This window comes from Leguminivora glycinivorella, chromosome 10, assembly GCF_023078275.1.
Source record: "Leguminivora glycinivorella isolate SPB_JAAS2020 chromosome 10, LegGlyc_1.1, whole genome shotgun sequence".
Taxonomy (NCBI): Eukaryota; Metazoa; Arthropoda; class Insecta; order Lepidoptera; family Tortricidae; genus Leguminivora; species Leguminivora glycinivorella.
The window spans coordinates 13,127,386-13,415,743 of record NC_062980.1 but is presented as its reverse complement, the minus strand read 5'-3'; the positions used below and the strand labels follow the sequence as shown (position 1 = coordinate 13,415,743).

At 37.3% G+C, this 288,358-nt stretch overlaps 2 protein-coding genes across 3 annotated transcripts; both read left to right on the top strand.

The window, feature by feature from the left end:
* Positions 1-57,414: 57,414 nt before the first annotated feature.
* On the top strand, positions 57,415-64,516 carry LOC125230384. Its single transcript, XM_048135523.1, has 2 exons — positions 57,415-58,006; positions 64,470-64,516. The coding sequence occupies exons 1-2, from the start codon at positions 57,415-57,417 to the stop codon at positions 64,514-64,516; spliced, it is 639 nt and encodes a 212-aa protein (XP_047991480.1).
* Positions 64,517-170,707: 106,191 nt separating this feature from the next.
* LOC125230562 lies at positions 170,708-278,179 on the top strand. Of its 2 annotated transcripts, none has more exons than XM_048135754.1 (13): positions 170,708-171,007; positions 226,050-226,433; positions 243,290-243,426; positions 248,744-248,944; positions 255,095-255,331; positions 256,803-256,909; positions 258,055-258,274; positions 258,816-258,965; positions 259,698-259,844; positions 271,282-271,443; positions 274,823-275,037; positions 275,129-276,049; positions 276,143-278,179. In XM_048135754.1, the coding sequence occupies exons 2-13, from the start codon at positions 226,124-226,126 to the stop codon at positions 276,696-276,698; spliced, it is 3,363 nt and encodes a 1,120-aa protein (XP_047991711.1). In that variant the 5' UTR covers positions 170,708-171,007; positions 226,050-226,123; the 3' UTR covers positions 276,699-278,179. The 2 variants fall into 2 exon arrangements, with proteins under 2 accessions (XP_047991711.1, XP_047991710.1); XM_048135753.1 differs by having other exon boundaries at positions 170,708-171,125.
* Positions 278,180-288,358: the final 10,179 nt, after the last annotated feature.

Below are 288,358 nucleotides of genomic sequence, written 5' to 3'. Positions count from 1 at the left end.
CAGTTATAACAACTGATAGTTGCCTGTATCCAACTATTCTTTCTTAAGATGTGTTCTTTAAATTCGTTAAATTAGTTTTATCTAGTCGGTTCTAAAAACTGGTTGACATTTAGTGCTGAGATCACGTCTTCTGATAATTTGTTCCATGTAGTTATTGTTCTTACTTTTTTGCTAACTTGACTTTATGCCCTATGAAACATGACTAATTCCTTAATCTTTTTCGATAACATAAAATTGCAATTCGATACAAAATATCCAATGGGACACATAAATATATATTGGAACTCAACATAGCGGGAACTAACGAGCGCGGATTGCGAGCGGAATGCGCGCGGATTGCGAGCGGAACGCCAGCGTTCGTCCGGCGCACCGCTATCATTGCGCTCCGCTAACGCTACGCTATCAAAACGCTTTATGTGTGGCAGAGGCTTTACAGCATTGTTGCCATGTTTAAGCTATTTTTGGAAAGAAAAGAAGGGCAATCGATGGGTGGAAGTTCGTGAGAGGACAAGAACACTCGAAAGCCCTAATAAAACCGTTCAACAGCAGATATGCTAAAGAGCTCATAGGGCTCAAAAGACACAAAATCTGCGCGGTATCCAGAATATTGACTGGACACTGCAAGCTGAACAAACACATGTTCCAATTGGGGTTGAAACAAGAGGCGACATGCAGGTTCTGCCAGGAAACGGAGGAGACTGCAATGCACATCCTTTGTTCCTGCGGTCCACTAATGTCAAAGAGAAGTATCTACTTAGGGCGGCAGGTACTGCAACCCTATGAGGTACAAGACCTTACAGCCCAAAGAATCTGGAATTTCCTGGATTCAACGGGCATAAGTAAGGATATATAACCACAAAGGGCCGTCACAATAGATCTCTCTTGGTCGACGTGACACACAAAGGCCCACTATAACAAACAATAATAATAATAATATTTTTGGAATAAACGAGACTGTTACGAAGAAAAATTCACCTGTTACATAAATTTTGCTATATACTTTATGTCGCACAGATATATGTAAGCTTTGGATTTGTAGTACCTATCTTGATTTCTTGTTCACTTAGGGTAGTATTTGTCAACAAAAAAAGTGCTACTTAAAACGTCATTCATAATAGGTCACTCTAATGATTCATCAATATTCAATGACGCAAAATACCCCGAACAAGCACGTGCCCAAGCATCGGCATGCCTCATTAACCTGATCAGTCAAATATATGTACTAAGATTGACTTATACACTACTCCGTAAGGACGTGGCTTACGACCGAACATGGTGCGAGCAGCATAGCGGTCTTACTGACACGAATATTATCTAAGCGCGCAGTCTATGCGACAAATAGCGCGCGTCATGTGAATTCATCAACCAATCACGTTGTAGCGTTCCATAAACTCTCGTCAAACAAAATGTACAGTCGAATATATGGATTGCCTTATCCTTACATTCAAATATTTCTGTACTAATCGATTCCCCAGAAATTTCCGAAACAGCCATCTAATTCAGGGGACGCCTTATTTGAGCCCTGTCATTTTCCGCGGGGGCATTCTATGAATCCGACCGCTCAAATAGCGTATAAAGTTTGTGTTTACATACGGTTCTATACAAAAGATAGAGGTTAAAGAACGAATATGAAACGATTAAATCTATACATATTATAAAACAAAATCCCATGCCGTTTCTTTTTGTATTTTGGCGATAAATTAATGAAAACTCATGAACAGATTTTCAAGCACTTTTCTCCTCAATGATTCTTGAGTTCTTGCTACTAAGGTTACCAACGCTTTGGGACATAATGAAAGAAAATAATTAATTAATTGTTTTATATGCACAATAATATAACTTACTTAAATTTTGTAGGTATCTACAAAGCCGTTTCGAAAACAATTGAATATCGTTACAGTAAAATACTTTCAACCTGTGAAACATTGAGCTCGATTTGACCCAAACTTAGTTATCAGGACTTTGCCCTCGTGTTTGAAATTAAAGGGTCTGGTATTATATTGCAAACATAAGGATATTAAGAACAAATTAGGGTCAACTTGGAGTCCGTGTAATTTTATTTGTACAATCTGCGCGCTCGACAATTTATTGGAAGTAAACTTGTTATGGACTATCCTTATAAATACCCTGGCGCTTACGGGTATTTAGTATTCTCAAAATAAAGGGCCTGATTCGAAAATAATATGTCTTATTAGTCGTGATATGACTCTTTGATATAGATATATATTTGATATAGTTACTCTGTACATGGGAAATTAAATATAAATAACCAATAATAATTATAGATTAAAAAAAAACAGTTGATTTGAGAACCTCCTCCTTTTTTGAAGTCTGTTAATAAATAATTATCGAATATAATACAATTATAAATGTACCAAAATTATATAAATCCAGCTATTAGCTTTATGCTTTAAACATTAAGTGGTATAAAATGCGAATAATAATTGTAATTTATGAATTGTACCTGCACCTCCTAGTTGTAATTTAGTTTTAAGGAATACTTGCTGTGCCCTAACAGGGTTCATGTGTGAACCTTATTGTAACACCTGTTTTGTACCACATGATATGCAATAAATTATGAATTATTATTATGAATTAGATACCATTATGGGTCGGATTTATGTCGGTATGAAAAGTGGCGCTTTTTTAAACAAAATATGTTATTTTTTATACTGAAATGTCCTATCCACATTGCATCAAAAAATTTTGACACCAAAGTTCGACCATCGTTGAACCCTCTTAGAAAATTAATTTCGTGTTGAGATTTTCATAGTTGTGGCCATTTATTAACCCTTAAATGCATGACTTTGACAAATATTTATTCAAATTTGAACTTTGATGAGCTGTTAATAGAGTCAAAAATGCATGATAACACTATGCATAAGAGTGAAGGTTATACCTATATTACGTATATCATGAAAATATGAATTGTAAAGGCTGATTCTTTTTAAAAAGAAAAAAAAACTCAACGATAATATTTCGATTTGACTTATGCTTAGGAAATTGTAATCGGTGTCCAAGTTACACCCGTATTTTTTTTTTTTTAGTATAGATAGGTAGACGTTTGACCACGATCACACCTGATGGTAAGTGATGATGCGGTCTACGGTGGAGCACGCTTACCTATGAGATACCTATTTACTCTTGCTTTAAAGAGACCTGGATTGTACTCGTGCGGAAACACAGACTTAGGCAGGGCATTCCACTCCTTGGCGGTTCGCAAAAGAAATGTTGAAGCGAAACGCTTAGTGCGTATTTTTGGAATACTGACCATGAAGCGATTGCTTTATAAACGGCTTAGCAAACCAAAATTGCGGCTTCAAACATTACCTTCGTCAACGGGCGACGACATGCATATGTCAACCGATTGTTTCGCGCAAAATTGATTTCTGGCCCGAACGTCAGAATTTTCGACGATATTTTTTTCAGCTTTGGGCACATTGTTCGTAGAATACCTCCTGTAGACAGTACAATGTCGTAGCTGCTTTGTAGATATTTCGACGTGAAAGATACACTGGTTTTAAAATGTTATTATTTGACTCTGATTATTTAGAGTATTTAGACCTACTCTAAAATGCTAATTCAAGATTCAAGAAGAGTTCAGGGTACGTAACCGAATGGCACAAACGCTCACGAAACGCTCGTAGATATCTATCTCTATCGCTCTTGCGTATAGGCACGACAGAGCCAGACTACCTTTCGCGGCGTTTTGTTTTCGTTTCGCGTATCAGGCCCCGTAGCCGAATGGCATTTCTCCGACGCCAAACGAAAGCGATACGCCGCTGGCTCTGTCGCGCCAATACGCAAGCGCGATAGAGATAGATAATCTACTAGCGCTTCGTTTCGTGAGCGTTTCGTGAGCGATTGTGCCATTCGGTTAGCCACCCAGAAATGCCATTCTGCTACGGCACCTGATTAGCTGAACATACCTATACAAAATATAATGTGAAATGTGATTTCGAGGATTGTTCAGCTATGATTTCCAGTCAGCTTACACCCACTACCACATCGTGGGTGTAAAGTTATGAAAACTTTCCAAAAGATATTGAAAATTTCTTGGAAATGTCATGAAAGTTTCGGAATAAATAGAGGAAATTTAAATTTACGATTTTTTCCTATGTTGAATATTTCGCACTTTTGGAGGTTTTTTTTATCGGCACATCATTATCAGTGCGGCACGTGACTTGAGGGTTCACGTATTCTAATTATGTGTCGGGGTTGACTTCGATGATCGGCTACAATCTTCTACCGCACGTGTATACACCGTGTTTCACTTAACACTAAAAACCTGAAAACCGTTTGTTCAGAATCGAGAGTAGAATCGATTGAGCTATATCTTGATGGGGGTAGTATTTTTTGTTTTAATTTGTACTATTAGTTATTTTTTACGTGCCCATTATACAAATTCGCAATACAACATTGTGCATATCACATTGCTAGAGGTTGTATACCTTTTTCAGTATTTGGGGGTATTAATAATGGCTGTTTTTTTCTGCTACGAGTTTGACGTTGTTTGTCAGTTTAATTTTTATGTTTATCATAAGTCATAACAAATTGAACTTTTACCTAATAACCTTGTCATTTTGAATGTTGGGATTAAATTTGCTTACTGCGATTACCTGTCCAATTTGAAGTTTACAGTGACAAAGTTTTAAAGTGCTTTACAGTGACATAGCTGTCTATTGGTAAGGTTTTATGTCGTCGCGGTAACGTACACAAATAAATAGTTTTAGGGTTTCTGATGTTAGCTAGCAATTATTTTATTGAGAGTAGAGTTAAAAAACGAGTAGAGCAGTACAAAAAATTAAATATTTAATTTAAAAAAAAAACTAACCATCAGATTAAAATATGAATATTAATCATAAAAAAATAAAAATCAGTTGGGGTGACTGAGGTTTTGAGTGATACCGGAAACACGGTGTATTTAGCCGAAATCGGACTGCGGCGGATCGTCATATAATTTGGAATTGTGTTGCATCTAGAAGGGGTAGATCTGTGCTACGGTCCCGATGGACCAACTGTTATCACAGAAAACACCGGCTAACCCAGCGACTAAGGTAAACATAGCTTTGTCAAATATTTTACGGATGAAATTTCAAGTATTTTTTATTTATTCCGTCGGTCGGGTTTAGTTTTCTTTTTTTGTGATCAAAGGATAATAATCTTAGGGCGCGACTTTGTCAACATTGACGTGAGTTGTTCGATGGGTGAAGGAAAAAACTAGTTAATATTGTATTTTTTTGGTTTATTCAGCCCCCTTCTACTGTAATACCTATTGAAGAAAAAAATACCTAATATCTGTCTTAGAACCTGACAGAAACTCCACGAAACCACCCACTATTTCAGTTGAACTGACCACTTGGTTGGATTGAGAAATATGCATTTATAAACTAGACGTCACTTCATTCCTTGTACAGGTTATGCTCATCAGTTGCACGAATCGAGTCTTAGGGCTACTATAAAGTGTCTTATGGACCTTTTTTTTTTGACGGATTGGGAATGCTGTTACGCACGATGTGTGGGACTCGCCGTTTCTTTCCCCTCCCCTAGCGAGAGGGGGGAAACTTGGCCCTACCCACTAAACCCACTCCGGCGTTTCATCCTCTCTACCGTTCGTGAGGGCGCGCTGGGATCGATGTATGTTCATCATGTCATTCACCACTGCGCCCTCCGGCACAGTATAATAAAGAGTACTATCGTACAGTATGGCCACTCCCGCTCCCCGCTGAAAGCGCCGCCCACCCCCGCTCGATTACCTCACAGTTATCGCCTGTCAAAAACGCGAACAGTCGACCTGTCATATCTCACTCATACAAGCATGGCACGCGTTCACCTACACGAGCTTAGACTGTGTGCTAGGAAAGCGCCTCTTTCATATATTTGATCGCCAGTGTCCGAGGTGTGCCTCCGGCATCGGCATAATTATGTCTTACGGCTCAGCCACGACATTGGTCTAAGCGCGACAGCGGTGAGCGGCGGCCATACATTGGAGCGAGACACAGCGATGGGACTTTTCATTCGCACATATGGCTGCCGCTCACCGCTGTCGCGCTTAGACCAATGTCGTGGCTGAGCCGTTATGGACCTGCGCGCGGTCTAGCCGAAGTGACAATCGTTGACGCTAGGTGGCGATCGAAACGCGATAGGGATAATAGGGATATCTAGCTACAATACGCTTGCGAAGCGTAAGCGATTGCGATGTTGCCTAGGTACCCTGTTACTACCAGAAAGTAATACTTGCGTGTTAAATCTTTAGCAGATTGTGAGCGTTTGCAAAGTGACCTTACTAATCTTATGAGATACTATATAGAAAATAGAATTACAATCAGCATTAGTAAATGTCAATGTATTAGTTTTACACGCAAAAGGAAACCTATTATATTTTCCTATAATTTTAATGGTACGGCAGTCCAGAGAGTCGACGTAGTACGCGACTTGGGGGTACTGCTAGACGCGAAAATGACCATGAGAGACCACGTTGACCTAATAGTAAATAGATCCTATCGTAACCTAGGCTTTATAATGAGGACTTGCAAACCATTCCAGAGTTTATTCAGTTTTAAGATTGTTTATTATGCATATGTACGCTGCGTCCTAGAATACGCTTCCCCAGTTTGGTCAGTCTGCTACGCCATCCACAAAGACCGCATTGAACGAATCCAGAGGAAGTTTATTAATCATTTAAATTACAAATTTAATAATTCATTTGCCTCTTACTCTGACAGCTGCCAGGAGTACAACATTCTCACACTTGAAAATAGACGTAAATTGGCCGATATGAACTTCCTTTTTGATATAGTTCGAAACCGTCTTGATTGCCCTGAGCTATTATCTGGTATACTTTTTCGGGTTCCTAAACGTCGCACTAGGAATACCACGCTATTTCAAGTCTCACTACATTCTACTATTAACTACAGGGCAAATGCTGTACTATCTCGTATTCCGCATCTTTATAACCAGGAATTCGACTCAACAGATCCTTTTAATGGCACTAAAAATAAATTTAAAAATGACGTATTAAATATATTATTATTGAAAAATAACAGATAAAAAAAATACATGTAATTCATTATAAAGTAAAAGGTATTTTGTGTTTGGGCTTGGAAAGACGATATATCTTGGAATCTTATCACTTATAATATGGAAGGGTACGTATATAAAAAAAAAAGTAGAACAATAGTAATTTCTTACAAGAGCTTAAGACGATACGGTAGGGGTCAATTCTCCGTACAAACGCTCTCGACTGTTTCCTCCCTGGTTTTTGAAGATAGAGCAATGATTTTTTCAACACAGATTGTTATTATTTTTATCTGTGTCGGACCGTTTTGATTTTTTTGATATTCTGCTTTTTAAAGACTCTAGAGCCAATCAAAAATTTCCAAAAACGGCCTTTTTCATTGTGGCACAAAAACAGGTGTGATACTCAAGATTGGTAACAATGAACCAAAAAAGCTAAACGGTCCGACATAGATTATTTCATTGTTATTCAGATTCTCAAATTTCGTTCCGATTGATTAAGTTTTGAAGGAGGAAAGAGTCGAGAGCGGAACCTCGATTTTAAAGATTTTTTTGAAATATCTTTTGACTGAGTTGTTCTTAATGGACAATTTTTTTTCGATAAATCTAGTTAATAACACTTGTATATTTAACTAAAATTCCCAAATTGAAAGGGGGGCTCCTTTCCATTTTAGCATTTTCGCTACCGTATCCTCTTAATCCGCGTAATATAGTGATCCTTGGGTATAAGCGTGATTATAAGAATTATTTATAATCGCTAAATTAAAGTACATATAAATATTATTAAGGTAGGGTAATATTTAACCTGTGTATCGACCTCTAACTTCACTTTTCGTTGTATGTATTGTTTGCATCAGTTCACTGTTTTCTGTGTGGCTTGCACATTTTCACTGTAATTTTAATTATGTAACACATTTTTTTTTTTGTAACATATTGTGTATAATACTTTTCACTCAACGGATAACTGTTATTGGTCTAAGACTATGTAAAAATACCTATGTAAGTTGAATATTTACGGCTGTTGTTGTCCTAAATACCAATAAATAAAAAATAAAATAAAAAAAGTGTTATCATATTGGTTCGTCAGTAGGTACAGTCACTGGCATAAATAAGTGATGATTTCTGTACCTTGACGCTTTTAATCGCTTGACAATTTCGAATGACATTTTAAACTAGACGGAGAGCTGGCAGGATTTTGGAGTAGGTCCTTGAGGCAACCTGGAAAGGTGCTCAGATGCTTCTCTGATCATAGCCAACATCAGGTCTGCAAGTCTGGCAGCTGGGGAGCGGGGCTTTATCGAGCTATGAATTTTTGAAGATTTAATTTTTTGAGGCCCAAAAAAGGTGTTTGAGGCAACCTGGAATTATTAAAAAGTGAAAATAGAGTTCCTCAGAAGTCGCCTAGTATTTATGCCAGATCATTTGGCCGGGTCCTTCACCGTGCCAGAACGGTACAAAGTGGTAAAAAAAAAAATTCCAAAAAAGGTTCTTGAGGCAGTCTGTCATTTTTACCAGTGAAAGATGAGGGTCTAAATAGCCATGGAAAAATAATGCCATGACATGAGGTGGGGTCCGTACCCTGCCATTCGATCTTGAAAGTCATTTTTTTAGTTTTTCGTAAATAACTCGTAAACGGTGGCCCGCAGCAAAAAAATATGTTAAACAGAAAATATCTACATAAAATTTCCTACAAGAAAGGTTATGTACGTTTTTTCGATAGGATCAATATATAAATGGATAATTTAGTAAGAAAGTTTTTTTTAATCGATTACATGCTCCGTTTTTCGTCAATACCTCGTAAACGGTGGCCCACAGCAAAAAATTATGTTAAACAGAAAATATCTACATAAAATTTCCTATAAGAAAGGTTATATAAGTTTTTTCGCTAGGGTCAATTTTTTAGTTGGAAAGTATTTTTAAATAGATTTTTGGGCCGTTTTTTGTTGATAACTCAAAAACGGTGGCTCACAGCCAAAAATAATGTTAGACAGAATTAATCTACATAAAATTTCCTACAAGAAAGGTTCTATAAGATTTTTCGCTAGGATCAATATTTTAGTTGGAAAGTATTTTTAAATAGATTTCATGGGCAGTTTTTTGTTGATAACTCGAAATCGGTGGATCACAGCCAAAAATAATGTTATACAGAAAAAAAATGTTATACATTTTTCGCTAGAATCAATATTTTAGTTAGAAAGTATTTTTAAATAGATTACATGGGCCGTTCTTTATTAATAACTCGAAATCGGTGGCTCACAGCCAAAACTAATGTTACACAGAATTTATCTACATAATATTTCCTACAAGAAAGGTTCTATAACATTTTTCGCTAGAATCAATATTTTAGTTGGAAATTATTTTTAAATAGATTTCACGGGCCGTTTTTTGTTAATAACTCGAAATCGGTGGCTCACAGCCAAAACTAATGTTACACAGAATTAATCTTCATAATATTTCCTACAAGAAAGGTTCTATAATATTTTTCGCTAGGATCAATATTTTAGTTGGAAAGTATATTTAAATAGATTTCATGGGCCGTTTTTTGTAAATACCTCGTAAACGGTGGCCTACAGCTAAATAAAATATTGACGAGAAAAAATCTACATAAGATTCCGTACAAGAAAAGTTCTATACGTTTTTTCGCTAGAATCAATATTTTAGTTGGAAAGTATTTTTAAATGGGCCGCTTTTTGTTGATAACTCAAAAACGGTGGCTCGCAGCAAAAAGTAATGTTATACAGAATTAATCGTCATAATATTTCCTACAAGAAAGGTTATATAAGATTTTTCGTTGGGATCAATATTTTAGTTGGAAAATATTTTTAAATAGATTTCATGGGCCGTTTATTGTAAATGCCTCGTAAACGGTGGCCCACAGCTTGATAAAATGTTCACGAGAATAAAATCTACATAAAATTTCCTATAAGAAAGGTTGTACATATACGTTTTTTCGCTAGGATCAGAAATTATTTCCAGAAATAATATTAAACAGAAATAATCTATATAATATTTGCTACAAGAAACGTTATGTAAGATTTTTCGTTAGGATCAATATTTTTAGTAGGACAGTATTTTAAATAGATTACACGAGCCGTTTTTTGCAAACAACTCGAAAACGGTGGTCCACAGCTAAATCAATCTTCAACGGGAATAACAAACATAAAATTTGCTACAATAAAAGTTTTGTACGTTTTTTCGCTAGGATCAATAATATTTAAATAGATTTATTTATTTATTTACTCAAAGAAAATTACACTGTATGACAGTATACAAAACTAAAGCACCGTGAATTTTAAATAAACATTACAACAAGTAACACAAAATTAAATATTAAATAAACAGCAAAATCAAAACATTACATACCAAAACATAAGTAATAAATAACAGATGCCTTCATTTCTCCAATCCCACACAAAACCTCATGCATTCGTTACGTATAAACGCCCATCTGCTCGCAAGAATATCAACATCAAGTCACCGCTAGTTCGTGCACTGCAAATAGTGAATGAGTTTTTAGACGTGGCGCCTACGTCTAAAAACTCATTCACTATTTGCAGTGCACGAACTAGCGGTGACTTGCGGCAAAACACGGTTCGAGCGGCCGGCACCACCAGTAGGGGCAGTAGGGGGTGCCTACATTCACGAAAAGCATATGGGTCTCTATTGGTTCCCATAATTTTTTAAGTCCGATTTTTACTATCCATAACGTTTTCCGTCATAATTTTTCTTAGTCATATTATCACCAGTCATAAAATTAAACGTCAGAAATTGTAGTGCCGATTTTTGAAAGTAATAATTATTGATAGTCATAAAATTTATTAGCCATAATAATCAAAGTCCATAGTTGTACAAATCCATAATGTTGAAGGAAATAAACTTATTCGGAATAATTGTTCTAAGGATTTTATCACAAGTCATAATGATTAATAAGCATGTGTTTCTTCGCTAATAGCATTCAATAGGATCTCTTTTGTTTCCCATAAAAAATGTTGCAATGTTGTTTCGTCTGCATTTTCGTAAGTTGTAATTTGGCTTACACTTTCCTCTTTTGTTACCCTATACAACATGTACGGAAAATGGTAACAAAATAAGAAAAAAATGTATGGGACAATTTTTTTAACTACTAGGATTGAAAAAGCTAGTAATTCTGATTAGAAATAGCATATTTTTTTAAAAATATCATACTACATAAAAGTGGCAAAAAAAAGAAATGCTCACGGCTTTCGGGGGCGACGGTCGCGCGATGGTCGCGCGACGGAGATGCGACGCATACGAAATCAAACCTTATCGATATGGAAGTAGACGATGCGATGAGACGCGACGGCGACGGCCGCGACGGTCGCCCCTCGCAAAACGGTTTACATAGACTGTGGCGCCCCTAATAATACTTTCTAATTTCTACTCTTTTTTGCCAAACTATTAATGCGGTAAATGTCACCGGTTAAAACTTTGCCTCAAAAAGATTTCAAAAAAAGTTTAAGCGCGGAAATTTAAAAAAATATACCTATATTTGCTCGGATTTATCAAATACCTATGCTTTTCAAATTTCAAAATGAGTTCAGACAAAAGTGATGTGGATGTGGATTTAAACTGTAGTAACCTATAACTGCAGTAACCTTTTCTTATAGGAAATTTTTTGTAGATTTTTTCTCGTGGACATTTTATTTAGCTGTGGGCCACCGTTTACGAGGTATTTACAAACACGGCCCATGAAATCTATTTAAAAATAATTTCCACCTATAATATTGCTCCTAGCGAAAAATCTTATAGAACCTTTCTTGTAGGAAATATTATGTAAATTTTATTCCGATCGCCACTCGACTATCTGAAGGTTGTCTGTAAGAGACCGCTGTTTTAGCGATAAGACCGCCTGTTGTTACCTACCACGTTGTATCTGTTCTGAATTATGTTTCTTTTTCTTCTGTAGTGTGCAATAAAGTATTTTATTATTATTATTATTATTTTTGGCTGTAAGCCACCGTTTTTGAGTTATCAGCAAAAAGCGGCCCATGTTATTTATTTAAAAATACTTTCCAACTAAAATATTGATTCTAGCGAAAAAACGTATAGAACCTTTCTTGTAGGAAATCTTATGTAGATTTTTTCTCGTGAACATTTTATTTAGCTGTGGGCCACCGTTTACGAGGTATTTACAAAAAACGGCCCATGTAATCTATTTAAAAATACTTTCCAACTAGTAGATGAATTCTGTATAACATTATTTTTGGCTGTAAGCCACCGTTTTTGAGTTATCAGCAAAAAGCGGCCCATGTTATTTATTTAAAAATACTTTCCAACTAAAATATTGATTCTAGCGAAAAAACGTATAGAACCTTTCTTGTAGGAAATCTTATGTAGATTTTTTCTCGTGAACATTTTATTTAGCTGTGGGCCACCGTTTACGAGGTATTTACAAAAAACGGCCCATGAAATCTATTTAAAAATACTTTCCAACTAAAATATTGATCCTAGCGTAAAATCTTATAGTACCTTTCTTGTCGAAAATTTTATGTAGATTAATTCTGTCTAACATTATTTTCAGCTGTGAGCCACCGTTTTTGAGTTATCAACAAAAAACAGCCCAAATATCTATTTAAAAATACTTTCCAACTAAAAAATTGATCCTAGCGAAAAAACTTATATAACCTTTCTTATAGGAAATTTTATGTAGATATTTTCTGTTTAACATAATTTTTTGCTGTGGTCCACCGTTTACGAGGTATTGACGAAAAACGGAGCATGTAATCGATTAAAAAAAACTTTCTTACTAAATTATCCATTTATATATTGATCCTATCGAAAAAACGTACATAACCTTTCTTGTAGGAAATATTATGAAGATTAATTCTGTGTAACATTAGTTTTGGCTGTGAGCCACCGATTTCGAGTTATTAACAAAAAACGGCCCATGAAATCTATTTAAAAATAATTTCCAACTAAAATATTGATTCTAGCGAAAAATGTTATAGAACATTTCTTGTAGGAAATATTATGTAGATAAATTCTGTGTAACATTAGTTTTGGCTGTGAGCCACCGATTTCGAGTTATGAACAAAGAACGGCCCATGTAATCTATTTAAAAATACTTTCTAACTAAAATATTGATTCTAGCGAAAAATGTTATAGAACCTTTCTTGTGGGAAATATTATGTAGATTAATTCTGTATAACATTATTTTTGGCTGTGATCCACCGATTTCGAGTTATCAACAAAAAACTGCCCATGAAATCTATTTAAAAATACTTTCCAACTAAAATATTGATCCTAGCGAAAAATCTTATAGAACCTTTCTTGTAGGAAATTTTATGTAGACTAATTCTGTCTAACATTATTTTTGGCTGTGAGCCACCGTTTTTGAGTTATCAACAAAAAACGGCCCAAAAATCTATTTAAAAATACTATCCAACTAAAAAATTGACCCTAGCGAAAAAACTTATATAACCTTTCTTATAGGAAATTTTATGTAGATATTTTCTGTTTAACATAATTTTTTGCTGTGGGCCACCGTTTACGAGGTATTGACGAAAAACGGAGCATGTAATCGATTAAAAAAAACTTTCTTACTAAATTATCCATCTATATATTGATCCTATCGAAAAACGTACATAACCTTTCTTGTAGGAAATTTTATGTAGATATTTTCTGTTTAACATATTTTTTTGCTGCGGGCCACCGTTTACGAGTTATTTACGAAAAACTAAAAAATTGACTTTCAAGATCGAATGGCAGGGTACGGACCCCACCTCATGTCATGGCATTATTTTTCCATGGCTATTTAGACCCTCATATTTCACTGGTAAAAATGACAGACTGCCTCAAGAACCTTTTTTGGAATTTTTTTTTTACCACTTTGTACCGTTCTGGCACGGTGAAGGACCCGGCCAAACGATCTGGCATAAATACTATGCGACTTCTGAGGAACTCTATTTTCACTTTTTAATAATTCCAGGTTGCCTCAAACACCTTTTTTGGGCCTCAAAAAATTAAATCTTCAAAAATTCATAGCTCGATAAAGCCCCGCTCCCCAGCTGCCAGACTTGCAGACCTGATGTTGGCTATGATCAGAGAAGCATCTGAGCACCTTTCCAGGTTGCCTCAAGGACCTACTCCAAAATCCTGCCAGCTCTTGGACCATAATGTGACAAGGTATAGAAATCATGACATATTTATGCCGGTGACTGTTTGTACAATCGATTCGCCCACGCTCGAAAAGCGGTGGCACGAAGTCCCAGCATACTAGGCAGTACGTGTAAAACAACCTAAATACACTTGAACACCGCTTCTACCGGCATGCCGAAGCACAGCCAGGATTTAGAGGGGGTCACACACAGACGCGAACGTTAGCGAACACAGCGTTAATAACCTAACCACAAACTTAAAATTTTACAAAAACCCCCGACATAAACATTAAATAAATGTCATATACAAAGAAAAAGTGACCAAGGCCTCCAAGTAGTATAATAGTATAATATAATATAAGTGTTTATAGTATAATAGTAGTGTCACTACTTAAAAAATACAAATTAAAATATTTTCAAATGAGAATAATTTAATTTGTTCTAAGAACCCCCGACATAGTCGACCGATTTTCATCAAACATGGCTAAGAACACCGACTAATTCAGCTTTCAAACTAAATCTAAATCGGTTCATCTGTTCGGGTGCTACAATGAAACAAATAAACAGACAGACAGGCACGTCAAACTTATCGTCGGTTTTTACGTCGGGGGTTAAAAAAGGGGCTAGTCGCCAGTCGCTCACGCTTCTTAGTTCACCATCTTTCTCTGTTGCTTTTAAATTTTATCTAAAATAACCATATCATTTTTAGGGTTCCGTAGTCAACTAGGAACCCTTATAGTTTCGCCATGTCTGTCTGTCCGTCCGTCCGTCCGTCCGTCCGCGGATAATCTCAGTAACCGTTAGCACTAGAAAACTGAAATTTGGTACCAATATATATATCAATTACGCCAACAAAGTGCAAAAATAAAAAATGGAAAAAAATGTTTTATTAGGTTACCCCCCCTACATGTAAAGTGGGGGCTGATATTTTTTTTCATTCCAACCCCAACGTGTGATATATTGTTGGATAGGTATTTAAAAATGAATAAGAGTTTACTAAGATCGTTTTTTGTTAATATAAATATTTTCGGAAATAATCGCTCCTAAAGGAAAAAAAAGTGCGTCCCCCCCTCTCACTTTTGAACCATATGTTTAAAAAATATGAAAAAAATCACAAAAGTAGAACTTTATAAAGACTTTCTAGGAAAATTGTTTTGAAATTGATAGGTTAAGTAGTTTTTGAGAAAAATACGGAAAACTACGGAACCCTACACTGAGCGTGGCCCGACACGCTCTTGGCCGGTTTTAATTTTAATTAGACGCCGTGAGACTAACATGTTCACACAAAAACAATCATGAAAATGATCTACGAATAAAAAAAATAATTGTTGAATAGGTATTTAAAAATGAATAGGGGTTTACTAAACTCGTTTTTAACCGACTTCAAAAAAAGGAGGAGGTTCTCAATTCAACTGATTTTTTTGTATGTATGTTATCTGATATATCCGAGAATCGTGAACCGATTTTCAAAATGTTTATTTTTTGGTTTTTAGTTTCTCCGTGTTTTGTAATGCGCTTTTTTGAAGGCGGTTTTTTGATAAAATTAATATCTTCGGAAATAATCGCTTCTAAAGGAAAAAAAAGTGTGTCCCCCGCCTCTCTAACTTTTGAACCATATGTTTAAAAAAAAATTAAAAATCAAAAAACTTTATAAAGACTTTCTAGGAAAATTGTTTTGAACTTGATAGGTTGAGTAGTTTTTGAGAGAAATACAGGAAACTACGGAACCCTAATTAGCCGATTTTTATTATTTATTAGAACAAATGACATATCGTCACTACTTAAAAAAAAAACTTGTATCTTCGTCTGTCAATGAAAAGAAAATTGTAGTATGTATGGAATGCATATAGACTTACTGCGTTTTAACTTTGAGGAGCAGCGCGAGATACGAGATCTTTCAAAGTAGTGACGATATATCTTTATTTTAATATCATGATATCACGTCAATACACATTAAAAAAAAATGTAGGCGTCATCAGTGTAGTTATGATATGTAGTATTTAAATAGTTGGCGCTAAAAAAGTGAGGTACGATTCCTGTATGAAGATCCTTGGTTACAAATACTGCGTGAGTAGCCAAGTAAATTAGGCACGTTCGTCTCGGAGCGTTACTAATTTGTATCTAGTCCACGCAACCTCAGCTCACCTAAATATGTATAAATACCTAACTGACTTATTTTCTCCAAAGTGTATCTTTTGTAAGCAAGGAACTGAATTTTCAAAGACAAACGAAGTTTCCTCTCTCTTTAGACAATACTAGGAATAAAACAATGAAGGCGAATAGAATAAATTTTTCTTGGAAATTATATACCTTTGTGATGATTACGTTCTTTACTACACTTTTTTTAAAATAATAATTGACGAAGAGAAATAAGGCCATGGTATCACCTTGGGGTCTTCTTACTTTGACGACCGGTCTGGCTCAGTCGGTAGTGACCCTGCCTGCTAATCCGCAGTCCTGGGTTCGAATCCCGGTAAGGGCATTTATTTGTGTGATGAGCTTGAGCACAGATATTTGTTCCTGAGTTATGGATGATTTATCTATTTAAGTATGTATATCGTCGCTTAGCACCATCGAGTACATACCCTAATAGAGTAGAAATGTTATTTAATTTGTTCGAGAACAATTCCGCCAACTCGCAGCTACTCATATCCCCTCTCACTGCGCTCCCATTGGCTGATACAAGGTCAAGTGATAGGTGCTAGGGATGAGGTAGTGCGTAAGTAAGGTTTATCGATAACGATATTTTAACCCCTTACGCGCTTTATGCACCACCGTCTGTGCAAGCCCCAAAAGTCCGTAACATTACATGCACATACGGTGGAGCAAAAATCTGTTACATAAAACACTGTATACAAAAAGGGAAAACTATTTCTTGGAAGTCAAAATGGTATAATAATCAGATTATAATTATTTTAAGTAAAAATCATGAAATTTTCCAATCCCTAATTATGTATCTTCGATTTTTTCAAGTTGTGTTTTTTATTTCGATTTAAATAGCAATTTATTATTTTACAAATTACTTCAACGTGATATTTAAATTATTACATATATCAGATAGAGATTTTACGAAATCGTGTCACCTAAATATACCCAAAACATATCTAATTACACCTAAGAATTAGGTACCTAATACATCAGTACATATTATAATCAATCAAGCTTAACATAATCGATAATATACAATTATTCGACATAAACCATTAATTTAATGCAAACATAAGTGCAAGATAACTTTCTCGTTTGTTTATCTAAATAGAGTGTGATCATTATGTAGTAGGTACACAGAATAATATTCCTTACTCATTACTTAAATATCGATACACCACTTGATGCTATAAATTAAGCATGTACAACACTAGTGCAGACTGGAAAGAGATGGTGTGATGTGAATTGAGTTACGTGGAAGCAAGAGATAACGACATACGTCTAGCCTGCGTCATCACCTTTCACTTTTGTTGTCCAGTTTAACTTGATCTCCGGACAAAATTTAATATAAAGTAGTTTATAATTTAAAATCGTAACTTACCGATGAAAAGTTATTCCTTATGTTTTAAAGTCAGATGTTTTGCTGTTTTTTCTACGAAACTGAATAGAAAAGCACGCCATTATAATAATAGTAAAACAAACTATAATTTATTTCGTAATTCGCAGAGACGTACGCACGGATCCAATACTGGTTTTGTACTGTTTTATTGAGAGCGAGCGCTAACATTTATAAGTGACAAATCACATATCCGTTGCGCAGACGGACAGCCCCATATTACCACTCTATTGGGATATGTCCTCGATGCTTAGCACCCATAGTATAAGCTTTGCTTAGTTTGGGGCTAAGTTGATCTGTGTAAGGTGCTCCCCTGCAACCTCAAGGCTACACTCTGATTGCTTTTAGATATAATTTACTATACGATTAATAGTTATTTGTTATACAAGGGGGCAAAGTTGTATTTTAACGTCGAGTGTGTAATTGAAAAACGAGCAAGTGAAAGGATTCTATAGTTGAACCACGAGCGAAGCGAGTGGTTCGAGAATAGAATCCTGAACTTGCGAGTTTTTTAACACACGAGAAGTAAAATACATTTGCACCCGAGTGTAACACAAAACTTTTCCCCTTACTACAGCGAGGAAACTACAACGCAAAAAATGCGTTTATCGATGCTTCCAGTAGTTCCACAGGTGGTAAATCATCTTTATTACTAGATTCACCTACTTTTATCAATTTTAAAGTAGTTAATTTGACTTTATTCGAGGTCAAATTACTTTACCCACTAGTGGATAAAATGCGTTTTTACCCGCTGGTATTAAAGGACAAAACACGTGTTTCCGAGCTAGTGAGGGGAAAATAAATAAATTTATTTATTTTTACTTTGCTTTGTTAGATGGATTTTGTCTAGTAGATGTTAAGATATATGATGGATAATTGGATAGCTAGTAAAGTGCTTTGATTCAGTTAGCTCTCTTACAAATGTTCACTAATTAGGAGAGTAATAAAAAGTGATCTTAAACAAGAATCTGCTTTCAGACAAATAGGTTTATCAGGCGAAGATAAAACAAATTAATTGAAATACAGACAAAACAAGGTACGAGATTATTTTTGTTTCAATAGGTATATTAAAAATAGGGACAGCTAAATTGGAAAAGTTCTTAGAATCTGTGACTAGTTAAGTACGTTTGTGTTGAAATAACTTTTATAGCCCGTTTATGTGTCTTGCTGGGAAAAGGCTGGTTGAATTAACTGTTAATATTTATTTTGTTACAAGCATGTGGGCATTGTAAGCTTGTTAGTTAGTTAGTTTATATAGTTTCAGTTCAGTGATAATTTGTGTTGAAGTTTAGTAAGCTTGTTTGCTTTGCTTGTATCGTTGTACGATCGAAGGTCGCAAAGAAAATATCACCTCTTCTTTCTAGATTTCAGATCACCTGAGTAAATTCGACTATAGGAGGTCAAACCATTCTGTTTATCTTAGGGATGGCCACAAGCTTACAAGTTGTCATAATATACTTGGAAATTTTGAATCTTGGCACCGTGTCCAGATAGTCGAGCGGTTTTAGGTATCTAGTAAACGGAAGACGATGGTTCGAATCTATGAGCATTTCATCGTTTTTTTTGATCGACATATTTCGGCTTGCGTCAAAAACTCATGGCAGACGCTAAGTTTTACCAAATTTCCCACCCATGTGTCACCAAAAGTGGGTAAAAGGGGAGGTGGGGGGGGGGGGGGGCGTCAGTTGATCCGATCGCCGGCGCTGATTGATGACACCGATTAGTGATGCCCAACTCGACCCCCGAATAAATTGTCGACCTTTTTTACTCAACTCTTTGGAAACCCTTCTTTTTTGCGTCTGGATTTTAATAAGAGGGTTTTAAAGCTAAGTGTGTAATTAATTCTTCGACGGAAATGAAATACAAATTGAAAACGTTTCTCGGATTCGAGTCGATTCTGTCATTTTGTTATCGTTTAATTTTATTATTTTCTGGAAAGTATTTTTAAGGAGAGCTATTTGTTATAATGACATTGTTGAAGGCACTGGTTTTAACTTTTACGATTACTGCATACAATAATTAAAAAATATGACTTGATCGCGTATAACTACATTTTTAAACTCCAACGTTTCGTGGATGGCCCCAGCGGTCACGGAGACTACGAAATCTGTGAATCTTATACGTGAATATACGTGCATATATAAGTGCATATATAAGTGATTGCAAAATGCTTATTCGTGCATATATAAGTGATTGCAAAATTCTTATTCGTGCATATATAAGTGATTGCAAAATTACAATTTATATTATCACTAGCTTTCGCCCGCGGCTTCGCAAGCGTTAGAAAGAGACAAAAAGTAGCCCACCCCTTCAACTAATATCGCCATGTCATGTCAATTCGTCGCTCCGTTTGGCCGTGAAAGACGGACAAACAAACATACACACACACTTTCCCATTTATAATATAAGTATGGATAAAGAGGGTTTCATTCATATCGATAGCCCCACTCTTTCTCCTATAGTCCAAACAATCATATTTGCATCGTCACGGCGTTTAGGAGTTGAAATAATTTCGGCTTCACGCTTTGTTTATTTTTCATAATGGACCATGAGGAAGCAATTTACCTGGCAAATACACGGGAAGTTTACTTACAGCTTTTTGAAATTATCGTTATGGAAAAAAATATTTGCTTAAGTGTCTTATTTGAACAAAAAAAAAGAAAAGGTGTTGCTTCCAAAAACAATGTATACGTAGGTATATAATATATTATACTATCTGCAACACACATCACAGTACACAATACATAATATTGTATTATATTTATTTATTATACAGTTAAAAGTGTTATGTATCTTGGCATGAAAATAGATCAACACTTCTCCTGGACCAGCCAGCTTAGGATTCTGTTAAGTAAATTCTATCATCTAAGTTTTAAAGTTCCTATCCGCACGCTAAAATGTATATACAATTCTCTAATAGACTTCTAATAGACTATTATCAGCTGTGGTCTTGACTGCTATGGCCTCACTTTTAAAACTAATATAGATAAGCTAGAAAATTTACAAACCCGTTTTTTAAAATTGCTTGTCAGTAAAAAAGTTAAAAACAGTTGCAATAAAGACTACAAACAATTATTTAAAATATGTAAAATTCTACCCATATCATCCAAACTTAAATATATGTTGGCCTTGAAAAACCATGGCAGACAGGACCATCTTGAACTAGTCAACCATAGCCACAACACCAGGACGATATCCGCGGGCAAATATGTAGTATCCAGAGTGTCAAATTATTATGGCGACAGAACGCTTCAAAACGAATACCTTATCTCTTGAACTCTTTGCCCGGGGATATAGTACTGGAATCCAAAAAAAGTACTTTTAAAAGGCTCTTAAAAAAACATCTCTTGGATACTCTATAATAAGCGATCCTGCCTACTTCCAACTAAGTACATAACACAATTTAGAAGTTATATATATTAATTTGTATATTTAACTATATTTAATAAGAAAACTGTATAAAAGAGACTGAAACGACTCCACAGTCAAACTAATTGTAGTTTTGTGGAGCATTGTATTTAAGTTATGTTTTGTAATTCTTGAGTATAATAAATAAATAAATAAATATTATATTATTTGATACACTAGTAGCTGATAGCCGATGCGTGTATATAACTGCACTTGTTTTTTTATAATTACTGTTCATATTTTTTTAGTTTTAAATGCTTATCAAGTCTGGTTTTGAAACTGTTCACTTTTTTAAATTTATTATAAATGGGCTTACTCTTGGGCACAGAGTTAGGGCTTAAGTAGTTTAAATTTAAGAACTTCAATATTATATTAAATAGCGTGGTAGAATAATTTTAAAAGTTCAAAATATGACGTATCACGAAAAGAAGGAAGAAGGTAGGTATTTCAAGCCAAGCCAATTCAGCTGATGTAATGGTGACCTTAGTACATTTACTTACGCTACATATTTCAAAATTGGAAAATGCGACATATTTACTATGTTTGTGTGCTTGTTTCAAAGCACTCAGTCTTATCCGTTTTTAACAATGATTTGCTTTAAATCTTGATTTAATATGAAGTTGCATGTAAAGTGACTAATAAAATAACGAATTAAAGGTCACTTTTACAGCAACAACATTGTCGTGCCGCATATTGCCACGCTGTACGTGTACATGTCAAAATTCTTGATATATTAAGTGCTAAATTGTGTATGTTATGGTTTGTCTGTCTGATGGTTAAGTGATTACTGATTATGGATACTGGATACCTACCTCTTATCGCGCTGCTTTTTATGCTGTCTGTAAACCTCGTTGAAATTATTTTTTATTTAGCTCAGTACCAAAAACAATACTAAAGGCGGATGCTTTGAGGCATATTTGACTAATCAATCAATGTAATGGACCTATGTATATCTCTAATACAGTAGCGATATAATATAATAAATTAACATAGTAGCAAAAAAAAACCATGCCTACTGTAATATGGCGAATTAGCCACTTTCTGTGTTTAGCAGTAACATATACTAAATAAATGTTCATTACTTGATCACGTTTTACCTACTACTCGTGTTTATCATTTTACTATACTACCAGCTCCCGTGACTCTGCCCATCCTCATCGGTAATAATATACCATTATATTACACTTGCCTACCATTTTCCAAAGTTCCTGTGCTAACAAGAATTTTATTCCACGTAATAAAAGTAATGTATAAACAAAATTTCCTCTCGCTACAAACACGCAGCTCCTTGACACGATATGGCTAATTAACGTACTGTTCATGTCAAGTAACACTTGGGTCATAAAAAACGTATTATAAGGTAAATAATGAGCATGATGACTTACTTTTCTGAACTGGTTTTTATGTAAGTACCTACTTGACCTTCAAGTTTAGAATTCAAGGAAGAAAATATCGTTTGATACGATCTATCGAAATAACGCCATTTTGATTTTGAAGTGAAACTCCTGATGCGACTTCCGACTGAGAGCGTTAAGAGCTTAAGACGATACAGGAGGGGACAATTCTCCATATAAACGCTCTCGACTATTTCCTCCCTGGTTTTTGAAGATAGGGCACTGATTTTTTCAACACAGATTATTATTATTTTTATCTGTGTCGGACCGTTTTGATATTATCATTTTTAAAGACGCTAGAGCTAATCAAAAATTTCCAAAAACGGCCTTAATGATTATGGCGCAAAAAAAGGGTCTGGTATTCAAAATTGGTAACAATTAGCCAAAAAAACTAAACGGTACGACACAGATACTTTCATTGTTATTCAGATTCTCAAATTTCGTTACGATTCATTAAGTTTTGAAGGAGGAAACAGTCGAGAGCGGACCCTCGATTTTAAGGATTTTTTCGCAATATCTTTTAACTGAGTTGTTGTGAATGGACAATTTTTCGATAAATCTAGTTAATAACACTAGTATATTTAACTACAATTCCCAAATTGAAAGGGGGGCTCCTTTCCATCCTAGCAATTTCGTTCCTGTAGCGTCTTAACGCTTACTGACAGCGTTAAACGTTAAACGCTTAGTATTGCCAACTTGAAGTTTGAAATACCCTTTCCTTCTTTCCTTTTTTTTAATTTCCACATTACGAAGTTTCACTCCTTCCGCGCGGTGGGACTCCATGCGCTATTATTTTTCTTCAATTAAAACGCCGACACAGAACAATGTCCGAAAGAAGTCATTCAATCATAGGTGTGTCCCGCCCCTGCCTTTAAAGCTTTGGGTAAGCACGAGCGAAATGCACGATATCCAAGCACAGTATAATAAAGAGTACTATCGTACAGTATGGCCACTCCCGCTCCCCGCTGAAAGTGCCGCCCACCCCCGATCGGTTACCTCACAGTTATCGCCTGTCAAAAACGCGAACAGTCGACCTGTCATATGTCACTCATACAAGCATAGTACGCGTTCACCTACACGAGCTTAGACTGTGTGCTAGGAACGCGCCTCTTTCATATATTTGATCGTCAGTGTCCGGGGTGTGATCCAAGTGTCATCTTTCCAATGTCCCAATTATGTTAGTGTAAACTCGAATTGGTTTGGCAATTGCGTTATCAGGGTACGTAGCCGAATGGCACAAACGCTCACGAAACGCTCACGAAACGAAACGCTCGTAGATATCTATCTCTATCGCTCTTGCGTATTGGCGCGACAGAGCCAGACTACCTTTCGCGGCGTTTCGTTTTCGTTTCGCGTCGCAGAAATGCCATTCGGCTACGGCACCAGATTCTAATGGCCGAAAATACGAGTATGGCCTATGTTTATTGTTAAGAAATAAGTTACAATTATGGTAGGTTAGCCTTTGCCCGCGGCTTCGCTCGCGTTAGAAAGAGACAAAAAGTAGCCTATGTAACTCTCCATCCCTTCCACTATCTCCACTTAAAAAATCACGACAATTTGTCGCTCCGTTTTGCCATGAAAGACGGATAAACAAACAGACACACACACTTTCCCATTCATAATATTAGTATGGATAGGTACAGGATTTGTACGATAAAAAGTGATCTCAATAAAACTGCAAAACCTCTATAAAGAAACAATAAATATAAATACCTATAATAATTACTATAAAATAAAGTTATAAAGTGTACGCTAGGCTTTTGAAATATCTGGTCTGTTATTTTTGAATTTATCGGAAATACCTTTTTGGTATAAAAGCTCAGGAGTAGTATTCGAATTTTAAAAATCTTTTCGTTATATTGTTATGCACAGCCGGCGTGTCATAGTTCGAATTTTATCACTTATCTATGTGGATAAAGTATCCGTCACGCTTTGGCAGGTATATCCGTGAAAAAGTGACAGATGTCTTATCCACGTGGATAAGTGATAAAATTGGAAGCATAATACGCCGGCTGAACATCAAAGTAACAAATACTTGTATGCAGAAATAGATGTACTTAAAAATACATCATGCCCTCTTAGACTTGAGATTTTTGAAATTGTGAACCTTAAATTACATGAATTGATAAATTAATTTTACATTATTTTTAGAATCATCGATTTTACTACAACGTAAATACACATCCTCGGTGTAAATTTAAGTTGGTTGAATAGTGGTGTGGGCGATGAGTTGGCAACTTGTCACTGTAATATTACAATTTCGGTTTCTTTTAACCCCTTAACTGCTAAAAGTGGAACTGAAATTTAAGCCGTTGAATGATATGTACTGCCTACCCTTTTTTGCAAATATACACGAGTGTGTATGTAAGTGTATTTAAATTGATAATTTTTACATATTACATTAGAGTGAATACTTAAGGAAACAAATCAAGTATTACTTTAATTTGATTTATTCTCTAGTTGAACGAGGCAGATGTACTATCGAACCAACTGATTCATAATACACTTGGCAGATAATATTTCAAACCTGTAAGGTATATCGCCTGTAAGGTTATCATTTTATCAGACACACATGTCAGTGTCTAATAAAATGATAACAATTTCGTCACCAAGGAAACCTCATCTGCAAGGGAACATTAAGACGGTTTGGCAAAATGAGCTTATGATGGGTCATGATTCAGTTGGTTCGATAGTAAGTTGAAATAGGCCTCCGTGACCCATTTTATTCAGGTTAAAACTGTCCATTGCTCGTTCAATATACTTGGACAGTGGAGTCATAAACGGAACCCGTATAATGAAAAGTGGCTGCTATGATACCTATTACTTACGGACCGGTTAGTTCTCCAATTCGAGAATAACACATTATTATTTGGAATAGTATTTATATCGTCTCCAGTTATTTCCTTGTTATTATTTCATACCCATATGAAACTTGGACTTATTTTTTTTTTATTTATAAATATTATAGGACATCCTTACACAGATTGACTGAGGCCCACGGTAAGCTCAAGGAGACTTGTGTTGTGGGTACTCAGACAACGATACATAATAATATATAAATACTTATATACATAGAAAACATCCATGACTCAGGAACAGATATCTGTGCTCATCACACAAATATATGCCCTTACCGGGATTCGAACCCGGTACCGCGGCGTAGCAGGCAGGGTCACTACCGACTATTACGCCAGACCGGTCATCAGATTTCTTGTTGTTTATAACGCCATTATCTACATATTTGTGAACGCTTTTGGCTACACGGTTACGCACGTAGCGCGTAGCACGCGCTGTCAATTAATGTATTACCCACAGACATGTCATTTCGCTTACGCTGAAAGACTGCTGAAGTGTGCAAAAGAGAAGCTGTCACGAATATGATCTACCTATAAGTGGAAAAGAGGCAGACTACAAATGAAAAAACGTAACCATTTTTGATGACAGGCAGCGGCCGCTAACGGCCTACTCAATTTAAGTTAACGGATTAATCGGACTTTTCAGTACAAATAGTTGTATTTAGATATACAGGATACAGGATACATTTAGGATACAGTGGGTGATTTTCATTTTGATTAAACAGTAAGAAAAGCTAATTATTTATGTTATCATACATAATTTCAGAATTTAATGCTCCCAATGACTTTTGACATTTTTTCTTTGTCATCCTACTTCTATGGTATTACCGCTACTGCCTAGGCCAGTAGCCAAGAATACAATCGTCAACTTGATAAACATTTAAAACTAAAATATAAACATTAACTATAGAACAACAAGTGCAGTGATATACACGCATCAGCTATCAGCTGCTAGTGTATAAAATAATATAATATAATATAATAATTGTATAATCAAAACATCATAACAAACCTTTGTTACTAATAAAAATAAATAATAGTAATAGAGCCTTTATTATTCCCTTAAACTTATCCTATTTAGTTACATAAATACTTATTTTAAAATGTATAGGGTAAAGGTCTCCTTCAGCATCTTCCACCTCGTTCTATCCTTGGCAATTATTTTGTCGTGGATGTCCAGTTTTTCTTTTCCCAACTGGACCTGCCCATTTCGTAGTGGCGAGGGTCCAGCGTTGTAGAGTTGTGCCTACAGTACAGGGAATCGTGTCTTTTGTACTATTAGTACATGTACTACAGAAGCCTACAGGGTCGGTGGATCTTGTTATGTGTCCGGTTCAAGTTGGGTTTGGGCGGCCCAACGCCATTTCAGTTTTAAGACATGGTGTAATGCATCTGTCAGTTTTTTTTCTAATTGTTTTGCTTTTTACTTTATTATTTTTTCTCAAGTTTAAGATGCTTCGTTCCATAGCTCGTTGACAACTGACTATTTTGTTTTTAATTTTTTTTTGTATAGGCCCATGTCTGGGAACCATACGTCAAGCCAGGGAGAATACATCCATGACTGTGAAGACATAAAAAGAAATACCTATACGAATACGTACCTGATTATGTGTTTCGCTAACCAATTATGAGGCTGTTATTACTATTCAGCGCGGTAACGCGGCGAGTGTAATGGGCTCCTTTGCACCAGGGGTTGCGCGAGGAGGCCTCTTCCAGTAGTTTTTTTTATACTTGATGTAAGGTTTTTAGTTTTGGAGTTATTTAGGTTTTTAGATTTAATTTAGTTTTATTTGTAGGCTAATTTGTATCTGTTTTATACGTTTAATTCAATAAATATATTTGTGTAACAATTATGAGTAGAAAAGTTGTAAAAGACCAATAATCATCTAATTTTACGGGACTTATATCGTTTCAATGACCGTTTGACACTGATGGTAACGAAGACGATTTTTCACAAAAGAACCCTAAAATAGCAAACATACCGTGTATTAAAAGCGGACCCGGAAATAATACGGGGCCGGCGGCGACGCGATAAAACTAATAGACTCCTCTATTCCTGGGACTTTCGCTCGGGGATCTTGTGTTGTGAAGCTGAAAAATGACCACGGACGGTATGAAGAAAAGACAACTTTTCGATTCAATTTTTTTTATTAATTTGAACAAAATTATAAACAGCAACTTGGAATATTTAAAATTAATAATAATTTGTAGGACATTCTTACACATATTGACTGAGTTCTACGGCAATCTCAAGAAGGTTTGTGCTGTGGGTACTCAGACAACGATATACCGGGTGCCCGGTAATTAATGGACAACCTTTTAAACACCAAGAGGGCACCTTATACTGGTCCAGAAAACCGACTTTAGTAAAAGTCGCCTGGTTTTCGAGATTTTCACACTTTTTAAAATTTTAGGTAGTATTAAAATTTTAAAAATTGTGAAAATATCGTACCGGGTACCGCCACCATCTTCAATATCTTCTTCATTGTGCCACTCTGCCCCGTCAGACGGGGCAGAGTGGCACGACGAAAAAGTTCTCTCTTGTAGGGACAAGCCAGGGGGCCATGCGTCGCGTTATAATGCGTCTAGGGACGATTGCTGCTCTTGTGCTGGTTTGTAGCTTTTTGTACAGTACTTTGTGACAAGCCACGTTTTTTTTGGAGCCGAAATATAGTCCGCAGTTTTGACAGGTCTTTGATGCCAGCTCATTTTTTATACTTGTGTAATATATAATAAATCATAAGGTCATACAGGTTATACAGTCATTTAATTCAGGTAGCCTCAATGACTGCCGGACTAGAAATAATGCAAAAGTCTTCCCGTCATGATTTTCTGGTTTTTGCAGAATGGGATGTGGAAGAAAGCGTCCCGGCAGCACCACCCTTAGAGAGCTTCGCATTTTTGCGCAGAATGCCAAGTCTTTACACTTTATGTAATGCGGATTACTTTATATAAGAATATTGTTGAGAAAATCACGTGATGTCTACTCGGACCCCCCCTCCTCCATCGTGATCATTCGTGATATTTTGCTGACCCCCCCTCCCCCAAAATTGATCACATGATTTTTAAACGAACCTTAAGTGTGCACTCTTTTAAAAAACCTAGCATGTAATTAAATAAAATTTGCCAGTAAGCTAGGAGCAAAAGCAAGCAAAATATAAATTAATTACCAGTTTTAAGATTAAGAGTTTTGAATGATTCACGGTTATTTTCATTAGACTTATATTGACCGGGATATAGACCGTGATTACCTTTTTTTTTTATTTTTGTCGAGCTCCCGATATTATAAAAGGTAATCACGGTCTATATCCCGGTCAATATAAGTCTAATGAGTTTTAAGATTATTCTTAACCTGGGCTCAGATTCCATTAGGGGTCTAATTAATAATCATTCAAATTAAGAGTGAGCGGAGGAACTTTTCATCGTCGTTTGCGGTGATTCATTTCGCTAAACCAATTAATATAAGCATCAAAGAGATCTTGACTTTAAAGGTTCGGGGATATTAACGAAAGCAATTGATCAAGTATTTGGAGGAATATTTTAATTATTTCAATATTTTGGTGGATGTTTTTCAAATGTATTTTAACGCCGTGGCTTGCGTGGGCGACGGTCGCGCGATGGTCGCGCGATGGTCGCGCGATGGTCGCGCGATGGTCGCGCGATGGCGATGCGACGCATACGACATCAAACCTTATCGATATGGAAGTATGAGACGCGACGGCGACGGTCGCCCACGCAAGACACGGCGTAAGACCCCATCAAGTTTACTCCTAGCTAGTAAGCATGAACTAAATGGCACTTGTAATGTATGTCCAGGATAGTCGATTATTTTTAATTAAATTTCAGTATAATAATTAAAAAAAAAAACAGGTATAATAGAGCTCAGATAACTAAACAGCATTAAAAAATCTTAGAAACAACCTTTTAATAGAGGTGTATTAATTCATTAGACTCAGTAAACTAAATTGTTCTTAACTACAACTTTACATTATCTTTTAATTTAAATTTCAAGAAATCGTGTTTCGAATCGACTAATGTGATTACTTAGGCTAAAAAATAGTTAGTAATATATTTTGCAAGCGAAAACGAATCTATCATTTCCTACGTACCAATAGCCGCTATACCTGGAGAACACAGAAAATAATGATCAGTGTAAAAAACCAAGTAATAATTTAAAAAGCGCAGAAGTAGTTTGAGCGCTATCAATTAATATCTCGGTCGAAATGACGTGTCTGGCACATCCCGGCTCCAGACGGATGGAAATTCAATTATTTACCTGAGAACCTAGCTGAGGTGACAATCGTTGACACGTGGCGATCGAAACACAGACTAGCTTTCGCCACTAGACACTTGCAATAGGGAGAGCTACGTTACTTCATGGAGCGTAAGCAATTGTGACTTTGGCTAAGTACCCTGACGGTACAGTGTAAAATTCATGCGTCTCGATGTTGGAAAGCTATTTAATCTATTTCGTCGATCTACTGTAACATAAAATTTGCATATTTTACTTTATTATGATTAGGTATCGATTTTTCACAACTTAGGTAAGTTCCACAACCTAAGTTTAAGGATTAAGTCTCGCCAGTTCATTGAATCTTACAATTGTGTTTATTACATTATTTTCTCTTTTCAGGTGGATATGTATGAGTATCATGTTAATTATTAAAATAGTAACATCTTATGGTGCTTATTGACTTCACAAGAATTAATTTTGTATCCAGTTCTACTTTAACTATACTTTTTTTCCTGTCTCAAATCCTTCACTGCACGTCATTTATACAGTCAACCAATTTTTTATCCTAAGCCGCTGTAGAATCTTCTTGTTGTAAACGTCAAATTGACTTTTCTGGCAAACAGAGCACGATTTCCAGAAGAAAGGGTTCTAGAGTGACTTAGAATTCAAATTGTTTGACCATACCCAAATGGATGTAATTTAATATGAAAAATATATGAGCATCACACAAAATTGAACCAGATGTAAGTTTCATGCATATTAGAGCATACATATCTCCCTGGCAGCTTAAATACCTGTCATAGGTCGGTAACCACTCATTCCCGGCGCGGCATTATCTTGATAGTTCAGGCTATCACAAGAGTTGATGCATGGCTATAATGAACGTGAACGCCGTGAAAGCCTCCGAGGTAAAACGTGTCCCAAAACCTCTACTATACGTTTTCGACGACTTGACTATACGTTATTAGACAACGCAAAGGAAAAAAAAAGCCAGAGGCCACTTTTACATGTCCACAATTACAATAAATAGTATGAATTCAACTATTCAACTATAGTACAAAGTTACTATGTTTAATAAGAGATTTTAGAGAGGTGTAGAGTTTCTAAATGTCAAAGTACATCTAAAAAAAATAAACATGTTAAGGAGCGCTGCCCAGACTCCGTAGCTGTATAAATGTAGTCTGGCTCTGTCGCGCCAATACGCAAGAGCTATAGAGATAGCTACGAAAGAGATATTATCGTGAGCCAGAGGCCACTTTTACATGTCCACAATTACAATAAATAGTATGAATTCAACTATATTATTTAGTACAAAGTTACTATGTTTAATAAGAGATGTTAGAGAGGTGTGTAGAGTCTCTAAATGTCAAAGTACATCTAAAAAAATAAACATGTTAAGGAGCGCTGCCCAGACTCCGTAGCCGAATAAAAGTCTGGCTCTGTCGCGCATACGCAAGGGCTATAGAGATATATAGCTACGAAAGAGATATTATCGTGAGCGTTTTTGCATTCGGCTACGCATACAGCTTCTACTAGTATTTTTACAAGCTTTTATTTACTTGCACCTGTCCCGGTTGTCTGTCTGTAATCAAATTTTGCAAGTTAAATTTAACCCACTTCCTGGTTTCCGGTTGAGCTGAAGTTTTGCACACGTATGTAAATCACGTGACACTGCAATATTATGGTATCATGGAGCTGATCTGATGATGGAGCAGACAGGTGGCCATAGGAACTCTGTAATGAAATGTCGTATCCCCATCGAGTAAGGGATTTTTAGAAACGTCTCGGAGAGCAATAGACGACTGTTGAAAGAAAAGTACAGTCGGCGGTAAAAGCTTGTATCAAAACTGAAATTTTTAGAATGCATGTCATTTGCGGTGACGTCACGCAATCGAGTGACGAATCCTAAAATGTCAGAAGCTAATGGTAGCGGCCCGGGTTACGGGTCATCGTATAAAATCATAGAAGCCAGCCTAAGCTCAAAATCCCGCTGTTATTTCGAACTGATGGCGCCCGGCTTTATTAAGGGATTGTTTATAATTATAGACTTTACGTAGGCTGTGCCTTGTAAATAATATTTTGGGCCTTTTTATATCTGGTGATGGGACATAAACTTTGTGAAGCTGAATATTAAAGAAAGAACAGAACCTTAACACCCTTAGGGCCACTTGCACCAGCGAAAATGGAGGGTTAACCCACCATTTTATATGGAATTTGACAGATGACAGCCCACTAACGCTGAGTTAAGTGGTTAGTGCAAGTGGGCCTTAAAGGCACGACTGAATAAAGGATAAACAGAATAAGTCGCCTCTCTCCTCTTATTTTACTAACCCCCGACGCAAAAACGACGGGGTGTTATAAGTTTGTCGTGTCTGTCTGTTTGTCTGTCTGTATGTGTGTATGTCTGTCTGCGGCATCATAGCTCCTGAACAGATTAACCGATTTAGATTTAGTTTTTTATGTTTGAAAGCAGAGTTAGTCGGGAGTGTTCTTAGCCATGTTTCATGAAAATAGTTTTTGTGGTTAGGTTAGTTTTGACATTGACATTGTGTATTTGAACTATAATACCTCAAATAGTGCATATGAACGGCTGTCAAATTACACCAGGTTGACAGAACTGGCTTCCTTTAAAGCCGGTTGAGCAGTTGATTGTGATATGTACATAATCATATAAAAAAAAGAGTATAGAAGAAAGCATGAGTTGTAAAAATAACGATTAAAATAACCACACCACAAAATTATAATTTTGAAAAAAACCCCGACCGCGACATAGTAGACCGATTTTCATGAAACATGGCTAACAACACTTCCAACTAATTCAGCTTTCAAACAAAAAATAAAAACAAAATCTAAATCGGTTCACCCGTTCGGAAGCTACGATGCCACGGACAGACACACACACACAAACAGACAGACAGACAGATACGTTAAACTTTAACTTATTAACCCCCGTCGTTTACGCGTCGGGGGTTAATAAGAAGCGACTATAAAATAACAATTGAATGAATATTTCTATCCAGGTATTTTTCATTGAACCTAACATAGTTTCTAACTTATAAAAATGTGCACACAACATATCCATCGGAACTATTGGAAAAAAGTTAACCCCCCATAATCCTAGCTTGCACAATTTATGGCTGACGTGCATACTCGTGGATTACCGTGTTCACGTGTTGGAAAACGTGTATTCTAGTTTTGAAAAGCAGCTTATATTACAGGCCGTAGGATATTATATACAGTAGCGGAAAATAATCCATACTTATCCATACTAATATTATAAATGGGAAAGTGTGTGTGTCTGTTTATTTGTCCGCCTTTCACGGCAAAACGAAGAGACGAATAATTGTCGTGATGTTTTAAGGCTGCTTTCAAAAAAAACGTCAAAAGAATGTAAAATTGATAGTTTTAGTCGGTGAAATACTACACTTTCCGTTATCCAATAGATTTATTTAATTCAAGTTCCAGTTAGAGCATATTATTATCTTGATTTTTATAAGACTGGATTTTTGAAAACTAACTCACTAAATTAATTATGATTTTTTCTCTAATGCACGTTTAGAAAAACGCACGTAAAGAGCTGAATCAGTCGATCTTATTTGTAAAATTTGGACAATTTTGAATATTAAAACGGGTAAATTTATAATTCGTATATCCTGTACCACAATCATTTCAGACTAGATTTTTATTTTAAGTTTTTGAAAAAGAGTAAACTAGCCTAAGGCGAATTCAATTTTTTTCAGAAATTACCTAAAATTAAGTGACAATTTCTTTGAAAATCTACATCACGTCGAAGTAAGTTTTGTACTTAATTAATCTGCAACGTTTACTTAAATTGCTGTTAGGCCTTAGTGATTATAAATTGCTATTATTGATTTTTGCCAATTTTTTGAAAACGAGCCTTCACCGGTACAATTATTACCACTTTTGGACATTTTCTCATATTTTGTTAGACCAAGTAGAAAAAGTCCTATAATGTGATATATATTTATAAATTACTCGCAAAGCCCTATAATTTGATACCACACACGGTATGATCGAGCGCTCGGTTGCGATTTCACTATTTTTAACACGAAAGCCGTCTTAAGTAGAGATAGTTGAAGGGATGGAGAATGACAAAGGCTACTTTTTGTCTATTTCTAACGCGAGCGAAGCCGCGGGCAAAAGGCTAGTCTATCATATATTATTTTTTCAGATCCCTTTGCATACTTTTTTTAAAAACGGCTGTTGCGATCGATGAAATTTACAATATACTGCATATGAAAAATACTATTTTGGTCAACTTAAGGTTCATGTTTTAAAACAACTCGTAACCGAGTTATGCAGGGCCCTGGGTTACCCTTAAATAGTAAAATAATGATGAGGTGTACTTTTCATAACAACGACTTCTGAGATTGATAAATCCATCCATCTATTTATATTGTTAGTAGGATTCGCTATTTTGTGTTTTTATAATAAGAAGTTCGATATCAGTATACATGATCGGTGCGTGTAAAGTCTCTAATCCGCATAAGGCTCTCGTGGCTGCCGACGATCCGAGCCTAGAGTCTTGAGACTTGTAAGTATTTAAATACACATTTTGTAACGATGATCCAATAGTTGTTTAGTTGAGATAAAAGTAAAATTTTATGAATTTTCAACTTATTTTTTTCGATATGTACCAGTATGGTAGATTTTTTGCGCTACTCTACACAAGTGTATAAATAGCATTAGCTTATGACATACATAATATCATACAAATATTTTGCCTGTTTTTTGATCTAAATATATCATCTATGGAACAAACACAGTTATTATCTAAATCAAGTGGTTTTATATCATTAAAGTAACAGCGTATAGATAGTATCTGTTAACGCCTCGTCTTTGTTCGGGCATCTTCGGGAGCCGTCGCCGGCGCAACGCATGGTGCGGGGCGCGGTAAAGTGGGGGTGGTACTTCAATTCGCTCAGCAATCTTGCGACGGACGGCCGCGCCCGTCCGCTTAAATTCAGTGATATTCTACCAACTATGTATCACACCTTATTAATCATTATACGTGCATGTAATGGACTACGAGTGTCATTTAACTTACCTCATCCACGACCCCAAGATATTCTGTCCACCCCTACATGCGTGGACAGTATCCATACCACATAACACGTGCAGTCATGCAATTCAAGTAAGAGGTTCGAATTTGAAGGGACGACTGAAAAACAAATAACTTTTAAGCAGTTATTAACGATCACCACTGTATTACACACTTAAAATCGTGAATCGAAAAAACACATGACAACTGTTATATTATGTTATGATCCCATGTAAGTCAAAATGAAAATCGGTCCAAAAATTACGAAGTTCAGTCATATCAGATACTTACAAAACAATAATTACATTGATAACCACCATTAAAATGGACTACCACCCAGTCTCGAAAGTTAGTAAATAATAATGTTTAGCGGTCCGCTACTTGGTCGCACAGGTACATTTTCGTAGTGATACCAGTGCAATATAATAAACTACCCGACATAAACAGCTTTTTCATTTCAATAAATATACCAAAACGTTTTGTGTTAAAATTAATATAATTTGATATAATTATAAAGATTTCTAATACAGAATATGGGCAGTTTTAATACCTCGAATGGTGGAAATATGTATTTATGACACCGGCCACACCTTTGTTTACAATAATTCCGGCTAATTCAAAATGGCGGTACAGTTGTTTTGCTGCTGTAAAAAGGGTCGTTAAATTATTCATTACCTGGCCCCGTAGCCGAATGGCATTTCTCCGACGCCAAACGAAAGCGATACGCCGCTGGCTCTGTCGCGCCAATACGCAAGCGCGATAGAGATAGATATCTACTAGCGCTTCGTTTCGTGAGCGATTGTGCCATTCGGCTAGCCACCCAGGACACCTGACGGGCTGTGAGGTGAAAATTGATTTCCTGCCTTTTACGATGTCGTATTTCCTTTTTAATTAGACTTAAGAGGCGATAAAAAGGTGTTGATTTTTGTTAATTTATTAGTTTACAAACCAAACTAGTAAGGCTTTTTGCTCGGTTTGTTGAAACAATGTTTTTAATTTTTCAGTACAGATGGTGTTTTTTTTACGCACTAGTGCGAGAAGTGGTTCATTATATGCCAGGTCGAAACTTCGGAGGCTCATCTGTACTGAAAAACGTTGTACGATACACGTGCGAAAAGGAAATTCGTAACTCGTGTCGATTTAAAACACTCCCTTCGGTCGTGTTTTAACTTCCTTTTTTACGCACCTGTGTCGTAATGTACTATTTTGTTATACTTTTCACAATTATGTCAAAACAGTATGGTATCGCTGTGACACAAATAACAAAATATGTGCAAATAAGTACCTAAAAAAATCTTTGGATTGTGCCCTACTTCAAAAAAGTTATATAGTAAATTAAAATGGTTACACAAAGTGCTTAGTTATTTTATGACGAATAAAAATAAATAAAATAAATATTATAGGACATTCTTACACAGATTGACTGAGGGCCCACGGTAAGTTCAAGAAGACCTGTGTCGTGGGTACTCAGACAACGATATATATAATATATAAATATACTTATATACATAGAAAACATCCATGACTCAGGAACAAATATCTGTGCTCATCACACAAATAAATGCCCTTACCGGGATTCGAACCCGGGACCGCGGTGTAGCAGGCAGGGTCACTACCGACTGCGCCAGACCGGTCGTCAAAATAACGATTAGCGGCGAACTTGTTTTTGAAACATAAAGTACTTTGCGCTTCGGTGCGGTCAACAAGAATAATTACCTCTTAAATGATGTGTTTAGTGATTTTTATATTGTACCACATTTTGTCCAGTATTTCGAAAATTAGAAATCGAACATGAACGTCTACCAAATCATATATAAGTACTACTTAAAAACGCTTGTCGTTAAAATCACTTCAATCGATTCTACTCCCAATGAAGATAAATTGATTTGCCAGCGATCAGTAGCGGCTAAACTTTAGGCAAATCACAGCGGACGTCGTAAATCAAAGAGTAAGCGGGGGTCGCGCTATGAGTAGCCAATTTTCATAATTTTCTTTCATGACGATGCTGCGAGTTGGGCAAATGACGCGTTACTCGAGGCAAGCCGCATTGAATGGTGCATACAGTAGTTCTATTTCATTTAAGCTCACTATATTGTATTGAAAATAAAAATATTTTTGATTATATTACATTATATACTTTGTAAAAAATGTTTATTGATAGAGTATAAAATAAAGCCCCTCGCCGCGTTAGTCTGTGTTTGTTACTTTGTTCGCAATAAACTAGAAACCTCTGAACGGATATTGCCTTAAAATATATTTTTAAGGAAGGTTTAGGTGTATCATTGTTCAAATGTTGTGCAAGTAGCCAGGGCGTGTTCAAAATCGTTAACAATTTTTTTATCGTTAACTATTGTTAACCATATATGAGTCATCATCCTCCTTGCGTTATCCCGGCATTTTGCCACGGCTCATGGGAGCTGGGGTTCGCTTTGACAATTAATCCCAAGATTTGGCGTAGGTACCTACTAGTTTTTACGAAAGCGACTGCCATGTGACCTTCGAACTCGAAGAGTAAATTATACCATATTGGAATTAGTCCGGTTTCCTCACGATGTTTTCCTGATACATATGAGTATGATAATTAAAAATAATAATTTGAGCTTTTTTAAATGTCGCAAAAGATTAGTAGCAATAAAAACTTTCTTTTTTACTTAGTTTATGACATACAGCATTTTTTGAGTTTAGTAGTCATCCTATCGACTGCGCAAATGTTAGGTGAATAAAAGATCGAGATCCGTAGCAGGCTGATTTATTTCAAAATATACAGCTACATAATTATGAGTCTACTCTATGTAACAGGATACAGGTTTGATATCCAGGTATTGTATGAATAGAATACCTTTTCATCATACTTTATTCTTTAAAATATAAACCTGGCATGGTTTTGTATGTACATAGAGTTAGCCTACTGCAGTTATTAACTGCGCAAAGCCGAGGAAAATTGCTATAAGTTATGCAATTTTGCTACGCACCATTAGCTCCAGGTCTCGAGACTGGAATTTAGTACTCGACGCTTATTGCAACGAATTTACCGTAGCTTAAAGATATTTTACATCATCCTAGCTATATTAAATATTTTATAATTATCTTATTTATATTGTATGAATATAAAACGTCGTTTTAAGAAATACACCTTTTCTATATTTTTATTATTTTCTATCAGAGTGCGACAACACCTGAAACGAGGAAAAGTGTGTTAATAGCTGTGACTAAAAGAGCGAAAAACCGATTGTATATAACTAGTGCCGTGGGAGGGCTAAAACGACATTAAGTATATAAATGTATTTTATAAAGTTGAGTTAGAATAAAAAGTCATTTTTGCGTCCTGTGCGTTATTAGTGAAACAATTATTCAATAATTGTTTCACTAATAACGCACAGGACGCAAATGCCCGTGTGGTGACGGGTTAAGAATTTCACCACCCCCTTTCTTCCCGTGGGTGTCGTAGAAGGCGACTATGGGATATGGGTTAAATTGTGGCGTAGGCGAGAGGCTGGCAACCTGTCACTGCAATGTCACAGTTTCGTTTTCTTTCAACCCCTTATTTGCCAAGAGTGGCACTGAAACTTTAGTAGTTTCATGTGTTCTGCCTACCCCTATATGGGATACAGGCGTGATTGTATGTATTGTATGTATGTAATTATTCAAAATAGTCTTCATCTAAGCAGTTTTATTTTCATTAGCCTACAGTGCCAGATCACAAACAAAAAATACCGACATACTCGTATAATATATTTAAACAAAAACGATGCTTATATTAACGCTGGACATATTATAAACTTTGACCCAAAATCATAATTACATAGGCTTTACAATGGATAAAGAGAAGACCATTTCCGTGAAATTTACATAATAGAGGTATGATGTCACCGATAGGTAGGTACCGTATGTGATGATGTGAAATCACCTTTACTGAGCTTCGCTGTTAAGGCCTAGTTACCTGGCTTTACTAGTAGACATAGAACATTTTAGGATAAGCCCAACTTATGCTGAAGGAATTTTATACCTCGCCTGTAACGTAACAAAGTATGTTAGGCGTATTTGAATTAGAAAATTTTAGACAAAACAGTAGTTGTGAACCTGAATTGTAGGTACATTCTGGGAGCTTGTAATAAAAAAAAATCTATTTGTTAAAGATATGAGACGAATAGGTAGGTACATAGTTGAAGACGTTTAATGTTCTTATGTATTAATACTTTACACAATTCAATTTATTAAGTAGTATCAGCTACTTACAAATAACAACCAAATTATTATGATTTAAAACGGGTCCATATCGGGTCGCATATATTTTTTTGTAATATCTTCTATGCGCATAACAACTTACGGCATCATCATCAATGTGCATACATATAGGAAATCATATTATTTTTTGTCATACTTCTTTTGCTCTAATAATTAGTGTCATACTTAATAGATGTCATATACTCCTTATTCATACAAACTTAGATTATAATAATCAAATGTCATACTAACTATCAGCACACTTATCAGGTTTGATAATTTGTTTTATACATAACGATTTTTAGCATATTTATTATCAGCCATAAATAGTTCACTATAACCCCTTGAAACATTTTAATTTTTTTGTTTTAATTAAGTACAATTTATTACGCATAATATTACTTCAATTATGAATTTTTCTAAAATTTTACAATTTGTAAATTGTTTGTTTGGTCACAGTTCTAACCTAACCTAAACCTAATTTAAAAGCGGTTCGTTGTTGTGTAGGGTTGCAGTTCTAACCTAACCTAAACCTACTCTGTATGCCGTTTGTTTCTGTGTGATCACAGTTCTAACCTTACCCAAATCTACTCTGTAAGCCGTTTGTTTCTGTGTGGTCACAGTTCTAACCTAACCTAAACCTACCCTGTAATACGTTTGCTTATGTGTAAATCAAAGGTCTAACCTAACCTAAACCTACTCTGTAAACTGTTTGTTTTTGTGTGTGGTCACAGTTCTAACCTAACCTAAACCTACCCTGTAATACGTTTGCTTATGTGTAAATCAAAGGTCTCACCTAACCGAAACCTACTCTGTAAACTGTTTGTTTTTGTGTGTGGTCAAAGTTCTAACCTAACCTAAACTTACCCTGTAATACGTTTGCTTATGTGTAAATCACAGGTCTAACCTAACCTAAACCTACTCTGTAAACTGTTTGTTTTGGTGTGTGGTCACAGTTCTAACATAACCTAAACCTAATATAAAATCCATTCGTTGTTGTGTAGGTCGCAGTTCTAACCTAACCTAAACCTACTATGTAAGCTGGTCGTTTTTGTGTGTGGTCACAGTTCTAACCCAACCCAAACCTACTCTGTAAGACGTTTGTTTCTGTGTGGTCACAGTTCTAACCTAACCTAAACCTACCCTGTAATACGTTTGCTTCTGTGTAAATCACAGGTCTAACCTAACCTAAACCTACTCTGTAAACTGTTTGTTTGTCGATGAAATTGTCGTCGTCGCAACTAACTGGGCTGTCATATGAGGTTTGTGTTACTTATTAGTACATTAAATTCGAGCCTACGAGTAAACAGAGTTATAAATGGAACGTATTATGATTTTTAAATATATGACTTCTTTTTTGTATACAATATTAATACTATGCATAGTAATACGTCGAAATAAAGACAATTATGCTCAGCAAACTTATGACTTAAAATTTAATAAACATAAAAAATATTGCAATAAAAAATATGACATAACACAGCTATGACGTAAAACAGCTATGTTCAAAAATTATTCTGACTTCCAAGTTTTATGACATACAATGTTATGTAGATAGTGCTCTGACAAGTGAAAATATGACAATAGTTTATAGACCACCAGAATGTAACCCATTTAAAACAATACTTATGCAGCACACCTTAGTCAAGCAGCGCAGCTCCGAGCTATAACCCTAGATTTTTACTTTTCACGAACAAATACTTCGCTCTGGGATTGACAGGTCTTAATAAGGTTACATTGTTTTATAAATGAGTTCGGTGCCATAAAAACCTCGTAAGACATCGTACCGACGTGTTACGGCACCGTAAAAACGTGCAAGTGACAGCTAACTATGTACGCATTGACTTTTAGTTGCAAGTTCCAGGATAGATTTACCTCTAGTTTAGTGTGTTAATGGAATTATGCAGGAAAAAAAATGGTTTCTTTATTGTAAGTGACTAAACGTAGACGTTAAGCTTTTGTGAGACATATGTACATAAATATATGGATGTACTCAAGTTATCATAATTATCGCGATTGGCGATGACCATTCATGCCAGATGATGGGTCTCCATATAAATAAATAAAGAAATATTGGGGGACACCTTACACAGATCAACCTAGCTCCAAACTAAGCAAAACTTGTACTATAGGTGCTAGGCGACGATAAATATACTTATTATAAATACAAATATGACTCGAAAGATGATTGTCGCCAAACGCAATATATTAACTAGAGTACACTCGTATTATATTTATTAAATATTGTGCGTGACATTGTGTTTTCTTAGACATTTTTCGAATATAACTTATGATTCGCTTTTTTAACTATGATTACAAACAGTTGCTGGTTGGTGGTAAAACATAAAATCTATCGTGTATTTAACTGTGTGTAATAAACTGTCAGTCTCCCATTTATCTTTACGAGAAGCTGGTCATACGCAGGTCACAAGGGGGCCGGCGGTCTGAGACTCGACTTCTTACTCCTAGGCACGCATCGGCAGCCTTCCGGGGCAGTTATTCCTATACTTCTTGCCGCTGCTGGAATAATATCCCTCCGCCGATCAGGAACCTGCAAACCATTAATAGTTTTAAGATAACTTTAAAAAAATTCATGCTTCAACATCAACTGAATGAGGAATGCCTCAAACTCGAGACGAGCTGCATTTAAAACGCTGCTACTTACCATCGCTTTTTATCCCTTCCGCAAACGCCCTCTTATACTTATTGTAGTTATTCACGTAGATTTGACTGTTGTTTGTATGTAATATTCTTCGTTTTAAGGTTCGGAAAACGTGAACTGCGGCCATGTCTTGTTATTAATTACTGCTCCATCAGCTAAAAGCGTCAAATGTAATTCCCGCTATATTGTATAGATGGCGCTAATCGCTGACGTCAGATTTGGTTGCGTTCACGACTAAAAATTTTGTCAACGTTCCGTTTTTCCGATTTTATTATAGATTTTAATGTTTTAAAAATGTTTATTTATTTATACTGTTGCATTTTGTTAACGTATTCTAAATTTTATTTTCCTTTGTAATGTGTATACTTTCCGTGGTATCATTCGTTATGGCCCTGACGGAAGATCAGCGTTGGCCACCCAGGCTAACACCATGCTGAGTCGGGACCATATTCATGGCAACTATGTGTATACTTACTTACCTTTTGTGATGTTATGTGTGTAAATAATTCTCTGTTGTTGATCTGTATTTGTGTGTGTCTTTTATGTATTATTTTGCCATGAATAAAAATATTTCTATTTCTATTTCTATTTCTATTTTAGGCATAGGTACGTATGAACAGTCACCGGCATAAGTAAGTGATGATTTCTGTACTATGTCGCTTTTAATCATTTGAGAATTTCGCATAACATTTCAAACAAGATGTTAATGTGACAAGGTACGAAAATCATCACTTATTTATGCCGGTGACTGAACTAAGTATGACCTTACCTGTGGTATATGTTTTTTTTTTATCTATAACGTAAGCCTAGGTAGTAAATTAACGTAATATTATAGTGAAAGCAAAGAATAGAAAAGTCCTGAATATCGCATTATACCTTTAAATGTTACTTGTTATAGGTGATATATTTGGCTTATCAAATTTGACGCTGACTAGGGACAAAGAATGGCTAATAGCTTTGTTAAATGCCTACCTTAACTATTTCTAGACACGAGTGGGTGTACCTAGGTATAGATTACAGACAGTGCCAATGGACCCAATGAGATCGGGTTCTTTGTACGTAGGCGCTATTTTTAATTGCCTATTTTTCATATTAACTAAATACTACGTGCGTATCAAAAATGTTAAACGACACAGGGCAAGTTACTTGCGTTAAGCACACAGTAACAACGGGCAACATTTTTATTCACTTCTAAAATTACTTACTTCGCTGGCTCAGCGACCCGAAGTGGATCTTGGCCTCCGACACTAGACTTCGCCATCCGCTCCTTTCCTGTGCGATCTGATGCCATTCAGTCACTTGAAGGGCACACAGGCCTTTCTGGACGTCGTCGATCCATCGGTACCTGGGCCTTCCAACCGGCCGTTTCTCAGTTGATCGCCACAGGTAAGCTCTTTTGGCCGCGCGACCTCCCAGTCTCTCCACATGGCCGAGCCAGCGAAGACGAGCAGCCTTGCTCTCGCCTCACCTCCAAGTTCTGTCTGACTCTCCAGGCACCATCCTCTCGTCTTTCAAGACTTCTAAAATTAGTAATTTTTTAATAACGAATTTATTTTGTAACGTGTAGGTTTACCTTAGTTTAATAATAACAGAGTGATGAAACGAGTGGGAGCCTATTCCTCCCAACAAACATTCTACAGTTTGGCGGAAAACTGTTTTTTATTTCTGAAAATATTTTTTTTAAACAACTTTGTTGTTTGAATGTTTTCTGCAAAATCTTATTATGCAACTTAGTGGAAACGTAATGTAACAACGTATCTAAAAGTTCATAATGCGTGGCATTCGTTGGAACTGAAAATATTTAACACAAGCAATAAAAAGGCAAAACCTTGATCCTTCCCTTCTAAAAGACAAATCATAAAAACCGTTACGAACGTTCGACGCTAAGGAATCTGTCGTTCGGTTATTTGCCTCCAGACACGGTAATTCGTCGCTGCAACGTGGTTATTACGTTTCTATCTATCGGAATTCCCGGAATGCCTCGGCAAACTCCGGTCTTAGAAGCCCGAAATGTTTCCAAATGAATTCAAAGATTCGCTGATTGAGTAAAGTGTTTTCGGAATGTCGCCGAATTGTTATGATTCCGGTTTTAATTCGATGAATAACTCGAATAGCTTGACATTTCTAAAGAAATTATTTAGGTAGATAACGAAATACCGAATACTTTAAATATCTCATTTGATAAATTACAAACGCTGTGCATATTTGTTCTAAAATTATTAATAATTATATTCTTGTCTATTTTATATTACCAGTAACTTCTATACCTAATATACATATTATAGAGGTGTATTAGCATTACAAGGACAACGACATTGTCGAAATCGGTACTTAAGTATTTTCTTGGTGGTTGAATAGACAAATGGGAAGCCGACCATTCGACATGGTCTACGGCAGAGCCCTAGCGAAGAACATTTGACGCTTCGTATCGCGTTGTAGTTATCTCTTTCTTTTTCTCTATAGCTGTTCCGTATTGGTGCGACAGAGCCAGTTGCGTATCATCCACCACGGAACGTCAACGATTCTACTCTTGGCTAGAAGTCTATGACTTACAAAGGACATGAAAACGAATCGAATCGACGAACTGCCGTCGGTCGTGTATGTCGCAAACTTTTCGAATACTGAGTCGTAATAGCCGTGTTGGATCGCATGCATGTCATGCGACTCACGTACCACAATTGCGCTTTACATGCCCTCAGCAATCAGCGGCACCCTATGGATAGGTAAAATCCAAGGAACTTTGGGGAGCAACGATTTATAAACGCTTTAAATAAGGGACCATGCTTCTGGAACGTTCGCTTTCCGTAGCGAAAAAAAACCTATGGGTGAAAGCAGGTAGAAACTGTCAAAACATGGAGGTTACGATTTTACCTAAGGATCTACAAGTCTGACAAGACTAAACAATTGATTCGTGGTTAATGGTTATAAGCAGTTTAATATCGTTTCAGAAAATTATTGGTTCGCGATAAATATTGCAAGATTTAATTTAATACAAGATCATCATTTACAATTTAAACTTAATTTCAGAAAGCGTAATAATGTGCTAAAATGATAATACATCCGAGTTTATATTTTAGCACATCACGCATTTAACTCAGCTGACACATTTCAAAATTTATCTCGCATTGAAAGCATCTACTAAGCGTTTTCGCAGTTAAATTAATAGTCGCATCGCCTGAGGCGTTTATACGGGATCTTTTAAATAAATTTTGTACGTGCCTCTGCCTCGGAGGCACTGCCAAATGGGGCTACAACAGATTTTTATAATGTTCTGTATTGGTAAGCGAGGTCTGGCCCTACGCCAATTCGGCCATCGATTTACAAGTTTGCTTTTATGTTCCGCTGATACTTTACGGAATGCACGTTTTTCCGAATAAACCCTTAAATCAGATAGCTTGTGAGAAGTTGGGCATATGGAACCGAAAGCTAGTCTGAATTACGTTTGCCGCAAGTTCATATTCCATGTTTATTTCCAACAGCGTCCTACAAATGATAGAGCGGACAGGGTTGACTGTCCCTATTTAGCGCACTGCGAGGGATTACATTCCCCAATGAGTGTTGTGTTTTTAGGGTTCCGTACCTCAAAGAGGAAAAACGGAATCCTTATAGGATCACTCGCGTGTCTGTCTGTCCCTCTGTCACAGCCGATTTCTCCGAAACTACTGGACCGATTTACTTGAAATTTGGCACACGTATGTAAACCTGTGGCCCAAAGACGGACATGCAGTACCTATAATTAAATGAAATAAAACGAAATTTAATCATAAGGGGCACTTTTGGGGGGTAAAATTGAAAATTAAAAATCAAAGTTATTAGAACTATATTGTGATACATATCAAATGAAAGAGCATTTTATAAGCATTTCAAATATATAGTTTTTTATAGTTTTTATTTTGGTAATTTAGAAGTTATTTAAGAAAAATGACCATTTCCCCCCCCCCCCTTATCTCCGAAACTACTTAGCGTAAAATTTTCAAAAAAATACACGAGGTAGCCCTCTACCTGTAGATTACAGGAAAACCTATTAGAAATCTACAGTCAAGCGTAAGTCGGACTTAAGAGAAAAAAACTCAAATTGAGATTTTCACTCACTGCCGCTGCAAGTACTTACTAAATGTTTTGAAATTTTGTGAGCGCCATGGACAGGTAGAAAGAAATTAATTTCTGTTTAGAAATTGTTACAAATTTTAATCATTTGCCAAAATGACTTAAGTTCCTACTAAAAAAGAGGCGCTTAAGACTGTTTAGAACTGCACTGACCATAATATTGCCCTAATAGGTCCAAAAAATGGTGTATATATACGAAAACAAAAAAATTGTGCCACCGACAACCAAAATCTGAAGTCTATTTGCTCTATCTCTTATAGTTTCCAAAATATACGCAAAATCTTTAAAGTACAAATCTAGTGTACGTTGCTATCACATGTCGTCAGGCGCTCATGACCTTTTTGTATGGAAATGTCGAAATTCGACTCGCACTTTACCGATTTTCATAGAAAGTTGTGTTTTATTATAGTTTTGAAGGAGGTTTCTTGTTTTTAACCACCAACGCAAAAACGAAGGAGTGTTATAATAATAATAGGTTTGACGCTTGACATGTCTGTCTGGAATCATAGCTCCCGAACGAATCAATCGATTTTGATTTAGTTTTTAATGTTTAAGGTGAATTCGTCGAGATTTTTTTTTGTACCACGTAGGTGGCAAACATGCATACGGTCCGCCTGATGGAAAGCGGTCACTGTTACATATGGACGCCTGCCACTCAAGGAGTGGCACATGTGCGTTGCCGAGTCGACTCATTAGAAACTTGTACAAACCTGTACTTAGAAGGGGCCTGGGTGCCGACGACTCAAAGGACCGAAGGAAGGAGGAGGAAGGAAGGAAGGAGGAAGGATTCTATTGTCCTAATTACTTCCGTAGGTCCTCCAGTTGCGATACAGGCTGCCAACATTTTAATTACACTTTGTGCATTTTAATCTTTCGTGCCGCATGACCACGCCGTTGATAGTTCATAATTAATGGGAAAATACTTGAACAGGAATCCACGACTACTTTCCTAGGTTTAAAGATTGATCAGGGCTTAAAATGGGACCAGCAAGTAGATAAACCGTGTGGTATTCGGGGCAGTGCGTGCTTTGCCTTAGGTCGAGTTGCAAAGTCTGTGGCTCCAGAAGTAGCCCGGACATGCTATTTCGCCACTGTCCATTCATTAATACAGTACGTTGCGGAGGTCTGGTCTGGGGATGTTGTCCTGAATGGGAGAGGGTCTTTCGCTTTCAGAAACGAGCTGTCAGGATCGTTGCTCAGGTACCTGTAGACAGTAGACACTCCGGCCAAAGAACTCTTTAAAAAATAAGAATCCTTAAGCTAGGAACACACTACGCGGACGTCCGTCGTAAATCGACCGCGGACGGGGATCTGGACAATGAATATACACTTAACCGTGCAAACTATCGGTCGACGGACGTGGACGTGGCCTTGAACGCATGGACGTCCGTTCGAAATCTGGCTCGCTGGATGTTTTGTTCCGTGCACACTGTTCGGTCGCGGTCGCGGTCGCGGTCGATTTACGACGGACGTCCGCGTAGTATGTTCCTAGCTTTACACTCATTACACTGCCTGCAAAAGTTATCATGCAGGTAGCCATTTATGTAAGAGAGAACTTGGCAGCATACAAAACCAGGGGCGGCTCACTCCGCGATTCTATCGCCGCGCTACAAGTTTAGTACATGTCAGCGGCCGCGAGTTCGCGGCCCATTCATTGGCGACGACCTTCGCGCGGCGCAATAATAGTTATTTGTATAATAGTTATTTGAAGAATCATGAACTTGCGAGTTATTTATAGAATCCTGAACTTGCGAGTTTTTTAACACACGAGAAGTAAAATACATTTGCACCCGAGTGTAACACAAAACTTTTCCCCTCACTGTAGCGAGGAAACTACAACGCAAGAAATGCGTTTATCACTGCTTCCAGTAGTTCCACAGGTGGTAAATGATCTTTATTACTAGATTCACCTACTTTTATCAATTTTAAAGCAGTTCATTTGAATTTATTCAAGGTCAAATTACTTTACCCACTCACTAGTGGGTAAAATGCGTTTTTACCCGCTGGTATTAAAGGACAAAACACGTGTTTCCGAGCTAGTGAGGGGAAAAATTCAATGTTGGCTGCTCGCGTGCGGTCCGTTTGTTAATGTAGGTAAGAATTTAGAATGGCGTCATTTTGTGAACATCAAAGGAGCCTTCTGTACTTGTACTATTATACATAATATATTCTGTGACAAAACTAACAACATGTGTTCCAAGTACAACCTTCGAAATGCCGGAAAGTTAGTAGGTATCGACCGTAAATTGGCGAAATCCAATTTACGGTCAAATTAACACATGTGATGGACCCTGCCGTCTATATAATAAATTGCCGCAATATGTGGTTGAAGCGCCTAGTGTGTCGAACTTTAAGTACCTATCGCTTAAAAAATTGGCTGGTCGAGCACCCGTTCTACACTAATGACAATTTTTTTATTACCTAATTAGAAAAATATTTTTGTGCATTTTTTATGTGAATATTGCCTAACTTTTTGTAATTTCAATCTTCTGTCTATTTATTCTCTAAGTATTATTGCTGTATAAATATTATTTTTTTAAATCAAATCTTGACGTGTAAAATGGCGTTACAAATATGAATAAATGAATATGAGTATAAGTAGTATGATTATTTTAACCATTGAAAGTTTGATGTACGGAACCCTCTGTGGGCGAGTCCAACTCGCACTTGGCCGGTTTTTTTAAATTTAAGATTGTATGCACTAACCCCTTAGTTTGTAAGTCCTACCGATAACATATGTGTCTATAACTATAGACACGAAATAAAAATATTCATTCATATTTTTAGTTATTCCCTGCGCCAGTCAATGTTAGGGTTCCGGAGGAACCAATTACAATGAATATGCACTCTGTCGATGTAGTAGCTATCTGTTCTTCTGTCTGTCTATCTGACTGTTAGTCTATTTGCTGGTTTGTCAGTTCACCTGTAAGGTTTAAGAATTTATTTCTCAAAAAGAAAATAACATTCACTTACCATAGAAAAATACATAACATTTTGAACAATGTATTGCACCTGTCCATCTTTAAATATCTCCAGTCACCTGTCTTTACTTGACTTATGTGGGCTACATTTCAATTGGGTATTCACAAAATGTATAAGAAATAAATTAAAAATATTGGTATCTTTAAAATCATGTAAGGATAAAGTAAAGTTTGTATTTTATATACACATTTTCTTTCACTTACGTTCCACAATCGACTCCGGACTTAAAAAGAAAATTTCAAAATACTCCTAAATAACTTGAAAATACTGGAGTTTGAAACAAGGAACGTAAAATATAAAAATAAAGGCCCTCACTTTATTATGTAACTTGAAAAAAAGTCAAATTAAGTAGGCGTGTTGATGTCATGACTTTGGAAACAATTTGAAACGGGCAAAAGTTCGAAACGTTCACTTTTTTATGATAAATGAATTATCTCCGTTCGTAAAATTAGCTGCAATTTAAGATAATTGTAATTGAAATATTAAGCTTTATAACCGGTTTGAAATTATATGAATTTGTGATATTTGTAACTTTGTAGAATCCATTATACATATCTCTGTCATATAATACATGAGTTTATCTTGACATGACATTTCGCTAGCTTCTAGCTAATCATCTTTTAGCTCTTACGGTAGATGTTCGTACAGGTCTATTGACCTATAATATGGTGGAAAATTTCACTGGCTTGTTTTAGTGGCTCAGTTGACAGAGCGCTGGAATATCGATCCAGAGGCCGTGAGTTCAAACTCACCAAAAACAGACATTTTGTGCTTTTAAAATCTTGTCTTAAACATGGCTATCATAATTATAACGACGATGTGTCACTTCATCACTCTAAAAGCCATAAAAGTATAAACATGGATTCTAAGCTGCAGCAAACCATTACATTGCTAAATAAAATAATAATATTACAAGCAATAATATCAGCACGCATCACCGACGCAAACATTTCACTTTATCAGCGCTGTACATTCCGCTGCAAAAGTTATCGGAACTGTTCCCCGTCTAACGCCGTGACTTTATTTGCAGCGTGTGCTGTGAAAACAAGTGAATAACGACTCAACTGGCTGCGTCGAACGCGACAGATAATATTGAGTCTTAAAAGATGATTCAACGAACTTCAAAATTAAAGCTTCTTTGAGGTGTAGATTTATTTTACTTGGAGGTACAATACACGTGCAAAGATGGAATTCGTAACTCTAAATTTATCACCTTCGTTTCGATTTTCCTCTTATCTGCATTTGTATCCTAATGTTCTATTTATTCCAGATAATAAAATTATACGAAGATGTCGATGACCTAAATGACAAAAATAATCGACAGCATCTAGGAAATCGTAAAATGTTGTCAATTACCACAAAACAACAAACTATTATAAACATTGTAATAATGATAACATTGACTATTACTACGATAACACAATGTTATCTACAAGATTTACTTTTTTAAGAAAAAATATGGAGGATATTTCCAATTACTGTTCCGCTTTTACTAAAGATTAAAACTGTATTATTTCGCCTCATATTTTCAGAAAATCTTTATCGAAGAGTTTCAATTATTATGGCTTTGCCTCGCCCTTCGAGCTCCGGCCATTTTCACGCAGTTATTATAATTAAATTCAATTCCGACTTAATCTTCCATTAATTTCAGTAAACAGCGGGATTTAATTATCACATACAAATCATCAATATAAGCTTTTGCAGAATAATACTTGGAATTTGCAATCTTATTCAAGGAGACGGATTCTGTTTTAGAAATTTGATACGATTGTTATTTAATTTTGATACTACCTTGAGTCGCTCGCGTGCACGAGAGAACTAAGGAGGGCCTACCGCGAAGCGCGTTTGATGTGTATTCCTGTCACATTTACGAACGAATTGACAAGTGCAACAGAGAGCCAACACGACGAACGTGGTTCGTAGAGTAGACCTCCTGATTGGATTGCTAGTGCCAATAAACTTAAGCAGCTAACTCTGAACGGTGTTCATGGTCAAGGTTGTATTAAAGCAATATCAACATCAACAACGAATGAAATTGTAAGAATACAGAGGGTTCAGTCAGTTTTTCTTTATGTTAGGTAGCAATTTTTTATACAATACAATACTCTTTATTGCACACCTCACATAGTTTACAAGTAATGCACAAGAAACAAAAACAAAATAAACAGAGGTAACAATAGGCGGTCTTATCGCTTAAGAGCGATCTCTTCCAGACAACTTTTGGGTACTGGAGTTAATATAATCAGAATATATGGTAGTACAAATACACATACATAAATAAGTATAACCATAAACATACATAAGCATACACACATAAATACATACATAAAAAGGCAGATATTAATAAAGAAACAAACAACAGTGTCATTCATAAAATCTAAGGAAGGGAAAGATAGTATTCTTTAATAAGTTTAGTTTTATAATTATAATATAGGTATTTTCAACGGCGGGTTGTTTTGATAGCAGAATCGGCCTTGAACATTGCTTGTTTACCTGCTGATGAATGTTTCGCGACGGCAGGAGTATTTGTCACGGCGTCCCCTTTGTCTCACTGAAATTTATACTATTAAATTAATGATTTCTATATTTCTGCTGTCTGACATCTTATCTTCTAAATCCTTAGTGTTAAATCGCCCCATTGCTATTTATTTCCTTATCACCGAGATATTAAAAACGGCTTAGTCCATTTGCGTATTTTATGAGGGCTGTTTTTTTATTAAAATAAATATTGTAAAGGCAAGGAGCGGAGTATGATTAAGCAAATGAAATATAATTCCCGATTGTTAAAGATTTTCTTTTTTTCTGAAAAAAATATTTGTAAAATAAATGTGAAATTAAATACTTATTACTTTCATTATGGTTTTGACGTTTTAGTGAGCGATATAGTGATGTGATGATGATGATGATGATATATGATCTTAACTTTTAATTTGTATACATATAATAAATGAGCAACATGTAAAGTAAACGGTCATAAATAATGCACATCAGACTCTGGAAAGAGACAATTAACGTAATAAGCAAGAAAGAGACGACGCTCTACGAAGACGAAAAACCGATGCGCATTCTTTATGGCCATTTACTGTAAGTTATTTGGTTTTAAACACCCGTCAAATGTGTAGTGTAAAAATATTGGAGAATTAAGTATGTATGGTTTTAATGATGATGAGAATCTCTAAAAAGTAAAACATGGACAAGCTCAAATTGTGGTGAAATATGTAAAAAGTGTTTAAATTTTGTTATTTTACCAACTACGAATTGACTGAACTATTTTAATACACTAAACACATTCTTATTACGGAGGATTATTTATATAGGATTTACATACTTCATACTAAGAATCGTACCTCGATTTTTTAGCGCCACCTATTAAATACCCTGATGATGCCTACAAATGTATTATTTTCAAAATGTGTATTGACGTGATATCATGCTTTTAAAATAAAGAATTATGTCATTTGTTTTCATAAAAACTAAAAACACACAAAATATTTGGGGAAAATATGATTTTGGCCACATCCAGGCTGCGAACAGCGTCATCTAGTTTCAAGCCTAAAAGGCTCATACATTTCAGGGGTAAGGTACAGCGGGGCAAATTCGACTGGACCTTACGCTTTTTTCGTACGTGCTTTGTCAGTCCAGTATTAAATCTTTTTTGTGATTACTATAAAATTGCATTACAATTGTCAACTATCTTAACACGAAACAATCATACAAATAAGCATGCAAAATGAAACACATCGCTTAAAACATTCTGCAACCAAGATCCCAGTTCCACGGAGTATATGCAAATGAATTTCGTATTACGAGTGCTTGACGGAATGCATTATTCTCACACAAAGGGTTTTACACGTGATAAATAAATTATTCTATCCATGGGAAACTCACCAGCGGATTTAAATGGGCACAATTAAAATGTTAACAGAATCATTTAAATCTCTAATTAATCTGTAAAACTGGAGAACGCGGATTGAAACAGGCATTTCACCCACAACGATTATATATATTTACTCGTTTAATATCGATTTACTACTTGGTATTCAAATAACAGGTGCCCGTGACTTCCTCAGAATAGTATTTGGATAGCGCCTGATAAAAATGTCATGGCAATAATAATTCAGTTTGAGCAAAATTCATAAATTAATTACTAGGCGCAGCCTCAATTATCCAATTAAATACATGATGATTTCTGCGGTACAAAATATCGTATTTTTTTCCCAGAAACTGTCTTTGCCCTAATTTAAACAAAATTGTTTAGTGGTTGAAGCATTAAGATGTAACACACGCTCTGTTTTACATTTATAATATTAGTTCATAATGAATTCAAATCACACACGTAAATGGTAAATATTAGCCAGAATAAACGCCAACACCGCTTTGTAAATTTGTATAAATTATTTGGCCATTTAGTATTGCAGTGACGCACACACTGCAATAAATCCGCCTTGGCAGTACAAATGTTAATGGCGTACACGTCATGACGACATGCGGTGCCCGACGACGATATTTTTCCAACCATAGACATAAAAAATATAAATGGAAGGTTTTCAGCAGGATAATAAATAGCTTTATGGCATCCTGTACACTTTTATGAAGCATAGGGACCATAAATTGATTTATTTAAAATTTATTGCATAAACTGAACAAAATGGCCGACTTAATGCTAAAAGGCATTCTCTACTAGTCAACCATGTAGCCTAAGAGAGATACTGAAAGATACACATAACTGCTCTACTTCATCTTCAATCAGTAGGTACCGTGGTACCGATGTCTCTCCAGTAACACAGTATTTTTATAAATAAATGTCAGTTAACCAGCGCTATCAAACACTAAAAGGGGTGCCATGATGACGACACAAACACGCCATCCAGGGGTTTCTACAATCTATGCAGTGCCCGGCGACATTTTTCCAACAAATGTTTTTGCACGCGCACAACGCACTTCCAAAACTACAGCCAACTATAAATCCCAAACTATCCGCTTGAAAGTTGAAATTCGAACGTTTTTTCACAATTCAATGTGAGCTTTGGATCGTTGGAATTCTTTTGGTGTTAACAGTGTTGCAATGTGTCAAATGTCTCATTGGTTTTGTTTGAATGCTTCTGTACAATGATAGCTGCGTTGAAATTTGCCGAGTAAAAAAGTTCCGCAAAATTCAACAATAATATATTGGTTAGACTTTTCGCAAAATCATAGCCATAAAAAACAACAACACTCAACGTTTTCAAATCTCAACTAATTTAAAATCTTGTCACAGATAACGTAAAATACTCTTCACCGGGCGCGATTCGTGTTCCGCATGAAAAAGAAGGCAACACCCTAAACCCAAAGAAAACGGTCGACGATGTTCATGACATTCGGAGGCTAGAGGGTTGCGCCCCATGAAAAGACGACTAAACGTACCTACATTGCCAAATATTTGTTACAATTTGTGCGAAAACAAATTTTGCATCGCCGCGGCGAAATGCCGAAGGTTATTACGGCACCACTCTATACGGTAACACATGTACGAGTCATAAATTCCGTCGGGAACGTTAAAATTAGAAATGTAAGCTCCGAACGGAAACATGCGCGTTTAAAATTTATACCGTATTATATTTGTTCGCACCATGCCCTGCCATATACTGTGTACCAATTGTGTTCATAAATAAAAATGCGACGGTCCGAAAACAAATGAACTGACTTTCTTTGTTACACCTGCCGGCCTAGCCGAAATAACAAGCGTTGACGCTACGTCGCGAAGTCGCGATCGAAACGCAGTGGCCGGCGTATAGGCTACTTGCCTCCTAGTTAAATCAGCTTCTTTTTAAGAACTGTCCATTTACTGAGTGCCACCAGGGGCGGCTCACTCCGTGATTCTATTGCCGCGCTAAAAGTACATGCCGGCGGCCGCGAGTTCGCGGCCCATTCAGTGGTGACGACCTTCGCACGGCGCAATAGAATACAATGTCGGCTGCTCGCGCCCGGTCCGTTTGTTAATGTAGGTATAAATTTAGAATGGCGGCATTTTGTGAATATCAAAGGAGTGAGCCTTCTGTACTTGTACTATTATATATTCTGTGGTGCCACCTAGTCCAACTCCTGGTCCTTACTGAAAATCAGCGTCGCGGAGCGGGCCATGTGGCTCACGCCGAGACACCCAGCTGAGTAATGACCTTTTAGCGCAATCCACTATTATGTACAATTAGATTAAGCTAGTTATAAGTATGCTGTGCTAATAAACGTCTTTTCTTTCTTTCTTCTTTCTTTCAAAACGAATTTTAACGTCTTGTTTATATGGAATTAATATGAAATCTAATTGAGTGACGTCACAGTCAGGGCGGAGGCGGGTCCATGTGCAAGTGATAATTTGCGACCGGTCGCTCCTTGCGGTGGGTCTGTCTCTATGTCAGATACCTGTCCGGTAGCTGGCATGGTGAATGGTCTCGGGAGTAGCACAGGTTGCAGAGATCCCCGAGGCAAAACTGGTTGTGCTCCTTCCCGAGGTTACCGCCTGTTAACTGCCTGGTTCTACCGTAGAAACAGGTAAGAACGGAAACAACCAGTTGAACCTTCGTAGGGCAAGTTTTGCAAGGGAGCAGACACAAGGACCGGAAGTAGGTGTTGTCATCCGGATGACTGCACCTCCAACTGGGCCAAGTGAGTGAACCATTGTAAAACACCCTTAGTGTAATCCCAACCTATCCATATCCCTCAGATGGGTCGCAATGTTTGCCATCATGATGACGCCGCTGTAGGCTTGACTTCTTTATGAGGACGAGTCTGTAGGGGTGGGATGGTGATGGCAAACAACGATCCGTATCCCGTATAATCAGCCGTAGGCGATGACGTGGCATGTCGCAGCGGGCTTCCCATCCACAAAGAAGGATGGGAGGCGGTAGAATGCCACCCGCGTGTTTGTGCCGTGCGCGGGGACCCGTACGGGTGGAGAAGGAGATCCTGGGAGTCTAGGCGAAGCAGGGGTCTGCGGTCGTTATCCCTGTTAGGCGAAGCTCCTTTGGCTCCATATTCATCTCACACGGGCGGTCTTAGTCTAGCCAGCTAGGATCAATCGGCTGCCGTGTCCAGTCAGATGGCCACAAGGTTAGTTCTCTGGGGTGTAGGGGTCTGTAATCGGCGGAGCACGATTCACTGCGTCGGCTGAGGAGCTGACCAGGGTTTTGGCACCGTGCGGATTCACAGACAACGCATCCTGGATTACTATAGCAGACTTGGTAGCCCTAATGCTTCAATGCATTCCAAATGTGTGGCTCCGTGGTGGGTGGGGAACCAGTTTGCTGAAATTTTTCATTGTCTTTTTATGGATACAAAAGTACCTGTAACGACGGGGGAGGGGACGCCGTACCCGTACGGGATGAGGCGAAGGCGCATAGCGCAAAGGTTGCTGCACCAGCGATTAGTGGGGCTGTCTGTGACAGATCCACGAGCGTTGGCAGCGGCAACACGTGGACGTCCGCTAGGACGGGGGCCAAGCGTAGGGGCCACGGCGGAGCTGGCCATCCCAACAGCACCAACCCGTCTCTTCCCTTAGGGTTGAAGAGTGGGGGCGCAAAGCAAGCACCCTCGGGGAGCCGACTAGCGCTGGTGCTGGGGGATGGGCCGCGGAGCAACGGCCAACTGCGGGAGGGACGTGCCGCTTCCAAATTCTGGTGGGGCGGCTCCGGGCGCCATTGACGACGCTACTGCACCCCAGGGTGTGGATGCGCAGTCGGGTGGAGGAGTAGCCCCAACCAGGAGGCAGAAGAGGCGTGCGAAGGCGCGGGCGAACCGAGACGCGCAAGAGGGGGCCGGACCCTCCACTAGTGGGGCGGGGAGGCAGGCAACTAAGAGGTCACTGGGGGCCAGTGGCGACTCTTCTCTGCTCGCTGGCGACCACAAGCGAACAAGGGTGGGGGGGACGTTCGCTGAGGTAGCGGCGAGCGAGAAGATGGCCATCGTCCCAGTGACCTTTCCAGAGGAGAAGGTGTTGTTGGAGCATAGGTCGGCCATAGTGAGCGTCCTGCTCGTGGCGTTAGACGAGGCGGCCGATCCTATGCCCGACATCACGTTAGGTGCTGTCACGGGGGTGCGCTTCACATCACCTGCGGAGGAAGCGACGCAGTGGGATGGCTCCGCTCGGTGATCGGAAGAGGAGAGATCGGCGGGCGGCGCCTGAAGTCGTCGTGGCTGCCAAAGATCTGCCGAAACCGGTCAAGATGGCCTGGCGTACGGCGATTGATGGCAGTCAGGACGTGGCGCTGGCTCTGCGGGTGATGCAGAGGCGCAACCCCAAACTCCGCACCGACGAGTGGAAGGTGGTCGACACCGTGATGTCGGAGCTGAACACCAGGCGCATCGTCCTGATGGACCAGGTGTCAGCTGACGTCATCAGGGAGGCCGGCTACGTTCTGCACTCGGGGCTCGACACCAGCCACTTCAAGCTCCTGGAGACGGGGAAGGAGCGTGAGCATGAAGAGGCTGGGGTGGAGCCCGGTACGGACGGGGGGAGGGGGACTCGGCGGCCGACAAGGCTGCGGGCGCCGCGGGGGCGGCGACGGGGAGGCCCCGGAGCGGGACGCGCCGCCTGGCGCTCCTGCGGAGGTGGCTGGGGACCGGTCGGAGGCGGGGGAAGTGGTGCTAGTCGGGGAGAGTCTCGCTGGGCTGCGCTGGGCCCGAGAGTCGTCACCGATCTCGTCGATGGTGGGCTCGGAGGACCTGCGCGGTCTGGAAGAACTCTACCTGGAGGGCACCACTTCGCCCATGTCCTGCGACAACACGGTCCAGGAGGTGGCCGCTGATCTCAGCACCACCAAACACTAACCGCCGTAATGGAGGGGCTAAGGTGTGTACAAATAAATTTACAACACAATAAGGCCGCCACTGCCCTTCTGGCCAGGCAGCTAAAAAGCGACAAGTTCGACATTGCCCTTATTCAGGAACCATATATTTACAAGGGAGAGATAAGAGGCTTGAATGGTACTGGCGGGACGATACTGTATATCTGCTCCGAAAGTAATATGAGGACATGTATTTATGTTAAAACCGGCATTGATGCTATGCTTCTAAATGCTTTCTGTTCCAGGGATCTGACCACGGTCAAGATCCAGAATAAAGGGGGGGGTAAGGCACTAGTCATCTCATCAGCCTACCTTCCTTACGAGGCGGCGGATCCCATCACCACACAACTGCGGGATCTCGTCGACTACGGCAGCCGGGCGAGCACTGACCTGATCATCGGCTGCGATGCGAATGCACACCACGTCATCTGGGGAAGCTCGGATGTCAACAGAAGAGGAGAGAAGGTACTGGAATTCCTGGTAAGCTCTTCACTACAACTCTTGAATAAAGGCAATGAGCCGACATTCGTCAATGCTAGGCGAGGTGAGGTCATTGATATAACGCTAGCGTCCAACAACGCAAGTAATAAAGTTAGTTCATGGCATGTCTCTGGGGAGATTTCTTTATCGGACCATAGATATATATGCTTTAGGTATACCACTAAGATCAAAGTAGAAGTTATACTAAAACGGAATCCCAGGAATACCAACTGGTTATCGTTCAAGGATGACCTTAAGGCGGACCTGGGAAACCCCAATGGTAAGCTAAACTCTATTATTGACATAGAACTTGAAGCTGACAAAATAGGGCAAGCCGTCCATACGGCTTGGACAAATAACTGCCCGGAAAAGAAAATCCTGGCGAAGAAGGTACCCTGGTGGAATCCGGAGATAGCAAAACTCAGGAAAGAAACTAGGGCTGTCTTTAACGATGCCAAAAGAAGTAATGATTTTGAGCTCTACGCGCGAAAACTCACAGAGTATAGCAAGGCAGTGAGAAAAGCGAAAAGGAAAGCGTGGAAAAACCACTGCGATCAAATCGGTTCCATTCCGGAAGGCATGAGACTCACGAAGGCACTAGCCACAACGAAGTCAGTCCCACTCACCTCTATTAGAAGGAGTGATGGTGGAATGACTGAAACGGGGCTAGAGACCCTCAAGGTGATGTGTGCCACACACTTTCCAGGCTCGATAATAAATCAGAGTGTACCAGACGATGAACCAATTAGTGTTACGGAACAGTGCACTCGCACGACCAGGCATAATTGGGACACGTCGAAAAAGGTAGTAGACCACAACAAAATACAATGGGCATTATCGACATTTCAGCCATATAAAGCCCCGGGGCCAGATGGAATCTACCCCATACTACTACGAGAAGGCGCTAACGTACTTATACCCCACTTGAGTAGACTGTACAAAGCGTGTATTGCCTTCGGACATGTACCACGTGCATGGAGGTTAGTAAAGGTAACATACTTGCCCAAACCAGGCAAAGAGGATTACACAGAAGCCAAATCATATAGGCCCATAAGTCTATCATCATTTCTCCTTAAAACTTTGGAGAAACTGGTGGACAGACACATCAGGGATGGTCCGCTCAAGAGACATCCACTACACCGCTTGCAATGTGCATACCAGCCGGGCAAGTCCACGGAGACAGCACTACACCTGGTGACAACTAGAGCGGAGCAGGCCATAGAAAACAAAGAACTATGTCTTGCTGCATTTCTGGATGTCGAAGGTGCCTTTGATCGCACCACATATGGTGCAATCAATAATGCTGCACTCAAACATGGCATAGAACCTACCATCTGCCGCTGGATAGGTAATATGTTGAACAGCCGGCTAATTAAGTCCTCCCTCATGGGGGAAGAATTACTAGCCACAGCAACAAAAGGTTGTCCACAAGGTGGGGTTCTCTCTCCGACTCTATGGAGCCTGGTAGTGAACTCACTTTTGGAAGAACTAAATAAGGGCCCAGTATATACAGTGGGTTATGCAGATGATTTAGTGATACTCATAAACGGGAAATTCCCGGGAACGGTGTCAGAAATCATGAATACAGCACTGAGGCAAGTGGAGAGGTGGTGTAACCACCAACAACTCTCCATCAATCCAGGCAAAACAGTGGTAGTACCGTTTACCAGGAAAAGGGCCCTTACTGGCATGGAGCAACTAAGGCTCTATGGAAGGGTACTTGAACTTTCCAATGAAGTGAAATATCTAGGGGTAACACTAGACAAAGAACTGAACTGGAAAAGACACGTCGAACTGACCACAGCCAAGGCACTTAGAGTGTTTGGAATGTGTAGGTCAGCTTACGGCAAAACATGGGGTTTAAACCCAAAGGTACTAAGGTGGATCTACACCATGATGGTGAGACCTATAATCCTGTACGGAAGCCTGGCCTGGTGGCCAAGGACATTACTGAGCACATGCAAGGATGTCCTCATGAAGGTACAAAGGACAGCATGCATGGCTATAACGGGTGCGTTCAGAACGACGCCAACAGCAGCATTGGAGGTACTATTGGATCTCCCGCCGCTACATCTAGTGATACAGTCTGAGGCACTGAAATCGCTACACCGGCTGGCTTTAACAGGCCTCTGGAGCGATAGCATGCCGAAGACTAAACACACAAGCATGGAATACAACAATTCTATGGGAAGGCTGATGAGTATGGGCTGCGACAAAATGCAACCGAAATTCATCTTCCACAAAAACTTCAAAACCAAAGTCCATACTAGAGCCGAATGGAAGGAGGGGCTGGAGACACCCACCCCTGATGACAACACCATCATCTGGTATACAGACGGGTCCAAGATGGCATCTGGTACGGGCGCAGGCATTTATGCAAATGACTACAGTGGTAGTATCAGCATGGGCAATTATGCCACGGTCTTCCAAGCCGAGACATATGCAATAATTGCCTGTGTACATGAGAATATAGTTAGACAAATCCAAGGTAAGACTATCTATATACTCAGCGACAGTCAAGCGGCACTCAAAGCCTTCACATCGCCCAGAGTTACCTCTAGACTGGTATTAAACGGCATCCAAGCTCTTAACAAGCTTGGAAGGCAAAACAAGGTGCAACTGGTATGGATACCGGGGCACGAAGGCTTCATTGGCAATGAAAACGCTGATGAACTTGCCAAGGCCGGATCTGAAGACAACTTCATAGGTCCGGAACCTTATGTGGGCCTTTCACAAGGAACCATCAGAATGGCTATGAAAGACCAAACAAAGGCTAGTCACCAAAAAGAGTGGGATGCCCTGGTTGGTCTGAAGCATTCAAAGCTCTTTATGCAGAGGGTAGACTCTGGATGGAGCAAAAAGCTAGGGAAGCTAGGCAAAAGACAACTCCAAATTATAACGGGGGTGTTCACAGGCCATTACGGGGTCAAAGGAATTTTGGCCAAGATGGGACACGCCGACAACACTGATTGTCGCATGTGTGGCGAAGAGGAAGAGACCGTCAGACATTTAATGTGTGAATGTCACGCCCTCGCCAGACAAAGAATGAAGAACTTTGGAGCAGGCTACCTGGCACCGAAGGACTTCAGAGAGCTACCCATGAGCCTCATCATCCGATACGTGGAGATGGTCGAGAAGCTCCTGAATAGCTGAAGGATCTTAGGATCGTAGGGGGTAATTGCACAAAAGATCCCGATGGGTCGAAGTGTATCCGTAAGGGCCCCTTTATATATTTCTATCTGCAGATTTAAGATAAGATAAGATAAAATATTCCCTATTGTTGGCTAGGTGCACTGATAAAGCCTTTGAAGCCTTATTGAGATTTTTTTCTACAAGTCTTATTTAAACTACTGACTTCTTTTTAAAACAGGTCATTTACAGAAAATAAACCTCTCTTGGGTCTGAACATGGTGTCAAAAATAAAATTTTCTTTCTTTTTGCTACTTTAAAAACGCGAAAGTTCGGCTACGTTCAATAAGTTTTAAAAAAGCCTCGTTGTTAAGAAAAAATAATGTTAAGATAAGATTTTTAGACATTTATTTTGCAAATTTATAATAGGGGGGCATATACAAAAGTTCAGTTTGTCCAGAGAAATATTTTTTTTCCATTAAACATATCCTGAATTTGTGTGAATCCTAATGAAGTTTAAACAAGACCAGAATCAATTAGTCTAAAGTATTTAATTTGCATACTAGTTGCCAAAGTTAGGATTTGACTTTTGCTAAGAAGCATGTGGCCACAGGTGCCAAGTTTGCTGACGGTTTCTGCACTGAAAATTGATGCTGGAATAATATACCACCACCAAATTGCAAATTAAATAGCAACGCGAGTTTCAAACTAAAAATATCGCCTTGAACTTCTAAATCAGCAAAAACAGCAATATTTAGTACCTACAGATGTAATGCGAAAAGAGTTGCCTTCGTATTGTTACAGAAACGTACGAACGTGTCATGCTATTTCAATCAGTCTCAGTACAAGATGTACTGACATTGACTGAACTAACATGACAAATACGGACGTTTCCGAAGGAAGGAAGCTTTTTTCACCACATCTGTACAATATTAAACCCTCGTTCTCTTTTAGTACAAAGGCTATTTGCATTTGCTTATCACTCCTAAGCATATTAGAGATAACTTACAGAGAGAGAGAGAGAGATATTAGAGGACTTAATAATTTTATAAGTTTGTAACAAAGTACTACGCAGTTACTTTACTACACAGTATTTAAATTTCTGTGTGAAACATATTAAATTGTGTAAATGTTAATAATTGCTCTACAGCAATTATCAAAATTAGTAAATGGCTCAACAATTATTTTATGTCATATTCATGTTGCTGTAACCTGCATTAATGTGTTGATAATTTATTCTGTAAACGACACGATTAGGAAATAATTCGATTCACAGAATGTAAATTACATATGTACATATTTCATACATATTTCCTTACACACATAGCGCGCTAACCCACATGGGATTTTAGTTACACTGTGGACTTATTAAGGCTACATACAATTTAGCATATTAATAAAATACCGCGATGTAATAAACTCTCAAGTCATGTAAAAGTTCTCACATCATGAAGAAGGCAATGACGGTAACGTTATTGAGGTATCTTTGATGCCACTTGCATATTTACCAATTCACGCAGTAGGTGGCAAACTATGCGTCTGGGCTTTTTTAAGCTCCGGATAAAAAAGATTAAATGTTAGAGAGAAAGGTTTTACTGGCAAATTAATAGTGCTGAGTGATACATTAATACACCACATTTTACATTCCATGGATACATTTTCACAAAACAGTTTTAATATGTTATTAAATATCATCAGATTCATGGCATTAGTTTGTCCTCAATATACGAGAATACTCGCTGAGATTCTGTGAAATGATTTACACACCGCTCTGACTATTGTTTCCCCTCATCGCTATTCCCGACGCTTCGTCTTTATCTAGTGATCTGTCATACGAGGACAGGAGTTGTCTTTCAGGTGCTTCGCACCCCAGCGGAAACAAAGGCGTTATGTTTGGTTACGTTGTAACTGTATTTAGTATTGTTCTAAGAATATCTCAATATATACTATGTACATTCGGATTTTATATCTATATTCCTATTTTAAATTAGCCGGAATTATTGTAACAAAGGTGTGGCCGGTACATATTCCATTACACAATTATGGTAACAAAGGTGCGGCCGGTACATATTCCATTACACAAATAATGTCTCTGTTTACACGAAAATAAATTTGAACACAAAACGTTTTGTTATACTATTTATTGAAAAAACCGGCCAAGAGCGTGTCGGGCCACGCTCAGTGTAGGGTTCCGTAGTTTTCCGTATTTTTCTCAAAAACTACTAAACCTACGAAGTTCAAAATAATTTTCCTAGAAAGTCTTTATAAAGTTCTACTTTTGTGATTTTTTTCATATTTTTTGAACATATGGTTCAAAAGTTAGAGGGGGGGGACGCACTTTTTTTTCCTTTAGGAGCGATTATTTCCGGAAATATTAATATTATCAAAAAACGATCTTACTAAACCCTTATTAATTTTTAAATACCTATCCAACGATATATCACACGTTGGGATTGTAATGAAAAAAAAATCCGCCCCCACTTTACATGTAGGGGGGGTACCCTAATAAAACATTTTTTTCCATTTTTTATTTTTGCACTTTGTTGGCGTGATTGATATACATATTGGTACCAAATTTCAGCTTTCTAGTGCTAACGGTTACTGACATTATCCGCGGACGGACGGACGGACGGACGGACAGACAGACATGGCGAAACTATAAGGGTTCCTAGTTGACTACGGAACCCTAATTAAAAAGCCGTTTTTGTCGGATAGTTTATTTATTGCACTAGTAAAAAAAATTCACTACACTGTCTGTATCACTGTGGAAATGTACCTGGGCGACCAAGCAGCGGGCCACTAAACATTATTTTTCAGCAACTTTCGAGAATATGTGGTAGTGAATTTTAATGGCTAATTAAAACCGTCTTCAAAATAAATATGTACGATGGTGCATAAGGTTGTTATAAATTTAAGTATCTGATATGACAGAACTTCGTCAAGTTTGGACCGATTTTTATTTTGACTTACTAACATAATAAATAACAGTCATCGTGTTCGATTGATTCACGATTTTAAGTCGTTAATAACTGGTTAAAAGTTATTTGTTTTTCTGTCGTCCTTTACTTTGAGAACCCCCTGACTTGAGCTGCACGTGTTACTTTGACAGTTACAGCAGTTTGTTTAAGTTTATTCCGTTCAATTCGAAATGGGACTATATCTTGCTCGCACTTATGCGATCCCGATAAGAGCCGAAGGGGAAAAGCCAAATCATTAACTGATTTTAATCGCACTGTATTTGCCTACTCGTACAGTCAAGTGCAAAAATACGTATCGATTTTATCCGCTCAAAAATATGTACCGAGACCTTATTCCGCCGACATAAAGTGCTATGGGACATATTTTTGATAAGTTGTACGCACCCATATTTTTACACTTGACTGTACGTAGCTATTGACTAGATTTGAACGTTAAGATACATCAAATATTTGTTTTAGATACTAGATCGGATTATTCACTGCCAAAAGTGACGCTCTCAAACTAATCCATACTAATATTATGAATGGTAAAGTGTGTGTGTCTGTTTGTTTGTCCGTCTTTCACGGCAAAACGGAGCGACGAATTGACGTGTTTTTTTTAGTGGAGATAGTTGAAGGGATGGAGAGTGACATAAGCTACTTTTTATCTCTTTCTGTATTGGTCGAAGCTATTGGTGCATGTTCTATTCGGTAGGGATGTAGTAGAGTTTAATAAATGAAACACATGTTGACTCTCCAAGGCATCAATATGTAATGTCGATTAGAATACAGATAGAATAAGCTGATCATTATGAGTAATACAGTTTCCATATATAAAGCATCTAGCCTACTTAATCTAATTAGGTATGCTTACACATCACACCTTCCCCCTATTTTTTTTTTTTTTTTTTTTTTTTTTTTTTTTTAGAAAAGAAAAAAAAATATTACACAAAAAAAATCATGTTTAACAAACTTTCAAATTAACCTACAATAAAAATACAGGTCAATCACTTTTATGTGTTATTGTATAATACGACACGCTCATAATTATGGTGAGGTGATTACTCTCTTAGGTTACGATAACAATAATATAATGAAATGTGACGCACACCTGGTGCACCGATGAGTCAATGATTATGACTAACTTATTACTAGCATAACTCGTTACATAAAATAAGGAATAGTTCTATTTTTATGGATTACATTTTGTTTATTTCCTATAGAAACTTTTACATTAACATCCATGTCTTCAATAACAGAGTATGGACCTAAATACACTGGGTCCATTTTTTCACGTCCTTCTTTTTTCACTAATAATAAATCGCCTATTTTATACTTAATTGGATTACATGTTTTATCATATCTTTCTTTTCTTAACTGCTTTGACATAATTAAATTATTTCTGGCGTCTTCCTGAGCCTTTTGCAATCTATACCTTAAAGCTATCGGATAATCATCGAAGTTATACACAGGATCTATATTATTATTAGTTATATTAGTTGGTAAATTACAAAGTTTTCCGAATACTAATTCGAAGGGAGTATACTTAGTTTCAGAATGCATAGTCGTGTTATAACTGAAGCACCAGAATTGAAGCCAGTTGCTCCATTCGTGAGCCTGGTTATCCGTCTGGATTCTGAGGAAAGCTCCCAGGGCCTTATGAGAGTTCTCCAAAGAACCGAGACTCTCATGGTGATATGCCGTGGATTGTATCTGATTTATTTTTAACAATTTACACGTATTTCGCATAGTTGAAGAAATAAATTCAGAACCTCGGTCTGTTGCTATCTCGCGCGGGATGCCGTAATGTAAAATAAAACCTTCAACGAATGCTCGCGCGACCGTTTCGGTCTCTTTATTGGGTAATGGGTAAGCCCATACGTACTTAGTGAGCTCGCACTGTATCGTCAATATGTAACTATACCCGTTGTTATCTTTAGTTAAAGGGCCAACTAGATCTAGATACACTTTTTCACATGCCGATGTGGCTGTGGTAGTAATAGACATCGGTTCTTTTATGTGTTTATGGAATTTTTGCTTTTGGCATTTATCGCATTTTTTTACAAAAGCTTTTATGTCATTTTCCATGCTTGGCCAGTAGTAGTGACGTTTTATATTATTCGTCATCCTACGCATACCCGCGTGTCCGCTAGTGGGTAAGATATGAAAATCATTCATGATGACTCGCCTGTCATCTTTATTCTTTACTTCTTTTGCACCCTTTATAATACATAGTCGTGGCCCGGACCACTTACTTATATTTTTTATATGTTGAGCTAGCTCTTTGATAATCTTTTCATTGTCTTTGTTTTTAATAACGCATATTTCGTTAATGTTTATAATATTGCAGAAAGCTTCCAATTCCCTCATGAAGAAAGCTCGTTTCATACATGATAGGGATACTGGTGCAACGCTAATAAGTGACAATGAGGGTGTATATACAAACGTATTGTTTCTGCTATAAATACAATCATTCATTTTCGCACACTTGCGATACTCTTCTGAATTAAAACTTAATTGTGTTGAATTGTTAGGTTTTTTTAGAATTTCGGCCACGTTTGGGTGATCAATCCAACCGTTTTGGAAATCCGTAGTGCCGGCATTTTTTTGCCTTTCTTTCTCTTCCATTCGCTTCTTTTGCCCACGTGTTGTTACGAACATAACTCTTTCACTCATGTCTTTCAGCTGTTCACTAGTTATCTCAACCCTTGATAATGCGTCTGCAGCCACATTATCTTTACCTTTCAAATACTCTACCACAAAATCGTACTCCTGTAAATACAATTTGAACTTGGTTAGGCGGCTGGAGGGATCCTTCATGTTAAATAAATAGACTAACGGCCTATGATCCGTAATTACTCTGAAACGTCGTCCAAATAAATAAGGTCTGAAATATTTTATTCCCCACAAAATAGCTAAAAGCTCTTTCTCAATGGTGGGATAATTTTTCTCCGCTTTGTTCAGGGGTCTACTGGCGTAAGCAACAGGTAAACCATCTCCGTTTGATAAAACGCAGCCTATCGCTATCCCTGACGCATCGGTGTGTATTCTAAACTCGTTATCTTCTGAAAAGTTAGGATATTGTAGCAATGGTGGGTTACTCATTGCTGTTTTTAGGGTATTAAATGCATCTGAACATTCATCAGTCCATACAAAGTCTACGTTTTTTTTAAATAAATTATTTATTGGCTGAGCTATTTCGGCAAACTTCGGAATAAATTTTCTGTAATAGTTCGCAAACGCTACGAACCTTCTAGCTTCATCTTCATTTTTTGGAGTTGGATAATTTTTAATCGCTAAAATTTTGCTTGGATCTGGTTTGATTCCATCTGACGTAACTAAATGGCCTAAATATAAAATTTCCTTTTTTAGAAACGTACATTTTAGTGGGTTAAGTTTAAAGTTGACTTTCCTCAGCCTCGAAAATACGTCTATTAAATTTTTGCTATGTTCCTGAAGATTTCGTCCCATGACGATAATATCGTCAAGGTAAACGATACATTGTAAGTAATTCAAACCCGTCATTGCAACTGTCATCGCTCTGCTAAACGCACTAGCACTCGTTTTTAGACCCATTGGGAGGCGCTTCATTTGGTAGTGCTTATCAGCCAAAAATGCCGTGTATTGCCTACTCTTAGGGTCGAGTTTTACTTGATAGTATCCTTGATTAAGGTCCAAGGTGCTGAAATAAATTGCACCAGACAGTGAATCCAATATCTCGGTAATATTCGGTAATGGAAATTTGTCATTCTCTATACGCTCGTTAACTTTTCTGTAGTCAATTACGACCCTCCATTTCTTTTCCCCGCTGGAATCTGCTTTTTTAGGTACTATTAACAAAGGACTAGCCCATTCCGAATAGGACTCTTCGATTATGTCATCTCGTAACATTTGATCGATTTGTTTTTTAATTTCCGCTTTTTGAGAGTGAGGCAATCTGTATGGCTTACTGTAAACTGGAGATTCATTAGGCTTTAAATGGATTTTTTGTTCGTAAAGGTTCATGGTATTCAGCTTATCACCTGGTAGGTGAAAAATATCGGCAAACTTAGCGCAAATACTTGAGATGCTGGCGTTTTCTTCCGAATTTAAATAATTCAATTTTAACAAAGAAAGCAACAGTTTCACTCTTTCGGCGTTATTTGGACATTCATCAAAATTAAGAACGTCAAATTCCTCCAGTCGCCTAATTTCGGGAGTAACACACTTAATCCTCGCAACCTGCTCTCGCGTGTTCAATAGTTTAACAGTCAAATTACCATCCGTACTTCTAGACAAAGAATTTGCTATGAAAATACCCTCGCATACTTCGCTGGCATAAACAACAAAATCTCCCGCGACATTAATGGGAACTTTTACAAAAATTTCACTTCGCGAAGGTAACTCAATGAATGATTGTTCGTTACTGCTATGTGTAGAGTAAACGCGTACCGGTATAAAGGATGTGCGGTTACCGTTTTTCAATTTCAAAACGTCCGTTTCAAAATCTATATTGCCTCTATATTTTTTTAAGAAATCCTGACCCAGGATCCCGTCCGCGTCAACCGGTAAATTTTCAAAAACATGAAATTTGTGACTAAATGATTCATTTGTCTCATAAAATAAATCGAGATAGCTGTAACCAACAGATGTAATTACACCGCCTAGCCCATTTACGTTTGTTGTGTGTGGGTGAATCATCGGAGCTGTTGGTCTTATCGAACCATATTTGACTGCACTCAATGACGCTCCGGTGTCCAATAGCCATGTCAACGACTTTCCATTTACGTGAAGCTGAACTGAATTCACGTTACCGAAGGCCATAATATAAGGTAAGGTGTTAGTTACGAAAAAACTGAAGATCAGACGATCTGGCTGGTGACTCGTTCGTGTCATTGCACTCACGAGCCGTGTTTACGTACTGCTTATTATGGGGCTTACGGGGTCCGAAACCGTTACCATTATGCCCGTAGCTCTTACGATATCCATGGCCGCGTAAACCACCCCTGAAAGCGCCACCGCCTCTGCCTCTGGGCAAGTAGGAAGCGCGTCCTTCGGTTTTCCTGTACTCGTACTGCGGGTGTCTCGCTGCACCTACCCTACTGTTGAAATATACATTTCCACGACCCGAAGCTATTTGGGCTCTTGCACCCCTACCGCGCACCGCGAACACCTGCTCTGAGGGTGTTGGTGTCATCGCAATCTCTTCATCCTTAGCACCCTGTATTGCGTCTTTAAGAGACGTGTAATTGCGAGCCGATATTACCGTACTTAACCGGTCATTTCGCAAACCACTGGTAAACCTGTGAATAGCCTGCCTTTCATTAAGGGGTTTTAGAACACTGTAAGCACTCGAATCACCATTGGCTTGTGAAATTGTCAGCTTGACAAAAATATCCTCTAAATCTCTACCGAACTGCTCTATACTCTTTCCCGCCTGCCTAGCCGTCTGCAACTGTTTCTGCAAAGCGGTATCCGACCTCCGAGTTAGCAGATGAAGTTTCATATCTGCAATTAAACTCGCTACTGTGGTATAGGTACCTGTTAACCGCAGTTTTGCATTGTAAGACAAACGTGTTTTCAAAACGAAATTTATCAACACCGGGATGTCAGCTTCGACTATCATTGTCCCATACAACTCTATGGCGTCGATTAATTGCAAAGAAACCTTTTCAGTATCATCCATGACGGGCAAAAGAGAGACTGCCGTCTTCAAGTCGAAATTCGATTTGGAACCCATGTTTGAATTAATTAATTGTTGCGATTCCCCGAACAGTTGCAATATTTTAGCATATGCTCTTTCGACTTCCGCAATATACTGTTGTACCTTATTGTCGAGGGGCACTTCCCCTTTTCTACCTTTGAAATATAAATCTCTAAATAGGCATTATACTCGTTATAAACCGACTTTGCTTCCGAAAATTTTTCCTGCCCTAACTTCTCGCTTCTTCTAACTGGCCCAAGCTTAAGCAAATATTCCTTAAAATAATTAATGCGCTTATAAAATTCTAAAACATCTGGCATAACTATAACGAGCCTTAAGCTAATATAACGCCACACGATAAGGTCTACAGTCCATAGGAAAATAATTCACTACACTTACATGATTTCCCGGCAGGCCGATGAAAGTCTTTGTCACTTCACTACACTTACATGATTTTTCCGGTAGTCCGATGAAAGTCTTTGTCACTTAGTTCGTGGTAGGACACTCACACTGCTTTGCCGATCCGCAGCGCTCCAGGAATCCCCACGACAGCCGCTGCCCGCCACCTTAGACGGACGCACGCCTGCGCATCACCATAGCAGCCGCCTGGCGCTCGATCTTCTGCGTCAGACACTTGTGGATCCTTTTCCAGACGAGATAGACGAAGATAACGGTGATCATCACTCCCATAGCCATCGTTATGTATGATTGCCCATCCGCGTGGCTGATGTCCTGACTCGTCCTGGCGCTATTGCCCTGACCGGCCTGAGCTATGATGACCTCTTCCTTCTCCACTCTAGACACAGTTTTCCCCATCTTGAAAATAGCAAACCGACGAAATGCTGCAGAGAAGCCTTAGTGGTCGTAGTTCCTCAACACGCTGACACGCTTTGGCAAGGTCGCCATGTATTGGTCGAAGCTATTGGTGCATGTTCTATTCGGTAGGGATGTAGTAGAGTTTAATAAATGAAACACATGTTGACTCTCCAAGGCATCAATATGTAATGTCGATTAGAATACAGATAGAATAAGCTGATCATTATGAGTAATACAGTTTCCATATATAAAGCATCTAGCCTACTTAATCTAATTAGGTATGCTTACACATCACATTTCTAACGCGAGCGAAGCCGCGGGAAAAAGCTAGTCTACTATAAATAATTATATTCACCCTTTCATTCGGCGTATTATAACGCGGTTACTTTTTCATTAGTATTAAATTTCTAACTGTATTAATACCTACTCTATTATGTGAATAAATGGGGGAGAAAGTTCCGCGAGGCAGATTAGCCTATTCTTCATATTATCTTCTTTAGATCTATATTTTTAAGATAATACCCGACCGACACCCCGACAGACCGACAGACGACCGGTCTGGCCTAGAGCGTAGTGACCCTGCCTGTTAAGCCGCGGTCCCGGGTTCGAATCCCGGTAAGGGCATTTATTTGTGTGATGGGCACAAATGTTTGATCCTGAGTCATGGATGTTTTCTATGTATATAAGTAAGTATATTGTCGCCTAGCACCCATAGTACAAGCTTTGCTTAGTTTGGAGCTATGTTGATCTGTGCAAGGACTGTAAGGTGTCCCCCAATATTTAATTTATTTCTTTATTTTTAATATACCATGACCCCCGCCCCGTGTGGTGACGGGTTAAGAATTTCACCACCCCCTTCCTTCCCGTGGGTGTCGTAGAAGTCGACTGTGGGATATGCGTCCGTGTGGGTATGCGTGTGTGGGGGCGTTTCGGAGGCCAAGATTCACTTTGGATCACTGAGCCAAAATGGATAGTTGTGTAAACTTCAAATGAATATGAAAAATGTCCTAAGTAAAAATGCCAAAAGCTGAAATCATTGCTTCTACCTACGCTGTAGACCTAACAATGTGGTGCAATATTACTCCACATTCCATTTTTCACCATTCCAATAAAGAACTGGGTATATTTCACCACCGAAATAAAGCAATGATAAGTTATTAATATGGACCCACAATATTTCATAATTTTCTCCATCCAAAAGTTCCAAAACTACGTTTAGTTAATATCCAAACTGTAACTATTATATAGCAGCGAGCAATCTCGCTGCGTCGGGTATTTACATCATTAATCAAGACTTCGCTACACGGGTGATATCATAGTTTACTATGTTCTATACATAGATGTGTAATCTCTATAGACTACAGAACTGTGCATGCATACCTATAGAGGAAATGGTTTTCAGATACATAACCTACACGGTGAAATAAAAGGGAAGTCTTTACTTTCTGGAATCGCGAAAAAAGTTGCAGGAGGTAGGGCATAGCGAATGATATTCCGCTTTGTGTGGTAGGGCACAGCACAGCGGATATCGTCTCGCTCGAATCTAGAGCAGAGCCCAACTGGGGTAGTACCTCCGCCTTACAGCAGACCGCAGCCAAATAGCACTAGACCCTACTCATAGTGTTGTGTTCCTGCCGGTGAGTAAGGCTGCCAGAGCTCAACGAGGGTGCGGTGTGCTGATGACGGGAGGATTTACGGAACTGACTTGTTCCGTCTATTGTCCTTTGAGTCGTCGGCAACCCGAACCCTCCTTGGAACTTGTACACTCCTTTTTGCTGTGTACTTAATACAGCAAAAGGGAATGTACAAGTTTCTAATGGGGTGGCAACGCGCATGTGACACTGTTTGAGTTGCAGGCGTCATAGGTTACGGTGACCGCTTTACATCAGGCGGGCCGTATGCTTGTTTGCCACCGACGTAGTATAAATAAAAAAAAAAAGTTGGCTGTTCCATACATTCCGCTGACGCGTTGTCGTTCATATCTATGAAGCAACCAAATTTTCTTTCGCGATTTCAGCATTGGTCCCATAATAAAAGGTGTTAATTATGACTTCAAAAGTCACTATGATAGGGTCATTATTTCAAGGGGTTCTAAAAATGTTCAAAAACAAAAATGCTCTTTTTGATTAGTTTTTTGTTTATTATGTATGTGGTCAGATATACAAATCAAAGTTTTAATGGTGTTAGAGATCAAAAATAATTATTTATGTAAAAAAAACTCAAAATACTATATTTGGTGGTAACGAAAGTGACCATGATGACCACGAAAAATAACACTTAATCAGATTTTAAGCCTTATACATATTATATAATAGAAATTACAGTTATAAAATAATTTAGGAACCATCGATTGCAATCAGTCAGGTAGCAATGAACTTGACATAAACATTGCACGTTCATTAAAAAAAATAAAAATAACTTGCTCACGAAAGTGACGAATTGAAATCATCACTTTAGTTACCCAACTTAGTCTACGCCTTAACGTCTGAATTTAATCACTGTAATTGAATCAAATATTGTTTTAAATGTGGTACCTATTATTTTTAGATCGGTATGGTATGTATGTTGTACACTTTCATATCAAACATCCAGACTTTCAGTTGAATTGTCACTTAGATGATTTTCGAATAAGGTTTTTCCGAGTAAACGTTTTCCTGTGATCGCGTTGTTCCAGAACTTTACGGTGTATTTGTTTAATAAGCTTATTTTTTGCTATCGTCTCTTTTTTGCCAGCAGATATCTACAGATATCGATGTCTTCTAAATAAAACTGTCTTCTTTAATCTAAGTTTACTAATCGATTTCGTTTTTCCTTGGGAATCTTGTTTTGATCTTCATATTATTTCCTTTTTCAAGATTTTCTTTGCTCTTTTAAATTGTTTTTTGTTTTTTTTTCTCTTATCTGTCATTTAAATTTGCCAATCTAGTGTCTAATATTTGCACCTTTCTTCTTAAATAGTGGACATAATCGTGTTTTAATTTTCTGCGATTTTTAAGAGTCGCTTTTTTACCCGCAGACGCGCGCGAAGGGGACGGGTTATGTTCTGATATTTCACTTAAAGGTGGCGTTTCTTCTCTTATAATTCTTTTAGTATATTTGGCTTGTTTTGCTTTATTCTATCCCTGTAACTTTAGCTCGATCCCTCCAGTTCTTTCGCGTAGCTTTGTTCACGAGAACTAATTATCTTCTCGTGAACATAGCTATGGTATTTAAACAGTATTTCTTTTTAAATAATATTCTATTTTCTTTTCTTATTTAATATCTTTCTCTAGCTTACTACCTTACTTCTGCTATGAATGACATTGGCATCCGTTTAAATTTTTTCAGACATTTTGGCATAATTGAACTGTAAAACTTATTTTATAAATTAAATCACCAAAATACTAATATTTACCACTTCGTACTATTTCTACATATAGGTGTCACACATGTCAAAGTATTATAAGCATATATCTTACAAAGAACTTTAATTTAATAATTAAATTTAACAAATTCATCTCCCGATGCATCATTTTCGTGGTCAAAAGTCACTTTCGTGTACGACCACGAAAGTGACTTTTGACCACGAAAGTGACGGATCACGAAAGTGACGACCACGAAAGTGACGATAGTCTGCTTTAACGGATTTATACTGAATAGTTTTTAAGATATAACGGAATTACATGGTCGACGTGTAAATTAACCCCAGAAAGCATGAATTAAGCATATTAATATAATTTAATAATTAAACACTTAACTAAACTTAAGTCAACAAAAGTGACGCACGATCTTTGACACAGACTTGACAAGATACAATATTATTTTATTACTCATAAATGATGCCCGTCATCGGTGTCCAACTATTTACCAAACTTTTGACGCAGAGTATCGGTGTTGCTAATATTTAAAAAACGTATAAATACTTCGATGTGACTAGTTTTTTTGCCAAAAATATTACTAAATATGAGTGACCACGAAAGTGATGATGGTTTTAGGAACAAATTAAATCATGTCAATATTGATATTCATCATTGCTGTATTTTTTGTGCTTTTGTTTTATATATAGCCAACATACTTCCACATAAGTATATACAGTTAACATTGCGTTTTTGCTAAATATGTATTTTTAACAGTAGTGAGCAGTAGACGATGTCTCATCCGAACTGACCACGTGGCGTGATGTTTATTACGTAAATCGGAAATTTCAGAAAAATATCTTACAATATTCTAAAAAACATTATTGGACGATAATAGTATTAACAAAATAAACACGTAAAGTTAATAAAATATCATTTACTACGTATACTTTTCTGTACATCAAGTCTGAACACAGTTTCATGCATTGAAATAATGACCCGATAATCGAAGACAAAAAAAGGCAGCAAAAAGATTCTTGAGCCTGAAGTTTGAATCAGCATTTTCCCTTTTTTCACAAAAAAAACCTTAGGTAAGGTACAGCGGGACAAATCTCGACTGGGGGGCAAATGTAACTGGTCCATTTTTTCCATGTTGTACAATGTTTGCTTTCTTAAATAGAGTGTCCACCGGTCATATATGGTAGGCGTGTTCAGTGGATACATGTAGAAATAAACATCATAGTGCAATAATGGAAAAATGGATTAGTTATAATTGCCCCCTAGTCGAGATTATCCCAGCCTCGCTGTACCTTACCTATTAATAATTGTTCTAGACATTCTCTACGTGCCACGGGAATGCAAAGCCATATATATTATTTTCAAATTTGTAATAAACTAGTGTTATTTATTTGGATGCTATATATCTTTGTTTCCATAACAGACCTAATTAGGACGCTGTAAACGTAACAGAGAAAACTATAGCAAATCGACAACGTGTTGCGTCTTGAAACACCAATTAGGTTCAGCTAACAGTAAAGTATTGGTTCTCTGATTGAACCGATTTAGCCAAAGTGGGCATTGGGGTTTGGTCTGTTTTATTTTGAAAGTGGTAATCGATGAAACAAATTCAAGCGATCTCTCGCAATAAGTCTGTAGTTGATCAATTTGCGCTTAGAAAAATTGACACTTGATTAGATTTTATTGTGGTAACACATTTTTTTTTGCTTTATTGGACTGTCTCATTACGTATATAGGTATGTAAATAGGTACCTTAAATATGACTAATATACATGTAGGTATCTCATAGTAATTACAGAAGCATATCAGTATTTTTGTTTTTACGACCAGTGTTTCGGACGTTTGGAAAGTGTTGTGTAGTTTCAATCTCCATCTTAATCAACGTGGCTTTTAGGTATAGTACGTATAGTTTGTTTGCTAATGTTGGGAAATTACGTTTAGGGTTCAATTATATATTTGTAGTACCTATCAAAATGTACTTAGGCTCCTTTAGATCATTATTAAAGATAGGACTCATAACCTTTATTACTAAAATTCATTCTAACGCACTGAATCACGCCGAAATTCTTTCGCGACCTATGTGAGTTTTCTTAAAGAACCTTATTTCGTCATACAAAGAGCCGTGCTGCGGAATAATGAGGTTCTCACACGAGTACACTCGTTCCTTCTATTTCAAACTTGATATGAGAGCGTTGTAACTAGAGACGCTGCGAGTATTCAGCTACTATTTGGTATTCGGTCAACTTCCATTTTGCCGAATATCGTATATTTGTTACTTCATACTAAAAAAAGAAAAATACAACAAAAAATTGCTCAAACCGCTGTATTTGTCATTTAAAAAATATTCTTGGAAAGTTGTGAAATATGGACAACATTTTAGAGTCAGTCCAAGATAAAATTGCAACGATTTTAACAGTTTCGGCTTAGCAAATGTTGTTTTAAACTTCTAATTCAATGAAAATGATGACGTTTGCTTAATCCTTGCGGGGCACCGCCGGCTATCAAAATCGTTGCCACCTTACTTTGGTCTGACCCTATAAGAGTTTTGAATGATTCACGGTTAGATTAAATTAGACTTATATTGACCGGGATATAGACCGTGATTAACTTTTTAATTTTGTCGTGCTCCCGATATTTCGACGGTTACATGCATCATGATATTGATGATCGCGAAAAACATGACTAACTGACCTCATAAGCTTCTATAGCATATTTCGGTCGCCAAATATTGAGAGACAGCCGGATATTCGGAATTCGGCAAAATCCACTATTCGCGGCATCTCTAGTCATAACACTTGGGGTTTCCAGAAAAAACGCAAACGGTTCATATTTCGTGATTTATTTATGAATACAGTTCGCGCTGGTACTAAATGTTTAGGTGATGGAACTTTTACTGTATTGTTATAGTTTTGCCGCTGGTTTGTGATGGTAAAGCGGGTTTTGGTTTTGCTGAACTATATAAATATTTTACATGGGTACTGTAAATGTGCTTTTATTTCTGTAGCACTACGTTAAGTCAATAATAAAAATATCAGTGACTGCAACCCGTTTGGATGAAAACTGTCACTGTAAGGTCGATAGATGAATTGCAACCCTACTGCATTGTATATGGAACCTTACAGTGACAGTTTTCATCGAAACGGGTTGCAGTCAGCAAATACACACAAGTAGTATCTTTTTATATTGGCAACGGTTCCATTGTCTAATTTGTAAAACAGCCGTCTGTAAAGATTGGTAGCGCAAACGATTTCGCATTTCTTCTTTTTCTTACAATACACTTACTAAAAGTATACGCCATAGATAATTTAATATAATATTGCCCAGACCGATAAAAAATACCATAACCTCTTCGCATCACTTTCATTTCCCCCGATTCAATACGGTCCCAGAAAACGAGCAGTCATTGTTTATGGAAAGTCATTCAATCAGACGATACAAAAGAACAACATATCGTCCAGGTCAGTCGTTAATCTTAATCTTCGGGTTTCGCGTCATGCTCGGGTTCCGAAGGAATTATGAGAACAAATTTACTATGATATTTACTGGGATATTTGCGGCGCTGCCGAGTGTTTTTTACGCATGAGCGGGGGCGAAACTAATTAAACTGTGAAGCATGGTGGTTAAAATTACATTTTTGAACACGGAAGTTTATGCAGACTGTCAAATCATAGAAGGGATATCAGACGCCATAACACACGAAACAAATATGTGTTTTAGCTAGAAGTGTTTGTAATTATTTACATTTGTTTTCATAACTGGTACCTACTCATTGCAAAATAAAATAAGACATCACTATCCTAAATACTTTCAAGTTCGTGTTTTCACTTTAAGCTCGATGATTAAAAATAATCTACCTCATTACTAAGTACCTACCTAAGATCACTGTATTGGTGTAAAGGATACAAGGTCCCGCTAGCTCGTTCGATCGGGGTTCGATTTGCAATCCAAATTAAAGTTGATTACAGGTACGAGTACATTACAATTTACAAAAACATATCTAATAATATAAATACGGCAGTAATTAAAATTATGTCTATAGGTACATAAATATATATATTTTGAATCTTCTATAATTCATAATGTAGAAAAGCAATAATTCACCATTCAATAAACACATAAGTTGTTATGTGTTTATTGAATAATTCACCATTCAATAAACACATAAGTTGTTATGTGTTATTAGATATTTCCGTTTAGGCAATTTAATCATACACAGTTGTGTGTATGATTAAATTGCCTAAACGGAAATATCTACCCACTACACGACCACATGGGAATTTCTCTTAGCCTAGTTTATCCATATTAACGTAGCAGGGAAGCAGCCAGGATTAAAAAGAATTTCTCAGAAAAGGCGCATCATTCTCACCGTTTCCCAAACATCAGCCACCTGGGATCACAGACTACCCAGTATAATCGCGCACCTGAGTAATATATAGATATTGAAAACCCAGAGGTCACTGTAGGCTGGTTATACCTAGGACTGTAGACACCCAAAAGTCGCGTAAGCAATGTGACAACACAGACAGGGTTGAGTAAACGCAGCAGTTTGCCCCAGCGGCATTGTTCATTCTACCAGCTTTTACCAAGATTCTTTGCTCTTTGTTCCGACTAAAAAATTACGCTGGGCGTTGCATTTGGTGTAATTTATGCGTGCACGAATAGTCTTTCAGCACGTGTTTTTTATACATCTAAATTTCAGAACGAGATATAAACATTCCAATTGCTGATTCTTGTTACTAAAGCAGTCTGAAGTTTTTTATTCTAAAAATGATTACATAATATTATCTAAATATATAAAAGAAGAAGCTGACTGACTGACTGACATATCAACGCACAGCCGAAACCGCTGGTCCTAGAGATGTCAAATTTGGCACGTAGGTTCCTTATATAGTTTAGAGGAGCACTAAGAAAGGATTTTTCAAAATTCGCCTCCTAAGGGGGTCAAATGGGGGTTTAAAGTTTGTATGGGGAAACAATGTTAGTTTCACTGTTTTATTCGAAACTTCACAGGAGGGATCCTAAAAACATATGACTAAAGACGTGTTTCAGGTTTTTTGAGAATTTAACCCCTAAAACCGTCCAAGAGCGAGTCGGACTCGCCCACCGAGGGTTCCGTACAAACTTTCAATGGTAAAAATAATCATTACTCATACTCATATTCATATATTTGTAACGCCATTTTACACGTCAAGATTTGATTTAAAAAAATAATATTCATACAACAATAATACTTAGTGAATAAATAGACAGAAGATTGAAATTACAAAAAGTTAGGCAATGTTCACATAAAAAATGCACAAAAGTATTTTTCTAATTAGGTAATAAAAAAATTGTCATAAGTGTAGAACGGGTGCTCGACCAGCCAAATTTTTATAAGCGATACTTAAAGTTCGACACATTAGGCGCTTCAACCACATATTGCGGCAATTTATTTTTCCCCTCACTAGCTCGGAAACACGTTTTGTCCTTCAATACCAGCGGGTAAAAACGCATTTTATCCACTAGTGGATAAAGTAATTAGACCTTGAATAATAGTAATTTTTTATGCTTTAAAATTAATAAAAGTGAGTGAATCTAGTGATGACGATGATTTACCACCTGTGAAACTACTGGAAGCAGTGATAAACGCGCTTTTTGCGTTGTATTTTCCTCGCTATAGTGAGGGGAAAAGTTTTGTGTTACACTCGGGTGCAAAATGTATTTTACTTCTCGTGTGTTAAAAAACTCGCAAGTTCAGGATTCTATTCTCGAACCACTCGCTTCGCTCGTGGTTCAACTATAGAATCCTTTCACTTGCTCGTTTTTCAATTCCACACTCGCCGTTAAAATACAACTTTGCACCCTTGTATAACAAATAACTAATAGACGGCAGGGTCCATCACATGTGTTAATTTGTTGGATTTCGCCAATTTACGGTCGATACCTACTATAACTTTACGGCATTTCGAGTGTTGTACTTGGAACACATGTTGTTCGTTTTGTCACAGAATATATAATAGTACAAGTACAGAAGGCTCACTCCTTTGATGTTCACAAAATGCCGCCATTCTAAATTCTTACCTACATTAACAAACGGACCGCACGCGAGCAGCCAACATTGAATTTTATTGCGCCGCGCAAAGGTCGTCGCCAACTCGCGGCCGCTGACATGTACACTGACATAACTCTAATACTAAATTGAATATACTCTAAGGCCGTTTTCACATTATCCGATCCGATATCGGATGTCGAACCGACATCCTACATCCAATAAACGCTTCCGATAATGTCGGATGTAGGTCCGATAAAACGCATTGTTCCAAATCAATGAAGTATGATTTTGTATCAAAAAATATTTAAAAAATAATTTATATTTAATAATTATAAGCACTATATTCCAAATATTATATTGTAAAATTAAAATAACGAACATAAAAAATATTCAGAGTGTCAGGCAAAATAAATAATTTTACATTCAACTATATAAATATATATATTATATATATATATATTCAATATTATATATTGTAAATAATATTGCTATACTTGTCAATAGTTGTCATGCTTTCTAAATTTATTTTTCTCACTGCCCCACATTCGCGAATTTCTGTTTGGCCCTATGGTTGACTGGTAGAGAGTCCGCGATTTGTACTTTTTTCCAATTGTGCAATAAAGTTTAAATAAATAAATAAATAAATATATCTACTAAAAGATGAAAAAACTAGTATCCGCAATTCGGACCGATGCATTACAACCTTTTTTTTTTTCAATGGAAATTATCGATGGAATCAGGCGTTACTTTGCGGAAATCCATGTTAATCGTAAACTAGAACTTTCCTTTGCTAATCTGCGAATAGATAACGTGCAAGTCAATCAGTGCTAACCTGTTAGAATTACTTGCGTATTTTTACATGCAATTAATTTTCCCACCCTCCCACCGCAAAAATAAAAATAAATACGCAAATAAATATAACAACCCACCACCAAAAATACAAAACTCGACACGTGTTTCGCCTCTCTACGAGGCATCCTCAGGAGCTCTGTATCAGAGAATCATTCTTTTGATGTTTTACATGTATGTGAGAAAGGGCTGCGTTTGGGGGTTCTGGAACAGTTGGAGATAATTAGGTACAACAATAGGGGGTTAATCCTTAATGAGCAGTTGAATGTTGCGTCATCGCCGTTATTACGAATTTTTCCATCTAACTTGCTTGGTAGGGGGGGTGGACAAAGTATAAATATGGCCGACCATTCTGGGGACGATCAGTCACCCCCGGGATGTCCACCCCCGGGATGTCCCTTCGGGACATCCCGGCGTTCGATTTTGGATAGAATGGAGCACTTGCTCCAAACTCCAACAACACTCTTTATAAAAAAAAAAAGAGACGATCAGTCAGTTGCGGGACTTCGGACCGTCAACATCAGCTCCTGAGGATGCCTCGTAGAGAGGCGAAACACGTGTCGAGTTTTGTATTTTTGGTGGTGGGTTGTTATATTTATTTGCGTATTTATTTTTATTTTTGCGGTGGGAGGGTGGGAAAATTAATTGCATGTAAAAAATACGCAAGTAATTATAACAGGTTAGCACTGATTGACTTGCACGTTATCTATTCGCGGATTAGCAAAGGAAAGTTCTAGTTTACGATCAATGGAAATTGTCAACTAATTTGAATTTCGATCAATTAACAGCTGTTTAATAGACGCCATTTTTGTCACGCACACAACTACATACGTATACCTACATTATAATTATACGCACACAAACAAATATTATCGGCCGACAACTGGCGGGGGGTCCGGCATGCCAAAAATAGTCGGAAGCGTCCTGCCGATATCGGCAGTTCGATGGTGCCTCGGACAAAAACTGTTGTAGGAGAGTGCCATCGGCATTAAATCCGCAATTTTTGCGTTTTATATCGTTTTTTAGTAATAATGATCTATTAAATACATAAATGAAGACCTGGAAGCGTATAAATCTTACATTTTACGTCCTTCCTACATCCGATATCGGATCGGATAATGTGAAAACGGCCTAAGGTAGAGCAGAGTCTAACTGGGGAAGTATACCTCCGCTTTACAAAAGACCGCAGTCAAGTAGCACTAGACCTTACTCATTGTTGTGTTCCTGCCGGTGAGTAAGGCAGCCAGAGCTCAACGAGGGTGCGGTATGCTGACAACGGAAGTAATTAGGACAATAGATTGTCCTTTGAGTCGTCGGCACCCAGGCCCCTTCTAAGTACAGATTTGTACAAGTTTCTAATGAGTCGAGTCGGCAACGCACATGTGCCACTCCTTGAGTGGCAGGCATCCATAGGTTACAGTGACCGCTTTCCATCAGGCGGACCGTATGCCTGTTTGCCACCTACGTGGTACAAAAAAAAACTCTCGACGAATTCACCTTAAACATTAAAAACTAAATCAAAATCGATTGATTCGTTCGGGAGCTTCATAGCCACAGACATACAGACATGTCAAGCGTCAAACCTATTATTATTATAACACTTCGTCGTTTTTGCGTTGGTGGTTAAAAACAAGAAACCTCCTTCAAAACTATAATAAAACACAACTTTCTAAGAACATTGGTCAAGTGCGAGTCGGATTTCGACATTTCCATACAAAAAGGTCATGAGCGCCTGACATGTGATGGCAACGTAAACTAAATTTCGTACTTTAAAGATTTTGCGTATATTTTGGAAACTATAAGAGATAGAGCAAATAGACTTCAGATTTTGGTTGTCGGTGGCACAATTTTTTTATTTTCGTATATATACACCTTTTTTTGGACCTATGTGGGCAATATTATGGTCAGTGAAGTTCTAAATGGTCTTAAGCGCCTCCTTTTTAGTAGGAACTTAAGTCATTTTGGAAAATGTTTTTTTTTTTAACAATTTCTAAAGCAAAACGAAACAGAAATTGATTTCTTTATACCTGTCCAACGCGCTTACACCATTTTAAGACGTTTAGTAACTACTTGGTGAAATTCGTAATCTGAGTTTTTTTCTCTTAAGTCCGACTTACGCTTGACTGTAGATTTCTAATAGGTTTTCCTGTAATCTACAGGTAGAGGGCTATCTCGTGTATTTTTTTGAAAATTTTACGCTAAGTAGTTTCGGAGATAAGGGGGGGGGGAATGGTAATTTTTTGCTTATTTTCTTAAATTACTTCTAAATTACCAAAATAAAAAATATAAAAAATATATATTTCAGATGCTGATAAAATGCTCTTTCATGTGATATGTAACACAATATAGTTTTAATAACATTGATTTTTAATTTTCAATTTTACCCCCCAAAAGTGACCCCTGTGATTAAATTTCATTTAATTAAATTACATGTCCGTCTTTGGGCCACAGGTTTACATACGTGTGCCAAATTTCAAGTAAATCGGTCCAGTAGTTTCGGAGAAATCGGCTGTGACAGAGGGACAGACAGACACGCGAGTGATCCTATAAGGGTTCTGTTTTTCCTCTTTGAGGTACGGAACCTTCCTCTTTGAGGTACGGAACCCTAATAAGGGTTCCGTTTTTCCTCTTTGAGGTACGGAACCCTAAAATGGTGAAAAGGGGGTGATAAAGTCAAAAAACTAATATGGGTATCGTTTTTAGGGTTCCGTAGTCAACTTGTTCCGTTTATTGTCCTTTGAGTCGTCGGCAACCCGAACCCTCCTTGGAACTGGTACACTCCTTTTTGCTGTGTACTTAACACAGCAAAAGGGAATGTACAAGTTTCTAATGGGGTGGCAACGCGCATGTGACACTGTTTGAGTTGCAGGCGTCCATAGGTTACGGTGACCGCTTTACATCAGGCGGGCCGTATGCTTGTTTGCCACCGACGTAGTATAAAAAAAAAAACTAGGAACCCTTATAGTTTCGCCATGTCTGTCTGTCCGTCCGCGGATAATCTCAGTAACCGTTAGCACTAGAAAGCTGAAATTTGGTACCAATATGTATATCAATCACGCCGACAAAGTGCAAAAATAAAAAATGGAAAAAAATGTTTTATTAGGGTACCCCCCTACATGTAAAGTGGGGGCTGATATTTTTTTTCATTCCAACCCCAACTTGTGATATATTGTTGGATAGATATTTAAAAATTAATAAGGGTTTACTAAGATGGTAAACAAATCTTCTCTTTCTTAGCGGTTACTGATTGATGCTGACTGAACAACGAAAAGCACACTTATAAATTCAAAATATCTGAATTTCTGTCTGCAAAACAATTTCTCGAATTAATTTATCCCCTTCGTCAGATTCAATTATAAAGAACAAACAAAAAACATTGCAATACAATTGTAACAAGGACTCGAATTACACAGTATCAACGACGCTGAAAGCAAAATCAATAATATTTCGCACAAAATTATCTGATCTGACAGCAGGCTCATCTGAATAGCAAAATAATCCTTTCATTTCGAGGATAATCTACGTATTGAGAGCGAGTTTAATATCGAAAATATTTCGATGATTTCACGACACTTGTTCATACATATCGATATCGGCTACGAAAATATTGGAAGTGTAATGTGTGCCAAGGACTGACAGCATACTTTATTTACTTGAGAACATATTAAAAATAAAATTATGCAACATAAGCGTACAATGTAATACTTAGCTTCTATAAAGTATCTTGGTAGTATGTACCTATTAGATAGAAGGACGCTGGCGGCATCTTTATACGTTGTGCGAGGAAAGCGCCAACTCTTCAATCAGCATATGTATAACATATTATGTCAACTAGACGCTTCGCAATTGCTACAAAAATGATTGTGCTATGGACTAAATATAATAAGATTTCAATGTGTAATAAAATTGTACCAATAATCTGAGAAGCAATATCAATCGGCCAAAGCGAATAGTCTAAACAACCATTTAGTGAATTTCTCGTTAGTTGCCAGTAAATATTGAGTAGGTATAGAATAGACGGAACAAAAGGGAACAGGTACAGAAGGTAAAATAATTATGTGCATGAAATGTAACGATATGTTGTTCTGTTTCATACCCGTATTAAGTAGTAAAGATACATATTAGGCTGCTACATGAAAAATAATTCGGCTGAGGAAACTTTATTTCGTTAAATCTTAAAATGAGTGTTATTGTGTTAATGAGTGTGTTGTGTGATTATTACATTAAATGTTATTTGTGGCTTCGTAAAATAAAGCTAATATGAAATGGTATTCCGCTGTGTGTGGTAGGGCACAGCACAGCGGATATCGTCTCGCTCGAATCTAGAGCAGAGCCCAACTGGGGTAGTACCTCCGTCTTACAGAAGACCGCAGCCAAATAGCACTAGACCCTACTCATAGTGTTGTGTTCCTGTCGGTGAGTAAGGCTGCCAGAGCTCAACGAGGGTGCGGTGTGCTGATGACGGGAGGACTTACGGAACTAACTTGTTCCGTTTATTGTCCTTTGAGTCGTCGGCAACCCGAACCCTCCTTAGAACTTGTACACTCCTTTTTGCTGTGTACTTAACACAGCAAAAGGGAATGTACAAGTTTCTAATGGGGTGGCAACGCGCATGTGACACTGTTTGAGTTGCAGGCGTCCATAGGTTACGGTGACCGCTTTACATCAGGCGGGCCGTATACTTGTTTGCCACCGACGTAGTATAAAAAAAAATGGATTTCGTGTAAAAGCAAACTTAAATTAACTTTTTTTCCGCTCATTCTACCAGGGATTGAACCCCCTCACTTTTAACGTAGTTACGTAGTTACTTACTAAAGTAAATTCACAAGAGCTTATAAGTAAATCCCACTGGCAATATCTTATACGCGGCGACAATGTAGCAAAGTGTAGGTGGTTCCCCAACTTTGTCAGCTCGTTTGGCTCGCACGATCCAGAAAGTTATCTCGAAGTGCATCGAAATTACAACGTGCTTCCAACTTGAGGATTCGAATCGAGTGTATACTGCGAATCAGTGATGCTGGATGAGATACAGTGCTGACCTCTGGGGCTGATTCAATATTGTTTGTTGCTTCTTTATGCCCCATTGGAATTGAAAAAGGTATTTGTTCTATCGATTAAGTTTTATTTTCGAACTAATTGATGATGATAATGATGATGTCCTCCCAGACGTATCCGTCGACGGCATCATCCAGGTAAGCTTTAATTGTTTTTTTTTTTATTATTATTTACTATTATTTATGAAAAAAAAAGAGGAATTTGTTTAGACTCAATCGTTGCGTGCATGAGCACGAGCGTGACTTGCAAATCCGAATTTGGTTTTGGAAGTCCGACAGCATGGAGCACAGTAGAGCTGACCAGAAGAGTTATAAGTATAGTTGTAGGAGGGCTTGGGACGAGATTTTTGGAGCTGACGTTTGGCGTCAAGGTCTTGAAGTTGGGCTTGTTCAAAGTTACTACTACAGCAGTTCGCCAGTCCGTTCTCCGAGTAGCAAGCTCCTCCCACGACGCGCATGATATGCTAGAGGCCGACAGGTGGCGTTTTAGGACATCTCTGTAACGTAGGTACTGCCCACCAGCATTCCAAACTCGTTGGCTCAGACCGCCGAAGGCCGCAGCAGCTTTGGCAATCCTGGACGAAATTTCTGATTCGAGACGATTGTCACTCCGCAAAAGACTACCTAGATACCTAAACGTTCCCACTTCGCCCAACGCTTTGCCCCTTAAGTAAACAGATTACACGAACTAATTACTCTGTAGTTTGTAATGTGTCGAATATGTCATCAACATTCTTGAGCCCTCTAATTTATATCATGGTTACACTTATCTGCTTTGAATTTTGCATGGTAGCCGCAGCTTCATTATTTTTGCAGAAAAATTTACCTAGTTCTTATATGTATATTGTATAAGAATATTCGTCTGATATTTTTATGGACACTAAAATAACCACCAATATTTAAAATGTGAAAATAACTCTGTGATGTGTTTGTTACTTCTTCACGCATAAATCGCTAAACAGATTTAGAAGAAATTGAATTTGATAAGATATATTTTCTATCACTACTAGTAAATATAAGTATCATTTCCACTTAAAAAGTCGGGGGATTTAGCAAGACAAAAAAACTAAATCTATTTTCAAAATAGATATCTAGTTGATAGTCGCGCGTCACTTCGTTTTGCTGCAGAGTCGTTTCATTTAGAACTATGAGTAACAAAAAGACAACTACATTGCTAAATACTTACAAAAGTTTTAATTATCAGAGCTCCGAACCTATTAGATCCTTCCAGGCATGTATTTCAAGGGTGTTAAGGTACACATTTGTGTAAAACGCTACGTGCGAAGTTTGAAGAGATACGTACCGTTACGAGAATACGCCAAGTTTGAGTGCTCTTGAATGATAACTTTTATAAGTAGAATAGTTAGTACTATCGGATTCGAAATCTCTATGGCGCTTTAAATTTAAATAATGAGTTAGAGGAGGATAAACTTGACTTGATGTTTCTACATTTAGGATTTAATTGATTAAACCTGTGTGCATAGCCGAAATATCTCTATCGCTCTTGCGTATTGATGCAACAGAGCCAGACTATCTTTCGTGACGTTTCGTTTTCATTTCGCGTCGCAGAAATGACATTCGGGGACGGGACCTGGAACGATTCCTGCTGGAAAACGTCTGCAACTCTGCAACCAAACAAGTGACAATGTTTGATTTAAGCTTAAATTCTCGAAAAAAACCTTCGGTTAAGCTTATTATCATATAAATAATAAAAATATGTTTCTTTTTCTGTAAATAATTCACGCAGTTTGCACGCGTATTGTACATATCAATCTTTATCTTGAATTTTAATCTATCTATATAAGAAACCCCCTTTATGGGATACAGGCGTGATTGTATGTATGTATGTATGTATATAAGAAAAAAAAAACGCATTAAAATCGGTTGCGTAGTGTGAAATATCTAAGCAGGACAGACAGAGAGATAGCAAAAAACGACTTTATTTTATGCCTACTAAGTAGTAATAGGTACTAATATTACATTTTGAAATAAATTCAGGTTCCACTTCCATGACAGCTTCTTCTTCAAGCTTAAGAGGCTGTACTCTTGTCGGTGGATCAATGAAACCCCCAACTCGTCCGGTCCTCTTCCAACTCCTTCACCTTTAGTATGACACGACCTGAACCTTATCTTTATTTTATGTTATATTAGCTCCTTCATGTTAAAATGAACTGTAACAAGGATAATTATTTACCTACGAAGTGTATATTTTTTTTTTATAAAACTCTTTTGATAAACAAATAACCTACCATGTCTTCTAAAATATTAATACCTATGGCAGTGACTGTACGGTTTTCCATGGCATAGTTTCATGTCGTAATAACTGATGAGTTCGCTCCGCGGAGCCATTCCGCACGAAGACAGGTTGACACGTGGCACAGAAATTGTCGCTGTGAAATATACGAGAGCGTAAAAGTGTCCACGAATTTTTAAAATAGTGACAATTTTAACGTGTAGCATTAGAATGGTGTTTGGATTATGTTAGTCATTTTCTCCGTACGAAAGTAGGAATTTCCGCTCTGAATCTGGAAATTATTCAAAATGTTATTCATAATGTGATGTTGGTATATTTTATAAATAAAAGGAAAAGTATAAAGAATTATCTCCGGCAGGACTCGAAGCTGTGACCTTTTAAAACACTAGTTCGATCACTGACCAACTCAGCTACGCGGAGGTTTTAGATGTAAGCGGGGTTCGTCTTTCTGTACTATGAATTACTTGAATACCGTTTATCGCATTTTGCACTGAGAGAAATTTGCATTGTGAATTTAACAAGTTCGACTTGTTGCGGTTTATCCGTTTGAATCAGCCAAACGTATGTTTAAAACAATATGTGTCAGGTTGTTTTTATAAAATCGACTTGTTGATTCAAATATATTGCCGATTCAAATGACAAGTAGCTTGTTGTTTGAACCAAAGAGCACATAGGCGCTATTTTAACCAAAAAACTTGTTGAACGAACATGAAAACTGGTTGTATTTTCTCTCAGTGTGCATTTGATTTCTTCCAAAATATAACCTGCACCTAAATGTCAAAATCACATGCAACAAAACCCAACAAACTTTAAATAAAATCACGAAACTCGGCAAAATAGCCTATTCAATTGCATATTTGCATTCCCCGCGGCATGATGCATGCGTCAAACATTATCTATGTATACAGTGTGACCGGCGAAATCCATGCGGCCAGCCGGACTAGCCGAAGTGACAATCGTTGACAATACGTGGCGATCGAAACGCAATGTGCCTCTGTTTCACCACTACAGGGTGGCTAGCCGAATGGCACAATCGCTCACGAAACGCTCACGAAACGCTCACGAAACGAAGCGCTAGTAGATATCTATCTCTATCGCGCTTGCGTATTGGCGCGACAGAGCCAGCGGCGTATCGCTTTCGTTTGGCGTCGGAGAAATGCCATTCGGCTACGGGGCCAGAAGAGCAATAGGGCACAGTATAAACCAGTAATAAAACTCTTCTAACAAACGTACGCGGCGCGGTGTGCACACAAGCGCGCCGTGTACGCAACACATGCAAGCGGATTTGGTTTGACGTGGATAAGAATAATAATTATGTATAAAAATATTTTTTGTGTTTTCTGACTGTTATGATGTGATATTGTTATACTAATACTTATAGTATTAGATAACAACATCTTATTATGGACGAAGTCTAGTAACATTTATAGTAATTTTGTTCAACCAGGCCCCGTAGCCGAATGGCTACGATACGAAACGCCGCAGAAATGTAGTCTGGCCCTGTCGCGCCAATACGCATGAGCGATAGAGATAGGTGTCTACGAGCGTTTCTTTTCGTGAGCATATCGTGAGCGTTTGTGCCATTCGGCTAAGTACCCAGGTGTTTTCGAACGAAGTAGGTACCTTTCTCATTGCCGCTTATTTATTTATTTATCGTATGGCAAGTTTACAATCTTACATGCAAATCACAACTTAAATTAGTATAGGTGAACACAGTAAGATTCGAACCGTGAGATCTCTAGGACAGTACGGTTGCCAGTTTTATTGCGCTTTTAGCACCACCCAGGGGTCACGTGTAGTGAGGCGGTGGGTAATCTCCTACGGACGTGGCGCAAAATCGACCCCCAAATCTCTAATAGAATTTTCTAATAGAACCCCAAATCTCTAATAGAACCGCTGCCGGAGAGTAACTACATAGACGTCCTTTGGATATGGATACGATACTTTGGATAGGGAGAGTCAACTATGATACGCTTACGAAGTGTAAGTGATTGTGATGGCTAGGAACCCTGGACATGGCAAAGCCTCCCAAAGCTGCTTTGAGTTCCCCAACGGATTTAACTGGAAAGTTTGCATTTTGTCATTTTAAATGGCGTAGCAAATTGTTATGTGGATGATAAAAACTGAAAATTTTAATAAATAGGTAAGTGGTGAAATAGCGGTAAGACAGAAGTCTGACATAGACTCAATTAGTATGGTTTGCCTTGACAGTGCCTCCATTGATTACTTGATTAGTCATAAGTAGATCCAGACGAAAATACCATCTTCTCGTACATTTCCGTAGGTGACCAGAAATTATTTTGAAAAATTGCAAAGGTTTATTAGAGATTGTCTTAGATTGTCTTCTATATATATATATATATATATATATATATATATATACAGTTAAACCCGGATAAGTGAGACTTCAAGGGACGACCAAATTTTTCTCACTTAAAGAGGTATTCTAGACTACCCAGGACGACTATGAAATTAGGAAAAAAATCTATGATAGTAGAATATGACCATCATGATTGCATAGGGTGTATCACGAAGCAAGGGCTTACTTCTTTTGTCTATGTTAAAATATATTATAAATAATTAGAACCGCAAAACTTGTACACGATACAGTATAGGATCCGATCTTGTTTCGTATTACTCATGTGAAATGACTTGAGTTCGTATTAAATCCTATTATTGCCCAGTGACACAACGCGGTATGAAATCCAGGCTAATTAATTATTCATTCCGGTATGTGGGTTATGAGCGGAGACATGCAAAATGTATGAGATATTAGTTACAAAATATTCGCCTTGAACGAGTGTCTATTTTAATCGGAAACTTTACAGCTCACAAAATTGATGCATAAGTCTCAATCGTAAGTAGCCGCTGCCCGTAAAAATTACCACGAAAATGTTGTATGTTAATTCTATTGAACATAAACAGCGTGTTTGTAATATGACTAATATTAAAAAAATTTTTTCGCAAAAACATCATTTTTGGCACTAGCTTTTATCGCTGACTGTACTTTTCTTTCAACAGTCATCTACTGGGGATACGACATTTTATTACATAGTTCCTATGCCCATCCTTCAGCTCCATCATGATATCAGCTCCATGATACCATAATATTGTATTTTCACGTGATTTACATTATGTGTGCAAATTTTCAGCGCAATCGGATACCGGGAACTGAGTTAAATTTAACTTGCAAAATTTGATTAGAGACAGACAATGGGACAGGTGAAGTATAAGTAAATAAATAAATAAATATTAATAAAATCATTTATTTCGAGCAAGTTACACTCATAATATTTGTCAGTAAAAAACTTAATTCTAAGGTAATGTATAAAAGCTTGTAAAAAAATACAAGTATTAATTACTTCCTCAAGTTAAATACATTTAAAGTTTATTTGTAGCAAATTAAAACCTCAAATACTGCAGTGTTATCATCATTGGCCACAGCATCTTTAACAGATGATTTTTTACTGCAGTGTTATAAATGTTTCCCATTGGCCGTCGCAGACTTTAATGTTGAACATGCTCATATTTAAGATGCAAGTTGCCAAGCATGAAAAGTAAAATTAGAGGTCTATATTATTTATGTCGTTGACAGCAAATTATTATGCAGCGAGACAGAACAAGAGCACACCGTACGTCATGCTTGCACAAAACATAAAAAAACTAACTCTGAAAAATATTAAATTCATAACTAGTTTTGTCCTGTTTTTAAAAATATATGTGACATTTTTTCTGTGATATAATTTATTACTAAAGTTACATTAAAGTAGGAATGTAAAGGTATTTCATATTACATAGTTCATAATTTAGATTGCAAGTCAGAAGTAAAAGGAAGATTAGTTTTGCTAAGTAACTTTAAAATTGTGCTTAGAGTATAAAACGTGCTAATCCTCTTTTGGTGGCGTTAAAATTATATTTACATATTGTACTTAGTTTTACTTTAAGCAAAACCAAAATGGGACAGTTCTACCTCATATCTTAAGAGCCAATGTACAAATATAAAAAGTACTTTCCTGGCCCTCGCCTAACAAAAAGTTACTTGCCTTTTTTGCATTTAGCCCAAAAATAAAATTGGTCATCGCAAATCGAAATGTCGCCTGTGTTAGATAGTAAAAACGTTCCCTTTAGAGTTTCCGTCCCCCTCGGAATAGAAGTAATGACCAATAAGTGACGGAGTCCTTATTACAATCATGGCCTCGTCACTCCACTACGAGGAAATAGGATTTTCCATTCAACGCAGAATGGGACAAGAATGGAGATTTCCCATTGTCTCACAAATAGGATAACCGAGATTCCAAGCCTTCCTACAGATATGTCTATCCGAAACCTATCTGATAAAGCAGTATTATACCGTTACAATAAATGATTCAATTTCCTCTACGCAACTATCGGATCCACTTAAGTATTATGAAAGTAATAGAGGCGGGAGAATAGTTTTCTTGCTGACGCTCCTTTTACGATAATGATAGAAAACGCGGTCCAATATCTATAAAATATTACAACGTACTCGTCCGAATGCCGGACCGGACTGAACGGGCTGCGTGTAAATATCAACGGCACAGTAGACGAGATGAGATGGCATACTGTGATATCAAATAATACTAGGTGGAGGTGTGTTTGTTTGGTCTCACATCTTTAGGAAATAGCACTGTTATGCAAATGCAGTTTCCCTCCAGAATTATTTGTTGGAGTGATAAAAAAAAAAAAATATATATATATATATATTTATTTATTACATATATAAATATATATATATATGTAATAAATAAATAAATAAATATTATAGGACATTCTTACACAGATTGACTGAGGCCCACGGTAAGCTCAAGAAGGCTTGTGTTGTGGGTACTCAGAAAACGATATATGTAATATATAAATATTTATATACATAGAAAACATCCATGACTCAGGAACAAATATCTGTGCTCATTACACAAATAAATGCCCTTACCGGGATTCGAACCCGGGACCGCGGCGTAGCAGGCAGGGTCACTACCGACTGCGCCAGACCGGTCGTCAATATATAACGCTGAGCTTCATAAAAAATGACCGTATACAACTGTACAATAAAATAACATGCTGTCATATTGCGTTCTTGTAATTTTGCATTTGGAAGTATTTTTTCTCAAAAACGTCTAATAAAGTAAAAACACTAAACAACTTTTCAATTTATAAAATCAATGTAAATAGGCAAAGAAAAACTTAAACAAATTCTACTAAATATGATAGGTTTAAAACGGAAATACTTAGTGGATGTTGATGTTGTTTGTAAGCAGTCCCCATGCAGAACCACGCAGAAAATGTCTTCAAAATTACATTAAATAGGATTATTTAAGCAATGACGTCCTACTTTAATAATCATTAAAAATTAAACACATACATACATTCACGCCTGTATCCCATAAAGGGGTAGGCAGAGCACATTAAACTATTAAAGTCTCAGTGCCACAGTGCCAAAAATAGAAAAGTTCTTTTAATTCATCGGTTTTCCTACTGTATTTGTGTCTTCGTACTTAAAGTCCGAAGCAGAGGCGGAATTGGGCACTCTATCGTAGATTTGATTGTCCGAATTAACTTTAACCGAAGCGTGGGCCATAATATGAGACGGGTTATTGATGTACCTATCGGACATGTGGCTTTTCTATTTATTATTTATTTTGTTTCTTAGTCATTTGAGAAATAAAATTGTAAGTTTGGATGTCTATAACAATTGTTTGAAGTCATAACGCCAGAAATCAGGCAGACTGTAAAGATCATAACGTTTAGCCGGCATAGCTAAGGGAATGAGGTAAAAGTTATAAAGTTTGTTATGCTCAAAGGGAATGATTAGAAATAGTAATTCCGGTGGTAACGGAATTGCGTTGACTAAAAAAACCAATGATTTAAAGACCTTCATTCCTAATTATAAAGGAGTTAAGAAGTAGGTACCATAATACATTAAAATTAAACAATTAAATAATCTAGAACCATTACTTAATATATGCATAGATACGTCTGCGAAGCAGGAATTGAAATCAAAATAAAAAAAAACATATTACCGTCCTTTAAAATCAATGCCGACGCTCCGTAAAAGTCTAAATCGAACAAATAAATATTTTCTACTTAGCAGGAAAACAAACAAATTAAATATAAGCGATAAGACCGCCTGTTGTCTGCCTCTATTTATAATCATTTGTTTTGTCTCCGCTGTATCTTTTTTCTGTATCTCTTGCTGAGGTGTGCCAATAAAGAGTATTCTATCTATCTATCTATCTATTAAATGTAAACTTTCAATGTTGTAGACACACAAGATAAAGCTGAAGGCATGTTTGCCGCTCCGGACATGCTCTAATGAAGGGATTAACGAGAAAAAGTGCCCGGGCCCGCGCATAGACTAGTTGCGCTAGATAGTGAAAAATTAAAATATTTCAAATATATCAAAAGTGGCCACAAATCCAAATCAACAACATGCTTCGTCAAACAAACCAATGTTGATATCCGCAACAGGCTTCGTCATATATAAAATAATAACTTTAAGCTAAATGAAACCGTCCCGAATCGTACCCGGTTCAAATGTCCCCATCACACCGGCAGCGTTACCACGCTGAATAGCCAATGTCACATCCCTTGTCCCTTAGCCGCCGGCCCAAATCCCTTATAAACTCCTTCGCCTCCAGAGCCCAAGGTCCCGCAGTTTCGACTGCGACTGGCACAAAGTCGTACATTGGTTCCAGGGCAGAGTATTTGGCATGCTTCATTTTGGCTGCATACTCCGCGGCTGACCCTGCAGACCTAACCGTAAGGTTCAAGTGGGACGGCGCAAACGTGCTGACGCATGTCGCGTCCCATAAGAGACACCGACCCTTCTGACATGGAACCAATGTCAGACCGTCAGGCCTCTTTCCATCCGTGCGGCACAACCCTGGAGGTTCCAAAGTGATACTACTAACATTATAACATTACATTGAAACAATAAAAATACTAATAAGCCTGACATTGTGATACATCGACGACAACGCCGAGCCGTGCTCGTTGACATCACCATCCCCCGTGATGAGAATCTCGTGAAAGCCGAGAAGGAAAAATCCAGTAAGTACCTAGACTTGGCTCACGGGATAACCGCCATGTGGGATGTTAATTCGACGACCATTGTTCCGATAAACGTTTCAGCGAACGGTCTCATAGCGAAGAGTCTCCACCAACATCTTAAGACGATACGATACAGGTCAATTCTCCATACAAACGCTCTCGACTATTTCCTCTCTGGTTTTTGAAGATAGAGCAATGATTTTTTTTAACACAGATTATTATTATTTTTATCTGTGTCGGACCGTTTTGATTTTTTTGCTATTTTTATTTTAAAAGACGCTAGAGCCAATCAAAAATTTCTAAAAACGGCCTTTTTCAATATGGTTCAAAAAAGGTGTGATACCTACTCAAGATCGGTAACAATTAGCTAAAAAATCTAAACGGTCCGATTATTTCATTGTTATTCAGATTCTCAAATTTCGTTCCGTTTAAATAAGTTTTGAAGGAGCAAACAGTCGAGAGCGGAACCTCGATTTTAAAGATTTTTTCGCAATATCTTTTAACTTTTTTTTTTTAGGACATTCTTACACAGATTGACTGAGGCCCACGGTAAGCTCAAGAAGGCTTGTGTTGTGGGTACTCAGACAACGATATATATAATATGTAAATAATTATATACATAGAAAACATCCATGACTCAGGAACAAATATCTGTGCTCATCACACAAATAAATGCCCTTACCAGGATTCGAACCCGGGACCGCGGCGTAGCAGGCAGGGTCACTACCGACTGCGCCAGACCGGTCGTCTTAGTTGTTCTTAATGGACATTTTTTTCGGTAAATCTAGTTAATAACACTAGTATATTTAACTAAAATTCTCAAATTGAAAGGGGACTCCTTTTCATTTTAGCATTTTCGTCCCCGTAGCGTCTTAAGAGACTCTTGCTAGGTGGCTGTATAAAGGGCCAGATGCAGAAGGCGGTGATCTTGGACACGGCGTGGATAGTTCGACGGTTCCTCTCTCTGCAGCCCTAACCACCGGCAGTTAGGTTTTTTTATAATGTGTTTATATGTTTTATAGAGGTATTGTAAAAAACCCTTGCCTAGAGAATTTAAATAAATACAGGGACTTATTAATACACATTAAAACTAAAACTAAACAAAAACTAAACTAAATCTAATTAATCTAGGGGGACTAATTACGCATACATCTCTCGAGTCGCTGTCGCTACCAGTTGCTAATGTGCCCATAAGACTTGCCGAGTTTCGCTGGATGGAATGCGTTGAGCGAGGAATGAGCCAGCCTTACAGTCACTGTTGGTTTTGTTATTATATTATTTGTCTTTGAATCTGTTGTAAATCCGGCCCCCTTGGACCGAGAGTTTCCATAGCAAAAGTTAATCAATAGCAGGTTTAATATCATATTGGTTACTACAGATATTATGGAATAAATGCCTCAGTATTTGTATAATTTTCTGTATTTCAACAAAATCGTATACAAGTGTTGAAGCATTTAAATGGAGCTGAGAATAGACATTACAGAATATTACACCTCATATCGCCTAACGCGGAGTGTACCATCCGTATTCCTTATCTATGCCGTCAATCTGGCAGCTACCAGATTATCCAGGATATCGCATCATTAGCAGGCAATACACCTGATAAGTAGGCTCCAGTAAACGCTTTAATGCCGCTTGATATATGCCTCAGTCGGAGGACTAAGTGATTTAGATAAATTGGGGAATCAAAGGGAGTTGTGTCGGAGAATAATTAGAGCTTCGTGTATTTTTTTCAAGTTTTAACACTTTCGAAACCGGGCTCTACGCGGCGCTACGACATTTTCGCTACATACGGGGAAACCCATGTAATCGGCTACGCTTCTACGAGCGGTGTGCCCGACAGTCGGGTTCTTGGTAGCGAAAGTGTTAATATGTAAGATGGTGCTTTGGATCGAATGTTCCTTCGAAATTGAAATAGAAATACCTAAAGGACCGTATTAGGAATAATAACTTTATAGTCGAAGAATTTATCAGGATATATGACAATTAGATAGGCGATTTGTACTTTGTAATAAATAAACGGTAGCGCGTAAGCTATCTTAGGCCCTCTGCGCGTGGAGCGTAAGGTCTTGATCGCTCTCGCCTGCCAGCCAAATGGCATTTCTGCGACGCCAGGGGCCGACAGAAATCCAGTCTATCTCTATCGCGCCAATACGCAAGAGCGATAGAGATAAATTGCTACGAAAGAGATATTATCGTTAGCGTTTGTGCATTCGGCTACGCGGATCAGTCTGCGTAGCCGAATGCACAAACGCTAGTCGGATCAGTCTGACTCCGCGAATGGGTTGTGACGATCCGTCTCGACCATTCTCAAACTTCTGTGAACACACTGTTATTATATACAGAGGAGAAAAGCTGTCGCACGTTGCCCGTGGCAGGTCAAAAGAACTGAGGCGTAAGGCCCTGGTTTCTCTGAGCACCCTCTGCCGGTGACCGGTGACCGACGCGTGTCCGCGACCGACGACGTTCGAATGTTTTGTTCGGGAATGTTGTTGAAGAGACGCGTAGAACGAGAGCGCTTCGAGCACAAAAAGTACAAAAACAGCGCAACTATTTTCATAAAAATCTCGACAGTTGGGATCTATTTTTGCGCTTGTCAGACAATTAACAACACAGCCGTATAATAGTGCAGGAATGAACAGCACTCCAAAATGAACATGCCACAGTCATCAAAAACAATGTGGTTGTTAATTAAATCGACCGCATCTGCAATACTTTATGCTTAAAATAAAAACGGTCAGTCAGTATGTAAATAAGCGGTACGTTATTTTGGTCTCATTAAGCTTGGGCTGATTTTACACGCATTCGTTGGAGAGATAACTTTGCGAGCGTTATACGGTTAAACGGATTAAATTCGGCCGCAGTTGGATTGTTCTCGTAATGGACACCCAGTACATGAAAACGTTGTTCAAAGCCGTATTGTTTTGCAATGGCAACTTCGTTATTCTTCCTTTTTGCTAATTGGGTATGGAATGACGATTTTGGTTATTACAATAGCAAGTCTAGTGATGAACTATTAAAAATACATTCCTGTTGTAACAAATTTAATCAATACAATACAAATACTTATTGCACACCTTGATAAAATACAACAATACAAACAAGGAAGCAACACGAACAAAGGTAAACAACAGGCGGTCTAATCTTAGATGGTTTAGTCTTATTTACTAAACATACGACAGTAAACATAACCTACATATCATAACGAAATACTTATTATAAATTATCGATTGATCTGGGCCCGAAGACACGATGTCATTCGTTATTTTGTATTAGACCTCATTATAAATTGGCATTTTGACTATGCGACCTGAATAACCTAAAACATAAGTAAGTAAAACGTTTGTCATGTGACTCGCGTGCTGCTGTCTTGAAATATTAAAAAAAAAACACTTGGGTATATTAGACATCACAAAATAAAATAAGCTATAACATAATATTAAAATTATTGGTTATTTGAGTAAAAAGGTACCAGACAGTAATAATTCAATTTGAACACAGACGCTCAAAGCTCGGTCTTGGTCATAGAGGAATAAGTAAGGGAATGGTTGTAGCTCCATCATAGATTTAGAGATATTAAGCTAGATTGAGTAGTTAGGCCAAAAAGTGTGTCCACATGAGAGGGCATTGTTTGGGCTGGTGTCCCTCTCGTACTTACTGACAATATCAACATTATTCAGTGACGTCATCACTGTCATAAATTGGGGATACCAGTCAATATTCAAAGTTACTACCAAATCTACTAATACCCAATTAAAGGTTTTTTTTTTAATTAAGAAAATCTTTGATTTATTGGCATCAAAATAATTACATTGTAATTATTTGCCAATTCTTTAAAATATATCGAAACCCTAGTCTGAATATAACACTAAAATAATATAAGAAGTTATAAAGTCAGGTAATATACAGATAAAATACTACTACTATGGTAACCTCATTAACACTGGCCATACGTGCGAGAGAGACACCAGCCCAAACAATGCCCTCTCATGTGGACCGTTTTCGCTAGTCTGATACGATCACCTTTCCGTCTCAGTGATAAGGTTCAATTTCGCATGGCAAAAATTGTGATTGCGCTGTCCCCTGTCAAAGTCTTTGAACTCCATACATCAATAAATGCGGGTTATTTGTATAGGCATAGTTAAGTGACATCTAGCGACAATCCCGTGCACATCATGCACAGAGCATGTTTGCGTCATGGCCCGTCAAGCAAGAGATAGCCAGTGGACTCCAGGTGTTTGTAAACAAGTGTTTGCGGCGAATCGTAGGAGTTTACTGGCCACGGACCATCTCCAATATTAGACTATGGGAACTGACTGGTCAAAACCCTTTAGACAAAGAAATTCTGCTGCGGAAATGGCGCTGGATAGGTCATGTTTTACGAAGGCCAAACAACCACCTATCCAAGCAAGGGTTGACCTGGAAAATTTCCGGAAAAAGAGGTCAAGGTCGCCCACGTACCACCTGGAGAAGCACAGTGGAAAAAGAGGCGGCATCAGTTGGCCTCGGCTGGGCGAAGCTGGAGGAGGCCGCGCTGGATCGCGAAGAATGGAAATCCCTTCTGAGAGCCCTATGTCCCTGATGAGGGATAACAGGATATCATCATCATCATCATATATTTAAATGCAACAACATTATTGTACCTAATCGTTAAAACCATTTGCAATAGATTTAGGAACAAAGGAATGTAATAGTCATGCTGTGTTCTGAAGATGCACTTATACCAAGAGACGCAAAGATACACGACTTACCGCTATTTATAGACGAATACAAAGTGTAATCACAGATTTAAGTAGTGTATAGACTGCACATCGCAGTTAGTCTCAACACTCAACCGCACGAGACACGGTTCCAGTACAAAAGAGTGCTAGAGTCACGATCATTAGGAGACTACAAGATCGCATTTCACAGGCTTCAGTTTACTTTGAGTGGTCGTGTCTAGTCAGCCCTCTTTACGGCACCTAGTAAACGCTGGCAGCTGCAATTCTGTTTGTTTGACCGACTGGATTTTTATTTTGTGAGAAGTTGGAAATCTATTTTGTGGGTTACTAACATTAAGATAAAAGTCACTTCGAGACTTGAAGTGAAATTTAGTGACAATGATTCTGACATCGCCGTCGTCATCGTTACTCATATAAGTCAAGTACTTGTATGTGTTTAAATAGTACATTATGATACAAAAGCGGAAAAAAGGAAGTTGAAACGAGTGGCGATAAATTCTCCCTTCAGTCGTGTTTTAAATGGACACGAGTTACGAATTTCCTTTTCCCACGTGTATCGTATGACATTTTTCATTACAGGTGGCCCTCTGGAGTTTCGACCTGACAAAAAATTACCCACTAGTACGAATTAGTGCGATAAAAAAGCACCATGTGTACTGAAAAAAAATAATAGTTCAAATATTTCGCTTGCTTTGATGTAGATCCAATATCTTGATCAATTTATCTTGTTATTTTCTCGGTAGGAGAAGTGATATTTTGGCGTGTAATATATCGCTAAAAATATTTAACTTAATTATATTAAAGAAACAAATCATTTCTCGTACATTTACTTTGGGCGAATTCTGCCTGGTATCCGCGTTTGGTACGTTCACGTAGAAATTTCAATTTCCGGATTTTCGTTACATTGTAGGTATAATACTTTAAAGGAAGAACGTAATAAGTGGCTTTTAAATATGAGTAAATTGTCATCGAATCGGTTTCTGGGATGTAATAGTCTACTTTTAACATACCTAATATAAAATACATAATAAGTCACAAATGGCATTAAAATTAAACTTCGTTAGTATCGTTAATGTGTGAATTACAGTTAAATCGTGAAAAGTAGGAGGTAGGCCATGGACAAAAAACATAAAATAATTTTACTTAAAATCTATGTTAATGAATCGCTTTTGAGTTGTTTATTCCAATAGTTTTTATAACTGTACCACGCTAGTTGACACCGTCTGTAGTCTTATCGCGGAGCTTAGTATGTTGTAAACACAACATCTAGGTACCTTCTTCCAGTTTTAGATATTTTCTGAGACTGCATAAAGTATTAACAAGCATTTTGTTCCTTGTTTTAATACTTACAACACAAACGTAAAAAGCAAACATGATAAGAGCTCACAAAAGTTTCTCAAAAAGCTGTCCCCTGCAAAACGGTGGAAGTGCTTCCCATTAAAACTTACGCCCTAAGCACACGCGCGAGATTACATGTTACTTTAAAATGAGCTTGTCTGCACTTCGGGAACAAAACAGGTGCTATTCTAAAACAGCTAGGTAATCTAGGTATAACCAGTGCGCAGCACACGTATAATCTAGATAATGTAACATTAGGGACAAGTAAATATTCACATATGGACTAAAATGCTAACGGAATGGTGGCATCGGTTGGCTCGTTGGATCGACGACATCCGGAAAATTGGGGGGTTAAAAGTGTTAAAACTGGATTAGCTAACGCCGTGGCTTGCGTGGGCGACGGTCGCGCGATGGTCGCGCGACGGCGATGCGACGCATACGAAATCAAACCTTATCAATATGGAAGTATGAGACGCGACGGCGACGGTCGCGCGACCATGCCCACGCAAGACACGGCGTAACTCAGGACCGAGAGAAGTGGCGTACTAGAGTAGATGCCCAGCAGTGGGCGATAAAGGGCTGATTTTATCAATGATCAATGAATGAACAGTCATTTAAATTGGTCCACTTTTATATTGCCAAATACTAACATTACTAACCCTCTTATTCATAAACGTACTCTAAAGTTATCAAGCCGATAAAGTTTGTTTGTCCTTTTCTTTCACCCGAGTTTAGCCCGAGAAAAGGTTTCTATTAATACTAAAACTTTTTGTACTTGTATGTAGAAAGTTTCTACCTACTTATTGTACAACAAACGATGAAGTTCGCGTTTTTTTTTATACTACGTCGGTGGCAAACAAGCATACGGTCCGCCTGATGGAAAGCGGTCACCGTAACCTATGGACGCCTGCAACTCAAAGAGTGTCACATGCGCGTTGCCACCCTATTAGAAATACACCAAAAAGGAGTGTACAAAGGTGTGTCTAACGGCTCAGCCACGACATTGGGCTAAGCGCGACAGCGGTGAGCGGCGGCCATACATTGGAGCGAGACACAGCGATGGGACTTTTCATTCGCACGTATGGCTGCCGCTCACCGCTGTCGCGCTTAGACCAATGTCGTGGCTGGGCTGTAAGGAGGGTTCAGGTTGCCGACGACTCGCGTTTGCAAAATACTAGAAACTTATAAATTAAAGATAGAAATATAACTATCTGTGTAAGAATGACCTATAATATTTATTTATAATTTTACTATCCTCAAGATCTTAAAGGTGTGTAGTTAATTTTACTGTTTTATTTTCAAGTTTGTGACTAAAATTCATTTTCGTTTTTAAAGCTGATTATGAATGCTGAGAATTATTACGCATAATGATTGTTATTATTTATGTACAAATAATACAAATAGATTTACAGAACATCAGCGTCGTTGCAATACGTGCTCTGATATATGCCGAGTTATCGTTTCTGGGACAACTGACATTTATCACTTTGTCACAAGTTTAATATTTGTGAAGCGATGTTGTTTTCTATAATACGTTTATTTATGATGTTAGCTCACCCACCTGTCGTTTTCCTCCTGGCGGGCTATTACGCTTGCAATTTTATCACTTCCATCATCTATCATCATCTATCTATCATCAACGTGCATAAGACACCAGACACTCTCACACTGACATACTTGCCAGAACGTGACGGATGCTTTATCTACGTAGATAAGTGATAAAATTGCAAGCACCATAGGCCTGCTGGTGTTACTTATTAAATCAACCGTCGGCGATTCACAAACAATCCATAAAGAAGCCCTTGTTAAATCCCCATCGCGATCTAATTCCTAACCAAACTCATAAGTACATGTAACGAAGCATAGTTACCGAACCGTCGAGGGAAAGTTTCAGCGCAGGCCTTTTCTCATTCTTTTTCTATCATTCGCGTTCGTAATAAATCTTTTCCAATTTCATTGAAATTTAACGCTCCTGAAGGCAATGGGCCCGGATTATTGAAAGTCGTTCCAATAAATCATCCAACAAGAAAGTTCTTTTACTTTGAACCATTGGCCATTTATTGTAAATCTTTGGCCGGTAAAGTGTTGCGAAGTTAGAAGCACACTCGAGCGTGAGAAATAACTCAATATTCTTTGATGTTATTATTTTTTGTAGTTCGAATGGTAACCTGCTCATAAGTAAATAAATGTATATTTAAGTAAGTAATGAATTATTTCGAACAAAAGAACCCACAACTATGAAAATATACAAAGAAGATCAGAATCGATCATTTTTATCAATTCAGCAAACTGTCTATAAGTCTAAAATAAGCAGTGTTTGTAAAATAGTATAAACATATTAATATTATCACACCTAATATCAAAATTAGTGAAATCACATTGCCTGTTGACTATTTGTGTACTTGTTACCATTCATTATTCACTTATATCGCTGAAATTGATGGAGATGTTTTCGGGCTCGGAATAGAAACTAAGATAGTTTTTATAAATCACATGATTGATCCAGTAGACGCTCTAGTGTCTCGTCGTTATCAATATCATCATGTCCTTGTCAAAATATCGAGAACTTATCGTGTTGACAAGTACGAGTAGAACGTGTTTAAGTTAAAAACATTCTATCTACATTTAAGCCGTTCCCGAAAATTTCCCTCATAAATCTAGTGTAGCAAACATCGGCTATATTACCCAAATTGCTCAAAGCAAACACACTCGTAATATCTAATAATAATGCCGCGAGCCTCGTTTTGTAGAATTACGCGACCGCCATAACTTTTTCAATTCAAACTTCGACAATTAAATTTACCGTTCGAGTCTCGACATAACATTTCAATAAGCAATGCGGATCAGTTGATTTTTCCCCGTGTTTATCTTTGAATCATCGCCGAGTTTAAGCGTCGGCAAAATTTTAATTCGTTTTCGCCAGCCTTTATGAATTCACGACAGCATGAAACATTTCTTTTAGAGGTTTCCAGCGTCGGGAAAACCATTTCTGCAACAACAGAACGATTTTGAAGCGTTTTTTACACGACCATTCAGAAACTTTAACTGAAACGGCAACAAGAGTTATTAGTTCGCGATCCACACAAAAGAACACTTGGCATGATAAATAAGTGGAAAATAAGCAGGGGATTTTGAACCTTCGAAAGGATTCTTATGGGTGCGTACTCCATTAATCTTTACATTACAAATTCATTCGGTAAGAACTCACTCACTTGGATTAAGCAGAATTATAAATGAGGTGTCACAAGAACGCCCACAAAAAGTGTGGAAGGAGGAAAACCGGAGTAACGGGTGCGTCAGTTTTAAACACAAAGAAAATAGGGACGTGAGGGGATTAATCGGAGTTATTCTCAACTTAATGTGACAACGGGGAAGCCGAATACTGGTTAAGCTCGTTGTCAGCCGAGTGATTTTCAGCGAAATAGAATTCGAGTGAAAAATATTTCATCTGTACCTCAAAAAGGAAAAACGGAACCCTTATAGGATCACTCGTGCGTCTGTCTGTCCGTCGTCACAGCCAATTTTCTCCGAAACAACTGAACCGATTAACTTCAAATTTGGCACGCATATGTAAACCTGTGACCCAAAGAAGGACATGTAAAATTAAGAAAATTTAATTATAGGGGCCACTTTTGGGGGGTAAAAGTGAAAATTAAAAATCAAAGTTTCTAGAACTACATATATTGTGTTACATATCAAATGAAAGAGGTTATTATAAGTATTTCAAAAATATTTTTTAATACTTTTTAGTAAGGTAATTTTCAAGTTATTTAAGAAAATGGCAAAACATGACCGCCCCCCCCCCTTATCTCCGAAACTACTATGCGTAAAATTTTCAAAAAAATACACGAGATGGTTTTCAGTCTATAGATTACAGGAAAACCTATTAGAAATCTACAGTAAAGCGTAAGTCCGACTTAAAAGAAAAAAACTCAAATTACGAATTTCACTCACTGCCGCTGCAAGGAAATACCAAATCTCTTGAAATTGTTTGAGCGCGTCTGAATATTACATATAAACTCATTTCTGTTTCGGTTTGTTCAAAATATCGATTATTCGCAAAAATGACTTAAGTTCCTACCAAAAAGGAGGCGCTTAAGCCCTTCTTGTAGTGTACGGAACCCTTGCAACGCGAGTAAAACTCGCACTTGGCCGGTTTTTTTTATAAAGCTTCTACTTTAGTATACGTATTTTTTATTGAAAAACATGATATTTCAATAAGGATTATTTGGATTGAATTTTTTAATTTAATATTTTCAGAGAGAAACATTGCTGCTACGGCCACAAAACATATTTTTAATTAAGTTTAATAAAAGCTGTATATAAGCTATGTTGTTACATAATCAATATAATCGCTCCTTGAAAAACATAGTGACACTATCCAAAAAACATAGGTTTTTAGTTAACAACGCCATCTAGGTCGCGCGTTCATAACGAACGCAATGCAAAGACACCTATCGATTTAGCTCGCTTAGAAGCGACAGGGGGCGCTAATGTCACTATGGCGAATAGTGGGAATAGACGCGTGGGGGACGGGAACAATGTCATGTTTGCATTAATGACCTGGACGCCGATCAAAATGTAGTGAACCGTAAGACGAAAGTTGTCATTTTGTGTTTAGTGACGGTGTTCCGCGAGATTGAATGGTAAGTATGACAATTTTCTTATGGAACATTGTATCAATCCTTAAAGTGTCACTTTGAACTTGTAATAACTATTCAATATTGAGTTTCATTTTAAAGTTACAGTGTCATTTTTGCTATAATGACACTAGTACTTTAACAATCCTAAACGTTTTGAGATAGGTATAGTGACACTGTGCACGTAATGACGGTTTGGCTTTAAACTATTAGGCTTAATGCAGGTTAAAAATAAAGTTATACTGTACTTTTACTTAAAATGACGTTATGGTCTTAACTCGCTAAAAAGAATTTGCATGAATGAATCGTCATTATCTGTTTAGTGTCATTTTTGATTGTATGAATTACCATAATTACGCTTGCAAAGAAATGGAATACCGCTGTTTATGAGTTTAAAGCCACTTTAACTGGTAATGGTAGCTTTAAGCGCGTTGACTGATTATTGTCACTTTAAGTTTTATGTCATGCTTTGCGGTAATTAAAATTACAAAACAGTTAATGATTAATTACCTTCTAGACATATTACGTTTAATACCATTGTTCCATTTAAGTTTAGCACATAAACCTACACAATTTTGATGAAATTCTATGAAAAAGACATTTTACTCTATTTTTTTGTAAAATACCTATAAACAGCGCTAATAAAAATGAAGGTTATTTTTTGTATAATTATTTTTTACGAAGTAATTGCTATTTTTGTGATCTACAAGACACAATTACTAATTTAAGATACAATTTAAAAACTATGATTGCTAAATAAATTTCTTGTGCATTAATATATAAACTAAATACAAAGCACAAAACAAATATCGGTAAAAACTTCATTACAAACAGAATAGTGCAAGCTTGGAACAAATTACCCTCTGAAGTTGTGAACTCCACCAGTGTTAATCAATTTAAAAATAGACTAGACAAACTATCTAAGTAGTGAAATCGTGCAAAGTGAACTATGATTTAGACGTACCAGCATCAGCTGCCTGTCTAAAACGAAATAATAATAATAATAATATCCTGCCCCGCCCACGGCTCCCGCTGCCGGTGGTGTAGTGCGTCGCATGACATGGACTCGAGAAATAAACGAGAATGTCATGCGCGCCTATTACGGGGCCACAGAGGGGGGAACCCGGCTATCCGCGTACCGTTCGAGAATGCTGCCTCTGTTTCAGGCACTCGAGCCATCCACCACCGTATCGGAGCAGCGGCTATCGGATCAGGTGCGCGTCATTCAGCGGTCAAAGCGGTTGGATGACGCCAGACGCCACACTTGATCGGCTCCGCCAGGAGGCTCTCGCTACTCGCGCGGACCCTGCCTCGGGGCGGGATTTGCCCGCCATGTCGCCGGACCCGGTGCCCGAACCCGACCTGGCACCGGAGGCGCCGCGGGTTGATTCCGGTAACGACGGCGGGGACTTCGCGAGTCAGAGCGAGAGTGAGCCTGCCAATGAGCAACTGAGGAGGTCTTTGGAAGAGGCGATTACGCAGTATCGCTCCACAAGCAATCCTAGGCCACGATTACCACGTCTGCCTATGAATAGACGCAATCTAGCGCTAATAGGAGCCTTAAATGCTTTACTAGATCCATATATGCGGACTAGTAAAGATCTAGATGATACACACTCGATCATGTACTGCGGGGCCATCGCGGCGTGCCGTGTTGCTCGAGTCAAGTTTCCGGACGCTGACCGTGCAACTAGGACCGCCGAAGGTGTCCCTGCATGGCAAGTACGGATCGAGCGTCGTATCAACTCGTTTAGGACTCTCATTGCAAAGCTGATCTGCTTCAGAGGGGGTAATAATCGCCCCGAGTAATGCGCTTTGTGAACCAGGCGTTCGCGGGGACGGACATCAGGCCCCGCGACTATTTGGCCAATGTCACAGAGCGCATCGACTTCCTGAAGCAGAAAGTCTATGCATGGGCAAGCCGTATTCGCCGCTACAGAAAGCGTGTGGACCGATTCCAGCAGAATCGTCTTTTTCAAAGCGACCAAAGGAAAGTATACCGAAGATGGGAGGAAACCGACCCTCGTGTGTCTGACGTGCGGCTGCCGGATGCTACTGCCATGTCTGATTTCTGGCGTAGCATCTGGTCGGTGCCCGTCGAACACACGGAGGGTGAGTGGATGACCGTTGTCGAACGCGAGTGCGAGAGCATCGAGCCTATGGGGGCTATCACCATCAGCCCCGACGACGTAAGTTGTGCTACCCGTACGGCCCAGAACTGGAAAAGTCCTGGACCGGACGGATTGCACAACTTCTGGCTAAAATGGTTTCGATGCTCGCACTCGCATTTGGCAACGCAATTTCAACAAGCCCTCGATCTTGGTTCTCTCCCACCTTCCCTAACAACTGGTGTTACTTTCCTGCTCTATAAGTCCGGTAGTACCACGGATGCAAAAAACTACAGACCCATCACGTGCTTGCCTACACTTTACAAGCTCCTTACATCCATTTTGAGAGCAAAAATTAACGCGCATATTGTCGCTAACAACATTCTGGCTCCCGCTCAAAATGGATGTAGGGTTGGGTCCCGTGGTACTAAAGAGCTCCTCCTCATAGACATGACCATCTGCCAACAAGTTCGGCGGGACAAGGGGGCCATTTCGGCCGCTTGGATTGACTATAAGAAGGCCTATGATTCGGTGCCTCATTCATGGCTGAGAAGGGTATTGGAGCTGTATAAACTTGATGCAGCTTTAATATCCTTCCTGGCTGCATGTGTGAGGCAGTGGACCACAGTCCTTCGTCAACCAGGAGGCAGGGATGGCCCCCCTGGCCCGCAGGACTTCATAAGGATTGAGCGAGGAATATTCCAGGGTGACAGTTTGAGTCCATTATGGTTCTGCCTAGCTCTGAATCCCCTCAGCACGCTGCTGAAGGATTCTGGGCTAGGTTGCCGGCTTCGGAGAGAGGGTGAAGTCATCTCTCACCTTCTGTACATGGACGATCTCAAACTATTTGCACCGAACACCCAAGACCTGATGGTGCTATTGAAAACCACAGAAGTTTTCAGTACCGCCATCAGAATGGAGTTTGGTGTCGATAAGTGTGCGGTCATGCATGTGCAGCGGGGGAGGTTGTAAATTCAGAAAATTTACAACTTTCTGAGACGATGTCGTTCAGATCTATCTCTGAATCAGAAACCTATAAGTACCTTGGTATGTCACAGTCGTTGGGTATTGAGGATGTTGGCATTAGACGGTCGGTGAAGGAGCGCTTTTTCAGTCGGCTGACAAAAGTCCTTAACAGTCTTTTGTCAGGAGGCAACAAAGTGCGCGCCTTTAACGCCTGGGTAATGCCTCTACTCATATACTCCTTTGGCATACTACGGTGGACCCAGACTGAGCTGGACGCCCTGGATCGGAGGGTCCGCTCACTGCTTACCACACACCGTATGTTACACCCGCGCTCGTCTGTTATGAGATTGTACATCCCACGGAAGTGCGGAGGTCGAGGCTTCCTAAACGCCAAAGATCTCCACAACCGTGAGGTGTACAATCTCAGGAATTACTTCCTTAACAACGAGTGCGGGATGCATCGTGATGTGGTGGCAGTGGACGGAAACCTCACGCCGCTCTCCTTGGCGAAACAGAACTGGCGCAAACCTGTGGTACTAAGTACTGCGGACCGCAAGGCGGTATGGGAGAGCAAGCAGCTACACGGGCGGTTCTACAAGGCCCTCACGGGACCCGATGTAGATCTGCTCGCATCGGTGAACTGGTTACGATTCGGGGACCTCTTCGGAGAAACCGAGGGTTTTGCCTGTGCAATTGCGGACGAAGTTATGATGACGAACAACTACCGGAAATATATCCTGAAGGACGGTACGGTCGACATTTGTCGGGCATGCCGCCGTCCCGGAGAGTCACTCAGGCATATTATTTCCGGTTGTTCTCATCTTGCTAACGGCGAGTACTTGCACAGACATAATCTCGTAGCCAGGATTATTCACCAGCAACTTGCTCTTCAATACGGCCTTGTGGACCGCGAAGTACCGTACTACAAGTACTTACCTGCGCCAGTTCTCGAAAATGGTCGTGCCACGCTCTATTGGGATCGATCTATTATCACTGACAGGACTATTGTAGCCAATAAACCTGACATTGTGATAATAGATCGACTGCAACGCCGGGCAGTGCTCGTTGACATCACCATCCCCCATGATGAGAATCTCGTGAAAGCCGAGAAGGACAAGTCCAGTAAGTACCTAGACTTGGCTCACGAGATAACCGCCATGTGGGATGTTGAATCAACGATCATTGTTCCGATAGTCGTTTCAGCGAACGGTCTCATAGCGAAGAGTCTCGACCAACATCTTAAGAGACTCTCGCTAGGTGGCTGGATCAAGGGCCAGATGCAGAAGGCGGTGATCTTGGACACAGCACGGATAGTTCGACGGTTCCTCTCTCTGCAGCCCTAACCACCGGCAGCTTGGGCCCTGCCCCGCTGCTGGCGGCACCCTAGGTTAGGTTTTTTATAATGTGTTTATATGTGTTTTATATTGTTTTGTATGTGTTTTTGTATTTTACTTTTATATTCATATTATAAACAGCCTAGCCTAAGAAAGAAAATAAATAAAGAGAATAATAATAATAATTATTAGCCATAAATAAGTATATTTGTTTGTTACAGTAAAAAATGGCTCAACGATATTCAAGGCTAAAAAATTCAAAGCAATCATCAATAGTATAAACACACCAGCATCTACAGATCACCTATTTGCTACATCGCCACGAGCATGCACATTTCAAGCGGCCGACTAAACTTCGCATAAGTTAGGGTATATCACGTCGTCAAAAAAAAATCGCACCTCGCGCAAAATCGTTTCAAGCAAAAATATCTCTAATCTTATTGACTGTAATCTATCAATATTTGTATCATTTCAAAGTACAATTAAAGCCCTTTAAGAGAAAAGGTGTACAACTTTCTTAAAAACAATAATCGCCAATCTGCCGTGGTTTAAAAAAAAAGGTATTGATGCGATTTTAATGGGACTCTAGGTGTGCTACCCCAGACGGTTTTAGAAGGAGCTGTAAAGGTGTCATGTGGATCTTTTGCACTCCAAAAGTCACCGAGGACGAACGCCTGCAGAAAAAAAGCCTTGAAGGCAATAGGGGTAAAACACCAGAAAAAGCAGCTCAAGTGGTGGTACTGCTCCTAAACGGACTACGGCAATAGCAAGTTGCTGAACGCCTAAGCATAATCCGTTTCCGGGTGCGACGAGTCTTGTTGCGGTTTCTGGAGACCAGTAGCTACATCAGGAGGCCAGGATCTGAGAGAAGACGCTGCACCACCGCTAGAGACGACCGGTACATTGTATCGGCCTCTTTGCGGAACCGCTTTCTTATCGCTCCTGAGCTGCAGATACTGCTTAGAACAGCTCGAAGGACTGTAGTGAGTGTCTCCATGATCAGAAGAAGATTGAGGAAGAAGAAAATGTTACCCCGAAGAGCTGACAGAGGCTACGAATTGAAGCCAGAGCCAATACCCCAATCGAATTGCTATAAGGCTTAAGGATTGGACGTTGCAGCAATAGAGGAAAGTTTTGTTCCCCAACGAGACGAAGGAGATCATTTACACCAACTATAGACGCAAAAGGGTGTACAGGAGTCAAGGAGAGCAGGTTACACCAGTCTTCACCGAAGAAACAGTCAGTTACGGGAGCGGCTCGTGCATGTTCTGGGGCGGCATTTCCATCGACGGCAAAACGGATCCTTAACTGCAGGCAGTTACATTATGGAGATCTTAGAAGAACGTATGGTCTCGTACGCTGAGTTTTTTGGACCTGATTTCCAATTCATGCACGTCTACGCCCGTTGCCATACTGCCTTGATAGTGCGGGACTCCCTGATGCATGAGGTCGGAATGCACCGTAATGGAGTGCCAGCAACGAGCCCCGACCTGAACCCCATCGAACATCTCTGGGATGAGTTAAAACGGCTTGTTTGGTCACGGGATCCTGCTCCAGCCACCGTCAACGAGCTGGAAGCCGTAGTTATTGAGGAATGGGAAAATATTTATTCTTCAAAAACTGATCGTAACACTGATGAGGTCCATAACTGATCGCATGGAAGCTACAGGAAGGGCCAGAGGGAGGAACACTGGGTTTTAAGGTTAATTTTAAGTATTTTTTTTTTCGATATTTGTTGATTTTATTGCGTTTGGTTTTTTTAAATTTTAACCTGAATGCACTTTGGTTACTTTTTCCTGACAATTTTAATTTTTTGTATAAAATGTCATGAATTTTATGGATATTAAAATAAATGTTGTATTACTAACGCAAATGTCAAGACTGAAAGTGATTTTTGTTTCTAATATTTTTTTAGTTATATTTTATTGTTTAAGAGGGCAAGCCAGGAGTGTTTACACTAGTTTTTTAGGGCAGTAATGCTAAATAGATACAGGGTTTGAGACCGAATATCATTTAATTCAATAAATTTTAATGTATATACATAAAAGGTGGTTTGATTGCTAATTATTCATTGAAATAAATAGTACATTACATCAGAGGCCGGGAAAATGAGGATTTCCGGCCAAGTGGGTATATACGGCCGAGCGAGCGTGCGAGCGAGGCCGGATAGGGATACGAGGCCGGGAATCCGTTTTCACGCCGAGGCATGTATAGTGCTTTTCTCAAACATACAATGAAATAAAATAAAAATGCTCTAAAGGACAATATTTTATAAAAAAAAGTTACTTTGCAGGCCTAGGCCTGAAAAATAATATGAAATCCCTTTACAGTCCTCTCGAGTTGTTGCGCCCAAAAAGCGATACTTCCCAGCCCATTTTAAGGAACGTAAAGACAATATTTCATTGCATGTTTGAGAAAAGGTAAATTTCATAAAAAAATGGCTATAGTGTCATTTTTCCACAAAGTAAAACGAAGATATAAAATTGTCATGTGTCCCTAAACAAAAATAAATGGAAAAGTGTCACTACCATTTTGTTTAAGCTTAATTATCTTAGAAACAAAATAAAAAAAATACAATTTACTATTATATCTATCAGGTTTAGTCACAAAACTAACAAGATCTGCCAAAAAATTACAAGTTTGTTGTAAAAATGGCAATTTTTGACAATTCAAAAATTTCAAAACTTTAAACCATTGTACCCAAAAAAGACGTTTTTCATTTAATGACACTATGTTTTTCAAGGAGCGATTATGTTGTGCAGGGAAAAATAATATGATAAAATATTTTTATGTTTTCCTGTTTAAGTAACAATACTTGGACTTGTAGTTCTTGTAACTTGGTGTCCTTAGTGCAGTAAAAAGTCTGCAACAACTCTGCTAAGCTATCCAATTTTTAATTAAAGTTTGAATTACTATTCCCTTCTATAAATATTGTACCTACCTTCAACTACACATTGTTTATGAATAGCAGAAGTGATGATACTGCGCTTTTATTCCAAGGGAATCATTGGGAAGAAGTATACTCCTATGCTGAGGCCGGTCTGTCCAAAGTAATAGCCTGGTTACAAACTAATTTACTCACACTAAATATTAAGAAAACAAATTACATCACTTTTTCAATTTTAAACTCTTCTCAACCTGACAAAAACAGATTTCACTTAACTGCACATTCATGTAAAAGTCAAACTAATAATTGTTCCTGCCCCAGTCTCACCCCTGTTAGCTCCACCAAATACCTAGGTATACATATTGATCAGCTCCTTTCATGGAACCATCAAATTGAAACTACTGCTAATAGAATACGTAAGCTGATATGGTTATTTAAGTATCTCAGACAAATATCCGATAAAACACTACTAATTTATATATATAAAACCCTTGTGCAATCCATTGTTCTTTATTGTCTTCCTGCCTGGGGAGGCACTCACAAAAATAAACTTATAACATAACTCTAGAACGAGCTCAAAGATCCATCCTCAAAGTTTTATTAAATAAAAATATAAGACACAGAACTACTGATGTGTATAAAGAAGCTGATGTCCTAACTGTGAGACAGTTATATATATTAAACTGTATTCTGAAGGTTCACAAATCAATAAAACCAGACATTGGCATGTTACAAAAGCGTAACCCTTACTCAGTAATTAACCATCCAAGTATTGGTAGGACATATTTTGCTAAAAGACAATTTAATACAACATCGGTCTATCTATACAACAAAGTTAATAGAAATATAAGTATTTATGATAAATCTTATTATGAGTGTAAAAATAGAACTGCAAGATGGTTAAAAAACAAAAGTTACGAAGATACAGAGAACATAATACCTTGACTATTATTACTTAACACTTTTAGCTATTTCTATGCGTGTGATTCACTATAGGTACACTGTGCACACAAATCATGAAATGTGATAATTACTCTTACGTCAGTGTCCACATGTGTAATTGTGTTTATACATATAATGCATATAATACATATATATACAATATTAAATTTATACCTACGTTTGTTTATATTTTCCTAATACACATATAAATATAATTATATATATATAGATATTGTCATATTTTCTTGGTAATAGCGTATAACAAGTCACAATTTCTTTTCATTAAACATCTTACTTAATAATTATGTCAACCACGGCAACTGGGTATATTGCCCATCTCTTCTACCACTTTTTATGTACTCGGCAATAATGCTGAACTATAATCTAAGAGTTAAAATTATTTCTTTTTGTAAAACACATTTTTTTTTTTACCTACTGTTCATCTGAAACTTCAACCTTAATGTACTTAGTAATAATGCTTTTATAACTTAAGGTTTGATTTTGTAAACAACTTTGTTACCTAAATGTTTATTTAACACCTTGTATGAAGGAGCGAATTCCTCCTAACACAAGTGTCAAACTTAAAAGGAGGATTCGACACCTTATGTAACCTTGTTTGATAAATAAACGAATTTTGAATTTTTTTTAATTTTGAATTTTGAAGTAAATAGGTGAAACAATTTTATATCTAACCCAAGACTCGTAAGTACCTTTTTACTGCAATAAATTATTTTTATTTATTTCTAATGTTATTTCCCACATACGGTCGCTCAGCGAATAAAAAGATCTAATTTAGTTAAAGACGTTAATTTACCATCTGCCATCTACATGTACTCAAAGGAGAGTCGCAAAAAGGCGCGTTCGCGCGGCCTTTTGTGGCTCACGACAACCTCACAGAACGACTGACAGCCCCACTCCAATTTGTATGTAGATAAATTGAAATACTTAAATCGATTCCGGTTCCTTCAAGAAATAGAATTAAGAGGAAAACTTGGCATTCCGTTGCCGGCGAAATAATATAATGCGGTATTTTTATATTTGACGAATTGACAGTTGATTTTTATTGACGTTTTGATGGGTGGAGGTAGGAGATAAAGTTTCACGCCGCTATTCGATATTGACACGCTTCCGGCAGTCATGAAAGATGGCTGACTAATTTTTTAAGAGTTTTTTGGTTTTTTAAATCGTGATAAAAGAAAATTTGGAAGTTGGGAATTTTTAACAGTAGTTTATTAAGCCTGCGACTCAGCCGTTGTTTATAATGTTAATGGCATTTTATCAGTGCCGATCGGAACAGTTTTAAGTATTGTCTTAATTCATATTTATGGGGCATTGGGGTAGTATCGAAAGTCGTCTAATTTCCAAAGTCACATAGAAATCACCATTATTTCTATCATATCAAGACTCCCCTTTAGACTAGAAATTACTCGAGAATTTTTATGATTCGAAATTATCCCAATGAACCTTATTTGTCACACGCATTGTGGGTGTGTTTCAAAAGAGAAGAGCCGTAACATGTGAGGAAACTTAACATTTTACGATTCATTCTCTTTTTTTGTTCAAAATCTACGACATTAGAGTTTTGTTCTACCTTAATACGTTCATTTTGAAACACTATTTACTTTTGATATTGAAATGCATTTGTCTCGTTCATTTTTAGTACTTACATTTTTTAGTTTCTTTGTCACCACAATCACTGATGTTTAGACTAACATCCACCTAACAAAGAACAACATGTGACACAGTTAAACAAAAAAAAAAAACAAAGAAAGAAAAGTTAAAATAACTAGATTATTTCAATTTAGATCCGGCTAACGAGACTGCGAACAAAATAAAAAGACATGCTGCAAAAGCTGTCTGGGCTACGCAACCAGCCTTTGATTCATTACAGTTTTCGATTAGCTCCCGCTGGTTTGGCAAAAAAACTAAAAAAATGGTTTTATATGGAGTTTTCACTGTTTTATGTGTCCGGCTTTTGTTCGCTTCAACTTTTGTACTTCGAGCCATAAAACATTTGTAGAATTGGTTATGTCTACGGCAGTTCTAACACCTCGGTGTGATCAAAAATGGAAAAGTTGCACTACTTACAGAACTGTCTATATTTATTTATTTAGTCGTACGGCATCAATTGGAATTTTTTGTCGCTTTACAAGTTAATATCTAAGTTTTTCACCCAGTTGGCTGCGTATTTACTTAGTTTATGTAAGTCCAGTCGATATGAGTAATTGAAATAGATGTTTATAATTCCGTTCCTTCCTCCCTCCATTCTTGTCTTGCGCGATAAATAATTAAATAAATAATTTTAGATTTAAAGCGTTTGTGCATTCTGAAAGATAATGAGAATGTATAATCGAAATGAAAAATATCTAACAAAAGTGTTTGCTGAAATTAAGCAATATGTATAAATAATCGATATTTGGCCCATTTAATCGGCAGGACATACTTGTAATCTGCATACAACGATTAAAATTAAAGTTCTGCAAATTATTTTTCCGCTGTGTATTTCTCTCCAAATATAGGTACTAATTAGAACAAGCTGGCATTAGAGCGATGCAATGTGATGATGTTTGTGGGATGTCTAAGAACATGGCGCTTTTGAAACTGTGCCAAATTACATCATTGGTTAGTCATTTATAATAAAATAATAGTTAAACTTTAAATGTATGTATATCATATTGGCGAAACGTAAATAATATATTATGAGATGTCTGTGATGTAATGATTCATGTTTAGCTGCATTAGGTCACAGAAAATTAAAAAAAAAATAGTTCATCAGGTCTAACAAAAAGTATGCATAAATAACATAATTTTATCCCTTATGAGTGACACTAATGTGAATTGATTATCACTGTGCACGTGCAAGTTCTATTTTAATATAACTGAATTTAATAATTTGAAATAAAGAAAGAGGTACAATGTACATTTTGTGCGTTTAATCAAGCCAGAGTTTGCCGACGTTTTAAAAACACGTACAGCATCTTCAACAAAGTGGTCTCACGTTAGTTCACTCACAGCTCTCGACTCTCGATCTCTTTCAATTAACCAGAGGACCCTCGATGCCCGTCGGAAATTCTCACTCTTTACTTATAGCAATATCTTATCTTATCTGTTCTTAAGAGTAAAAAGATAGCCTTTTGTATGAAGATATAAAGTCCATCTTGTAAAACAATAAGATTAAGATATACGAGGTTGCGCAAGATGTCACATTTCCAAATTGCTCTTAGTCTGTATAATATAGCGACGTTTTTACCTGCCGGATAAATAAAGAATTTCCTGGATCGTCTTGACCTAGATTTTGATACAAAAAGATATGCTGAGACTTTCTTTGAACCTTCTAAGCAAAAATGTACAATGGATTCTTCAAGCTTTGGATTACTGGTAGCTGTACTTAGATGTTGGAATATACATTGGATTTTTATTTTAAAACAGAAACAAACAATAATGAATGACTACAAAGAGAACCCCACTTAAATAAGTATAATTGTACTGCATAGTCGCCATCGGATAATATCGGAGTTGGCAAAGTGCTCAAAAATATAGGAACATGTCTCTATTACCAAAGCGTTAAAGCGCGTATTTGGAAATTTGTGAGCAATTTGCTTGCTCCGTTATTTATATCAGATGGCGATTGAATTATCTATTAACATATGTATTTTATGTAGGTATAGGTACAAGTGTCGTCGCGAAGGGTTGCTTTCGCGAGGAGCTGGATACTGGAGCACTGACTGCCTCATAGATGATAATATAGATGAATAAAACCAAAGGAGTATGGTTTAAAGTTATAATACACTTAATTAATTTACAATTGAGAGAGGAGAAGACCCGGAATAACTAATGGTGGGACGCAGCCTCCTTATATGTATACTAATTCTCACAATGAGTGGTTAACCCTTAAATGCATGGTTCCAAATACAAAAACGAAAGAAATGCTTGCAGAAATCTGGAGGTTAACCCTTAAATGCATGGTGATGTATAATTATATGCATCATATATTTGATGGCCCGTGGCTCGATATGTAGCTATCCAAAAACACATTTATTGCTTAACTATTATTCATTTTTTATGTTATTTAATAAACAATTAAATAAATTAAATATTATAATGATTTACTATTTATTATTTAAGGATTAAGATGAAAGGGCGGAAAAGTGTGAAAAAACAGGACGATGGCGATTTTTAGTATGTGATTTAGGCTCATTTTTTCGGAGTTAGTAATTAGTTTATGTTTAAAAAATTTATCATAGAGGCTTTACAAATAGTGTACCTTTTTATAGTAGTCTTTTATTTAAATAAAACTTACCAATTACGATATATCGGATTAGAAAAAAATAACTAGAACCTTTACGTAATGTCATACAATGTTACACATTGTTAGGGTTCGGTATCGTAGTGGTGGGTTCTTTAATTAGGTATTTCTATCAGTTTCTGTTTGTCGTTGCTAACCAGAAATAAAAACATATGTTAGTAGTTACAGTCGACTACAAAGAGATATATCCATTTTTTCACCTTATTGCATTGTAATAAGGTGAAAAAGTGGATACATCTCTGTGTAGGTTAAAATCGCGCCGATATTCTACGTTCGATGTTGTTCCTTATTTACAAAAAATTGTTTATGGGTAATCGAATATCAGAACAAGTATCGTATTTTGTATATATATCGTATAAAAAACATCGCTTCGTATATCGTGTTTATAAAACACAGCTTGAAGATCAAATTCCCACACATAAAACATCACAATACAATCCAATTCTAGCATTTTACACAGCTCTCAAATGTACGTTGTGTTGTTGAAAAATTCAATTATATATTTATCTCCGCTTGGTTAAACACGCGTTGTAAGGACGCGCGGTAACTCGTGCTTGCAAACCGCCAGACGATCACGTACAGCTAGATTTACTTACGTATTGATGGAAACAGTTTTACCAATACTAGTAAAAATATTGAAATAGCGAAGACTTAGAATACGTAATTTTAGCATGTACATTTAAGTACTCAAAGTATTATTTTAAACTATATTTTAAGGTCAACCTGGTTATTACGTCTGGTAGATTAAGTAAATGCGCCTTTTGAAGATGCCTATCTTCTAAACGGAACATTTAAGAACTACTTATATTGCAACCCTCTACGTTCAAAGCATGGTCAGCTAATATTTTCGCGTATTCGTACCTAGTCTAAACATATGTGACTATGTACCAAACAATTTTGTTAGTACAATTTGAGTAGGCATAGTTGACTCCCCAAAATTCATTTTTACAAAAACAACACGACAAAACCCTACAGGCGCAACCGATGCACGGTTCTGTCTGAGTGAGAAATCAATTTGTCCCGCCGTTTTCATTTATGCAATTCAAGCGTTCCCATTTATTCGATAGCAAATTGGAAAGGGAATTTTGTCGTCAGTTATGGCTTATGCAGTCTCAACTTAGTGATACTATCGTTTACAAGAGAAATGCAGCAGATGAGGTAATAAATTCAGTGACTGCTAATTTAATGATGTTTTCAGCGCACGTTGTAAGTAAAAACGTAGATAATAATGTTGTATGTTATTATTTAAAATTCTGTACGAATATGATTGCGTACCTACCTATATTTTTTAGTCTGAAGGATGACGTGTTTCAATGGAATGGGATGAACGAGCCAATGCGTAAATTTTTGAGTTAAATTCGTGTTATAAACACGGAGATCACGTGACATCCCTTATATTCATATTCAAATCCCGAAACCGATCATTTATATACCAGTTCTGCTTTAAAAATATATATATACGAAATGTACCATCTACCATTTTGAATCCATCTTATTGATATCCTGCCTTACTTATTTGATATAGAAGTCACTTTGACCTATACTGAGAAAACGTCCTAGTGGCCTAAGATTCAAATTAGTTGATTGTACCAACTAGCAATTTATATAGTATAATTTATAATAGAATCAGTACAATCACCGACTTTGAAAATCGTACAAGTCATACGTGTGATCATTCTATTAACAAACAGCCAACTTTTTAACCGACTTCAAAAAAAGGAGGAGGTTCTCAATTCGACTGTTTTTTTTTTGTATGTATGTTACTCGATATCTCCGAGAATAATGGACCGATTTTCAAATTTTTTTTTTAATCGATCAGGTATAACCCCGAGATGGTCCCATTGGCACCAAGTCGGGGTCTGATGATGGGATCTTGGAGAAATCGAGGGAAATCTTCAAATGTTATAGGCACATGTAATGTTTTTAGTGTATTTTTCAAAGGTACACCAGTATTTACGCCTGATGGTAATAATTTTATGTGGCTGAGCTGATGATGGAAGGTCAACTCCTCAATGGTTAGGAGTTAAAGGATAATTCTTTCACTACTGTACGTGTGCATATATTCGGACTGATACATATAATATCAATAGGAACCACTAAAAATCAACAAATAAATAAACTTTTTAACAAAAAATAAAATCGCCTTCAAAAATAAGCGCGTTACAAAACAAGGAAAAACTAAAAAGCAAAAAATAATAAACCTTTGAATTCAGATTTCTTATCGGATTGCAATAATCTAAACATCCAAATTATAAACAAATCAATTATTTTTGGAGTCGGGGCCAGCCTGCGTATGGTTGGGTGGGGCAAAGAAGGCGACGAACAGATCTGGTACCGACTACAAAAATAATTGATTTGTTTATAATTTGGATGTTTAGATTATTGCAATCCGATAAGAAATCTGAATTCAAAGATTTATTATTTTTTGCTTTTTAGTTTCTCCGTGTTTTGTAACGCGCTTATTTTTGAAGGCGGTTTTATTTTTTGTTATTGATGTCAGAAAATTTTCCTAACATATTATAAGACATAAAACTGTACTTGTTGTCAAATCAGTGCAGCGCCGAGGAAAATTGTAACAAGTCATCGAGTTGTTTAACTCTCGTCTTAACGCACCATTTGGGGTAGATTGCGTGAGCGGAATCTTGGTTATTTGCTTAATGTTGTCGGGAAAAACCGATTTGTAACGTAACGCCCTTCGTAGCTATCTTTACGAATATAGCTTGAATGACTTAAATATGTTTAGGGTGCCTAGGATAAGATTAACAATGGAAATACAGCCGGTAGTATTCTATATCCGTACCATTTGTAACATCCAATGTTATTGTAAAGGGATATTGTGTAAAATTAAATGTCTCAAGGTATAGCTCTCACAATGGTCGTACCTATATGTATTGACTATCTCCGTTGTATTTGTGAAATTCTAACGATTATGTAAGTACGATGTGAAAAGGGCAAGCTGCATAGGATATACATAATAAAATACTTTTCGACTCCCGAACTCAAACTGTTATTCGTGATTTACAGGGTCGTGCATACATCTTTAAAACCCTACATAAAAGTCTATTTCCCAAAGCCAGCGTTCGCCGGCTTTCCACGCATGCGCGCAATAACAAAAAAATTAAAAACGCATTGTTTGGCTCTGTAACCATGGCAACGAATTGTTATAACGATACTGCGCGCGTGCGCGGGATGGCTTTGGGCAGCTGCGCTGACAATGCAGACCTTTCCGTCAAAACACAGGAAAGGATTCGGAAATAATCGCTCCTAAAGGAAAAAAAAGTGCGCCCCCCCCCCTCTAACTTTTGAACCATATGTTTAAAAACCGGCCAAGAGCGTGTCGGGCCACGCTCAGTGTAGGGTTCCGTAGTTTTCCGTATTTTTCTCAAAAACTACTGAACCTATCAAGTTCAAAACAATTTTCCTAGAAAGTCTTTATAAAGTTCTACTTTTGTGATTTTTTTCATATTTTCTAAACATATGGTTCAAAAGTTAGACGGGGGGGGACACACTTTTTTTTCCTTTAGGAGCGATTATTTCCGAAAATATTAATATTATCAAAAAACGATCTTAGCAAACCCTTACTCATTTTTAAATACCTATCCAACAATATATCACACGTTAGGGTTAGAATGAAAAAAAAATTCAGCCCCCACTTTACATGTAGGGGGGGTACCCTAATAAATCATTTTTTTCCATTTTTTATTTTTGCACTTTGTCGGCGTGATTCATATACATATTGGTACCAAATTTTAGCTTTCTAGTGCTAACGGTTACTTAGATTATCCGCGGACGGACGGACGGACGGACGGACGGACGGACGGACGGACGGACGGACGGACGGACGGACGGACGGACGGACGGACAGACAGACATGGCGAAACTATAAGGGTTCCTAGTTGACTACGGAACCCTAAAAATATGAAAAAAATCACAAAAGTAGAACTTTATGAATACTTTCTAGGGAGGAAAATTGTTTTGAACTTGATAGGTTCAGTAGTTTTTGAGAAAAATACGGAAATCTACGGAACCCTACACTGAGCGTGGCCCGACACGCTCTTGGCCGGTTTTTAAACAGAACACATTTTAATACGAACAAATAAATTTAATATTCTTAGCCATTTTTTTAGAAAGTCTATCAATGGACCCATCTTATTTTATGTCATTATAAAAATAATAATAGAAAGATGTCGAAAATGATCCTTAAATACGTTTTGCCCTTCAGCTGAGCAATCAAGTTTTATTTTAAGCTTTCGTTCTTGACAATCACTGGACCGTGAATTGTCTACTCCAACATTATTCTGAAACCCGACGGAGTTGTAATAAAATATTGAATAATACAGATAGAATGAATAATATATTGGGTTGGTAAGAAAGTAATAAGATCGATTGAATTCCACATAAAATTTTTGAGAGAGTTCTAGAATCTTCTATGGTCGAAAGTATATAAAGGGCGAGTCGCACAGTTTCTCGTCAGTCATTCACTAGCTGTCGCCGAGCTAATATAAGGAAGAAACCGGCCAAGAGCGTGTCGGGCCACGCTCAGTGTAGGGTTCCGTAGTTTTCAGTATTTTTCTCAAAAACTACTGAACCTATCAAGTTCAAAACAATTTTCCTAGAAAGTCTTTATAAAGTTCTACTTTTGTGATTTTTTTCATATTTTTTAAACATATGGTTCAAAAGTTAGAGGGGGGGGGACGCACTTTTTTTTCCTTTAGGAGCGATTATTTCCGAAAATATTAATATTATCAAAAAACGATCTTAGTAAACCCATGTTCATTTGTAAATACCTATCCAACAATATATCACACGTTGGGGTTGGAATGAAAAAAAATGTCAGCCCCCACTTTACATGTAGGGGGGGTACCCTAATAAAACATTTTTTTCCATTTTTTATTTTTGCACTTTGTTAGCGTGATGGATATACATATTGGTACCAAATTTCAGCTTTCTAGTGCTTACGGTTACTGAGATTATCCGCGGTCGGACGGACGGACGGACGGACGGACGGACGGACGGACGGACGGACGGACGGACGGACGGACGGACGGACGGACGGACGGACGGACAGACAGACATGGCGAAACTATAAGGGTTCCTAGTTGACTACGGAACCCTAAAAATGGACGAATTAAAAGTGCATGTAAGGCATTGCTTACTATATGAATTTCAGTCTGGCCATTCAGCCGCCGAAGCAGTGCGTAATATATGTCGGCGTGTTGCTCCTGAAGTTGTGTCTGAGGCCACGGCGAAACGATGGTTCCAGCGGTTTCGTAGTGGCGACTTTTCATTATCAGATCAACCTAAGTCTGGTCGACCGGTGAAGATTGATGTAGCCAAATTAAAAACCTTAATTGAAGGAGATCCGAGGCTAACGAGTCGTAATCTTGCTACCGAGTTAGGCTGCTCTCATGTCACCATAGAAACACATTTACACGAGTTGGGAAAAAACTACAAATACAGTGTTTGGATACCGCATGAACTTGATAGAGATCAACTAAACCGCCGTGCCGATATCTGCATACAACTTCTGTCTTTTCGCCGCACATTCAATTGGTTGGACCATCTTATCACTGGAGATGAAAAATGGGTCTTATATATAAATCACACACGCAAACGTCAGTGGCTAGCTCCAAACGAAAAAGGAATAGAGGCACCAAAAAACAGAGCCTCACCCGAAAAAAGTTATGCTGTCCGTTTGGTGGGATATTCATGGTATTATTCACTGGGAACTCCTACCAAGTGGAATGACTGTTACCGCATCAGTATACTGTAATCAGCTTGAAAATTTAAACCAAAAAATCTGTCAGAATCGTCCACAGCATGCTAAAGTTTTTTTCTTACACGACAATGCTCGCCCACACATTGCAAAAGAGACTCGGCTAAAGATATTGGAGCTAGGTTGGAAAGTGATACCTCATCCACCGTACTCTCCAGACTTGGCACCTACGGATTACGCATTGTTCAGATCGCTAAGCAATGCCTTGAATGAAAAAAAGTTCGATGATCAAGCCCATCTACGACAGTACATAGCTGAGTTTTTTGAATCTAAACCTAAGAACTTCTTCGCCGATGCTATTCATTCTTTACCAGAACGATGGAGACAAGTAGTAGATAACGAAGGCCGTTATATTTTTGATAAATGATTAAAATAATAAATTAAATAAAAATTACAATATTGGTTATGATTCGCTCATTACTTTCTTACCAACCCAATAATATGCCCCGCTTATAATGTATTATTAGGGTACGACACAGTGCCAAAAAGAAATAAATTAAGTGTTGCGAACGCAACCTTTTCTTGTATAAAATCGTATTCCTATTGCAATACCTAAGCGCAGCCGTCGGGCTTGGCTAGTTTCTTAAGATTTATAAAACGCCAATAGGAGCGTACCACATATATTATGATGTGTGGCGGCCAATTAGAGGCACCTATACTTAACTCTTTTTTAACTGTTAATATTGCAAATCACTCTTGCATCAGCTTCTATATAATTACCATCACTTTCATACAGAACCGTTTAGTCAAGTCACCCATTGTAAACCAGTACTACTTTTGGAAATACAGAGTGGGGCCTGAAACAAAGGCGAAGAATTGAACTGTAGTCTATTCTCCTTATACTGATCAACATTTGTTCAGTGACTTTTAAAAATTATGAAGTCTTAAAATTTTTAATTTTTCATACAAAATAAATATTAGCTTTAATGTACGCCATTATTGTTGTCATTGACGTTGTCTGTCACACTTTAGACTTAACAGAATTCGCAATACATTACCTATTAGAAAAAACTTTCAAGATTGATAAAAATCAAAATACAAGTTATTTTTAAAAGTCGCCGAACAAATGTTGATCAGTATAAGAAGAATAGTCTACAGTTCAATTCTTCGCCTTTGTTACAGGCCCCACTCTGTATATTACATTATAGTCTACTTCATATTGAAATTTTACTCAAGTCGTCGGCTCCTGACCCTGCACGGCGGCTACATGAAGTATAATTTGGCTTTCATTCTTATTTTTCTCTGTCGCACTCACTGTTTATCGTGCAGAGGTATTACTACTGCCGCGGATGGCGCGAATGGCTACAGTAACTGTTCAGTGTGCGTATCCGAACGCCTCACGATTCGTTCACGATTCGCTCACGATTCGTGAGCGTTTCGTGAAGCGTTTGTGCATTCGGCTACACACACTGGCCTTGGTCGTTCTGACAAGGCGCCCGCGATGTTTGTATGGTGTGTTCGCAGATGTTTGATGTCTTTTTCGTCCGCCATGTGTTCGTCATGGAATAGTTTTAAACATAGCATAGGTATATACATATGATGCAGGCAACACGTCGCTGCTCGTCGCCGGTGGCAGAACAACCTAGGCGACACTCAGCAGTGATCGGGGATCTGGATGCCACACTGCGGGATGTCCAGTAGAAACAGTGATATTATGGATATGGATACGCCGTCTGGACCGTGTTATTATTATGACGTAAAGAAATGATCAGACGGATTACCTGATGATAAGCAACTACCGTCGCTCATAAACAGTGAGGTTACGAGTAAACTGTTAATTAAACTTTTCGAAAAATAGACACTATTTCCGTGTAGGTATTATATTCATAAAATAAACGATACTGAATAAGCAAGTTTTGGTTATGATAAAGGTAAATGGGAATGATTATATAAAATATATAATGAAAAATATTGAGTCAACAGAATATCGCCTCATTCGCGGGAACGCATGGCTTGATTCGTACTGCCTGCGTGTCATTTCGAATCTACAACGACGGGGTCTATGTATGTATAATCCAACTGTACATAACTCAATATTTGTAAAATCTGACATTGTAAGTAACTCAATGACACAATCTATGTTATCGGGTTCGACGTTGCTTATCGGTGAATGTGTTGTCACGTAAACATAAATACGTAGAAATAGGAAACTTGACCCTTTTTTAAAGTCTGTCTTATATGATTAATTACTATCCAAGTAACCGAAAAAAATATTACCATATTTTATTTTCACTTAAAAACAGCAAACAATATTTCTAAAGTAGTATTATTTTACGTAATCAGGTGAAAACAACATCAGCCATGTTAATCTATAGAATTATCTGTACAAGACGTCATTCGATTCGAAAACAACGTTTTCTGACATTTAAGTATGAGGCATAAATGTTATTAAGTCAGTGATTGTTTCGACATGAAGTTAGGTTTGTATTTTATGACGTCACTACATCGCTGACAGCGTTTTCTGTGGCCAAAATAACATATAAAAAATTACACAATTTTTTTTTGTCGAAAATACGTAGTCATCAGACACTTTTAAAGCCACAAAACCTATAAATCGATACCTCTGGGTTCAATTGGCGTAAAGGACATTTTGGCGAAAATGAGTTATATATACAGTTTTGTTCAGAATTTCAAGCGCTATCGATCTGCGTAGTTAAAATTTCGATATCTCTTAAAAAGTTGCCTTTACGACCAAGATTTTCTACTATGGACTTGCAAAAATAGCTTTTCTGAAGGGGCGTAAATATCAAGTCATTAATTATAAATTATTATTTGTGTCGTAAAGGAAATCTACAAATAAAAATATAGTCGTAAGTCACCTTGTTATATATTGTTGCCCTTTAAGCCCTTGCTTTCTAAGGATCACTTTTTATAGTAGTGTGATAAAGTTGGGCGTAAAGGACAAGTTTTTTTGTTCTTCGTCCTTTACGACCAGCACTAAAAATATTTTATCCGCAACTGTAATCGATATCTTTGGGTTCAATTGTCGTAAAGGACATGTAATGCAGGTGTCCAAGAGAAAGATAAACCCACTTTTTTGTTTTTTTGACCTATATTTGTGACGTGTATAAGAAAAATATGCAGATTACGAGTATCTTTAACCTAGTGTAGCAACCGTAGTGATAAACTAAACGATTTAGAAGATAGGTGGTTGTAAAGGACACGTCAAAATGTTATAACGTCCTTTACACCCATGATTTGATAGGGTCGTAAATGACGGTCTTAGATGATTTTTATACAAAGTCGGGGCGTAATTGTAATCGAAATGGTACAAATGTTGTTCTAAGTTTACAATTAAAAACTGGAAAAATGTATCAAAACGTACTTAATATGGCATAGAATAGCTCTACATCAGTTTAATGCAGTGTATTATATTTATCTAAGCTATCTTAGCAACAAAAAAGAACAAGACTAATATTTTATATCCAGTTTTGTAATAAAGAAACAATATTTGCTTAAAAACTGTCTACTTATAATACTTTGGCAACATATTCAAAGTTATTTTTTTAGTATTCGCCGCTGTCTGAATAGTCAGTAGGTTATGCATTCAGTCTTTAATTCTAGCAGGGAAACGCTTTCGTAGTATTAATACTGCGGCGAGATGTAGGTAATTAAAAAAACATTATGGTAATCAGGGTACGTACCCAAATGCACAAACGCTCACGATAATATCTATTTCGTAGCTATATATCTTTATCGCTCTTGCGTATTGCACCAGACTGCATTTTTGTCGACGTCTGGTGACAATTGCCATTCAGCTACGCCGGCAGTAAACTTTAACAGTAGACTATACTAACATTTAGTGCGACAATAACAGGTGCGTTTCGCTAGCGAGTAAGCGTTAGGGTTTGGTGACTTGGCTATGTACCCAGGTACTTAAAGCATTGACTATAATATTTCTAGGATTGAATTCATAATTAAGATTATTCTTATTTAACAGGTTTAAGACTAAATAACAATTTTCTGTTTTAAAATTATCAAAAATATGAATCAACATAGTTGGTAGTCTTGACTACAGTTTGTATACGCGTCCTAACTTGCGTTTATAAATAAGTACTTAATTCTTAGTTATTCTTAAAACTTCTTTCTACTTTAGACTTAAAATTACTGTCGTATTAATATAGTCTACTATTCACAGTTGCTGATTAAAGTTTACGTGATTACAATTAGTGTTTTACTTAAAACTACGAAAGCGTTTCCCTGCTAGAATTAAATACTGAATGCGTAACTTATTGAGACAGCCGAGCGGCGAGTACTAAAATAATAACTTTCCAAAATATTAGATAGTTTTTAAGCAAATGTTGTTTCTTTATTGCAAAACTGGATATAAAATAGTCTTGTTCTTTGTCTCTGCTAAATATTTAGATAAATATGCACTGTAACACTAATGTGGCTATTCTATGCCATATTAACTACGTTTTGATACATTTTTCAAGTTTCTCAATTGTAAACAAAGCTAAAAACAGTTGCCATTTGTACCATTCCGGTTACATTTACGCCCCGAATTTGTATAAAAATCATCTAAGACCGTCATTTACGACCCTATCAACTCTAATTGTTCAAAAAAATCGTGGGTGTAAAGGACGTCCATAGCATTTTGACGTGTCCTTTACAACCATCTAACTTCTAAACCGTTTAGTTTATCACTACGGTTGCTACACTAGGTGAAGGATACTAAAAATCTACATATTTTTCTATATACATCACAAATATAGGTCAAAAAACAAAAAAGATATAAACATTTTTCTAAAAAAAAGTTGTTTTTTGCTTCTCCTGAAAACCTGCATTTTGTCCTTTACGCCAATTGAACCCAAAGGTATCGATATCTGTTTCTTATGTCAAATACTATACATATATTTATTGTGCCAAATTCGATATGAATCTAGTAGCCTAACTATTACTTATAGCAACCTAACTTTCAAGTTTTGTTGCTCACATAATACTTTTTGTCGAGCTAGCTTTTAAGTCAGTAAGAAACCTTGAATTTTCCCTGTGACGTGGCTTCTGTCTATACATGCAGAATACGTATCCCTCAAACAGCTCACTCAAATGATCTCGTTTCGTTTTCCTCCCTGAATAAAACCACTCTGGTCTCAAGAGTTGGTCGTAAACTTTATGAGGAGGGTCAAACGCAGTCTGTACAAAACGGGAACTCTGCCGGCTTAGCCGAAGTGACAACCTTTGACGCTACGTGGCGATTAGGGTACGCAAACCGGTTAACCGGTTAACCAAAAACCGGTTAACCGGGACTTTTTGGTCTCGGTTAAAAACCGGTTTTCATAGTCTCTTAACGGTTAATAAACGAAACTATATTTCTTTCCCAAAATGCCCAAACTAGGCATAAAATATGGTCAAAAGTACGTGGTTCATTACTATTTTGTTATCACAAACATTTCTTTATTACTTTTCACTGCCAAAATTACGATCCTGTACTAAGTTTCGTTAGGAACATATTTAGTATAAAGCTGTCGATCGAAACGCACGGTCGATCTCAAACGGTGTAGAACGCAAAATGACTAGTGTAATATTAAGTCTATATCGCTATTAGTCAACATCGCAAACGGTCTAAAACGCAATATTACTACTTTTTATATTACCACATTTATGTAGGTAGGTTAGGTGCGTTAGGTATATTCAAATGGCCGAAGGCCAATCTGCACAGAACAGGAGCCCCGAGAAATCGAGGCGCCGTAGATATTGCTTTAAAGTGAAGATAAAACAGAAAAAATATTGTAGGCATTTTGCGTTGTAGACCATCCGTGAATACTTTGATGTTCAAAAATTGCCTCCTTTCACAATTCTTCCTGCGCGAAGGTCGTCACCACTGAATGGGCCACGAATTGCGCGGCCGCCGGCATGTACTTGTAGCTCGGTGAAAGAATCGCTATCTATCTATCTAGACACCGACAGAAATACAGGGTAGCTCTTTTGCGCCAATCCGCAAGAGCGACAGAGATAGCTAAGAAACAAATATTATCGTGAGCGTTTGTGCCTTTGGATACGTTCGCTGGCAATAGGGAGAGGTAGCTTACGAAGCGTAAGCGACTGTGATGTTGGCTAAGCGAGTTTATATCACTATCCGTTGGATAAGCTAGTGTAAGCCCCCGAGTCTCTGTGCCACTTACTGCGGCGATAGAGACGTCATGTGGACACGTTAATCTCAGGTCCCCGAGTCTGCATGTTATCATGAAACCACAATAGCTTAGTGATTATTTGGAAATTGTATTGTTAATAAGTTATTTGCATTGGACTTACGAGGTCGACACATGTAATAATAAAGTACCATACAAACTGACTAGATTACCATTGCCCATCGTATTTTCTCGAAAATGTTCGTATTTGTAAGTACTTAAGTAAGTGAGTAAACACAAGAAGAGAATACAGCACATAATATTTATAATAAAACGTTTCAGTACAAACTGGCGAAGCCCCTTTAAGGGATCTCTTCCAGTTAAGCTTTGAGCATTTGAGGGAGAGTTTGATTTGTTATAATAGTTCAGATAATATTTTGTCAGAACTTTTTGTAAGAGACTAACTGTAAATCAATATGCCCACACATTTTTTAAAATCATTTTTGATTCAAAATTGTTCACCTACTTTAATATTATTGCCTACTTTGTTAGTGGGCCTATTCGAACTTCACGATGTTTTTGTTTAAAAACAATTGGACAGATTTTTTATCTCATATCTAAAACTAATATTAAATTTGACGTTTCTTAGAGTTCGAATCGAGTTGACTACTGCGCAATAACTTGCTCGATGGTTTATCAAAGTTCCCAAGATTATGTGTTTATGTACATTTACATGATGTCAACCGTCAACCGTCATGTACAATTGTAGTCATCTGCATATGTTACACAACAAAGGTGGTCAAATAATCTGACATGATCTTTTTTTTAACCCCCGACGCAAAAACGACGTTATAAGTTTGACGTGTCTGTCTGTCTGTCTGTGTGTGTGTCTGCCTGTGGCATCGTACCTCCCAAATAGATGAACCGATTTATTTTTTTTTGTCTGAAAGCTGAGTTAGTCGGGAGTGTTTTTAGCCACGTTTCATGAAAATCGGTCCACTATATCGCGGTCGGGTTTTTTTTCAAAATTTTAATTTTGTGGTTAGGTTATTTAAAGTTAAAAGTGCGCGTGACATGTTTTTGCGACCTTTGAAGAATAATATTTATTGCAGGTCATAGGTATATTGTAGCAAAGGCATATATAACTCCATCTAGACAGATAAAGTCTAAGAAAAAAACGTCCCTCAGTACCATACACAAAAAGGTACGGTGGCCTAGATGGCATTGCACCTTTGGGGTACGCTCAGCTAGATGGCGCTAATATTATTATTTGACATTGTAACACATATCAAGCTAAGAATATGGGCCAAATTGTCAAAACTGACGTTCAAAAGTTTCAAGCCTGTGTCAAGAGATGGCAGTCTATGCACGGTGATTACAGTTTTTACTTCGACAGTAACTCTCTATAATACTCGATCCTCTTTGATTGTAGTAAACTTTGAATTTACCACCCACTCGTGTAGTCTATTAAAATCTGCCGAAGAGGATCCGACAGCTGGTATCGAGCTGATTCAATTGCAACATTCTACAGCATGTCGGGCGTATCGTATCCGATTCCATGCAACAAATTGAAAACGATTCCCAGTTTTGTCCATCTGATAGGCAATTCAGGTGTTGAAGTTGTTGAAAACTTTTTTCGAGCCGCAGAACGTTGAATGAGATTAAAAAACCCTGCTGCTGGAGTGGATATTGTGATAAAGTGGGTTGGTGGGTACGATAATGCGAAGGAGATACCTACTTATGAAGTCACTGGCCTTGCTTAAGTAACATAATTATGTAATGTTCTTAAGTAAAAAGTGCTAGATTCTTACCATTAGGATAATTATTTGCTAGCCTTTTCAACCCCCGACGCAAAAACGACGGGGTGTTATAAGTTTGACGTGTCTGTCTGTTTGTCTGTTTGTCTGTCTGTCTGTGTGTGTGTCTGTCTGTGGCATCGTAGCTCCCAAACGGATGAACTGATTTAGATTTAGTTTTTTTGTCTGAAAGCTGAGTTAGTCGGGAGTGTTCTTAGCCATGTTTCATGAAAATCGGTCTACTATGTCGCTAAATAAAGCTAAATTTTAATTTTGTGGTTAGGTTAGTTATTATACGTATTGCCCTCAGAGCATAGGTATACTAGATAGAGAGGCGGACAAAATGCCGGCGGACGTGTCGCAGTTGTTAGCTCATTGAGCATACAGTTGTCGTTGTGTGCGTGCATGAGAATACGACTCGTGGTGGAAGGAGAGGTGAAGAGATTTGCTTACTTTTGCTGACAAAGGGGAGCGAGGAAGGGGTAGATAATTGTGATATATCTGCTTACGTTATTTTCTTCTTCTTTCTCGTTTCCTCAATGCTGTGGATCGCGATCACAAGTAGCGTGCCTCCATTGAACGCGGTCATAAGCCATGTGGACTGCACGGTATAGGCTGCCGCCAGTCGACTTTTTCACACGGTCAGACCATCTCTTACGAGCCCCACCCCAAGCGCGTTTACCATTCATTCGCTCCAAAATGATACACTTCTCCATATTATGCATTAAGGATCTTATAATGTCGCCGAAAAATCTAAGGGTTCGCTCCTGGCATATTTTGGAGAGGCGTGTGGTAATATTAAGTTCTTCCAAAATAGAGATGTTAGTTCTTCTAGCTGTCCAAGGTATACGTAGCAGCTACGTACGTACTTACGTACGTAGCATAGAACGCGATAAAGTCACGATTAAATCTTGGCTAGACCTACATCCTAAGTATTTGAGTAAGATTTTTAACTGTGTAAGTATAAAGCTTTTCAAGCTGTTACCTAACGCAGAACGTTGAATGAGATTAAAAAACCCTGCTGCTGGAGTGGATATTGTGATAAAGTGGGTTGGTGGGTACGATAATGCGAAGGAGATACCTACTTATGAAGTCACTGGCCTTGCTTAAGTAACATAATTATGTAATGTTCTTAAGTAAAAAGTGCTAGATTCTTACCATTAGGATAATTATTTGCTAGCCTTTTCAACCCCCGACGCAAAAACGACGGGGTGTTATAAGTTTGACGTGTCTGTCTGTTTGTCTGTTTGTCTGTCTGTCTGTGTGTGTGTCTGTCTGTGGCATCGTAGCTCCCAAACGGATGAACTGATTTAGATTTAGTTTTTTTTGTCTGAAAGCTGAGTTAGTCGGGAGTGTTCTTAGCCATGTTTCATGAAAATCGGTCTACTATGTCGCTAAATAAAGCTAAATTTTAATTTTGTGGTTAGGTTAGTTATTATACGTATTGCCCTCAGAGCATAGGTATACTAGATAGAGAGGCGGACAAAATGCCGGCGGACGTGTCGCAGTTGTTAGCTCATTGAGCATACAGTTGTCGTTGTGTGCGTGCATGAGAATACGACTCGTGGTGGAAGGAGAGGTGAAGAGATTTGCTTACTTTTGCTGACAAAGGGGAGCGAGGAAGGGGTAGATAATTGTGATATATCTGCTTACGTTATTTTCTTCTTCTTTCTCGTTTCCTCAATGCTGTGGATCGCGATCACAAGTAGCGTGCCTCCATTGAACGCGGTCATAAGCCATGTGGACTGCACGGTATAGGCTGCCGCCAGTCGACTTTTTCACACGGTCAGACCATCTCTTACGAGCCCCACCCCAAGCGCGTTTACCATTCATTCGCTCCAAAATGATACACTTCTCCATATTATGCATTAAGGATCTTATAATGTCGCCGAAAAATCTAAGGGTTCGCTCCTGGCATATTTTGGAGAGGCGTGTGGTAATATTAAGTTCTTCCAAAATAGAGATGTTAGTTCTTCTAGCTGTCCAAGGTATACGTAGCAGCTACGTACGTACTTACGTACGTAGCATAGAACGCGATAAAGTCACGATTAAATCTTGGCTAGACCTACATCCTAAGTATTTGAGTAAGATTTTTAACTGTGTAAGTATAAAGCTTTTCAAGCTGTTACCTAAAGAAGGGCGCATAACAAAAACAATTAATAACCCGTCATATTATCTGATATTATCAAAACATACAATTGCATAAAATGACAAGCCAAATGAAGCAGATATTCAAACAAGATTACTCAATATTTACTAGGGACGCTATTGCTATGTCTTGTATGGGAACCCTGCATTTTATGATTAAGCACTGAGACTTGGCACAGTTGTTCATTGGGTGGCCCTGAGTAGATAAAGATCGGGAGGCATCGAGAGCCCCCCTTAATTTAGGAGGGAGGAGGGGGGGGAAGGCTGGCGCCTCCGCGCTTCCTTTGAAACCATATTTCTCTAAAACTATACAAAATAGGGCATGCGATATATCATTTTCGGATAAATGAAGGACGAGGAATTCATTTTTGGAACAAAAAAAATGTATTTTAGAACAAAAACACAAAATAAAATGGGAAAATCTGAAAACGAGATTTTTTTTTATACATATTATTGCACATTTTATGAAAACTGTAATGGTTTTTTCTAAATAAAAAATATTATTTAATAGCTACATTTATCTAGTTTTAGAAAATGTATAATTTGTTATAGAAATATATTATAGGACGAGTGATAAAAAATAATTTACATCGCCCGATGGGGTGATTTGAATGCTCATTTCAATAAGTTTTGTCAATGATTTCAGGTATAATCACTATTTTTAACACATGAAAGCCGTAATCATTGTATTTTATGGCTATTTTAGTGATTAATGTACTTAAAATAAGAAAAATACAAAAATTAAAAAAAATTTAAATGTGATAACTTTTTTATAACATTATCCTATTTTGTTTTTTCTATACAATATATATCTAAAAGCAATAAATATGAATGAAAAGCCACATTTATGTAGTTTATAAAAATATATAGTTTGTTATAACAACAGTCAACAGCATTTCACCAACAAAAGCTGCCTTGCACCATTTTTGTAAGGGTTATAGGTATATCAAGGTGTCCATTTATGGGGTCAATTAAACCCAATTCAAAATTTGCCATTATTAGCTACTTGTGGCTGGACGAAAGTCTATAACAATTGGGATTTGGGAGCCTACTTGCCCGCAACGTTGCCTGTTGCTGCAGAAACATGCCTCGAAATTGTCGGATGCAGGTGTAATAAAAAACAGTGGCGCGTAAGGTGCAACCGTAAAAAAAGACTTTTTAAATTAAATGTTCGGAGCTGATGTGCTTATGCAGTGGATGTTGTGATATATACATAATTAAATTCAGACTATTCAGGTTGTTTTATTTGAATAACTCAAAATAGCTACACTTTTTGAGAGCCTTGAGTAGGTACTAGCCCCGATACACATGGTTTCGTCTAGTCAGACCATTTTTTGAGGTTCTCCTTTGTACAAAAGCAATGTCTTAGTTCAAAAATCATTAATGTTTAATGCTAATACGAATCGAGTTTATTTTTTATGGCACTATTGCGCAATAACTAACTATCATTGATACTGAAAGGAAGAATATGACGATTTTTATTTTATCTTTTATGGATTGGTAAAACCGATTTAAGGGGGCCCAAAGGAAGTAACTAAATTCTGCTAGTAAACTAAAAAATCTTCAAGCCTATGCATGCAGAACTGCTTTAGGAGAGGAGAACGTGATTAAGACATTTTTTTTGCAATATAAGTCACATGCAATTTTATTTTACAATCAAAATAAACTATATTATAGGACTTTTACAATTTTCTGTACTGGGTCGTGATATACCTACATGTGTAAACGTTATTAGAATAAGTATATTTCTGTATTACTAGACGAACTCCACTGCATAGCGGGTAGTACCTTTACCTCACCTCATCGAATAATGCAAGCTGACCCGTACATTAAAATTTTCATTTTCATTATTTTTTATCTCGCATTTCGTAATATATTTATATAACAAACTATATATTTTTATAAACTGTATAAATGTGGCTTTTTATTGATATTTATTGATTTTAGATATGTATTGTGTAGAAAGAACAAAATAGGATAATGTTAAAAAAAATTATCACATTTTTAATATTTTTTAAATTTTTATTTTTATTTTAAGTACATTAATCACTAAAATAGCCATAAACTACAATGGTTACGGCTTTAGTGTGTTAAAAATAGTGATTATACCTGAAATCATTGACAAAACTTATTGAAATGAGCATTCAAATCACCCTATCGGGCGATGTAAATTATTTTGTATCACTCGTCCTATAATATATTTCTATAACAAATTATACATTTTCTAAAACTAGATAAATGTAGCTATTAAATAATATTTTTTATTTAGAAAAAACCATTACAGTTTTCATAAAATGTGCAATAATATGTATAAAAAAAAATCTTGTTTTCAGATTTTCCCATTTTATTTTGTATTTTTGTTCTAAAATACATTTTTTTTGTTCCAAAAATGAATTCCTCGTCCTTCATTTGTCCGAAAATGATATATCGCATGCCCTATTTTGTATAGTTTTAGAGAAATATGGTTTCAAAGGAAGCGCGGCGGCGCCAGCCTTCCCCCCTCTTCCCTCCTAAATTAAGGGGGGCTCTCGATGCCTCCCGATCTTTATCTACTCAGGGCCACCCAAGGAACAACCTGTGCCAAGTCTCAGTGCTTAATCATAAAATGCAGGGTGTTGTGCAATAGCGTCCCCAGTAATTCTACTAAGATAGATGATGCTTATTTCACCAGTCTGTTTGATGGAATAGCAATATACCCATCAATAATGTACGGAACCTCAGATTTTGTTACGTAACTAGATTTTCAGAGTTAGGTGCGTTATGTTAGAACTTAGCCTAACTGTTATAGGATAAGTTAGCTTCGTACTAACTTAGTGAGTACTTATTCAGTACTGAATTTAATATGCTTGGAACATATTTGCTTATTAGGTGTTAATCAAGTTGATTTTATGTCAGGTGTCAATTTTATTGTGCACTTTTAGTCAACCTTAGGAAAAAGGTAGAAACAGTATGTGAGTAAAGAGTGACACTTCTCTATCTTAATAAGTAAGCGAAAAATTTACCGAAAATGTGGTACCTAATGTTAATGTCACCGTAAAATTGTAAAAACCGTTAGTTTATAATTTCACTAGCGAGATTATGAACTAACGAAATATTGTGAACCGTAAGGTACAGTTCACAATTTGACGGATTATTTTTACGTAAGATTATAATTTATAATCTAACGAAGCGAACCCGTCAAATTGTAAACTGTCATGGCGTCGGAACGAAGCTAGCGCTCTGATTGGTCGGTTTTATAGTAGATCGTTCTGTGCCCATAGAGTGACACAAATAGACACTGCAATCACAGATGCCAATCAAAAACCTTAATTAAACTTTTATCATCTGAATTCGATATTTTGTTTAAGGAAACGGTCGAACTTTCCAAAGAAACAAAATTGTCAGCTATTTTGATTGTTATGTGGCAGCTTAATTCGTATATTTCTTGTGGTTTAATATTCAGTTTTAGAAAAAAATCGTTAGTTTATAATCTGACTAGTGAGATTATGAACTGACGAGTTATCGCTATATTTAACAACGACCAAAACTGGGAGCATTAGTAGGACAACGACATTTAGAATGAAATTAAAATATTGGTTATTTAAAAAACAAAACCCCGCCATTGAAGGGACCACTGGAAAGGCGACTGAGTCTTAAACTTATGGTAGCCAATAATGGACACCATGCTCTCGTCACTTGGTTTCCTTATTGATCACTTGGTCTATAACATGTATATATTAATAAAAAAATAAATACACCTTACACAGATCAACTTAGCCCCAAACTAAGCAAAGCTTGTACTATGGGTGCTAGGCGACGATATACATACTTAAATAGATAAATAAATACTTATATACATAGAAAACATCCATGACTCAGGAACAAATATTTGTGCTCATCACACAAATAAATGCCCTTACCGGGATTCTAACCCAGGACCGCGGCTCAGCAGGCAGGGTCACTACTGACTGAGCCAGACCGGTCGTCAAACAGTATTGTGTCAATATATTATTTATTGTATACTATTTTACATTCTAGTAAATAGACGTTAGAGGACGTTAATTACTTTCTTCGCTTTTATTAATACCATTTTCCGTGACCTATAAAGTAAAATGAAATTATGACACATTCCAAAGTCAGTTTGGACTCCAATTTCTCACAACGTCGACTCTGCCCTCATGTGAACTCGAACACCTGATCCCGATTGCAAGTAAACTAAACACAAAGCTGAAACTTTCGGATTTACATCATAATGCCTAGCCAACGTCATCGCTTACGGTTCGTTAGCGTATCAAAAGCTAGCTCTCCCTATCGCTCTTCTGTTGGCGCGACAGGGACAGGATGCGTTTCGATCGTCACGTAACGTCAACGTTTCTCGCTTTGGCTAGGTCCGTTGAATAGAAATTCGTCGACCGCGTTGGTGGGTTGATTGAGTGGTCACGTAGTAAATAGGGGTTTTATTCGACACAAAATAGTTGGAGTGTATTGGAGATACTTGAATGAGTTTATTTTTGTGTTGTTTATATTTCGATGTTTGTGGAAAGAGATTAAAATTTGTTTGGATACATCTTGTGGTAGGAGTTTTTGAAATCAACCGGCTGAATAATACTATTTAAAATGCAAAATATGCACAAAGACGAAAATATCGTATCGTTGTAACCAATCAAGAAGTCCCATATCGTTGCTTGCCATATAGGCACTTTCACAGGTTACTCGTTACAAGCAATGCATTTATAATAAGCGACAAGTAGTTCCCGGCTTCGCCACCAGTGGGCTTGATCGCTTTTTCTTTAGTGTATGGTATCTATTTCAGTTTATAAGCGACAAAGTAAGACTCGTCCAGCTACATAGATCTATTTACTTCGACATATAAAGATACTATCGTACTAGCAAATGTCACACAATGTAGAGCGTTCAATATAAGGGCCATTTTTTTTTGATTGATTGATTTGGAAATTTTTATGCGGTTTCCACTCAGAATCGCGAGCTCATTCAATCCTAATAGAACGGAAGGTTTGAAAAAGGTATGGGATCTTGGGACATTTTTTTTCCTATCAGGTTCGAAAGACCTCGCGATTCTGAGCATGAATCGCGTAAAAAATACCCGTGTTACAAAAAAAGTGGGGTGGACAACTTTGAAAAAAAAATGGCCTATAAATAGAAGGATTATTGATTTGCTCGGTTTCACATTTTAATTTTATTATATTGTTGCTTATACTTGCATCTATAAACACAGTTTTAAACTATTCAGTCAGAAGAGTACTCCAAACGTATTCTAAAGCGCATTTAAACAAGTACCTATCGTAGGGAGTAACCTCCTATTTTCCGACACACTTACATGTGCTAAAACTATTTGCGTCTAGTTTCAGACAACAATTAAAACTGCTCCCTAGCGCTCCCTATTAACAATTAACGTATAACAAAGATGTAAAGGATCAACAGCTCCAAAAGCGGTTTATCATACAAACGAAGTTCTTGTTTTTTTCTCTGGGTATTGACATTATTTTTACATTTAGTATGTATTTTAATCGTTTGCGTCGAACGAGACATGCAGAGCATCAAAAAATGGAAAGAGCTTGCCGAGGACAGAGACAAGTGGCGTAAATGACGACGTTTGGTTTAAAGCACTACCAAGTAAGCATGCCAAGGGATATCAGCGCGATACCTGTTTCTCCACGGGCATACAACACCTACCAGAGTACATAGATGTCGTCATGTTTGTCAATACTGCTTGTATGGTCTATTATGAACTTCATGGTGATGATTCGGAACGAGAAGAGTCGTGGAATACGAGTATATGGGACCCTAAACATTCTGTGACTTTCCTCTGTCCGAATTAAGAAGAAAAAATTGGGAAAAAAAACATATACCTCTGCCACACACTCGACGAGCGGCGTAGGAAGTAGCGAGGGAAGTAGGCAGATGCATAGTGTGGCCGGGCTACTCGTCATGCCGCTCGTCCTGCTCCTCGTTAAGCCCACCGCTCCCTATTTTGTCGGTTTTTTGGCGCGAGTCAAGGGGCCGGTAACCTAGTGCGATAATCGCGCGAGTAGGGCAGTGTGTGGCCGGACAGGGCAACATCGAGGCAGCGCGAGGAGCAGCGCGAGGGGTAGCGCCAGGAGCACAGTGTAGCAGAGGTATTAGGCATAACTATGATTGTTATTCATCAAACTGTGAAAATATATTTTCAATAATGATAACGTCCAGGGAGGAAAATGGGATCTTTATTTGTATGGAGAACCGAATCCTCTTATCTAACTAGCGAACAGATTGGAAACCCTTGCGGCCCTGTATTAATTGTGAAGGTTATCTGCTTCTTCCAGCGAACACGAACTAGTCGGCGCGTGCAGACGTGTCATACGTGTGGTCGTACCTTTATCTGGCGTATGGGCGTATTTGGAAACATTAATTCTAGTAATAGGCTAGAGCAAGTTTACCCTTCAAGCTATAATCGATGATTGAAGGGCATTAGGGGTAAAATGTCTGTGAAGTACTCTGATACGCTACTTTAGATGCTGTTTAGTATCACTACATCATCATCCTCCTTGCGTTATCCCGGCATTAGCCGCGGCTCGTGGGAGCCTGGGGTCCGCTGTGACAACTAATCTCAAGATTTGGCGTAGGCACTAGTTTTACGAAAGCGACTGCCATCTGAACTTCCAACTCAAAGGGTAACTAGGCCTTATTGGAATTCGGTTTCCTCACGATGTTTTCCTTCACCGAAAAGCGACTGGGAAATATCAAATGACATTTCGGGGTTCGAACCCGCGGATTGAAAGTCGCACGCTCTTACCGCTAGGCCACCAGCGCTTCATACAGTAGGTATCACTACATACATGTTGAAAAAAAAGGACCGTTCAAACTTTTCATAGTGACTTTTGAGGTCATATTGAACAACTTTTATTATAGAATCAATGCTGAATTCGCAAAAAAAAATTGTTTGTTCCATAGAAATGAGCGGCATCATGACGGTTGAAATGTAGGAAACGGCCAAATTCACCCGCAACACGCTGAGATGAGGCCATTTCGTGGCACTTCATTCCTTTCTGTCTTGTTGTTATTATATGTGTATTTTGTCTTACCTGTGTTCACGAAAAAAATAAAAATTCTTTACGATATCAGCATGGTCCCATAATAAATCTTGTTCATTATAACCTCAAATTCATTATGCAAAGTTTGAACGGTCCTTTTTATATGACCGTGTATATAATTATGTATGTGTATTTCTTCTTTCTAGTGTATTTATAAATAAGTATAAATAACTATGAGTAAAATGCTATTTCATTTGCCCAATTACTTAAATCACATAACATTTTTTCCTTTTGGCCTCAGGAATGCGTTTTTAAAATCTTTCGGGTTCCTCATGTTACACAGTGTATATAAAAACTCACCATCAACTCACGAATTGAAACAAACTCGCATGAGAAAGAAAAAAAAACAAAAGGGTCTTCAATAAAAAGTTAAACCAACATTAGAAACTAACCTACGGGCACAATTTTCTAAAGCATGTTGCAGTTCGCTGTTTGTTCCCGGCCTGCAAGTTGCGGCCAGTTGCCCTAGTTCATCGCCAATCGTTATTACGAGTATGCGAACTGCTTTCACACTAAATGAGGCTGGTTTTCCAAGTTTACCTAAAATTTTCAGCAGCCTTTGCTGCGAACTAAAGCATGTCTGTAACTATAACAAATGTGTATAATTTTAATTTATAATAACTGGTTTTTCGGGGATCTATAGGCGGCAGTAATTACTTACCATCAGGCGACCTGTCTGATCGTTTGGTTCTTATCGTATAAAACCAGAAAGTAGCAACAGCCTATGACAGTATTATGTAATACTAAACAGTATATTCTTTGTTTTACAATTTTTAGTAAGTATCTAAAACATTATACGAGTAGGTATCACACATCGATAATTTAATTACCTGGGCGGTTATAAAATAGTTCAAAGTTTTCGAATTTTCATATTTTAAGTACCTAATTGACATAGTAACTTAGTTACCTACTTGAATTGTTGCAAATCAAACTAAATGTTTATTTAATCGTTCTTTAAAAAAATATTTATATGCTATTTGATATATTCTTGCTTTCGTTTTGCCATGTTTTGCTCAGCTAAAACATCTAGCCGTTCTCATGAACGTGTAATAAGCAGAGTGGTCCAAGCGTTACGGCTAGCATGACCCATTATTTTGCTTTCGCAAAAGAGCGTATACTTTTAGAAAACTTGTATTCTATAGGACTTTAAGAAAAGACGTAGAACATTCACTTAGCACTGTGTGAATGTGATTGAACCACTTAGCCACAACTTAGCTGTGCAGATTTAGATTAAACCACGATTAAACCTTTCAAGGCATGATTTTCTTCGAGAGATTAATATTGTAATAGACAGTGGTTTTCTGACTCTACGAAAAATAATTAATAAAAATATTTAACATCGATTTTAATACTAGATTATTGTTAGAATTAAAATAGGCTAAATCTTATCTACTTAAATATATCATTATTGGCAATATGTATATGAAATGTTTTACTTTTATTAGAAAGGTATACTATTTGAGAAACCCCTATGATAAAATATAATTATAAACACAAAATAATTTCTAACCCTGAAAAAATCATATACTATAAATCGCCATCATCCAGTTTTTTTACTTTTTTCAGCCATTTTATCTTAATCCTTAATTCTTAAATACATGACTTTTTGGTTTTTGGCTGGAAATAATGTTTTTATTTAGTTATTTAGATGTAGGACCCAGAAAAAATGAATAAAAAAGTCCAGCTTATATTTTGGCTAGTTTATTTAAAAATATATATATACATTGTAGCCAAATGGCAACAATATGAATTTAAGGGTTAAAATAAATATACATAATTATAAATGTTGTAGGGTCATTTTTGCACGGGTTGACTAAGTAAGTACCTAACAGCGTAAGCTTGATAAGGGTTGTGCTGTATCTATACTGAGACAACACTTGAAGTTTTTTAAAACTAAGGAAAGTCAGGAAACAATATCTGTGCTCATCCCACAAATTACCGGGATTTGAACCCAGGACCATCAGCATCACAAGCAAGCTCACTACTCGCTAAGCCAGACCGGACTGAAAATAAAATAGTACAAGCCTGAAGATCGCGACCAATAAGAAGCGGGCTATTGGCTATTATGATAGTATTCCCGCTGGTTGCGCCAATTCAATTCAATTTATATGCATTACTTATGTAAAACATTCCTTACATAAGTAATAAACGCTATCAATGAATAAAATAATTTACCTACTTCATACATATACCAATAACTAAATAAATACTGGAGACATCTTAACTACATCGACCTAGCCCCAAATCAAGCAACGCTTGTACTATGACTGCTAGGCGAAAATATACATATATTTATTACTTTTTATACATAGAAAATATCCATGAATATGTTGCAAATACCTGTATACACAAATAAAATGACCTAACCGATATATATTCGAACCCAGGACCATCGGATTCACATGCACACTCACTACGAAAATAAAAGTTTCTATAAGCCAGAAATGCGACCAATAAGAACCGGGCTATTGGCTATTACGGTGGTATTCCCGCTGGATGCACCCCACTAAATTCAATTTAACTCGATATGCTATTTACTACTTTAGTATATCTAAAGTGTAGGTATATACATACTTGTAATATATGAAATGCAACAAGTAAATGCCTGAAACCGAGTATATTTATCGAATAGACAGAATTGACACATGTATATGTATCTACTTATTCCATAATAATGGCAGGCATCAAAATTATACGGATGTTTGGTACGTCTCTATACACGTATTTTAAATTTCGGTACGCCTCTATACTGTGTTTTAAATTGACACGTGCTCTATTTATGTAGGTCCACAATGACAAACATTAACCGAAAGTAGTTTCGATTTTTCAGGTAGATAAAATTAAATATACTTTATTTTTAATTTTTCAAATAGCAATCTGTATAGGAATTCAATTTCCATAGCTAAGCGACAAATTGACAATACCATTAGTGAAAATAGAGATATATTTAGACAATATCTATCTTACTTAATGGGCGCATAAGACAGGCCTCTTTAACCTCCCAAGGGATCGCATCGCACAATAGAACCATAATGAAGTGGACCTCGGCAACGAAATACTCACAGAATTCCGATACACTGCGTACACCAATAATGATACATCTCAATTTGCAAGAGGAGACAGCGGCGCAGGACCGCTTCATTCATAATTCTATTTTGTCATAGTTATCATCATCCACCGAGCCGAAAGAGTAACCGCTTAAATCATTTAGGTAGGTAACAATGCTAAATCGTTAACTTTATAACTCGTATAAATTACTATTTTTGATACTTGCAAGATAAAATTACTGTCAAAAATCGTCTACATTCATAATATTTGAAACAGTGCCAGTTACACAGTAAAAAGTATCTCGTAATAAGTACCACCCATAATTCTGAATACCTTCTGTATAATCAAACACAATTGAAATTATTTGTTTTCTTTCACATTGTTATTTTCCTTTTCGTTTATACCAACTTAAAACTTGTATGACTTGTAATTTTGACCTCCTTTTGATTTCTATGTTGATCCTATTCAGTGTATAAACAAATATGTTTGAATTAAAGTTTATTAAACAGAAAAGAATACTGGAAAATATTAAAAATTAAATAAATATTTATGATAGCAATTGTTAAAACGCTAACGAAATAGGACTATGGACGAATTGGTCCTGCACCGAGAGAGCGTGGGTCCTTTGCCCCTTGGACGTAATTGCGAGGGCGTAAGGTCTCATGAGAGTTTTTAATCCGACCCCCAACTTTCAGAGTCACATTAATAAGGAAATAACACCGAATTACCGGGCGCTATTCGTTCTAAAAGTTAGATTGAATAAAAGGTTGTTTCCGTACATTAGCACGAAAACTTTATGATTTAATTAAAATTATTGTTTGCCTTGTTCTTTTTTGTTTGCGCGGTCGTATGTTTGTTTTCATCACATTTGCTGTTTAAAGGTCTCATTGCGTCTATGTGTACTGAAGAATAATGTACTATTTTATTCCCAGGGGAATAATGGATTAAGTTTTAAAAAAGGATGTTTCAATCAGCCAAGGATTTTTGTATATAAAAGATATTATACGGTATGAAAAATGCATGTTATTTATGTTTTACAATTATTTCAGTGTGTTTTGCATTTATTTCGTAAATTTAACTCAGATAAATCGTTATAATTTACAATCTGACAATATGTTCTCGACTCGCGCTTGACAGCGTGCCAGCGCGAGGCGCCCACCGTTGCCTAGCAACGGAAAGTACAACAGATCAAAATTATCACGGAACACTTATTTCTAATAAAATTCCCCTGTGTACAACGATTCACTGCCCTAACTGTCACGTACGATTAATACCAATTCCATCAAAGGGCTTATAATATGAAAGAGGCATAATCGGATGAAGTCAGCAAAACTAGATTCGTGAAGGCAGCATCAAAGATAATTTAATATCATACTTGATGTGTTTCGGGATTTGTGCGATGGCACGGAATAAGAGTTTTTATCTGCTCCCTACGTCTTTTCGTTTAATCGGAACTCGTTATATTGATTGAAATGAAATTGAGTTAGTGTATTACGAGAAAGAGAGAGAGAGAAAAAAATAAGGTAAATTAGTTACCAATGATCATAGTATTAATAGTAGACTAAAGATACTTTTTCTGGCCCCGTAGCCGAAAGTCATTTCTGCGACGCGAAACGAAATCGAAGCGCCGCATAAAGGTAGTGTGGCTCTGTCGCGCTAATACGCAAGAGCGCTACATTATATAATTATTGGTTTTATACGTGGCTCGGTCTGTTTTAATTTATCGTTTTTCACACTTTTCAATTTATTATTTTTCGAACTTGTATCGTAATACAGAGAAACAAAAAACAATGAATAAATAAAATTTGAGTGTAGGTACTGGTCTTCTTACGTACACAGTTATAAAGCACAGTATACAGTTATAAAGCATAAAATCGAGAACGATATTTTGTAGAATAGATAGGTACCCTCACAAGATTACTTTACCAAATATGAAACAATAAAAGCAAATTATTGTATCGAGCGGGACCAATTTGTGCAGCGCTCTAATTTACAGCTGATATGAAAACCGCGAACATTTCACACATGTGCTATCATAAATTTTGCAGGCTCCGTGTACATTGGGTTCCGAAATTAGAACAAATCCTGCTTTATTTGGGGTTTAATATAGGTTGCTAAAATTTTTAATGCTGCCATATTGGATACAAGATAGGAAACATTACTAATATACACTTTTGAATAAGCGGTTCTGATTCTAACGTCTTTTATTTTATGCCCGCAAAAACATCCGATTCAAGGTGCATCGTTATGGAACTATTGAATAAAAAAACCCTCGTAGATTTTATAGTTACTTTTCTTAAGTCAGTCATTGAACGCTATTAACATGTGTGTATTTCATAACTTCGAATAATTGTTTGCGCTAAATTAATTTTAAAAAGGCAAAAGTTTTAATGCATGGAAAGCTAACCACCTTACAAAGTGTCTAACTCCCTTTTACCTTAGCACATGTACGCAATTCAACAAACGTAAACGGTACTGAGAGAATCAATTATTTATCATCTATTTAAAACGCCGAGCTTTAGACTAGAAACTATTTCAACGCAATTTATTTCCATTGAGACAATATTGACAGGACTGAGCTCACAATTGACAGTGATTGATTTAAACCTAATTTAAAGTTAGTGTTCGACGCCAAAGCCTAACTGTTTTGACACAAATAATTGATTAAGATGAAATTAAATAGAAACAAGTCAATTTCTATGCCTACCTAATACTAATCAATTCAAAACTCGACAACTCAAAGACAGATTTCTTTTAAATGGACTCCCCAGGTTACATGCAGATGATGCAGAGACTGAACTGTTGTCTCTGTAGTAGGTATAGAATAGAATAGATAAATACTGTGCCTTAGTAAAAACGTAAAGTATTATTGGAACGACCAACCAAATTAAAATTTGTTTTGAGTGAGTGCTTGCACGAATTTTGGTTCGATGCAAATTTTAAGGCTTTATAGTCGTCTTTACTCGACGTCCGCGGCCTATGTCTTGTATTATAGTGTTCGAAAATGGTCGAGAGTGTTAGTTCCCTACCTTCGGCGCGCGGCGTCGGTGGATAAGATCGACCACTCTCTCAGGACGCCACAGTATCTTTCTAGAACGACCATATAAATAGCACATATCCAGCATGACATTTCTACAATCATAAGCCGCTGCAGTCCGCACGCGGCGGATCAGAATGATCAAGGTGTTATACGTTAAGGCGTAATACGTTAAACAAAGCGTCAATAACCTATCTTAAGGTTTGCAAGGCCGCAAGTGTCAAAAAGAATGAAAACGTGCTACCTACTTCATAACACGAAAGTAGCGAAATCATAATACGACTCGCGGAGTCGCTTCAGAATCAAATAGTTAAGTTAATCTCAGCCTGCCCTGGGGACCGAGGGCTGCCAAACTTCGTACGCATATTTGTACAGTAAGGGGTTATAATTCGGTGCTAATTAATACGAATAAGCCTTGTAATGGGCTGTTCGCTCCCGCGTGATGGATCGGGCCCATGATGGTTTTGATTTCGACCTAGTTTAGGCAGTGTTTTCTGTTTGCCTTTTATATTTTTAGACTAATTTATTAACGCGGTACACTCTTATAGGTCTCTGTTTGGCCAAAAAGTTAGCTGGTAAGGAATGCCTTCTGGCATTAAGTTCGCCTTTTGTACATTTTTTACTGTGCAATAAAGTTTAAATAAATAAATATAAGCAGTAATGTTTTTACATAATTTAGTAATTGTGAGTGTGCACGGAAAAAATGGAAAAGCCGCTTTATATTCATATAAAGATGCAAGTAAATCTCGTCTTAATGATAACTTGATAACCGAAAAGTGGGACGATTTACTAAACACACTTACAAATGTTGCCGTTTCGGATTAAACTATGACTATTAAACTTGGCGCGGTAACGCATACACTGAAAAAAATATTTTACTTATTTTATTTTTACCTACCTTGTTCGGTGGAAATGAATTCTTATTTTTGATTTAAGGCATTGTCACGAGATTATGATTATACTCACATCAAACCAAATTACTAATCATTAAACCCTACGCCCTGAATCGTTGTCTTCTCTCTTCAATACTTCAACTGCCTTTCTCAGGCTCACATGATACTCATAACTATTTCGTTTCAAAATAAAGATACCTAAGTACATTGATAACAGACTAAGTAAATAAATTGTAATACCTAGTTTACGTTTATTTATCAATTCCCAAGAGTGAAGTTGTCTCTTATCTTTAAACGTCATCCTCCGAACGTGCCCGATCATACGTAACTGCAGCTCAACGATGCTCCACGTACACGTCCCGATATTATTTCCAGTCCCAAATATCGCTGCAACATTACTATGCATGCGCCTTTCAACTCAGCTTAGGTGACCTGCCCGAAGTGACAAACGTTAACGCTACGTGGCTATCGAAACACAGTGTGGCTCTGTCGCACTTTACAAAAGAGTGATAGAGAGAGCCAGCTAAACGCTTAAAAGCTTAAACGATGTTGTGAGGTTGGCTTAGTACCCAGGTGACCCGTTGTTTGATAATGTAAAACCGTGTTTCGAAGAACAAAAGGTGTATTCTGACTCAGCAGGGTACCCGTCAACTCTTATTAAGTTTGCCTGTAAGCTTCTTATCAGTCTGTGTATGGTAAAGATAAAGCGAACCACGGATGGCCCCTGTCGACTGGAAGCATTGTACAGTCACGTACGGTCGGCATTATGCCTCTGTTTATCGTAAAACTTAAAGAGGTAGTATTTTACAATAGAGATGAGAGTGAGATGTTATCTTCTGGTAACGTAATGAGATTTGAAAGCATGGTACCTATACCGAATATAATTATTAACTAAGGTACAGCGGGACAAATCTCGACTGGGGGTAATTGTAACTAATCCATTTTTTCCATTAATACACTATGATGTTGAGTTCTACATGTATCCATGCACTGAACACGCCTACCATATATAACCGGTGGGCACTTTATTTAATAATGCAAACATTGTAAAACATGAAAAAAATGGACCAGTTACATTTGCAGTCGAGATTTGCCCCGTTGTACCTTATGTAGTTATGTAACAGTATCTTTCGATTGGATTGCATGTTTTTAATTATATATATTTAGGCAAGTCCGTTAAAGAAGAATTATTTAAACGTACGTAAATGCACTTTTTTCGATATTGTAAACGAACTGATAAAAAAAAGAACAAAATATTTTATTGGAGATACAAATTAATCTTTAGGTACTTAAAAAATATAACTAAAACGGCGTCTAAAATTACAACGCCAGAGAACGTTTTATGATTTTCTATTTAGGTTTTCGTAATTGATGAGTAATTTAATGAGATCCTATGAAAAAATAATAAGCAAGGTAAAAATAAATATTTCTATTGAGACAAATTTAAGATGTGCTTTAAAAATATTGCTCAGATAATTTACCTTGAATTTTCGTCGTAGTAAGGCATTGTCTCATTATTTTTTGTTTAGTTTTAATTAATGATCAATTTGTACTTACAAAAGAAAGTAATAAAAACTTTATTTATTTGTGTCTAATAATAAATGTGTTGCTCTTCTAGAGGATAGTCACGATATTTTCCTTACAGAAAAGCGATTGGTAAATCATCACCATCCTCCTTGCGTTATCCCGGCATTTGCCACGGCTCATGGGAGACCGCTTTGACAACTCATCCCAAGATTTAGCGTATGCACTAGTTTTTACGAAAGTGACTGCCATCTGACCTTCCAACCCGAAGGGTAAACTAGGCCTTATTGGAATTAGTCCGGTTTCCTCACGATGTTTTTCTTCACCGAAAAGCGACTGGCAAATATCAAATGACATTTCGCACATAGATTCCGAAAAACTTAGCGATTGGTAAATATAATGCAATAATTATTTACTTAAGTATATTTCAACCACGTGCTGATGTGTTAGCCCTGCTTTACTGAATGCTATGTACATATTTTTAATTGGATCATAATGTTACTTGTTTTAATTGCCTCATTAGCACGATCTTTATAAATATATTGATTCGCAATTTCGCGTTATTTGTTGATTATTTGTTTTAAGGCTTTACGAATTATCTGATGTCACTGTCGCCCGTGTGGTGACGGGTTAAGAATTTCACCACCCCCTTTCTTCCCGTCGCGTTGAAGCATTGTTCCAAGTGTCAATGACACTGCGGTGAAATAGGCCCCAAATGATATTGTCCAGTCGAAATTATAAGAACCGACCTATTCTTTATATCCTCTGAAATCTTTGTAACACCTGCAAAACGACTTTAAATATAATGCTACGTAAAAGAAAAAGGCCTGCTGGACTTTCGAGGCTTACTGTACCTGTCCAGCAAGCTGCCCCGTAGCTTAGCGCATGAAATTTGACAGCAACCCCCACTTTCACACCCGATCCACCTCAATATACACTACAGTGCAACCTTTATAAATAAAATGTCAGACAAGAAAACGCATTGAAGTTTAGTGCGCTTGTAAGGCTGCGTTTTCACTTAGTGTTCTGAACAGCATGTGTATTGTGGAGCCGAACGCACAAACGCTCACGAAACGAAACGCTTGTAGATATATATCTCTATCGCTCTCGAGTATTGGCGCAACAGAGCCAGACTACCTTTCGCAGCGTTTCGTTTTCGTCAGAACAGATGCCGTAGCCGAATGGCATTTCTCCGACGCGAAACGAAAACAAAGCAAAGTAAAACAATAAACAAAGTAAATAAACAGCGTAAGTTTTTTCGTAATTCATCGGATAATGACATCCTATTTCAGCATTCTAAGAAACCACCAAAGGAAGTGAAAAATGCGTGAAAATAAAAGTACCTACAATAATTAATTAATTATGTGAGAAATTAAAATAACGTAGCTTAGGATACAAAACCAAAATTTTCTTATGCACTAAATTATAGGAACATTAAGAGCCTTAGTACCCATTACTTACTTACCAATCATTAAAAAGTTTTTAACTCTAAGCCAGGATTTAAAATATGGCGGAACCGAATATTCGGCCGAATGTTCGGTTCGGTAACAGCTGAACCGAATGTTCGGTCGAATATTCGTATTCGGCAAAGTCCGTATTCGGCCCATCTCTAATAATAAGGAAGGATGGTTCATGCTCATCAGGACCAATTTATAAGAGCTAATGTAAGATTTCATACGACAAAGACCTTGGTACATTTGACGTATAAAGACCTTTAAAACATGGAAGCAACATTTTGAAACCCCGTATTGTAATCCCATTTTACGAGGCTACACTGTTCCTAGAATAGCGTTTATATCGGGAGTCACCTCGCTCGGCAAATTAAAAGAGGTGGCCAATTGCGGTAATAGTGACCGAGGGGATATTGGATTATGTTATGCCATTATAACAATATTGGGGTAAGTAGAATCGCTTATTTAGCTTTGAATTTCAGAGATATAAAAAGGTCACCTGTATATAGGGAAGGGTATAGGTATAATTTATTAAAACGACGTGAACTATAACGAGTAGAAACTATTAGTGCAGATGATTATTATAATATTTTCAGAAATGAATGCTCTTCAAATTCATACTGCTTTCCCATATTCTATGAAAAATCCTTTAACCTATTCACTGCCTAATCACGAAACCTTGTCGTTGCGCCTCTACGATACTTTTTCACTACATACATAGAGGAATAAGTAAGGGAAGAGTTAGTTGTAACTCCATACATCAGTAAATGCGGGTTATTTGTATAGACTTAGTTAAGTGACATCTAGCGGCAATCACGCGTCAATCACGCGTCAACTAGCGTAAATTATCAGTACTGCTACTTGTCAATAGATGTAGCGACGAACGAAAAGGCTAATGCTCACCAATTTTTAGCTAATATTACAATAGTATTAATCAGTATTCTATTTTCAATTCCTTCTGCTTGTAATATAACGCCGTGTCTTGCGTGGGCGACGGTCGCGCGACCGTCGTCGTCGCGTCTCATCGCATCGTCTACTTCCATATCGATAAGGTTTGATTTCGTATGCGTCGCATCGCCGTCGCGCGACCATCGCGCGCCCGTCGCCCACGCAAGCCACGGCGTAAGTTGTAAACTGTTCTAATATTAAATTTTTGGAAGACGAGACACAGTTGCCACCTAGTATCGAGTAGTGGTACTGATAATTCACGCTATTTGACGCGTGATTGACGGGTGATTGACGCGTGATTGTTACTAGATGTCAGTTAACTATATCTATACAAGTAACCCGCATTTACTGATGTAAATGCGGGTTATTTGTATAGACATACGGGGATGCTACATACGGGGATAATCCATGTTATCAGCTACGATGTAGCGCGACGACCTGGATCAACGGTGAAAGTGTTGAGTAATTTATCAGGAAATTACTCATACTTTTAAAATACCTAATCCATAATAGTACGAGTACAGAAGGCTCACTGCTTTGATGTTCACAAAATGCCGCATTTCATAATTCTTACATACATTAAAAAACAAACCGCACGCGAGCAGCCGACATCGAGTTTTATTGCGTCATACGAAGGTTGTCACCACAGAATGGGCCGCAAATTCGCGGCCGCCAGCATGCACGCCCCTGCTACATCTGGCAGCCTACCCGTTTACCAACACTAAGAATATCCTTAAGCATAATGTAAGCAATACGTGCCTACTTCAAAAGAGCTACGCACATAACGAATGCGAGTAAAATAATGTGATTTCCACCGAAGAACCTTATTGAGGCTTTATGAATATTCAAACTGGGCAACCTTCAGTATACGAAAGGTGTTATGTTTATACTGAGAGTACGGCGCTTGTGACCTTTTTATAATAATTGGAATATACAGGCTGGTAAATAGGATTAATTTGTGTCAGCTTCCCGGCGCTGCAGCCACTTAGACTGAAATAATAGGTAAGATCACGCCAAATTAATTCGGATTTTCGGCTTGTTGCTAACGTTCCGATGTGGACAATAAAGTGCTTTATGGAGTAAATGTCGCCTTGCGGGAGTGAGGATATAATGCTAAGAGGCTTTTTGTCCAGTAGCACAGTATAATAATAGTATATTGTGCAACACGGGAGGTAAGGGGGATTTTGCCTACGAGTGTTATAACTCACGACAGCCGCAGGCTGGAGAGAGTCATAGACACGAGTTTACAAAATCCTTACCTCCTGAATTACAATATTTTTCATCACATTTGAAAGCAAAACACAGGGAAAAAAACATAAGGCAAAACCTTCAATGAATGGAGGTGTCGTACTGCCCGTTGCTATGGCTGCGGTGGTGAAGCGCAAATCGAGATTGCCGTCACAATTTCCTGCCAGATTGCAAATTATATCGATTTATCTACGTGAAATTTACAAAATAAATGTAAAACACACTGAAATATTTGTAAAACAAAAATAAAATGCATTTTTCATACCGTATAATATTTTTTATAGCTTAATAGTCAAATTTTAGTTGTGCAAAGAAATCCTTGGCTGATTAAAACATCCTTTGCCTGAAGTATTGTACAGATTGTATTAATTCTTAAAACTAAGTCTATTACTCCCTTGGGAATAAAATAAAATAGTACATTATTCTTCAGTAGAGGTGGATGGACTGTGTGAGACTCATGTCTTTCTCTTCCATACATCTCTGTCACTCGTCATCTCATCATTAACTTGTTTTAGTTCCATAATGATATAGAACTAAAACAAGTTAATGATGAGATGACGAGTGACAGAGATGTATGAAAAAGAAAGACATGCTGCGCCGACCCCAAGTGACTGGGATAAGGGCAAGAGAATGATGACACGTAGACGCAATAAGACCTTTATACAGCATATGTGGTGAAAAGAATATTATCGTACAGTATGGCCACTCCCTCTCCCCTCTGAAAGAGCCGCCCAACCGCTCTCGGTTACCTTACAGTCACTGTCTGTCAAGAACGCGACCAGACAACCTGTCATATCTCACTCATACAAGCATGGTACGCAACTACGCGTTCACATAATACACGAGCTTAGACTGTGTGCGTAGGGACGCGCCTCTTTCATATAAATAAATAAATAAATAAATAAATAAATATTGGGGACACCTTACACAGATCAACTTAGCCCCAAACTAAGCAAAGCTTGTACTATGGGTGCTAAGCGACGATATACATACTTAAATAGATAAATACATACTTATATACATAGAAAACATCCATGACTCAGGAACAAATATCTGTGCTCATCGCACAAATAAATGCCCTTACCGGGATTCGAACCCAGGACCGCGGCTCAGCAGGCAGGGTCACTACCGACTGAGCCATACCGGTCGTCAAATATAAGTTAATTTTTAATGTAGTTTTAGTTATTGTATAATTTGCATGCTGCCAAAACACAGCTAAAAAGTTGGTACACACAATTTATGTAAGACCTATCATGTTAACACTTTTTAAATGCGAATAAAGAATTATGAATTATGAATTATGAATTATATTTGATAGTATGTGTAGGTAGTGTTACTTAATGGCTGTTAGTAAAGGTAGTAGCGGTGCTGGAGATTTATAAGATGCGATAAAAGTTACAAAAATTAACAAAAATAATATAGGTAAGTAAAAAGAAAAGAGAAGGCCTTGAACTATGGAATTTATTTATTTCAAATCTCTCGCTCTCTCGCATTCTCGGCACCTACTGAGCACCAGCGTGTTGTGCATTGATAGGTTTACATTAATAAGAATTTATAAGCTCAACGATTTATAGATGAAAGTGTCAATGTTTAAGAACAAAAAGAAAAGAGAAGGCCTTGAACTATGGTATTTATTTCAACATCTCTCTTTTTCTTCGGGAATAAGGGAACTGGAAACAGTTGAAGAAATAAAATGTCTTGTAATTGTAGATCTCGGGTCATGTATCAAATAAAATGTCTTGTATAAAATAAACAACTGCCTGAGCTAAGGACAAAATCTTTGCTTAAACGTTATTGACGTTAGTGAGATTTTCCTTGTCCAGAAAATTTATATCTGAAATCAAGATATATCTACCAGCAAGGATGATTTATTGTATAGAGGATTTACAATTTTTATACTAATAATCGTACCTCAAGTTTTAGCGCCACCTATTAAATACATTCATAACTACACTGATGATGCTTACAATTTTTTTTTCAAAATGTGTATTGACGTGATATCATGATATTAAGATAATTTTTAAGAAAAAAAAACCGTCGCCTTTCGGGTTCTGGTGAAAGTTACTTGCGAATGTTGGATTATGTAGAAATGTGTAGGTATTTTTTAAAACTGCTTTTAATGCTTTAATTATTAGATGGCAACATAAATGAATATACGTATAACGTTAAGGTTTGAGGAGTTTCCTCAATTCCTCATGAATCCGATATTATATTATAAGAAATCGAAGCTTGACAAACTTTGACTTGAAAACTCAATATGCTTAACAAACATAACTAAATAAATAAATGTCACTGTTCTGAACTTAAATGCATGCTTTTCTTGCAAAAATACCAAAGTCACTTATGAGTGTGCCGTTCAGATTTGAGGAGTACGGTTCTGACTATCATCAGCAGTTCCACTGCACCGAATGTCACTGTTCTGGACGCAAGTGCATGCTGTTCTTATAAAAATACCAAAGTCACTATAAGCGTGCCGTTCAGATTTGAGGAGTTCGGTTCTGACCATCAGCAGTTCCACTGTACCAAATGTCACTGTTCTAGACGTAAGCGCATGCTGTTCTTATAAAAATGGCAAAGTCACTATAAGCGTGCCGTTCAGATTTGAGGAGTTCGGTTCTGACCATCATCAGCAATTCCGCTGCACCAAATGTCACTGTTCTGGATGAAAGTGCATGCTGTTCTTATAAAAATACCAAAGTCACTATAAGCGTGCCGTTCAGATTTGAAGAGTTCTATTCTGGCCATCATCAGCAGTTCCACTGCACCAATTGTCACTGTTCCGTACCTAAATGCATGCTGTTCCTTTAAAAACACAAAAATCACTATATGTATGCCTTTCAGATTCGAGGAGTTCCCTCGATTTCTCCAGGATCCCATCATCAGAACTGGGTTCTGAGAAAAATGGGACCAATCTGTATGCATATACATTCAATTAAAAAAAAAATTTCAAAATCGGTCCAGTAACGACGGAGATATCGATGAACAAACATTAAAAAAAAAAAAAAAAAACATACAGACGACTTGATAACCGTCCTTCTTGAGATATGAGGCGACGGTTAATAAAGAAGCAGGTCATTTGTTCTTATAAAAAACAAAAACACATATTTTTGCTTGTTTTTGTTTTTTATAAGAACAAATGACCTGCTTCTTGGGGAAAATACGATTTTGGCCACTTCGAGGCTGCTAAACAGCGCCATTTAGTTTTAAGTTTAAAAGGCCCATACATAGTTACATACGCTTTTTTGTATGGGCTTTGTCTGTCCCGGTATTATATCGTCCTTGCTATCAGTTAAATAGTATTTTATACAATCGTGATATAATACAAAGCTTTTCAGTCGAGTACCATGTTTAGGCCACGAAGCTTGCTGAGTGGCCTAATAGTACGGTACGAGAGTGAAAAGCTTAAGTATATCACTATTGTATTACAATACTTTTTCTACGAGTCATCATCTTCATCATCAATGGACGGAAATATCATCATTCATGCAAGTTAAAATTAATGTTAATAGATTCGTTCACCGCAGGAAATCAATCAGATGCAGGAAAATTTGCCAGGTATCGCAAATTAGTATAGAAATTGTATGAAGTTCTATTTTTGAAATTATTACAGATAACTAAAGTCAACTATAATGAGCTTATTATAATTGAGTCGGAACTGCCATAGAGTATCCAACACTGAAAAGTTAGCACTTATAGTTTAGTCTGTGGTGTCCTAATTTACAGATTACAGTCGACAAGTAGAAAAAGATTTTTATGATACTGGGGGCCGATTTTTGAATCTCGGCCATTCGATTTCGTGAAATTCATTCAATAATATCTCCACTACTAGCGATTTAAATTCTACTAACAGAATCGAAAACGAGTAGTCATTACCAATAGTTTTAAAATTACTAGCCGTCCTTTTTTAGGGTTCCGTAGTCAACTAGGAACCCTTATAGTTTCGCCATGTCTGTCTGTCCGTCCGTCCGTCCGTCCGCGGATAATCTCAGTAACCGTTAGCACTAGAAAGCTGAAATTTAGTACCAATATGTATATCAGTCACGCCAACAAAGTGCAAAAATAAAAAATGGAAAAAAATGTTTTATTAGGGTACCCCCCCTACATGTAAAGTGGGGGCTGATATTTTTTTCATTCCAACCCCAACGTGTGATATATTGTTGGATAGGTATTTAAAAATGAATAAAGGTTTACTAAGATCGTTTTTTGATAATATGAATATTTTCGGAAATAATCGCTCCTAAAGGAAAAAAAAGTGCGTCCCCCCCCCTCTAACTTTTGAACCATGTGTTTAAAAAATATGAAAAAAATCACCAAAGTAGAACTTTGTAAAGACTTTCTAGGAAAATTATTTTGAACTTGATAGGTTCAGTAGTTTTTGAGAAAAATACGAAAAACTACGGAACCCTACACTGAGCGTGGCCCGACACGCTCTTGGCCGGTTTTTTCATAAATAGCATTACGTCGTTTTCCATAGACTTTCGAACGGCGAATTAAATAGTGCGCTCGAAATTCAAAAATCGATCCCCTGGTTGGTTTTCTTGCCTTCGTTATTTTGATGTTTTTGAGACGTGAAACATAATACACCGGTAACATATATATTATCGCTTATACTCCTGACATGTTGATACCTTGAACGTGTTGACGTTACAGGAAATTTTGCTGTAAACCACTCCTGTGTATGATCGATAGCACAAGTTGTGTCACTTGGAGGAATTGGGACAAATGGGCTGGCTGTCGGCACGTAGGTACTCATGTTTCAAGGTCGCATCGCTCACCACATTATCATGTGATCTCGGAATCCATATCATAGCATTAACGTCAGATGAGAATATATCGAAAAATTACGATACACTGGAAAATAAATAAATAAATATTGAGGACACCTTACTCAGATCATCTTAGCCCCAAACTAAGCAAAAGCTTGTACTATGGGTGCTAAGCGACGATATACATATACTTAAATAGATAAATACATACTTATATACATAGAAAATATCCACGATTCAGGAACAAATATCTGTGCTCATCACACAAATAAATGCCCTTGCCGGGATTCGAACCCAGGACCGCGGCTCAGCAGGCAGGGTCACTCACTATCGACTGAGCCAGACCGGTCGTCAAAAGTAATATTTCAGTCTTCGTTTATAATACTCAGAAATGCTTGTAAATCGATGCTTTCCTCCCATTTCCATTGTCAAAAGCTATTTGAATTTACCACGTTTCTGTTTCAATTTATGCTCATCAAATGTGACTAATACGAGAAAGTTGTAATAAAAATGAAACGAGAAAAACGTTTTTTCAATATCTTTTATCAGGTATTATTACGTCAGCAAGCGCGAGCTGTCAACGACGAAATTCATTTTTAGATTATACTGTGATATAAGGACGGAAATGAGAATTGTCATCAAGTTTCGGAGATGACATCTCGCGAGAGCTCTGGCAGGTTGGCCAGGTTCCTTTCCTACCTGGTGCTGAGTTATTGTTTTTCGCAAGCCTTTATAACTGTGATGATAAATTCTCTTTTAATAAAATAATATTGTAGTCGAAATAAAAATAGTCAAAAAGGGCTACGAAATAATTAGAATATCTGTTTATCGGGCTCTAACTACCTGGTAGTTAGAAGTCAAAAGTGTCAACGTCGAATAACTGACAGACCGTTGCCGTCTGGTGAAATCATAGTCATTGGGAAACTTGAAGAAAAAAAAAAGACAACGATAAGAAATTGAACAATAATGTATATTAGAGTGGCTAACTAATATTATAAATACATATTTATGACAGAAAAGCGGATAAAAAATAGGCAAATCATTCTTCTAAAATTATGAAAATTAGTGAAAAAGGAATTATCAAAGTAATACAAAACAATAGCCAAAGCATAAAGAAAGCCAGAAAACATCGAAACACAACAGAAACAATAAAATTATAAAAATTACAAGTTACAATGGAAATTAAACTTTTTTATGTATATATATTCCGCAAGTATACAATAAAGTTTCGCGAAGTTCTAAAAGGAAACACTGGGAATCAGTACAAATGCGACTTCATAAAAAGGCCGCAACTCCATTCTCAGTACTGTAATCATCTCCCATTCCCAATTTCTAAAACTTTTTTCATCTTTGTTCACATCTGTTTGAGCGCTTTGCCCGTCCTTGCTGTCTTTCGATTTTCTTGACGCTTTAACATTAAGTTGTGGATAAGTTAAAGTTGTGGCGGCGTCATTACTTCGTGTAAAGTCCTTTTAAAAGGTTTTTAATGGAAAAGTACTATTTGAGTTTAGTTTCTTCATCTTTAAATTAAAATTAGACAGACCGTTGGCACTCAACTGATAAATTATTTGTTTAGCAGATTGCGATCCAGCGCTGCTGAGCGTAGACGATAACATGGAAAATAAAGCCAACACGCATAAGAACACAGAACACATATAAATAGAAAACATTCAGCACTTCTTTGAGACATTCGTTGAACTAACATACAAAAACAAATAGAGCAAGATTAGAGTAAATCGGTATCTCATAGTTAAGCGTGCTCCACCGTAGACCGCATCATCACTTACCATCAGGTGTGATCGTGGTCAAACGTCTACCTATTCATACTAAAAAAAGACGTATAAAAACAATACCCTTTAAATTCAACGAGTATTCGCTTAAATGTTCAACAGTAAATAACACCGTTAAATGGATGCGGCAGCTGCTTTCCGGATGTCTTCGCGTGCGTCGAAGTTTTCCGTGGACGACATCTGTGAAGCGAAGAGAGTGTTGTGCGAATCCCTTGGGATTGCCGGCACCTATGTACCTCACCGGAGAGGAGACGAAACCGGGAAGAAAAGTCTCGAGGACATTAAGAAGATCCTGAAGGAGTACAAAGACCGGATTCCGGAGTTTGTTGCGACGGATATCATCGTTCCGCCGTACGATCCGGATAACGTCGACGTTCGCAGCTTGTTTAGGGAAATCGTGGCCCTAAAAACAAGTTTAGCCGCAGTTATCTCGAAGTTTGAAGCTAGCATGGAAACGATTACCGAGTTACGCAACGAAATCAAATGTTTGCGTTATGCTCCAGCTCGGTCAGCGCAGTTCCCGATAGTTTACCGAAGTGCGATCATCGACCTACGGACACTCGTGTCGTGTCGGTTAGTTTGCACGCTGCTGACGCTGTAAAAAGTGCTGCACGTGCCGCCGCCCCGCGCGCGCCCCTCCCTCCGCGCGCGCGGCCGACTCCTATTTCGTCGAAATCACGGTGTCAGCGTGCATACGCTGACGTCACCGCCGGCCAGTCTACTGCAACTAGCCGGGTCAATGCACCAACTACAAAGGGATGTGAAGTACGGGCACCTGCCAAGAAAATACTTCCCGCACCAATGTGGATGAAGAGGGCTTCACATTGGTGGAAAAGAAGAGCAAGGCGCGCAGAGCGGCTCGCAAGACTATGTGTGGCTCTGCGGAACCGGTGAATTCTGGTCTACGGATTGCCACACCGAGTAGGGCGCTCTACGTGTCTCGCCTGCATTACTCCGCCGTGGCTGACGAGGTGGTGGACTACGTTCGTCGGAAGACTGGCTACACGCTGAGGGTGCAACAGCTGCAGTCGCGTCACTACGTGCACTTCAGCTCGTTCGTTGTGCGCGTGCCGCGGCCGCTGCAGGACACCATCGCGAGCGCAGACTTCTGGCCGAAAGGTGTGGTTTTTCGGCGGTTCCGGGGCAACCTGCCAAATCCCACACCGGGGCAAACGACGCAACGGAGCCACGCTGTGACGTCATCGCCCAAATCAATTGTTTAATTTTATTTTTAATTTTGTTCTATTTATTTTCTCTCTTTTTTGTTAAAATCTAAGTTTCGTGACGCATTGGTTTTACTGTAATGTCATGTAAACATGTTTTTACTAATAAATAAATAAATAAAATAAATAAAGTTTATTTACACAACAAAATGCGTTCCCTGATTAAAATTTAAAAAGCATTTAATTCCGTTCCCGATAGTTTAAATGCTTACTCTATATAATACCGTTTCAGTTTAACGTATTCCCATCCCCAAATAGTACCGGTGATTGGTCGGACAGCACTGCAAGTGTTCGGCTACGTGACAGGACTACAGAATCTTTAAAACGGTACAGTGCGTACCATGAGTTTGGAATGTGTAACTCGATACCGAGAACGTCAGGAAAAATGTATTGAATGAGAAAGTGATGAGCTCCCTCAAAAATGTTACTTATTTAGGCAAAAAATTACAAAATTCTTACGTGGTATTCTTGCTACCTTCAGGGACGGCTCACTCTGCGATTCTATCGCCGCGCTACAAGTACATGCTGGCGGCCGCGAGTTCGCAGCCTGATCAGGGTTGGCGCGCGTTCTCACGGAACGCACATTTTTTTTTTTTATGAAATAGGCAGCAAACGAGCAGACGAGCCGCCTGATGGTAAGCAGTCATCGCCGCCCATGGACATAAGCAACATCATGGGAGCCACTTATGCGTTGCCGACCTTTGAGAACCCTAAATACCTGCTTCTTGAAGAACCTGCTTTACGTCGTGAGTTTTTTTAAGGTTCATATTTGATGTCCGCGTGTGAAATGGCTAATAATGCTTAGTTAACTAAATATACATCATGGATAAAATAGGACAATCTTACACGGATACTAATGATTAAGTCCCACGGAAAAGTCCAATAAAGCTTGCGATGTTGGGACCCAAACAAAAATATATAAATACTGTAAGTATATACTATACCTAGAAAGTACCCAAGACTTTAAGTATAACATTTTATCTGAGTATTAATTCGTTTTAATCCATAGGCAACCCTATCGTCCGACGATGCGCACGTGCGGCCCGTTTCTTTGTTAGAATTTTGTAGGCATTTAAAAAGGCGGCATTTCGTGAACATCAAAGCAGTGGGCCTTCTGTACTTGTACTATTATATTCTGTGCTACCTCTAGAGTCTATCCTCATGGTATGGTACCTACTACCACAGTCATGTCAAGTCGCGTAGCATGGCTTGGAAAAAAGTTATGCTAGGCGTTTTTGAAATCCATAGAGCTGAATATTACATAAAATGTAAGTACTTGAGGCTTTTTCTTTTTGTAATAAGAGGTTATCAGTTTAATAAAAATATATTAAACTTGTTGTGAGTATATTTGCCTAAGCTAAATGGCGTAAGAAATTTTAAAAATAATTTTGAAATGGTACGTGCCTAAATAACCTGTATTAAAAAAAAAATAATTGGATGTAGATTATGAGTAGGGAATAAGATTTTTTTGCACAGTTATGACGCGTGAATGGAAGTGAAACTAATCTCTAGTCAATCTTATTCATCTCTATATTCTTTTTCATGATTTATACAATACCTAGACGAAGTTCAATAAAATGATCTGATCCGCTTATCCGATTATCCGCAGAACTCAATACCTATATTTATATCTCAATATTGAGCATCGTTCATATTTATGTTGTCTTTCTGGGATATAATATAACCAATATTATTGTACTGCCGAATTAATGACGTCACAGTTCCCTACCCCCACCATTTTCGCGATTGTTTTTCTTCTTCTCGTGTCGATGGTTTCAGACTATAGAAAAAACTTGTATTTTCGTCTGTTAATGAAAAGAAAATTGTAGTAAGTATGTATGGAATGCATATAGACTTACTGCGTTTTAACTTTGAAGAACTGCGTGAGATACGAGATTTTTTAAAAGTAGTGACGATATTTTATATTGATTTAAACTAACTCGATTATTATTATTACTTGCATCGCCTGTACCTACTGGTGGTACTAGCTATTATTTTTATGATGCCAATCAAGAGAATGGAGAAAAGACATATTTTATTCGCCTTAAGTAACATATATAGTATTGTAAAAGAAAGAAACAATTTACAGCGTTAAATATTTGAGTTATATACTTATACCTAACCTATCTACGTTATTTTAAGGTGCTGTTTTCCCTTCAATTGTCATAGTCTTGGGACACTCTATTTATGTTATAGTACACACAAAATGTACCTAAAACTGATGATGAATACAAGTCTCGTTTCCCCCTTTCAATTCACATCTTCCATTTTCAAAAGCCGTAGTTTCAGCAGCGGATTGATTTATTAGACGTTTCGACGTATTCTGTTAAAAGGGTAGCTGGGTACGTAGCCAAATGCACTAACGCTCACGATAATATCTGTTTCGTAGATATCTATCTCTATCGCTCCTGCGCATTGGTACGACAGAGCCAGACTGCATTCTGTCGGCGTCTAGCGTTGACGATTGCCATTCGTCTACGCCGGTAGGTCTTGCTTCATTTTACACCAATGACTTGGCTTAATGGACCAATATTGTATGAGTATTTTTAAAACGAACGCTCTAATAGCCTTGGAGAAGTTAAGCGTTTGCACGTTGCTAAAGTTATTATTGAAAAATAACATGGTGTTTATTGAATTACTTATGTAGGTATATTATAAGAGTTGTATAAAAATAATGTTCCTGTTTTTGTGTACTGGAGGGCGATTTTTGAATCTCGCATACGGGATTTTTTCACTAAAATACCGGTTGAAAACGGTGACTTACCTATTATTTTCAGTGACAATTTTCTAAATTCGAATGCGAGAGACTCAAAAATCGGCCCGCAGACTTTAATTCGTAACATGGTACTTAATATTTGAAATTAACATTGTTATTTTTTATCTCATGTTTAATTCATCTCCATAATATGGAGATTACTTGACTATATTATAAGTGATTAGTTTTTCTAGTAAATATCAGTAAAATATAGGTAATTTGTTATCAGTAGAAAAAATACTTAGAATGTTAAACAAATTTGCTCATGTCATTCACGAAAGTTCACTATTAAATTCAAGTTTCTGGGTTTCTACGACTTAACTTTTTTAAAGTAATCTATACTAATATTATAAATGGGAATGTGTGTGTGTCTGTTTGTTTGTTCATCTTTCACGGCGGAGAACGTCGGGAACGGAGCGACGAATTGTCGTGATTTTTTAGGTGGAGATAGTTGGAGGGATGGAGAGTGACATAGGCTACTTTTTGTCTCTTTCTAACGCGAGCGAAGCCGCGGGTAAAAGCTAGTATTTTATACTTATATTGCGGTAAAACGCCCTAGACAAAATTGAAGCGGACTTTATATCCTAAACGGTCGAAAATTGATATTTATCATAGTAAGGGCACAAATCATTGGCATATGTAGCACTAATTGCAAGAAATATTTCCCAAAGCCCTCAACATAACATAGAACGTATTCGTACACAAACAAAATACTTGTAAATGATTTATCGAAGGCTTTGCCATTGTACTGGTCCCTCGCGCGAACTAAATTTCAATGACAGTAAGAAAGATTTATTATGCTTAGCTTGTTGCCCGCCTAGCCAAAATGACAATCATTGATGCTACAAGTTGATCGAAACGCAGTCTGGCTCTGTTGCGTTACTACAGAGAGCGATAGGAAGAGCTAGCTACGAAGCGTAAGCGATTTGACGTTGGCTAGATACCCTGTTCGCAAGAAACACTGGGCAAGTTGCACTGCAGTTTGGCTAACCAATGGCTCAGTTGTATTTAAGAGCTTATAATCTGACTAGACTTGTCAGTGCAAACAGTTTACAAATTATCAAGTTGGAACTGCAATTTATGGCGGGGTATTCCATACTTGTTTAAGTCTTGCGAAGTTAAAAATATGATCGGATTCACTTTATTCCTCACGTTATAAATATGAGCGTTACAGATGTTTATTACCTACATTATGGGCAGAGTATTATTTGAACTAAGTACCTATTTAAGTAAGTATGCGTGAGATTTTTGTAAATGTTGGTTCATAAACGAAAAATGGTTGTAATATTATAGAAAATCAGCGTTACTAATTCATTTCCTCTGGAGTAAATCAATAAAAATATAGATTTTTATGGTTGTAAAAAAATACTGTATTCTCCCATATTAGCATGTGTTACATAATATTGTACATTTACTATGAATGATTAAACTGCATTGCTATCTTAAAAGCGTTAATCGAATGAGCCGTCAATAAATTAGACAAATAATAACCCGTGACAAATTTTGTGTAGCCATAAAGACTGTGCATTTAATATGCACAAAGTTGCATTAGATGACACAAAGACCTTGCCAAAGAAACGACCCCGGGCGGAAGGAAAATTAGTAACACTGCCATGCATTTGAGAAGAAATAGACGCTTACAAAGAAATTTATTATATGATTTATTTAATTTGAATATAATAGCTACTAGCAATTTTTCACACTTATTTTGAAAACCTTATTTTGATTGTGCGATTAAATATTGTTATATTTTTTCATTTCTCATTTTTTTTTTAAAAACCAGCGCCATGGCTAACTTAGTTATCAGCTACCTGCTGAGTTGCACCTGTTTTGGTGTATTGTTCTTGAGACAAAGGAGTAATAGGTTAAGTTTTATTACAACAAATACCTATCTTATTTCTTTACATTTTAATCGAACTATCAACTCGCTGCAGTACACGATTGCCTAATAGCAAAGACCTTTGCCTTAAAATATTTCAACCAAGCTCTAAGAGCTAAAACGCCCCGTGTTTTCAAATCCGCTCTAAAAGCTATAGAATCTAAGAATATTTTCCTTCGAACTCTCTTCAAATTATCCGTTGAAGTGAGCTCTGCGAAAAGCTGAAGAGGAAACACCGGACCTCACCCAGCTTAAGATATTGCGGCGATCGGACCCTTTGAAACTTCCTAGTGCAGGAAATTTAATTTAATCGCGTTTTCTTTCTCGCTAAACGACGTCATTCTATCGTATTCTACCTTTGAAAGCACTTCCACACAAACTTTAGGATTGGACTCAAAGAAGAATTGAGTTCGGAAAAATACAATTGATATAAAGATAAAGATAAAAAAGGGTTTTTATTGTAAGTTTTCATGATGATGGTTCATTATAATTTTCCTCAGTCACCCATTGACTACGAATGCTGTAAAGTGTTCGAAACGTCGGGATGAACTGTAAATTCATAATACGCTATATATTTTTTACGGGAAAATATACAGGAACTGCAGTGAAATAAGTACATTTATGTATAACCATTTACCCTGTCCTTTATGATGACGGGTTGAGAATTTCACCAGCCCCTTTCTTCTCGTCGGTATCGTAGAAGTCGACTATGTGATATTGGTTCCATTGTCACGTGGGTGCTGGGCTGGCAGTCTGTCACTGCAATATCACAATCAAGTTTTTTTTAACCCCTTAATTGCCATTAGTGGCACCGAAACTTGAGCAGTTTCATATGCTCTGCCAACCTCGTTTGAGAATACATGTCGTAGTTTGTGTCAACTTAACTATTTTAAAAATGTAGATATGCGACTGCATTTCTTGATGCAAGATCAGCTTACATTTTTCGTTACGGCTCGATCTTTCGATCAGTTTGAGTGCTATGCTGCTTCTAAATGTAAAAGCAGTATCTACCATGAAACTAGGACAGAGACTGATCCTTTTAAGTCCATAGGCTAAAAGAGCGATCTACCGCTAATGCCTGGCTCGAATTGTGAATAGTCCAGAAGTGCAATGAAATGCAGTTTTATTGGACTCTCGAGGACTAAACGAAATTGAATAGCGGGCGCCTAAAAATGAAACTTTTTAAAATCGACATTTGGTTTGGAAACCGGACTAATTCTAATAAGACCTAGTTATCCTTCGGGTTGGAAGGTCAGATGGTAGTGATATCCTGGGATTAGTTGTCAAAAGCGGATCCCAGTCTCCCATGAGCGGTAGCAAATTCCGGGATAACGCAAGGAGGATGATGGTGGCTCATTTGACATGGTGGTTTTGTGCATCTATCTTACTTTTTCACCACACCAAGACCAACCAAAGGTAAAGGTTTGTTATTCGAAAACAGATAGCAAAATTGCATTTTATCCACAAGAGTGCAAAGTATTTCCTACAAATTTTAACTTGAAGCTTTAAGCTTAAGCTGGCTAGTAAAATTTACCTATAAATTATGATTTTTACTTTAACTTCTATTTTTTCTTTAGATTGTCATGATTTCTACGTGTTGCCGATTTTACTCTGTATGAATATTTGTACTGCTAAATAATGATCCCGTACTCTCGTACTCGTAATAATGTATAAAACAAACTCGTGCTGTATTGTTTGTTATTTAACAGAGCAAAACAGAGTTTGTAATTAAAGTAAGTTAGCTAGCGAGAATCCAGCACATAATTGGAGAGAAAATTTGTTTTAGCTGAGAATTTCTAAAGATACGTCCACATATTATGTGTATGTACGTATATTATTTACTTTATGGTGTACTAAGACTGACATCTACTCAAGAGCATTTCACTTGCCTTCTTATTCATAAACGTTCACTAAAGTTATCAAGCCGATAAAGTTCGTTTGTCCCTTTCTATCACACCAATACGTTGGAAAGGGACAAACGAAGACGCAATTGTAACATCAACGTAGCGGGTGTGTTACAATTACTTTTGAATATTTGTACCATCAAAGTATGGACTTAGTTATAGTGGTTACCTAGTGTAAAACAAAAATATTAGTGTAAGTTAGTATAAGTTACTTTTAAGAATTGCCATGCCCTTACCCAATGTACTACACGAAAGTAAATAAATTACTTGATTTCTTGACTTTTTGCAACAAAATTCATAAAACATGTAAAATTTCAACGTCTACGCCACATTTTACTCTAAACCAAAGACATATGTAACTCCGTATAGACAGCGAAAGTTTAAGAAAAAACGTACCTCAAAACCATACAGAAAAAGGTACGATGACCTAGATGGCGGTACACCTTTGGGGCCCGGCGCTCGGCTAGATGGCGCTTATATTAATATTTGACATTTTAACACATATCAAGCTAAGAATTTGGGCCAAATTGTCAAAACTGAGGTTCAAAAGTTTTAATCCGGTGTCGAGAGATGGCAGTCTAAGCACTGTGATTACACATTTAACTTTGACAGTAACTCTCTATAATACTCGATCCTCTTTGCTCTAAACTAATACACACGGGCCGACTTAGTGCGTTTTCACATTATCCGATCCGATATCGGGTGTCGGACCGATATCCCATACGTTACAGGCGCCATCTTGGATTTTTTTCTATTGAAATCTTTCCGACATCCGACATCGGATCGGATAATGTGAAAACGGCCTTAAGGGGATCACTCAACTAGAGCGGGCCACGGGTGGATGTTTGGAGATTTTTTAAGTGGAACGGAGATCACATGACACTTTCTATAGAAAGTGACACATCGTCCCGTCCCAACCCATCCTGTCCCATTCTAGCGTAAGTATCTTTTAGAGTGGAACATGAATATTACGAGCGTAATGTAATCTTTATTTTTAACCCCCGACGCAAAAAGGTGTGTGTTATGTTTGACCGCTATGTCTATGCGTTTGTCTGTCGCATCGTAGCTCATAAACGGGTGAACCGATTGCATGCGGTTTTCTAAAGAGAGAGATTTTTTTTATTTCTAGCGATGGTTTCAAAATTTTGGATCAAAATTGTTCCAGCCATTATCTGCTTTTTAAAGATTTTTGCGTCGGGGCTTTTGGCCTGACGGCTGACGGGGTGTTATAAGTTTGACGTGTCTGTCTGTCTGTTTGTCTGTCTGTCAGTCTGTCTGTGTGTGTGTCTGTCTGTGGCATCGTAGCTCCCGAACGGATAAACCGATTAAGATTTAGTTTCTTTTTGTTTGAAAGCTGAGTTAGTCGGGAGTGTTCTTAGCCATGTTTCATGAAAATCGGTCCACTATGTCGCAATCGGGGGTTTTTTCAAAATTTTAATTTTGTGGTTACTGGATATTATGGTTATGATGTTTTCATTTGTTCACCAATTCCTTCACACGCGCGCTGTAAGTCTTCAAACTTTAACTCCTAAACGAGGTCGAAAGGTACACTCTCATATTCCTTAAACCGGCACTGCATTGTGGAAAGTTTTATTCCAAATTTCAGATACTAAAGTTGTGAAAACTTTTCAATGAAGATGTCGCAATTAATTTTCGATAAAATTAAGCTCGTTAACGTCGAAAATTACATTCTTTGAAGGGAGTATAATTGAAACGGAGAAAGTTTTTTCATTAAGGCGCAGAAACGTGTGTTTTTAGGTATAAAATAAAGTTTTACTTTAACTATGTTTACTATTACTTGTTAATGATTATGGAAGATTAACATCAATGCGAGAGTTGGGTTATTAACTTTGTTGAGGACAAGTAGGCAAGTTTCGGCAACAGAAGATGTTATTATCAACTTGAGCTAAAGGACTAACAATAATAAAATTATAAAAAAAGCAAGGCCAGACCCTTTAGCACAACTTGCGTTGTGGCGCGCGAGGCCATACATCAAGCGCGACTTCAAGTATGGACTCACGCGCGACAAAACAAGTTGTGCTAAAGGGTCTGGTGACTAAGGTCATATTGCGCGAGATCGCGTATGGATTTGCGCGAAAAACGTAAGTTAAATGTTATAACTTGCACAATGATAAAAATTCGCCACTAAAACCACTCTGAAACAATAAACCTACCTTCGCATTTCAAAACATCATATTAATATGTGTAGATATACATATAACTACATGAAAATATACCTACATAACTGAGCTACGTGTAACTACAATTATTTTTTTTCGTAAATTGTTTTACAAAATAAGTTTAGATAATTATGTCAAGTATATAAAAAAACTTGTATGACTTGTAAAATGGTTACAGTATTGAATTGAATCCTTAGTTTATACCTAACCTTACCTATCTGAGTAGGCTATCACAAGTTTGGTCTATTATTCGAAGATAGGAAGGGAATCTAAGTCCGAGTGCTATTAGCGCCCTGCTGATATTGTATAAGCCTGCAATATTGTAGATGGAGCCTGGATAATCCCACGTCTTCCGCCGCGACCAATCAGAAGAACTTAACCTTTGCAGGAAACAATTTCAGGATAGTCTAATTGGATACAATTTCTAAGAAATATAAATTCGTTCTCGTGTTTAGGCGGACACGAAAATGAAGGTTGCGTCGACCGATAATCTCCAAGTGGATACACGTATCGTATTAACCGACGGAATACCCAAAGTTCTAGGGTAAACAAAATCCCTTAAATTCAAATCATCGTTAGGGATTACAAGTTTAAATCGCTTCTATGTGTATGGGCATGAACAAACTTGTGCTTTGGACACGCGTGTGTGTGGGTAAATCATCCTTAGTGTGTACATCATTTACGAGTCCAAAAATGCTACTTTCCCGCTTCCTCTCGCGAGTTGTTGTAATGGGTGTGTGTGTGTGCGTGAGTCGGGTACGGACGAGCTCGCGAGCTCGCTGCGGCTGTGTGCGCGGACGGTGCGGGCCGTTGTAGCCCCCGCCAGTAGCGAGCCGCCCGTAGCGGCACCGAGACGCGCTACGCCGTAGCAAAGACGATCGCACATTCTGTTCCGCCTACGCTATCGGACAAAAGCGCCGGCGACGGTTCGTGGCGTTTTGTTATTTTTTGTTAGATGTGAATAAAAGGACCCTTTGTGAATGTCACTCATAAAAAAGTGTAGACGGTACGTTAAAAGATGACATCCTTTGTTCACGAAACAGACAGTTTTGTACAGACTTAATTTTTGAACATTGATGTATTAATGATACAAATGACTGAAGGACGGCTTTGAGCGGGTGTCGTGCTCGTGAAGCGGTGTGTTTAATGAACGAATATCTGGTATGTTGTAATCCATGTGACGTTTGCTTGTGTTAGTGGCAGTAATTAATAACAGACGATTGAATTGCGAGTGCCAACATGGAATTTCTATTTCCACTAATTCAGTTTCGACTGTGAGGTAACTAATTTATTATATCGCGCTTTAATTTGTTGTAATTGCTTTCTGTTAAACCTATGTTTCAAATTACAGGTTACAAATAGGTTCTTTGATGCATTTTGAGGGTAGAAAATCAATCAACGTGAATAATTAAGTAGTGTTTTACATTTGTTAGTTTTGGCCAGCAAAATGAATAATTATAGTCATGAAACTATTCTAACAGCGAAAGCTTTTGTTTGCTTCGGAACTTTTTCAGAACTTTTCTTAAATATATACCAACACGAAATATTATGTATAAACTTTGAAGATGTTGATCAACGTATATAGATATAGATCCAAATATGATATATGTACATATATTACTTATATATAAATGGCTAAATGCAGTAAGCTCAGGTGGCTAAGTCAAAAGGGTTTCGGCGTTGAAACCAGGTGTCGGAAATTCGAACACTATTTCCTATCAATGGATTCCTTGGAGTTCATGTTTATAAAGAATTAAAAAGATTAAGATTGTTTTATACCACGTCGGTGGCAAACAGGTACACGGTGCGCCTAATGGGAAGCGGTCTCTGTAACCTATGGACGCCTGCAACTTAAGGGGTATCACATGCGCGTTGCCGACCCATTAGAAACTTGTAGACTCCTTTTTGAAGATTCCCATACTTTGTAATACACTAATAATCACTTATTTTTGCTGAAATAAATTTCTAAAGGTAACACCTACATATTTATATTCTTAGTGAAAACAAAAATAACAAAAGGTCTGCGTAAGGATTATGAAGCTCCCACATACAATACGAAGGAGCTTAGCCGTATTACATATAGAAAGTTATATGTATTTGTCTTAGAACAAATTAAATTATTCTCATTTGAAAATATTTTAATTTGTATTTGTATTTGTGGAGGCCTTGGTCACTTTTTCTTTGTATATGACATTTATTTAATGTTTATATGTATTTGTGTACGTATACAAAACAAAAATAGTTGAAGATTATTGCGATACTTACTTAAATAGCTTATGTTTTTTTAACTAACAATTTTAAAAACTTTATATTTAATTCATAAATCAGATAATTTAACTTGAGAAGTTCAACTAATATAGGTTGCTCAATTGAACTTGGCGTTAAAGGTGACATTTTTTTCGTGATATGAACGGCAAATGTGAAGCGCTGGTAGCCTAGTGGTAAGTACGAGCGACTTTCGTTCCGGAGGTTGCGGGTTCGAACCCCGGCTCGCAATAATGAGTTTTTCGGAACTTATGTGCGACATGTCATTTGATATTTGCCAGTTGCTTTTCGGTGAAGGAAAACATCGCGAGGAAACCGGACTAATTCCAATAAGGTCTATTAGTTTACCCTTCGGGTTGGAAGGTAAGATGGCAGTCGCTTTCGTAAACTAGTAGTAGTGGTAAACACTTTATTGCACAGAACAAATTACAAGTACAGTGAATAGTTATAATGGTTATGTACAAAGGCGAGCTTTAAGGGATACATAAATACTAGTACCCAATACGCCAAATCTTGGGGTTAGTTGTCAATGCGGGCTCCAGGCTCCCATGAGCCGTGGTAAATGCCGGGATAACGCAAGGAGGATGATGATGAGCTATTGAGCGGCAAATGTGCAGGCGTCTTGCTTGATGGTTAAAGCTCATGGACACCCACTAGTATTGCAACACTATGTCCCGGATTTGTAAGTTCACATTTTTGACACATTTAGTTTGAAGTATGTTGCGATGTGGCTAAGACGTATCGTTTGCCAAATCTAACGATTAATTTCGAATTGGTTGAATCGATTAGGCCCTATGTACAAGGAGGCGCTTAAACAAATATGTATACGATTTCTATCAACTTACTGAAATGTAATTTGAATCGAAATGACAGACTCTGGCACAGCACTAGTTTAAAAATAAAAATGAATGATATATGTCATAATAAGTAAATCCTGCGTGATAAATTAATATCGTAAAATACTCACTAACGAAGATCCGTAAAAATGTAACATGTGTTAGATTATGTTTAAAGTAAGCAAAATATTGTTTTTAAGTACTTGATTTTTTTTAAATATTATTACAGGAATTTATATAAAATTTCATTAGGTTGCGCGAGTTTACGTTTTGTGGACGCTGTCATGTGTCAAAAAGAGGTTCTTACAGCTTTGGTACAATAGAAGTTGAGACAATAGAAGAAGAGTTGTAAGTGCGTTGTTGATAGTAATGAGAGATGAGATACTACGTTCTTCTGAGGGCCACTTGCACTACCCGCTTAATTCAAGGTTAGTGGGCCTGTCAACTGTCAAATTCCATATAAAATGGTGGGTTAACCTGGGGTCAACCCTCCATTTTCGGTGGTGCAAGTGACCCTAAGAAACCCGTCCGGCGGTCCAGCTCACAGTTTATTTAATCGAGGCTTGCGGCATTAATGAAACTATAATATTCGTCAAATGTAAGATCTAGATCCGTTATGGAGCGGATATTTCAGTGTCAAAAGTGACATTTTATGATATGGCAACTTTGACACTGACGTATCTGATCCGTATCCGCATGTAAAGCTAAATAGTAACCCCCTTATTCATAAACGTTCGTTTGTCCCTTTCTATCACACCAATACTTCGGAAAGGGACAAATGAACTTTATCGGTTTGATAACTTTAGTGTACGTTTATGAATAAGGGGGTAAGTATTTGATGTATCTTACAGTCAGTTCAAATCGAGCCGTGTGAGATTTAGGTAGGTACCGGTCATGGCGGTACCTGCTCATAATTCTCGAGGCACCGAGGCATCTTTGACCGACTCGTAGGCTAATTGAAACCTACTCGAGCAAGAAAAATATTCAGAAATCGAACCAAGAGTTTAGCTTTTGGTTCCAAAAGTGGAATCTTTAGCGCCGAGACTATTTCAAGGCACTACAGGAAATTTTGAGCTAAACAAGGGTTAAACAAATTGCTCCCGAGTAAACTCAATTTTTTTTAATACACTTACTAAAAAAAAATATTAACATTAAGATTTTTTTATTATTTTTATTTCGTTATAAACAAAGAAAAAAAAATTACAACAAGTTTTGTACTTATCTGCCATCTTATTTCATATAGGATTACACAAAAATAAATATTAATGTACAAGGATGCCATAATACCTATAATAAACACCCATCTTAAAGGCCGGCAACGCACCTCCAACACCTCTGGTGTTTCTGGTATCCATGGGCGGCAGTGATCGCTTACCTATCTGCTCGTTTGCCTGCTATCCCATAAAAAAAATATAAAAAAATAAAGAACAAATACAGTAATGTGACTACTTAAAAAAACACACATTTTTACCCATAGTGGCGTTAGTATAAACTTAACCTTTTTAATTATCGTTCGGTACCGGTATCGGTACAATAATAAGATTGCATCAGCTTACCTTAACCATGTGATTAAAATACTATCTCATCACTTTTTCTACAATCAAGAGCGAATTTTCCAGTCGCTGTGTTGATATTTGACTTATACCTCAGTTGGAATAAAACCCAAATTAAAAAGACAATTCGAATTTCCAATAAATAAAACTGTCACTTTATCCATTGTACCGTCAATTCGTCCAGATTCATACGGTTTGCGCCTTGTTTGACTAGGGCAGATTTAAATGTCTGACCTTTAGCCCTTTAAGTCCTTGACGGGTCTTAGATTGCTTTTTGACTGATTTGGACATCAGGGAGCGAATTCAAATAAAGTTTAAGCTCTTTTGTTAGAGCATTTAATGAAATTTACAATGTACTGACTACATTGTGAATTTAATTAAAAGTTACCTATTCAGTATGAAAAGGAATCGAATATTTTCTTCTGATAAGAAATTATACTTTGCTTTTAAGGAATTTCCATCACGAAACAAAGGTGTTCCCATACTTTGAAAGGCAAGCGAGGAGCCAAAAAATCCAACACCAAAGGCCATTCTACGCCCTCCCTTTTGACACCCACTTTTTTGGCTCAGTGATCCAAAATGGAATTTGGCCTCTGAAACGAGAACTAAGTTAGCCACCAGTAGGATCCTGTTTTCCCAGCGATACCTGGGCCTACTGTGGGTACAGGGCGGCCACCAGTCTGTCCAAACTCGGTCCCTCATGATAATTCGATCATCTCCCGTTCTAAGTAGGTGATACCTACGGGTATTTTGTTTCAAATAGATAAATGGTAGATTGAGAGATACATAAATAATATTCTGGCTTTTACTTCATGTTAATACGCCCGTATTCCAATGAATAGTGGAAGAGTAAATATTATTTCATTAATCAAAGCACAGGTTTTTTAAAACAATATGTACAATGTTACTACCTCGGTGTCCTAAGTTTAAACACAATTTGTAGCTATACAAAGTCAGTTACAAAACTAGTAACGCTGCAAAATTACCTGGCGACGTTCCCATTATATCATACTGCCAACTTGGATATGCACGTGCAAAGACAAAGTTTTTCAACTTGCGTGGAGAATATTACGGGTGGTCGGACAAGTATGCCAGTTATGCTCGAGAATATTTAATTAGAAAGTAGTAGTTTATGATATTATGATTGGTAATTACCAGTGGCGGCTGGTGAAAATTTCTGCTAGGCAACACTGAGCAAAAAGAACTAACCTTAACATTAGGTATGTTCTTTATTAGTAAATAGTAATATTAGTAATCAATTTTAGGTGGGAATCGGATTGTACGGACCAGCCGCTCCTGGTAATTACAGCCATTACGTTAAGCATTTACAACGTTTTCTGGAAGTAATGATAATTGAAAAGATGGATTGTAACTATTATAATTGTAATATAATTCAAGAATTAAAGTAATAAGCTTTATGGAACATAAATATTAATAAATAATATCAATTAAATTATGTAAATGTATACATAAAACATATCGACACCCAATAAGATACTTAATGACGTATGGAAATTAACCTGTGCAGTCAGGCGACTATATTTTTTTGAGAGTTGGGTGCAAAGTTCTACATTTTAATTAATTAGCTATCGAACGCCCTCTCCCGTATAAGTCGATGACATTTCCTTAAATTCGGCTATGTCTGCCCTATCAAAAATGTTGCCAAATTAACTTGATCTTACTATAACAGATTCATTATTATCATTCATCTATCTCGTATCGAGTCACTCTATTAAGTGAAAGCCATATAAATGGAAATCAGACTACGGGATACGTATTTCATGGTTATAGCCCTTCTTCGTTAACGATTACGAATGATGGGAGTAGACGCTTGAACTGAACTGACTTATGGTGCAGAAGGTAATATCTATTCTGTTCAGATTCGTATGAGAAATTGCTCGCATCTTTGCAACGCAAGCATATTAGTGACGACTTCGGAATATAAATTTAGCCGATAATATCAGGTGAGCTCTTCATGGCACTATGTGTAAAATTAAAATTTAGAAAAAAACCCCGACGGCGACATAGTGGACCGATTTTCATGAAACATGGCTAATAAGAACATTCCCGACTAACTCAGCTTTCAGACAAAAAAAAACTAAATCTAAATCGGTTCATCCGTTCGGGAGCTACGATGCCACAGACAGACTCACACACATACAGACAGACAAACAGACAGACAGACAGACAGATAGACAGACAGACAGACACGTCAAACTTATAACACCCCTTCGTTTTTGCGTCGGGGGTTAAAAATTGTTGTGCAAATATATATATAAATAAGAGATATAAATAATATAAATAAATAAGAGATAAAATGTATAATATGTATAGTTCCTTTAGAGAATAGACGTTATGACGATCACTTGTGCAACAAACGTTACCTCCCGGCTTCCCCACCGGTAGGCTTGATCGCTTTTTGTTAAGTGTATGTTGTCTATTTCAGTTAATAAAAGTTAAAAGTCTGACTTTAAGTTAAATTAACTTAGTTGGATTATATATTAAAGTTACAGATGTTTGAGACATATGTGTGTAGGTGTCTGAGATAATGATCACAATAAATTAAATGATGGCTAGAAAAAACTAAGTGCCAAAAAGCGCAGTTTTTAAGTGAGGCTCATCTTTAATGAAGCCTAAATATTATGCCTAGAAGAATCTACTGAAAACTGAACAACAGATCCTCTGGCCCGATTTTCGTTCCAAGTTCTAATCAAGCTTTACTTGTAAAACGCCATCGACACCGCGCATACTAATATTATAAATGGGAAAGTGTGTGTGTCTGTTTGTTTGTCCGTCTTTCACGGCAAAACGGAGCGATGAATTGTCGTGATTTTCTAAGTGGAGATACTTGAAGGGACGGAGAGTAACATACGCTACTTTTTGTCTCTTTCTAACGCGAGCGAAGCCGCGGGCAAAAGCTAGTTATTTCATAAACGTAAAACAAAAGCAAAGAAATAGAGAGCTGGAAGAGCTAATGGCGGTGCCTAATATAATTGGCGAGATCAAAGCCACACGACTCCGCTGGCTCGGCCACATGGAAAGGATGGGAGAGGATCGTGGTGTGAGAAGAGCATATGTGGGACGCCCGGGTGGAAAACGTCCGCGTGGGCGTCCCAGATATCGCTGGTGCGAGGAAGCCCTTAAAGACCTGGCCGCACTTGGTGTACCCAACTGGCGTGAAGTGGCGCAGGATAGGGCAGAGTGGCGATCTCTTGTGTCGGAGGCCAAGATCCTTTTTGGGTCGCTGAGCCAGTGAAGTAAGTAAGTAAAACAAAAACAAAAAACCCACCTCCAACTACAGTGTAAAACAAGCCTTTCACACTCATGAAAACCCTTACAATAATCTATATTCCTTGAAGACTATGACGATCAAAATAAATATTAATCCAATAATTCCGATTTCCGTTGCGCGTAGAAGCTTGGCTCAGTGGTAATAGCGTGCGACTTTCAATCCGGAGGTCGCGTTTTTCGGAACTTATGTGCGAAATGTCATTTGATATTTGCCAGTCGCTTTTCGGTGAAGGAAAACATCGTGAGGAAACCGGACTACCTAATAGTTATCCTTTGGGTTGGGAGGTCAGACGGCAGTCTCTTTCGTAAAACTAGTGCTTATACCAAATCATGGGGTTAGTTTTCAAAGCGGAACCCAAGCTCCCATTAGCCGCGGCGAATGCCGGGATAACGCAAGGAGGATGAATTCCGATTTTCGTTCCAATTTTTAACCCCCGACGCAAAAACGACGGGGTGTTATAAGTTTGACGTGTCTGTCTGTGTGTGTGTCTGTCTGTGGCATCGTAGCTCCCAAACGGATGAACCGATTTGGATTTAGTTTTTTTTGTCTGAAAGCTGAGTAAGTCGGGAGTGTTCTTAGCCATGTTTCGTGAAAATCGGTCTACTACAAAATTTTAATTTTGTGGTTAGGTTATTAATCAACATTTATTATCGCGTAAAATGTAGCGCGTCAGTCATTTCATAAACACAAAAAGTCACCATAGCCTGCAATAGTACCTATGATGGCCTGTACAAAATAAGCCTTTCACACTTCCATAAAAACCGCGGATAAACAAAGCGAGCACAGGCTATGACATTTCCCCCACAACGCCGTGCGTCACACAATGAGGCCAGTCGATCGCAGTATCGCCGGCTTCGCAAACAGCGACACGCCGTATGCGGGGACGAAATGCTCTTTGTGTTGGATTATCGTTTTTGTACGTAAAGTGCAGTTTTAGTTTAACGAAAATTGTTTAATAACATTGGTTTATGTATTGGCAAAGCAAAAGAAAATATTACACAATTACGTACATAACGCCAGTACTGCGGGCCGATTTTTGAGTCTCACGCGTTCGAATTCTGAAAATTGTCACTGAAAATAATAGGCAAGTCACCGTTTTCAACCCGTATTTTAGTGACAGTGAGATTTAAAAATCGCCCCTCTGAAGTAGAACGGAGCCCATGAAACTGCTTAAGTTTCAGTACCAACCTTTTCAAGGGGTTGAAAGAAACGAACAAAGTGTTATTGTACTTATTGTAGTGACAGGCTGGCAGCCCATCGCGTACTAAAAAAAAATAAAAATAAAAAAAAGATATTTATTTACCAACACAGCACAAAATGGACATATAAGGACTTATAAAAACTTAGTAAGTAAAATTACAGATGTGTGTGCAGTAAAATGGATGAGACTCAGCGAGAGCGCTGATTTTCAGTCCCCAACCAATAAACTTAAATTACTTGTTGTGTGGTGTGGACCATAATTGAACCCATCAAATTCCAAAACAGCTTTCCATCATACAAACCATGAATACAATATCATTCTGTTTTGTTAAATATTCGGACATTGGTTAGGTAGGGTAAACTCGCCTCATACGGTGACACGCCTAATTCGGTGAAACAACCAAAAATCGTCTTTCGGAATAGTGCTTCAAAGCTTGTATCACCGAATTAGGCGTGTCACCGAATGAGGCGAGTTTACCCTATCACGAGTAGTTGCGTTTCTTTCTAGAGTTTATTTAAGAACAAGACCAAATTATAGCTTAAGCCTTAAATTTAACACAACGATACCACATAATAGCTTAATACTCGTACTTTAACTGTTTCCGATAAAAAAATGCACGTATAATCAAAATCATATTGCAGAATTGGCCTTCACATTTGTTAGTCGACAAACATCTAAAAACTACCGCATCGCAAAATATAGAGTACAACCGATCGATTCACCTGGCACAAAAGTCTGTTGGCTCCACAACTTGGCAAGCTAAGTTATGGTCAACGTTCCGTAAGATTTGTGGAAACACGACGGAAACCTCTTTAAACCTTCTCCTGATACATTGATGTCGTTGACCCTTCCAAGCATATTGAAGGTTACAGCGAATATGTTACATTTAAAGGCCTTTGTTGTGGTGAGGCTTTGTTGTACCTACATACTGTACATTTTTATGGAACAGTCTCGAATCGTAGTCGATTAATTGTGACTTACTTACCAAACTGGAGGTCGTGACTTGCGCACTCATTTATCTATTAAAGTATGTAAGTATTATTGGTACCGCCAATACCGCAACAGTACCGCCTGATAGTTGTCGTTCATTTGTCTAGTCTTTAATTTTATATTTTAACTGTCGATAGTTCCAAAACTGTATGCCTATCAACATGTTAGTCAGGGTAGTCGCCGAGAGGCTAGAAGCCATGCTTAAGTACTAATCATCATGAAACCAGCAAAAGTTAATGACTTGTACTTACAATAATATTGTAATTTAGTGTCCGACCAAGATAAGTTGACATCGACTTCGGTACCACTGCAGTGGTACATACCATGCAATGTTTATTTGAAAACGTCGAACTTCTATGAAACTGTGACGTCTACTTAACTCATTGAAAGTCTGTCGTATCAAAACCACAGTTAATCTACCTTCTTTAGACTTTATTAAATAATAATTTTTTTGTTAGTTCGACAACTGGAACAAAATAAATGCAACAATGGAAACTGTTTGCGGCAACTGCCTGCGGAATATCAATATCTGTATTTGTATACAAAACGTATCGGTTTCCGCATGATTCATTTATATTTTTACGTATGTATCTCACTATTTATTTTACTAGCGCTGTGTTGCCTGTGTACATAGGACATCAATATTATATATCTGAAATTATGAAAATATGAAGCTTATTTTGTTTCTCTAGTTCACTCTTCAGTCACAGATTATTAATAAGTTACTAACGTAACAGATCCTTCACTTGCCCGCAAAACGACAAATACCTACGCTTTATGTAACTAATACTTATAAGGTTTTACGTAAAGCTCAGAAGAATAGTAGGTATGTGCCACGCGACTACACAGGCAGGGGCGCGGCACCCCTCGGCCACTTGTTCATTCGACTGAACGGGTAGCGTGTAGGTACTACTTAACGCGCGACTGCGAGCGAGTGACGTAGGCCTGCTTCAGTTTGGAATTTAATGTCTCGCTGCGATTCTTCTTCTTCTTCAACCTAGCGTTTTCCCGGCCTAGCGCCAGGGTCCGCTTTCCTGCTCAGCCTTCTCCACTTTGCCCGGTCTTCGGCATCCTGAGGTGAAAGATTGTTCTCTTCCATGTCCGCTGTCACGACGTCCAGCCAGCGCTTCTTAGGCCTACCGCGGCCGCGTGACCTAGGGCCTTGGACGATGAGGTTGAGGCATCTGTTTCCGACGTAGTCTACCGGTCTGCGACGTATGTGGCCATACCATCGGAGGCGACTTTCCTGCAGCTTATCCGCCACGTCACGGATTCCGAGGCTGCCACGGATGTGTTAATGTCTCGCTGCGATTAACTAAGGAAAATTTGATGTAACTACTAACTACTCAAAAAACACCTGTAAAACTGGAAAAACTTGTTAACAAACTTTTGATCTGCAATAGAATATGTTGAATAATAACCTAATAACAAAATTAAAATTTTGAAAAAACCCCCGGCACAGTGGACCAGTTTTCATAAAACATGGCTAAGAACACTCCCGACTAACTCAGCTTTCAAACGAAAAAAAAATATCTAAGTCGGTTCATAAGTTCGGGGGCTAGGATGCCACAGACAGACACACATACAGACAGACAGACAGACAGACAGACAGACAGACAGACAGACAAACAGACAGACAGACAGACACGTCAAACTTATAACACCTCGTCGTTTTTGGGTCGGGGGTTAAAATGTAATCAATTAAATAAGAAGATCCGAGAATATATTTAACGACCGGACATTAAAAAAAACGAGGGGCACTAGAAACATTATGACAATAACATCACATTCACGAGCAAAGAACATTATGAAAACAGCAGCATCTCCAGGCAAGTAGCGTCGCGTTTCAACGCGGTAGGTACGAGACATTATTATGTAGCGGGCGAGAGCTAAAGAAATTCAATTGTACCATAAAATGTGCTTAAAAATACAGTTGTAGGACATTGAGCGTTTAAGGCGCAACGGGGAGTTTAAAGTCGCCCTCTGATTGTCAGTTCGCCGGTGGTAACGGTTCCTTTATGGGTTCCAGTTCACCCACTGGCCATCAAACTTAACCGGATCCCTGTCTGTCATTTGGCGCTGTAACGTTTTAATTCTAACACATTCAGTGCCAATAACCTGATATCTACCACCCTAGCCGAATGAAGTGACAATCGTCAATGCGACGTGGCAATTAAAACGCTGTTCCGCCATTACAGAAGAGAAGCGTAAGGCGCTGGTCATTCTGAACCCCATCGACGCTCAGCTGGACGTCGCCGTCGACGATTCAGAACGACCAGCGCCTAAGCTATTGTTATTGTGTACCCTGCGTGCGTAACCTCGTAATGCTCGTAGATATATATCTCCATCGCTCTTGCGTATTGGCCCGACAGAGCCAGACTGCCTTTTGCGGCCTTTCGTTTTCGTTTCGAGTCGTAGAAATGCCATCCAGCTACGGGGCCTGGTTCTCTGTCCGTAGGCGCTATTTGCTATAATATGATACCCAAATATGCCCCATGTTATCGGCTACGCTCGTAGCTCGTAGCACACACTGGTAGTGAATATGGTAACAAATAGGCAGTTACTGTCCAGCGACATGAAAAACACGGGCCTCTTACCAAAAACAAACTAAAAAAACTACAACTAAAAACAATAAGTCTAGTGGAAGATTCTTTGACCAAACTCAAACGTTTGTTAAAATTAAATATATAAATAAAGTATTAAAATAGTTGTTGGTTATCGTATACTTAGACCTACAGTGTATCAAACAATTTTATCAATCCTATCGGGACGCTAACTTGTATTGTAAATCGCTTTTCAATATTTGAAAATGACGTCCACTTTGTTTCTTTATTCTTTCCAGAATAAACTGACCTTTCATTGTATTTCCAATAAAATGCTAGGAAATATGATCCAGTATCCATAAAGACAGACTTTTATTATCTTATGCAGCAACAAAGTCATATAGTTTATTGTACAAATAGGAGTATAATAATTGTAATACTCTGATACCCATCACAGATTAAACTCAAGTTAGTTCAGTTTTATAAAATAAATAAATAAAATAAATATTATAGGATATTCTTACACAGATTGACTGAGGCCCACGGTAAGCTCAAGAAGGCTTGTGTTGTGGGTACTCAGACAACGATATATATAATATATAAATACTTATATACATAGAAAACATCCATGACTCAGGAACAAATATCTGTGCTCATCACACAAATAAATGCCCTTACCGGGATTCGAACACGGGACCGCGGCGCAGCAGGCAGGGCCACTACTGACTGCGCCAGACCGGTTTTATACATATTGATACTACACTGACTGACATACACACAACAATGACTGACATATTTGACATATTTTTACGGTAGCTTACCTTAACTACCTAAGTTACTATGAGATTTTCATGTTTTTGAAAACGTTACTCTAAAGCGTACAAACGTCATGGAAAATGAGTCTCATTTTTATTATGGTACTTACCTAAATTACTTACTTACCAATCATAACAAAAAATTTTTGAATAGTTACATTTACACACGTCGTATAAAGAGTTAATAAATACATAACATAAATACAGGGTGTAAACCTAATACGGGCGAACCTCTTAACGGTGGTGAGTATAGGACATAAAAAATGGAATTAGATAACTTTTACTTAAAATTGAAATATTTTTTTATCCATACAAAATAATTCGGCCCGCAACGTAATGCAAACACACTCGCGTTAACCGCTCGTTGACAGTTGTCATTGATTGTCATCGCAACCACGTTTACAGTACATTGCTGCTGGGAAATTTTTCAAAAATTCATTATGAGGTGAAAATTAAAAGTAACTCAAAAACACCTCTTAATTAATGATAACAATATTGAATTATATGCCTGGTTTAATTTATCGCCCTTATTAGGTTTACGCGCTGTATAAAATAGGCTCTTCAGGCTAATGCTTGCACCAAGCATGCAATGCATCAAGGATGCTGGAGGCATTTTCTCACTGTATATCAAGGGTGAGAAGTAGGTAGTGCGAAGAATTCGCCAGCTTTTCAGTCAGTTCAGTCTTAATTTTTGGAAACATACGATTCATTGACCAAATTTATGCAAAAAACAAAAAGTGTTACAAAATGTATTCGAACAGTTACGTTTACACAATTCGCATTATTGTACCGCGACAGCACCGGCGACGTTGCTCGCTACCGAACGCAGGAAATTGAATTGAGCCAGCAAAGACGCCTGTCCTTGTTTGTGAATGTCTGCGAGCCGTGTAAACTTTACTAAATTCGGAAATGTGTCAGTAAATGCCACTGACTCAGTTGAAGATATGACAATTGGACAAGTACCTATAAAAAAAAGGGTTCACTATTATCTGGCAGACACTTTTTACGCATATATTTGATTCGTATAATAGTTCTTGGTAGAAGTCAAGTTTGGCAGAAACACCTTATGCAGAATATGTTTTGGCCCAAATCATTTCGCAGATTTTTGTAATACCGAATCGTCTGTTGTCATAATGTTGATGAGCATAATAGTCTTCTAGTCGAACAATACATTTGCAGATAATACTTGTGCATAATATTTAGGCGGCATAAAGTTGCAATTTGTTATTTGATAGCGAGTTGGATGTGTTGGGGATGCAAGATACCTAACACTCCTCCTCGCTTCGCTCGTCGTCGTACCTAACGGTTACTCTGGGGCAGTTTTTCTTTATTAATAGCGATTAATAATTCTGCTAATGTAATATTATGCTATAAGATTATTATGGTATATATAATTATGCTCAATCAAAGTCGACCAAAGTAATGTTCTGTAAAACAATATTCTGCCAAATGTGTCTTATGCGTGGTAGTAATAATGCCAACTAAGTTTTCTGCAAAATTACCATTCGACCGAAAGTGTTTCTGCGAAACATGTTATGCGAAGTGTGTTTCGGACTAAAATTATTCTGCCAGATGAGGGTAACCCAAAAAAAAGAGATTCAAAATGTAGTATTCGAACACAATTCGCATGATTGTACCTTATAACCGCTGCATCTGTATTTAATTGTGAGAGTTGCAATTTATTTCAGTAGTACTTAGTCAAACTAATAGATGGTGTATCTATTAGTTTGACTAAGTACTACTGAAATAAGTTCTTCGAAACGATTCGTTGACTAATTTTATTAAAAAAAAAATATATTCGAACGTTTACACAATTCGCATCGGCGACGTCCCTCGCTACCGAACGCAGGAAATTGAATTGAGCCGGCAAAGACGCCTGTCCTTGTTTGTAAACGTGTCGGAGCCGTGTTCACGCAAGTTTGCGGCAACTTTATCAAATTCGGAATTGTGTCAGTGACATTTTAAGTTGAAAATATGAGGTTTGAAAAAGTATGAACAGAATTCAATAATAAATAAATAAAACATACAACACATAATCATAGGACAGTCTTCAAGAGGTTGATAAATCCAACGGTAGGTTTATAAAGGCATTTATTGTGGGTACTCAGGTAACGATATAAATATAGTATACAAATATTAAAAACACATAAAACACTCTCATGGATCTGGAAAAACATCTATGGTACGCGTACCTATATAACACAAATAAATGTCGTTACCGAGATTCGAACCCGTGACCTTCTGTTTCTCTGTGACCCTAGTCACTTACTCATTACCTGGTAGGCCAGATCAGTCGTCCTCGTAGACGGTAAAGGGTAGTTAATATGGGGCTGGAAAGAAACTTGGTCTGTTCATTGTGTTCCAACCCTTTAATTGATAAGCGTGGCACTGAAACCTGGGTACCGAATGTCGAATCGCTCACGAAACGCTCACGAAACGAAACGCTCGTAGATATCTATCTCTATCGCTCTCGCATATTGGCGCGACAGAGCCAGACTACTTTTCGCGGCGTTTCGTTTTCGTTTCGCGTCGCAGAAAAGCCATTCGGCTACGGCACCTGAGCAGCTTCATGTGCTCTGCCTACTCGTTTTGGGAATAAAAACGTGAGTTATGTACATGTATCAGCTACATAAGTATCAAGTTCACCGTAGTGTAAACAACGTTAACATAATCTTCTAGACCGTACTCAAAATGACGTTTAAAACAAAGCATGCCATTCTGCCTCAAGCATTTTTATGGCTACACATAAATCTGTAAAGTCGAAATTGAATTCAGGTAGCACGCGGAGAACGTTAGGGCAATATGAATGTATCCTGTAATGTTTTATAGTTGCGAGAGTTTTGTGAGTTTTCCGTAAAGTATGAATGAAAACGGAACTGCCACACTGTTTTCAAATGACATTTTTTTATTTGGCTTGGCTTTCGTTCACATTTATGCACAAGCTTTGTGTCTCGATTTTTTTTTATTTGCACGTGAAACTAGGTAAAATGGAGTTTATTTAAATAATAATACATAAGGTAGGTACAGTGGGGTAAATCTCTACTGGGGGGCAAATGTAACTAGTCCATTTTTTTCCAAGTTTTATAATGTTTACATTATTAAATATCATGTCCACCGGTTATATTATATAACTTATATATGGCAGGCGTGTTCAGTGGATACATGTAGAACTCAACATCATAGTGTAATAATTGAAAAAATGGATTAGTTACAATTCCTCAAGATTTGCCCCGCTGTACCTTACCTTTTTTATTTTAAATTGGTGTCGCTACAACAAGCCTTCGGGAAATGGTCATAATCATTAATATACTATTTGGAAATGTCGACAGAGGCATGTGCCAAAAAGAGAACGCTACATCGATTACTAATGCTAAGCCGCGGTCCTGGGTTCGAATCCCGGTAAGGGAATTTATTTGTGTAACAGATATTTGTTCCTGTCATGGATGTTTTCTATATATAAATTATCTATTTAAGTATGTATATCGTCGCTTAGCACCCATAGTACAAGCTTTGCTTAGTTTGGAGCTAAGTTGATCTGTGTAAGGTGTGCCCAATATAATTATTTATTTATTTATTAATTGTTTAATTTGCGTTTCTACTCCGACGACATCATAATTTAAAATAATAAAAAAAAAATAACTTGTCACTCAAAAATTCAAAAGTGCTTTAAAATCGGTATTAAGCGATTGAATTCACACACAATGTATGCGCGTAAGTAATTAGCGATCCCTGTTTAATCAAACGGATCGAGGGTGAAGGCGGGCGAATGTGGAGTTATGTAATTTTCCCGATCACACTTTTATCGGCTCATATTTTACTTTCGTTTACATTGCCAGTTTTCACGCCACGTTTTATTTCTACGTACCTACAAAAAAATCACACTAAATCGCTGTATATTTGTGTCATGTCATTATTTTTATTAGGTACATTACTACAAATGGATAACTTTGAAACCACACAGCATAACACGTTTCTTATGAATACTAGATTAAAAGATTTCGCCAAGTGTTAATTTATAAAACCTAATTCTAAGTAAACTTCTAATGATTTATTAGGGTCAAATAACAATATACAAAAATTACAATTCCAACATTAAAACTAAAATTAAACCTAAAAATAAAACTAAATAACAAGCTACCTATGAAAATACTTAACTACAAAAATAAAACTGTTATAAAGAGAAAACCCCGTCCAAAAGTTCGGCCTGCAGCAAGGACCCCATGACACTGGCGGCGTTACCTCTTTGTACTGTAAGAGAAATACGTTGGCAGAGGTACGCGCCAGCCCTGGGGTCGTGTGGTGTCGACCAGCCGTGCCGAAAGTGCCCCCATGAATGATTTCATATCGGCTGACCAAAAGTCTTAACTGTGAGCGCCGCAAACTTTATTCTAAGTTATAAAAATAAACCTGTTTACAGAAGGTCAGACCGAATAGTTTTCTTACAGACTAGTCCCCACTCCGAATATCCATACCAACCATACTAATATTATAAATGGGAAAGTGTGTGTGTCTGTTTGTTTGTCCATCTTTCACGGCAAAACGGAGCGACGAATTGACGTGATTTTTTAAGTGAAGATAGTTGAAGGGATGGAGTGTGACATAGGCTACTTTTTGTCTCTTTCTAACGCGAGCGACGCCGCGGGAAAAAGCTAGTTGTGATATAAGTAGTACTTAAGTGAATATTTTATTGTGAAACAAATAAAAATTCAATAACAAAAATAAAATGATATGTGGTTACCGAGCAGAACTTTATGTCTGAGAAACCGTGGCAAAAAGCCGGAAGGACGTTAAGTAGCGTTGCCGATGTTGTTATAAAAACAGAATTTTATAATCCATTTACCTATAAAGCAAAAATAAAACCACTTCCAGCGGAACCGTTCCAACGGATCTAGGTAATAATATTACCAGTACCCTACATCGGGGTTATTAATAAAGATATAATTCCCCTGGTAACGAGTGCGAATACCATCCTCGTGGCAATTAAATCGCTTGAAACGGTACTATGTCCGTCGAGATTTGCATACAGATGTGATTATTGTCAAAACGGCTTTATGTGATATGCACATGTGCGTCAAAAAGGGATGTAAGGTCTCTTGGGTCCTCAAAGTCTGCTCGTTTTCTGTTGGATGGGTTTTGTTGAAGGTCTTTTATACTGAACTAGCTTTTTCCCGCGGCTTCGCTCGCGTTAGAAAGAGACAAAAAGTAGCCTATGTCACTCTCCATCCCTTCAACTACCTCCACATAAAAAATCACGCCAATTCGTCGCTCCGTTTAGCCGTGAAAGACGGACAAACAAACAGACACACATTTTCCCATTTATAATATTAGTATGGATACTAACATTTGTGAAGTGTTCGTTCGATTGCGGAAACACGTTGTAGTTGATTTTATTTTAAATACCTACATGATTTCTTTATTAAAAATGTAATACATTTATGCAAGTTAAAAATAAAATAACCCAATTTTTGCCTGTGCATCCTAGATTTGAAGGGTGCCGGGTTCAAATGCAAGTGCTCGTGCCGTACGTAAAAATATAAGTAATATTTTTTTATGAGAATTTAGGGCAATCAACCCTAATTCTTCAAAAAATTGTTTACATTACAATCAAAACTACTAACTTTTCAATCAGTTCATAAATGATGAAGTTTTGAGAAAAAAAAATTAAAAAAAACATAATTTACTACCGAATTAAAAAGCGCCTTCCTATGAAATACTTAAATGTGATAAAATATGATTAATGTATGTTTTTAAGTTAAAACTCAAATTCTAATTCTCTGTTACGTTCCCCGATAAGCTAGGCAAGAAAAAGCAATAAATTTCACGCTATGGGCGATAAAATATCAATTTCTTGTAAGAAAATTATTTAATCTGTGCCTTGCCTCTCACAAAGTGCCTTCCTAAAGTAGGCAACGCTTATTTATTTATTTTATTTATTTATTTATTTACAAAACATGTTAACAGCATAACAGTCGAAACTAAATCACTGCTAACTACATAGAATAAAACATACAACACAGTAACAGTAAATAACAACAAAAGATATCTAAACACAATTTATCTTACCTACATTTTAACTGTAGTAGGCCTTGCATCCATCCTCTCACAGAACTTCAGACACTCATCACGCACAACAACCTGTCTGCTTGCAAATAAGTCGCACTGAGGGGCTGAGGAACGCATTCAGGAGGACCAAGGAACGCACCAGAGGGGAATTCCTGCGCGCTACAGTACGTGAAGCCGGGACCGCCAGTAGGCAACGGTCCCGAGGTCTGAAATCAATTTTGGTCTTTGAGGGGACGTAGAGACGCACCATTTGCTCCACCAGTTCGGGGCAGTCCGACTCCCCACGCAGGACGCTACAGGCAGTAGTGAGAAGTGCATGATTACGTCTTACCTCCAGAGAGAGAAAACCCAGCACACCCAGCAAGAATTTGGTGGTTATGCTTGAGCTTAAACAATATGCAGTTTATACAAACTGAATATTCATTCATTTTCACGTAATGTAACAGTTGCATGCATTCACTGTGTAATTATAACATGAAAAGCAAGCTTTTCCAACACGGTGGCACGAACTTTGGTAATAAATGACCCTCCGCGGGCTCGCGTTAATAGAAATCCTAAATCATCCAAAACCTCTTTTGTTAAACTTACATACAATTTGTACAGTGATCGCCCAAAAAAATAATTTATGGTTGCCGAGGGCGCATCTTTTAATGCCCCTCCGTCACCACATGTTGGTTACAGTTTTTCAAAAGACCCCTTATTTACTTCGTAATTAAAACGTTGGGTGGTCTTTATAGCCGGCCGGGAAAATACTGTTATGTTTCGCACACGCCGCTTTAAAAAAAAAATATTTATTTTTGCCTTTTACGATTTCAGATTGATACTGAATTAATAATATGAATGTAAAATTGGTGTTTAATGGGTTCTTACAAGGTTTTAAATATTTAAAATGGCGGCAGAAATGGAATAAAACTTTTTTCATGAAATGTAAAAAATTCTAAATAGTAAAACATTTACTTATAATCATATTTTAAAAATAGAGATATTATTTTTTTCTTATTTTTGTTATTTATGCTTAGTTAAAAAAATACATTAACATAAATAATACATACATATAATCACATGAACAGAGCACATGAACTACTAAGTTTCAGTGCCACTCTTGGCAAAAAGGGATTGAAAGAAATCCAAATTGTGACATTGCAGTGACAGATTGCCAGCCTCTCGCCTACGCCACAATTTAACCCATATCCTACATTTGACTTCTACGAAACCCACGGGAAGAAAGAGGGTGGTGAAATTCTTAACCCGTCACCACACGGGATACATAAATAATACACTTTATAATTCCATTTCTCCAATATGAGAAATTATTTCATATTTTCGCCTTCATCTACTTTATTAAAGTATATCTCCCGCTGCCTTTAAAATACAAATATACCCTTCCACCCTTTTACGTTTCAATAAAACAGTCATTATCCTATACATATAAGGATACATTATAAACGGCCTGTTAAAATACACGCCATAGCCACAGGGCGAAACGCCTTATTAATTAAAAAGTTGCATCCAAAGGGGCTTATCGATCAACTGACCGTAGGCCCCTATGAATGAATGGACACCCAGGCCCCTATAAATGGACGCCCTTCACAATCTCTGCGCCCATTGGGGAGGAACGGAGTAAAATCTTTTATTTGAATTTTAAACAGAATGTTAATCCCCAACTGTGCAATTACACGGTATTGATTTTTATTTGATGCTACATTAATTTATAGGGGATTAGACCTTTTGTTTGGTGTTTTGATTTTCTATTCAAACAATTTTAACCCTCCTGCTGTTTTTGAATTAATTTCGCTTATCTCACTGGATTTGGAATTCAATTAAATTTTCTTTAAAGTTAAATTAAAAGAACGTCTGGAATCAAAACGCTGCGCGAATCTTATAATATTAATCTGGTAAGGACTACTTGCACCAACGAAAATGTAGGGTTAACCCGAGGGTTAACCTACCATTTCATATGAAATTTGACAGATGACAGCCCACTAACCCTGAGTTAAGTGGTTGGTGCAAGTGGGTCTACCTTACAGATGTAGTGAGGAATGGGCCTCGTTTGATTCCGGAAAAGTTCGTATTCATCGTGTTCTCTCAATTGTCTTCAGTACCGATCTTACAGCCGTAGGAGTAAGTGGCATCATCAGGCCAATATATACATAGAGTGGATAATACGCAATTCAAATATTCACTATAAGTAGTTTCAATAATATTTTAAATTCACTTCAAAAAAGGTTTGGTTTTTATGCCGAAACCTCTAAAGCGGTTAAAAAATCCAGTCCAAGGTAAGTATTATATTTAATATTTACCTGTACGTCATATTGAAAAATTTTATTTACTACACATATTTATAACTATAAACGTTAATATAGGTAATATTTTCGAATAGCTTTAGTTTTATTTTACTTTATGTTTTTTTTTTTCTTAGTCTATTGGAGTGTCCCACTGCTGGGCAAAGGCCTCTCCCCTGGCTCTCCATAATTCCCGATTCTCCGTTACTTCCTAAATAACTTAATGTTATAATGTAGAGATTTTTTTTTGATTAATAATGACAATAAAACTATTTTCAAAATAACACAAGGTTATCTCTATATTATACATTAGCTATGACAGATTTTTTTAATTGTGACATTTGACACTAAAGGATAAAGTTCCATATTAATACTTAGATATGAAAATGTAACTCATTTAATACGATCATTCATAGACAGTTCGGGTGTCACCGTATTCCGATAAAGATCGGAGTTTTCCCGAAGCAATATCTTTTCTCACATCTGTACAGGATAAAGGTATAAGGAGTTTACGTTACTATCAAACTTACTTATCCAAATAGCCATGTGGTGATGGGCTAAGAATTTCACCGCCCCTTTTCTCCCGTGGGTGTCCTAGAAATCAATATTGGGATATAATTATGGTCAATTGTGTGGCGATGGGATATGAAGGTGCCATTGCAATATCACAGGTACAGATGTGCGAAAAGATTTGCCTTCGAATTATTACGGAAACGTACGAACGTGTCATGCTATTTCAGTCAGTGTCAGTACAAGATGTACTGACATTGATATTCTGAGGATGCTCTTGCGGCTGCCGAAGCATTGTAGTGCGTCCGGCATGTTTGCCGAAGTGCGAACTGACGACTTTTTCGCAATAAGACGCAAGCGTGTTGGATCGCTGCTCAGGCGAGTGCGTGGCAGCGGCAATAGCCTCCTCAGAGTATTACTGTCTGGGAGCTATGATGACTGCCCTATAATTAAATACTGGGTTGAAGTTGCCATCGGCAAGGCCAAGTAAGAGTGTGTGTGTGTGTGTGTGTGTGTGTGTGTGTGTGTGTGTGTGTGAGTAATGTGTGTTTGTTTTCTTGTGAGTGTATGTATATATTATGAATCTACTAACATAGTTTGTAGGTTTAAATTGTTACTAATATCCTATGGATAACCGGTCTGCAATAAAAGTTTTTTTTATTTTTATTGACTGAACTAGCATGACAAATACGAACGTTTCCGAAGGAAGCCCTTTTCGCACTACATCTGTATAATATGTATATATATGTGGCAGTATGTATGTTATTCAAATAGAATATAACGCGTTTGGCAACTGGCACCGAAATACTCGGTTTTTCAAATCGTAAAAGTTAAATATAACGTACGTAGTGTGTCGGCACGCGTCGATATTGCATTTCTACGTAAGCACTCCTCTCGGATATTGACGCTGCTGCTGAGAAGATATTCTCGTGATAGCTTCATGCAAAATGTGCTCGTTTTGTTTTCAAATCTGACGGATCAGAATTTCAAATATGTCTCAAGAGACTTTTACCATTGTACGTTGTGCCTAAGTTATTGTCCTGCTTTCATGCTATGGAACGTTTTTTCTAGATTTGATATATGTGAGTGTGTTTAGTAAAACGTCTCACTTTGTCAGTTACCATTAAGGTAAGATTTACGATCATATCTTTATATGAATAAACTGACAAAGCGGCTTTGTAGCAATCGAAAAAGTGGGACGAGGGACACACTCACATATGGTACATGTATTGCATTTAAATTAACGAAAGATAATAACGAAAATATTTTTAGGCAGCTACTTATCTTTATGACGCCATATAATAATCACGATCCATGTTTTAATTAACAAATTTCTGATGAAAATTACTTATTGTTTTAAACGTTTATTGTTTTCACTTTTTTTTTAATTATAAATGGGCTTACTCTTGGCCACAGACTAGCCAAAGGCAAAGAAGTGGCCTACGATGGAGTGAGCTTGCCCAGAAGATGCCTATTCACTCTTGATTTGAAGCTCACATTCAATAAGTTCGCAGAGTTTACTATGAATTACTAAGGTCTAACCTCTCACCTCAGGATGCCGAAAACCGGGCAAAGTGGAGAAGGCTGAGCAGGAAAGCGGACCCTGGCGCTAGGCCGGGAAAACGCTAGGTTGAAGAAGAAGAAGAAGAAGTAAGATGAGACACAATTCCAACTTCGCTTTTATAATATTGAAAGAAAAAAACATTTGAAACAAACCGATCGTGAAAATTGTCAACAGTTTCTTAATCTAGGGCTCTTCGCCAAGCAATTATCTAGGTGAAATAGTGTCCGCATTAGAGGCACTTACTTTGTACAGACTTAGACGGGATTAAGTTCGCAGTAAGTAGCCTGTGGGCACTGCCAAGTAATATTTATTGGAGGTTTTTGCTAGTAAGTGTGTTTTGTAGGGCTTTGGAATTCATGGCTGAAATGAGGTTTTTTTAGACTAAGTGCTATTATTTTTTATTTATTTAAACTTTATTGCACAGTAAAAATATACAGTTACAAAAGGCGAACTTAATGCTACATGGCATTCTCTACCAGTCAACCTTTAGGCCAAACAGAGAAGACCAAAAAAAGGTGCGGGATATGTAAAGAACACTAAAGACTTGATTTTATTGGACTACGTTATAGAAAAAAATAGGGACTTATATAAATATATTTACCTATTTAAGACACTAATAACTATAATAAATACATATATTAATAATAAATACCTACATATAAATTACATATTATAGATTTACATAAATATAACATATATACATACATATACATTTAAATATATATATATATATATATATATACCTGCTCTAAATATATTTAGTCTTGATACTTCTCAAAAAGATGTTTTCGCAGCTTGCGCTTGAATGTAAATTTAGATTCAGCTTGTCGTATGTCAAGAGGCAAATCATTCCAGAGGCGTACGGCTTGCACTGTGAAAGAATTGGACATGGCATTGGAACGATGATGTGGGACAGCTAGAACAAGCTTACGAGCAGTGCGAAGTTCGCCACCTGGCCGAGCAGTAACAAATTTGAATTTAGACCGCAAGTAATCGGGTGCCGCTGGGTCGTATAAAATGGAGAACAGTGTGCATAAGGACCTAAGACTTCTGCGCTCACGAATGCGGAGCCAGTTGAGTTGTCGGCGAAAGGCGAACACATGGTCGTACTTGCGCAAGCCGAAAATGAACCTAATGCAATTGTTCAGAGCACCGTCCAGCTTGTCCAGAAGACCTTGCGACACATTCGTACAGCACACATCACAGTAGTCAAAGATGGGTAAAACGAGAGCTTGAATAAGGAGAATTTTAGTTGACACAGGCAGAAAATTCTTAAACCTATACAGTGATCGCAAGGTGTACGTGATTCTTCGACACATATCAGACACTTGGGGCTCCCAAGTCAGGCCACAGTCAAATATCAACCCCAGATTTTTAGCCTTAGTCGAAAATGGAATTACACTGTCTTCGTAGAGAATTGGTGCAACGAGCTCAAAATTGGTATTTAAGACGAGTCGCGGGTTCCCGATGATGATAGCCTGACACTTGGAAGGATTCACAGCTATTCCGAAGTCTTTAGACCAAGATGAGATGCGATTGAGATCCTCATTCAATTTCTCGATAGCCTCGTCGGCATCATCAAGCCGCGTTTGTGTGTATAGTTGTAGGTCACCATATTATGTATGTACCTAGTAGCTTTTACTCACTTAATCTAATAAAGATTACGTGGAACGAATGTATAAATTATAATTGTTTTGAAACAATGTTGTCTGAGGCTGCCAAATATTCTTCAGCCAAATTTACACCTTTTTCTCTGAAACATGTTTTTTTCAATAACAGTGTCCATGTTATTTGTATTGGTACTTAGTCAATTTATAAAAACTAGTTTTGACTGAAAAAATACTAAAAATGTTTACTAAAAAAACTGAAAATAAAGATTAACAACATGAACAATAGTTTTGTCAAAATTAAAGCAAGCGCGAGTAAAAACAAATCAAATTTATCAATGTACTTACCTTATAACAAATATAAAAATACAGTCTAACGCAGTCTCATAAAAAACCCGCGCGATTTAAACTATTCTTAATGATTATGAGGTACGTGGCCGACTCTCCAGTTGAAGTAGAAAATCCTTCTATTCAAGAGAACCTTAATTATAATCCTTGACATATAAGACTAAAAAAGTATAGAGCTTAAACATTAAACCGCTTACGAGCTTCACTGTTTCAACTCGCATTTCAAGTTTTAAACTGGAACACTATTTTATTACAGCTATTATCCTCATACAAAAACTCTTTTAACGTAACGTTGTTTTAATAATCAAAAACTTCCATTTACGACGAATAAATTGCATTAAGCAAGCTTAAAAGGTCGCCGTAAAGCCAGCCATAAAGCCACTTTGTAAATAAATATGGTTCAGCGCTCGATATTATACATACAATATGTTTGTAGGCCCGAAATCTCTGTAATGGTTCCCACATGTGTCCTTACTGGAAGGATACAAGCGATAAACCAAAATGCTCTCTAAAAATGGCTCGGAGTATTGACATAGATAATGTACCGAGTTCTGGGAGAGCCCAGGGGAGGCTTTGTAAGACAAAGACGTGTAAGGAAGAGATTAAGGAGGCGATATGTACTTATTATGGCGGGGTTAGGCTAGAAGTATCTTAACGGCTAGGCGCTGAGGCGGCCAACGAGATAAGATGCTTGGCCAAATTTATAGCAAAGGCCATGTTATTACGTTATTTTCCCTTTTATTTACTATAGAAAATAATTTTACAAGACTATCGTTGAAAAGATAAATAGCAATAGCAAAATAAGAAATGAGCTATTGGGACTTGAGAGTAGAACGGTAAAATTATAATCAACATTATTGTTAGAAAAAGATAAATAAAGCGCTACCGACATCGAATTAATTATTAGTGAAACAACTTACGTAGCTACGTCGTCGTAAGCCGCTCAAATCATATTAAATCTCTTATTTTTACTACGAAATCATGATTGTTTCCTGAGTATTTATCTGTATCTGTAAACTTACTAAGTTACATGCCGTCCCTTACTAAACACTCATTACAAATCGACTAAGAGTGTTCTAATATTTTTTTTTGTATTTCCGTTCAAGTATTTTCGTAACATAACGACAAAATAATGTATCAATTTCAAAACCACTTCTATCAAATTCTATTTGAAAACAGAATCCCATTTGCCATTCGAGCGGCCCGATCGAAAATACTGATATTAACGTCACTCTATTACACCAGTGAAATGCCACAATTCTAAACATTTAGGGCACAATACATAGGGATTAGTTTTTATTCCGGCCGGATTTGGCCCTGATTTGGTCGGATCTGGCCGGACCAGATATGATGGTGTATATGGAATATGGATAATTAGAGAGTTCTTTACGTAATACGAGATTTTTTTAACCTTATATGAACAATAAATAAAATAAAACTTAACAACAAAAAGTGTAAGATTACAGCATCAATCTGACTGTAGAAACGAAATCTGAAATCCAAGCCATTTCTTATAGCTTAACATAAAAAAAAAAACATTTTTTCTTTGCTCCGTTCAATGAATACGTTCCATAATTATAATATGTCGCGTTTGCGTTATTTAAAACGCATAACGTGCAGTGTTTAGGTGTATTTCTGACTTTTGCCGGATCACTAAAGATTGCCGGATCCGTCCAGATTAACGGACCCGCCGGATTGCTATTCGTAACTGTAGGCAGCCCTTGTTTAAACCCGAGGACACCATGTGGCATTCTAAAAACAGACCGAAATGCCGGCCCTTAATCCTGGATACAAGGTTGTGGCCCTTCTGTTAACCATCGATCTAAACTACCTAGATGCACCATCACGGCTTAGAATGTGTCCGCAGCAAATTGTGCTTGAAAATGTTCTAAGCACAATTGGGCGGTCAGTAGCGCTTCATCCGCCGTGTCGGCAACATGCCTAAGTGCTCCGTAAAAAAGTGCAAAAATAACACCTTATATACGTTGAAAAAGGATGACGTATCGTATTTCCGGTAAGTAATTGTTAATAATTTTATAATGTTATGCATTTGTGGTCAAAATGGCTTCCTAACTTACAAAAAACATTTATTTTCTAGAATAATTAAAGTAAATTCCTTGATTTGGTCTTACGCAGTTTGTCTCTTTCTCTCGCGCTATACTAGTAATGAGCGGACGGCGACAAAAGATGGATGAAGTGGAACATAGTTAAAAATGGAATGATGGAGTCGCTAATTTATATTTTTTGTAAAAGAAGCCTATTTCATATTAATAATGTATGTATTTATTTATTATTATGGACCAATAAGTCTGAAATAAATGATTTCAATTCAATAATATTAATACATATCTTATAAATTACTTTAATTATAAAAAGAAACAACCCGGGAATAGCAAATTCGTTTTTAAGTAATAAAAAAGCTTTTTATTCCAGATTCCCAAAACAAGACGTTGAAAGGGAAAAATGGCGCAAGATTATAGCTGAGGAGCGGAGAGAAGATTTACCCAAACAAAGCTTTGAAAGAAATTATACGTAGAATAATAAATTAATGTCATCGTTCAATTCTTCTTTGTTTTAATAGCTACTTAATTCATATTCTCCAAGTGCACCCTCACACACACCACATACAATCCCTCAACTGTTTACCTTCACATAATCGCTACACATACACTCACTACACGCACACACACACACACACACATATGTTATATATATACATACCTACACACACACACACACACATATATATATATATATATATATATATATATATATATACCTCAGTTGACTCTATTTAATAATGCAAACATTGCAAAACGTGGAGATATTAATCAGTTCAGTTGCAATTGTCCCCCAGTCCAAATTGTCCCGCCGTACCTTATATATTTTTTTGTTTGAGATAATATCAATAAAAATATCGTACAGTAAAAACTCATTTTTTTTCGCTTAAAATACGCAACATCTCGAAAAATGTTATACCAAACGTTTTGTTCCTTAAGAAATTTTCTATCTAATAGGATTTTTTAAAACAGTTTTTCGCAAAAATACCGCAAATTTCCTCATTCTCGCCTTTCATCTCATAGCGCGACTCCCATGATGCCTCTGTCCATCCTCGTTCCCAATGTAAAAATGGCGTTTAGATTGTTGCAGCGCAAACGAAATTAAACTTAAGTTGGTTGCAATAAGACGTAGATTTTTTTAAAAATATGCACACCTGCGATCTGCGGTAATAAAATTTTATGGCTTTCGCGATGATCACATTCATTAATGTCATAACCGCCAATTGCTTGCATTTGAAATTGAACTTTAAGTACTAAGAAATAACGTTGTTTTTGTAAAAAAATGAAAGTAGTTTTTACTACATTGCGAAGTTTTCGTTTGTCAACTGGACGCACACATTTGCAACTAAGCGATCGGACACTTTTGAGTGCCGAATTTGTAGGTGATAGTGTATCTAGAGAAGTTTAAATCGATGGGGTTAACATAAAGCCGACGCTATAACCAACTTAGCAACGGAGGCTAAGTTCCGGCAAAGCCGTAGGACGCAGGTTCGAGTCCTGCCGGAGGTGTGAATTTTTCCTTTAGTTTAAAAAATTTGTAGATAGTATAGCTCGCAGACATTTTAAAGTTATTTATTTACATGAGCGTAGAGTATCCCACAGCTGAGCACTACTGCACTTCACTCCTTCTATTCCTCACTTGGGAAATATTAGATCGACATAACATGTACCATATTTTTGCGAGAAATTTGGTATTATAGTGACTAAGCTTAAAACATGTAAGTTATTCTTCATTCAAATTTAATGCGTTATTTTAAAGTTCAACAATTTTATTCAACAGAGATTGTTAGAACATAAAATTTCGCATTACAATATGAATCACTACAGTTCGCGTAAAACTAAATTGAAACTGCCATCAGAACTCCGTCGTTAGATATACATCACACTGAAGTATAGGAAAACGATACAAAAATGGCTACAATTGGCTAAAAAGCGTCGCGACGCCACAAGTTCATCCTATAAATATTCCTAACTGCCGTTTCGTAAGGAAACAAATGCTCCAGAACACAATGACTACATACAATACTGGTACCTTGCCAAAGTCACAATCACGCTTTCTAAGCGTAAGCGTATCGTAGCTAGCTCTCTCTATCGCTCTTCTGTAGTGGTGCGACAGAGCCAGACTGCCTTTTTGATCGCCAAGTAGCGTCAACGATTGTTGGTTCGGCTAAGCCGGCTGGTCCGAACAAGTGAAGCATATCCTACATATTCTGTTTGTCCCGAAATTGTGGTTTTCTGTCGATAGTATTTTATTTTGTGTGTGACGGTTATTTATTTACGTTCATTGACGGATTTCATGAGGAAATCGTAACAGTCTTTTACTGTAGAAATAATATTATCAATGTTCGCGGTTTGTAAATTATTGATACTTACTGAAATAGTGTTGTTTGCGTAAACAATCTAAGTCAATGACCTGTCGGGAAAATAAAACAAAGCATTTGAACATTGGGTACGGGTTTGTATTCGTTGTAATAACAATGTACAGTATCAGTACCAGTAGTAATGGTTACCGATTTATTAGGCATGCGTCTGGGTTTTTTTATAGTACCTAGTCCTGCGCGTTCACCTAATAGTCTGGCTCATTTAGATTGCATAACCTCTCAAATATAGTCATAGTCCTTTCGCTAAGGTGACGGGTGATGACGTGACATGACCAAGGAGAGCTTCCGCCCGGTGTATCCCCTATATTTCATTAAAGTATCAAAACGTCTTTGCCTTATCCGGAACACCAAAAAAGATAATTATATAATTGTTTTATTTTTTATGTTGTCCCGCGTGACGTGTTAAGAAAGTCACCACCCTCTTTCCTCCCGTGGGTGTATTAAACGTGGACTGTGGGATATGGGTTCAATTGTTCGTCCCAAAATTTACGTACATACTCCGCGGAACTCATCTTTGGAATTACCCAACTTTGGTATCAAAATTAGATATGTTAGTCATTGAAACAATCACCTCCATCTTCAATATCCATTTTGACGACAGAACTTGGACCCAGGCTAGCCTTCCTATTAGGTTTGGCGGCCTGGGTATCCGCAAAATTTCTTGTGTTGCTCTACCTGCGTTCTTGTCTTCGGTGCATGGTGCTCAAAGCCTTATAGGTAAAATATTAGAACCTTCAATTGGTTCTATAGAAGCCGCACACTGCTCCGAGGCCAAGAACGTTTGGTCCATAACCTGTCCAAACACGGACCCGCCTGCCAATCTCTGTTCGCAGAGGCAATGGGACGAGCCGCTCTGTCGACTAGTACGGGAAAACCTTTTAAATACGTCAACTAGTTCGACAGACCGAGCTCGTCTCCTTGCGACTGCGGAGTGGGAGTCGGGTCTGTGGCTACAGGCTTTACCATCACCAAACATTGGGACTCTGCTGGATAACACCACCTTTTGCCTAGCAGCTAGCTTGCGTTTGGGGGCATCAACAAACCAGCCTCATCGCTGTCAATGCGGTACCATGGTGGACACACTGGGTCACCATGGCCTCTCATGCGCCCGAAGCGCTGGAAGGATCCCGCGCCACGCCAGTATCAATGATGTTATCCGTCGGGCCCTTGTCAGCGCGAAAGTGCCAGCAGTCCTGGAGCCCACCGGCCTGGCTAAGGACGACGGCAAGAGGCCTGACGGTATGACACTGGTGCCTTGGAGCATGGGTCGGCCGCTAGTTTGGGACGCTACTTGCGTTGATACACTGGCGCCGTCCCATGTTCCGGTCACCAGCGTTGCTGCTGGCGCTGCGGCATCCTCAGCCGAAAGCATCAAACGCCGCAAATATGCCACCCTAGGAACCAGCTACATATTTGCGGCGTTTGGCGTTGAGACCTTGGGGCCATGGGGGCCCAGTGCCCGTCATTTTTATAAGGATTTGTCGTCTCGCCTGATAGAGACCTCAGGCGACCAGAGGGCTGGCCAGTATTTCGCGCAACGTATAAGTATCGCTATACAGCGTGGAAATGCTGCCAGCCTTCTGGGTACCTTGCCCATTGACGGCGATTTAGGCCAATTTTTAGGGTTCCGTACCTCAAAGAGGAAAAACGGATCCTTATAGGATCACTCGCGTGTCTGTCTGTCCCTCTGTCACAGCCGATTTCTCCGAAACTACTGGACCGATTTACTTGAAATTTGGCACACGTATGTAAACCTGTGGCCCAAAGACGGACATGCAATATAATCAAATGAAATTAAACGAAATTTAATCATAAGGGGCACTTTTGGGGGTAAAATTGAAAATTAAAAATCAAAGTTATTAGAACTATATTGTGATACATATCAAATGAAAGAGCATTTTATAAGCATTTCAAATATATTTTTTTATAGTTTTTATTTTGGTAATTTAGAAGTTATTTAAGAAAAATTACCATTCCCCCCCCTTATCTCCGAAACTACTTAGCGTAAAATTTTCAAAAAAATACACGAGATAGCCCACCTGTAGATTACAGGAAAACCTATTAGAAATCTACAGTCAAGCGTAAGTCGGACTTAAGAGAAAAAAACTCAAATTGAGATTTTCACTCACTGCCGCTGCAAGTACTTACTAAATGTTTTGAAATTTTGTGAGCGCTATGGACAGGTAGAAAGAAAATCATTTCTGTTTAGAAATTGTTAAAAATTTTAATCATTTGCCAAAATGACTTAAGTTCGTACTAAAAAAGAGGCGCTTAAGACTGTTTAGAACTGCACTGACCATAATATTGCCGTAATAGGTCCAAAAAATGGTGTATATATACGAAAACAAAAAAATTGTGCCACCGACAACCAAAATCTGAAGTCTATTTGCTCTATCTCTTATAGTTTCCAAAATATACGCAAAATCTTTAAAGTACAAATCTAGTGTACATTGCTATCACATGTCGTCAGGCGCTTATGACCTTTTTGTATGGAAATGTCGAAATCCGACTCGCACTTTACCGATTTTCATAGAAAGTTGTGTTTTATTATAGTTTTGAAGGAGGTTTCTTGTTTTTAACCACCAACGCAAAAACGACGGAGTGTTATAATAATAATAGGTTTGACGCTTGACATGTCTGTCTGGCATCATAGCTCCCGAACGAATCAATCGATTTTGATTTAGTTTTTAATGTTTAAGGTGAATTCGTCGAGATTTTTTTGTACCACGTAGGTGGCAAACATGCATACGGTCCGCCTGATGGAATGCGGTCACTGTTACATATGGACGCCTGCCACTCAAGGAGTGGCACATGTGCGTTGCCGAGTCGACTCATTAGAAACTTGTACAAACCTGTACTTAGAAGGGGCCTGGGTGCCGACGACTCAAAGGACCGAAGGAAGGAGGAGGAAGGAAGGAGGAAGGATCTATTGTCCTAATTACTTCCGTAGGTCCTCCAGTTGCGATACAGGCTGCCAACATTTTAATTACACTTTGTGCATTTTAATCTTTCGGGTCGCATGACCACGCCGTTGATAGTTCATAATTAATGGGAAAATACTTGAACAGGCATCCACGACTACTTTCCTAGGTTTAAAGATTGATCAGGGCTTAAACTGGGACCAGCAAGTAGATAAACCGTGTGGTAGTCGGGGCAGTGCGTGCTTTGCCTTAGGTCGAGTTGCAAAGTCTGTGGCTCCAGAAGTAGCCCGCACATGCTATTTCGCCACTGTCCATTCATTAATACAGTACGTTGCGGAGGTCTGGTCTGGGGATGTTGTCCTGAATGGGAGAGGGTCTTTCGCTTTCAGAAACGAGCTGTCGTGATCGTTGCTCAGGTACCTGTAGACAGTAGAAACTCCGGCCAAAGAACTCTTTAAAAAATAAGAATCCTTAAGCTAGGAACACACTACGCGGACGTCCGTCGTAAATCGACCGCGGACGGGGATCTGGACAATGAATATACACTTAACCGTGCAAACTATCGGTCGACGGACGTGGACGTGGCCTTGAGCGCATGGACGTCCGTTCGAAATCTGGCTCGCTGGATGCTTCGTTCCGTGCACACTGTTCGGTCGCGGTCGCGACCGATTTACGACGGACGTCCGCCTAGTATGTTCCTAGCTTTACACTCATTACACTGCCTGCAATAGTTATCATGCAGGTAGCCATTTATGTAAGAGAGAACTTGGCAGCATACAAAACCAGGGGCGGCTCACTCCGCGATTCTATCGCCGCGCTACAAGTACATGTCAGCGGCCGCGAGTTCGCGGCCCATTCATTGGCGACGACCTTCGCGCGGCGCAATAATAGTTATTTGTATAATAGTTATTTGAAGAATCATGAATTTGCGAGTTATTTATAGAATCCTGAACTTGCGAGTTTTTTAACACACGAGAAGTAAAATACATTTGCACCCGAGTGTAACACAAAACTTTTCCCCTCACTGTAGCGAGGAAACTACAACGCAAGAAATGCGTTTATCACTGCTTCCAGTAGTTCCACAGGTGGTAAATGATCTTTATTACTAGATTCACCTACTTTTATCAATTTTAAAGCAGTTCATTTGAATTTATTCAAGGTCAAATTACTTTACCCACTCACTAGTGGGTAAAATGCGTTTTTACCCGCTGGTATTGAAGGACAAAACACGTGTTTCCGAGCTAGTGAGGGGAAAAATTCAATGTTGGCTGCTCGCGTGCGGTCCGTTTGTTAATGTAGGTAAGAATTTAGAATGGCGTCATTTTGTGAACATCAAAGGAGCCTTCCGTACTTGTACTATTAATACTATTATACATAATATATTCTGTGACAAAACTAATAACATGTGTTCCAAGTACAACATTCGAAATGCCGGAAAGTTAGTAGGTATCGACCGTAAATTGGCGAAATCCAATTTACGGTCAAATTAACACATGTGATGGACCCTGCCGTCTATAATAAATTGCCGCAATATGTGGTTGAAGCGCCTAGTGTGTCGAACTTTAAGTACCTATCGCTTAAAAAATTGGCTGGTCGAGCACCCGTTCTACACTAATGACAATTTTTTTATTACCTAATTAGAAAAATATTTTTGTGCATTTTTTATGTGAATATTGCCTAACTTTTTGTAATTTCAATCTTCTGTCTATTTATTCTCTAAGTATTATTGCTGTATAAATATTATTTTTTTAAATCAAATCTTGACGTGTAAAATGGCGTTACAAATATGAATAAATGAATATGAGTATAAATAAGTAGTATGATTATTTTAACCATTGAAACTTTGAAAGTTTGTACGGAACCCTCGGTGGGCGAGTCCAACTCGCACTTGGCCGGTTTTTTTTTTATTTATAAGTAGGTTAGGTATTTAGTTTTAAGTAGTTTTAATAAGTTTTTATTTGTTTTATTCATTTATGCAATAAATAAGTTGTTCAATTGTGATACTCGTATAATGGGCGATTGGTTATACCTCTAGCAACCTGTCGTTACAATATCACAATTTCGTGATATTTCAACCCCTTGTAATTGCAAAGAGTGACTTGGTCAGTTTTAGGTGATCTTTTGTTTCGGAAATACAGACATGAGTTTATGTATGTATGTTGTCATGTTAAACTTCCAAAAAATATGTGTTTTTTGACTTAGTCGTTAAAGAGAAAATTATAAAAAAGTATTATTTAGGAAAATTATATTTTACTCACAACACAACATATACAAAATTCACCCATAATAAAATTTTAGTATTTATGAACAGAATCTTGACCCCATATTGAGCAAGTCGTGCGTTAACAGAATTACATGTGATCAAGAAGATAAATTCAGACACACGCACACAGAACATTATCCGGTTCCGATATCGTTATAGGTCAGGATAATGTGATCTCACGTTATCTGGGGCTTTCCGCTAAATTATATAAATGCTTTTGTACAGCTGGTATAAGGGCATTTTCAGAATTTGAGACCCCCCAATTAGCGAAAGTTGTTAACAAAAATTAACTCACTGTCAGTTTTGTGACGATAATTAAAAATGAAATTTCAATAAAAATATTGTTATTGTGTTAATTACTTACATAAACTTTAAGCGATAATCTACATTAAGAATGTGAAAAAAGTAAATTTTTAGACAGATTTCATGCTTGATTGTCGTCATAAAACTGACAGCGAGTTAATTTTTGTAACTTTGTGCAAATTTATAAAGCGTTTATGAATAATAAGTTGTTTGTCACCTCGATACACATAATTAAAAAAAAAGTGTACTTACTGTCTCTTCATACAAATGTAGTCCCTTGATGCTCCTTTTGTACCTAATTGTAGTTATTCAAGTGTGATTTACTATGTCATAAAACGCTGAACATACTCGTAGTACATTACTGCGTACCTAACTATATTCTAGTACATATTATGCCAATGTTCAAATTATTCATGTCTCGCTTGCTACGTCGAAATGTACGCTCCATTAGATATTAACATTAATCTCATTACTGCGCAAAGATAATCAACTACGCTAAGCAGAAAATAAGCATAATGAAACCCGCCTAATATTCATATTGATAAAGTTGTTTTTCCCGAGAACTGTCAGAAAGGCGATGTATTAAACAGGCATTGATGAAACGGTCTTCGGTAATCCATAATTCTGGGAAATTATTTACGGGCCACTTACTTCCCGCAACATTCGGAGCTGACGGAGCTCATCAAAAAGTTGTAACAACTTTTTGATGAGCCTGTCCTTATCACATTTTTTCTTTCGTTGGTAAACTTGCCCTGAATAAGTGGATTTGTTTAATAGAAAGGAAATAGTCTTAGTTAGTACCACTTATGTTTTGTTACAAGATCGAAATGTGACAATGACAATTGAGAACAAAATGAATGCTTTGGGAATAGTTATAAATAGGTATATTAGAAAATGATCTACGTGATTAGACAAGATTACAACTATCCGCATTCTTTACGTGACTATTTTTACAATTTTGACCTACACCTCCGATGACCAAAAAGATACGCTAAGATGAAATCTGTCTTCGTCTTACTAATTTATCTACGATTTGGTACGGATCATGAATAATTTTCACTTTGTCTTGTCTACGCGCCCAAAAACATTTTACTGAAGGATTGGCCACAGTAAACACTAAATACTTATTTGTAATTTTTATGCCAATAAAAGTACATGCTTGCAAAAACTTTTCCAAAGCTAAAGTAATAACTTCAAGAGCAACTGAAAAGGTATATTTTTCTGAGAAGCCACGTAAATACTCCGGCCGAGTAACTGCAGTCTATACTTTCCTTTCAAAGTCTTTCTTTTTAATATATCAGGACTCGGTTAACTCTAAACTTGGCAAGGAAACTTTGCCGAAGAGAAATGTCCATCTATTTTTACCCGTCATCCGAGTAATTTGGATCATGTGGCGGGGCCGATTGCGCTTTGGGCAGATTAAAATAAAGTTTTAAGAGCTTGAAGGGTCATTAATTATATAGATTTTGTATTTGAGTGAACGTCTTAAAACTGATATGGAATATTTATCATCTTGATTTGCTTGCTTTGATCCCAGTAACGGTTTTTTTTTAGTGATGGTGCGCAGCATGTTTTTTCCTTCCATATCTCTCTATCGAATGTTATCTCGTCATTCAATTGCATTCGTTTGATATCATCTCTCACACAGTCCACCCACCTTTTCTCCCTCCTTATTTTAGGCACTTTGGACACTTTGCTTCAACGCAACTTTGCTACAATAAATATGTAAAAATGCATGCAATCATTAGTATAATTACTTAGCCATAAAAGATAGGACTCCTTAACTCAAAAAATCTTTATTAGTTAAGATTAGTAGTTAAGAAAAAACAATGTTTTCATGTTATTTGTAACTATTTATAGAAATAAACAGTTTAAACAGTTAAAAAAAAAAACAGTTAAATAATCGATTTAGGTAATCTTTCTACTACATAATTAAAATACTCGGGCTGATTCCAAAGTACACTGAACTAAGCTTTTTTTTTGCATCAAGTTATTTAGTTATTTGCTATTTCCTATATTCTCAGGCGTTTCGATCTCACAAATACAACTAAATACCTTACCAAATAGGATTCAAAATTTAAAAATATCTAATTTATTTTAATAATGTGTTCTGCAAGATACGTGCGATGTGCGATCATCATTTCAGTTTTTAAATTAGCAAAACATTATCAGTTATTTATCGGTACACTCCTTTTAAACCAAATTTTCTCCCCGGGATAATTTTTTGGGTTAACGTTGGATTGCGTTGACCCAAATCTCTCCAGGTTAGCCAAATATGGCTAAATGTGGTTCGATTTTTAAAACCAGATTGTTTATATAGTTGATGCAAATCTGGGATGATCCGAACTACTGTGTACTGTGCATTCTAAAATCCACACTATGCATCTACTCAATAAGTAAAGCTTATTCAATATTTTTAAGATTATCTTTTGTATTACCGTTAGCAAGGACCATTTAATACTAGACTGATATAGCCCATACAAAAAAGCGTACCCCTGAAAAAAGCTTAGTTTTTGCTTTAAAACTAGATGGCGTTGTTTCGTAACCCGGGAGTGGAAAAAAACATATTTTCACCCATATTTTTACTTGTTTTTATATTATACTATGAATAACTATCAAAAAACTTTATTTTAATATCAAAATATTGGCTCAAAACACAATTTTTACAAATTATATTTTTTGGTCGGCCTCGACGTAGTTGTGATTGCTTCACTGGCTAAGTTTGTTCGCATGTTGTCTAATTATTGCCAAATAAAATGACTAGATGACGTTGGTGGACTAGGAAAATGTCACATCCGTTTCGTTGTTCATTAATATAATATACTTAGTGATAAAAAACCTATATGTTGAGCTCAAATACGTTCAACAAAACGCAATCATTGTGCCAACAGATGTGACATCCATGTCACATCACAAATGTCATTGTATGATTTATTGAATATTCATAATATGGATATTAAATATTTTAGAATCGCAGCAGCAATGCGAGTAGAGATACAGAATTAATAACTGTATAAATTAATAATTGTATGACCAATGACCTCATACATAAATTTACCAGTTTAGGTGACAGAAGGCGAATCCAATTTGTAAACATTAAATGTGCTAAGGAAAAGAATCTTTCCGATTTTCAACGGGACACGGCTGAAGGGGCGAGCTGGTTTCGACTGTGCCCGTGCATCTCAATTGTCCAGAAAGTTCATTCGAAGATCATTTTGCTTATAATCATAGCTGGGCATTAAATCGTTAATCCGTTAATCGTTAATTAACGAAGTTAACATTTCGATTAACGGATTAACTTTTAAGTTAACTTAAAAAAATGTTAACGGACTCGTTAACTTCCGTTAAATTTCTCCGAGACCGTTAATCGTTAATCTAGTAGGGCACAGGCGCCATCTGCGCTGCAAAAAACACGTTCTGAACGCTACTATAAAAGCCCGAAGTACGGCAAATCCTATGATTTGCCGGTAAATCCTAGGTTTTACCGATGTCTATCGCTAAAAGCCCGAAATATTACCTAAAAAAGTATTTTTCACGTGGATTTGCTTTTACTAACGTTGATTCGGTGAATCCTAAGCTTTACCATGGCGACTGTTGTAGCGATAGGGCAGCAAATTCGAGCCCTAATTTACGACCACATTCGCTTCCCTAGCCTCTACCGCCCAAAGTGCCACAACAGTCCCGTCACCGCCAGCATCTCTCCTGACACAGCTCTTGGCAGTAGCTCAGGCGAGCACTGCCTTCCACGGGCAGCCTAGAGTTCAATAGGCTAGCTGTACTTCGGCCTTTTACAGAAATATAATACGTTATAGTGGATACTGATACAACTAAATATTTACAGCAAAGTTCTTTTTTTTTCACGTGTTAACGGATTAACGATTAACTTTAACTTACGTTAAATTTGTCGAAATGTATCGCTTTAACGATTAACGAAGTTAACTTTTTTAGTAACGGATTAGCGATTAACGAAGTTAACTATTTGATTAACGGTGCCCAGCTATGCTTATAATAATCTGAGTAATCACAGTGAACGGTTTGACAGTATTTCAGCTAACATGTAGAGAGACTTGCTAGCTTCGTCGGTCAGGCTTCGTCTTGGACAGAACGCGGATAGTTCAGCGTTTCTTGTATGTCACTCCGAGCACCCTAACCATCGGCAGCGTAGGCCATGCACTGGCCGACTAGGTGTGGCACTTTGGATTACGTTTTTATAATAAATAATTGATAGATTGTATTGTTTTGGTAATATATTTTCTACTCTTATACTACTCGTTTGGTACTCGTATAAACCTAAACTGAGATAATAAAAGAATAAAAATAAATAATTAGTGAAACTCTGACATAATAAGTAATAATTAATGAGACTATGCGTTTTCACATTATCCGATCCGATATCGGATGTAGGACTGATACCCCATACATACATTACAGGCGCTATCTTGGATTTTTTCCATTTAAATCCTTCCGACATCCGATATCGGATCGGATAATGTGAAAACGGACTAAGACAATAGATACTTGGTTAGTGTTATATATGCCTATGTAGGTATATCCCACCAAAAACATTCTGTAAAAAATAGCCGTCTCGATGGAACTGCTTGTTTATCTCTAAAAAGTAATGAAATCTACATAAAGTTCCTTACTGCGATTTCTTTATTATTATAGTTAACTAGCCTTTGCTGCGGCTTCGCTCGCGTTAAATTCGAAAATCTCTCCACAAACTTCCATCCTCCATTCTAAGGAAGTGGGGGGATATAAAAAGAGACAAAAAGTAGCCTATGTCACTTTCCATCCCGTCAACTATCTCCACTTAAAAAATTACGTGAATACGTCGCTCCGTTTTGCCGTGAAAGATGGACAAACAAACAGACACACACACTTTCCCATTTATAATATTAGTATGGATGTTGTGTGACTTGGCCGTTGAAGTGTAGTGGTGCCGGCGACAGATTGGTGCAATGGTGTCATGGAGCACCTGGTTATAAACTTCTATACCCTTGTGTATAAACAAGTTTATAAGTTTCATATTCGATGGTCCGAGCTATGGTTCGTAAAGCCATGAAGCCAAGCTGATAATTATTGACGCTAAACGTCGATCGAAACGCAGTCTGAAGTGGGTGATAGACGTACGATACGAGCAAGTATGCCTACTTATGGCTCGACGACCTTTTTCGATTGCGTGTCACCGTAAGTACGCGTAAAAACCGCCGCGCATAGTAGTCGACCATCCAACGCGTACTTGCTCGTACGCCTATCACCCACTTGACGTCGCGCCAACACTTTATGGAAAAAGCGGGTTTTCGACAACTACCAATACGATTTTAGACATTCAAAAATCTTCAATAATACTCAACTGTTTCGGTCGCACTCGTTCAAATATAGGGGAATATATTGGTGTGAGCGAGACGGTCAGGAGATTGATTGTCAACATGATATCTATCATAAACACCGTTCGAAATGGCCTCATTAAAATTTAAATTTTAAATATATTGAAAGTAATATTATTAATCATTGACGTCACGCTGATGAAAGAGATAGAAAATTTGACAGTATGGTACTCTTTTGCATGATTGTCATAATTCAAAATAAGAACGATGGCTTGCGTTGTAAACAGGGACTGAAACATGACACGGGCCCCTAGCGTCATCTATATACTTTTCACTGTATCACTTGTAATGCCGTTGAACTACCGCGTGCGTATTTAAAAAAAAAACAACATTTTTATTCAAATGACACTCTTAGTGACATCTAGCGACATAGATTTACGGCTGCCAACGGGGTACGGTATTTAGTATGGACTCTGCTGGTCCTTTATAATCGTCCTTGCCGTTAGATATAATATAATATAAGTCGGTGCGCGATCGTACTTTATGGCGGATCTTAGATTTCCTGTGTAATGTGTTGAAGACTTGGGCATAATAGGTTCTATAGGTGCATGAGAGGTAAACTGGCTAGAAATAAGAGCACCGCGTAGTGGGACCTAGTCGAGCAACGAGAAAAACACTTTTATATTTTACCACATGCCTCAACGTAAGAATGTTTGCGGGATATAATATACCTACTACAACATTTGGAGATGGTCAGTGGTGGTTGACTATGTTTAATATTTTGATTGAAACAGAGTACATGTTACTGCGTTTTAAGCACACATAATATTTTTGTAGGTACCGTAAAACCCCCTATGGTCCAAAATTAACTGTAAATATTTTGTTAAGGTGTGGCTCTTATTATATAATTTTTAGATCTAAGGCTGACTAATAAAATAAATAAACAAAAATACTGGGACTCAAAGAAAAGGACCAATTGGTAATGATCCTTAAATTCTTTTTGAAATCGTGGACCATACCATAGTTGCAGTATTGGACTATACAGGTTGATTCATGAGTCGTGAGCAGGAGTGAACAGGGTACTGGGGAGGGTCACGCTGAGCAACTTTCATAATGGGGCAACACTGAATTGTGATTATTTTTCTTAACTATGACTTAATTGATAAGTACTTAATTGATAGCTAATTATCAATTACGTTCTAATTATGACTTAAATAATTGATGATTAACTATCAATTAAGTCATAGTTAAGAAAAAAAAATATCACAATTTAGTGTTGCCCCATTATGAAAGTTGCTCAGTGTGACCCTCCCCAGTACCCTGTTCACTCCTGCTCACGACTCATGAATCACCCTGTAGTTCGGGTTTTTACGGTACCTAAAAAGTTTTGTGTCTACTAGTAATAAACAATCTTTTAAAACAAAATTTTACAAAACTTCTTACTTAAAACCATCAAGTATACATATTTCCTTAAACAAATAATTTCTAGAATATCTTAGCATAAACCGGAATCCCGGCCCCATCTGGTAGCAGGCTAATGTTTCGCATTAATAAGTAGTGTTCCTACTGAAATACGGGTACATTAATTAATGTCCTGGACAGGTTAGTGAGACAAGAACTATCAGTTAGGAAGGTTTAGACGTGACATATGACAGGGCCGCTGACGCTTAGCTTTGCGTTTGGTGGGCGTGGTAAGGGCGGTAAACTTATGTTTACAAATAATCGTTGAGGTCGGGAGATTTCAACACACTCTGAAAAGTTACAGTGTATAATACGATAAGACTTCGTTCTTCTAGACTGGAAAAGACATGTACAATTTCCATGTACAAACGGCTGACTGCCATCGGACCTTCTGGCCAATTCATATGTAGTGTATCGACATGAACAATGTCCAAAAGATTTCATTCAGTCATCGTGCTGAATGTACGGCCGTACCCGAGCATTCCTGCACAAATGTGAATGGATATAATCTCCAGGGTGCAGTTGCGGGGCTCCCACGCAGGACATCGAGCACTTCGTTCAGCACTGCCCTATCAGCAAATACAGTGGAAACCCTGCGGACTTGTTCACCCTACATAATGACGTAATCCAATGGATCCAGAACCTTAGAATACCTTTATAAACGACTGAAAAATTAAGCCATACGAATAAATAAATAAATCATGCTTTTTGCCCGCGCCAATTACAGCTACCAGTCAGCACAAGCAAAATGTACGATTTCCGAAAGATATCCGCCAGGTGTCGTAATGATTCAGTGTAAGGCCGTTTTCACATTATCCGATCCGATATCGGATGTCGGAAGGATCGCAATAGAAAAAATCCAAGATGGCGCCTGTAATGTATGGAATATCGGTCCGACATCCGATATCGGATCGGATAATGTGAAAACGCACTAAGTGTAATTTTACACAGCAGTGCAAAAACTTGTGTGTTTAATAAGATCTAATGATATTACGGTATTTGCTTGGTGTGGTCTTCAAGTCCGTAACGTACCTAAAATCGCATGCAAATTCACACACCGCGTAAATGGGTCCTAAGTTAGATTTAACCTGCTCCTCGTCGGCAGCAACCTACATATCGTCACTACTTTAAAAAAAACTCGCATCTTCGTCTGTCAATGAAAAGAAAATTGTAGTAAGTATGTATGGAATGCATATAGACTTACTGCGTTTTAACTTTGAGGAACAGCGTGAGATACGAGATTTTTTTAAAGTAGTGACGATATACATCCAATCAGTCTGCGAATAGAGCCAGATTGTGCATGAAATTGTACCGTGTGTAACGTGGTTAAGAAGCAATTAATCAATCCACTGAACATCTCAGGCCACCTGTGTTTAACCGAGGTGCAATTGTAGGTACTCTGTACTGTACTTAAGCTGATTTTATCAGATAAAAGCTGAGAAGTATAGGTATAGATATGTATCTACCTAACATCGTAATAGTTATTTTTAACGTGACTCAATTTTGTCGTTTTATTTTAATACAATATTTGTTTTTCTTGTTACAATATTCAACTGACAACAGGGGCGGCTCACTCCGCGATTCTATTGCCGCGCTACAAGTACATGCCGGCGGCCGCGAGTTCGCGGCCTAATCAGGGGTGGGGCGCGTTCTCACGGAACGCACGTTCGCACTTTCTACTGTTACTTTACGTCGTGAGTTTTTTTAGGTTCATATGTGATGTCCGCGTGTGAATGGCAAATAATGTTTAGTTAAATAGACATGAATAGAATAATAGGACAATCTTACACAGATCTAATATTGATTAAGTCCCACGGAAAAGTTTGCTAGTGCTTGTGATGTTGGGACTTAAACAAAAATATATAAATACTGTATGGATATATATATGTATACATAGAAAGTATCTAAGACTTGAATATAATAGTATAACATTTTTATGAGTTTTAATTCGTTTTAATCCATAGGCAACCCTATCGTCCGACGCTGCGCACGTGCGGCTCGTTTCTTTGTTATAATTTTGTAGGTATTTAAAAGGCGGCATTTTGTGAACATCAAAGCAGTGGGCCTTCTGTACTTGTACTATTATATATTAAGAACTATTAAGAAAAAAGACTTAAGAAGCTCACTGACTTTCAGTTCGCTGCACGATCGGCCTGTCAGAAGAAAAAAATAACAGCGCCGAAAACTGGCACCACTTTTTGCCGTGTGTAGACTTTTTCATTTTTTAAAAAAAAAAAAACTTTAAACTTTAAACTGTTTATTTCAAATTAATAATATTACAGTTTCTTAAACCTAGTAGTAATCTTTAAAATCTAAGATTGTAGTAACTAGGTAATACATACTATATTATAGTAATTATTATAATTAATCTATATCAGTGCTTCTTCATTGATATTTTTTAGCATAAATTTTTTTATGATATGTTTTATTTGAATAGGCTTCTTATCTATATCTTTTACTACTTGATTAGGAAAGCTGTTTAGTGAAGTTGGTAGATATGAAGTCCAGACTCTATTGCCATATACGTTGTTTGTTTTTGGGACTTTAAAGTGAGGTTCATTTGGCAAATGGCGGAGATTGGTCGGTCTATTGTATCTATCCAGCTTTGTATTTATCCAGCTATTGTATCTATCCAGCTTTGTATTTGTATTCGCATGTTTTACGGCAAGATAATCTTTATCTTAAGCGAACTTTTCTCGACCAAATCGGGGAAATATTGCAAAAAGGCCAGGTCAGAAGTACTCGAAACCGACGAGCGTGTATGAGAAACGTTATGAAAGTGTGTGAAGCGAAAGTGGTTTGTCAGGATCGTAGTAAATGGAAATCCGTGATCTCTGCCTACCCCTCTGGGAAACAGGCGTGATTGTATGTATGTATAATCTTTTTGTAAAATTACTATAATGTTTGTTTACAACTACGTATTACAATTCGTTTTTTTAATTTACTTTCATTAAAACTGTATGTAAGTAAGTTATCTAATCAACCTTTTAAACTTCGAAAAAGTATAATAATTATTTCCCTAATGTTTTAATAGTCATTACACATATTATTTCATTTTTATTTGCTGACTTACGTTCATTTTGAAACTAGTTAAGTAGAAATTGCCTCAAATTTAACTATTCATTATGTACCGTTATTCCTACTTGAAGTCGTTAAATAATAATTATGATTGCAAGCTTTATTATTCAAAACCATGCCACTGCAAGTTAAATGTGCGCATTGCACGAAATTACAGGGAACTTTGATGCAACTAAACCTATTCAGTGTGAGTGTGCCTTTATTTAAACTAGTTATTTTATAATATAACTTTTAATACTTTTTAAAAATGACGCGTAGATCAGATGTTCACGTTTCGAAGCGTATCGGTGTTTTCTCTTTCTATCGCCTTTCTAGTTTATTACAACAATGTCAGTTGCAATTTCGTTCGCCACGGAACCATTTCATAACATTGGTGCTGTCTATACATGCGTCCAAGTCACCTTGAAATAATGCCCGATTGAGGGCTCCTAAAATGATGTCAACGTGGACGTCACAACAAAAAAGGTGGCTTGCCTCTGTGGAAGAGAACCTTAGGAAAACGGGGAAATATACTGGAGAAGGGTTGCCAGTAGGTCTAGCACATGATTGCCGCGAAAGTATGTCGCCGCAAGATAGATCACACGTGTTCTACTAATTGCATATATGACATAAGGACGGGTAGTCTATCACGCGGCGACATACTCTCGCGGCAATCATGTGCGAGACCTACTGGTATCGAAAACTAGAGAAAAATAGAGAAGGCCAAGACCCACAAAGAGTTGTAGCGCCATCAGAAGTAGTAAGTCATCAGAAGGGTAAAGGCAGCATTCACTTGGTGTACCGCTTACATTTCATTAGTGTCAAAAGGTTCTATTGTTGGTTTCAGCCGTCGGCTGCACGCTTCCAAAATGTACGGAGTACCGTTTTCCGTAACGTACCTTCTTAAAAATGTATAATATCTGATAACTAGGTACTTAAAATAACTAATTAGTATTATGTATAGCTGAAGGTGTGTACAGTTTACGTGTTGACTATATGAATGGACTTCCATTTGGACGGTTGAAGTAATTATTTTTATAAACATTAAATAAATGTCATATACAAAGAAAAAGTGACCAAAGCCTCCAGTGCTCCGAGCTGGAATCGAACCAGCGTACTCCGCTTACCGGGCGAATGCCAGAACCACTCGGCTATCGGTCCACGAAAGCAAGGGTCGAAATTTCTAAGTATATGACATTTCCGAAGGCTCGTGGCGCCCTCTGGCCATCCCTGAGGTAGAACAGTATGGTTCGACCTCCTAGCCGAATCTCTCTTCGCTAGCTTGTAATCACCTGAGTTGATTCGGCTAGGAGGTCGAACCATACTGTTCTACCTCAGGGATGGCCAGAGGGCGCCACGAGCCTTCGGAAATGTCATATACTTAGAAATTTCGACCCTTGCTTTCGTGGACCGATAGCCGAGTGGTTCTGGCATTCGCCCGGTAAGCGGAGTACGCTGGTTCGATTCCAGCTCGGAGCACTGGAGGCTTTGGTCACTTTTTCTTTGTATATGACATTTATTTAATGTTTAGAACATAATAGTAGTGTTACTACTTAAAAATAACAAGTTAAAATATTTTCTATGAAAGTAATTTAATTTGTTCTTAGAGAATTATTTTTATATTGCGATACCTATGATATCTGTCGACTGAATTCATTGTTCCAAAATTTCATTGTACAATAAAAACACACAAAAGCGGCTTTTATTGCTGTAAATATATTGTATGCGCGTCCTCGAACCATTCATTTACTAGAAACAAATAGCAGATTTATAAAAGTGTCAAAATAGTAAAAAAAACATTTATGATAATTAGATATAATATAACAATCACATAAACTAAGGTATAATATAATAAACATGTAACAAATTGATTAACTAAAATAAAATTAATATATCTCAAAACTAAAACTAACGAAATAAATAAAATAACTACCTAAGGTCCCACCAAGTCCGTCCCCTATGGAAGAGTGCCTATGAGGCTGGCTACATTCCCTCGCTAAATGTCAATTTTTTGGCCAAGGAATGAGCCAGCCCTAGGGTCACCTGAAGTCTCGCGGACTCTTTTTTTATAACAATAGGTATACAAATAGTAGTCCCAATTAAAACTAGAATAATCTTCGCTATATCTGCGGCCTAATTAGAAGTTTCCGCCAGCAAAGATTCAGGTCAAACCAAGGCTATTCATTCATAAAACCGGCTTTTAGGCGTATCCGCTAGTGAATGCCTCTTACAAAACCAGTTACCTGAAAAAATGAGGCTGAGGGCACGCCAAAAGCTATTACTTACGAGAAACTTGGTAAGTTTAAATAGAATAACGCAAGTTTACATTTTTTTTTCTAACCTGCTTAGTGTCCCACTGCTGGGCAAAGGCCTCCTCCACTCAACCCGTTATGGCTTGCACTTTCCAACTAGGCAAGCATAGTCTCGCGATAAATGATATAACATCAGGACGTCCCTTTTGCACTATTTGTAAGCGCGACAGAGACGGCCTGATGTTTTATAGTTTATCGCGCGACCATGCTATCGGTGAAAGAATTTTAATTTATACACACACATAACATAATCTCACTCAATGAAACTGCTTAAGTGTTAATCACTCTTAGCTGTCTAAAGGGGTTGAAAAGCAAACAAAATTGTGAAGTAAAATGTTGGTAGCCCCTCGCCAGCACCACATGTGAACCAATATCTCACAGTCTATTTAGGGCTCCTATGAAAAAGTGTATAGAAAGTGGAGATGGGCACATTGCCAAGATGGACCATAGGCGCTGGGCGAGACGAACTATGGTGTGGAAGCCCGCTAACACCCGCGGTCATGGCAAGCCGCCCTTTAGATGGAGAGGTGACATCTGCCAACTAGCTGGCGATAACTGGATGCGGATGGCAATGGACAGACAGGCGCGGAGGAATGGAGAGGAGGCCTATGTCCGAAGCCGGGCGTTTTAAAGGCTGCTAAAGATAGATAGATAGAGATGGAAAAGGGAGTGGTGAAATTCTTCATACGGACTAATATTTTATTATAAATAGAATACCGAATGAAATCAGCTCAGATAACTCGTACCTAAATTGCTTCCGTCGCAGCTCAACATATTGTACTAAATAAAACCTCGCTGATATTCCAAACACTTTCAGGCTAAGACCCATGAACTAGTGAAGAAGTGACATGGGTGTTGAGTGGCATGGCATAAAATTACAAAATTTGTAATTAACATTTACATGGCATAAAATTACAAAAAACGATACATAAAATCATCAACATAAAGTCATCAAAAATAAGTATTTGTATAGTTTTTTAATTAAGAAAAAGTACATAAAATGTATGTTTGGCTGACTTGGACAACACAAAAATTACTTAATTCGTTTTCTTATAAAAATCTTTTTTTTTTCGGGTAGATAATGGGTGCGAAACTAAGTCTAAGTATGCCTTTAAACGAATTCCCACTATTTTTGTGTAAAATCCATTAAAAATAGTCATGGTAATATAGGTCGACCAGCAGCAGTGTATAAGTGAGCTATAACAATCACCCAGTGGAGGCAAAGAACGGCAATTTAAAATGGTTCATTTTTTTCCCGCCCCGTCATTTGTCACGTCAGAGTTGCAGTAGGGTGTCCTGTGGCTTTTTTCGTCCTGATCATTATCAACGCTTATTTACTCATTAATTTGTCACTGTCCCCCAGATTACCTTGTTTCCTGGAGGGCTTTAGGATTGCTAATGCAGTAGTTGGAATTTCGTGTTATCCAACACGAACTGATTTGTACAAATGAGATTTTTGCTAATTAGCAATTTGTTTTTAGGATTTTTCTTGGTAGTCATTTGCTTGGGCGTTAAGGTCGTTTCAGTTAGAATAACAACCTTTGAGATGACGTTGAAATCCTCATTACTTATAATTATTTTATTCGAGTTCTATAAACCTACGCAAACCAATAAACAACTCTGGTGCTTTCTGAGAAATTCCTATACCTTATTATGCCTTTCAGGATATAAAATCGTGTTAGTGGTGGAAGGATTCTAGAATGTTAAAATTGGCGTTATATGTAGACAAACCATAAAAAACGTTGCCGGGTTTGTAAATCTATACTGAATTATTTTCTATTTTTGCGTCCCAAATAGAACATATGTACATATATCATTATAAAATTTTCAGGTAACGGAAATCAGACTAGTATTGTGTAAAACGTTTTGAGGATAATGGAATAAAAATCTTATACTTTTAAATGAGCAATTCTTGTATATTTATTAATTTATTTATTTATTTATTTATTTATTTATTTATTTATTTATTTATTTATTTATTTATTTATTTATTTATTTATTTATTTATTTATTTATTTATTTATTTATCTATTTATTTATTTATTTTTATATACCGACGATCTCGGAAACCACTCTAACGATTTCGCTGAAATTTGTTATGTGGGGGTTTTCGGGGGTGAAAAATTGATCTAACTTATCCTTAGGTCCCGGAAAACGCGAATTTTCGAGTTTTCATGTGTTTTTCTTCGCGTGCCATCTCGTGTGCAGTACTTGTACTGTTAAGACAGAATTCTTTCGGTCGATGTAAGTACTATTTATTGCAAAGACTAGATGGCGACACAGGTCAAGGCTAACACGAATAGAAAAATACACTATTTGAGCTTTTGTGGCGAAACGCGCGCCATCTCGTGTAGAGTAGTTGTGTTGTTAAGACTGAGAATTCTTTCGCTCGATGTAGGTACCTACTATTTATTTTTGAACTACATAGATGGCGACACAGGTCAAGGATACGAAACAGAACCGAGCGAAGCTCGTTCGCCCAGATATTAAACCTAATTACTGATAATCAAATTGAACACCAACAAAATACTCCAAAATTGATTATACGTGGTTACGATAACGAGCAACTTCGACCATATTTCACCAGTTATCATCCTAGCGTTTGAACCGGATTAATATGAAAACTTTTCAATAACCATGAATTACGCCGGAAAACATATTGACCGAAACCACTAGAGTTCGAGCGTTTCACGTGAACGTCGGTTTCACGTTTCAACGTATTATCTGCGTCGCTTATAAAATAGAATTGCAAATTTCAACCCTTTGTGAGCGCTTTGCATTTGGTAACACAAATTCGCTTTTACGGTCATTTGCATGTTGCTGTCGCAGTTGCGGTGACTTCCGAAATGTTGGCTATAATTGCTGCAACGGTTAATAATAATTGGAGGCAAAACTAATTTGATGTATGGTATAAGCTAGAATACTAATATAGAATTAAGTTTATCAAACTTTGTAGATAATTCAAGTCCTTGTAACGTGAAGTTATGAAAAACTTTCACTAAATGATTTTTTTTTTCTTACAACTGAAGTATTTTAGAAAATCAACTTTTCTTATTGTTATAAAAATTGGACTTACTCATGGCCACAGACTAGGCGAGGAAAACGTGGCTTACGAAGGAGCGAGCTCACCAAGGTGTCGCCCTTGATTTGAAGGTAGCTGGGTTATATTGAACTGAGAAATAAACCTAGATTACATACATACATACATACAATCACGCCTGTGTCCCATGAAGGGGTAGGCAGAGCACATGAAACTACTCAGGTTTCAGTGCCACTCTTGGCAAATAAGGGGTTGAATGAAAACGAAACTGCGACATTGCAGTGACAGGTTGCCAGCCTCTCGCCTACGCCACAATTTAACCCATATCCGTCCCACAGTCACCTTCTACGACACCCACGGGAAGAAAGGGGGTGGTGAAATTCTTAACCCGTCACCACACGAGCAACCTATATTAATACCTAATTATTGGAGCAACGACGCACAATTTATTCTTGGCCTATGACAAGAGTTTACACCAGTGGTCACGGTCCTGTGCGATCTCCCTCTAGTTGTCAGCTTGCAGATCACACAAATCCTTTTCAATGGAATTGCCCAAGGCTGGTGTTGTCCTTTTGGTATCTCCGCATAAGGATTCTCCGCACTTGGTTTAAAATTTGTGCTCTATTTTTTCTTCTTTTTTGAAACTACAGTTATAAAAAGTATCCTATAGGTATTTATTATGCATGAAAAAATTTCTTCAATTTTTTTAGTTTTTTCTTTTGAATTTTCGGTCTACAAATAACTTTCAAATTAGCTGACTACGCTACATACGCGAACATTACAGGAGTGTTTGCCGCTCTGTGGCCCTCTAATTTCCGTTTTGGACGGCTGTTTGAGCTCGTAATTAATTGGGTGCCTGCTATTATTATAATAGGCTAATTACACGTGGATTATATAACAAACAAACACTGTGTGCGATTTGTGTGCCTACTTAATGTGTCATGTAATCTCTTAGCAACATAATGTATTGGCATATTAAACAAATCGGGTCACTCACGTTAAAATGTCGAAAATCGCTCGACATGTTTCGCTCCGTAACGAGGAGCATTTCACGTAAGTGACCCGATTTTAAATGTTTAATATGTTAGTGTCTCGTGGTAGTTTTTTATTAAAAAAGCCAAGAGCGTGTCGGGCCACGCTCAGTGTAGGGTTCCGTAGTTTCCCGTATTTTTTTTTTCAAAAACTGTTCAACCTATTAAGTTCAAAATAATTTTACTAGAAAGTTTTTATAAAGATCTACTTTTGTGATTTTTTTCATATTTTTTAAAGTTATGGTTCAAAAGTTAGAAGGGGGGGGACACATTTTTTTTTACTTTAGGAGCGATTATTTCCGAAAATATGAGCATTATCAAAAAATGTTTTTTGTAAACCCCTATTCATTTTAAATATCTATTTAACAATACCTATACATCACACGTTGTGGTTGAAATGAAAAAAAAAAATCACCCCCTACTTTACGTGTAGGGGGGTACCCTAATAAAACATTTTTTTCCACTTTTTATTTTGGCACTTTGTCGGCGTGATCGATACACATATTGGTACTAAATTTCAGCCTTCTAGTGCTAACGGTTACTGAGATTATCCGCGGATGGACGGACGGACGGACAGACAGACATGGCGAAACTATAAGGGTTCCTAGTTGACTACGGAACCCTAAAAATGTATTGGTGTCGAATAATAGGCGAACTCAATACACCGATGTTAAACGATATACAAAAGATGTCATTCAGTCATCGTAATTCTCGCGCAGGCTACGGACAATTTCGAGCGAAATGCACGATATGAATGAAATGCCTTAGGTGTCCTAATAATATATTATCATCGTAAGTTGGAATTGACCTATAGTTCTTTTCTACTAGATATTACGTATTAAGCGACATTACCCGAATACACGTTATACTAATTAGATGGCTATACCTAGATATTTTTCTAGCACGAACGAAGTGACACTAGTGACTTCCTTCCGATATTTAGTTCATCGATAACTTACATTATAATATGTCATTAATGGTTATAATTATGTCATTAATTATTGCCGTGGTACTGGATCTTGAGTAGTTTCATGTGCTGTGCCTACCCCGTTAGGGAATATAGACTTGATTTCAGGGGTATATAACCTTAATGTTTTATACAAATGTCATATGTTTGAAAATAAATGGACAATAACAATAAAACGAACCATATTTTAATAGTTTACTGTTAACATATAAGTTCTTACACTATTATTCAAGATTTTAGAGGTTATTAGGGGTAATTATTAACCTTATGTAAGGCTATTTTATCGATAAAAGGATTATCGATGTTTTTAATTTGTCAAGCACTTACACCTTTACGTTCGTGCCAGAAAAATATCTAGGTATAGCCATCAAATTAGTATAACGTGTATTCGGGTAATGTCGCTTAATACGTAATATCTAGTATAAAGAAAAATATATTATGTATATTTATGGAAATATGTATTCAAACATACTCATATCATATTCATAAGTCCTTGCAAGCTTCTTACGGTGGAAATATTGCTAGCTTTGTGTTGTTATCCGAATTCTAAAACAAAATGATATACTTAGATATTGAAAGCATGAAAAAACAAACTAATCGCGAATAAAGATACAAAACGATTCAATAAACTTACTAAACCAACACAAGTTTAACCTCAAAACAATAGAAATGTGAACCCATAAGCACCCTAACATAACTATAAATCGTGTTCCCATTCGCCCCTAAACGTTAAGTATATGATCCTATTTCACTCTTAAATCAAACTAAGTGCAGCACCGGCTTACACCCATAAATCAGAGTACGCTGCAAATACGATATTAAATTTCTTTATCTAGGCGCAATCCAGCGTATCAGGTGTGGGTATTATGTGCCGTTCGTAAACTGAAGGTAGCACTTTAACGCATACCTTATCGATTTTTGCACTTTGTCAGCGTGATCGATATATATATATCGATAGATATACTTTAGACGGCCGGCAAGTTATGCAGATGGTGGCACGATTCGCGGCAATAGACCGAGATGCGGGGAAGATAGAAAAGTAAGCCAAATAATCTTTATACGAATAAACTATTATACTAGAACCCACCATTAAATTATAAAAAAAAAAACGACCAAAAATAGCCGAATTTCATTAAGTATAACTTCAAATCAAGAGTGAACAGGCATCTTCTGGGCGAGCTCACTCCACGCCTTTGCCTTTCGATAGTCTGTGGACAAGTATACGTAGGTACATTTATAAAAATAAAACACAAACAATTACTAGTCTAATATTAAGGTTTAAACTACAGATAAGTAACAAAATATCTCGTAATTTATATTTATAGAAGGATGTTATTTCAAAATAGATTTAAATGTTTCCTTTTTTACTTTTTACACATTAAAAAAAATTGTTCATTATCGTATCATAAAAATTCCAATCACAAGTGTTGTATAAAATTTTAATATGCCATTACACATTTGGTGACTTTTTGAATTTGAATTATGATTTTGAGTACAAAGCTTTTAAGCGTCAATATACCTTTTCGTTACGAACGCCACATTTATGGCCACACTCGGGTAAAGTGCTGAATGTATCGCCCTACTTAAAAAGGTCGAAGGCTACGGTTGTCCACATGTCGTATGGTACACGGTTCGCCGTTTGGTGTTTGATTTTCTTTTTCGTTTTCAGTTGGCAGTTTTATGTCGGGTAGTGAGTGGCTCTGTGTTGGTTGATACTGTAAAGGTACAGCGTGGCAAATCTCGACTGGGGGGCAAATGTAACTGGTCATTTTTTCCATGTTTTATAATGTTTGCATTGTTAAATAGAGTGTTCACCGATTATATATGGTAGGCGTGTTCAGTGAATACATGTAGAACTCAACATCGTAGTATAATAATGGAAAAAATGGATTAGTTACAATTGGCCCCCAGTCGAGATTTGCCCCGCTGTACCTTACATAAATATGTATATGAAATTTGTACCTAGCGTTTATAATTATTTATGCGAATAGGTACACGATCTGTGTAAATATATGTACCGGCTGTGTGTAAGTTGTAAGTTTTGATTGGTACTTGTTCATAACAGGTACATTTTTAAAATTAAACATATTTTGTATCATGTCAGTGGAATAAAAACAAAGGAAAATATTACTTTGGGTGCCCGCTTGTAAAAAGTGGCAAACTGAATTTTTTTTACGTGTAAAATATTTTAACAAATTGGTACAATTTTCAAACATGTCGCAGAATTGTCCAGCATGTCTTACAATTTGATTATCTATAAAAACTAGTCGCTCAATAAGTCAATATTGTAAATCATTTCATTAGGTATTGCAAATTTTTAAAAGCAGTTGCGTGTGACAATTTTTTTAACTTTTAAGTCCCCTTAAATTTAATATGCCTGAAGATTCCTACCCACAGATACATTATGGGCAGCCGTATTTTGACCGAGAAAGCTGTAGGAATTATTACAAACCTTCAATCAAAATAGAGTAAATATCAATACTAATTTAAGTTGTGATTTGCATGTAAGATAAACTTGCCATACGATAAATAAAATCAAAATTGGGCCAAGGATGCTTTAAATTACTTTTGTACCTTGTATAGTATAATTATTCAATTGAACATTATTAAAAAAAATTGTACAGTAGTGACATTAATGTTTTAACGTCGAAGTTAAAATTAGTTCCAGTCCTAATAATAGTGAGTAGGTACTTCGAATAATACGCTTATTGATCAAATTGGTTTAATTACTCAGAATTATAGACATTTAATTACCTGCGCGCGGTACGAAAATAACTTATTAACATGCTCGTGATTGTCGAATTGAATTATTGGAGAAATTATTTAAATAGTACTATTCAATGTAAACTCAATTATTTTAAATGGACTACGTGTAAATGTGCGTTGATAGATATACGTACTTCAATTACGAATATGAAAATATTTTGGTAAAAATTTGATAAACATGCTTCATTTACGTTCATCGTATCGGTATTGATGATATGACTGTGTGCACGGAATGTAGCAGCAATCTTGAACACTCATCTCTGACGAAGGATCTCCAAAAGATTCCAAACATATCATCAATAGCGGCTAAACGTGATTTAACCATGTTTTAAACCATGCTGCAATATCTCAACACAGATTATTTTCAATTAAAAAAGTATTTAAATATAATACTTAAAGTAGATAAGTCAAAAATAGGTACCTAATTGTACTTTTTTTGTTTCAGGTATCAACATGAAACTCAAACTGGGCAGAAAAATGTTGTGACAAACACAGGGCCTGGATGAGAAGGAGCCAAAGATGTGTCGCCTAAAGAATTTCCAAGACGTATTCAATAACAGAACCTTCCTATTCATCTTAGTGCTATTATCATTAAAACTGTGCAGTCCTCAAGACTTGAACGAGGAATTTGTGAATGAGGACAGTTTAGACACAATTTCCGACATTATGGTAGTGCCTGTGAAAAGGGTGAAGTTTCCTAGAAACGCGCAGAATCCGTGCAGGCTGAGCGAGCTCCTGTGTGATACGGGACAGTGTATATCGCTGGACAAGTATTGTAACGGAGAGGACGACTGTGGAGACAAAAGCGACGAGCCCAAGTCTTGTTCGCGTAAGTATTTACTGTGTAATTTACAGAGACATATAGGGTGGTTTAGCCGGTTGTCGGCCAGTTTAGCAAAACTTCGAATTCAAATAGATTTTCTGAACAATGTATTCAACAAATCTTTGTCATTTGCAGATTTTTAGATTTAAAATATACTACACTTGCCATTTATGTATTAAAATGAGTTAATAAGTAACAACGTTTTGTTTATATAATTAAAAATATGAAAAAGTACCTATTTAGCCCGTTGTCGGCCACTTTGTTCGGTTCTCGGCCGCTTGTTAATCTAGTTGTCGGCCACTGTTATTAACGTTTTAAAATGAGTCTTAAATCACAAGTAATAAGATTTATTTTGAATAAAACAATACAAATTCAATGTTATAATGCATTACAAGTAATATAATAAGGAACGTTAAAGGAAACTCTTATGGATGTTACGATATACTAAAAAAAATTTTTGTAACATCGTATAAGTTAGGAGACGGGGGAGGTACACAAAAAAATGCCAATTTCATATTAAACAGGATGGATCTATAGTAAAATCAATGTAAATAATAACATACAGGCCATAAAATCAATACTTTGATCTGGAGCCAGACAGAATTTATTTTATTTCAAGATTCGGGAACTTAATAAATTTTACATACGATGCCTAGGCCGAAAACTAACTTTTTATAATCCCGTTCTCGGTCGCCAAATGCAAGAAAAATTAAAGCACATTTTAACCAAGTTTTTGTTAATAAACATGCGGCCGACTGCTAAATATAAGAAAGATGATGATAGACTTAAGTCGTATTTTGGATTCTTTTTTCTTTTAGCTTTCATTTAACGACCAAATTAATCGATTAAACATGACGTGTCTCCAGCCCGTTCTCGGCCGGGTAGCCGACAACTAAATATTAATGTGAAATTGCATTTAGTTACCCGACCACCTAATTTTATTGACTTATATCAAATAATGTGGACATTAAAATAAAAATATTATTAATTCAACTTATCCACGAAGCACATTATCCCTTAATAATATCCTAATACTCACGGAAATAATATTTTACCCACCTCGAAAAAAATGTTCAATCAAAATTTTTTTTTACAATTTGAGCAATATCCACACTGTCCAAATTGCTTTGAGCCTTTGACGAGCCAATAAAAACGTCATCAAGCAAACAACTTTAGGATATGTCAAAGACAACTCAATTTATCTGATTACCTAACTTTTTTCAATAAATACAGTAAATTTGACAAGTTATTTCAATTTTAATACGAAGTGGCCGACAACCAGAGGTGGCCGGTAAACCGGCTAAACTACCCTAGTATACCTATGGCCATAGTGAAAAGGGGCCCATTTCTCAAAACTGAAAGTAACAAATTACAAGCGGTATTCAATCTCTAATATGACAAGTTGGAAAGAGACTTCTGCTTGTAACTTGTAACTTTCAGTTTTGTGAAATGGGCCCCAGGTATAAAGTTTGGTTTCATATATCACTTATGCCTTTTTAAACATGAGTTGTGCGAAACTTACGTACTCCTTTGTGGTCCCTGTTTTGGTTTAAATTAATAATGACAACTACATTTTGAACAATGCGTGTTTGTAGCACACATTTGTATGTTGCGGTTAATTAACTCGTAATATTTTCATTAAAACAATAAATGTATGGTAGACCGATGGTACGAGACATTAGGTAAATAATAAATTTTGAAAATAAATAAATAGGTTTAGGTTAATTCAATAATATTTATAATATATTAAATTCGAATAAGTTACTTATTATAGAAATTATATATTATAAATATTACTGATAAAGGATAAAAAGAGAAAAAAAGTATTTTTCATCACATTTGCTGTTTAAAGGTCTCATTGCGTCTACGTGTACTGAAGCATAATGTACTATTTTATTCCCAAGGGAATAATGGATTTAGTTTTAAAAATTAATACAATCCGTACAATACTTCAGGCAAAGGATGTTTCAATCAGCCAAGGATTTTTGTTGCACAACCAAAATTTGACTATTAAGCTACAAAAGATATTGTACGGTATGAAAAATGCAATTTATTTATGTTTTAGAATTATTTCAGTGTGTTTTGCATTTATTTCGTAAATTTAACTCAGATAAATCGTTATAATTTACAATCTGACAATATGTTCTCGACTCGCGCTTGACCGCGTGCCAGCGCGAGGCGCCCACCGTTGCCTAGCAACGGAGAGTACAACAGACCAAATTAATGAATGAAATAAATAAGTAAAAATTTAGTTCAATTATATGATTTATATGCTTTATATTCAGGATTTTCGTGTTTGTTTTCGTTCAAAAAGTGTTTGTTATCAAAAACAATGGAATTTAATGTGAATAATCTGATATAGATGAAAATACACTACTGGTCTTTGCGCCGTCGTTGCGTTGAAGGTTTTGCCTTATGACTTTTTTTTGTATTTTTCTCTCAAATGTGATGAAAAACATTGTGTGTAACTCAGGAGGTAAGGATATTAAATACTCGTGTCTATATTCACTCCAGCCTGCGGCTGTCGTGAATATATCAGGACACTCGTATTTAATGACCCCCTTACCTCCCTTGTTGCACAATGTACTATTACTGATATCTTGAATCACGAAATTCTAACTGACTGGCTCTGTCCCGCCAATACGCAAGAGCGATAGAGATAGATATCTACGAGCGTTTCGTTTCGTGAGCGTTTGTGCCTTTCGGCTACGTACCCTGATGTATATAATCAGTTCAGCGAAATACATCTTTATTATTACCATTCAATAATACCCTACTTGGTAAGGAGGGTTATTCAAACATATTTTAATATCCCCCTCCATCTTTATACTCTATTTTTATACTGAAAGTGCTTTATGAGGCGAAGGGTCCAGTCTGTCAATAGATATGATGTATTTTATTTACCGACTGAATATCAATGGGTACTGCAACATTTTCATAAGACGAATAATATACATATTTATAAAAAAAATGGGTGCAATAAATAGAGTAGAGAAGTTAGTTGTACTGGTTTTTGGGCTGTTATAGAAATTGGGTCTCACAACTAGCGTTATAGTTGTAAACAATAAGTTCAGTCGCCGCTGTCAGCTTTGTAACGACGACTAAGCATACAATCTGTATAAAAAACAACTTTTTTAACTTTCCACATTTAAATTAGGTACCTATCGCTTAAAAGTATAGTTTGTGTATTTTAACAACAAAAAATATTTTTCTATTAAAATTTCATGCTTGATTTATCGTTACAAAACTGCTAGCGATTTAACTTTGTGTTAACAATTCTTGCTAATATTTAGTTCAAATTCTTGAAAATGTCGTTTTATGAAAGATACTTAATTCAGTTATATTCAAATTAATATTTTATATTGAAGTAAACGGTTATTTATTTCAATATTTCAAAAATGTCATACAAAAGATCATCTTTGAATGAGCCGTAACCCAATTATTTGGAAGCTATACAAGAATAAGGTATAACCAGTCATTTCTATTTTCAACGTACCCCTAAAAAGGTCAGTCGACTCGAGTCGCTACGGAGAGGCTGTGTCAGCGGACAACTCGGCTTCCTCAGCCTTTTGTGTATTATGTGGCTCAAATAAGAATAGAATCGCGCTCGTGGCAAATTTCCTAAGCGCGGAGACATTTTCATACATCGATTTTCCTGGATTACTAACTCGTAAGATGTTGGTTTTGATGTTGAAAAGGAAATGTAATGCAATGCGTGAGTAGGGTACATATTAGTGTTTACATAAAGTATTACTACTTTATGGTACTACATAGTTATATTGTATCTACTTTATTACGTTTATGCAATCATTGTCAATCCTAAAATCAAAAGTAGTGAAGCAGCATTTCAAAAATATCTACTATTCTAAATGATAATAAGTTGACATAGCGAGAGATCTCTATTCAGTAGAAGACATAAATAGATTTTAAGAGAGACTTTGTGATCGAATATATTGAATATAATGATAATGAGATGTTCGATAGAATCGAGTTCATCACTTACCACCAGGTGTGATCGTGGTCAAACGTCTACCTATTCATACTAAAAAAAAAACTCGGATGTAGGACCGATATAATCCTGGATTTTTTCCATTGAAATCCTTCCGACATCCGATATCGGATCGTATAATGTGAAAACGCACTAAGAGGCCACAGTACTGACGGTTGAAGGAATACTTACTGTCATAATAAATATTATTTTGTATTTGGTATAGAAACCGATACTTTGATATGTTTGTTTACGTTTTGTATGTCAGTCGGTCAATAACAGTTCTCATGTAAAAATTGAATAAATTCCTAGTGTACACTTTCTTGGTTTCCTTGTGCTATAGATCTCTGCTATATAGTGTTAGACCTGTGGGATATCCCCCACAGAATGTAGTTTACATAGTAAGTAGATTTAAAATATTCCAGAGAGATGAATACCTTGGTGCTCTTTGCTTCATCCGCTAACTGATGACTTACTGACTATGCATAAATAGATACCTAAATAACACTAGCTGTTTAGTATATGCATCATACTTGTATATTTTAACATAACAGGATATTGTAGTTATGTGCCAGAAGCGATTAAATTAAATTCAGATAGCAAGTCACCTGTACAGGATTGAATTGAGCTGGCGCTCTATAATCCGCACGGTGGGGTAATCTAATCGGTCCAAGTAATCCGTCGATGATCGACCTCGGACAATCAGGGCCTCCGGTTGTGTCCTGTGTAGATTAATTATAACTCACTAACATACATTGGGATGGAAATTATTATATACTGTTTTATGTACCTAAACTTTCCCACCACGGAACAATTGTGTTGCAGATCATAGGTGCGTGGAACAGAAGCCAAAATTTGTAGAATCCCAAATGACTAGAATCCTAAATGTTAGGGATCCACATTATTCGTGAATACTGTACTTTAAAAAAAACGAAGGCTGCCTAATTAAAACTACTACTAATAAATAAATATTATAGGACATTCTTACACAGATTGACGGAGTCCCACGGTAAGCTGAAGATGGCTTGTGTTGTGTTGTGTGTGATGGATATGTGAGTACCTACTCCAATTCAACAAAGTTAAGAACTACAGCTCAAAATAATATATTTATATGGATCGACCCTCGCATTTCTAACAGCATAACAAATATTAGGTACCTACATTAGGACTATCATACAAATAATATAATAGCATATAGGTACCTTGATCTTCTTCTATTATTTACTTATAAACAAAATTCGATATTTCATTTTCACTTTTATCGTCGCAAATCACACACGCTTTATTAATATGGCAAAGTTATGCCTTGGGTCGGCCAAAACATATTTGTTATATTTATACGTTTCGCTGTTATGTGTTCAGTCTGAGCTTCGTCGTGGATTTATTTCCAATAAAAATTGCAGATCCTTGTACATATAAACTAGCTTTTGCCCACGGTTACGCTCGCGTTAAATTGCATGAATGCTTTATACAAACTTCCATCCCCCATTTTAGGGAAGTGGGGGATTAGAAAAAGACTGCATGCAACTGCGTCGAAATATCGGCAGCACAAAAAAATCAAAAAGGTAATCATGGTCTATATCCCGGTCAATATAAGTCTAGTGCTTTTCGAGGTAATATATGCCAACAATTAAATAACAACCAACAATATTTTTCTTGGAAAGCAAGCAAGGGTTATATTTATTATAAGCGCTGAAGTTTTCCTAGCCCTTTTCGTTATTAGTTACAGCGGGTGCCCTTGAGAAACTTCCTACTTTTCAGCACTTACTAATAAAGTCTCGAAATGCGAGCCATAACCATCAATATCTCCCCTACCCTCGGTTCTTGTAAAAGACGAATTGATTAATCAACTATTATGCAATAACATTATAAATATCAGCAAGATTGTAGAAGAATAAACACAGTTAGCCTTCTATTTTTATTAGTTATATAAACACTCATTGATATTGTGCCTGTAAGTGTTCCATTCCGGAAACATAAGTAGCAGCCCTCATATTTTAGTACTAAAGTTTTCCTAGCCCACTTCATACCTTACAGTACGTGCGCCCTTGAAAAACTTCCTACGTTCCCGCACTCACTAATAAACTCTCAAATGCGCCATAACCATCAGTAACTCTACCCTCTGTTCTCGTAAAATACGTTTTTACGCTAGAAATATCCGGAACGATAATTGTCTTACACAAAAGACCTCGAGATGTCCTCACAAAGGGGATTGAAAGAACTAGATTACTGTCTGTTTCCACGATGCCGCGTCCCGGGGGAGTAGGGTTGGGTCGTCAACGGACGATGACAGAAGCTTTGCGGCCAAATTCGGCCATTTTTGGGCTTGTTTGAATATGAATGTCAACACGTACCTAACATAATAACAATATAGGTATAAAAATTGACAGACATAAAAATACCTACCTTATAATAATTTCAGTACTCATTTTTTAGGGTTCCGTAGTCAACTAGGAACCCTTATAGTTTCGCCATGTCTGTCTGTCCGTCCGTCCGTCCGTCCGTCCGTCCGTCCGTCCGTCCGTCCGTCCGCGGATAATCTCAGTAACCGTTAGCACTAGAAAGCTGAAATTTGGTACCAATATGTATATCAATCACGCCAACAAAGTGCAAAAATAAAAAATGGAAAAACATGTTTTATTAGGGTACCCCCCATACATGTAAAGTGGGGCTGATATTTTTTTTTATTCCAACCCCAACGTGTGATATATTGTTGGATAGGTATTTAAAAATTAATAAGGGTTTATTAAGATCGTTTTTTGATAATATTAATATTTTCGGAAATAATCGCTCCTAAAGGAAAAAAAAATGCGTCCCCCCCCCTCTAACTTTTGAACCATTATGTTTAAAAAATATGAAAAAAATCACAAAAGTAGAACTTTATAAATACTTTCTAGGAAAATTATTTTGAACTTGATAGGTTTAGTAGTTTTTGAGAAAAATACGAAAAACTACGGAACCCTACACTGAGCGTGGCTCGACACGCTCTTGGCCGGTTTTTTAATGTTAAAATTCCCGTGAAAAAAAAAATCAATCTAAAGAAGTAACATGTTAACCGGTTAGCCAAATTAAAAGAAAAGTGGTTACATTTTCTGCTGGATAGTCTTACTAGTGTTTCAAAGATAATAGGATATTAAGAACTTAGACCCCGAATGACATAGTATTAAATTCAAGTGTGAGACGTGACTACTGTCTTAAACTCTCAGTGTCTTAGATTTCCGGTTCTTTCCATTACTGTCCCTTGAGTCAAGCCTAGTCGTTCCTAAGTAAACGTCTATTTTGCGAGCGTTTTTACTTAACTGTGGACCATCAACGACCAATTAGCAATCGTGAAAAAACGTTAGTAATCCCGACTTAATTCGCCATGTTAAATGGAAATACCTCTATGCAGTTTTACTTTGTAAGAACTTATCTTAGAATTCATAGTTTAATATCAATTTATAAAATTTTGTATATTAGTATTACCTACCAAGTATATACGAAAATCTTGTGATCTAAGGGTGCTGTGCCTAGTTACTTTCACTGAACAGAAAAAATGAGACAAAATTTGATCGGTATCGCGGCAACAACACACGGTTGATTTAGCTTGAGCAATTTTTATTCGCTTGAATTCGTTGAATGTAAACTAACGTCGTAGAAAAAATATCGCTAAGCTTTACCTGCAGACTCGTTTCAAACATAAAATATGATGTACTTATTAAAAGTGTGGTAATTAGTGTTTTTAGGGTTCCGTAGTCAACTAGGAACCCTTATAGTTTCGCCATGTCTGTCTGTCCGTCCGTCCGTCCGTCCGCGGATAATCTCAGTAACCGTTAGCACTAGAAAGCTGAAATTTGGTACCAATATGTATATCAATCACGCCCACAAAGTGCAAAAATAAAAAAATGGGAAAAAATATTTTATTAGGGTACCCCCCATACATGTAAAGTGGGGGCTGATTTTTTTTTTCATTCGAACCCCAACGTGTGATATATTGTTGGATAGGTATTTAAAAATGAATAAGGGTTTACTAAGATCGTTTTTTGATAATATTAATATTTTCGGAAATAATCGCTCCTAAAGGAAAAAAAAGTGCGTCCCCCCCCTCTAACTTTTGAACCATATGTTCAAAAAATATGAAAAAAATCACAAAAGTAGAACTTTATAAAGACTTTCTAGGAAAATTATTTTGAACTTGATAGGTTCAGTAGTTTTTGAGAAAAATACGGAAAACTACGGAACCCTACACTGAGCGTGGCCCGACACGCTCTTGGCCGGTTTTTTTTTTGTAGTTAGCATTGTATCTTAAGTATATTGAAAAAATAAGTAGGTATGTACATTTGAATAGCAAACGCAGTAAAAATAAAGAGAAAATACCTTATACTTACGTAATTATACATTTCAGTTTTTTATCGAGTTTTAAATATTTTGACGCAGTTTCATACATCATGATCACGGGAAACCCCGGAAAAAATGAGTCTAGTGAGACCACCCGTGAAATATTCAAAATTATTAGAAGATACATGTATCGATTATATCCATCGACTCTCTATTATACATTTTCTTGTCATAGCTGCATGAACAACAATTTCAGGCACAAAATTACAAAAGGAAACTGTTAGGGCTAGTTTCATCAACCACATTTGACAGACACATCAATCGTCACGCAGCAGACGTCTATAGAACTTCCCAAACAATATAATTTAACGAACGCTTTAAAGGTGACAGACGGTTTGGTGCAACCGACCCATAACCTACCTAAAAACCTCCATTTAAAAACTATTATCATTCCGATTGTCACTTTTTTACAGTGTTTTTCACATCCTGTATGGAGATAAACTGGCTCAAAGTTGCGCAACAGGAAGTATCATGCGTCCGGTGGCTTCGATTTCAATTTTACCGGCGTAAATAAATTTTACTAGCTACCTTTTTTCGTACGTTTAAAACTACGGCTGCAGTTTTTTCCGACTCTAAAATTAGTCTGCATTTGGCCAACGAAAACGGGTTAAAGGTTGGCTCAGTTTTGGTAACCAAAAATAATGATTAAAATGGTTACGGACTGAAAGGATTTGTTTTTTGCTCTTTGTAAATATTCCTATATTTTATTAAGAAGACTTTTCAAATATTTGCCGCCGATTACCGTAATAGTTACTCTTGAAATAGAAACCATAGAAACAACTTACATCACATAAAATTAATCCCGACGTTTCGAAACACTTACAGAGTTCACGGTCAACGGTAGTTAACTATTAGGTAGGTACAGATGTAGTACGAAAAGGGTTTCCTTTCTATTTTTCCGGAAACGTTCGTATTTGACATGCTAGTTCAAATAGTGACAGTACTTTTTGTACAGAGGCTGACTGAAATAGCATGAGACGTTCGTAGGTTTCCATAAGAATACCAAGGAATTTTTTTTCGCACTATTTACATCTGTACGCGCGTTCGCCAACTAATCGCTCCAGGCGAAAATAAATATCTAAAACTATTACTGACTAAGAAATATCGACACCTGTGTATCTATATTTAAACAAGCACATAGGTACACATAAATAAAGGTACATTTCGTGACTAATGTCCGTCCATTTAGTGAACAGCGCCACGGTAAACTTAACACCTTATTAAAGGGAGCGTGGGTTTTTTTGTTAATTGTAGCTATATTTCGGGTTAATGACCACCTTCGTGGGAGCGATAAAAGCGAAAGCTCGTTTCAGGCATCGTTGTAATTAAAGGAGGTTTTATTGTATGGTTGACTCGCTAAGTGGGAGTGGGCAAATATTGTTATTATTTAAAATTGCGCTGTTAAAATGGCAGGCATTTGCTTTTTGTAGACAGTGTTGTAATTAGTTTTCGTATGAATTAATATTTAACATTGATGCATTATAAACAGATAAAAGTAAATCTAATAAGACTTAATGAGATTATTGGTAGGTATACCATTATAAATATTTTATGCTTGAAATTACGAATTCCTGTAAGTATATACTCGTACCCTGCCATTAACGATAACGCGCGAATCAAGGCATGCTTCTTCGTGGATCATACATACAGGGTGGAAAAATCGAATGCCACATGGATGGCAACTACCTTAAATATTGTAAATAGCACATTTTGTGTAAGGGTGACTTTCCTTTGTTTTTGAAAACAAAAAAATCTGAATTTAAGGATTTATGAAAAATCGCTTGCCTCAGTCGGGACTCGAACCGGTCAAATGTGACAAAAAATAACGTGCCGTATTTTATGATGCAGATTGAAAGGGTTACTGATAAGGTTCATTTTTCTCTAAATAACAAATACAATCAGAATAACGGAAGGCCATGAAAATTTGGCACATTATTTGGCACGTTATTTTTTGTCACATTTGACCGGTTCGAGTCCCGACTGAGGCAAGCGATTTTTCATAAATCCTTAAATGCAGAATTTATTGTTTTTAAAAACCAAGGAAAGTCTCCCTGACACAAAATGTGCTATTTACAATATTTAAGGTAGTTGCCATCCATGTGGCATTCGATATTTCCACCCTGTATATTACATGATCCCGGACTCACCGGACTCGCACCCGGATCATACATACTAATATTATAAATGGGAAAATGTGTGTCTGTTTGTTTGTTCGCCCTTCATGGTAAAACGGAGTGACGAATTGTCGTGATATTTTAAGTGGAGATAGCTGAAGGGATGAAAAGTGACATAGGCTACTTTTTGTCTCTTTCTATTATTTTATTTCTATTATGATCTGGACTTCTGTCTTATTTTACTTTTCACGTTTGTCACGTCAATTTGTCCAATAATAACTTTAGTATAAATCATCGTCATCATCAGCATATCAGCCCTTTATCGTCGACTGCTAAACATAATATGCCTCTAATCTTCTAGTACGCCCCTTGTCCCGGTCCTGAGCTAATCTCATCCAGTTGTGATCCACATTTTAGAATATTAAGTTCTCGTTATTAAAAAAATGCGAATACATATTTTTAGCACAGAGTTTAAAGACTGAATTCGGAGAAAGATGTAATAGCGCTTAAGAGATACAAAGATAAATCTGTATACAAAGGTATTTTACTAACCCGGCTGCATTTAATATGTTCTCCTTAATTAAATAGCGAGCACTCGGTAAAATTCTAACAACATTACCTTAACGTAAATTGCCAGAAAGCAGTAAAATGGGGCGAGAATAATTCCAATTTCACTAATGCCCGGCTTCGAAGTTTGTTTGTAATTAGCAAGGCATACGTGATGTGTGTTACAGTCCTGAAGAATTAGGTACACGCGGGTAAGTAGATTTCAGTACATTTTGTGTTTTGTAAAATAGACGCGACAGAGATATCGTTGGAAATAAAGATTCGGTATATTATTGGCGAGGATCAGTCTGGCTTAGAATCCATACTGTGATTTGGTTTTGTCCGGTCCTGGGTTCGAATCCAGGTAAGAGTATTTATTTGTCTGAAGAACAGATAATAGGCATAGGCATGCGTATTAATGATGATGACTCATCATGATCATCCTTGCGTTATCCCGGCGTTTGCCACGGTTGGGAGCCTGGGGTCCGCTTTGACAAGTAATCCCAAGATTTGGCGTAGGCACTAGTTTTACCTGACCTTCCAACCCGAAGGGTAACTAAGGCTGTCCAAGATGAGACAAACAAAAAGAAGTCGTGGTTTAAACTTGCAACTATTTAATTAAATCTATATAAAAAAGTACAAAATTTGTATGACACGCAAAGTTCCGTTGTTCGCTCTCGTAGAGACAAGTAGGTATTGACACTTGTACGATGATGTGGAGTAATTTTGACACTTGGTTAGTGACGTCGCTCTATTCGTTCGGGAGTCGGCTTTATACGTTCCGTTTAGCGCGAACAAAGGCCTTATTGGTATTAGTCCGGTTTCCTCACGATGTTTTCTTTCACCGAAAAGCATAATAGGCATACCTATATGTATATAATATTATTCGTATTATTCATCCCTGAGTCATGGTTGATAAGTATTTATAAGTATAATGTCGCCTAGTACCTGTAATACAAGCTATAGTTTTGGGGGTAGTTCCATCTGTACTACGTAGGTATTCCCTAATTTTTTTTTCTTCTAATAAAACGTGTTTTCAAAGGAAATAATTGCGCGGAAACAAAACTGCTCGGTTTTTTCAGTCGCTAGTCTATAAATTCTCAGCTCAGGGTTTATTTACGATAATCATAAAATTCATAAAGTACTTGTTAGTCATATTGACGACCAGCCAAGACGAAACTTACCTACTTTTTCTAATACATCGGTCTAATCGAGAGGTTTCTTTACATATCAGGTACCTTAAATGCAATTTCATTCCTATAACATTTACATACCTCTAGAAAGGTTTATCGATGAAACTTTTAATTGTATTCGCGAACAAACTTGATTCAGGTACAAACTTCAAAATAACTCCTTTTGATTGCACAGGATTACGCTAAAATAAACACACTAACTTCGGCTTCGTCACACGGCATCGCGCGTTGCAAGTACCTAGCAAATATCTCAATCGCTTACACTTCGTAAGCGTTATCGTAGGTAGCTCTCTCTCACTTCTGTAGTGGTGCGACAGATCCAGACTGCGTTTCGATCGCCACGTATCGTTAACGATAGTCACTTCGGCCAGGCGGAGTTTGGAAGAACAATTTTGTTAGCATTCAGCGGAGCTCCTAATAGCGTTCGCTAAGATGTCTCAATTATACCCGCTAAAGACGCAGGACCACTGGAAGCAAGTTTGTCATACAAACATAGTCTCCATTTTCCTCTCTGAATATCGATATTATTGACAATAATTTTACACAACTTGATGGACATATTTATTTATTTATAATCACAAAAAGTGGATTTAATTTTAGTAATATTTTTAAACTATATTTTATTTATACCATATTAGTCATCGTCGTGGTCTCGCATTTCGACACCTACTTACTACCCCTGAATTTAATAAGAGTAGCACTTCAATTTGTGTAGTTTTAGGAATACAAGCTTGAGTTTATGTATAAAATGTAAATATGTAATAATTATAGATTACAATGTGATTTCGTACACATTTTAAATGCTTGTAACTATTATTATAAATAAAAAATCGAAAAAAAATATACTCAATAGTTGTGTTTAAAACATAACAGATTGCATGAATAATGTTCCATGATGTATTAATATCCAGGGAGGATAATCGGGACTACATTAATAAAGCAAAGCGGCCGTTCTTTTCCCTCTTAAGCCACCGCCGGCAAATACTTTTGTCCGCGCCGTCTAGTTTCCGTCTATTCAATGTCTTTTATATGCTCCGTAATGGGCATGTTAGGGAGAAGTGCCGGAAGTTCTTTTTTTGGCACATTTTATGTTTTCATTACAGCAATACGCTGTAAATGAATAAGAACTAGTACTGATGGATTGTGGGTGCGCTTACTATTACAATTTAAAGTGTTATCTTGTTTGTCAAGTGTTATCTTCATGTTCTTTTCCATTTTTCCTTTTAGTGTCATAATGTGACAGTTGAAATCAATATTATTTGTAATCAAACCTAAAATTAGCTATGTATTTTTAGACGTATTATATTTATACCTTATAGGTACCTATAGTATTATGCTTCTAAACGAGCAATTCTTGTATATTTATTTATTTATATAATATATACCGACGATCTCGGAAACCGCTCTAACGATTTCGCTGAAATTTGTTATGTGGGGGTTTTCGGGGCTGAAAAATCGATCCAGCTCAGCTTTAGATCCCGGAAAACGCGAATTTTCGAGTTTTCATTCGTTTTTCTTTCGCGTTAGTAAACGCCAAATATGGTCGTTAATTTCGCCAACCGCGGATAGGCTGGGTGTAGCTCAGTCGTAAGAGGTCGGTCTAATGTTCGCAAACACATCAGGGTTTCGAATCCCGGCCAGAAATTAAGTTTTTTTTTTGCATTTATAAGAGTTTTTTTTTATCTAAAGACGTGATATAATAAAATAGACCCGAGCGTCGTCCAGATATTAATGAACTAAAATAAGTACAAACTATTTTTTCAATTATTTCAACATCAGGCTACCCGCAGAATGGATAATGAACGTTTTTATAAATTAGTCAAAATTATATATTAGTCAATATTAACTTATTTTTGTCTCCAAAAAATGTGAAAGACTGTAGTTTCTTGTATGAGAGCATAAAAATTAAAGTATTCATTTAGAAAAACCGTCAAAACTAGGTACTTTCAATTATTTGATAAAGGACGAAACTACACGTCAAGACAACGTAAATAATTTTGACTAAACTAGGACAATTTTATGCAAATAAATACAATATACTTACACTTAATTAGGTTACTATCATATCTCTATGAAAGAATGAATAGGTACCTGAATATAATACAAGCAGAAAACTTTTCGTAAAGCCCCTTACGTCGCAGCTGCAAGATAATGACAAAGAAATATCTAACAACACTAACAAGCCCAAGGCAAGTTCTACATACGCGCGTCTAAGTGAGCCATTACTCTAGTAAAATGGACCATTTGTTGTGCGTCGATGTTAGTGTGGAGGTAGCTTTGTTTTGATAGAATGAATAAGTAAACCCTAAATAGGTAATGTTAGCTAATATAAAAGAGTTGGATTATAATCAAGATAAGAAATGGAGACTTGACAAATGTCTTAAGAAGCCTAAAACCTTCGGTGGATAATAATTTATTTAAGTTGTAAGTAATATTTTAGTTGAGTTAATCTGTGTAAGGTGTCCCCAATAAGTCCACAGTATAAAAAATGGCCTAGTAAAGTTGATATGAAGAAATAATTAAAACTTTGTAGGCATGAAACAGTTAACAATAAATAAACTCCCTGACATGATGAAACACATAAAAAGTAAACTGTTTTAATTGTTCTCAGTGAGCTTGATGGTACTTTCTGGGTTAATCTGCTCACACATTTAGTTGGTACACGCGATATTGTGTTTTTTGTTTTTGTTTTTATATCATGCTTATTTGTTAACAAGTACATAAATATAACATTTCCGACAACAAACTTAAGAACCTTGTAAATCTTGTAATAAACAACAAATAAAAAAAGTCACTCCATCGATTTGACAAACCTTAACAGAATAATTTATACCAAAAAGCACTTAACACGAAGACACCCACACGACAACCATCAAACAGTCCGTGGCGTGTTTCCCTTAAGCAAAAACAAAAGAATATCAAAGCAAACAACATTTAACGGATAAGTGAACACTTATGCCATGTAATGCGCTGTCAGGGTAGACAAAAGGCGGTTTTTTTATTTAAAAAGAATGTAAAAATATGGCCGCCCCCATTGTGTTGGCTCCGCGCTTTATACCGATCTTTTTACTTCTCATTTCCTTATTTTTGTGTATGAAGGATTAACAACACAGGTAGCCCACACCTATTTATTATCTGCTGCATAATTTTTGGCTTGTTTTTTGGCCGTGGACATTTTTAGATGTTAATTTTTGGTGTTTGTGTTTGTTTTGTAATTTGCTGGAATATGCGGGATGTTTAGCTTCTGTGTTAATATACATTATTATTTATAAAGAGCACTTTTTTATACCAAAATCAACGTGAAAATTACTGTTGTGTTTTTTCTGGCATCGAGTGAAGTTTTCAAAGTTATTTATATATTATTTAGTCTGTACTCGTTTGTCGTATGTCGTGTTCCATATCCGAATCGAAATCGAATCGAATCGTTCATACAAAAGTAATTTATGTACGCTCACGTTCTTTTACATGTATTGTGAGTATAAGAGTAAGACACTAAATAAAACCATAAATTAAACTGTAGTCCATAAAACTCACAAGCAGGCATTATTTAATTGCCATTATGCGCGATTTAGTCAGACAGTTATACTTTTCCTTTAAGAAACATAATACAACAAAACCGGCCAAGAGCGTGTCGGGCCACGCTCAGTGTAGGGTTCCGTAGTTTTCCGTATTTTTCTGAAAAACTACTGAACCTATCAAGTTCAAAACAATTTTCCTAGAAAGTCTTTATAAAGTTCTACTTTTGTGATTTTTTTCATATTTTTTAAACATATGGTTCAAAAGTTAGAGGGGGGGGGACGCACTTTTTTTTCCTTTAGGAGCGATTATTTTCGAAAATATTAATATTATCAAAAAACGATCTGATTCATTTTTTAATACCTACCCAACAATATATCACACGTTGGGGTTGGAATGAAAAAAAATATCAGCCCCCACTTTACATGTAGGGGGGGTACCCTAATAAAACATTTTTTTCCATTTTTTTATTTTTGCACTTTGTTGGCGTGATTGATATACATATTGATACCAAATTTCAGATTTCTAGTGCTAACGGTTACTGAGATTATCCGCGGACGGACGGACGGACGGACGGACGGACGGACAGACAGACATGGCGAAACTATAAGGGTTCCTAGTTGACTACGGAACCCTAAAAATTAATGAAACAGATTTGTTTACGGTTTTGGAATAACTTCCACAGTAAAATTTTCTCAGTATGTCCACCCCGTACAGACTAAATATACACTTATGGGCATTTTCGCGAAAAAAGATTCAAAAACTTTTTTTTTCTTGAAACTTAACAGATGAAAGTATTTAATGTGTTTCCTACTCAGAATCGCGAGCCCTTTCCATCCTACTGCAAAAAAAGCGTCCCAAATTATTTTTTCCACTTCCTTACTATTTTTCGAACACTTTGTACAGCGGTTACAAAGTGGAAAGTATGCAAAATAATAAAAATTTTGGGACCATTTTTTTGTCTCTTGATTTTTGTCCTAGATCGAAAGGGCTCATGATTCTGATCAGGAAAAACATAAAATTTACCTACCTTGGAAAAAATATTTTTGGTGAATTCTCTCGCAAAAATCCCTTATATGACATTTATTTTAGAGAACAATTTACTAAACTTACCTGTTTTTCCTACAGCCTGCAACAGGACCTACATGGGTGACGTGGGTCGAACTTACGAGCTGGAAGTGCGGCGGCCGCGCGAGGACCACCTGCCCTTCGTGTGCCATCTCAACTTCACCGCCACGGGAGGAAACTATGGGGATATCATACAGGTATGTTTGATCGTTCATTGATACGGTTCGTTCTCAAGGGATGGGATCATGTTACCGAAACTGGGAGATATGATCCCGTATCCAAATGTTAAGGGTTATTTTAAAAGGTATCAAGTTTTAAGTATCAGATAATTCAAATGTTCAAAGTCGTCAGCATATAAATAAATAAATGAAAGTGAGAAATCGCGAAGCGTCTGGTTGAGGTAACTGGTGACCGAAGAGCTGGCGACTTCCTCGCATAACGTATCAACATTGCGATACAGCGAGGAAATGTCACTAGTATCCTTGGTACAATGCCTCAAGGGCCTTTTTTAGACATTAGCTAGCCTTTAAGTTTAGTCTTAGTTTTTATATAATTATGTAACTATGTTCATGTAAATAAAGAATATTTTTAATAAATATTGTGAGACACCTTACACAGATCAACCTAGCCCCAAACTAAGCAAAGCTTGTACTTTGGGTGCTAGGCGACGATATACTTACATATATAGATAAATACATACTTATATACATAGAAAACATCCATGACTCAGGAACAAATATCAGTGCCCATCACACAAATAGATGTCCTTACCAGGATTCGAACCTGGGACCGCGGCTTAACAGGCAGGGTCACTACACGCTAGGCCAGACCGGTCGTCAATGCTGTGCTTGAATAATATGCTATGAATGCACTTCAATGTCTACAAACGACTCAGTTATTCATACAATGAGCTCTATATGAACTTAAACATTGAAACTTTTTACATCATGACAACATATATGGATGTTTGTGTTTGTGTGATTTTGAAAATCAGCCAAATTCCTACTTTTAAATACATTACACATTAACATTAACATTTATGTTTAAAAATGGTACAGCCGATCGTTATCTTGATATAAAATAAAATAAAAATAAAATAAAATTTATTCAATAACTAAATATAACATTTCCATATCCATGCCGGCTTCTCTTTGTAAGTATTCAAGATACTTGTATTAAGAGATAACCGCCCTTCCGCAAAAATTAGATATATGAAAATGAAACATAAATATCAAAAAAATTGTATATGTGACGTTATCTGGGTAAAGGGACCTTATTATCGATGGCGCTTGCGGTGTTATGAGCGACGTTCGTATACAAATACGACGTTCGTATACATATTAGGTGTGAAAACTAAGGGATCGAATCCGAAACACCACGCTGCGCTCAAAAATTCGGATAATTGATGTAGCTCGAAAAGCGGCCCAGTTTAAGTGGGACTGGGCTGGACATGTCTGCCGTATGCCGAATGACTTGTGGGCCAAGATAGCCACGGAGTGGGAGCCCCATGAGTCGAACAGAGGATCCGGCAGACCTCGCCGACGATGGTGGGATAACTTGGACTCCTTTTTGACAGACTGGCCAGTTTTAGCTCAAGATCGAGAAGAATGGAGGAAGAAGCGTTTGCCCAGCAGTGGGACACAATAGGCTCATAATATATATATATAATATATATACGGTTATACCTAGTAGAATCACCTATCTAGTAAAGGCTGCCAGAGCTCAACGAGGGTGCGGTGTGCTGATGACGGGAGGACTTACGGAACTAACTTGTTCCGTCTATTGTCCTTTGAGTTTTGAGTCGTCGGCAACCCGAACCCTCCTTGGAACTTGTACACTCCTTTTTGCTGTGTACTTAACACAGCAAAAGGGAGTGTACAAGTTTCTAATGGGGTGGCAACGCGCATGTGACACTGTTTGAGTTGCAGGCGTCCATAGGTTACGGTGACCGCTTTACATCAGGCGGACCGTATACTTGTTTGCCACCAACGTAGTATATAAAAAAAAACTATTTTTTATATTAAAGTTTGAAACGTGCTACACAGAAAGAAACTTTATTTTCTTATGTAGCTACATATATTGAACCAATTTGACCATATAAAGTGACTACAACACCCAAGGGACGTTTCGATTTAATTGCGAGGTGCACCGACGCTCCAGTGGTTATTACGCTGACCCAGTAAGTCGACGGTAAAAGGTCGATCCCCATGAGTGAAGGTGCATAGCTTTTTTTTTATTCCATTCAGAAAGTAATCACAATGAATATCGGATTCGCACTTTTCATACTACTTATACTGTGTTAGATTGATAACTAAGAAAATTTCTGGAAACTAATAATCGAAATTCAATCATGAATAAAGGTTCTTTTCAACACACCAACTGGTAATGACTTCTTTGCTATTCGAAAACAGATAGCAAAATTGCATTTTATCCGCAAGAGTGCAAAGTCATTTCGTACATATTGATACCTCTGGGTTCAATTGGCGTAAAGGACATTTTGGCGAAAATGAGTTATATATACAGTTTTGTTCAGAATTTCAAGCGCTATCGATCTGTGTAGTTAAAATTTCGATATCTCTTAAAAAGTTGCCTTTACGACCAAGATTTTCTACTATGGACTTGCAAAAATAGCTTTTCTGAAGGGGCGTAAATATCAAGTCATTAATTATAAATTATTATTTGTGTCGTAAAGGAAATCTACAAATAAAAATATAGTCGCAAGTCACCTTGTTATATATTGTTGCCCTTTAAGCCCTTACTTTCTAAGGATCACTTTCTATAGCAGTGTGATAAAGTTGGGCATAAAGGACAAGTTTTTTTGTTCTTCGTCCTTTACGACCAGCACTAAAAATATTTTATCCGCAACTGTAATCGATATCTTTGGGTTCAATTGTCGTAAAGGACATGTAATGCAGGTTTCCAAGAGAAAGATAAACCCACTTTTTTGTTTTTTTGACCTATATTTGTGACGTGTATAAGAAAAATATGCAGATTACGAGTATCTTTAACCTAGTGTAGCAACCGTAGTGATAAACTGAACGATTTAGAAGATAGATGGTTGTAAAGGACACGTCAAAATGTTATAACGTCCTTTACACCCATGACTTGATAGGGTCGTAAATGACGGTCTTAGATGATTTTTATACAATGTCGGGGCGTAATTGTAACCGAAATGGTACAAATGTTGTTCTAAGTTTACAATTAAAAACTGGAAAAATGTATCAAAACGTACTTAATATGGCATAGAATAGCTCTACATCAGTTTAATGCAGTGTATTATTTATCTAAGCTATCTTAGCAACAAAAAAGAACAAGACTAATATTTTATATCCATTTGCTTAAAAACTATCTAATACTTTGGCAACAAACTCAAAGTTATTTTTTTAGTATTCGCCGCTGTCTGAATAGTCAGTAGGTTACGCATTCAGTCTTTAATTCTAGCAGGGAAACGCTTTCGTAGTATTATTATACTGCGGCGAGATGTAGGTAAGTAATTAAAAATAACATTATGGTAATCAGGGTACGTACCCAAATGCACAAACGCTCACGATAATATCTATTTCGTAGCTATAATATATCTTTATCGCTCTTGCGTATTGCACCAGACTGCATTTTTGTCGGCGTCTGTCGTCGACGATTGCCATTCAGCTACGCCGGCAGTAAACTTTAACAGTAGACTATACTAACATTTAGTGCGACTGCGACAATAACAGGTGCGTTTCGCTAGCGAATGAGCGTTAGCGTTTGGTGGCTATGTACCCAGGTACTTAAAGCATTGACTATAATATTTCTAGGATTAAACTCATAATTAAAATTATTCTTATTTAACAGGTTTAAGACTAAATAATCTTCTATTTTAAAATTATCAAAAATATGAATCAACATAGTAGGTAGTCTTGACTACAGTTTGTATACGCGTCCTAACTTGCGTTTATAAATAAGTACTTAACTCTTAGTTATTCTTAAAACTTCTTTCTACTTTAGACTTAAAATTACTGTCGTATTAATATAGTCTACTATTTACAGTTGCTGATTAAAGTTTACGTGATTACAATTAGTGTTTTACTTAAACTACGAAAGCGTTTCCCTGCTAGAATTAAATACTGAATGCGTAACTTATTGAGACAGCCGAGCGGCGAGTACTAAAATAATAACTTTCCAAAATATTAGATAGTTTTTAAGCAAATGTTGTTTCTTTATTGCAAAACTGGATGTAAAATAGTCTTGTTCTTTGTCTCTGCTAAATATTTAGATAAATATACACTGTAACACTAATGTGGCTATTCTATGCCATATTAACTACGTTTTGATACATTTTTCAAGTTTCTCAATTGTAAACTAAGCTAAAAACAGTTGCCATTTGTACCATTCCGGTTACATTTACGCCCCGAATTTGTATAAAAATCATCTAAGACCGTCATTTACGACCCTATCAACTCTAATTGTTCAAAAAAATCGTGGGTGTAAAGGACGTCCATAGCATTTTGACGTGTTCTTTACAACCATCTAACTTCTAAACCGTTTAGTTTATCACTACGGTTGCTACACTAGGTGAAGGATACTAAAAATCTACATATTTTTCTATATACGTCACAAATATAGGTCAAAAAACAAAAAAGATATAAACATTTTTCTAAAAAAAAAGTTGTTTTTTGCTTCTCCTGAAAACCTGCATTTTGTCCTTTACGCCAATTGAACCCAAAGGTATCGATATTTTAATATGATGTCTTATAAGCTGGCTGGTAGATTTTACCTACAAATTGATTTTTCTATGATTTTGAACGATAATATTGAATAAATTGATGGATTTTGTTTACTTTGACGTTTTATAGTCAGTATTTTGTTCGTGTTGGTGTGGTGAAAAATTGTGTGTTTCACTCGGTGGCAAAGTTTTTTTAATTTTCGTGCCTTGAAACCATCACAACACTCAATAAATATTCCACTTTTTGAACCAAACGCTGCGCTCGAGGTTCAATATTGGAATCTTTTGCTTGCTCGGGTATCAATATTGGCACGTGCGATTAAACAACAACTTTGCCCCCTTGTAAAACAAGTAACTATTCTTATTCAGCGATAGTGTTAACAATTTATTGCTGGTAATACACAATTCGTAGCATTTCTGCGCTTAGCTACATTATTTAACTCAAAGTGACGTAGCAATTCTACGTTTCCTGCACGTTTTGCTACAGCGCTACGGCGTAGCAGTCGGATTGCTTTGGAAAGAACTCCGTTTCGCTGCGATTAAAATACGATTTTATTTGAGTAATTCATATAAATCGTTACCGAAAATGTAGATATGAAAATAGTTTTATTTTAGTTAAATGAAGCAAAAAATCAACAGGTCTAAATTTGTTTTTGGTTATAATATAATAAATCAAAAGTCCAATAAAACAACGCGCATTGTGTTTGCGTATTGCATAGACTAAAATCACTGATCCGTATCACCATTAACAATGTTACAAATTCTACAAACTTACAATTTTAATTTCCATAAAAAAAAAAATCTTGTTACAGTTAACATTCGACACATTCACCGTGGGGAAGTTCGTCTCGTTCACGTCCGACGGCTGCCCGGACGGTCACATGACCATCGTCGAGCGAAGCCCGTCCCCTCCGACCGGACAGTGGTGCGGTTCAGCGTGGGGCTATACCGTCTACTTCAGCGAGTCGGACTCTATTAACATGACCTTGAGACTTGACCGGCTTAGCCAACAGGTGGGTGAATTATGAGCGATTAAATTGCTATTGTAGTAGTTGTAGTAATCACATTTTTATGTAAATACAACAGTTTATATACAATTTTTAGGAATAGAGATACAAAGGCGCGCCTATCCCTATAAGGGATCTCTTCCATCCAACCTTGTATTTTTATATGCTTTACTAGCTTGTACCCGCGGCTTCGCCCGCGTACTAAATTCAAACGTATACAAAAATTAAGATTTTCATTTGGATCCATAGGTTTCTATGTAGGTACATTTGTCTGCGATTATTTAGATAACACATATAACTATTTTTTTAAAGAAATGCTCGCAAAGATTGTAAAAATGTTACACAGCGACCACGGCGTAGGTAGTGGGTACGAGTAGGTATGTATTCTATATACACTCTGGGGAAACTTCATACAACCCACATAGCCAGTATCTATGGTCAGTGGGTAAAAAGTACTTTCTCGCATTATCGCTTACAATTTTTTTGCATTTTGCTTATACTTATTGCAAACGTAAACTTATAAAAAGCAAGCAAACGACGATCTTCTTACAGCACGTCCCTATCCCTATCTTTATCCCTATCCCTATCTTTATCCCTATCCCTATCCCTATCCCTATCCCTATCCCTATCCCTATCCCTATCCCTATCCCTATCCCTATCCCTATCCCTATCCCTATCCCTATCCCTATCCCTATCCCTATCCCTATCCCTATCCCTATCCCTATCCCTATCCCTATCCCTATCCCTATCCCTATCCCTATCCCTATCCCTATCCCTATCCCTATCCCTATCCCTATCCCTATCCCTATCCCTATCCCTATCCCTATCCCTATCCCTATCCCTATCCCTATCCCTATCCCTATCCCTATCCCTATCCCTATCCCTATCCCTATCCCTATCCCTATCCCTATCCCTATCCCTATCCCTATCCCTATCCCTATCCCTATCCCTATCCCTATCCCTATCCCTATCCCTATCCCTATCCCTATCCCTATCCCTATCCCTATCCCTATCCCTATCCCTATCCTATCCCTATCCCTATCCCTATCCCTATCCCTATCCTATCCCCTATCCCTATCCCTATCCCTATCCCTATCCCTATCCCTATCCCTATCCTATCCTATCCCTATCCTATCCCTATCCCTATCCCTATCCCTATCCCTATCCCTATCCCTATCCCTATCCCTATCCCTATCCCTATCCCTATCCCTATCCCTATCCCTATCCCTATCCCTATCCGTATCCGTATCCGTATCCCTATCCCTATCCCTATCCCTATCCCTATCCCTATCCCTATCCCTATCCCTATCCCTATCCCTATCCCTATCCCTATCCCTATCCCCTCCCATCCCCTGTCCCTGTCAAATGATCATGTTAGGAGGTCAACTTTGAAAAATCTTAGTGCACCTCTAAGGAAATCACGTGTCAATTCGAAATCTCTTGAACCAGAAGTAAACATAAAAAGTAAATGCATATGACAATTTTGATATTTAAACCCCATCCATTGCACCATAACAGGAGAGAAGGTATTTCACTTCCGCCTCGTTAGATTTTAAAAGCGTTGTATTTATCGTGATCAGCGACCCAATAAACCATAAAAACGATACCCATATTGGTTTTTTTGACTTTATCACCCCCTTTTCATCCTTTTGGGGGTAAAATTTTCAAAAAACCTGAAACACGTATTTAGGAATCCTGTGAAGTTTCGAATAAAACGGTCAAACTAATCTTGTTTCCCTATACAAACTCTGAACCCCCATTTCACCCCCTTCGGACATGAATTTTGAAAAATCCTTTCTTAGTGCTCCTCTACTCCATATAAAGAACCTACGTGCCTTTGAAATCTCTAGAACCAGCGGCTTCGACTGTGCGTTGATATGTCAGTCAGTTTGTTCTTTTGTATTTTTTTAAATATTTTAACCCCATTGCACCACAACAGGGGAGAAAGTATATCACTTCCGACTCGTTAGATTTGAAAAGCGTTGTATTTATTGTGATCAGCGACCCGATAAACCATAAAAACGATACCCATATTGGTTTTATGACTTTATCACCCCCTTTTCACCCTTTTAGGGGTTAAATTTTTAAAAAACCTGAAACACGTATTTAGTCATACCTATGCCTTTAGGAATCCTCCTGTGAAGTTTCGAATAGAACAGTCAAACTAATCTTGTTTCCCCATATTAACTTTGAACCCCCATTTCACCCCCTTCGGACATGAATTTTGAAAAATCCTTTCTTAGTGCTCCTCTTCACTATATAAGGAACCTATGTGCCAAATTTGAAATCTCTAGAACCAGCGGCTTCGACTGTGCGTTGATATGTCAGTCAGTTTGTTCTTTTGTATTTTTTTTTAATATTTTAACCCCATTGCACCACAACAGGGGAGAAAGTATATCACTTCCGCCTCGTTAGATTTTAACAGCGTTGTATTTATCGTAATCAGCGACCCGATAAACTATAAAAACGATACCCATATTGGTTTTTTGACTTTATCACCCCTTTTTCACCCTTTTAGGGGTTAAATTTTTAAAAAACCTGAAACACGTATTTAGTCATATGCCTTTAGGAATCCTCCTGTGAAGTTTCGAATAGAAAAGTCAAACTAATCTTGTCTCCCCATACAAACTTTGAACCCCCATTTCACCCCCTTAGGAGGTGAATTTTGAAAAATCCTTTCTTAGTGCTCCTCTACACTATATAAGGAACCTACGTGCCAAATTTGAAATCTCTAGGACCAGCGGTTTCAGCTATGCGTTGATATGTCAGTCAGTCAGTCAGTCAGTCAGTCAGTCAGTCAGCTTCTTCTTTTATATATTTAGATTACCTACTTAAGAGACTATTATTTATATTTATGTATTATATAAGCAGGATAGATTTTAGGTGAATCAGATCACAGGTTTAATCTGGTCAGGCTGAAAATCTGTTGATACTTAGAATTTTTATGACTGACGTAGCAGGCTAAGAAACGAGTCGTTCATAGTGATGAACTCGCTTAGGTAAATCCTAAATTTGTCTAAAAGGAATTCCAAATAGAGTATAACTGTACATTGATACAGAACATTGTACTTTACTTTACTTTACTTTACCTTATTAAAAACCAGACCAGTTTGATTGATGTGACAACAATATTAATGAAGAGTGAACATGTCTGCAAAGGAATATAATGAAATTCGTAATCATGATTCAGTGCTATCAGTAATACAGTACAAATTATATATTATATTATATTATTATATTGAAATTAAAAAAAAATACACCAAACCTATAATTACTTACCATTACAGTTCGAAGTATTATTGGATTTGCGTCACAAAAGGTATCAACAGGAAAAGAACAATAAAATTTTAAATTCGAGATAAATGAATGTGATATGTGATATCCTTTGTGTGGATAAGCCCAGGTTCTAATTGGATATAAAATATCGATCCGTTGTTGAACCTATACATTTGCCAGGCCGATATTACACTATCATAGAAATATGATCATGGCAACATGCCGTCCTTTTTCTTTACGTTGGAGAAAAAAGGGAGCCATAAACACCTATGATCATACTCGTATAATATGATGAGATATATGATAGTGTACTATCGACCGTACACTGAATTTCTATTTCACTGTACGGAGTGTACAATTACAACCGAGTATTGATTCTCTTATCCAGTTGGTTGCGTTAGTGAAATTGTCTTTAGTTTACAAGAATATTGAATTATACATCTCCAAGATTATGTGTTTAATGTTTAATGTTTATCTTACTTTAATTTTATTGTATAAATCTATATTTCCTTCCTTTGTAACATACGAGCACAGAATATAGTGTCTTACAGCTATGTTTTATTATTTGAATATTTAATTTAGCCTGGCAGCTTGAACATGTCATGCACACTTAAAAGTCTTTGCTGCGGTGGCGTCGTTGATCGGGTCGCCACCTTCCCGAATAAAGGTTGAGGGAGGCGATGGCTGAGATACGCGTCATACTCGTGAACGGGTGCCGTCTGTGAAGACCGGTCTGTTTAAGCTTACTGGGGCTGTTATAACTTAGTAACTTTAATTCTAATTTTTATTAAATTAGGACACTTTGTTCGGTTGTCGTTTGTTTCCTTTCTTTTAGTGAATATTTTAAATATATGATTTTGACTCATGGAGACCATATACATCTCTAAGGAGAATTAGATTAAGTAGATATACATTTTATTTTTAGTTGTGACATTTAGAGTCATTTGCACCTCTAAAGTAATTTTAGACTTTTTTTTTTGTATTTGTACTTTTTATATTAAAATTTAGTGTAGTTCTTGGTTGTAATTCGACATTTAGAGACCTTCTACATCTCTAATTAATTGTATAGAGTTAACTTTAGTTAGAACTTAGAATTAGTATATAATAGTATCAATTGTAATTTCAACTCAATTTTAAATATTTTTTTAAATACCTATGTACATGTGACGTGTAAAAGTGCCCCTGTGGCCTATTTGCTGAATAAATTATTTTGATTTATTTTTTTTTAACTGGCGTGGTAACAGTTAGTAGAACTCTTTAAAATAAGTAGTTGTCTTATGAATTCCGAAAAGACGTCTAGAGTGGGTAAAGAAGTTTGTTGTTATGGTGTTTTGATACTTTTAAATTTTAAGTTTTCTTTTGCTATTGTCAAAATTTGTTATTTATGATTATAAAAATCATACCTGCTATGTACAATCTCATAAAAGTGTGTAGGAGAAATTAAAGTGAGCTGTAACATCATCGATTGTTATGATTTGCACATTTATAATTATTGTACTATAAAGAAACATACTGATTAAAGAACAGGCGACTAGAAGCGGCTACAGCTCGGTAACATAACTAATGTATCTCAAAATTCGTGTTGTTTCAACTTAACTCAGTCTGTTCTACACATACTCGGACAGAGAAGACCTGGGACCCGTTTCTCGAAAGGTACAAGCCTTGTATTACAAGTGCGCGAACTGTCAAATCGTATGGGTTGTCATGGAAACACTTGTAATACAAGACTTGTACCTTTCGAGAAACGGGCCCCTGCTGGTAAACATGCCAAAATTTAATCACATAATTATATTATCCAAGACGTCTTCTACGTGACCTAATCTAAAGGCAACCTTATTCGAAAACTCGTTAAACAGCGCGTTCTAATTAAGTGTATGTTTTCGCACATAGTAAAGTTAATCCTTATTAATTAACAACGATATTTATCTTCATTAAGAGTCACTAAGCATCCCTTTGTGTTTTACTGACGTGACGTAACTAACGTGTTTTCGCCTGTGACTCGACTAATATTTCACATCACCCCGGTTTTAACGGTTCGGTGCTTTTCTTTTATCTGCCGGCAGCAGCCGTATTATGTGCAAGGGTTGAACTTTCGATCAATTAATTAAGCCGAATAAGACCCTTGGGATAACATTCAACTCCTAATTTCATCCCAAACCAAAATCAAAAAGGTTGCTTATCCGCGAATAGATAACTTGCTAGTTCTCAAAAACCTTGGACCGTCAATATTTCCAGTAGGTACTATCAGCTGCAACATCGCATGGGAAAATTATGTATGAATTCATTGATAAATTCACAATGCACTTTTGCTGGTGATAGTACCTATAGCTCTTGAGGCTGCCTCGTACAGAAGCGAAGCACTTGTCGAGTTTTGTATTATTGATGATGGTGGCTTGTTATTTATATTGGACAAATTATTTGAATGTAAAAATACGGAAAACTGATTGACTAGCACGTTATCTATTCGAGGATTAGCAAGGTAATACAAATAGACTTAAAATTTGCATGCGTCATGATCACGGATATCATGTGATGAAATATCGGATGCTCGACAAAAATCCAAAAGTGATCAAGGTCGCGCGATACCCCGGTTATTGTAAGTCTAATGAAACTAACGTGAATCATTCAAAATTCTTCTAGCAATCTTTTTGATTCGGAGTATCATGGATTTCAGCAAAGATATCCCGGTCGTTGTAAGTCTAATGAAACTATCCGTGAATCATTCAAAATTCTTGTAGCAATATTTTTGATTCGGAGTATCACGGCTTTCCGCAAAGTAACTGGACTATCTATTCCCTCCATCGATCATACAAGACCACCAAAGAGCATCCAAATTAAAATACTTAACACCACAACTAATAACGAACTGTCTGTTTGTAGGGCGTTGGATACAATTTCGACTTCAAGTTGGCTTACAAGTTCCTAAGACGGAGCGAGGCGCGGCTGCGGTACGGGAACGCGACCGTGGGGGCCTGGCGGGGGGAGCGGGTGCCGGGGACGTACTGCGACCGCATACTGAGCGACTGCGATCTGCGGGCCTGCCGCATCCAGTCGCCTAACTTCCCGGGGGTGTACCCGAGGAACGCAACGTGTACATACCGCATCGAACATACTAAGGTACTTGAAGAGATGGGGTCCTCTTTGACATGTCGACACGTCGCTGGTTTACGTGATTTTTATTCAAGAACGAAAAATCAAACTTATTCTCTTTCAAATCATAGTCATTTAGACATCCTTTCTGGGGAACGCAACGTGTACAATTGTACAAATACCGCATCGAACATACTAAGGTACTTAAAGAAATTTGGTTTTCTTTGTCTGTCGACGCGTTGTTTGTTTTTTCATAGAGCATATTCGCTGTCAAATCTGTTTTTCTTAGACGTAGTTCCATACCAACTAAGAATAAAAACAAAGACGAGAGGACTAAAAATGACTGCGCCAAAGTAAGAAAAGACATACAGTGAAAATAATATGACAAATTTGACGACTGAGTGCTGATCAAAGTGGCAAAAGAAGAATGAGTGGCGAAATCAAAATGGAACGGATGTAAAAACATAACCAATTAACGAATGGAACGATCCAAGATGAAATCTGTATCTCTATTTATCAACAGTCCCATGCCAATAAACAATTACTATCTACATCGGTGCATTAATTTATGATATGATCTGAAATCACACGGCATTTGCAGCTGCCGATTGCGCTCTGATCTCAATGAAGATGACCTAAATGATAATAACAGTTGATCCCGGTCATATTCGAATAAATCACTGCTAATTATGATAAACGCGACAGGATTGTACTGTTACATATTTAAACAGCTCACATAAGCCGACCTGACCAAAGTGACAATAATTTGACGCTATGTGGCAGTCGAAACGCAGTTTGACTCTGTCGCGCTACTACTTAAGAGCGATAGAGAGAGCTAGCTACAGCGTAAAACGATTGTGACGTTGTCTAGGTAACCTGAATGGGAATAATTAAAAATTACCGGCTACCCGCAATTCGTTACGGGCGCTGATGTGGCTGGTTGCAGTAATAATTAATATAAACTTCACACCGTTCTAGACCAAAGCATTATTAAGCACATTTAATGTTCTCTCTAGAAAATCCTTAGTCATGTTTGTACGGGTACAATTGCCGTCATATACATATAGCGGAGTATTCAATCTATCCATGCTTCTATTGACAACGCGGAGTGTGTTCATGTGTTTTTGAGTTCCTAAGTCGCTCCGATATAATTACATATAATTATATGGTGACTGTACATATAGAAATAGTTTTATAAGTTATGTCTGGTATTTCCTGATGATGACTTATTCAAGATAAATAGTTTAAGAAACGCTAGAAAGTAAAGTTGAAGTACGAAGTTTGAATTTTGTTTAAAAAGGTCAGATATTAAAATTTACTTTTTTATTTGAGACAAAAACAACAGTTTAAGGATTCTTTACTACGGGTGTTTTTGGTCTTGGCCCAGTGTTTATAATTTGTCCCATATTACCAAATTAATTTTAAAAGTTGCATGTCTCGGTGATATTTCTCCGATACTCGTAAAATTGTTTTTGTTTAAAACTTTTATGTATTTCAGATACCATCGGATAAGCATGTTTTACTAGCAGTAAGACAGACAAACAGTCATAAAATACATATCAAAGACCAAATAGTCAAATACGATAGGAGTCAGAGGGTTTTAAAGTAAGTACTATTTGAATACAGTTCAATATTTTTATGATATCTGTTTAGAAATAAAGTCAAATTTTATATGTTGATTGTTGAGTTAAATAGTTTTACGTTGATTTTCACGCATCTCTTTTATAAGTGGTATTGTTAGTAAATAATTTAATTATTAGCTAAAAATATTAGTTCGAAATTTGCTAATATAGAATGTTAAATTAACCTCAAAATCTGATACCGTAATCAACAATTAATGAACGTATTATTTACTTATTGAATACCTAAACTAGTAACGAGTTGTTTGAAGTTTGACTAAACATTACTGTAAATTAATAAGGCAACCGAGCCTATACAAACAAAACGTTTAAGTATACAATAATTTATAGCTGAATAAACAAACTATAAATACTTAAATATTAGGAGAAAACTTAATTCATAAAATTTAAAAGGCTTGTATTATATGAATATGACAGAGTAGATAAAGAAGAATTCTTTCTTAGACATTCATCACATAGGAAAAACAATTTGTGATTTAGCTACAACTTCTTATTGTGTTATATGTTGAATTGCTAAGCGTCTGGCATCAATGGTTTTCTAGGAATTATATATGAAATATTATTATTGATATCATTTACTATTTTCTCGACGATTCATCGTGAAGAAGTCCAATAAACACGAGTACGTATTCGTTTACATGCGTTGGAAAGTTACATGGCAATAGTTTTAGTTTTATTTTTTGAATATAAAATTAATGTAAATTACATATTTTTCTGGTGAATGAAATAAACAAATATTCTTTTCTATTCTATTTACTTAGTGCCTGCACCGTTTTTAAGTGTAACATGAGTTGTTATTTATTAAATCAATCGATACCTTAAACGTCACGGGCAGTGATATTTTACATTAATTGCATAGAGGTAGTTAAAAGCGGTCCAAAAAGGTTACTTACTAATTACTTAGAACTAAAAATTACATACGTCACGCTAAGTTTAAAAAAAAGTTGATATTCTAAAATGTCAAATAAGTGGTATAGTAAGGGAAAGGTAGAGCTTAGTTATGTATGTATCTAAGAAAGTATTTGAGTAAAAATCAGGTTAAAATAAATAATAACGAAATCTTTCAACCTTTTGTTAGTTATGAATCTTAACCTAAAACCCATTTTTTAGAATTTGGGACCAGTGCAACGTTGTCCAAGACTACCTGACAGTGTGGGACGGGCCCACACGAGATTCTCCCGTGTTGGTTAGACTGTGCGGAGGAGACGCAGTGCCCGACATAGTCAGCCGCGGACCTAACATGCTACTGGAGTTTCATACATCGCCGTATGACAATCCTTTTCATCCGGTCCCGTTGAGCTATTTACCGGGATTTGAGCTAGAAGTTCAGGTAAGTTTCATAAGATTTTAATTGCATTATTTAACGTTATAAATTCTAAAGTCAGGGATAAGTCAGTGACAATTGTCATGATGTCGGTGACAATGGGTAAATGCCACGATGTCGCGCGTGCCTAAAGTTCAGCGGCATGAGAGGATGTGCCGCGATGTCGCTAGATTTTATACGTGTCATTTACCCGATGTGAGTTTAAAAAAAAATCCGTAGTCTATCCGTGAATTTTAGGTAAGATTATAAATTCTGAATTTTAAATTCTCATAAAGCACATTTTTGTGATAGATTATGGTGTTTAGTATTAATAGGAAAGTCTCTTATTATGCACTTTTAATCAACTTTATTTTCAAAAGAATTTTGCTTGCAAAAGCAACCAAAAATTTAGCTATTTCAAACCACAAAACTAAACAGGTTAACTCTAATCTGCAACGAAAATTGCATATTGCACACGTTCATTTATAATCCAATTTCCGAACTTATTTCCATTGCAGTACTCGTTAGTATTCTCCGTGGTCTCAGTTGAAATATTTTTCTTTGTCAGGTGCTGTACGTGGACAAAGATTCACATTCGTACGTGCGTTCAGACGGTCGGTGCCGCTTTGTACTTCGATCCTCAGACAAAACTAGCGGAGTGCTGAGAAATCCTCGACATTCACTGCCGCCGAATACTTCTTGCGTCTACTATTTTCAAGTAAGTCTTGTGGAATTTCTTTTGAAGATGTATGTGCCTCTTTACTTTGTATGTAAAACAATCATCAAAAGGAATGAGACACGGATACAGATATGTAAATTAAATACAGATAGGCGAACTTATCCCTAAACTTTATTCCAATTTAAAAAAGGAATGTAAACGAATAAAAATGTACAATTACCGAGCAATCAGATTCAGAATCAATCTATCACATATAGCAAAACATACTGAATCGATATTTGAAAAACGTTGATTTATTCTGACGTTGTATTTTATTAGTTGATATAAAATAATATTTTTATATTAAAGGAAAACTCGTTAACGAGATGTAATAGTCTGTCGGTAGATGGCGCTAGACCCCAAGACGTGTGTACATAAAGAAAGGCATGGAAAGATTTGCGATGTCCGGCGTGGCTTCCGTAGCTCAATTGGTTAAGAGCCTTGCACGGATTGCAAATGATGCGGGTTCAAGTCCCGCCGGAAGCGTAAATTTTTCCATTTTTTCCTTTAATATAAAAATGTTTAGAATCGTTAGCAGACGTTTCTGCTTGTTAAAAATAAAATAATATGTTTAAAGAAAAACGCATTGTTGCGATTTCGACTTTTGTTAGGTGTATTTATCAACCGAAGATTGAAAAAATCGAAATAACATTACATCATTATTTTGGGCTCATTTAAGTAATTACTGCCTACAACCAAAACAACTGTGTTAATAATTTCCAAAAATTTTAGGGTCGTCCCAACGAGATAGTGTGGGTGTCATTCGTGAAGTACCACTCAGCAGGCACTGAACCCGCGGGATTTGATCAGCAGAAAGACTGTTCCTCGCAACTGACCATTTGGGATGGGGCCGCGCCTGATGCTGATCTAGAGAGAAAGGTATTTAAAAAAATATGTACTTGTAATAGCTGTCTTATATAAACAGGTATTTACAATAATAGTAACTTGGTTCACCTACACTGAGAGAAAATACAACCAGTTTTCATGTTCGTTCAACAAGTTTTTTGGTTAAAATAGCGCTTACGTGCTCTTTGGTTCAAACAACAAGCTACTTGTCATTTGAATCGGCAATATATTTGAATCAACAAGTCGATTTTATAAAAACAACCTGACACATATTGTTTTAAACATACGTTTGGCTGATTCAAACGGATAAACTGCAACAAGTCGAACTTGTTAAATTCACAATGCAAATTTCTCTCAGTGTACACATACTTGTCACGTTTTTATTTAAATTTGTGCCATTTCGTGGCATTTTATTATTTTATGTCAGTGTAAAATTGTTTATTATCTGTGTGAGCTTTCGAATAAATAATTATTTTATTCTATTCATAATGTGACATACATAAAAGTTTTATTGGAAACTCGTAATTTTTATCTGCACGGATAAGAAAACTTAGTTAATCACAGTTTATTTTTTCATGATGTAGAAAAAAATAACGACACTAGCACATTTTTTTTTGTGATTTCAATTGTGCGTGTATATTTCATCCATCTTACATAATACTATTTGGTTAAAAACTATTGGGCATAAATAACGTAGGTAGATATTAAAGTTGCAATTTACTTAATATTCGCGCTTCGATAAATTTTTCATCGAGCTGCATAGTTTATAAAGTAATATACGAAACTATTTATTATAACATCAACTGAACTATGAAAAATATTTCACAATCAATCTCGCAAAGAGGTTAAAAACTTTTGAAAATAAAAACAGCGATCAAGTACAGTTCGCTTCAACTTTCATAGCCACAGTATACCTCCTTCATAGTTCGCAGAAGTTTATTAAAAGTTTAATTTAAAAAGATTCCTCCCTACTTTTTAATGTTTCTGATTTAAAAGACTCTTTTTACGGTGACCTAGTATGATAAACTTGAAAGGCAAATAGATAAAGTTTGTTCATTCTGTTTCTTTGTGTATTGTTTTCTTGGCGACTTAAGGCACATTTTACACGGCGGGAGAACTCGCATGCGATTTTAATTATATTGCGGGCTGTTGAGGTAGCATACAATGAAACACCGCAATGTAATGAAACTAGCATGCGAGTTTTCACATGAATGGGCCTTTATACTTATTACGTAATTTTTTACACTTTTTCTAGCATCGGTGGTTTAATAGCATGAGAATACGACCCACTTGTCCTCGTAATAGACACGATGTTTTTATTATAATCCATTTTATTATTTTCGTTGTAAAGTTCGAAACAAAAGATAAATTATATGTTTCATTAAATATTATTGCATTCAAATTGCTTATCTATACGTTTTGTTTAATTTAAATAAAAAGCAAACTTTTTCATTTTTATTTACAACGCACATTTTAACAGCTTCTATTTTTCCGCACACACCTGAAAATAATAGCTTGGCTTTTACTACTGAGAGTAATCAAAAGATATGAGGTGGGTGGCCGAAATATTATCTTCAAAATTTTATGCACTTTTCGCCGAGTAGATACAGAAATCTGTATTTTGACCGGAACAACAAGATATCCACGGCTACGTCCAGTAAAATTTGCGTAGAAATGCCGGAAATAAAGGCAACTGAATAAATCCAAGAGGAACTTTGTTATAATATGTTTCAATAAATATTACATACATACATACAATCACGCCTGTATCCCGGGTAGGCAGATAACATAAACTACTGAAGTTTCAGCACCACTCTTGGCAAAAAGGGGTTGAAAGAAAAATAAATTGTGACATTGCAGTGACAAGTTGCCAGCCTCTCGTCTACGCCAGAATTTAACCAATATCCCGCAGTCGGCTTCTACGACACCCACGGGAAGCTTTTCTTCCCGGTGGTGAAATTCTTACCCCGTCACCACACGATCAAAAAAATTTTTGGTATAATACAAAAATATAATGTATTATGTATGTGACCTTAAATGAATGGAAATGAAAAGTATCAAAAAATGTAGCATCTAAAGAGTTTTTATCTTCAGTTGCACAATAACCGCACCCGAGATTAAAATTCTTTACGCCACATAAACTTTCACGAAGCACAAATGTTAACCAATGTAAAAAGTTTCCCACCGTGCAGGGTAATGAAATGTGGATTAAGTTAATCGTAGACGCGGAACTTCGCACTGCGCAAGACTAAATGCCATGGATACAAATACAGACACACAGAACTATTATCAAGATGGAAGGAAAAAGTATGTGTACTTCGCGTGACAAAAAGAAGTGTCAACGGCTTCTTTGCTCGCCGCGAGCGACAGTCTGCTTCCGACCGCTGTCCGTGTCATATGGTTTAAATAACAAAATGGCTCCGTTTTCACTAATACATTGTTCAAAAATCATCAATAAAATGGAAGTTGTCAATCAAGGTACCTATTTCCTATCATTGATAAGTACTTTTTGCCCTAAAATATTTTTCATTAATTAAACATTCAGGTATTTATTAATAGTACATTACTACAGAGGCGGCGGAGGTCTGAGGCGGGCAACCCCATTTCCCGCCGAGGTATGTATAGTGCTTTTCTCAAACATGGTATGAAATAAATAAAGTCTACTGAAAATAGTAACTTTGGATGGCTGTAGCTCCTAAACGGTGCGTCGTAGCGCAAAAATAATCGAATTTTCGTTCCCCTTTGATGCCCCGTATACGCTTATAAAAAAACAAAAAGTTAAAAAAAAAATCAAAAAAAAAACGAAAAATATTTTTTTTGTATGAAAACGCACCCAAAATCAAATATTGTCTAGGGCCCGTACCAGTTGCAGTCGGCACGTCTATAAAGCCCCTTATAGTTTTTTTTTTAATTGGCTAAATACCTGGATGTTATGTCACAATTATCTGTGTGTGGAAATTAAAAAAGAGGACTTTGCCGGCCTTGGCCTGCAAGGTTTGTATGTGTAAGCTAACTACTCTGATTATGAAGTAAATATAAAACACTGGACTACGAAATACTTTTATTTAATCAACAACAATTAATTACAATTTAAATGAACTTGTTTCAACCCTAACGAACGTCGCCGGAACAAGAGGCCTCTGAAGGTCGTGCAGCCGCTTTTATCAGCTCGGTGTCCCCGCCGAAGTCGGCTGCCAGTCCAGGTAGGCGGGGAGGCCAGCTACCTGGCCTGTGACGTAGCTCCGCGACAGATGGCGCTGTAGCGGCTCCCCGTAGTACCTTCATGGTCGCTAGATGGCGCTTTCGACGTGTGGCGCCATGGTTGCCAACACGGCCCTCCTGCAAGGGGCCCGCCTCGGGCACCTCACGAGTTCAGATGAAATGCTGTAACACACCAAAACATAGTTAGTATATATTGTTCAATGATTTGACGGAAAACATCTCGACTAGCAAAATTTCCTCATCACTCCATTCAAGTCCCGAGTCTAGGCACCGACTAAAGGGCTGTAGCCGCACTTAGTTTTTTGGCCTTTCTACATCGGAGCAACTTGCACTTAAAGGGCATTTCACCGCACTTAAGATTTTCAAGCTTAACTTGAATGACAGTTATGATAAAAATATTTGCATATCGTAATGATCCCGTAAGTAATGCATTTCATCTTGACTCGCAATTATATTAATACTTTAAGTTAATATTGTATTCTTATATGGAAAAAAATTAATAAAGTTACTATTTATTGTACCAAATTTTTATTTTCCTTGCCAACACGGCATTTCAATCAAACTATAAGAACGGGAGAGAGATAGAAGAGAATCGAAACAACGCATATTTAACACATACAGTTACTTGCGTATTTTAGAATTATTGCTTTTATAAGAAGCTGTAAATATAGGGGTGAAACCAATCAAATAAAAAAAAATGAAATTAACGAGCAAGTTGCATGGGCATACATACTTTAAATTGAATTAAGAGAAGTCCCATTCGTCGATTTTTATCCATGGTTTTATATTCTCTGCAGATGTAATGCCTGTATACTTTTTAGCGGTTCTCTCACTACCTTTTACATCCGTCACCTCATATCTATCGTTACCTAATACCTTCTTTACTTGAAATGGGCCTTTGAATGTAGGTAACAGTTTTCTACTCTTGCCGTCATTACTTTGGCTTTGAATTCTGATTAAAACCAAATCACCTTCAGTGTACTTTCGTGCCTTGATTCTTGATCGATCGAATCTGTGCTTTTGTGTTTCAGCGTCAGCTCTAATATTTTCATCAACTTTCTCGCGCAACCTTGTCACGTCTATTAATTGTTGACAGTCATTATCTGGGGCTAAACTATCGCTATCCATACGCAATCGGTAACCAAAGAATACCTCGCTCGGTACTGCTTTAATTGTCTTATGGAACGTACTATTCAAGCCCTGCTGTAAAGGTTTTATGTACTGGTCCCACCTATCGTCTGACGTATCCGCACCGATTGTTTTTAAAGCCTCTAAAATCGTTTTATTAAAGCGTTCGACTTGTCCGTTTGAACGCGGCATCCCCGTCGCGATGGTGTGCAAATGAATGTTTTTACTTGAACAATATTCAACGAATTCACTCGAAGTGAAACATGTCCCAGCATCCGTAATTATTCTTTTAGGGTTACCGAACGATTTTGAAATATTTTCTAGTTCTTTTATTGCACAAGACGATTTTGTTGATTTTACAGCCGAGATAAAAACAAATTTTGTAAAGGCATCAACGACTACCAGCAAGTACTCATTTCTAGTTTTAGTTTTCACAAAAGGGCCTAGGTGGTCTAGGTGCAGTGTATGGAACGGTTGAGCGTATTTGGGAAGTGGATATAATTCTCCTTCTTTAGGTCCGCCTTTGTTTTTATGATAGATGCAATTTAGACAGTTTTTTATATATTTTTTTACAATGTGTCTCATTCTTGCGAACCAGTATTGACTTCCTATTCGCTCAACCGTTTTATCAACGGAGAAATGCCCCAGGTCGTCGTGATTACATTTAATTATTTGCCAAATGCATTTTTTTGGCACAACCCAGCGACGACCGTGGGCAGTTCTTCTATAAACTTTCCCACCTAGTAATTCGTATTGAGAAAAAATAGTTTTGTTATTATCCAAGTCACCCGATTCAATAATGCCTTTAATTCTTTGTAATTCTGGGTCCTGTAATTGTACCGACAGCAACCAGTCCGATTCTGTTATTGACATAATGACCTCAGTTTCTGATTTTTCACCGGATGGCACGGGGTTGCGACTTAATGCATCCACGTGTTGCATCCGACTACCTTCGCGATGCACGATATCAAATGAAAACTCTTGCGTGGATAGCACCCAACGTGCGATCCGGGGAATTATCTCTTTTTTGGACAGGGCAAATCTCACTGCATTGCAATCGGTAACAATTTTGAAAGTTGACCCCAATAGATATAGACGAAACTTTTGCAAGGAACAAACGATCGCCAAGAGTTCCAATTCGAAAGAATGGAACTTTTTTTCGTCTACTGTAGTCTGCCTACTGTAAAAGTGTACAGGTTTTTCGCCTTCGTTTGTTACTTGCATCAGTATTCCAGCAATACCATCTCTGCTCGCGTCTGTATATAATACGTTTTCCTTATTAGGGTCGAACATTGCCAAAACGCTTTCTGATGTTAGTTTATTTTTAAGCAACTGAAACGTCTCATCATGAACTGGCTTCCATTCCCAAGTAGTGTCATTTTTCAGTAATTTAGTTAGTGGGGCCGAAATTAAGGCACAGTCTTTAATGAATTTTCTAAAATAATTTATCAACCCGAGAAATTGCCGCAATTGATGGACGGTTTTAGGAACTGAAAATTTGTGTACAGCTTCCAACTTCTTATCATTTGGCATAACGCAATCTGGTTTAATTTTATATCCGAGAAAATCAATCTCTTTTTTGAAAAAATGACACTTCTTCAGGTTTAAAGTCAGTCCATTTTCTTTAAAAATCTTAAGAACCTCCTCTAGAAGTTTCAAATTCTCCTCGACTGTTTCAGTTACTAAATAAACGTCATCTAAGTACAAAATAACATTTCCGAACCGTAAATTGCCCAAAACCTTATTCATCATACTTTGAAAGCAGCTAGGCGCGTTGGCTAAGCCGAACGGGAGCCTTAAAAATTCCCAATGCCCGTCTTCGGTGACAAACGCACTTTTAGGTATTGATTCTTCACTCATCGCGATTTGATAATATCCGCTTTTCAAATCTAAACTCGTAAAGCATTTATGACCTTGAAGTCTATCTATGAGTTCCTCAATCCGGGGCATGGGATATTTGTCCTTAACTGTGATTTTATTCAAAGCCCGATAGTCAACGCAGAGCCTTTTTTCACCATTCTTTTTGTTGACAAGCAAAACTGGACTTGCATAAGGCGATTTGCTTTCACGAATAATTTTATTTTCTACTAGTTCATTTACCATCTCCCGAATTATTTTTCGATCTGGAATTGAGGCTCTAAAGGGTCTGCATTGAACGGGTTGAGGACTCGTTAAGTTAATTGTCATTTCATGGCCGTTGACTTTACCTAAATCCTTGATATTTGCCGCAATACAACCGTCATACTTTCTGAAAAGCGCTATCAATTCGTTCTGGTGCGAATCAGTATCTAACTCAAGATCGTTCACTTTATGACAAAATTCTTTGAATGAAGCCGCATAATCAAACTTCAATGAATATCCTACTCTTGAGTACATTAAATCATCTCGTTCGGTCACATTCCTACCAATAAGTATGTCACAATCTGCTAAATCGTCCATAATGTAAAAGTCTATTCCTGTTAAACAAACCGCATCAATTTTCAGATCAACTGTTATCTTATGCGTAATCGTGTCAGTGTTTTGTTTTTTATAGCCATGCAATGTAACAGGCAAGGGCAGCAAAATTTTTTTCAAGTCTTGTTTATTAACTAAAGATGTTGATATGAGTGAACAACTACTACCGGAATCGATAAACGCTTCGTGTTCAAAATCGTTCATACGAATCTGCTTTATGAATTTATTCTGTGGATTGGGGGTAGATATGAATTTAGTTTCTTGTCTTTCTATTTTAACTGCATTCTTTTTATGATAACATTCGGTTTCTGAGTGTCCTTGCTTGTTACAATAATTGCATTGCTTTTTATTGGTAGTCTTGTCACAATTTGCTCTAGTATGATTACCGCCACAATTATAACATTTGATCTGTTTTCGTTGCTGCGTATTATTATTACGTGTCGTGGTGGATCGTTCAGGTACACTAGGTGAAACTGAAGATCCAGATGACTGCGACTCACTTTTTAGATTTGTGGTCGACTGCGTTTCACTTTTCGTTGAAACTTCACGAGAAACCGCGCCTACATTTTTCACGTTTTTCGACGGTTTATACACGCGACCATGTAAAAAACTCGCTAAGTTATCACAAGTTCCGAAATTTGTAGATTCAACAGCCGCGCCTATGCCGCAATCTCCTATATTCCCCACGATTATAGAAATTACATCTTGCTCAGAAAAACCTAACGATAACCTATCAATTTTGCATTTTTGTTCAAAAAAGAACTCATAAAGAGATTGGTTATCATTTGGCTTGTTATCGACAATTTCTTTTAGTAATTCAAACATGTTTCGACGCCGTTGAAAACTGGAAGTTAACTTTTTATTCCAATCGTCCCATTTCCACGAGGGCCAAGAACAATCGGTTCGTAAGAGAGAATCGTACCATACTTTCGCGGGGCCTTTTAGTTTATTCAACGCCTGATATCTGGTCATTTCGTCAGTCCATGAAAAGGTTCGCGCGTAGTTCATGATTATATTGAGCCAAGCACACACGTCATCATTTAGTGGATTAAACTCGGGTATCATATTATTCAAGGTAGGAGTATTATTTGTACTCACTGTTTGGGCATCAGCTTTATGTGATACCTTTTTCCTCTTTGGTGGCGGAGGTGACGGAGTTCTCTCGGTAGACACGCTAATGGCGCTCGATGAACTCGAACTCGACCGCTGCCGCTTCCGCTTAGTTTTTGAGCGTTTACTACGCTTACCCATTTGGACGAAGGTAAGAACACTTCTGATGTAAGCTAACTACTCTGATTATGAAGTAAATATAAAACACTGGACTACGAAATACTTTTATTTAATCAACAACAATTAATTACAATTTAAATGAACTTGTTTCAACCCTAACGAACGTCGCCGGAACAAGAGGCCTCTGAAGGTCGTGCAGCCGCTTTTATCAGCTCGGTGTCCCCGCCGAAGTCGGCTGCCAGTCCAGGTAGGCGGGGAGGCCAGCTACCTGGCCTGTGACGTAGCTCCGCGACAGATGGCGCTGTAGCGGCTCCCCGTAGTACCTTCATGGTCGCTAGATGGCGCTTTCGACGTGTGGCGCCATGGTTGCCAACATATGAAATTCCATTATCTATCAATCGTCCTAGCCGCACCTGCAACGTCATACTTCGCTGCCAATTATAAGGCACATAACATCAATATTTCATACCATGTTTGAGAAAAAATCTATTATAAAACGTCATTCAATCACCTGTTCACGATTGTTTGTCAATAAATTATTCCATTGCGACTTTAATTTGACAAGCCCGACTTGACGTGCGTTCAAAACGAGTGATGAAAAAATTGTCTATTCAAACTGTCGAGTCACCTTTCACTCGTGACGTCTCAGCGCATAATTTTACACGCGCGGTCACCATGTCAACCGCCGAGCATTTACCTTCTATCTCGATATAGTTCTGTGAACAGAAGCGATATAAAATTGGGTAGCATTCTCACCGCCTTTATTCGTGCCATTTCACTTTGCCAACTACCTCCCCTCTTGACGTCGGGAGCCAAACATTAATTTTCTTTAATGTGTCTGAGCACTTTTACCGACTTCTCTACGAACTGCAGTGCGGTGTTTCGTTTCATTCATTTGCTATTCCTCCGGCTGCATTAAGAATAGATAAACGGCATTGAGTCAAGTCATTCACTTGGTAGTTTAATAAGAAAAAGTTTCTCGTAAATAACTCACTGGAGCTTTACTTCGTTTAAGATTCTATTAAGACGAGTACTAATTTCACATTTCATGCATTAAGGTATAATAATGTACGCAATTTGGCAGAAGGGAAGAGAGGCACGACGTCTTTAATGTTTTAAAGAGCAGTTAGCTGGGACTCCTTATGACGGTGATTATTGCTTGACTTGTAGCTTTTTTACGGACAACATATTTAAAGTATGCGAAGGTTTATTGCGTTATTACCTTTACAGTTTATATTAAGGCAATTTATCAGCTATGTTATGATAAAAATGTGAGCAGTATAGATATTATTATATCTAACTAAGTTAACTAAGTTCTATCTAAGTTAACTTATCAGTATACACATACGAAATGGAATTTTATACAAACCTGAAGGCACACAGGGATAACATTATTAGCAACATGTCGAGTTGAGACCATTAAATTTCATGCACATGCATGAAAATATGGTCTCAACTCAACATGTTGCTGGTGATTTCCAGCGATTGTTTTCCAATGAGACCACCCGATGAAACAGTCTGATTTTAAAAATAGTTTTTCACTTTCAATTACCCTGATATGTGAGTGTGTTTAGTAAAACGTCCCACTTTGTCGGTTACCATTAAGGCGAGATTTACTTGCATTTTTATCTTATACTTTTAAACGAGCAAGTCTTGTATATTTATTTATTTATATATATAAAATAAAAAATAAAATATTCTTTATTGCAACTATAAGGTTACGTGTATATACAAAATTGGTCCCTGGCTCTCAAAGTAGGTCTCCCTGTGTCTCAAGAGCCAGTTTCTTCCCGTTTACAATCAGGTGTAAGGTTACAATATTTTACACATTTTGAAAAAAAATATATATATATATATTTATATATTAAATCTCACCTATAACTAAAGTTAAATTTTATATAAATGAAAGAAAAATAGGATGTGTGTGTGCGCGCGTGTGTGAGTAATGTGTATGTGTGATTTTTGAAATGTGTGTGTTTGTGTGTGTTGACGTGCGCGTAGTATTTGAGACTTTTCTAGACAATGATTTGTAGTAATAATTCTGTATCGTTATAATTTAATGTTTTTAACCAAGTTTTAATTTTGTTTTTTAGTTGAAAGTTACTCATGTTATTAATATTAAGAGTCTTGTTAGCTTTATTGTACAAGTATGGAGCCATAAATGAAAAATGCCTTTTAGACCATACACTATTACATATTTATTTACACTGACGATCTCGGAAACCGCTCTAACGATTTCGCAGAAATTTGTTATGTGGGGGTTTTTGGGGGTGAAAAATCGGTCTAACTTATCCTTAGGTCCCGGAAAACGCGAATTTTCGAGTTTTAATGCGTTTTTCTTCGCGCGCCATCTCGTGTGCAGTAGTTGTACTGTTAAGACAGAATTCTTTCGGTCGATGTTAGTACTATTTATTGCAAACACTAGATGGCGACACAGGTCAAGGCTAAAACGAATAGAAAATTCACTATTTGAGTTTTTGTGGCGAAATGCGCGCCATCTCGTGTGGAGTAGTTGTGTTGTTAAGGCTGAGAATTCTTTCGCTCGATGTAGGTACTATTCATTTTTGAACTAGATGGCGACACATGTCAAGGATACGAAACAGAACCGAGCGAAGCTCGGTTGCCCAGATATTATAAACTGACAAAGCGGCTTTAGTGCGTTTTCACATTATCCGATCCGATATCGGATGTCGGACCGATATCCGATACATTACAGGCGCCATCTTAGAATGTTTCTATTGAAATTCTTCCATCCGATATCGGATCGGATAATGTGAAAGCGGACTTATAGCGATCAACAAAGTGGGACGTTTTCCCGTGCACAGCACAGCGCAGTGGCATATCTATGTAACTCGTTCAATATCGGTTAAACTTACGGCTTTGCCGTAAACCTAAATGAGGGAGCACTGCCGCCCTATACAAAGTGGCAATCGTTGACGCTACGATACGCTAACGTGTAAGCGAATGTGACGTTGGCTAACTACTCTGGGCACTCAATGTGTTACTCCTTCCTACTAGAAGACCGCCTTCCTTCCTCTTCTTTTTTCACCATCATCCTCCTTGTTATCCCGGCATCTGCTACGGCTCATGGGAGCCAGAGGTTCGCTTTGACAACTAACCCCAAGATTTGGCGTAGGCACTAGTTTTACGAAAGCGACTGCTAACTGACCTTCCAACCCGAAGGGTAACTAGGCCTTATTGGAATTATTCCGGTTCCCTCACGATGTTTTCCTTCACCGAAAAGCGACTGGCAAATATCAAATGAAATTTCGCACATAAGTTCCGAACAACTCATTGGTACGAGCCGGGGTTCGAACCCGCGACCTCCGGATCGAAAGTCGCACGCCCTTACCGGCGCTTACCACCTACCACCAGCGCTTTTCTTATTAGGAGTAATTCTTAACCTTTTTGTGCTAAACATGACTGATATCCACAGCTGGACATGGCGGACAAGCGTTCGCTCCTCGGGTCCTTCTGTCGCGAAGAGTCGCCCCGACTGTGCGATCACGCTCTCTTATCAAACGCGACGCGGGCCACGCGGCCTTGTGCTCCGTCCGAGAGCTATATCACTACGGGACCAGCACTTACGATCCTGCAGGTAATTATTTGAGCTGTATAACAAACTTTATATGATGACAGTGAATGACATTTATGGGTTATTCCATGAGAATATGTCTGCAGTTGCCTCCCATTGCAACGAAACCATAACTTTTGATGTCGAGTATATTAATAACCGTGTTGGAAAATATCTACATAATGATTTTCGGTCTGATTTCTTCATGACTAAAGTATGATATTTAAGTAAATACAGCATACTAACCGAACTTTACTTTACTTAATAAAACATAAATTGAGTACTTTACAATACGGAAAATAGAGCTGTCTACTTCAAAGGAAATAAAACACCACAACATCGCTTACGCTCATTCCACGGTTTCTTATTATCCACTAGTGTTTCCTTGTTAATTGTAAGACACCAAATGAATAGTTTCCATTTACGCCTCGCAGCTTCTTATTTGCCACGAGATAATTATTTGTTAACAGTATATTGCTGGCTGTACATACGTTGACTTTACCGCGCCTCGTTTAACGAGTTCAATGTAAAACGCACTTGGGAATATACTCGCTCGTTGTCTGCTGACTGGGTAAGAGTAATGCTAATTGGTGTAGATTATAGTACATTATGTTGGGAAGCTGCGGTGACAATAATACGAGTAAGCTGTATATTTGGGAGATAAACAATAATGAGGCAATTCGACATGTAAAATAAGCAATTAAAACGACAAGTGCTTGTTATTCCAAGTAGAAATAATTTTAACAATTAATAATATAGCTATAGTAAACTTCTCCTAAATTAACTACTTTGTATAGTTTTAATTTATTGGTCGTTAAAAGGCCGTTAAGATGAATTATAGACCAATAATAAATTGCTTCTCCAAATGCGTGAAGTTTCTTTATTATAAGCCGAGTAAAGTCAATCAAAAGTCAAACATTAACCATTATGTAGGTAACTAGCACTCAATAACACTATAATTTATAAGGTTTTTGAAAATTTTTTGCTGAAATACGTGTCGAGTGTACGTGCATTCGGGATTCTTGTAGACATTTCTAATGCAAATCTGATTTAGTGACGCGAGAACAAAGGATCGATTTAAAATTGTGTACAGCATTTAATTAAGTACATACGATTATACATGCCTATTTGAAATGAATTAAGTTTATTATTAAACGATCATAATAAATTAAACTGTCATAGGTACTTATTTTTAACATAAAATCAATATTAGAATATGACAGATAGCAGGTACATTCGAATATGAATTATATTTCAAAATTTATGAAACACGTTCACGGTGTGACAATCAGACTATCTAATGAGCAGTTATTTTTAAAATACGTAAGTTCAAAGTGTATCGAATTTAGGGTTCCGTAGTCAACTAGGAACCCTTATAGTTTCGCCATGTCTGTCTGTCCGTCCGTCCGCCCGCGGATAATCTCAGTAACTGTTAGCACTAGAAAGCTGAAATTTGGTACCAATATGTATATCAATCACGCCAACAAAGTGCAAAAATAAAAAATTGAAAAAAATGTTTTATTAGGGTACCCCCCTACATGTAAAGTGGGGGCTGATATTTTTTTTTCATTCCAACCCCAACGTGTGATATATTGTTGGATAGGTATTTAAAAATGAATACGGGTTTACTATAATCGTTTTTTGATAATATTAATATTTTCGGAAATAATCGCTCCTAAAGAAAAAAAAATGGGCCCCCCCCCTCCAAATTTTGAACCATATATTTAAATAATATGAAAAAAATCACAAAAGTAGAACTTTATAAAGACTTTCTAGGAAAATTATTTAGAACTTGATAAGTATTTGAGAAAAATACGGAAAGCTACGGAATCCCACACTGAGCGTGGCCCGACACGCTCTTGGCCGGTTTTTTAACTTACTAGCACCGAAATCCATATATATCTCAAGCAATTTTTTCACGTAACAGGCATTCTGAAAGGTATGCGTTCTCTTTATGTGACAAACATTTTCACACTGTAGCAAACAGACTATCCAATGAGCAGTTACTTACGAACGCATTAACTTGTGCTTTTAACTTAACAAATCCAATCCAAAGAACCAGATTTTCCCATTCACATAGACCTGGAACATAGATAAGTCACGCGCTTGCATTTGCCACTGTGAATAATGCAAGCACGCGCTCTCCAAGCGTGATAGAATGCTCCAGTGTTGTCGCGTTGTTGCGCGAAACTAATAGGAGCTCGAGTGCACGTGCATTCCGGATTCTTGTAGACATTTCTAATGCAAATCTGATTCGGTGGGGCGAGAACAAAGGATTGATTTAAAGTCGCATAGCATTTATACCTGCCGGCTACCTATTCGAAATTTCCTCATCGAAATATTTTTAATTGTCTATATTTAATTAAAGCTAATGTACCTAACAAATCAGAAAATATATCACTCGAAGGTCAGACACGTCAATAGCAGTTACATTTTAGAGTGAATTAATATTTTATTAATGTAGAATCCTATTACTACTATACGATGTTACTAATTAATCGTACTCTATAAAGCGTAGGTAAGGTAACTAGATCATGGCGTTATTTTGTATTATTTCATATTAATGTCATAGTAATGAATCATTTTTACTAATCGAAAAATAAACTAATTTGACCGGTAGTTCAATGCCCTATTCGAGTGTTGTGACTCAAACTCGTATAGTTAAGTCACATCATAATTATGACTCAACGTGGTATCGCAGATATATCTGCATAAAAGTGATTATTATACGAGTTTGAGAGTTACGACCGAACATAACTATACTAGGTTTAGTCAGCGTTATATTATGTTAAATCCTAATAAACACTACTATTGTGTACAGGTATTTAGTAGACGCAGGAAAATGCACAAGTACTTGTTTAAGCGAGTATTTTGAAGGATCCCCTCGTTTCGAATTCAGTGGTCAAATTAAAACGAAAAGCGCTTTAATTGGCCGCATAGAGCTGGGCAGCGGCTGAATGAGTTGATATGCTCACTCTAGTATGGGGTGAAGAGCAATCCTACTTACAGTCGCATGACTGCCCCTAGCTTTCATATTAATTAAATAACCAACATTAGTATTAGTATTCAGCGAGAGTGCATTTCGAGTACACGAAAGCCCGAGTTAATGTACGAAACCTGGGCTTAAGCAAGTTGTTAAAGTCACAAGTTGAGAACTGCTTTATTATTCAATATTAAATTCAACAGAGGAAGGACTGAGGCAAGTTCCTTAACTAAATATTTGAAGTTTTACTACACCGCGTCGCCTTGTGTCATGTTAAAATCGACCTTGGTGCTTGATACTCAGTAACTACAAGTATAGTGTGACAAGGTACATTTGCATATTATGTATCGAACACTTTGTCATTGAATTACATAATGCGGCGCTGTCGAGCGGAGTACCTAATCATCTCTTTTCCCTCAGGAACTCCGTCAAGGATCGGCGCTGTATCCCGTCTCGTTTCTACTTCGGTATGAATTCGTGGATGTGAGCGAGCAAGGGCAGCCATTGGTCGATTCTCAGTCAGCCTGCGACAGAATTTTCAAATCCGCTCAGACTTATTCGGGAAGATTTCAATCTCCGAGAGCTATTTTCTATTACGGGCGAGGCGGTGCACAAAATCTCACTTGTATCTTAAGGTAATTTACATATTATAACAAATTATAATTATCTCAAAATATGTATCCGATACATAATATAGCATTTATTGAAATCAAATTTTACTTTCAGATTTGAAGCAAAACCCGGTGAAAGAATACAATTAACCTTCACTAGTAGTTACTTCGGAAACAAACAATGTAGTACATACAAAGACTCGCGGGCAGGCCGCTGGAAATGTGATAGGCCTGCGAAAAGAACAATCGGGGGCGAAGGCTTTGCTCAGATTATTATTACCGAATATCCTTGGGAAGGAGTGCCTATTCAAAGGGATTGTCTTTGTACAAATCGATCTGAACCCTTAACTATTCATACTTTGACTGCTCCAGTTGTAGAAATCAACTTTACAGTGACAATGATGAATATTACAGAAGATTACGATGATTTTACTTTTGAGGGTGAATATAAATTTATTCCTAGTGGACCTGGGGATGAAACAGTATGTTCATCCGGCTGGGGTGAAAGAAAGTTAAGAGGAAGCAGCGGAGAAATAAAACTGTTTGATAAAAGGCAAACTCCATCAGCGCCAGAAATTGTCGGGGATAGGCACGTTATATCCGAAAGTGTTAGAGCTGAAGTGTCATGTGTTCATAGACCTTGGCTCATAGAACCAGGAGGAGATGAAGTAACTCCTGTTCAAGGACGATATTTATACATAAAAGTACCAGGGTTCGAGGTGACGGCATCCAAATCATTTTGCCGTACTCCTAATAGACTATTTATTTATGAGGCCCGAGACACCATGCAACCTCGCGAAGTGTGCCCCGATGGACCGAACTTTATAGAATTGTATTCACCTGGATGGCAGTCCGCTCAAACGCCTTTGGAAACATCGCTAAAACCACACGCCCGAAGCTATGTCATTGATTTTCTGCAACATGAGCCAGCAGATTATTCAATTAAATGGATAGAGGTCATGAAACAACCGTTATTCGAGAATGATCCCGATTCAAATATTATGCCCAGTTCTGTCACATTGGATTGCCGATACAAGTACGTATAAAATATATTTAATATTCTCCCCATTTTGACATAAATATTTTTCTTCCTTTAACATGGTAATTATGCTCTTCTTTTTTTCTGCAGCTGTCCGGAGCTCAATGCTTGCATTCCTGCAACTTTATGGTGCGATGGTAGTCCTCACTGCCCATCGGGGTACGACGAAGATGATTCAAATTGCTCATTCCGCATATCTTTGCCGCCACCGTACATAGCCGCAGCCGCCGGCGTCGGTCTTCTGCTTTGTGCCATCACAGTAGCATTGTGTGCATGCCGAAGGCGGCGAAGAAAAGACAAGGAGTTTAAAGCTCGGTTAGACGGTGCGTTACCTCCAGAAGAAAGACCTTACGATCGCGCTAAAACCAACGGCGTTCCTGAGGCCACGCGGCAATACGCGACAGTGCAGAAATACGCAACTATAGATAAGTATAGCTTGAGTCAAAAGTATTGTGCGGGGTTGAACGACGCGAGGTATTACGACGAGGTAGCACAAAGGGATAAGCTTGCGGATACAAGGTATGCTAGTTTAGGTCGCGCCGGGCGAGGCATGCGCGTCGACAACGCGAGAGGGAACGGCGGGACGGGCTCGCGGCGGGCCATGCCCGATCTAGGGTACCCCGATCTCAAGGACGGCTTCTGTTGACCCTCCCCGGATCTCATAGAAACTACTGTCTAGTGCGAATACCAGATTTTGTTTTTATACTGAATGTGTTTGTGTAAAATTAGAGTGAAGACTGATTTGGCCAAAGTGCCTCTTTAATACTTGGCGAAATTTAAAAGAAATTTGATCACTAGTACTATTGGAATACTAAAGAAAATCCTGTTTTTTTACATGACGTGTAATCTATTTGTATAATTCTAGTGATAAAATGATATTAATAAAGTGTAAATAATCCTTAACTGATTGCCATACTATTGTATTATTTAAATGAAATGTTTCACGCAAATATAGTAGTAATCATGAATCGTGCAATAGTATTAATAAATAAATTTACGCCACATAAGTTTCACCGAAACTCCTGAAATCTTAACAACTTTTGTTAATACTAATTTGACCATCCTATAGAAATTGTGTACCCAAATAACATATCTAAATGTATATAAAAAGCTTGACAATACAATTTTAAGATACAATTAATGAACAATGTATTGTATTGAAAAGTAACTAGGCATGTCAGAGAAAATGAGTGAAAGAATATCGCGTGTAAAAGAATAAATAAAGTAATTTAATGTAACATTTTAAAATATTATCACACCATTTTACCATAAAGCGAAATAATATTCATCAATATAACATTTCATTATTGTCAATGGTTCTTCACTCTTCAATATTAAGGTGAAAACTCAGTGCTTGACACACTTATCCCTAACACCTTATCACATTCATTTTACCATGACTTAGGTTTGACATCTTTAGGGACACTGTCGAGCACTGGTACTTTTTTTATTTCAAAACATATTTTCTTGTTCCTGTTTATTTCCCTCTTTCAGAAAAACGGAAATTATAAGATTGCAATAAGCTGTTGACTTTATATAAAATTACCATTATTTTTCTTCTCATTTTATGATTATCCTTTTTTAACACCCGTATAATATTTGACTATTTTTGAATATTTTCACTATTTGAATGGAAAAAACCGTAATAACACGTGTATAGCTAGTAAATTATTAATATTCATTTTGAAAAGTTCTTTCTTTTACTAACTATTAATTATTTTGACGAAATGATATAGTTTATCTTTCGACTTAGCGCCACACAAAAGGCCGTATTTAAATTGCCAGTACTAAAACTCTGTTATCATTTATTTGCCTTTATTTGAACAGAACATAAATGTCACTAACTCATAAACTAGAATTGTTACTCAGATATTTGAATAACGCCACAGAAATGACTATGTTGTTACTGTATTAAATAAAATATAAAATGAAATGTGATATAGAATGTAAAAATAATAGATAAGCGTTCACAAACTGTATAACTTATTGGTAAGATAATTATTTTCCCGTGTACAATATAGTGGTAATATTAAGTAACGAAACAATTGTGAATAAATTATTGAGTAAGATTTTTAAAAGTCTGTACTTATTTCACGGTAAAAGGAAAATTAAAGTCATTTCTAAAAATTAAAAATTGTTATTTGTTTTATTTATTATCTAGTTAGGACCAATTTCTCGTACTTCCTCTATTTTTATATAGATTTGCTACTTCTATAAATACCTAGGAAACTTTTTTACAGACATCCTTAAGGTCACTGGCGTCAGTATGAGTGAAATATGACAGGTCGACTATTCGCGTTTTTGACAGGCGGTAACTGTGAGGTAACTGAGAGGGAGATTGGCGGCACATTCAGCGGGGAGCGGGAGTGGCCATACTGTACGATAGTACTCTTTATTATACTGTGCTAGCGTGACCGGTAGAGACCTTGACCTGCATACTAAGTAAAAGGTCCAAATCCTTAATGACCGACCCACGTTGCGTCGCGTTGTCCTTGATGGTTAATCCAAGTACGCCAATGCCTGGTTTTCCTCTTTGAAAGAGAAACGCATGAGTCGTCACGAGCAGGCCTCCAACCAACCTACAGGAGTAAGTATACATAGTACACCTTCCTCGTGTGTGGACACGGGATCCTCGAACAGAACTGGTGCCGTAGCCGAATGGCATTTCTGCAACGCGAAATGAAAACAAAACGCCGCAAAAGGTAGTCTGGCTCTGTCCCGCCAATACTCAAGAGCGATAGAGATACATATCTATGAGGGTTTCGTTCCGTGAGCGTTTTTGCCATTCGGCTACGTGCCCTGGGGCCCGTTTCTCGAAAGGTACAAGCCTTGTATTACGAGTGCGCAAACTGTCAAATCGTATGGGTTGTCATGGAGACACATTTGTAATACAAGACTTGTACCTTTCGAGAAATGGGCCCCTGGGCTACTAGTATGCAGCCACGAACGCAAGTATCGTTCGAATGCTGCTTAAATCATCTGTCAAAACGCTTATTAATCCATACCTACTCCATACTAATTATAAATGGGAAAGTGTGTGCGTCTGTTCGTTTGTCCGTCTTTCACGGCAAAACGGAGCGACGAATTGTCGTGATTTTTTTAAAGAGAAGATAGTTGAAGGGATGGAGAGTGATATAGGCTATTTTTTGTCTCTTTCTAACCCCCCCACTTCCCCAACATCCATCAACATTTTCGAATTTAACGCGAGCAAATCTGCGGGCAAAAGCCAGTTAATAATATGTATTGCGCAAAATGTACACACAATGATTAGGTATTTATTATGAATCATTTGATAATATTAAAAACCGGCCAAGAGCGTGTCGGGCCACGCTCAGTGTAGGGTTCCGTAGTTTTCCGTATTTTTCTCAAAAACTACTGAACCTATCAAGTTCAAAATAATTTTCCTAGAGAGTCTTTATAAAGTTCTACTTTTGTGATTTTTTTCATATTTTTTAAACATTTGGTTCAAAAGTTAGAGGGGGGACGCACTTTTTTTTCCTTTAGGAGCGATTATTTCCGAAAATATTAATATTATCAAAAAACGATCTTAGTAAACCCTTACTCATTTTTAAATACCTATCCAACAATATATCACACGTTGGGGTTGGAATGAAAAAAAATATCAGCCCCCACTTTACATGTAGGGGGGGGGTACCCTAATAAAACATTTTTTTCCATTTTTTATTTTTGCACTTTGTTGGCGTGATTGACATACATATTGGTACCAAATTTCAGCTTTCTAGTGCTTACGGTTACTGAGATTATCCGCGGACGGACGGACGGACGGTTGACTACGGAACCCTAAAAAAGGTATCCAGTACTGTCAATACGAGTAAGTCTGGTACTAAAACAGATTTAGTTCAATAGGTCTATATTAAAGATGTTTTTAGGTACATTCTTTTTTTCATAGAACGAGGCTCATAAAAATAATGTAAATTAACTGTTAAAAATGTTTTCTTGGTAATAAAACAACAAAAACGAATAAGTAATGCCACAAGAAACTTTGTCCGTGACAATGACATATTTTTATTTAGTTCACAAAAAATGGGGGCATTAAACTGCCGACAGAGGGGTGGCAAATAGCACCCTTAGAAGCAACCTCATATTTGTATATTGTATTATACTTATAAATGTATCTTTATGTTGCATTACAAAAGGTGGGTTTTACATCAGAGCTGGATAAAGCAAGATACGAGATAAATAAAATATTCTTATTTTTCTTTGTCGCGTATATTTAAATTAAGGAGCTGGAATGTAAGGCATCAGAGGACAAGCAACAGACGAAAAATGGAATTAAAAGTTTTCAGTTTATATCACTACATAGTATAAAACAAAGACGCTTTCTCTGTCCCTATGTATGCTTAAATCTTTAAAACTACGCTACGGATTTTGATGCGGTTTTTTTATTAAAACTAAGATAGAGTTATCTATGAAGATAAAGTGATTCTAGAGGAAGGTTTACATGTAGGTATAGTACCCGTGCGAAGCCGGGGCGGGTCGCTAGTGATGGCATAAAATACACTAAGGTACAGCGGGGCAAATCTCTACTGGGGGGTGGGGGAGGGCAAATGTAACGGGGCCATTTTTTCCATGTTTTACAATGTTTGCATTATTAAATAGAGTGTCCACCGATTATATAATTATGGTAGGATGTAGAGCTCAACATCATAGTGTAATAAGGGAAAAAGTGGATCAGTTACAATTGCCCCCAGTCGAGATTTGCCCCGCTTTACCTATGGAATACGTAACTTTATGTAAAGTAATATAATAATCAATAGCAACATCGCAGTAAGAAATTTTTTGGCTAATTGTAACCAATTTTGAATACCGCACCTCTTTTTGCGCCATAATCAATAAGGCCGTTTTTGGAAAATTTTGATGGGCTCTAGCGTTTTTAAAAATAAGAATATCAAAAAATCAAAACGGTCCGACACATACAAATAATAATAATCTGTGTTAAAATCTTTAACACTTTCGCTACCAAGAACCCGACTGTCGGGTACACCGCTCGTAGAAGCGTAGCCGATTACATGAGTTTCCCCGTATGTAGCGAAAATGTCGTAGCGCCGCGTAGAGCCCGGTTTCGAAAGTGTTAAAAATCAGGGAGGAAATAGTCGAGAGCGTTTGTATGGAGGTTTGACCCCTCCTGTATCGTCTTAAGGGATTAAAGAAAGGCGGTGGTGCAAGTCTTAGACCGTCACCACACGATGTCTTTATTTATTTAATCTGTATTACTTACAAAAAATAAATACAACAATACATTACGATAAAAGTGCGAAAAAAAGGAAGTTCGAAACGAGTGGCGATAAATTAAATAAATAAATAATAATATATAAATAAATATACGACATTTTTACACAGATTGACTGAGCCCCACGGTAAGCTCAAGAAGGCTTGTTTTGTGGGTACTCAGACAACGATATAATAACATACAAATATATATGTCGGAGCCTCGGATGGCCAAGGATGAGCGGCGCGGGCGTGGAGTAGTTCTTCATGTATTACTTACGTCACAGCTACACTCGTATGCTACCAATGCATGAAATAAAATCGGAAATACGTTGACCATTCCTAACCTAACCTTAATTTATTACTCAGTGCCAAAAATCAATAAGGATTGCTCTAATAAAGACGGATTGCTCTAAAATAAGAAACAACATGAAAACGGTTAAGACTTTATTTTGAAATAAGCTTCACCGGTTCGGATCCTACACCACTAGCCCGACAAACTCGACAACACTAAAACAGTAGCTCGACTTTATTACAAACGTAAACTCCTAATTAACTAGTAATGTCATTAAAGTTGTCAAATAACACTTGGAATAGAACACTTAGTTAGAACGATAAGACTCAATAAACTATCAGAATTGTCCTACAGGTATAAGCCTTCGGGAACGCGGCGAATTAGGCACGAGTGTGGTCAACGTCTACAACTCTCCGATCAAGTATCTACAACCTTTCTCCAGCGCGGTTCCATCTAGAATCCACGACCTTTACCCAGTACGGTCCAATCAAGAATGAATGTCCGACCACCTCACAGCAGTTCGGTCACATTTCCGTTTACCACCAACGTGACAATTCGGTTGCCAACATAACGATAATTTCAAGTTAATAACAATGCTGCCACCTCGTGCCGAACTCACCCAAGTTAACTACTTGACGTTCCAAAAGACTCATAAAGAAAAGGCATTACAGAATAATTCACAACAATGATTATTAAATCATAAAACTCAAACATGATTGATATGCTTTCACAGGTTAGGCAACTTAAACCTTATTTAACAATGCTTACACCATAATTGACGACCAATCAGAAAATAGGAACAAGCGGATATGATTGACAAGTAAGCCAACTTTATCATTCTTTCATATTGTTGCCATTTAAATAACATGGCATGATAAACACTCAAATGTTACCTACAATCAAAATTTAATCAATTAAAACTGTCATGTTTCGTGACTTTATACCTACCTATGATTGATACTACAAATCTAATGTTTACATGCGACTACCCGCGTTAATACAAAAATAACAATATTGTTTACGAATTGGTGGCGGAGCCACCTCACGCTGCGACATATACGTAGAAAACATCCATGACACAGGAACAAATATCAGATCTGTGCTCATCACACTAATAAATGCCCTTACCGGCCCTCCAAAGTTTCGACCTGACTGAAAAATACAATAGACGATTTTTTTTATTAGTTCTACAAAAGGAAAAAAACAACATAGCAATTCTGTATCCTTCCTCACGCTGTTATTCTCAAGCTGCGATGGCAAAGCTTTAATTAAAACTGTCATGTTTCGTGACTTTATACCTACCTATGATTGATACTACAAATCTAATGTTTACATGCGACTACCCGCGTTAATACAAAAATAACAATATTGTTTACGAATTGGTGGCGGAGCCACCTCACGCTGCGACATATACGTAGAAAACATCCATGACACAGGAACAAATATCAGATCTGTGCTCATCACACTAATAAATGCCCTTACCGGCCCTCCAAAGTTTCGACCTGACTGAAAAATACAATAGACGATTTTTTTTATTAGTTCTACAAAAGGAAAAAAACAACATAGCAATTCTGTATCCTTCCTCACGCTGTTATTCTCAAGCTGCGATGGCAAAGCTTTAATTAGTTCATCGCATAATTCGGTTTGCGCCTCGCTCGTTACGCGCTAAGTGGACTGGCTGATGCACCCAGGCCCCGTAGCCGAATGGCATTCCTGCGATACGAAACACCACCGAAACGCCGCAGAAAGGTAATCAGGCTCTGTTGCGCCAATACGTAAGAGCGATAGAGATAGATAGCTACGAATGAGATATTATCGTGAGCGTTTGCGCATTCGGCTGTGCACTCTGAGCCGATAATCTCATTATTCGACACCTACGAATTAGCGTACGTGACCGGCCGGTACATGGTTATGCATATTAGTGTTAGTAAACTAATATAGATTGTGTTTCAGGGGAACGTGCCTTAAGGACGGGTTTCCTAACCCTAGCTTTTCTACTAACTAGGAAACCTGAATTTTTGTAGGGTACAGCGGGGCAAATCTCGACTAGGGGGCAATTGTAATTGTTCCATTTTTTTCCATTATTACACTTTGAGGTTGAGTTCTACATGTATCCACTGAACATGCCTACCATATATAACCGGTGGACACTCTATTTAATAATGCAAACATTGTAAAACATGGAAAAAATGGATCAGTTACATTTGGGGGGCAAACAGACGAGATTTGCCCCGCTGTCATCATCAGCCCGCTGCAGTCCACTGCTGGACATAGGCCTCCCCCAAGGTACGCCACAGAGCCCGGTCTGCTGCTTTATGCATCCAGTTTCCGCCGGCCCCCCTATGCAAATCATCCCGCCATCTAGCCAGAGGGTGTCCCACACTACGTTTACCAAGACGCGGTCTCCACTCCAGAACACGCTTGCTCCAGCGGTTATCGGTTCTGCGACATATGTGGCCAGCCCATTGCCACTTCAACCTACTAACTTTCAGAGCTATGTCGGTCACCTTGGTTCTCTGGCGGATCACTTCGTTCCGAATTTTGTCCCTCAGAGACACTCCAAGCATAGCTCTTTCCATAGCACGTTGAGCGACTTTAAGCTTGTGGATTAGCCCCACAGTCAGAGTCCACGTCTCGCATCCCTACGTCATAACAGGAAGCCCCGCTGTACCTTACTGTAATAGTATTATGAAGGGCACTAGTCTAGTAAGCTGAGAGCGAATTGACAGCGAAGCGAGCGCGCAACGATTTTTAGAACTGTGAGTGCGCGGCGAATTCAATCAAAGCGAGTGTAAGGGCCCATTTAGATTTTTATTACATTGCGGTATTTGATGGCTGTGCAAAATTGTATGTAACCTCAACAGCCCGCAATGTAACTAAAATCGCATGCGAGTTCGCACGCCGTCTAAATCAGGCCTAACACGAGTTCGCTGTAAGCGTTCCAACTTAGTAAATACGCAGCGAAGACGTCTCAACTTGCTCGCATTTTGCTAGTGTACCCTATTACGAATATGTGAACAAGTTCCCTTAATATGTAGAATCTTAAATAATTTTCCATGTTACAGATATTAGAAATTCCTCTTTGAATTTTTTTTTCTCCCCTCGTTTTTTCCGCTTGACTCTGTTGTCAGCATTTTCCACTCAGTTTGGGTAGAATGCGTCCAGGGGGCCGATTTTTGAATGTCGACTATCCGATTTCGTGAATTTCGTTCAATAATATCTCCACTACTAGCGATTTAAATTCTAATAATAGGATCAAAAACGAGTGGTCTTTACCACTAGATTTAACATTACTAGTCGTCCTTTTTCAAAAATAGCATTACGTCGTTTTCTACAGACTTTCTAACGGCGAATTCATGCGTTCGAGGTTCAAAAATCGTTTCCCAGGTCGTCCCGCCATCTCCTTTTTGATTTGCTCGAACCCTGACCTGCATCGGCTATGGTATTCCGCGGGTCCCAGTCTGTCACCATTTTGGCCCAACTTTCTGGGTGCATACGGTAGACAATATTTCCAGCCCAGTCCCACTTTAACTTAGCTTTGAAAATTAAAGTTCTTAATAATGTCAGCCAGCGAGTTCCAAAATATATAAGCTCTTTAAACTCTTTAATTTTACCTAAATGTGAAGTGTTTGCCTCCCTGGTAAACTTAAATAGAACATAAAACAAAAAATATTTCATAACATAATTTGATTGGTTCTCTAGCTGGATTTTGCCTTTTAATATTGCTAGAATCGAATGGCACTACGATTTGACACGCCACACTTTTCTAATATTTTACAGTGCCATCAAATTGATGGATTTGATAGAGACGACACGGATTCCGGACTTAATCGACTGAGTGCTCGCTGGCTATTTATTGATTGGCGTTGCCGACAGAATATCTTTAGTGGCATAAGTAATTAACCTTATATTATGCTATATATATAAAAATTACAGCGTGATAATCATATTTCATATTGATTGATGAATGATAATATCTCTAGTGTACATTGACCTGACGTAAGCGTTTCGATATAAATAAGTACTTTATTTAGTTCCGGATCAATCTTATCGACTGGGAAATGGAGGCTGAAGACCGCGACCACTGGAGGAAGACCCTGGGTGAAGGAGTAGTTGCACACGACCAAGCATGGTTTGACCTTCTTCACTCTAGGCGAGAATTAAGACACCAGCGCGTTAACCAACCTTTGTCACTGGACACGGCCACATTCTCCTGCCAGATTTGCGGTCGCGGCTGCCGCTCTCGCATTGGGCTCACTAGGCATTTGCGGAAGTACCGCAATCTAATGGACGCTGCTTAACCCATTGTGTTAGAGGCCATTGATTTGATTGACTTTATTTAGTATGGAGTTTTAAACAGCCCGCCAATCAAGGCGTTCTTGAAACAGCATAAACGTTAAATATTAGATTTTTTTGAGTAATTAATCAGAATAACGATAAATACAAAACATGTATATGCACTCATACTTTTTAACTTAACGAATCGCATAACACTTACGTTTATATTGGCTCGACGTGTTGAACGTCACATTACGTTGGTCACGCGCAGACTGAAGAGGAATAAAATTGCATCAACATCTTGCTTCCCGAGTTTTTCGAACTACCCGCACTTGATCTTTATTATTCACTTTTGCGTTAGGGTTATCACTTTGTTTCCGCACACCATGAACACACGTGAGCGATTTCAAATGACTGAATGGCATCAAACGCACGAGCGAATGGCGAAGTCTAGTATTCACTTTGTGTCAATGAGCCAGCGCAGTAAGGCACATTAATTATTATTATATGAGGTGGTATCCCAACTTCACAGCTATCGTTTCTCCCAATATTTCGTTTCCTAGCCTCGAAGTTCTTACATCGATAGAACTGAAAACAAACACCGTCACAATGGAATCCATACCAATACGGCCCGGAAATTAACGGACCGCATTGCATAAATTCGGTAATGCTTGTAATTAACGAAATAATACGAACGGAATAATACGTCGGTGTCGGAATATTCATTAACCTGCTACATCAAAAAGAGCGTGTCGGGCCACGCTCAGTGTAGGGTTCCGTAGTTTTCCGTATTTTTCTCAAAAACTACTGAACCTATCAAGTTCAAAACAATTTTCCTAGAAAGTCTTTATAAAGTTCTACTTTTGTGATTTTTTTCATATTTTTTAAACATGTGGTTCAAAAGTTAGAGGGGGGGGACGCACTTTTTTTTCCTTTAAGAGCGATTATTTCCGAATATATTAATATTATCAAAAAACGATCTTAGTAAACCCTTATTCATTTTTAAATACCTATCCAACAATATATCACACGTTGGGGTTCGAATAAAAAAAAATATCAGCCCTCACTTTACATGTATGGGGGGTTCCCTAATAAAACATTTTTTTCCATTTTTTATTTTTGCACTTTGTCAGCGTAATTGATATACATATTGGTACCAAATTTCAGCTTTCTAGTGCTAACGGTTGCTGAGATTATCCGCGGACGGACGGACGGACGGACGGACGGACAGACAGACATGGCGAAACTATAAGGGTTCGTAGTTGACTACGGAACCCTAAAAAGAAACATTATTGATATTGTGTTTCAGTTCATCGTTTTTAAATTTAGATATCAATTTAAGGTTTATTATTTAAAGATGAAATGTCAGATTTTTTTATTTTTGCACTTAGAAACGTTAGTTATTTGGAAACACATTAAAACAATAAAAAAATTATACTAAAAACCTTACAAAATATGAACACTAAATGCTAAAAACTTATAAATATTTTTTTTACTTAAATCCTCGCCGGCAGGTAAGGTTGCCCCGCTAGATAACAATGCTGATCCGCTGAGCGAAATATTGGCCAGCCCTCTGGTCACCAGACGCCACATTCATTTTATTTTGAAAATATTAGGATGATATAAAGATAAAGTATTCAACTTAATATATGTAGCTGCAAATCACAAACAAGATATTTTCATATACCACGCGTCAATAAACAAGGCCATATCCGAACATTATCAGAAAATGATCACATTTCTTATTGGCGCAGTCAGGCGGGATCCTACCCCTTTCGCCGAGTTATCCGAGCATTACATGAACTTACAAGTAAATGTAGCATGTGTTTAACCAGGGTCATAATTTCGCCGTTACGACCGCCTACGTGAGAGAGATAAGTCGAAGTTTTTAGGGGGTAAGGTATTCTGCCGGCCTAACCGAAGTGAGAATCGCTGACATTACATGGCGATCGAAACGCAATCTGGCTCTGTCACGTCACTACAGAAGAGCAATAGAGAGATAGAGAGAGAGCTAGCTACGAAACGTAAGCGATTGTGAGGTGGGGGAGGTATTCTGGTTTATCGCACGCACGTTGGAAGAAATTTTAATGAATGTGGTATAGTTAACGAAAGATTTATTAGCGAACGGTTCCGTGTTGCGTGCGCTCTGGGTTAACTTCGTTGATTTATAAATGGAAGCTAATGGGCTTATTACGTCTTTATCTTTAGCATGCTTGTCAATTATGGTAGTGCGTGCTAACGTGAGTTGGAAAAATAGTATCTAAATAAACTTTTAGGTCTCATTTATTGCCTATTAATTAATTATAATGTATCTTCCGTTTATTTCACTTACATTTTTATAATAGGCATTTTAAAACACTTGTGAATAGAGGAAATAAAATATTGCGGTTTTATAAGTTACATTTTGCGGTTTCATAAGTCACTAAGGTACCTTGACTCATTTCTGTCCTACCCACGTTTAACTGGTAGATAATTCTTACTGTCATTTAGTCCGCCTTTATACG

What these genes read in the sequence shown, in the direction of transcription:
- LOC125230384 (XM_048135523.1), top strand. Translation starts at nt 57,415, where the DNA reads ATGGAGGGGCTAAGGTGTGTACAAATAAATTTACAACACAATAAGGCC. An exon ending in GCTAGCGTCCAACAACGCAA is followed by an intron (nt 58,007 to 64,469) that starts GTAATAAAGTTA and finishes TATTTGTTTTAG; the next exon opens with ATACTAGATCGGATTATTCA.
- LOC125230562 (XM_048135754.1), top strand. Translation starts at nt 226,124, where the DNA reads ATGTGTCGCCTAAAGAATTTCCAAGACGTATTCAATAACAGAACCTTC. An exon ending in CTTGCGTCTACTATTTTCAA is followed by an intron (nt 258,966 to 259,697) that starts GTAAGTCTTGTG and finishes CAAAAATTTTAG; the next exon opens with GGTCGTCCCAACGAGATAGT. An exon ending in AATCTCACTTGTATCTTAAG is followed by an intron (nt 275,038 to 275,128) that starts GTAATTTACATA and finishes TTTTACTTTCAG; the next exon opens with ATTTGAAGCAAAACCCGGTG.